The sequence below is a fragment of the Schistocerca gregaria genome, chromosome X, assembly GCF_023897955.1.
Source record: "Schistocerca gregaria isolate iqSchGreg1 chromosome X, iqSchGreg1.2, whole genome shotgun sequence".
In the NCBI taxonomy this organism is placed as follows: domain Eukaryota; kingdom Metazoa; phylum Arthropoda; class Insecta; order Orthoptera; family Acrididae; genus Schistocerca; species Schistocerca gregaria.
In genome coordinates, this window is record NC_064931.1 from 806,732,963 (window position 1) to 806,941,436 (window position 208,474).

The 208,474-nt window shown below is 38.9% G+C and overlaps 1 protein-coding gene and 1 non-coding gene across 8 annotated transcripts; both read left to right on the forward strand.

Moving 5' to 3' along the window:
* The first annotated feature begins 42,631 nt into the window (after positions 1-42,631).
* Trnas-cga (transfer RNA serine (anticodon CGA)) lies at positions 42,632-42,706 on the forward strand. The gene has a single exon. It is a non-coding gene; the product is annotated as a tRNA-Ser (tRNA).
* Positions 42,707-78,853: 36,147 nt separating this feature from the next.
* Positions 78,854-184,253, forward strand: LOC126297457 (serine/threonine-protein kinase STK11-like). 7 transcript variants are annotated; one of them, XR_007552526.1, is made up of 10 exons: positions 79,042-79,191; positions 79,559-79,765; positions 105,500-105,673; positions 112,755-112,887; positions 132,594-132,730; positions 142,903-143,088; positions 143,445-143,617; positions 152,753-152,973; positions 164,892-165,069; positions 181,040-184,253. XR_007552526.1 is itself a non-coding variant. In XM_049988321.1 (9 exons), exons 2-8 carry the CDS (start codon positions 79,626-79,628, stop codon positions 165,053-165,055), a joined length of 1,107 nt encoding a protein of 368 aa, XP_049844278.1. In that variant the 5' UTR covers positions 78,976-79,138; positions 79,559-79,625; the 3' UTR covers positions 165,056-165,069; positions 181,040-184,253. The 7 variants fall into 7 exon arrangements, 4 of the variants coding, with proteins under 4 accessions (XP_049844276.1, XP_049844278.1, XP_049844277.1 ...); XR_007552525.1 differs by having other exon boundaries at positions 79,042-79,138; XR_007552524.1 differs by having other exon boundaries at positions 78,940-79,765.
* Positions 184,254-208,474: the final 24,221 nt, after the last annotated feature.

The following is a 208,474-nucleotide window of genomic DNA, read 5'->3' on the forward strand; positions in this document are numbered from 1 at the left end:
ACAGCAGCAACTTCTCTGACGCTGACATTAGGGTTATCGTCAACTGCACGAAGAATTGCCTCGTCCATTGCAGGTGTACTCGTCGTTCTAGGTCTTCCCCAGTCGCGAGTCACAGGCTGGAATGTTCCGTGCTCCCTAAGACGCCGATCAATTGCTTCGAACTTCTTCCTGTCGGGACACCTTCGTTCTGGAAATCTGTCTCGATACAAACGTACCACGCCACGGCTATTGCGCGGTGCTACTCCATACATCAAGTGGGCATCTGCCAACTCCGCATTTGTAAACATTGCACTGACTGCAAAACCACATTCGTGATGAACACTAACCTGTTGATGCTACGTACTGATGTGCTTGATGCTATTACTGTAGAGAAATGAGTTGCATGTCAACACAAGCACCGAAGTCAACATTACCTTCCTTCAATTAGGCCAACTGGCGGTGAATCGAGGAAGTACAGTACATACTGACGAACTTAAATGAGCTCTAACATGGAAATTATGTATATATATAGGGTGGCCCATCTGAAGTTCCGGATAAGATTATCTCGAAAACTATACACCGGGTACAAATAGTGGGTAAGACAATCAAAGGGGGACATCAAATGATACTACACGTGACCTCCAACCCCCGCCCCCTTGGGTGGGGTGGGTGGCAACTTTTAAATCTTAAGTTGAAACACCCATTTTTATTACAGATTCGGATTCTCCATAAAAAAAGTAATCAAGTTTTGTCTGAAACATTTTTTAAACCAGTGACAGATGGCGCTGACATAAAGAGAAAAGTAAAATTTGGGAAGAATTCTAATTTATTTAGAATTATCCGAGAAAGACGCATCAAATCGATAAAAAAATGTGCACCAATTCTTTCCTTACACCAAATTAAGGTATTTTTTGTACAAAATGTACTGTATCCTATTTTTAGCGTTAGCCAGGAACAACGGCATAGACGTCGTAGAATGATGTTCCTATGGCGTGCTTCATTAATGAGAGTCCCCTTGCCTCCCAAATGTTGGGGTGCTTCATTAGTGTGAGTCCCCTTCCTCTCACAGTTTGGGGTCCTTAATTAATGAAATTAACCACGAAGAAATTGTTCAAAATTATCCCCATTTGCTTCAGTGCATAAAGTTGATCGTCTGCAAAAGTTGTCCACAGTTTTGAGCAGCACATCCCGTGGTATTGCTCCACACGCTCTTCGAATGCATTGTTCCATATCGTTTCGGGTTGTGAACTGTCTTTCATAAACAATATTTTTTAAATAACCCCACAAGAAAAAATCAGGAGATGTTAGGTCTGGTGAACGTGGAGGCCACTAAATTGGACCGCCACGTCCTATCTACAGACCTGGGTACCGTAAATTTAAAACGTTCCACACATTTTTAGCGTAGTGGGGAACTGCTCCATCCTGTTGGAATCACATTTGTTGCCTAGTTTCTAAATCAAAATCTTCCATTAGCTCCAACAAATCATAGTGGAGAAGTTGTAAATAAGATTGCCCAGTAACACTTCGGTTAAAAACATACGGTCCTATCAAGTAACCGTTTAAAATTCCACACGAGACCATTAACGACCATTTGTGGTGATTGTCAACGGGTGTGTGCCACTGTGGATTGACAGGGGACCAATAATGACAATCATGACGATTTAATTCGACATTGTTTTTGAATGTGGCTTCATCGGTATCGTATCTAAAAAAAAAAATCATTGTCACCTATTACCATTTCCAAGGTCCATTGGCAGAAATGCACAAGTATTTGCATATCTTTCTGCGTTAATGCCTGTGTCAGTGTAATATGATATAGATGATATTTATGTGCCTTCAAAATCCTCAGAACAGTTGATTTCGGTATTCCAGTTTGTCTCTGAATCGCACAACTACTCATTTCGGGATCCAGTTGAACACAGATGAGAACGGTAAGGGTACGAGCGTCATATTCATTGTGTTCGCGATGACGAGGTGGACGATGGATGTATCCATTTCGAGCTGGATAGTGCAATTTCGAATAATGTTTTCGCTTGGATGTCGTCTGTTTGGAAAACAATCCGTATACAATTGCTCAGCTGGGGCGTAATTGTTATTTGCATTCACTTAAAATTAACATCGTATCAACAATCTCTATAGGTGGATACTGAGCCATGTTCCGCTAAAGAGTAATTTACTTTAGTCAGTTGATGTTTACGGTTCACAATCTGAAAGTGAAGTGACGTCTGATTGCATTGCACTGACCTTTACACTGAGCCATAATTCGCAGTTTGGCCACGGTTGCGCCTGAGTTGAATGAGTAATGCAACTGTGAAGAGTTCCCTAACGATATTTAATACCATTCCGCCTCCCTGCATCAAAAACTGTGGCGGGTAGGATACATTTTGTAAAAGAAATAGCTTAATTTGGCTTCAGACAAAACTTGATTCCTTTTTTATATAGAATCCGAATCTGCAATAAAAATAATTTTTACACTATGTATAGTTTTCGAGATAATCTCATCCAAAACTTCAGATGGACCACTCTCTCTCTCTCTCTCTCTCTCTCTCTCTCTCTCTATATATATATATATATATATATATATATATATATATATATATATATATATATATATGTGTGTGTGTGTGTGTGTGTGTGTGTGTGTGTGTGTGTGCGTGTTTTGCTTCTCACCAAAAGATAGCTACAATCCATTTTTTTCTTTGCAACAATTGGAAAGAACAACAAATTTAAAGATTTTTGTGGGAAACATGTTGAACCGTGTACTGTAGGGGGTTGAGTGATTATTATATTAGTGTAAAAAAGGTACTCAAAATGTATTATTTTAGAGAACTCATACTAATGGTGATTATTATTAGTGTAAAAACGTTCCACTGTGTAAAAACAATTATTTTTTAACTCAGAAGTATTTCTGTACTAAATTGCTACGAAGGCACATAGTATATGGAAAGAGTGTGAGGCATATACGTCAGACCTTTGCTTTGAACATGAGTGTTATTAGTTAGGTGTTATTTAAAGATGATGGCAACAGCATTCATAGAGCGATCACTTGGAATTTTACACACTGCTCACCTCACATAGGTTCAGGGAACAGGTGACTTGTGATGACTGCAGTTTCCATTAGAAGCCACGTCTAAGACTACACCACCTGTGCTTGAAGAAAACCGTAGACGTTGTATCTGGGTGAAGCTGTCTACTGACTAAAAAGATATGTCCTTGTAACGTTACCTGAATCAGTCAAAGGTGTCTGAAAACAAAGTAGAATCAGTGTGAACTCATTGCGATTTGTTTTAAATTCATTCATTTGTCACCCAACTTAAAAGTAGTTTTACATTTTATGAAGCATATGCAACACTATTTTGTTCATCCCCATACTGCTCCTTTGGCTGCTGGAGGGCTGGAAATCCATAAAGTTTGTCTATCAACCATTCTCCTTTTTCTAAACCATTGAAATCCGACACTGATGAGCAAAGAATGATGAAGAATTCAAATATTTGTGTGATATGATTAGCAAACTCTATTGGACTTGGATGCAATGAATGTTAGAGGCAATAAAGACCGAAAAAATTGTGCAGAGAGGCAGTACACGCCATTCACAAGTGCATGTCGATCAACTACAATCACTGGTGGTTACACCAACTGTTCTGTGCAGCGACATTCAACCACAATTGAAGTAACACTAACAGGTCAGTGACTGTGCAATCAGTGATAACACTCCGAACTTCAAGGTGATTAATGCCTCTTCAACCCATACCCACCATTGCGTTATAGGAAATTTAGTGCATGGGATAATCACTACTAAGGGACCACCTGTCTTCCATTAAGTGCGCAACTAGCACCTGCTAAATTACAGGTCGGAAAAACAGCTATAAACCAATTGTTAAGGAAAAAGATAGCACATGGGCTTCCCTGATCCACTTAGTAGCACAAAAAGACGTTACACACAGAAGGCACAATCCATACCAGGCAGATATCCCAACGAGCATATCAAGAACTTTGCTCTTTCATTGCTTGATGCTTCGGTCTTTACTGCAATAGACTGCGGAAAACTTTATTTACGTATACATGTGGCTAAGAAGGCTATGTCGAAGATGATCATAATTACTTCTTTTGGTTTGTTTTGAGTTCTTGTGCATCCCTTTCAGTTTAAAAATTGCTGCGTGTACGCTTTATTGAAACAGCTCGAGGCAAATTTTCCTTCTGTCTCCCCTACCTGGATTTCGTATTGGTTTTCTCTTCTTCACTTCAACATCAAGTTCTTAGCACAATGGACAACTTACTGTGCAGGGCCCCTGCGAGCATGCAGAAGTGCCACAGCATGACATGGCATGAACTCGACTAATGTCTAAAGTAGTGCTGGAGGGAACTGACACAATGAATCCTGCAGAGCTGTCCATAAATGAGTAAGAGTACAAGGGGGTAGAGATCTCTTCTGTACAGCACGTTGCAAGGCATCCCAGATATGCACAATAATGTTCATGTCTGGGGAGTTTTGTGGCCAGCGGAAGTGTTCAAGCTCAGGAGAGTGTTCCTGAAACCATTGTGGATGAGTGGGGTGTCGCATTGTTCTGCTGGAATTGCCCAAGTCTGTGGGAATGCACAATGGACATGAATGGATGTAGGTGATCAGACAGGATGCTTACGTGTGTGTCACTTGTCAGAGTCGTTTCAAGATTTATCAGGGGTCCCATATCACCCCAACTGCACATGCTCCATACTATTACAGGTCCTCCACCGACTTGAACAGTCCCCTGCTGACATGCAGGGTCCCTGAATTCATGAGGTTGTGTCCATGCCTGTACACGTCCATCCGCTCGATACAATTTTAAACGAGACTCGTCCGACTGTGCAACATGTTTCCTGTTGTCAACAGTTCAATGTCGTTGCTGACGCGCCTAGGCGAGGCGTAAAGCTTTGCGTCGTGTAGTCATCAAGGGTACACAAGTGGGCCTTTGGCTCCTAAAGCCCATATCGATGATGTTTCGTTGAATGATTCGCACGCTGACACTTGTTGATGGCCCAGCTTTCAAATCTGTAGCCACTTGCTGAAATGTTGCACTTCTGTCACGTAGAACGATTCTCTTCAGTCGTCCTTGGTCCCATTCTTGCAGGATCTTTCTCCGTTCGCAATGATGTTGGAGTTTTGATGTTTTACCGGATTACTGATATTCGTGAAATGGTCGCATGGAAAATACCCAATTCATCGCTACCTCGGAGATGCTGTGTCCCATCGCTCGTGCGTCGACTGTAATACCATATTTAAACTCGCTTAAATCTTGATAACCTGCGGTTTTAGCAGCATTAACCAATCTAACAACTTCGCAAGACACTTATTGTTTTATATAGCGTTGCCGACTGCAGCTCTGTATTCTGCCTGCTTACATATCCCTGTCTTTGAATACACATGCCTAAACTAGTTTCTTTGGGGCTTCAGTTTAGATATTGTAGTGAGCAAGGACAAATGTCAGCTACACCAGACATCAGCGATTCTTGAGACATTCAGTGGCACAGTTTGGTATCAACCTTATGATAGAGAGAGCTGAACTTATTGAACGGACACCATGACCTACCACATTCCAAGATATCAGAAGATTACTGAGAATTATTAATTTTTACATGTGACATATCCTACAGGCTGCGAGAAACCAGGCACTCTTAAGCAATCCCATTGCAAGCAAAGATACTAAGGGAAAACAACTCTTACAATGTACAACAGAAAAGCTACACGCATGTGAGAAAATCGAAGAGTGGTTACAAAATGACATCACCCTAGCTCACCCTTCCCTGTTGGCCCATTTACCCAGTACAGCAGATGCAAGTAACACAGCTAATGGTGCAATTTTGCAACTGACTGTTAAAGGGCATCAACACCTCCTTCGTTTCTTTTCACATAAGCTGACCAATGTGAAGCATTTATGGTCAACATGTGGCAGCAAACTTTTGTCCCTATATGAAACAGTGAAATACTTTAGAGAGCATAGCGAGGGACGTCCCTTCACAGCTTTTACCAACCAACACCTTCTAGTTCACTCGAAATGTAATCTGCATAAGAAAACTAAACCCCTTTGTTTCAGACACTTGGAGTATATTGGACAGTTTACTACCAGTATTGATCGTTTTAACAGGGCGGAAATTGTGGCTGCATTTATCTCTCATGCATCAACCCATTAATTCACCTCACAAAATTGGTTAAGGAGCAGGCTAAACGTCAACAGTTACCAGCAATCTCAGAAGACACTGACACTGGATTGAAGTTGGAATATATCCAGATCCTGGGAACTAACTTACTGCTGTGGTGGAATACCTTCCAGGACAGATTATGTCTTCAGGACCCTGTCAAATTTCGCATGACCCTCCTCAATGGTCTGCATAACCTATCACGTCCTTCTATTGCTCTGACCAAAAAATCTGTGACTGGGCTCTTTGTTTGGCCGTATGTTAGACTTGACTACAGACTGTGGACAAGCTCCTATCTGCACTGCCAATGCAGCAAGGCAGGGCCCCAAGCTTTTCCATTACATGGAATACTTAATGTGCCTAAAGGTAGACTACAAAACGTCCATTTGGACCTGCTTGCTCCACTAGCTGAGCCGACTGGGCTCTGATATATTACGAGGAATGTTCAATAAAGAATGATCATAATTTTTTATGGTCATAATTTCTCGCTCTAAAATTTAGTCTTATGATACTCTGTTAGCTTAATCTGCAACAGACACACCGTAGTAGTTTCATTGTTGGAACTCCTGTTTCTCGCCTGTGAGAGGCACGCAAGCTCAGTCATGTTCAGTATCGCCTACCGCTGCAACACGTTAGGAACAATATGCCGCTTTGAAATTCTGCTTTCATCTCAACAAATCTTCACCCGAGCCCTATATGATGTCACAGGAGGCCTATGGAGAGTCTGGTCTTCCCCACAGCACAGCTCGAAGATGGTTTAAAATGTTGAAAGAGGGGAGACAATTAATTTCAAAGGAAGGTGGACCTGGTGCTCCAGTTGCTGCTCTTACAGAAGAAAACATCAACACTGCTGCTGTCATTGTGAGAGAGGATCGACAAATTACCTTAAGATCACTTTCTGAAATATTGAACATTTCATTGTGTGCCACCCACACGTTGGTGACAGAAAAATTACACATGACACGTGTTTGTGCGCGATGGATTCCAAGACTTTTGATTCCCAAACAAACGGACATTCGACTGCAGGTCTGCACTCAGTTAAAGTTGCTGTTAGAGGAAGATCAGGAATTTCTTTCAAATGTAATCACTGCTGACGAAACTTGGCTACATTGTAACGTTGTTGCATTAATTTATTCTGAAAGCGGTGCTGATGTTCAAGACCATAAAAGTGGGTTAAAAGCTGTGAGATATGTGGGTTCAAATGGCTCCGAGCACTATGGGACTTAACATCTATGGTCATCAGTCCCCTAGAACTTAGAACTACTTAAACGTAACTAACCTAATGACATCACACAACATCCAGCCATCACGAGGCAGAGAAAATCCCTGACCCCACGGGAATCGAACCCGGGGACCCGGGGCGTGGGAAGCGAGAACACTACCGCACGACCATGAGATGTGGGCAGCTATGTGGGGAAGTTAACCTTGCATTACTGTGCAAATGTTTCACCAGGTATCCAGTGTAGCTTACCAAATTCCCAACCAGACTAACAGACTAACATTAATTATAATCTTTTAATCATCATATGATAACCAGTGATATATATATATATATATATATATATATATATATATATATATATATATACAGAGAGAGAGAGAATTTAAATAAAAATAAATAAATCAGTTTATATTTGGAAATTTATTTTAACATTGATCATTGAAATTTCAGCATATTAAACTTGATTCATAACTGAACTGGTGCCTTATTTAGGATAGTGAAAATGTCAGTTTGTAATCTTACAGAACACATCAAATATGGAGCCAAGATTGGGAGACTGCATACAACACTGCATTCATAAAATAACACATGAAGAAAGTTGAAACATATGCAAGAGGAAGTTAACTACAAGCAACCAATTCAATTTTCACCCAAAGAAGTTACATTCGTAGCGCAATCCTGACTGTCATGTAATTACCACACACTGATATACTAAATTCATACTAACTGTCTGTGAAATCTTCACAAAAAGAATAGCTGAGGGCTACTTTGATGATTACACCACATGCTTCATGTGCTCAACTTGGTTTACACAAAGAGTGTAACTTCACAATAATTTTGATAATTAAAATAAATTAGATCGAAAAGCAATTATAAAAGAAGAACCTCGAACTGGTTACTTCGTCTTACTATTAACCTGATGGGTGAAAAAATTGTATAAGCACGTGGTACTGGTCTCACGAAGTACATTCCACATGGGTTGAACATAAAGAAAAGTTGCTATATTGAAAAATATTGTCAAGACGAGACGTTATAATCTCATGCACATTCGCATTTAAGATTGATGATCTTAGTTAGAGTTACTGATCAACACGTGGTTCCACTTTACTCACAAAGTAGTGACAAAGCAAGTACTGGAAGATATTCCGAACTTCACACTCGAAATACACTGCGTTGCAATTTAAGATAACATTAGATATTTTAGAGCTAAACCTGAAATAAAGGTGATTAAATTTTCAGTTAGGCTGAACTTAATAAATTCATTGTCCTACAGACTTAGCAGACACGCGTTTAGCCAGAGATCTTACCACTTCAGACGCTCGCCGCGGACAGACTGACCTGCAGGGCTCCTACTGAGCGTGCTTCACAAATACAAATGGAAGTGACCAGAGAGACCCTGTACCAACATGACAAGGACATACAAGACCATACTAAGAATAGAAACCTCTTTGCTTCTAGAAAACGTAGCTACCTGTTCCGACGTTGGTCCTACTGTTCTCTAGCAGACAGGCTTGTCTGCTACCATCAAGCATGCAACTATAAATACATTTGCTCATTCATTCTTTCACACAGAAGGGAAGAGGGATGACAGTATCTTATCATATACAGTATATTAAAGAAAGCGGATGTAGGTTCCGTATGAGACTGTGTGACATGAATTACATATAAACTGTGTTTTAAAGTGTAGTAGTGTGACAGATCGTTCTTGTTTATGTGTAAAAGTAACACGTTCCACTGCTCAGTCTCCTCCCAGATAGTCAGAAACACCACAGTAAATTTAGAAGAGGAATTTATGCCGTAAATGACAACATATTTAAGAAATTAACATGAAAGGAATCCAACAGAGACCTTTCAACATCATTTTGATCCTGAGAGCAAACAGCAAAGCTGACTGTGGAAATCTCCTTCATAACAAACGCCCAAAAAAGCAAAGGTGGTTGTGTCTGCTAGGAAACTTATGGTCATGTCATTCTTTGATATTCATGGAATGGCTTATCAGCAGTTCAATACCTGCACACACATCAGTAACTGGACCATACTACAGGGATGTCGTGAAAACATTGCAAGTCCATATCAGGTGCAAAAGACCATATTTCCTTGAAGCAGGCTGGATGCTGCACCACGATAATCCATGGCCGCATGTTGCCAATGTTGTTGCTGAAGATCTTGCAAAACTCAACGTCAAGTGCATCCCTCACCCTCCCTATAGTCCGGATTTAGCCCCATGTGACTTTTATCTATTCCCTAACAGGAAGAAACGCCTTCGTGGGAGCCATTATCAATCATCAGAAGCAGTGGTGAAGACTGCAGAGGTGATTTTGAAGGACCTCTCAAAAAATAGCATTTAATTGAAGACTGGCAGAAATGCTGAGACAAGTGCATAACATTCATGGGAGACTACTTTGAGAAGGACTATCAAAACTATGGGGATGACTAAAGGTATGTTGTCAAAAAAATTATGATTATTCTTTACTGAACAGCCCTCGTATTTCATCCTCAGTTGACAGGATGACGTGGTGAGTGGAAGTTGTACCTTTAAAGGATATGACAGCTGACTCTACCACATTGGTCTTCGTTCACATGAGGACTGCTTGCCTCAGTTGCCTTCATCAATTAACACCAACCAATGGCCTCAGTTTGAGTCACATCTTTTCAAAGAATTGTGTAAAGTGTGTGGTTTTCAACATTTCCACACTACTGCAGATCACCCACAAAGCAATGGTTTAGTTCAATACCGTCATCCTACACTTCAAGTAGTACTGATTTCCCATGACTCACCGTAAACTAAAGCACTACCATGAGTTTTTTGGGGAGTTTGCACTACATACAGTGAAGATTTGAACTCATCTTTATCCGGAATATTGTATGGCGAATGCTTGAATGTTCTTGCAGGATTTCTCCTACTATCATCACCTTTAGCGGTCTCTGAGCTACTGCCTCTAGTATCTAGGGTCAAACAAGGTATAACTCCTGTCTGTGTGCCTCATCCCCAAGCTCATGGCGTACAGTAGGGTGTGCTGTCATCAGGGCAAGCAGGCGATCAGCACTCGTAGTCATATTCCAGTTACTTGAATATAGCTTTATTCAAAACACAATACATGCATACACTCTAGCAGTCAATGTCCTGGCGGCTTACTGACTCGAATGTGGTGTGATGAAACTGTGACTGGTGATGATACAACCCACTAGCTGACAGAAAAGACCCACTTTTATTCCACATAGCCAGCTTTACTTGTGACCAAAGAGGCATGTGTGCAGAATCAGCAGCTGTTGGACCGTGTGTACAGCTCTGGGGAATGAATGCTTGCATAATCATCTTCCGTGCCCTTACACAACCTTGCCCAATAAATATGAGCTGCCAGAGTGTCTCATTTAAAAAGAATTATCTACTGTATTAATTCTAATATTGTGCTAAGGGTACTGCACTCATATACCTGACTTGTTACCCTTTATTCACAGTATGTGACAAGTCACCAACAATGTTACTGGCAGGAACAATTTTGAGCTCAGGAGATATAGATTCCTAGACAATTTAATTCAAAGAAATCAAAGGTGATTAAACATAACAAAATGATTAGGAAGGCTTATAAGTGATACTTCTCTCCATAGCTAGTTGATATTGGTCAATATTGTTAAAAATGTGAACTTAAGTCAAATCATTACCGTTACTGCTTATCACTGGTACATTCGGTTGTACAGTTTTATTTCACTTAAACTAAAACTGAAGGAATTCACTGGCTGAAACAAATAAGTATTATTGTGAAAAACAGTTGAAATGAGAGTTAGGGATACTTCGCTTTCTGCATATAAGATGCCTTAGGATATTAGGGTCCCATATCATATGGTTTATGGGAATAGGCTAAATAGGGTTCATGAATCCATATATGTTCTGGGGCTGCTCTTATATATCACTTAGATTACATTTCAAAATAAGTTTAAGATTAATACTTTCTTGTTTGTGGTTGAAAAAAGGCACCTGATAGATGTGGAAGGATTCTGACAAACATACAGAAATCAAGCTAAGAACTAGTGATCAAAACAAAAACAAGAATCGCAATCCTTAACAACAGGATAATGGAGCCAAGGCAGTAAAACAGTTCAAATGGTTCAAATGGCTCTGAGCACTATGGGACTTAACTGCTGAGGTCATGAGTCCCCTACAACTTAGAACTACTTAAACATAACCAACCTAAGGACACCACACACTTCCATGCCCGAGAGGATTCGAACCTGCGACCATAGCGGTAGCGCGGTCCCAGACTGTAGCGCCTAGAACCGCTCGGCCACCCTGGCCGGCAGTTGGGTTGGGTTGTTTGGGGGAAGAGACCAAAGACCGAGGTCATCGGTCTCATCGGATTAGGGAAGGACGGGGAAGGAAGTCGGCGGGGCCCTTTCAAAGGAACCATCCAAGTATTTGCCTGGAGCGATTTAGGGAAATCACGGAAAACCTAAATCAGGGTGGCCGTACGAGGGATTGAACCGTCGTCCTCCTGAATGAGAGTCCAGTGTGCTAACCACCCTGGCCGGCAGTTAAGCAGTTCTCTTAAAGAAAAGACACTGTTAACGTGTGACTCAGCTGTCAGATTGTGGCTTACAAGACATGACCACACTTTTCACTTCTGCATGTACGCACTTAGACATTTGCACATTATCTGTAAGTGATGTATACACAGTTAGCACATGCTTAGCTCTGTCTCAGGCTTAGTAGACAGCGTGCTGAAGGTCTGTTTGTGCCTGCACACTGGCGCCTCTCATGGGTTCCTGGCACATCAGTCTTGAACAACATATCTTGACATCAGTGGTTCACTGGGTGGCCACCATTTGCTATATTCTGCTGGTGTCTCAGCTGCTTCCGATTCTGCTTCAGGGCCGTTCTTCTGGTTCATTGGCTGGTTCAGTAATTGGCCTGCTCAGACACAGCTATACACACCTAACATGCTCTACAGTAGAGTGAAATGGGAATTGTACTTTTAACGTAACAGGGGAGATTATTTCAAGGACTTTATAGTGTCCTTTCCAATGGGTTTATACTTCCTGATGTGACCCTTCTTCAGTACTGGATTGCGCAAATAAACTTAGTCTCCAATGCAATATTTAGGTGTAACAGCTTCACAGTCATGTTGAGTGGCCTGCTGGAGAAATTATTTCGAGTCTTAACATGCTTCCATATGTTATTTACTTTGATGGCTTAGTGCCTGACATGTTCACTGGTGCTACCTCTTGCTGATGTGAAGTCAAACAGTAATGTCATTCGCCTGTCATTTATGCCTTTATAAAGGCTGAGTTGAGTACTGATGTGGACCTTTGTGTCATAAGTGCTGTACAAATATAGCATATAGATATCTGAATCTACATCTATATGGATACTCTGCAAATCACACTTAAGTGCCTGGCAGAGGGTTCATCGAACCACTTTCAAAATAATTCTCTATCATTCCTATCTCGGACAGTGCACGAAAAACACGAACACATATCTTTCTGTGTGAGCTCTGATTTCCCTTATTTTATTATGTTATCGTTTCTCGCTGTGCAGGTCGGCGTCAACAATACATTTTCGCATCTGGAGGAGAAAGTTTGTAATTGAAATTTCGTGAGAAGATTCCGCCGCAACGAAAAGCACCTTTGTTTCAATTATGTCCACTCCAAATCCTGTATCATGTCCGTAACAGTCTCACCTATTTCTCGGTAACACAAAATGTACTGCTCTTCTTTGAACTTTCTCGATGTACTCTCTTATTCCTATCTGGTACAGGTTACACACCACGCAGCAGTACCACAAATCAGGAGCGTAGAGTAGGCAGTTTCATCTTCTAAGTGTTCTACCAATAGAACGCAATCCTTGATTCACCTTCCCCATTACATTCTCTATGTCTTATTCCCAATTTGAGCTGTTCATAACTGCAATTCCTAGATATTTATCTGAATTTACTGCCTTTAGATTTGCCTGATTTGTCATGTAACCGAAATTTAATGGATCCCTTTTTCCATTCATGTGCATAACCTCACAATTTTCATTATTTAGGGTCAATTTCCAATTTTCACACCATACAGATATATTTTCTTTTGCAGTTTGCGTTGATCTTCTGATGACTTTACTACACGATAGACGACAGCATCATGGGCAAAAAACCCTAAGACTGCCGCCCAGATTGTCTCCTAAATCATTTCTGTCAGTTACTACAGACTGTGGCCTCTCTTACAGGAAATCACAAGTCCAGTCACATAACTGAAACAATATTCCATAAACACGCAATTTGACTACATGCTGCTTGTGAGGTACAGTGTCAAAAGCCTTCTGGAAATCTAAAAGTATGGAATCAATTTGAAACCCCTTGTCAATAGTACTAAACACTAGCAGAAGTATTCAATATGATCTGGCTCACACATTCGTTAGTTAACTCGTTCACACGCTTTCTTATGAAAATCTTACCCAGAACCTACTAAATACTTCTACTTTATCCAGTTTTCACCTCTACCTCAGCATTTTCCTCATAAAAATTCGATTTTTGTGAAAAGGTGAATGCAAGGGAAAAAACTTTATATTTTCCGAAAAAGGTGAATGTAAAGGAGAAAAGTCGAATTTAAGAAAATAAGGGAGCGAATCCTTTTGTTACCATAAGATTGATATGAACTGTTAATTTTTCATGTTATTTGAGTGAATGTTTGTTTATGGTTCTACCACATTCACAGTTAACCTTTATTTTCTGGCAATAAGGTTTACAAATATTTCGATACCCATCATTTCAATAACAATCTTTATGGAATTCTTCAGTATTTTTTAAATCCATAGACTGATTACATTTCTTTAGCTGAAGGTTGTTGCCTGTTTGGAGATGGTAAATTTTAATAGGACAAAATAAAATTAAAAACAATTCACAGAGTAAATTCATATCGAATTTCATACGAAATACTTAAGCAATAATGTACTCAATTCCAAATCATTAAAATCATTATTATCACTATTTTTAAGTTTCTTCATTCCTTTATATCTCAGTTTAATATACTGGTCTTCAAAAAATTGAAGATCTCAATTACTAATTATTTTTAAATATGTACAAGGTAAAACAATTTTAAATTCATTGTCAAGTTCCAAATATATTTTTTCTCCATATCTGGTACATAAATATTCACAAACAGTAATACTATATAAAGCATTTAGCTGTAACTCACTAATCTTTTTAAATATATTGTTATTGCTGACGTTTTTGAGCTTCTTCAGTAGAGCTTCCATTTACACAGAAAAATTTTCATTACGATTTTAAGTATCATTTATGAAGAAGATGAAAATAATGAGTAATGTTCATATGGTAACGTATCTACATTAGTTTCCAAAATATATCTTCTATTATCGTGAGAACTCAATGCTTTCTTGTTCACCTCATTTGTGTAGATTTTCCGTTTTCGCCTTGTATCATACCAATTGCTCTTTATCGTCCTCTAGTGTTGAAAAAACAGGTTTTTAATCTTGCAAGCTTATTTTATTTTTAACAACATATTTCTTCACTCCTTTTCATTTATTGTCCTCCTTGTTGCGAACTTTAAAAGCGAAAATTTTTGTTCTCAAACTGCTGAATTCTTCCATTACTTTTCCATTACATTCATCCTTCATTTTTCCTAAAACTTTCCTGTTTCCTTGTTGAATACCATAAATATTATCTGTGGGATAATAACTTGTATCAAACAGATCATGCATCGATTTAATGTCTTCATAAAAATCTTCAGATTTTATATTGTAGGTGTAATCTCCATATCTTGATAAAACAACTCAATAATTTCTCCATATTTTGGTTTCATAGTTCTGAATACAGTCAGAGAAGAGTCCCTTTAGTCAATGATAGTGCCAGTAGTGCTAGTGTTTGTTTTCAATACACTCCAGAGACAGGTAGTGCTATTTTCATTGTTTTCTACAAGAAGTAGCTAGCAATCACAGTTTAGTCAACAATCAACCGCCTTTTGTGAATTAGCAGTCTAGTTAAAAGTTGATTAACTCACTACAGTAAATTGATTTCTTAGGATGGATAGGATGTGTGACTGCTCTGTATGGACACAGGAGGAGCTGGCCACTGTTCTTGAACAGCTGAGCGTGTTGATCGCCGCGGTCAGTCGTCTTCAAGCTGCTGCCTGGGAGTGTAGCGCCAGTGGGGAGTCTGGTGCGTCGCATGGTACACCACAGGTGTACTGTCCCTGCTGTCGAGACATCATCACGGGTACCGGGTGCGGTTGGGCCACCCTCTCCCAAAGGCAGTGGCGGGTTCAGCGGCGTTCGCGGCGCACGAGGCGGAGGGTAAATGTAGAGCTAGCCGTGTGACATCGCCAGCTCTGCCTGTGAGTGGACATGTGGCTGCCCCTTCAGCAAGGTCCGAGCAGGCACACGGGGGGAGGGGTTTATTGTTTATTGGGAGCTCCAACGTTAAGCGGGTGATGGAGCCCCTTAGGGAAATAGCGGAAAGGTCCGGTGAGAAGGCCAGTGTTTACTCTGTCTGCTTGCCGGATATCTCACCCGAGATGTGGAGGAGGCCCTGCCGGCGGCGATAGAGAGCACTGGGTGCACCTGACTGCAAATTGTTGCTCATGTCGGCACCAATGACTCCTGCCGTCTGGGTTCAGAGGTCATCCTCGGTTCATACAGGTGGTTGGCAGAATTGGTGAAGGCGGAAAGCCTCGCTCGCGGGGTGGAATCAGAGCTAACAATTTGTAGTATCGTTCCCAGAACCGATCGCGGTCCTCTGGTTTGGAGGCGAGTGGAAGGCTTAAACCAGAGGCTCAGACGATTCTGCGGAGATCTGGGGTGCAAATTTCTCGACCTCCGCTATCGGGTGGAGAAATGTACAGTCCCCCTGAATAGATTTTAGGTTAGAGGATTCCCTCCCTAGGCCCGACAAGACGCCTCTTGAGACGCAGCAAGGTAGGAGTAGGCAAAATGCAACAGGGATTAACAGTATTAATGTGCTAATAGTAAACTGCAGGAGCGTCTATAAAAATGTCCCAGAATTGCTCTCATTAATTAAAAAAAATCGGTCACAACGATCATGTAGTACTAGGGACAGAAAGTTGGCTGAAACCAGATGTAAACAGTAATGAAATCCTAAACTCGGGTTGGAATGTATACCGCACAGACAGGCTGGACAGTGAAGGGGGAGGGGTGTTTATAGCGATAAGAAGTGCAATAGTATCGAAGGAAATTAACGGAGGTCCGAAATGTGAAATAATTTGGGTGAAGGTCACGGTTAAAGCTGGCTCAGACATGGTAATTGGATGTCTCTACAGGCCCCCTGGCTCAGCAGCTGTTGTGGCTGAGCACCTGAAGGATAATTTGGAAAATATTTCGAGTAGATTTCCCCACCATGTTATAGTTCTGGGTGGAGATCTTAATTTGCCGGGTATAGACTGGGAGACTCAAACATTCATAACGGGTGGCAGGACAAAGAATCCAGTGAAATTTTGTAAAGTGTTTTGTCTGAAAACTACCTTGAGCAGTTAAACAGAGAACCGACTCGTGGCGATAACATATTAGAACTTCTGGTAACAAACAGACCCGAACTATTTGAAACAGTTAACGCAGAACAGGGAATCAGCGATCATAAAGCGGTTACGACATCGATGATTTCAGCCGTAAATAGAAATATTAAAAAAGGTAGGAAGGTTTTTCTGCTTAGCAAAAGTGACAAAAATCAGATTACAGAATACCTGACGGCCCAACACAAAAGTTTTGTCTCAACTACAGATAGTGTTGAGGATCAGTGGACAAAGTTCAAAACCATCGTGCAATATGCGTTAGATGAGTATGTGCCAAGCAAGATCGTAAGAGATGGAAAAGAGCCACAGTGGTACAACAACCGAGTTGGAAAACTGCTGCGGAAGCAAAGGGAACTTCACAGCAAACATAAACATAGCCAAAGCCTTGCAGACAAACAAAAATTGCGCGAAGCGAAATGTAGTGTGAGGAGGGCTATGCGAGAGGCGTTCAATGAATTCGAAAGTAAAGTTCTATGTACTGACTTGGCAGAAAATGCTAAGAAATTTTGGTCTTATATCAAAGCGGTAGGTGGATCAAAACAAAATGTCCAGACACTCTGTGACCAAAATGGTACTGAAACATAGGATGACAGATTAAAGGCCGAAATACTAAATATCTTTTTCCAAAGCTGTTTCACAGAGGAAGACTGCACTACAGTTCCTTCTCTAGATTGTCACACAGATGACAAAATGGTAGATATCGAAATAGACGACAGTGGGATAGAGAGACAATTAAAATCGCTCAAAAGAGGAAAGGCCGCTGGACCTGATGAGATACCAGTTCGATTTTACACAGAGTACCCGAAGGAACTTGCCCCCCTTCTTGCAGCGGTGTACCATAGGTCTCTAGAAGAGCGTAGTGTTCCAAAGGATTGGAAAAGGGCACAGGTCATCCCCGTTCTCAAGAAGGGACGTCGAACAGATGTGCAGAGCTATAGACCTATATCTCTAACGTCAATCAGTTGTAGAATTTTGGAACACGTATTATGTTCGAGTATAATGACTTTTCTGGAGACTAGAAATCTACTCTGTAGGAATCAGCATGGCTTTCGAAAAAGACGGTCGTGTGAAACCCAGCTCTCGGTGTTCGTCCACGAGACTTAGAGGGCAATAGACATGGGTTCACAGGTAGATGCCGTGTTTCTTGACTTCCGCAAGGCGTTTGATACAGTTCCCCACAGTCATTTAATGAACAAAGTAAGAGCATATGGACTATCAAACCAATTGTGTGATTGGATTGAAGAGTTCCTAGATAACAGAACGCAGCATGTCATTCTCAATGGAGAGAAGTCTTCCGAAGTAAGAGTGATTTCAGGTGTGCCGCAGGGGAGTGTCATAGGACCGTTGCTATTCACAATATACATAAATGACCTTGTGGATGACATGGGAAGTTCACTGAGGCTTTTTGCAGATGATGCTGTGGTGTATTGAGAGGTTGTAACAGTGGAAAATTCTACCGAAATGCAGGAGGATCTGCAGCGAATTGACGCATGGTGCAGGGAATGGCAATTGAATCTCAATGTAGATAAGTGTAATGTGCTGCGAATACATAGAAAGAAAGATCCTTTATCATTTAGGTACAATATAGCAGATCAGCAACTGGAAGCAGTTAATTCCATAAATTATCTGGAAGTAGGCATTAGGAGTGATTTAAAATAGAATGACCATATAAAATTAATCGTTAGCAAAGCTGATGGCAGACTGAGATTTATTGGAAGAATCCTTAGGAAATGCAGTCCGACGACAAAGGAAGTAGGTTCCAGTACACTTGTTCGCCCACTGCTTGAATACTGCTCAGCAGCGTGGGATCCGTACCAGATAGGATTGGTAGAAGAGATAGAGAAGATCCAACAGAGAGCTGGGCGATTCGTTACAGGATCATTTATTAATCGCGAAAATGTTACGGAGATGATAGATAAACTCCAGTGGAAGACTTTGAAGGAGAGACGCTCAGTACCTCGGTATTTGCTTTTGTTAAAGTTTCGAGAACATACCTTCACCGAAGAGTCAAGCAGTATATTGCTCCCTCCTACGTATATCTCGCGAAGAGACCATGAGGATAAAATCAGAGAGATTAGAGCCCACACAGAAGCATACCGACAATCCTTCTTTCCACGAACAATACGTGACTGGAATAGAAGGGAGAACCGATAGAGGTACTCAGGGTACTCTCCGCCACACACCGTCAGGTGGATTACAGAGTATGGATGTAGATGTAGATGTAGATGTAGATGTAGATGTAGTGAAAATCATACACCTGTTCGTCAGATAAATCAAGTATACTCATGACCACATAGATAGGTTTATTAAATTTGATTTTTGTCTTATTTATATGTCTAGCTGCAACATCTTCATTACATATAGTTCTGCCTTTGAAGTTTGGCTTTGATACAGCATAGCCGACAGGACCGATTGCGAACCTCTGGTACAGAGCTGAGTGGAGGGTCTGAATCAGACGCTCAGACAGTTCTGCGATCGTGTAAGCTGCAGATTTCTCGACTTGCGCCAAAGTGTGATTGGGTTTCGGGTTCCGCTGAATAGCTCGGGAGTCCACTATACGCAGGAGGTGGCTCTACAGGTAGCAGGGGCTGTGTGGTGCGCACTGGGCGGTTTTTTAGGTTAGAGTGTCTCAGGAAAATGCAAAAAGGTCTTCAGTCACAAAGGGTGCAGGTGGAACAAAGGAAACATAGATACAGGACCCAGCGGTATAACAGTTGTAAACTGTCGTAGCTCTGTTGGGAAACTACCGGAGCTCCAGGCGAATATACCAATCACTGATGCTCAACTCGTTACAGGGACTGAAACCTGGTTAAAGCCAGAGATAAGCTCAGTCAAGACCCCGATGTTGTTTCGAAAGAATAGGCTGAACACGGTTGTCAGTGACGTGTTTGTTGCTGTTAGAAGTAGTTTATCTTGTCGCGAAAATCAAGTAGATAGTATGGGCAGAGGTCATTGTTGGCAACAGGAATAAAATAATAACTGGATCCTTTTACCAGCCTTCCAATTCAGATGGTACAATTTCTGAAAGTTTAAAACAAAACTTGAGTTTGATTTCAAACACGTACCCAACTCGTATGATTATAGTTAGTGGTGACTTTAATTTACCCTCGATATGTTGGCGAAAGCACGGGTTCAGTTCCGGAGGTATGCATGAAACATAATCCGAAATTGTGCTTAACGCATTCTCCCAAAATAATTTCTAGCAGTTAGGTCATGAGCCCACACGAATAGTAAATGGTTGTGAAAACACACTTGATCTCTTAGCAACAAGTAATCCTGAGGTAATAATGAGCATCAAAGCGGATACAGGGATTAGTGAACACAGAGTTGTCGTAGAAAGACTGAATATTGTAACCCCCGAATCCTCCAAAAATAAATGGAAAATATACTAATTCAAGGCAGTAGATAAAAAATCACTTGACGCCTTACTGAGAGACAATCTCCACTCCTTCCAAATTAACAATATAAGTGTAGACCAGATGTGGCTTGAATTCAAAGAAATAGTGTCTGCAGTAATTGAGAATTAACAAACGACGGAACTTATCCTCCATGGTACACAAAATGGGTTAGATAGAACGCTGTTGCACAAACAACGAAACAAACATGCCAAATTTAAATAGATGCTAAATCCCAAAGATTGGCGATCTTTTGCAGAAGCTCGAAATTTAGGGGGGACTTCATTGCGAGATGCTTGTAATAGTTTCGACAATGAAACTTTGTCTAGAAACTTGGCAGAATATTCAAAGAGATTCTGGTCGTATGTGAAGTATGCTAGCGACGAGACACAATCAATGCTGTCTCTGCGCGATAGCAATAGACATACTATTGATGGCAGTGCTGCCAAAACAGAGTCACTAAACATAGCCTTCCGAAACGCCTTCACAAAAGAAGACGGTGTATATGTTTCAGAATTTGAATCAAGAACAGCTGCCAACCTGAGTTACGAAGAAGTAAATATCCTCGAAGTATTGAAGAAACTTAAATCACTTAATAAAAGCAAGTCTTCTGGTCCAGACTGTATACCAGTTAGGTTCCTTTCAGAGTATTCTGATGCAATAGCTCCATACTTAACAATCATATACAACCGTTGACTCGGCGAAATATCTGTACCCAAAGACTGAAAAGCTGCACAGGTCACACCAATACTCAAGAAAGGTAATAGGAGTAATCCACTTAATTACAGCCCCATATCATAAATGTCGATATGGAGCAGGATTTTTGAATGTATTTTGTGCTCGATTTCGAAAACATTGTTCTTATGAAACACAACTAGCTCTTTACAAGCATGAAGTGTTGATGCTGTTGACAAGGGATTTCAGTTTGATTGCGTATTTCTGGGTTTCAAGAAGGCTTTTGACTCTGTACCACACAAGCGGCTTCTACTGAAATTACATACTTATGGAATATTGTCTGAGTTATGTGACTGCATTTTTGATTTCCTGTCTTAAAGATCTCAGTTCGTAGTAAAACAGAAAGTCATGGAATAAAACAGTGATATCTTTTGTTCCCCAAGGTAGTGTTACAGGATCTTTGCAGTTCCTTATCTATATAAACCATTTGAGTGACAATCTGGGCAGCTGTCTTAGGTTGTTTGCGGATGATGCTGTCGTTTATCGACTAATAATACCATCAGAAAATCATAAAGAAAATTGCATAACGATTTAGAAGAGATATCTGTATGGTGCGAAAATTGGCAATTGACTCTAAATACCGAAAAATGTGAGGTCATCCAGTTGAGTGGTGAAAGGAATCCGTTAACTTTCGGTTACACGATAAATCAGTCAAATCTAAAGGGCATAAATTTAATGAAGTACCTAGGAATTACAATTAGGAACAACTTACATTGAACGGAACACACAGAAAATGTTGTGGGGAAGGCTAACCAAAGACACTTATAAAATGTAATAAATCTACTAAGGAGATTGACTACACTACACTTATCAGTCCTCTTTTAGAATACTGCTGTGCAGTGTGGGGTCCATATCAGATAGAACTGACAGAGTACATAGAAAAAGGTGAAAGAAGGGCAGCAAGTTTTGTATTATCGCAAATTAGGGGAGTGAGTGTCACAAAAATGTTACAGGATTTGGGGTGGACATCATTAAAGCAAAGGAGATTTTCGTTGTTGTAGAATCTTCTCACGAAATTACCCATCTCCAACTTCCTCTTCCAAATGGGATAATATTTTGCTGACACTGAACTGTAAAGGGAGAAACGATCACCATGATAAAATAAGAGAAATCAAAGCTCGTATGGAAAGATAGAGGTGTTCTTTCTTTCCGCACACTATACAAGATTGGAATCATTGAGAATTGTGAAGGTGGTGTTATAAAGCCTCTGCCAGGCAATTAAATGTGATTTGCAGAGTATCCATGTAGATTTAGATGTTTGTGTAGATATGTCTATCACAATTTTCTTTACCTGCTACTAATTTTCTTTAATTGGTTCTAATGTTCTCCATCGTTTTTCCAAATACTGATTTATTCATCAATTTGTAGAAATCTTTTAAAAAATCATTTTTGGCCTTAGTCCTGCGTTCGCTATTTAGATCTATGTAGTTTTTTAACTACTCTGATCGTTTAACGTTTAAAACTCTGTGTATTTTTGTTAATTTCATTCCTAGAGACAGATACTGTTTAAGATTTTTATGGTGAACTACATATCCACAGTAGTCAGCAACTTACTTTACTTTGTTCTTGGTAAAATTTTGTTTTCAGTAATGAGTGGTATATCTTTGTGTAGATCATTCTTTTTAATATTCTGAATCCACTTCAAGAATGTAACCATGTTCTGAATTATCATTCCTACTCTTTATGTGTTTTTGTCAATTATTTAAAGAAAACTTTGAGTAATTTAACCACTGAAATCCACCATATGGTACATATTGACTCATAGCATAACCATACAGATTGTTTACGCCTAAATATGATTTGTGAAATCATCGTTTTTCATATACTTATTATTTTCTTTTACGTGTATCTTTTACAACACTGTGATATACCACCTCTTATTCTAAATTCAACTGTAACAATCACATCATAATCATGTAATAACTCAAGTGCCAGTCTAGTCATTTTCAGCATTGCATCACAAGGTAATACTGGTGCCATAAAATACCATGAGGGTTCTATATCATAAGCATTTATGCTAGTTTTTCTAAAATTTTCAAACACATCAGCCAAGAACAGTACATAAATTTAAAGATGCAGATCATGATGTTCACCATAATTTTTGATATTAAATTGTTCCCAAACTGAGGATGCATGCTTATAATCTTCATCACTTAATTTATAGTCATTAAATTTATTGTAAAATTCTGCTCTTGCAGGACGTTGTATCTCTGCAAATTTATTCAAAAAATCCTTGTAGTCATATAGACAGACATTTTGTCTTATATCTAGGTTGCATAAATCGTTTGAGAAAAATTTCATAATGGATGACATCTGATTTTTTTCAAATTTGATGAAAATTTATCAAGGAAAGAACCCATAAATTTGAATGTAACAATACATTTCATTTTCTGACATTTTACCAAAACTAATGTATTTATCTTCATGTTGGGTATTACATCAAATTGTTTTTTTTATCATACAGAAGCTCTTTTACAGACATATATATGTCAGTCATATCCAGATAAATTATGTAAATGAATTGGTATCAAACTCAGATCTGATAGTTTTCCATTACAAGTATTACACATGGGTTTTATATATTTTCCTGTTAAATGAAATCTTTTTATTTTTCTTTGAGTAATGACATCTGCATGATGTACAAATTTTCGATGTTGCATTACTTCCTCTCTCAAAATAAAGGAGATTTACCTGTTTCTCTTTCTTCCATTTCGAAGCTTTTAATGGATGTATTTGATATCTTCTATCAAACGATTAGGTGTTGATAGATACATTAAGTAAAGTCCAATTTTTGGAATTTCAACAACCACTATAGGAAATTCTAAATTTTTAAGTTTCTTATCAACATCAAGACAAACATTTTTATATTTAGTTACTCTTCCTGCTTTTTTATTTATAGCACGTAATGCAGATTTTATATACTACATTAATACATGCTTTTTTATTTTAGATGTTAATTCGATGTAAAATTACTCTCTCAGTGGAACATACCTGTTAATTCCGAGTTGCAAACCAATAATTCCGTTTAATCACCATCCTGACCATCATGCTAGAAAATTAGTCATTTTTTATAAAATACCTCTTTTACCACTCTTATATTATTTAATCAGTTCTTTTTCATTTGTCATCCTACAGGTCGGTGACTGGAACTTAATTTATATAACATTTTCACTTATCTGCATTTGGTACTCACAAAAAATTTAAAAGTTACTTTCAATTGATATCTCTCCCAATTTTAATACTTTTTCGCTTTGATGGATTCAAAAAGAAGTTTGGGTCAAGCAAGTTTAACCTGTTGCCGACATTTATAGATTGTAATCCATCTGCAAATATTTTATCGACTGGATATTGATTAACTGCTTTTTTTGTTTCCAAGACAGATTAGTAGGAAATGGAGATACCTTCTTCAATGGTTGATCCTCTTTAGTTTCGAAAATTTCATCGTCAAAACGGGGTAATTGTTTCTGAAGAGTTCCACCTAGATGTCTAATAATAAATTTAATTACTTTTATTTAGTTTCCTATATCCTCTCAAATTATTTCTTTTACAATAATCACAAAGTTGTATAGCTGTGAATTGCTCCTTTATAGCCTCATCTTTATTAAAAATTAAAATATAAATAAAATTTAATGGACTTGTAAAAAACTAAGATTCTTAAGTTAGTTTGGTGAGATTTCTTATTTAATGCATGACCAATTCAGACAGATTTGTTATATCTTTTGGTGTATTTCGATCAGTCTCCAAGTACCAAGACTCTTCATCATCCATATGTATTTCTAAAGGATCATTATTCATAGTTGGAAAAAGTGCACCACCTAACAAATGGCCCTTCCTATCTACATCTTTGGACAACAGTGACCATATACTTCATAGTTAATTAAACTTATTTTATTTGTAACTAAAATTTCAGGATTATTGTCACCTTGATGAGACTGAATGTAGGTATACTTTTGACATAAATGAAATGCTGCCTTTGTTACTTGTAATACATTTTTAGTTGCATCTTTATAAGTCTCTTCTTCAGCAGATTTTTACTATGAGGTATTTAACAGGTTTCCTAACACTAAATGGAAGATACTAATTTTATTTTTGCCTGTTTACTCACTGAAGTGACTGCAGTCGCCCACTTTCCCATTACTGAAATTTTACATCAGTTGCTCACATGAAAAATAGCAGTATTACAAGTCCAGTACATCATATGAGAGATTATTCTATGTTTGTTAATATCGTTTTATTACTTTTTGTAAGTGCCTATTAAGAATGTATGCTGGTAATGTCAATCACCGGGTTGGTCAAGTGTGATAAGAGAGGGTCTAATGGCCTATTGGAAAGATTAATGTTCTTACATTTAATTTATGTTTTTGTGGAAATGTGAAAAGGTTATTTCTGAAGTTAATTTTGCTGTATTTGATTTTAAAAAGTTCTATGTGCTTTTATGTTAGGTATGTTCCTATAAAGTTTATCTTATACTTTACATCAGAGGGCGTAATTTTATTGTATTTTTGTTATGCCAGTATTGCGTTTTTTTAAAGTGTTTTAAAAGTTTTGCTATGCTGGTTTAGCACAGGAAGACTGTCCACAGAGACGGAAGATTAGATAGTATGACGCTCTTATACAGTGATTCACAATATGAGCATAAACTTGGTGCATATTTAGGCAAGCCTCTTCTTCAACAATTTTTGCTATGAAGTATTTAACGGGTTTCCTAACAGCTAATGGTGGATATTAATTATTATTTTTGAGCCCTATTTGCCATGTATATTTGGTATATGCTTGTGTTTTCATTCAAGATAACACAGTCACCCACTTTGTCATTATTGAAATTTAACATAAATTGTGCATAAGAAAAATAGCAGTATTACATTTCCACTACATCGTATGGGAGACTATTGTATTTCATATTTTTGTCAATGTCTTTTTATTACCTTTTGTAAATGCCTGTTCAGATTTACGATGATAATGTCAATCATTAGGACAGTAAAGCCGTCAAATATGATAAGAGGAGGTGTAACATCCAACTGTAAAGTATTAATGTTTTTACACGCAATATAGGTTTTGGAAACATATTATGGATGTTTCTGATGTTAACATTTCCGACTTCGTTTTTAAGAAATTACCATGTGCTTTTACAATGGGTATATTCCCATTAAAAGTTTTAGATTGTATTTTACCTCAGAGAGCATAATTTTATATATTTCTTATTATGCCTGTACTCTGTTGCTTAACGTTTTGCTATGACTTCTGATAGTAAAAAGTCATCATGTAATTTAAAGGTTATTTTTATGTAAGCTTTGGTTTTTTCTGTTAATGGTATTTCATTTATGTGTACTGTACGCTTTGGAATGTAGAAGGCAATATGATGCTTGTTTAGCTATACTGAGTGTAGCTAGCTGCCTGTGTAAGCTACAAGCTCAGTGTATGTTGGATTGGCAACTGCAGAAGTCACAAGATAGGTTCTTCTGTAATATGTAGTTATTTTATGCAGTAAAAGTGAAGATATCTGTTGCAAGTAATCATCACAGTAAATATCCCACCTCATGGAAAATGTCTTATTATATGATAAGGGCCTACAAGGTTCAAATAATGTACACTTAAAATGAAATCCATCTGTGATATAAAGGATGTCGATCATTACAGCTGAAGCTGCTATTTATCCAAAATACATTGACAATAATACAGGCATGGTGCACACGGTTCCCAATGGAATTAAACATCGGGTTTTCCGTTAAGAAACAACGTTTTGATGCCTCATGCCAGTTTAACGTATCTTGAAATTAACTTATGAAATATTCGGTATAGCTACAACATTTTGATATATACTGCCAATTTACTTTGTCCTGAAATACTCTTATGAGATTTTTAGGCAATTTGCGTTTTGATTATTTATTACAGTCTAATTTATCTCGAAATTATCTTACAAAATTCCAAAATATTTTTTCTTTATTTGACATTATGAGAGGCGGCATGCCTTTACGATGCACACAGTGACTTGCACCCCCTCATATTTATATCTTACTCTGAGTAATTGGAATGGGGAAGTATAGCTGAGTATGGTCATTAGAAGGCAAGTATTGAGAACTCAGAAGATATGAATATTTTCCTCTCATGATGTGAAAAGTTGCTATTCCTTCACATGCAGAATTCCCACACAGCATCTCTTGTAAGCCTGGTGGTCCGGTGACAGGAGGGTTCTGATGATCCTGAAAGGGTTATGCCAAACGGTGTAAGGGAGTCGAGTGGATGCTGTCCAGACGCCGACATTGTCATAAGAGAGGGGGCGACATGCGCACAGGGGCCTGAAAGAGCGGCTGGGGTTTGAGATTCCCTTACTTCCCAGAAACTTAGTAAAAACACTTTCTGACGGGCTACCAGCGAGGCGCGGGGATGACTTGTGCTCCCAGACAGTCTTGGAGGGCAAATTCCCGCCTTTTCTGCAAAATCATAACTGTGATTGGCTTTCAGGGGATAGCACCGTGACATAGCAAAATCAACGCCAAGTATCTCCATTGGTGGAATAGTAGTGCTCCGGCTATTGAGTGGAATTGTCCACTGGTTTTCGAGGACTGATTGGCACGTTTAATCATGGCCACTGTGGTGCGGGTGGTAATGTTCATGGTTCAGCTTGTACGGGTGCACTTGGTGGGGTCGGCTCTCGCCTTTCGATCAGAGTAGGTTACAAGACTGAGCTCTCGCTGCTCTGGACAGCCTGCCTTCGGTTGGCTGTCTAATATACTTTCATTTAATTGTAACTGTTTGACGAAGTTGTTGAAGTTCCGACTTCAACGTAACTTTCCAAATACAGTTGACAGTTGAGCGTTCTGCGTACAAGCGGCCTATGCTGTCTGTCTTGAGCAGTTTTGGCTAAAGTTGACTGTATCAGGGTTACTGTGTGACTTCGCTTGTTGAAATCACTGTACCATCAGTCATTGTGTGGCGAGCCTTCTTCTTCTCCCTCAGAGGCGCATTTGTGTTGCAAGGAAGTCTTTAGTCTGGAACAATCAGACCATGATAATTTGTTTTGGGCTATACTCGTGACATTACCATCACCACAACGGGACATCGAAGCAACCAGCCACTGCCTCCGGTAAGCCAGATCGTGTCCTTCCTGTCCAGGGGCCAGCGCTTGTGGGGGTGTAGTAATGGCACGAATCATACGGGGATTCTGCATGGTGTTCACTGATGCAGGTTGTGCCTCAGTGACAGTCGATGTGTTGTGTTGGACGTCCACAAGCTGTGCAGGCGAGGAGTGATATCCAGTCCTTGGAGGCAGGAAATCTGTACGGCCATACGACAAGCATGGCACAGCAGGCGTGGAAGGATCAGTGGCCGATGCAGAAGAAATCTCGATCAGAGGAGCAAAATCGCGATTGAGCGCCAAAGTGATAGGGCAGAACCCATGGCAGGTGCGTCGTCCAAGGTATGCGTGAGGTGGCAGGGTGGGTAGGTATGGCCCAGAGCATCCCCAGAGCATATGGTGCGAGCCTCCCTTTCACTGGCACGGAGGGGGCCACATTAAACGGTGGGCCACACTTTGGAGGGGAGGCTATGCGTCTGGATCCCGAAACTTGACTGACACGTGGTCCATGTTGCGAAGTAGAAACGCAGGTGAGGGGTTCCCAGGATCTTGTACTCTAGGAGCATTCTGTCAAGCATAGAATGCTGTAGAAACCATTCACGCCGATGTGTACAGTGCCCGGTGTGGTGTGCCGGCAGATGTCAGGGTCGTCTGGCTGGTCGAAGCAAGCATCGAAGATATGAACATTCCTGGTGTATTAGTAGCACACAGGGTAAAGTGTTGCACTTTACAGTCAAATGTCCATGCTGCGGTCGCGGCGTCCTGTGCTGCCAGAAAAATTGGAGGTTGCGACATTGTCTATTGGTGGTATGCAGTGAGTGAATCCAACGCATTTTCGCGACTTGGGGTCACCAATGTGGGTTTTCTGGCTGTAGCAGCTGACCGAGCACAGAGAACACCAGCCAGTTACAATCAGGCGTTTTTATTAACTTTGTGTAATTGCACAAAACACAAGAAAAACAGTACAGAAATTCACATGCACATTGCAAACTCAGTCTCTAGACTTAACCAAAGAAATCCGTGTCCCCCAAAGACCATTTACTCTGCACTTCGTAGGTGGCAGTTAGTCAGAGTCGATGGTCACGACATACTAAAATAATTTTCTGTAAATAATGTTCAGTACTAATTTGCCATCACAAAGTCAGATACCACCTTTCTACTATCTTCAGTTACAAAATTGTCATTTGAAACAAGAAAACAGTTACTTTCCTCATCAACATTGACAACTTCATTCAAGACAGTAACACCTTACACTTCATAACATAAATTAATTACAAGTTCTTCTCTACTAGTTACACAAGATATACCACAAAGTCTTAAACAACAATTACAGGATAAGTTTCAACTACAAAAACAGATTCTAAAAAATCTGAAAACAGATTCTACTTCTGTCACATTTTTACTTCCAACACGAACATTCTCAGTGTTAATTTTGTTATCGTTTCTGTCTGCTCTTAATACTTCTATTACTTGTTTAATGTTCGTGCTCAGATGAGATACTGTTTCCCCCCATCTTGTTTCCACTGACAATATTGTAGTTTCAGTTCCCTCAATCTTCTCTACTTTAGCAGTTCCAGCTGATTGTTCCATACCTTTTGACACTTCATTTTTTAACATTACCTGTTCCATGTTTCGGAACTGTTCTTCACTCTTTTGCATAGTTTGACATAATCCTAACAAGGTAATGTTCCTTTCAAACCTCATTTCTCTATCAGTGAATTGGCTTCACTCAATGTTCTTCAGGTAGTTTAATTGCTGAAGAAAAGAAGTGACAGAACTTGAATTTTAATTTGAGTGTGAATGTTATAAATAACTGTATCAACTTATCTTCTAAGTCTCAGCACAGTATCTACAAGTAGATTATTACTACATGGCACAACAGAATGCTGGATTCACTCTTTCTAGTTTGTTAACTTCAACAAAAAGTAGCAGATGTTTATACTGATTCATCAACAGTTTTATTTCCCGATGACAAACGTTGTAGTTAGAGAAAAATATCCACATTAATAAAGCATTACGAGTAATTCCCAGTACAACACAAAAAACCGGATTCGATCACACACCCCTGGCCAGCTACTGACTAGCCGAAATGGACAAGATAAAGCATATGCAAAATAAAGTCTTTTACATAATAAATAAGTTACTTATCAATAATCTTTTCTGAAGTTAGTTTGTGAGTGCTCAGTTAACTGTTCCAGTATCAATAACTTCCTGATGATTATATCAGATAACAACATTTCTTTCTTTAAAGTAAATCCAACATATGAAAAATAATTTGGGTCTTTTCAAAATAAATGAAATTAATATTATACTTGTTTTGTATTATTTTGTATTATACTTGTTTAAAAGTGTACCCCATATATAAGTACATGTAACTATTTCATTTATATTGTGTCATGTATTTATGATATGTATTGATTTGTTCATTAAATGGTGAAAGAGAATCACTGACTTTTTCCACTAGAAGCTTCCTGCACTTCACACTTTTTTTAGTGGGATTAAATGTTCTTTGTGATCAGATAGATATTTCTCAAATGACTGTTACTGCACCTACATCTTGGTGTGAATATAATCTATAGGAGGAGCATTGTAGTAATTCTTGTGTGGTCATTCACTGTGTTATGCAAATTGCATGAGATCAAAAGTGAGCAAAAAACCTGTTTCAGTACTGTAACCAATGTTAAAGCTACCACATAATATTATTTTGTTTTTTCCTTTGTAACTACCAACCTGATTTAACTCACAAGCTAATTTTCTTAAAAATGATTTTGGACTACTGTCAGATGAACAGTAAACATTGATGATGATGATGTATTTGATATTTTCAATTATAATTTCAATTGTCAAACACTAAAAATCTTTTTCAATACTAAATTTTAGTAGGTAAACTCTAGTCTTCACCATGCTTGTAAGCCATTTTCTAACGTAGAGGCATCTGCCACCATTTTTATGATCTGGCCTACAAAAGTGTGATACTACTGAACAGTTTTGTAAGTTGCACAGAGGAAATTCCTGTTCATGAAGCCAGTGTTCAGTAGAACACATCGCTTTTGGGCTATCCCCAGCATTACACCTCAAAGATTTAATATTTTGGTGCATTATTGATACATCATTTTGGTTGTGTTCAATTTGGAATTTTCCTGTTTTGAAATTTGGGCTGAAAAGGTTTGTCTTGGCTTCTCAATTATCAGTACATGTTTAAACAACAGATCGTTACTCACCATAAAGATGTGACATTGAGTTACAGACAGCACAACAAAAAGACTTCTACACATTTCAACTTTTGGCCAAAAGGCTTTCTTCTAAAGTAAATATATACATACATTCACATGAGCAAAACTCACACACACACACACATAATCACTGTCACTGGCTGCTGAGCCTTTTTGTTTTTTTTTAGTACTTGTGCATATGTGTATATATATATATATATATATATATATATATATATATATATATATATATATATATATAACGGTTGCTTCTTCAGGAAAGAGGGAAGGAGAAGGAAAGGCGAAAGGATGTGGGTTTTAAGGGAGAGGGTAAGGAGTCACTCCAGTACCGAGAGCGGAAAGACTTACCTTAAGGGGGGAAAAGGACAGGTATACACTCACACAAACACACACATATCCATCCGCACATACACAGACACAAGCAGACATTTGTAAAGGCAAAGAGTTTGCGCAGAGATGTCAGTCGAGGCGGAAGTACAGAGGCAAAGATGTTGTTGAAAGACATGTGAGGTATGAGCGGTATGAGTGGTGTAAAACCTCTCCCATGCACCCTCCCACCACCACCTACTCCAGTCCTGTAACCTGGAAGGTGTACACGATCAAAGGCAGAGCCACATGTGAAAGCATCCACGTGATTTACCAACTGACCTGCCTACACTGTGAAGCTTTCTATGTGGGAATAACCAGCAACAAACTGTCCATTCGCATGAATGGACACAGGCAGACAGTGTTTGTTGGTAATGACGATCGACCTGTGGCTAAACGTGCCTTGGTGCACGGCCACCACATCTTGGCACAGTGTTACACCGTCCGGGTTATCTGGATACTTCCCAGTAACAGCAACCTGTCAGAACTCCGGAGATGGGAACTTGCCCTTCAGTATATCCTCCCTTCTCGTTATCCGCCATGCCTCAACCTCCACTAATTTCAAGTTGCCGCCGCTCATACCTCACTTGTCTTTCAACAACATCTTTGCCTCTGTATTTCCGCCTCGACTGACATCTCTGCCCAAACTCTTTACTAAGTACAACTTCCTGCATTCTTCTGGTTAGATATGACATTATCCACTGAATGTATATACCATCAATTCTATAACATGTTAATTCATCTATGAAAAAAACACATTGTTCAATGGAACATATGATTTAAACGTCTACCTTTGGTATGCTAACCTCCTTTCACATTCCAGCTGTGGAACTGATCTCTCTGAGCTGCTGTGCACTATTTATAGGTCCTATGTATTGCAAATACAGTTTCATATGTTAGCAGCTTTTCTATTTCAAACGTTTGTATATCCCTTGTATAAAATTCTTACAACTTTCACAGTATAAACGTACCACTTGTTGCTCTCATCTATCTATCTTAGTTTTTGAGATACTTAATTTTTAAATCAAGGACTTCTTTGTTGGACACCATGTATTTACAGTGCACTTTCAATATTCATTTCTTTCTGGCAAATAACCTGATGTTTACAGTTTAATAACTAATCACAGACTCAATCACAAACATAATTACACATTCTGATGATGAGAGTAATGCTGAGTTGATCATTTTGCTATCAGTCACTGACTCACTTGAAGCATTGTCCTGCACAACTGTGTAGAGATGTGTGTACGAATAAATAGCAGAATTTGTTACCATATTATATCTTAATTAACACCAGAAAAAGAGCAAAATCAGAAGATACAAATTTATTATTAGCAACATGGAAGTTAATTTGAGTATTACCTGTATCACAACAATGCAAAATTATAAGTACTATTTTACGGGTATTATTTATACTTCCATGAGGATTCAGAAAACTTGCCAAAAATTGCTAAAGAAAGCAATGTTCTAAACTGAATAATGCATTCTAATTTTTCCTAGCTGAAGTGGGCATTTTTAGAATCAGAAAAATTTGTCTCACAATACTATAGTACTGAATTTTTGAAAGAACCACTACTTAGGACTCAACATTTTGGAATACGAGATTGATTACCGGTAACAATTGAAACAGGACGATTTTGGTAAAGGTAAATGGTTATTAAGCAGAGCATATATATATACACTCTTGGAAATTGAAATAAGAACACCGTGAATTCATTGTCCCAGGAAGGGTAAACTATATTGACACATTCCTGGTGTCAGATACATCACATGATCACACTGACAGAACCACAGGCACATAGACACAGGCAACAGAGCATGCACAATGTCGGCACTAGTACAGTGTATATCCACCTTTCGCAGCAATGCAGGCTGCTATTCTCCCATGGAGACGATCGTAGAGATGCTGGATGTAGTCCTGTGGAACGGCTTGCCATGCCATTTCCACCTGGCGCCTCACTTGGACCAGCGTTCGTGCTGGACGTGCAGACCGCGTGAGACGACGCTTCATCCAGTCCTAAACATGCTCAATGGGGGACAGATCCGGAGATTGGGTAGTTGACTTACACCTTCTAGAGCACGTTGGGTGGTACGGGATACATGCGGACGTGCATTGTCCTGTTGGAACAGCAAGTTCCCTTGCCGATCTCGGAATGGTAGAACGATGGGTTCGATGACGGTTTGGCTGTACTGTGCACTATTCAGTGTCGCCTCGACGATCACCAGAGGTGTACGGCCAGTGTAGGAGATCGCTCCCCACACCATGATGCCAGGTGTTGGCCCTGTGTGCCTCGGTCATATGCAGTCCTGATTGTGGCGCTCACCTGCACGGCGCCAAATACGCATACCACCGTCATTGGCACCAAGGCAGAAGCGACTCTCATCGCTGAAGACGACATGTCTCCATCCGTCCCTCCATTCACCACTGGAGGCGGGCTGCACGATGTTGGGGCGTGAGCGGAAGACGACCTAACGGTGTGCGGGACCACAGACGAGCTTCATGGAGACGGTTGCGAGTGGTCCTCGCCGATAGCCCAGGAGCAACAGTGTCCCTAATTTGCTGGGAAGTGGCGGTTCGGTCCCCTACGGCACTGCGTAGGATCCTACGGTCTTGGCGTGCATCCGTGCGTCGCTGCGGTCCGGTCCCAGGTCGACACGCACGAGCACCTTCCGCCGACCACTGCCGACAACATCGATGTACTGTGGAGACCTCACGCCCCACGTGTTGAGGAATTCGGCGGTACGTCCACCCAGCCTCCCGCATGCCCACTATATGCCCTCGCTCAAAGTCCGTCAACTGCACATATGGTTCACGTCCACGCTGTCGCGGCATGCTACCAGTGTTAAAGACTGCGATGGAGCTCCGTATGCCACGGCAAACTGGCTGACACTGACGGCGGCAGTGCACAAATGCTGCGCAGCTAGCACCATTCGATGGCCAACACCGCGGTTCCTGGTGTGTCCGCTGTGCCGTGCGTGTGATCATTGCTTGTACAGCCCTCTAGCAGTGTCCGGAGCAAGTATGGTGGGTCTGACACACCGGTGTCAATGTGTTCTTTTTTCCATTTCCAGGAGTATATATATATATATATATATATATATATATATATATATATATATATATATATATATATATATATATATATATATATATATATATATATATAAGTCTCCTAGACTTAGAACTACTTAAACCTAACAAACCTAAGGGCATCACATCCTGCCCAAGGCAGGATTCGACCCTGATACCGTAGCAGCAGCGTGGTTGTGGACTGAAGTGCCTAGAACCACTCGTCCACAGTGTATGTATTCCCTCATAACGCCGGCTGCTGTGGACGAGTGGTTCTAGGCACTTCAGTCCGGAACCACACTGCTGCTACGGTCGCAGCTTCGAATCCTGCCTTGGGCAGGATGTGATGTCCTTAGGTTTGTTAGGTTTAAGTATTTCTAAGTCTAGGAGACTGGTGACCTCAGATGTTAAGTCCCATAGTGCTTAGAGCCATTTGAGCCATTTTGAACCCTCATGAAGTTTGTTGTAACTAATCCACTACAGTTCAAGAGGAACAATGAACATGTTACTAACTAACTAATTGACTTGAATACCACAGCCCTACATCAGCAAGCCACAGTTTTCATAAATGATGTAATGTTCCAAAACCATTTGCAAGCTCATTGCCAAATTCTAATGGACAGAAAGACTGGTTGATGATCTAGTGGGGAATTTTGGCACCAGGCAAACTGTAGTTATTCCTGAAAATGTTGGCATGATTTATGAAATTATTTAGCAAAATCCGAGAAGACCTCTCTCATAAGAGAATTCTCTTATGAAACCCTTAGATAATTTTCCCTTGTTTAACGTAATACTCCAATCTAATTTTTCTTGAAATATTTCTATGAAACTTTTACTTAATTTTCGGTTTGATATTTCATTCCACTCTAATTTGTCTTGAAATTCTCTCATAAAATCTTCGGATAAAATTTGTGTGGTTGACAGAGTACACCTATTAATACCATTTTGATCCATTCTAATAAAATCTTCAGATAAATTTCGTCACAGTATTAATATAAGTTCCCAGTCTAATTTATCTACAAATTGTCTCATAAAACCTTCAGTTAATGCAAAATATATGCATACAAAATTCCACAATTCTTTACAATAAACCTAATCGTTATGTTTCAGTTCTAGACTGCCGGAAAAATCGAAGGAACTGTTAATTAGAACTTAGGGAAAAGTTATAGTCTAATTCACAATCGATTTATTTATCTCAAACATGACAAGACAACAAAATTATTAAAGAAACATAATGCAAAATTTTTTTTTACTTAACAAACGCCTTACTAACATAAGATCTACGGTGGACAAAGTGATCTGCTGGGGATCGGCACACGACACTAACCAGAACATCACTCACTCTATTTCAGATCATACACATGAATCCAGGTTATGGCATCAAACTATGCCACCACCAAGCATCTATATTCTTCCATACAAAAAAAAGGGAAAAATATCGTTCGAAAGAACAGGGTGCTGAGAAATATATATTATAGCCCTACGTCGCAGCAGCGAACACTTTACTGTCCTGCAGCTCAAGGCGGCACACCACTATGCGTTCAGCGACCGAAGTCATGGACAGCGGAAATCTGTGATTAAATGCACGTTCCCAAAAATGCAAGTACTCAGTCTCGCGTTTTAATTCAGAATGCAGGTATTTCCCTATGAGCTCCTGAAACGCCGAGGGATTCCATTGTGCAGGTGGACCCTTTTGCTGGTCTTTCGAACCAATTTGACTCCGTCCCACGATTGTGCATGTCGGAATACGTCAAATGTTTCGACGGCTGACTCAAGACAAATAATTATGCGCACGCATCAATCGTTGTGACCATGATGATATAAGCCATACCTCTGACGGTTCAGAAAGTGACTAGCACAGGCTCTAAGTCGCGCACTAGCGAAGGACAAAAGTCTCACTGTGTAGGTAGAGACCTGCAGTTCTTTACTACCGAAGCACCAGTACAAGAGACTTGTACCAGAGTGATCCTTCTTCCTTCCTCTGCGTTTCCTCCTGAGCTCGGTTCCAAAAGCACATTTCTCTTTTTTGACTTTCCCCACTTTCGCACAAGCCAATCACGAGCTGAAGCTCGGCATTCTAAGCTCAGAGAATGGTCTTTTCACTGCAAACCGATTTTACCAATCAGAGACTTCAAAGTTAATTGGCAGAAAACGGAATAAAGATCAGTTTCGCGGCCTCTTTCCCAAGCGTTTGCGAACACAATAGAGAGCGAAACCACAGCTATCCATAAACAGTTTGTTATCTCCCCTGTTTCATCCACTGCAAAGTTTGCAAAAAACTGCTAAGATTCGTGCAATGACAAAACATGTTTTGAAACAGAGTCTGGACGTCTGGGCGGCAGTACCCCTGTCTCATCGACATTTTCAGAACGTTTACATTTCTTTTGGCGGCTTGCTTCCTAACAACGGTCCATCCTCTTGTTCATTCCTGGCCTATAAAGCGCTCTCGGCGACTTTTCAGCGCTAGGCCGTATACCTGGACTTCTGCCTGTCGTCTGGCGCCATCGTAATGTGTTTCTGCACAATGCGACCACATCACACAGCCGACTGGAAATGTCTCCTCACCGTTCTCCAGAAAAAACGCGCTTTGTCGGCCCACCAACGCCATGCTTTTACTGAAGTCGTTTAAGTCGGCACCCTGTTCCTTTGAACGCGGCTAAAGCTTACCATATTTCCTTCCCTGGAGCATGCAAACAAGCCCATTCATCATAATGTATGAAGTCAAATCGCGGTAGATCGTATTCGCTACTTTGAATCAGAAGTGGGAGTGCCCTGCAATCTCTCAAAGAGATTTGCAAAAATAATAAATAATTATAACCTCGAATATACAGAAATATATTCTGAAAATTAATTAAAATAAAAAATTTGATCATTAATTAATGTTACATTGGTTTCAATCCCACTGAATAAACTAAAATGTATTCAAATAGTTCTGGAATTTCAGGGTCTGGGAAGATGGACCCTGGAATAGGAATTTAATGATTCTGTAAATAGACTAATTATAATAATGAAATAATCTCTGTTTCAATGAAAATCTCTGTTGCGATTCTACTGAATAAATTATGTTCATTAATTTTTTGTTTTATTCTGCATTCATCGAGGGATTTCAGCCAGTATGAGTATACCAGCTGAAAATAATAACCATATTTTGAGTTTTATTCATTATGAAATACACCATCTCTCATGAGAAACCCTGGATCTGAAAAAGTGAAAAAATGAAATTTAGTTTTATATTATCATGAAACAACTATAATTTAGAACATAATTGATTACAAACGAAATTTTATTCGTTATTCATTATGGAATTTCTGGGTGTACAACTATACACCCTGGTAATATCAAAGAAAATAAGAAAATAATGGTACTTTCATTACAATAATTGAAAAGTACAATCTAGAATATACAGAAATAAAATACTACAATCCTTTGGCTGTAAAACAGAAATATATTTAAAACGAAATTAAACAGTTAACACCAAGTAATTCTGTTCAAAAGAAATAGGTTTAATTAATGGTTGAAAACTAGTAATGTGTTTGAGGACTAAGGTGTCTGATGAAATTAGAGATTATTACATTACTTTACAAAAAAATCTGTTCGGTTATGTAAAATTTATAGCATCTGTTGAAAAAGATAAATCTAAACAAGCTGCTATCTAATTTGAAAATAAATTACAAATAAAAGACAAAGCACTAGATGAAGAGAAATATAAAAAAAAATTTAAGGTAAAACGCCAAATTTCTGAAATAGAGTTGGGTGACATCATCTACATGATCACAACTAATGAGCTATAAAAAATCATTTCCTCAAAGTTAGAAGAAAAACAATTAAATTCATGCCATTAAAATTATCAAGATATGATTCTGGTGAACAACTAGAAAAAAATTATTACATACATATCGATAATGTTGCAACTTATTGAAGAAAAGTTTAAATCTGCCTTCTCGTGCTTCAGGATTGAAGAAGGTTAAGAACTATATAATATGAAATAAAAATATAATATAGATTCATTGAGGAAGAAAATTATTCATTATTCAACGAACATGATCTGAATAGCAAAGAAATTAAAAATAAGTTGTACATTTCTAACAACAGTAGAGTAAATTCAACCTGTAGTCATCATTCAGGAACTTATAACTAATTAAGCAATAAGATAATTTACAAAATTCTACTAGTAATATCAGTAAAGAAGAACTAGCTACAACTATAACTTAAATCTGTGGCGAATATGCAGATAAAAGTAATTGGCTTAAGGAAACATTAAAAAACTTAAAAGAGAAAAAGAGGTATAAAATAAGGGATAAATAAAGATATTGAATGAGAGAGAGAATACTTTAAGAATAAAGTTTACGTTGTAATCTGTTTTTTAAAAGTATTCATAAACAACACAAATTGTTTCGTCACTGAAATTGTACAAATAAGTGACACTGTGAACAGTTAATGGATTTATGAATATAGAGACAATATCCTCATCATCATTAGGATAACATACAAATAGAAAATATTAAAGTGTTAATTACCTCAGTCATATTGGACTAGAGATTTATATACACAATTTTTTATTAATATTTGTAAAATAATTTTGTATACTCAACTGCTGTGTGAATTATCAAATCCCAACCATTTCATATTTACTTTATCTTCTTTCTCTCAGAATACTTTTTCCAACTATACATCTGGATAATTAGTTTCTTGTACTTCATAATTATAGAAAAATTTCTCTTGCTATTTTGCCATTTAAATCCGTCACTTTCTGTGTGATTGGATTAGAATGACTAAAATTTTCAATTTAGAAAATTTCTTTCAACAAATTGATAGTATATCGTTTTTAAAAAAAATCCTTTAAATTTACTAATTCACACTTTAACTCCTTTTTTAAATTTCACTTTATCATTAGGTACAACAGTAGTTTGTTTATACTTCTTTTCATTAACTTAAAGTGGTCTCATTTTTATAGATGAATGCTTTGTGTTATTATATTCATCAACTATATTTTTGGCTAAATCAGCCCACTCATTATTTCATTTAAGAATAAATCTCTTCCACATATTTTCTTTAAGTGTTCTGTTAAGTCTTTCAACAACAGATGCTCTGAATTTAATAAAATTTGAGCAATGATAAAATATATTTTTTATCAGTTCTATGAAGTTTTTAATATAGAATTTTTTTACTTTTATTTGTCACTAATTTTCTTGGATTGCGCATATTGAATAGTTTTTCAAAAGAATCAACAACATTTTTATATCTTGTATCTTTAACTGGAATAGCCAAAGCAAATTTTGAAAAACATCAGTAACAGTTAATAAATATTTGCATCCTTTATTTATTTTTGAAATTACTTTCAAATTACTTAAATCCATTTTTACTAAATATGCTTGTCATATGTCATCAATACTGAGAGAAATTACGTTTCTTCTTTCAAAATTTTTTTATATGATTTATGAAGTTCATTAATAATTTCTTGACATACAGGTTGTACATAAAGTCCCTTTACAAATTTAAAATTTTATTACAATGTTCATTATTGTAATATTTTAACAATATTCCTTTTATTGTAATCAGTGATTATAAAAGTTTCTTGACAGTGTTTAATATACATTTATGGGCACCTTTAGTTGCACGAGGCACATCAAGATGGTACCCGATTTCCTGCCATGTTCACTGTACCATAGTGTCATCAAAGGTGACAATGACATTACAAATCCAGTTATTTGAAGTCAGCAATGTCTCATCTATTTGATACACGATATCTTTTAAATATCCCCATAAAAAAGTCCAAGGGAGTGATATCTGGCGAACAGGGTAGCCAAGGAATTCACCCATCCCTCCCAATCAAGCTACCTGGAAATGTTTCATTGAGGAACCGACGAACATCCATTCCCCAATGTGGTGGTGCACTATCTTGCTGGAAAATGATAGTTGGGTGTAAGTCAATCACTTGTGGTGCTACATATTCAGTAAGAACGTCGAGGTAACCATCTACAGCAATTGTTCCCTTGTTGAAGAAAAATTGACCAGTTATTCGGTTGCACATGTCTCCACACCACACATTCACTTTTGCACTATCCTGGTGAAGCTCCCTAGTCACATGGGGATGTTCAGATCCCCAGATGCGCACGTTCTGTCTGTTTAATGCACCAGACACATGAAAAGTTGTCTTGTCACTGGAACAAACTCGCTTGAGGAATGCTTCATCCTCCGAAAGGCGTTCCAGCATGTTGAGTGCAAACTCTGTCCACTTCACCTAGTCATTTGGCTCAAGTGTCTGCAATAGTTGCATTTTGTAAGCGTACAACCGTAACTTCTTGTGGAGGACGTTATGCACAGTTGAAGGTGGTAGCTGCAAATGTCTGGCAGCAGTGCGAATGGACTTCATAGGTGAATGAGAGAAGATGTTTAAGCTGCATTTGATGTTTTCCTCAGATGTTCTTGGTCGCCCATCCCTCCCTTTACCCAACACTGTCTCAAGGTTTTTGTGCCCTGCATGAATTGAAGGGCGTGGTGGTGGATCTCTTCCATACTTTGTTCTGAAGTTTCATTGAATCTGAACATCCGATTTTGTCCCAATAAACCAGGACACACATTGTGCCCTCTCTTGAGGAGTTGCAATTTCATAGAAGTTCAGTTCCTTCCATCAACAGAGTGTCTGAAACACTAAATTTTAGCATACATAAAAATCGTAGTAGACAGTGATTACAATAAAAGAAATTTTGTTAAAATAATCAGACAACTGCCATTGTAATAATAGTTTGAAGATGTAAAGGGACTTCATGGACACCCTGTATAATAACAGCCCTCAATCTGTTATCTGAACAATATTTTTAACGAATTTACTCTTTTTAGTTTTACAGCCCTCAATCTGTTACCTGAACAATATTTTTAACGAATTTACTCTTTTTAGTTTTACAGATTCTACAATTTTTTTTTAATCCTCTGTCTTCCATTTTTAGTTCTTACTCTGTGACAACTACATGTGCCAGTAAATTTTTACACTACAGATAATAGACATGATCCATCATTATAGATAAAAACTTAATAAGTTGTAAATTATTGTTCCATTGTATCATCATCAATTGTTTCTAAAATCAGTTCTCCAAACATGAGAAAGTCAACTGAAAAAGGCAGAGTTTGAACATGAAACTTCCTGGCAGATTAAAACTGTGTGCCCGACCGAGACTCGAACTCAGGACCTTTGCCTTTCGCGGGCAAGTGCTCTACCAACTGAGCTACCGAAGCACGACTCACGCCCGGTACTCACAGCTTTACTTCTGCCAGTACCTCGTCTCCTACCTTCCAAACTTTACAGAAGCTCTCCTGCGAGACATGCAGAACTAGCACTCCTGAAAGAAAGGATAATGCGGAGACATGGCTTAGCCACAGCCTGGGGGATGTTTCCAGAATGAGATTTTCACTCTGCAGCGGAGTGTGCGCTGATATGAAACTTCCTGGCAGATTAAAACTGTGTGCCCGACCGAGACTCGAACTCGGGACCTTTGCCTTTCGCGGGCAAGTGCTCTACCAACTCAGCTACCGAAGCACGACTCACGCCCGGTACTCACAGCTTTACTTCTGCCAGTACCTCAGTTGGTAGAGCACTTGCCCGCGAAAGGCAAAGGTCCCGAGTTCGAGTCTCGGTCGGGCACACAGTTTTAATCTGCCAGGAAGTTTCATATCAGCGCACACTCCGCTGCAGAGTGAAAATCTCATTCTGGAAACATCCCCCAGGCTGTGGCTAAGCCATGTCTCCGCATTATCCTTTCTTTCAGGAGTGCTAGTTCTGCATGTCTCGCAGGAGAGCTTCTGTAAAGTTTGGAAGGTAGGAGACGAGGTACTGGCAGAAGTAAAGCTGTGAGTACCGGGCGTGAGTCGTGCTTCGGTAGCTCAGTTGGTAGAGCACTTGCCCGCGAAAGGCAAAGGTCCCGAGTTCGAGTCTCGGTCGGGCACACAGTTTTAATCTGCCAGGAAGTTTCATATCAGCGCACACTCCGCTGCAGAGTGAAAATCTCATCCTGGAAACATCCCCCAGGCTGTGGCTAAGCCATGTCTCCGCATTATCCTTTCTTTCAGGAGTGCTAGTTCTGCAAGTCTCGCAGGAGAGCTTCTGTAAAGTTTGGAAGGTAGGAGACGAGGTACTGGCAGAAGTAAAGCTGTGAGTACCGGGCGTGAGTCGTGCTTCGGTAGCTCAGTTGGTAGAGAACTTGCCCGCGAAAGGCAAAGGTCCCGAGTTCGAGTCTCGGTCGGGCACACAGTTTTAATCTGCCAGGAAGTTTCATATCAGCGCACACTCCGCTGCAGAGTGAAAATCTCATTCTAGAGTTTGAACAGATTGGTTTAGAGATATAAATATTTTATATTCCTTTTCATTTCAATTGATGGATTATTGAATTGTGTTGGATATAAAATTTGAGTTCATTAACTCTATTTTAAAAAAAAGTAGGTGCTGGATCATCATTTACATTCACCCAAAATAAAAAATTATCTTGATTTTACATCATACTCAAAAGTGTAATTTAATATTTCATCACCCTAAAAAATTTAAATTTCAGTTTATGTTTGTCACACATTCTTTTTTCAAGATCACTTAATTGACTTAGGTGTGGTGTTAAATCAGTCTTTGAGAAACAATAAGTAAAAGCTTTTTCTGCTTCCTTTTTTGTAAAGTAGTTTGTTTTATCACTATGAAGTTGATTAAACTTTCCTTTAATGACATAATTACTGAATTTTGTTACAATACTTGTATTTCAGGTTTTGTAGCTTTCTAAACATTGTTTGGTAACCGCATTATAACCACTTATTGTATCTTTTAAATATAAACTTTAAAATCAATACATCCTTTGTTTAATTTAAAAAACGTACTTAAATCTTTTTTAAACTGTTTTTTTTTCTAATTTTGGACCTATCATCTTCTCTTTATCCAAATCTGATTAAACGTTTTCTTTTATATGTTATCTAAATTTCCATTTCGTTATTTTTCCATTGTTTTGCTTATTTATCCTATTCCCAAAAACGTCGATTTATTAAATTCTATAAAATATCATTAAATTTCTAATTATCAGATAATAATTTTAACATAAATAAACACAAATGACCACAAACAATATCATTAATTTTTTGTACTTGTTGTTGATTATAATACCAAGATAATTCACCAGTTCATTAGGAATATTTGCTCTGAATGAAGGAAACGCAAATTTAATACCATTACTCTTATCATGACAAATCCAGTGTGTGCCAGGATTATTAGATGAATCTAAATTTATCATTCCAGGTTCACATTCTCTAGGATGTTTAGGTAATTCATCAGTCATGAGTACACCACAAAGGTATTTGATTTTTAATAGCTTAGTAAGCTTTCCAGCATCAAAATTACTTAACGCATTACAATACATATAAACTTTTTACAATCTTTTAATCCGCTTCCTTCCTTCTCCATTGGTAAATTATGTATTTCTTGTTCTTCTAATTCTTTGTCAGCTTTTCTCTTTCTTGCTACTGTATTTTCAATAGCTGCACATCCATGAGCTAGTTAACCAATAGCTACTGATTATGGAAATTTGTCCAATAGTAATGGAAGAAATCTACCTTCATGTTTTGTTAATGCAGAACCTTATTTCTTTTTTGTTAGATATTCAATAATTTTTTTCACAATAGGAATACAGAAAGTTATGATTACATTGCCACCTTTTATAATCTCTTTCTTTTTCGCCCATCCATTAAAAGGAGATCAATATTACGTTTTTGTTCATTATTTAGTTTAATTTTTATTGATTTTGGCTAGGTCTTGCGCCTAGGTACCAACTTGTAATCAATGCCAAAGTTATTCATTTAAGTAAAAGAAAAAATTATTAATATTTTCATAAGCCCTATCCATTGTCATCAAGGTGCAGTCGAGAACCTGCTACAGTTGGCGCAACATCTAATCCCATACCTAATTTTCTCTTTCCAAACATTATTCATCTAACTGCTATTGCTGCTAATTTTTCTCCTAATGAAGCATCAGAAGCACACATTCTTTCTTTTGCAGTTAACTCAAGTTCTTTATCTGCTTCATGTCTTTTTTCCAATTCTTTGTTATCACAGTAGGCAATATAACGTTTTTTACAAGCTTTGTGTAATGAATTAATTCCTTTATCAGCTCTAGATAATCTTTCTTCTAGTTTCATTCCAGGGTCATGGTAATTATAACCTGGAAGATTCATTTCAAATGGTAATTTGTTAATTAATGTATTTAAGAATCCTTTATTTTATATTCCACTTTAACAAAATGTGTGAGGAAGATTATTCAAAAATCCAAACAAATAAGGAATCCCCTTTTGATTGTTGATAATGAAATCACTAAATTTATTAGTTAACATCTGTGTCATTACAAAATTTTCATTATGATAATTTTTCTTTCCAGCTATTTTTTCTCTATGACTCGAATCTATCGATTAAATCTCTAAAATCATTCATCCAAACATATTCAGCTGGTTTCTCTGTGTATTGTTTAATTAAACCTACGCTTAACCATGTTCTAAGACCTGTTTTAGTTAGCACTGCTTCGTCTGACGATGTATAAACTACAGAATCTAGTTCTGATGGTATTTGATATAATTTTGGAAAATAGTCAACAACAATTTCTTTTATCAGTTTTTGTATTTTTAACCTTTACTTGATTTAGTTTTGTTTGCATTAACTTCAGAATATAAAGCTCCTGAATGATACAAAATATCTGCATAAAATGACATATCAGCATCATTTAAATTTTGCCCTTATCAACCACAGTAATCCGTTTTTTAGTAAAAAGCTCATTAGCCCACCCGTGCCTTTGTTCTCCTTTTCAGCAAGTTTTAATTTGTCTGCTTAGAATTCAACTGGTAAACAAACAACTATTTCAATGAAAAAAATGTGTTTTAATCCAAAAAATGTATCTTCACTACTGTTGATAAATTCTAACATTCTTTCACTTCCATTTATTTGTTTAACATTATCCTGAGCTTTATCTTTTAACTTATTTCTACACTTAGTCCCTTCTTGTATTTCCTTTCTTTTTTTTAGTCCCTTCTTCATCTTTATTCAATATATTCATACTGTGGACTTACATATCGTGACACATTTCCAAATTCTTCTGAATGTCTATGACCTTATGCAACCATCTGTTTTACAGCCTCCATATTTTCTTCAGTAGGTTTCAAAACATTATCACCAAAACCTTCAATGCATTGTTTTACTTGTTTGTTAGCATTGATAACTGGTTGATCTTTTTTATACTTTCTGTACTCTGTATACGTTGTTTTCTCCAGAAATTGAATTGTTCTTTCATTTCTTTAATTTTTTCCAATTTCATTCAGCTTTTATTATAACTTGCAGGTCATATTTAGAAAACATTTAATATTAATGAGAAAACATTAACATTTTTGTTTGTTAAACGATTCATCACCTTATATTTTTAGGAATTTTTGTATTTTATATCTGACCTTTCTAGTCATGTCTACCGTAAAAAATCTAAACTGGTAACGCCAACATTTACTACATATTTCTTTCAAATTGTCTAATTTTAAATCACCTCCAAATAACTTATGGTAAATGAGATTTAAATATGTGTCATCCTGTCTGGAAATATTTAAAAAATTGAGACTATCTGTGACTAATTGTTTTTGCATATTACAATATGTCTGAGCTAAATAAAAACCATCTTTTCTCTAACTATATCTTAACTTCCAAGAATGAAGTCATCAAAAAACTACAACTCAATTATTTTGAAATGTATCTAATGGAATAATGTCATCATTATTTGCAATAAAAACAGCAGACATTTGTTATGTATATTTTCAAATTTTTAAGAACAGAGTATTAAACTGAGATTTAAGGCAATGAAGAAAATTAAAAATAATGAGTTTCATGAGTTGGAAGTCAGTACATGACTAACTTGTGTACTTCATACAAAATACGATATGCAATTTACTCTGTGAATTTTTTAAATTTTGTTTTTTGTTATTAAAGTTTATAATCTTTAAATGGACAACAAACTTCCGCTAAAGGAATGTAATCGGTCTCCATATAAAAAAATTAAAAGAATTTTATAAAGATAAGTATCTTAAGAATGGGTATCATCATATATGTAAAGAATGCTTTAAAGATACCAGAAAATTAAGGCTATTTGCAAATGTGGTAAAAAAAGTAGTCCAGTCTTACCTCAAAAAACTTAAAAATATCAGCAACTCATATCAATCTTATGGCTGCTAAAGAAGAAAAGGTTAGGAAAATTTTAGATAAATAAGATTTCTAGATAATAAGAGGATTTGTTTCCCTCATTTTCTTAAATTGCGAGTATTTTCCTTACAATCACTTTTTTCAGAAAACTCAAGTTTTTTCTTACATTCAGCTTTTGACAAAAATCGAATTTTTATAACAAAAATGATGAGACAGAGGTGAAATATTAGATAAAGTAGAAGAGTTCAGTACATTCTGGGTAACTTTTTCGGAAGAAAGCGGTTGAGCAGGTGAACATGCGAATGAGTTTTCTTATGAAAATATGAAGCACAGCCTACTGAATACTTCGAGTGACACTCTGAGTGAGTAAAGAGCTAGTTGTGTTTCACAAGAACGATATTTTCGAAATCTGTGTTGACTGTCTGTCAATAGACAGTTCTCTTTGAGGTAATTCTTAACGTTCTAAGACAATATATGTTCCAAATACCTATTGCAAATCGACGTTGATTGCCCTGTAATTTAGGAGATGATTCCTATTGTCTTTCTTTAATATTGGTGTGACCCGTGCAACTATCCAGTCTTTGGGTATGGATGTTTTGTCGAGCGAGTGGTTGTGTATGGTTGTTAAGGATGGAGCTATTGCATCAGCACACTATGAAAGGAACCTAATTGGTATCCAGTCTGGATTAGAAGACTTGTTTTTATTAAATGATTTAAGTTGCTTCAGTACTCTGAGGATACTCCCTTCTAAGTTACTCACGATGGCAGCTGTTCTTGATTAAAATTCTGGAATACTTACTTCGACTTCTTTGGTAAAGGAATTTTGGAAGGCTGTGTTTAGTAACTCTGCTTTAGCAGCACTGTGACCGATAGTATTTCCATTCCTATCGTAGAGAGAAGCTATTGATTGTGTCTTGCCACTAGCATACTTTACATATGCACAGAATCTCTTTGGGTTTCGAGACAACGTTTCATTGTGGAAACTATTATAAGCATCTCATACTGAAGCCCCCGCTTAATTTCTGTAAAAGAATCGAATCATGCTTGTTGCCAACACAGTGACTTATCATTTTCATGAGGGTTCGATGAGCTCTTTCCATTTGGCCATTCCCCTCTGTATGAGCTGTCGTTGTCGTTATGCTGCCAATCTTCTGTAACCTGCACAATTACTGTGATAAGTCGGAAGTAAAATTGGAACCTTGGTTGCTAATTTTAGAAGATGGTGAACCATATTTCGAAATGCACAAGAAAAACACAGGCCATGATCTCATCACTTTTGTCTGGGACTGATGTCATTAACAGATATTTCGAGAAATGAGGCAGAATAATCGAGATATAACGATTACTGTCTTTTGTTTTGTTTTTGTCCACACCATTCTGCTTACTGCATGTATAACAACATGAAACAGGGCTCTAAACATCAGCTTTCCAGTACGGTCACTGATAGATTTGAGTTATTCGTAGGTTAGTTACTTTTACGCCACTTTGAGTTGCTAATCGTCTACCATGACATTCTTTTAACACTTGTACTTGTACGACTTCAAGTACCATGATATAGATTCCTTTAACATTGCTCTTGTATAGTATCCAATTCACGCCTTTGAATTTAGGATCTTGCTTTCCAGGATTGACACTACAACCTCTTACGTGTTATTAATTCCTCTTCCCTGCAGATCGTAAAACATACTCAGATTTTCCTGTTTTATCCATCAGTACTACTGTGTGATTTCCAAGGTTGGTGAACTAGTATCAGTTGGTACTCGCTTAAACGTAAAGTCCATCTAGTTAACTTACTGGTGGGGTCCTTTAGGTTGAGCAGTTACTTGGACAACTAGGAAACATCAATTGTAATTTATGCCATAGACAAGTGCACATAATTCCTTCTCTTTTGTTGAATAGTGATGGGATGTGAAAGAAATTGCATGCTCTACTGTGTTGATTTTCTGTGATAAAGCTACCCCTATAGCAAACTTGCTAGCGTCAGTAGCCGGGATGAAGAGTTTTGAGTTAGTTAATTAGTTGGTCACATGTTCCACTACATGGCACAACATAAAAGAAAACTGAGCCCCTGAACCGACTAGGAAACGGCCATTTTGGTAAATTACGTTAACAAGCAGTCTGTTGGAACTGTCATCACTGGAGCTCACAGTAACAACTACTTCTTATGGGTGGAAGAATTGGTGGCTCTTCCATTCCCTTTGCCTTTTAATACACTCCACCCAAAACGTATCTAATGCCCTTTGTTCAGCTGTAAATAATTTTGTCTCGATATGCAAAGTGTTCTCATTGAGCTTACATGTGTTTGCATAACTTTCCTAATGTGATTCACAAAATTCTCAAAAGGTTCTCCATACAAAATACACGTGTAATGGCGTCGCTATCTGTAAAAACTTTTTGTGTTTTTCCTCTTGCACCATTGCACAAGTGTCTGTTTAAACCGCCACAACTACACATGACATCGCACTTGACAAAATAGAGTGTATCATCTTGGATTCGCTGTTTTTCCACAGTTACTTTGTATGAGTCACTCCAGCACAGTAAACTTGCTACATTTTCTAGTTTACTGAAAAACACATGAACATCCATATCTGGTGTCCCACAGAAGAAAAGTCCTAAACCACCACTGAGTCCAGTGTACTTTCATCAGTTATAATCTGAGGATTACTGTTTACTTGACCCACGTTCCCCCCACTTTCTACATCTGCTTCTAATTCCTGCGTATCTTAGTGTACTTGCACTGTAACAGCCTGAAAACCCGTACTTTGCTATATGTCCATCAATCTATATGTCCAGCAATCAAACATTTTCCATCTTTGAAATTTGCACACACACCGAGCACAGCCAGTATCTGTAGCAGTTCTACCTCCTTCAGTGTTGGGTTTCTCTCTGACGCATTGTTGAAGAGGGACATTATCAAAAATTCCTCCTGGAAACGGAGACGAACTGTGCGCTTTATATGCCTCCACCCCTTCCCCTTTTTTCAACCTGTCACAACACTGTATTTAAAAATGTGTCAAATTACATTAGTTTTTGACATACACATCAAGTCACCCCCCCTCTTCCTCATCTAAAGCAAATCACATCACATTATTAAAATCCAAGGTGACAGAAATAGTATAATTGTGTTAATAGCAAAACCTTCACCTCCTTATATGGAAAAAGAGCAGTTGTGCGCTCTCCCTCTTCATTTTTCAACCAATCAGAGTATAGTATTGGAAAATGGTGTCAGATATGTAGCAAACTTCCACTTGAAAGACAAAATATTTATTATTTCCTTGAAAGTCAAAAGTGTTCAACCTGAAATTCTCATAATTTTCTTAAAAGTCTAAAATATTCATTATTTGCAACATAAAATGGTTTCAAGTCCCAGTATTTACATAGAGGCGAACTGTGTACGTTATACCTCAAAAATGGTTTCAAGTCCCAGTATTTACATACAGGCGAACTGTGTATGTTATACCTCAATCCCTCCTCTTTCCAGCACAGTATTGAAAAAATTGAAGCTGATGGAAATAGGTCAATGTGTGTTTTATATCACTATGCCCCCTCTAGTAAATGCTAAACGCCTAAGGGTAAATCGTAAACACTAAATGGTATATGGTAAATACCACATGGTTAAATGCTAAATAGTAAACAGTAAATGATAAACACTAAATGGTAAACCTTTAATAGTAAATACTTAATGGTAAATGATAACATTAAAATATGTTAAATGCTTAACACTAAATGCTTAAAACTTAATGGTAATTGCTAAAAAGGTAAACGTTAAAAGCCTGTTGCATACCACTGATCATCACTGATTGCTTCCCTCCAACACTAAATTGGTTATCCCTTGATGTCTCACAATGTGTGCTATCAATTGAACCCTTGTTTTAGTCACGTTCTGTCACACATTTCTTGTCTCCCCAATTCTGTTCAGTGCCTCCCTATCATTTACGCAATCTACACATTTAATCTTCAGCATTCATCTGAAGCATCACATCTCAAGAGCCTCTATTCACTTCTTATCCAAACTGTTTATTGCCATTGTTTCACTTCCATACATGGCTTCACTCCAGACAAATACCTTCAGAAAAGACTTCCTAACACTTTAATCGATATTCCATGTTAACAAATTTCTCTTCTTCCCAAACACTTTAATTGTCATTGCAGTTCTACATTTCATATCTTCTATACTTCAGCCATCATCAGTTATTTTGCTGGCCAAATAACAAAACCCATCTGCTACTTTTAGTGTTTCATTTCCTAATCTAATCACCTCAGATCACTTGATTTAATTCGATTACATTCCATTATCGTTGTTTTACTTTAGTGGATGTTCATCTTAAAGCCTTTTTACAAGACGGAATTACATCAAGGATAAGCTACAACCCTGTCTCACTCCCTTCTCAACCACTGCTTCCCTTTCATGGCCCTCAACTGTTAGATCTGCCATATGGTTTCTGTACAAGTTGTAAATAGCCTTTTGGTTCCTGTATGTTCCGTATCACCTTCAGAGTATCGAAGAGAGTTTTCCAGTCAACATTGTCAAAAGCTTTCTCTAAATCTACAAATGCTATAATCGTGGGTTTCCCTTACCTTAACCTATCTTCTAAGAGAAGTTGTAGGATCAGTATTTCTTCATATATTCCTACATTTCTCCAGAAGCCATAATTATCTTCTCCAAGTCCAGCTTCTATCAGTTTTTCCATAGGAATCCGTATTTGTATTTTACAGTCATGACTTATTAAACTGATACTTCGGAAATATTCACGCCTTTTGGCATCTGGGTTCTTTGGAATTGGAATTACTACACTCTTCCTGAATTCTGAGAGTATTTCACCTGTTTCATACATCTTGCATACCAGATGGAATAGTTTTGTCACAGTTGGTTCTCCCAGAGCAATCATCAATATTTCCTTCAGAATGTCATCTACTCCTGGGGACTTTTTTCACCATAAGTCTTTCAGTGCTCTGTCAAATGCTTATCGCTGTATCATATTTGCTATCTCATCTTCATATTTGTGCTCTTCCTGTACTACAATATTGCCATCAAGTTCATCTCCCTGGTATAGTCCCTCTATATGTTCATTCAACATTTCACTTATTTGTTTAGTACTGGTATTCACTCTGAGCTCTTGATATCCGCACAGCTGTTTCGCTTTTCTCCAAAGGCCTCTTTACTCTTCCTGCAGGCAGTATCTATTCTTTCTCTAGTGAAAAATACTCCTAAGTCCCTACATTTGTCCTCTGCCCATTCCTGCTTAGCCATTTTGCACTTCCTGTTAATCTCGTTTTTTAGATGTTTGTATATCCTTTCATCTGCTTCATTTGTAGCATTTTTATATTTTCTCCTTTCACCAGTTAAATTCAATACTTCCTGTGATATCCAAGGCTTTGTATGAGGCCTTGTCTTTTTACCTATTTCATCCTCTGCCACCTTCACTATTTCTTCTTTGAAAGGTACCCATTCGTCTTCTACTGTATTCCTTTCCCCTGTTCTAGTCAATCGTGGCCTAATGCTCCCTCTGAAACTCTCAACAGCCTCTGAAGACTTCAAATTACCTAGGTCTCATATCCTTATTTTCCACATTTTCAGTTTCTTCATTTTTAATGTCCAGATCATAACCAATAAATTCTGGCCACAGTCCACAACTGCCATTGGGAACGGTTCAAAAATCTCCGTTTTACCGTTATATAATCAATCTGAAACCTTCTGGTGTTTTCAGAACTTTTCCATGTATATAACATTCTTTCATGAGTCTCAAACGATGTGTTAGCAATTATTAAATTATGCCCTGTGCAAAGTTCTACCAGGCAGATTCTTCTTTCATTCTTTTTTCAAGTCCATACTCACTTATTACGTTTTCCTTCTCTTCCTTTTACTACTACAGGAATCCAGTCCCCCACCACAATTAAATTTTTGTCTCCCTTAACTCCCTGAATAATTTCTTTTATTTCATCATACATTTCTTCCATCTCATCACCTGCAGAGTTAGTTGACATATAAACTTGTTCTACTGTGGTAGGTGTGGGCTTTACATCTATCTTGGCAATGATAATACATTCATTATGATGTTCATAATAGCCTAACTACATTCCTGTTTTCTTTTTTTATTACTAAACATACTCATACAGTTGATTTTGTATTTATAGCTCTGTATTCCTCTGACCAGAAGTCCTCCTCCACCTGCCACCAAGCTTAACTATTTCCTACTATATCTTATTTCAACCTACCCATTTCCCTTTTTAAATTTTCTAATGAACCTATCTGATTAAGGGATCTAAGTCAGTTTTGTTTCTCCTGATGACGACATCCTCCTGGGTAGTGCCCTACCAGAAATCCAAATGGGGGACTATTTTACATCTGGAATATTTTACCCAAGAGGATGCCATAATCATTTAACCATTTATGCCCACATGAAAAATGACAGCTGTAGTGTCCCCTTGCTTTCAGCCACTCTCAGGTCACCAAGGTTATTTTGGTTGGTGTTACAAGGTCAGATTAGTCAATCATCAAGACTCTTGGCTCCTCAACTGTTGAAAAGACTGCTGCTCCTCTTCTGGAACCACACATTTGTCTCTCTTCATAACAGATACACCTGTGTTGAGGTGGCTGTCTATGTCACTGAGGCATGCAAGCCACCCTGGCAATGGCAAGGACCATGGTTCATGGGGGGAAACATGTATGTCTGTATTTCTTACATCAAAACTATTGTATATACCTCAATTCTTTAGTAATCCTTTCTTGTCTCTCAAAGGACTGTGTCAAAATTACTTTATTATGTTAATATTTAACTGAAGAATAAATGGAAAAACGAACGATATATAAAAATAATAATGATATTGTATAAAAATCTTCGCAAGGAGCTATTACATTTTGTACTGTCATATGCAGTGGAAATATACGAATTTAATGCACATTCCGTATCGTCGTCCACATTGTTTATAGGATAGTCTATTGCAAGCAGTAGTTTCTGTCAATTGGAGTAAATATTTGAAACAACTCCATTAGACAGCCAAGATTTCACTGCTGCAGCTGTAGTAATGAAATCAAGATGACACTGAACAGCGTTTCACGAGGAAACTGTGTACATCATGAATGATGTATCTTTATAATGTTGCTGTCTACCAGCTTCTCATAATGGAACACCAACAGTTCTGTGCATTACATGCTGTTGTAACTATCATACTCTCCAAAAGCACCATAGTATTCACACTTGATGAAGCACTCTATATTATTCTCAGTGTCAGACCCTACTCCAGCTGTGCCTAATGTTGGCACAAATAATCTCAACAGGTTTTATTGCAGGAGAAGAAGATGTGAGCACTTCAACTTCTCATCAGAGGCAGCGAGTAAAGAATGTAAAATTAGAATATCTATATAGTCCCATACCATTACTTAACAGAGACATTAGTGAGACATTAACTTTCAATTTCAGACCGTAATCCAGATGCACCTAAATATGTCGTCAGGTTTTGGCAAACAAGGAAGATGTAGTTCAAGAAGAAGTGTGCACTTCAACCTGTTTCTCAGAGACTCAGCAAATTTTCCGACAGAAGACAGACAAAAACATTAAAAACATTGTGTTTATGAAGGCAGAAGGTGGAGAATAAAAAGAAGATAATTGTGATGAGGAAAATGATGACGATGATGATGAGGAAGAAAAAGAGGAAGATGTTCATGATTGGTAGGCGGTCTCCAACAAGTTGGCAGCAACTATCAAGCAGAAATGAACTAATAGACGGATATGTATTCTTTTGGGCTTGGAAAGTGATGGGTGACAATTCATATAATAATAAAACAATATCTGTTGAAGAGGAACTTAGAGAATGCAATAGTTATCGTCTGAAGCTTGAGAGAAAAATAAACTTAAGTTGGATATGAGAACATTAAGTCATACCTAGAAACCATTCTACACTTCAAAACACGCTATGCAGAATCTGTAAAGCACTCTCTCTGATACAACTACATACTTCGATCACTGATTACTGTAAAAAAATCTTTTAATTCATGAAACACATTATGTGTGAGGGCTAAACACTTTCATGATTGATACTACACTCTTCTTTCAGAGATATAATATTAATATCTCTTATCCTTCCACTGCATGATACTTTGTGAATGTAAGCTTACATTTTTATATACACAAACAATTATGTATCAGTAATCTCAGAATTGACTGTATCTGTGTTATTCTCTTTGCCATGGTATATTATACACACTTCATCACTGTTGAGGAAGTCGAGTACAGCAGAACTGATGGTCGAGATTCATGATTGTAAATATATCTTGCATCCTTGCATCCACTAGAGAAACCAGCACTATTGCTCCAAATTTGATGGTGATGCATTTTGCACTCAGTATCTCATGGCGTCGATCCTTAAACAACACTAAGAGGCTTTTAGTGCTTACTGTGCTCGCCAGGCACCTTAAGTTATATGACATGGAATCCCTGTTTTTCTTTATTACAGCAGGTAATTGATAAAGAAAATATATGTGTGCAGTTTGTTATTATATTCGCATTTGTACTCACATTTTCCCAAGATAGTGACTGCTATGCTGGCCCCACACTGGTTCAACATCAACTGAAAGCTTCCTAGCAAGTTTTTCCAACCTTTCATAGTGGGCCACCCTGCTGAATCAGCAGGAATTTATTGCAGTTTTATCATATATAGACATGGTTGGAAGCCATGGCTGATATATAAAATAAATTATTGATTGTGTATAGCAACTAGCCACAAATTGGTTTCAGGTTACTTTATTCAAAAAGCACCACCAGCGGATCGAATTTTTACAATTCAACATCAGACACCTTTTTTATGCTTTCACCAATACATATTATACATTGGTTCCCTGAGAGTTGCCTGCATCTCGTGGTCGTGAGGTAGCATTCTCGCTTCCCACGCCCAGGTTCCCGGGTTCGATTCCCGGCAGGGTCAGGGATTTTCTCTGCCTCGTGATGGCTGGGTGTTGTGTGATGTCCTTAGGTTAGTTAGGTTTAAGTAGTTCTACGTTCTAGAGGACTGATGGCCATTGATGTTAAGTCCCATAGTGCTCAGAGCCATTTGAACGATTTGAACCCTGAGAGTTGCCCTAGGAGAAACAATAATTTACAAATTACAAATGTTTAACCAAATTGGTTGCACTACATATTTCTGTTGTAATGCAACTTACATGAAATGTCCATCTGGCGCATTTGAATTAGCAGTTTTCTTGCTGTGAAATAAATTCTCAGTGGTGTTTGTATTTTCACAGTCAAAACCATTGCTTTACATTGTAAACCACTGTCATTCGGTCACAAACAGAATTTCAAATGTGCACCACATGTTTCGATTTATAGCATACAAAAACAACCAAATGAGTATCAAAGATGCTACAGTACAATCAAACAAAGATATGGTATTTTTCTCTTTTTTTTTTAGAAGGAAGGAAACGTAAATTACTGTTATGTTAGATAGAAATATTGTTTTACATTAATTTAGGGCATTAAATTCAGACACAAACGATAAATACATGGGTTTTTGTGAATTACAGCAGTACAAACTAATTTTGTACAATGACAGAAATACAAGTGTGAGCAGGAAGTGTGTGAATTCTTATGTGCTATTTGAACATCGATGATAATAATACATTACAATTTATTAATATTTACTGCGATAAATAACATGGACTGTTGTTGGTACATACAATATAATAAGTTGTGTTACTTATCTGCAGATAGGTGTACAAATATTATTTATGTTGGAGCACAGAAAATACTGACCTAGAAGTTTTTCAAGGAAGGTGTGTTAGCCAATCTGGGCAACACAGGAAACGAATGTATAATATGTATTGATGAAGGCATAAAAAACAGCCTGATGATAAATTGCAAAAATTCTAAACCAGTAATGGTACTTCTTGAATAAAGTAACATGAAACCAATTTTTCGTTCATTGCTGCACGCCATCAACAATTTATTTTATCTAACAGTCACAGTGTCTAACCACGTCTATATATCGCAAACTTGCATTACGTTTGCCTAGCCAGGTAATGAGAAATGTACATACTTTCAAGAGACACAAAACTAACATAGTGAAAACGTCTCTTAACATCAAATTCTACAAGTAATGTGTCTCTCTAAAGGCAGTTCCGAAATATGTGAAAGTCAAAGCAACTCGAAGACTATGGCTGCCAGGTTAGTGAAACAAATATGTGAAATTATTTGGCTAAAAACTGAGATAAAAATGCAATATAAGAAAAATGAAACACTGAATAATCTCACGTACAACTTGCATCTGCAGATGGGAAACAGCCTAAAGAGCAGCAAATAATATCATGTAAACAGAGGAAGACATTAGAAGCCTTATAATCTGTTAATAATTCTGGTTGGCATTAAAATAAACAAGCAGGCTGACACAAATTCTCTGACAGGGTAGTTAACATCTCTGACATTCAGTTCTGTGACAGTGAACTTACTCTATTAAATAAACATAAGAGACATAATCTTACAACAAAACTCAGCAGCTACAGTGTCTAAATCCTCATAGCCTCTACAAAACTTGCATGTGTCACACATAAACCAGATATGTGCCAAAACTGCAATAACTTTCAAGTCAAATAAATTGATAATGAAACAGCTAGAAGCAAATAATACCTATAGAAACACTGAACTACAAGATTTGAAAAACTTTCAACATCAAATTATCTAAAAGAAAAGCAATCATAGTAAAGGCTGATAAACGAAGTTCTATTGTCACATTACACGAAAAAAATATAAAGAAAACATTACAATTTTTCCATGGCAACAACAATACTGAAATAAAGTCTAATCCCACAATGAAATTCCAAACTAAACTCTGTAAGCTTCTAAGTAAGTGTTTTCATTTAACATATGCGAAGTGCACAGCTGTATAAAAATGAATCCCTCAGCAACAAAACTATGTTCACAGCCAGAGATACATTAACAAATTCGCCCATCAGTGAAATCAAAAACAACCCTGTGTATTATATTATCCATAAGCTGATAAACCTCATTGGCAAATATTATACATTTCAAAATAGCTACTCCATCAACAACACTCATGAACTCATAGTGTCCAATGAAGAAATCCACATCCCACCGACAGCTAAATTTGCATCGGTTCACATAGCCAATTTCTACTCAAATATCCCTTTTAAAGAAACTGTTAGTATTATAAGTAAAAATCTGCTTAGGAGTAAGAAAGTTACTACTGCAGAAAACTATGAACTCATAGAAATACTCACACTCATCCTGCAGCACAATTATTTCAGCTTTGACAATAAGTTTTACCAAGAATGTGATTGTCTGACAATGGGAAATAGCTTAGCTGGCACTTTAGCAGACATTTACATCAACGACAGAGAAAAAAATACTTCTCAACTAATGAGCAAATCACAAACAAAATAATACACTAAAAAGGGTACCGGTATGTTGATGACACCATCCTACTTTTGATGTTTCAATCAGTGAAACTGATACATTGGCAACAATCCTCAGCAGAGGGCATAAAAATTTTAAATTATAGTTGTGCATGAAAAAGAAAGACAGGGCATAAGTTTTATTGATCTTAAAATCTGTAATACTAACCATAATCATCAGTTTAACATCTACAGGAAATCCACCACCACAGATGTCAAAACTGACAGCTCCTCATGCCACTCCAACCCACACAAAATGTCATATTTCAGAGCCATAGTCTACAGAACGCAAGAAGTATCTATGAATCACACAGATTAACAAAATAAAAACAGTTTGATTAGAACAGTTTCACACAAAATGGGAATGATCCTATAATAGTAGACAAACTCCACATCAGAATGCCACAGCTCCACAGAACAGCAGTTCACTCAGCATTCAATCAAAAACAAATCAGCCCCTTGTAGAAGCAAAACCTAAATATACTGTTATCCCATAAATAGGCCCAATATCATACCAAATTGCAAACTTATTTAAAAAGAAGAATATTAATATCAGCTTCTCTACTAACAATAAATTACAGTAAAAAGTTATGCATCTTGTACATCTTTCCAAGGCATTCTTCAGCAAATCACAAATATACAGGCTCCAATGTGATTCATGCCCAAAATTCTGTGTTGATTAGACAGGTAGAAGTTTTTAGATTAGATGCAAAGAACACTTTAATTCTTTAAGCCTTGGAAACTTAGATAAATCTACATTTGTAGCCCACAGTGCAGAAGAAAACCATTCAGTAATGAATATTGAAAGTAATATGAAAATGTTTCATTTAGCAGAAAAAGGAGCCGCTGCGAATACATTAGAGGGAAATCGAAATACATACACACAAAAATACTTTCCCTGATAACATCTTTAATGAGCAGACTGAATTGGCTTATACAACTTTCCTGAAAAACTTAGAGAAAGTGTTTTCTGTGCTCCAATATAAATAGTATTTGCACACCGATCTGCAGATCAAGTAACAAAATTTATTATAATGTATGTGCCTACAATAGTTAGTATTATTTATGGCACATCACTGTATAAAATTAGTTTGTAGTGATTTAATTCACAAAATCTCATGCATTTATCATTTCTGTCTGAATTTAATGCCCTAGATTTAATGTAAATCACTATTTCAGTCTAACATAGCAGTAATTTAAGTTTCCTCCCTCCACCCCCCCCCCAAAAAAAATAAGAAAAATTCCATATCTTTGTATGGTTGTATTGTAGCAACCTTGATACTCATGTACTTTGCAAACTGTGTATTTATTTTCGTATGCTATAAATCAAAACGTGAGGTGCTCATTGGAAATTCGTTTTGTGACCTAACCACAGTGGTTTACAATGCAAAGGAACGTTTTGGACTGTGAAAATACAAACGCGCTTGAGAATGTATTTCACTGCAAGAAAACTGCTAATTCAAATGCGCCAGATGTACATTTAATGTAAGTTGCATTACAACAGAAATATGAAGTGCAACCAGTTTGGTAAAACGTTTGTAATTTGTATGGTGTTGTTTGTCATTGGACAACTCACAGGAAACCAACGTGTATCATCTATTGATAAAAGCGTAAAAAAAAGGGTCTGTTAAATTGTAAAAATTCGAAACCGGTAATGGTACTTTCTGAATAAAGTAAACTGAAACCAATTTGTGGCTAGTTGCTGTGCAGCATCAATAATTTATAGGAACTTATTTTCTTGTGTACTGAATCAGGGATTGTGCAATAAATATTTCTGGAAAAACCCATTTCCCACAAAACACATTAACCTATGGAATACGAGACACATGGCTAGAAAAAGCGAATTGAAACTTGCAAAGTCTTATCGCACATAGCCTCTTTTTCTACTGACTGCATGGCTCTAGAGAGAACCATAGGAGATGTTCTGCACTAAAAAGTAATTGTGGTGAAAACCACATCAATATTCATTCGTATTATTGACAGAGAATTCACTCTCATGTAATAAATTCTGTTTGCCTGATGATTTAACAGGGAGACAGACTGTAAAGGCTGAAAAAACTTGCTAGGAAGCTATCAGTTGATGCTGAACCTCTGGAGAGTCAACATTGCTATCGTTTTTTCGGAAAAAATGTAAGTACAAACAAGAATATGATAATAAACTACAGATATATATTTTTATTTATCAGTTATGTGCTGTAATACATGAAAACAGGGATTCCACATTACAAAATTTGAAGAGTCTATGCAGTATAGTAAACACTGTAAGGCTGTAAGTGATGCCAAACAAAGAGTTGCGTCATCCATTATTGAGCACAAAATGGTTCACCACCAAATTTGGAGCTACAGTGCTGATTCACCTAAAGGGCTACAATATACATGTCTTCAACAACAATGAACTGTGCATAATATATCATCAAATGGAGAATAACATAGTTACATTCGATTTTGAAATGATTGATATATAATTGTTTGTGTATATAAATGTCAGTTTCTATCCATGTAGTATCACACAGTGGAAGAATTAGATATGTTATTATTAGATCTATAAAATAGGCTTGCTGCAACTCCTTGTTTTACTCCAGATTGTTTAGTTCTCACATATAAAATCATTGGTGATCTAAACGCCATTACAAAAGTCAATGAGTGAATAATACAGTAACTTCACAGAAATTACATTACTGATTCAGAACACTATGTTTTTTTAACTATATGATAGGTACGAGGGTATTTACTATGCAAAACTGTTTGTGTTCCATTATAAGTAGCTGGTCCATTGCTACATTACAGATAGATTATTCATACTGTACACAGTTTGCACACAAAATGCTATTCACTGCCATTTCTATTTCATTAATGCAGATACAGCAGTGAAAGTTAGGTTGTCTAATAAAGTTCAAATATATACTCAAACTGCATGAAACTGCTGTTTGCATCAGACAATGCTGTAAAAAAGCGTGGAGAATGATGTAGAGCACGCAAAAAATTCGTATATTTCCACTGTGTGTGACACTATAAAATTTAATACCTCCTTGTGAACATTTTTATATAATCAAATTATTATTTTTAAATATTGATTGTTTATCCTATTTCTTCAGTAGTTTATTAAAACAATGAAGTAATTTTGCTACAGTTGTGTGTCAGACAGCAAATGATTATCATAAACACAGGTGTGTACATTATCTTTGGTGTAAGAAATATAGAGATATATGTGTATGTAAATCATGCAATTTTTCTTGACCTTGAAATCATTTTTTTATATTATGCCAATTCTATACATAGGTATGTACACAGCCATCTTTGATTTTCACATATATAATTTATCTCACCAACATAAATTTTCGTAGTGATCTGTAATTATACTTGCATTGGTGGTCAGTGATCAATGATGGTTGGTGATCAATGATAGTTAGTGATCACTCTTGGTCAGTGAGCAATGATAGTGTGTGAACAATAATCGTCAGTGTTCAATGATAGCCACTAATCAATAAGCATTATGCATTAGACATTCTCCAAATAGCATCTAGTGACAAATACTTACAATTTAGCATTTACCATTGTACGTTTAGTGTTAACTGTTAAGCACATAATGTTTGCCATTCAGCATTTAGTGTTTACTGTTAACCATTTAGCATTTACTGTTAACATCTTAGTGTTCCCAGTCAAGTGGTCACAGTTAAGCGTAGGGCATTTGTGTTTACCATTCAACATTTACTGCTTGAGTTTACTAGAAGGGGGCTGTAAAACAAACAGATTTCTATCATTGTACTGGAAAGATAATGGAGTGGTGGCATAATACACACGACTGGTCTGAATGTAATTAATGTTGCTTGACACCATCTTATACCAGAAGCAATGAATATCCACGACTTTCACGGAAATAATGAGACTTTCAACTGAATGTCTTTAACTTCCAACGTCATAACAAAAATCTTTGAGTTTCAAATGGATGCTACGCCATTTTTACTACATATCTGGCACACCATTTAAGCAATATGCTCTGATGATTCGAAAAAGAGGAGAGGGAGTACACAATTGGCCTATTACAATATAATAAGGCATGGGTTTCCCATTAACACAAGTGCAATATTTCCATCCTCTTGGACCTTTAATACTGCTCAAAGGATCGTTGAAGATAATGGAGGAGGCGGAGGGGATGTGACTAGATGTGTATGTAAACAGTAATGTAATTTGACTCTAATTTTAAATCTTATGTTGTGATTGTTCTGAAAAATGAGAGGGAAATAACAAAATAGGTTCCTGTTCCATATAAAGGAGTGGGAGGTTTCAATCTTCCATTAATCCAGCTGTACTCTTTCTGCCATCTTGTGGTTTTTTAATACTACATTAGTATTTTTTGGGGATAGGGAGTACCATACTGCTTGATAGTTTGGGGATAAGGATGTAGTGGAACGGTTTTTAAATTTTCCACTTAACACAATTTGGCTACTTCCGCCATCTTGGATTTATAATACTGCACTATGAGTGGCTGGAGATAAGTAGGTCCAGGGGGCACAGCCTCCCACTGATAAGGATGATGGTGTCATCAGGTGAAGATCATTGATGACATCATGCAAGATGTCATTGGTACAGATGATAACCTCTAGAAGTCATATTGGAATAGGATAGCACAAAAGTGCACCAGAGTCGCCATACCTATAGTATTATAGACTTTCAGTGTACTGTTCATCAGCATGTTGAATGTGTTTTTTTTCATCACAGATCATATGTATCTACTCAGTTTCCTTTACACATACTTCAGAGACAGGACGAACTGAGGACTTAGGTGTGGGATGCATATAAGAAACATGACTGAGTCATTATTTTTAAACAGATAATTATCAGTGTTTTGTTGAATATTTCGTAGTGGCCACCTGTAACACTTGTTAAACATGACATGAGAGGTTTAGATAATGCATAGAAAAAGTAGCTTCCTTGCGCTCTACAGCAATACAGTAGACATACATGAAGATGATAGAAATAGGTCGTTTTTAACCTGTAGTCACTATATAAAAACACTAATTTTAGTTCACAACACGCAGTTTCAAACTGTAGATCACGTTACAAGCACTCCGATGTTTGGACTGTGGAATACATGGACCAAACTTCATTTGAGATGTACTACATAATTTGAAATACTGCTGAAACGAACGCAGTTGATCAGTTCGATAAAATGACTTTTTTCCTGAAACAAGTTGTCTAAGATTACACTTTGGAACAGTACTAGACCAAAACCAGATTTCACAGTGTTTTATGTGTGCTGCATGACCATATGAAGGTGCAAACAGTGCCCAGTAAATGCATGCCAGCTGTTGTGTGTTGTGGATATTCTGGTCTCAGTGGAAAAAGTTCTACGCTCAAAACTGCATGTTGCACTAGCATATATCTGCTAGTCTTCACTACAGACATCTGATATTCCAAACAACTTCGTGTTCAGGGCAACCACAGCTACGAATGAACATTTTGCGGTATAAAAACCACAAACAGCTGTACGTAATATCCTTTATTTGGAACCACAACAGGTTTCATGACTTCAAGCCTCATCTTCTGGTGGAAATGAGAAAAGAGAATGTTCCCGAATTATTAATAATGGTAATAAACAAAAATGTAAAACCAGCCTTTTCTATCCCTTGCAAAGTTGACGAGGGGTATAGAGACAAAAAGAGGAGTGCATCCTGTCAAAAGTATAGTGTCACAGGGGTGTATGTATCAGTTATGATGATTTCCCAAAGCGCTACATGGGGCAGACTGGTAGATGCTTTGATATAAGTTTTAGGGAGCATTTAAGGCATGGCTAATTCAAGTCTCCCACGAGTATTCACCTACTGGATCACCACCACTCTGTCACCAACATATCTAACAAATTAAAGATACTGCACAGGGAGAACAAAACTACAACCTTTACATCGTAGAGGAAATCGAGATAATACATAGCATAAATCACCTGCCCCAACATATATTCAACAGACGGGTAGAATGGAGACATCACAGTCTCTTAGCTAATCTTATTGCATTAACAGTGCTTGATAGATCAACATTCCCTTTAATTATATATAGGTCGTATTAATTTTTTAGCAATGGTTTACCTCCCTCCTTTTATAGGCATAGTTTTTGGAGATGTATATATGCAGACTGAAATGACAAATCAAAATTTGTACCAAGACTGGGATTCGAATGTGGGTCTCCTGCTCACCAGGCAGATGTGCTAACCACTATGCCACCCTGGCACAGTGGTATTGCACAACTGCATGAACAACCCTAGCATGCCTCTCTTCTAAATCCAAATTCTCATTCACCCTCGCCCCCTTGTTTGAAAGCACCTATCTGAGTTTCATGCAGGATCCCTCATTTCATTCAATGCTGAGTTGCTATTCCAGTACAATTGGAGAATCTCTGCACACAGTTCGAGTTTCTGGGAATACAATCTGGGCTTAGTTGTGAATTGGAATTTGCATAGGGGAAGCAGGGTAGTCTGTACAGTTGTGCAGAGCCACTGGGCCAGGGTTGTGTGGTGGTTAGTGCAACTGACAAATGAACAGGAGACCTATTTTCGAAACCCAGCCTTGATACGAATTTTTATTCATTGCCTTAGTTTGTGTATACACATCACAGATGTTTGAGACTTGAATAGCTCTTTGGAGACATACAGTTTAATTTGATAGTTTTCGGTTACAGTAAACCCATCAGTGGCATTTGGCTTTTCCCTTCTGTCCCTATTACATTTTCAACATTTTTCACAAAATCATCAACAGTAGTTGTTGCAGGTCTATAGAGCCTTGATATAGATTATTTTCCCAGGTGGACTTATCCTCCCACCACAGTGATTTGTTTTGCGGTTCCTAGATATTGACTTGAATCCACTGCCACTTATGTTTTTTTCACTTGCTGGCTTTAGGTGTAAGTATCTTTTCTCAGGGTGGGGGAGAGGAGTATAGGTTTTTAGAGCAATTCAAGTAAATTGTGTAATATTATTCACATGACACTTCCTGTACTGATTCAGATGTTTAATCAGTTGTATTGTGCTGTAAATCAGTAGTATGTGGAGCTATGTCCAGTGATAACCATGTAATGTTGGATTATCGTCGTCTGCTATTGTAAAGAATTTGGTTTTGTATACATGAAGCATGGACCTTGCCGTTGGTGGGGAGGCTTGCGTGCCTCAGCGATACAGATAGCCGTACCGTAGGTGCAACCACAACGGAGGGGTATCTGTTGATAGGACAGACAAACGTGTGGTTCCTGAAGACGGGCAGCAGCCTTTTCAGTAGTTGCAGGGGCAACAGTCTGGATGATTGACTGATCTGGCCTTGTAACAATAACCAACACGGCATTGCTGTGCTGGTACTGCGAACTGCTGAAAGCAAGGGGAAACTACAGCCGTAATTTTTCCCAAGGGCATGCAGCTTTACTGTATGATTAAATGATGATGACGTCCTCTTGGGTAAAATATTCTGGAGGTAAAATAGTCCCCCATTCGGACTTCCGGGCGGGGACTACTCAAGACGATGTCGTTATCAGGAGAAAGAAAACTGGCGTTCTATGGATCGAAGCGTGGAATGTCAGATCACTTAATCGGGCAGGTAGGTTAGAAAATTTAAAAAGGAATATGGATAGGTTAAAGTTAGATATAGTCCAAATTAGTGAAGTTCGGTGGCAGGAGGAACAAGGCTTTTGGTCAGGTGACTACAGGGTTATAAACACAAAATCAAATAGGGGTAATGCAGGAGTAGGTTTAATAATGAATAGGAAAATAGGAATGCGGGTAAGCTACTACAAACAGCATAGTGAACGCATTATTGTGGCCAAGATAGACACAAAGCCCACACCTACTACAGTAGTACAAGTTTATATTGTTGTAACCGCAGAAAAGCCAAGTCTAAATGCAGTTGTTCTCAGACGATACACCAGAAATCATACGGGGAGATAGAGTTAACAGGGGACGCCAGGCGTGTCAGAGGGGTCACAAAAGATAACGACGCAGCCAGATAGCCGAGGCGGCGGTCCAAGCGGCCAGGCAGCTGCGCGTGATAAGCAAGGAAGCAGACTCAGCTATTAAGATAAACAGGGCGCTCTGCGCAGGTCCCTTAATAAGCAATAACTTGCAGTATCAACACTCTTGGCTAGAGGGAGAAGTCTGAGAGCGGAGAGAGAAAGAAAGAGGGCCCTAGGTGGGGACCGCACTACGTCATGAGGAGCCAATGAAGGGCTCAGGACGCAGTGCGTGACCATATAGGGAGAGGCCCCTCTACCCCTCCACCCAGCTTCTGAAGAAAAGTACTGAAGTTAATACTAAAACAATCCCTAATAAGGAAAAGTTGCACTCGACGCTACGTCATGCCAAGCGCTGGCGGGGTCGAAGGGGAAGAGCTAACAAAACTCGGAGGCACGCCGCTCCGGGGATCTCTCTCTCTCGGGTTTAGGCAGCGACGGTAGTCAGCGTGAGTAGCAGCCGACTTGGGCTGAGGGCGGGCTGCAGGCAGACAGTTGGAGATAGTCGCCGATGAGCGTTTAGGCAGCGACCGCGGGACTCTGATGTAGGGTGCTAGTGTGGGCAGCAAAGTGCTGGAAAGTTCTATCAGGCAGCAAGAACGGTGGAAGTCAGTCACCGTCTCTGTAATGGGCTTGGCTATTCTGTAGGTACAATCACAACGCAGTTAGGGTGATCTGTATTCTTTATGAATAAATTAGAACTTTTATAACGTCCATACGGGTTTACTTCTACCAACATCCTAGCCTTGTACCTTCACACCAGGGAATTTAACATCTTAGCCAGATCAAAATTCTCCCTCTCAATTAGGTCAACCGGCTAATTCCCGTTTACGAACCGTGTCGCTCAATCCCTCGCAAAACCCACGCTTGGGACGCGACAATATGCCAATTAGCTCTGCAGATGACGAAGAAATTGAAGAAATGTATGAAGAGATAAAAGAAATTATTCAGATAGTGAAGGGGGACGAAAATTTAATAGTCATGGGTGACTGGAATTTGGTTGTAGGAAAAGGGAGAGAAGGAAACATAGTAGGGGAATATGGATTGGGGCTAAGAAATGAAAGAGGTAGAATCTTGCACAGAGCACAACTTAATCATAGCTAACACTTGGTTCAAGAATCGTGAAAGGAGGTTGTATACATGGAAGAACCCTGGAGATACTAAGAGGTATCAGATAGATTATATAATGGTAAGACAGAGATTTAGGAACCAGGTTTTAAATTGTAAGACATTTCCAGGGGCAGATGTGGACTCTGACCACAATCTATTGGTTATGAACTGTAGATTAAAACTGAAGAAACTGCAAAAAGGTGGGAATTTAAGGAGATGGGACCTTGATAAACTAAAAGAACCAGAGGTTGTACAGAGTTTCAGGGAGAGCATAAGGGAGCAATTGACAGGAATGGGGGAAAGAAATACAGTAGAAGAAGAATGGGTAGCTTTGAGGGATGAAGTAGTGAAGGCAGCAGAGGATCAAGTAGGTAAAAAGACGAGGGCTAGTAGAAATCCTTGGGTAACCGAACAAATATTGAATTTAATTGATGAAAGGAGAAAATATAAAATTGCAGTAAATGAAACTGGCAAAAACTAATACAAACGTCTCAAAAATGAGATCGACAGGAAGTGCAAAATGGCTAAGCAGGGACGGCTAGTAGACAAATGTAAGGATGTAGAGGCTTATCTCGCTTGGGGAAAGATAGATACTGCCTTCAAGAAAATTAAAGAGACCTTTGGAGGAAGATGAGTCACTTATATGAATATCAAGAGCTCAGATGGAAACCCAGTTCTAAGCAAAGAAAGGAAAGCAGAAAGGTGGAAGGAGTATATAGAGGGTCTATACAAGGGCGATGTATTTGAGGGCAATATTATGGAAATGGAAGAGGATGTAAATGAAGATGAAATGGGCGATACGATACTGCGTGAAGAGTCTGACAGAGCACTGAAAGACCTTAGTCGAAACAAGGCCCCCGGAGTAGACAACATTCCATTGGAACTACTAACATCCTTGGGAGAGCCAGTCCTGGCAAAACTCTACCATCTGGTGAGCAAGATGTATGAGACAGGAGAAATACCCTCAGACTTCAAGAAGAATATAATAATTCCAATCCCAAAGAAAGCAGGTGTTGACAGATGTGAAAATTACCGAACTGTCAGTTTAATAAGTCACAGCTGCAAAATACTAACGCGAATTCTTTACAGACGAATGGAAAAACTAGTAGAAGCCGACCTCGGGGAAGATCAGTTTGGATTCCGAAGAAATGTTGGAACACATGAGGCAATATTGATCCTACAACTTGTCTTAGAAGCTAGATTAAGGAAGGGCAAACCTACGTTTCTAGCATTTGTAAACTTAGAGAAAGCTTCTGACAATGTTGACTGGAATACTCTCTTTCAAATTCTGAAGGTGGCAGGGGTAAAATACAGGGAGCAAAAGGCTATTTACAATTTGTACAGAAACCAAATGGCAGTTATAAGAGTTGAGGGACATGAAACGGAGGCAGTGGTTGGGAAGGGAGTGAGACAGGGTTGTAGTCTCTCCCCGATGTTATTCAATCTGTATATTGAGCTAGCAGTGAAGGAAACAAAAGAAAAATTCGGAGTAGGTATTAAAATCCATGGAGAAGAAATAAAAACTTTGACGTTCACCGATGACATTGTAATTCTGTCAGAGACAGCAAAGGACTTGGAAGAGCAGTTGAACAAAATGGATAGTGTCTTGAAAGGAGGATATAAGATAAACATCAACAAAAGCAAAACGAGAATAATGGAATGTAGTCGAATTAAGTCGGGCGATGCTGAGAGAATTAGATTAGGAAATGAGACACTTAAAGTAGTAAAGGAGTTTTGCTACTTGGGGATCAAAATAACTGATGATGGTCGAAGTAGAGAGGATATAAAATGTAGACTGGCAATGGCAAGGAAAGCGTTTCTGAAGAAGAGAAATTTGTTAACATCGAGGTTAGATTTAAATGTCAGAAAGTCATTTCTGAAAGTATTTGTATGGAGTGTAACCATGTATGGAAGTGAATCATGGACGATAAATAGTTTGGACAAGAAGAGAATAGAAGCTTTTGAAATGTGGTGCTACAGAAGAATGCTGAAGATTAGATGGGTAGATCACATAACTAATGAGGAAGTATTGAATCGGATTGGGGAGAAGAGAAGTTTGTGGCACAACTTGACCAGAAGAAGGGATCGGTTGGTAGGACATGTTCTGAGGCATCAAGGGATCACCAATTTAGTATTGGAGGGCAGCGTGGAGGGTAAAAATCGTAGAGGGAGACCAAGAGATGACTACACTAAGCAGATTCAGAAGGATGTAGGTTGCAGTAGGTACTGGGAGATGAAGAAGCTTGCACAGGATAGAGTAGCATGGAGAGCTGCATCAAACCAGTCTCAGGACTGAAGAGCACAACAAAAACAAAAGGGTGTTACAAAAAGGTACGGCCAAACTTTCAGGAAACATTCCTCACACACAAAGAAAGAAAATATGTTATGTAGACATGTGTCTGGAAACGCTTAGTTTCCATGTTAGAGCTCAGTTTATTACTTCTCTTCAAATCACATTCATCATGGAATGGAAACACACAGCAACAGAACGTACCAGCGTGACTTCAAACACTTTGTTACAGGAAATGTTCAAAATGTCCTCCATTAGCTAGGATACATGCATCCACCCTCGGTCGCACGGAATCCCTGATGCGCTGATCAGCCCTGGAGAATGAAGTATTGTATAACAGCCGTCCACAATACGAGCATGAAGAGTCTCTACATTTGGTACCAGCGTTGCGTAGACAAGAGCTTTCAAATGCCCCCATAAATGAAAGTCAAGAGGCTTGAGGTCAGGAGAGCGTGGAGGCCATGGAATTGGTCCGCCTCTACCAATCCATCAGTCACCGAATCTGTTGTTGAAAAGCGTAGGAACACTTCGACTGAAATGTGCAGGAGCTCCACCGTGCATGAACCACATGTTGTTTCGTACTTGTGAAGGCTTCTAGCAGCACAGGTAGAGTATCCCGTATGAAATCATGATAACGTGCTCCATTGAGCGTAGGTGGAAGAACATGGGGCCCAATCAAGAGATCACCAACAATGCCTGCCCAAACGTTCACAGAAAATCTGTGTTGGTGACTGATTGCACAAATGCGTGCGGATTCTCGTCAGCCCACACATGTTGATTGTGAAAATTTACAATTTAATCACGTTGGAATGAAGCCTCATCCGTAAAGAGAACATTTGCACTGAAATGAGGATTGGCACATTGTTGGATGAACCATTCACAGAAGTGCACCTGTGGAGGCCAATAAGCTGCTGATAGTGCCTGCACACGCTGTACATGGTACAGAAACAACTGGTTCTCGCGTAGCACTCTCCATACAGTGACGTGGTCAACGTTACCTTGTACAGCAGCAACTTCTCTGACGCTGACATTAGGGTTATCGTCAACTGCACGAAGAATTGCCTCGTCCATTGCAGGTGTACTCGTTGTTCTAGGTCTTCCCCAGTCGCGAGTCACAGGCTGGAATGTTCCGTGCTCCCTAAGACGCCGATCAATTGCTTCGAACTTCTTCCTGTCGGGACACCTTCGTTCTGGAAATCTGTCTCGATACAAACGTACCACGCCACGGCTATTGCCCGGTGCTACTCCATACATCAAGTGGGCATCTGCCAACTCCGCATTTGTAAACATTGCACTGACTGCAAAACCACATTCGTGATGGACACTAACCTGTTGATGCTACATACTGATGTGCTTGATGCTATTACTGTAGAGCAATGAGTCGCATGTCAACACAAGCACCGAAGTCAACATTACCTTCCTTCAATTAGGCCAACTGGCGGTGAATCGAGGAAGTACAGTACATACTGACGAAACTAAAATGAGCTCTAACATGGAAATTAAGCGTTTCCAGACACATGTCCACATAACATTTTTTCTTTCTTTGTGTGTGAGGAATGTTTCCTGAAAGTTTGGCTGTACCTTTTTGTAACACCCTGTAGATGTTACCCAATTTTCCCTGCCTGGTCACAAGCTTTTCCAGTTGGGTTAACTTGTGAATCCTGTCCTATACTGCAGTGGTGGCGTGGTGTGTGCCCAGCTGGCGCAAATTGTGCCACACTATGATAGTTATCTGGAAGTTCCTGCAGGCTCAGTACTAGTATGTTGTTGCTGCAACACATATGGTGTGACGCGATCTTGTTCCTGAATCTTGGAAAGATTCGTCAACATGGAGGATGCTGTATTTAAGACTACACTCCATGGTTTTTACACATGATTTGATTATGTTGTCAGTTCCGCCTCGAATTTTGGTGGATGTTGATGGCAGCATTAAGTAACGTATTTTCAATTTGACACGATGCGCATTTCTCAGATTACTGTTATTTGGACAGTGAATGTTGTGTCTTCTAGCCATCCCTACATTTGGGTCTCGTATGACTTCATCCATGTATTTTTTTTATTATTACCATTATAAGTAATTGGAGGAACATAAGGTTTCCCTTTTGTATTCAGATACTTAAGACATGAAATCAATTGGTTTCCAAACAAAAGAATCTTACAAACAGCTCTTTGTTCTTTCTCATTCCAGAAGCATCAATATAGGTGTCACCATGATTCTGTCAACTCATGACACTGAACAAAGTTAAAAGGAAGGGTCTGTGAAATAAGGAAGGAGAAATATCAATTTACATTTGTAGCAACAGATTAGCAATGAAGTAAACATCTATTTCGTAACTATACAGTTGAAATGAGTTTTCATGGACCTGAATACTCACTTTGAGCAATGGTATGTCTTAAGAAAAATCTATGGTGTAAAAGAACACATTGTTGTCTTTAACACTCCCTTTCCTTACATTGTTTATTCTTTCTTTGTGTTCAGCACGCAAATACCGAAAATTTGTTATAATGTCCAGCTCTAACAAGGCCTAATTCTTCTCCTCCACTTTGTTGTAAACACACATCCTTCTGATTTCTGGATCACACTTTGTCGGAGGCTGCACCTCATTTAAATATTGTGGTAACATAGGAAGTAATTTTTGTATGACTCATGGTGAAAATAGTGGTGTCTCACGAGGGAACTCTTGGCAATTTCATCAGAATCTTGTAAACATCCATTCATGACACACCATGTTCATCATGTTCAATGCAAAAACACTGGTGTTGGATGTATTCCTGTCACTTGTGCAGATGTTTCTAATCCAACATCTTCTGTTTTTCTCTTCAATATGGAATCTAAACATTCAATAATTTTCCCCACACTCCATACACGAATAGAATGAGAAAAAGCCATAATAACTGGCACAATGAGACATACCCTCTACCATGCACTTCACAGTGGTTCTCAGAGTATAGACATAGATGATACATAACCCACTTCCTTGCTGGATTTGAAACTGCTCTTGCAACCAAAAGCACAACATTTTTCTGGCATCTGCAAATAGAATACCATGTTAACTGACAATGCCTTAAATCGAATTATTATTATTATGTATGTAGAACAACTGAGAATTTCAATGACTAGTCTGTTTTACTATTTGAGGAACACAAAACTAAGTCTATGAATTGAGGAAAATTTGTGTAAATAGTCATAATTTTATTGCAAAATCACTTAGAAGAGGGCTCAGAAATTAAATATGTTTATGAATCCAAAATATTATTTTAAGCTGTAAATAAAGTTTTGTTCCAATTCTGTTGTCACAAGTCGTTTACATAACACAGCTGTAAAAATAAATGTAATAACACTAAAAGCCTTACAGAACCCTGTACTTATATTTATTTTTCTGTGTGCGACTGCTGCCATGATGATATTCTATAATTTTAGTAACGTTCTGTTTGTCATAATTACACTGTGATGTCGTGTTAAATGGAAGAGACAAAGGTACCCAAACACTTCGATTCACTACCACACAGCCACAGCCAGATGGTAGGATTTAATGTAACATTGTGTAATATTTCTGGCATTACAGCCATCGTATTTCTCTACAAGAAGCTCTACTTAGAGCAGTTGAGAAGGCAGCAGTGATAAGATGACGTAATGTGGTGTGAGGTATCGGTTACAGATGGTTTATTCAGCATGTGTAGCATAAGAAAGACCACCTAAATTTTAGTTCTTCTTCGCGGTTGGTTGCTGTCTTCGGAATTAGCACGCCAAAATGATAAAATTCTGCTATTAATATCAGAAAAAAATTAAACAGTGAATTTACTTGTATTTCATTTAAATGTATCTCTCAGTAGCAGCCCAGCATTCTGTTATTTCGAAAGCGTTAATTACCAGCAGAATAATAAAAAAATTGCAATCTCTAATTTGTAAATGTAAAACCTCAATAGGCAATTAAGTGGAGCAGACATGTTGTCTGCTGCAGTCGGTGTTGGTTTGAAGTTATTTAGCAATCTCTAGTTTTTTGGATGTCTAATTGAGTACTATTCGACAACAATTACACAAACACACATTTCATTATATAGTTCATTCTCTGGGAAAGAGTGAAGAATAAAAATTAGTTGTGGTTCATAAAGTGAAATACAATCGTGCAGTTTCTCGTACTCTGCTAATAATAGCGACTGGCATCCCGTTTAAACAAACCAACTTAAAAAATTTTATACTCATATAATACCAATTCCTCGCTGACAGTTTATTACAGCCTCACGATAAAGAATTCACGATATACGTGCTGTTTTCTGAGCAGAAGACAACAACTACAGAAGACTGTAGGCTGGTAAACATTAATCAGAACTTACATATTCCACTCAGGGTGGTGGAAGCAATTAGGCATCTCACGTGTGGTTCAATCTTAGTACAAATGATAGCAGCGACACGTCATATGTGGTAACATTGAGAAGGTATCAAGGGTGGAAATTTTCGAGGGAAGCGATTTATCATGTAGATGAAAATCTCTCGCTATAATCTCTCTCTCTCTCTTTCATTTTCTATAATTGCCATATTTCAACCATCCAATCATTTAACATAGCCAGTCATGGTTATATATGCTTCAATACTCTCGCTAGTGGTCCCTAATACAATGTTGTTGTTGTTGTCGTCTTCAGTCCTGAGACTGGTTTGATGCAGCTCTCCATGCTACTCTATCCTGTGCAAGCTGCTTCATCTCCCAGTACCTACCACAACCTACATCCTTCTGAATCTGCTTAGTGTACTCATCTCTCGGTCTCCCTCTACGATTTTTACCCTCCACACTGCCCTCCAATGCTAAATTTGTGATCCCTTGATGCCTCAAAACATGTCCTATCAACCGATCCCTTCTTCTAGTCAAGTTGTGCCACAAACTTCTCTTCTCCCCAATCCTATTCAATACCTCCTCATTAGTTACGTGCTCTATCCACCTTATCTTCAGTATTTTTCTGTAGCACCACATTTCGAAAGCTTCTATTCTCTTCTTGTCCAAACTAGTTATCGTCCATGTTTCACTTCCATACATGGCTACACTCCAAACAAATATTTTCAGAAATGACTTCCTGACACTTAAATCTATATTCGATGTTAACAAATTTCTCTTCTTCAGAAACGCTTTCCTTGCCATTGCCAGTCTACATTTTATATCCTCTCTACTTCGACCATCATCAGTTATTTTACTTCCTAAATAGCAAAACTCCTTTACTACTTTAAGTGTCTCATTTCCTAATCTAATTCCCTCAGCATCACCCGATTTAATTTGACTAGATTCCATTATCCTCGTTTTGCTTTTGTTGATGCTCATCTTATATCCTCCTTTCAAGACACTGTCCATTCCGTTCAACTGCTCTTCCAAGTCCTTTGCCGTCTCTGACAGAATTACAATGTCATCGGCGAACCTCAAAGTTTTTACTTCGTCTCCATGAATTTTAATACCTACTCCAAATTTTTCTTTTGTTTCCTTTACTGCTTGCTCAATATACAGATTGAATAACATCGGGGAGAGGCTACAACCCTGTCTCACTCCTTTCCCAACCACTGCTTCCCTTTCATGCCCCTCGACTCTTATGACTGCCATCTGGTTTCTGTACAAATTGTAAATAGCCTTTCGCTCCCTGTATTTTACCCCTGCCACCTTTAGAATTTGAAAAAGAGTATTCCAGTTAACATTGTCAAAAGCTTTCTCTAAGTCTACAAATGCTAGAAACGTAGGTTCGCCTTTTCTCAATCTTTCTTCTAAGATAAGTCGTAAGGTCAGTATTGCCTCACGTGTTCCAACATTTCGACGGAATCCGAAGTGATCCTCCCCGAGGTCCGCATCTACCAGTTTTTCCATTTGTCTGTAAAGAATTCGTGTTAGTATTTTGCAGCTGTGACTTATTAAACTGATAGTTCGGTAATTTTCACATCTGTCAGCACCTGCTTTCTTTGGGATTGGAATTATTATATTCTTCTTGAAGTCTGAGGGTATTTCTCCTGTCTCATACATCTTGCTCACCAGCTGGTAGAGTTTTGTCATGACTGGCTCTCCCAAGGCCGTCAGTAGTTCTAATGGAATGTTGTCTACTCTGGGGGCCTTGTTTCGACTCAGGTCTTTCAGTGCTCTGTCAAACTCTTCACGCAGTATCGTATCTCCCATTTCGTCTTCATCTACATCCTCTTCCATTTCCATAATATTGTCCTCAAGTACATCACCATGTATAAACCTTCTGTATACTCCTTCCACCTTTCTGCCTTCCCTTCTTTGCTTAGAACTGGGTTGCCATCTGAGCTCTTGATATTCATACACGTGGTTCTCTTCTCTCCAAAGGTCTCTTTAATTTTCCTGTAGGCAGTATCTATCTTACCCCTAGTGAGATAAGCTTCTACATCCTTACATTTGTCCTCTAGCCATCCCTGTTTAGCCATTTTGCACTTCCTGTCGATCTCATTTTTGAGACGTTTGTATTCCTTTTTGCCTGCTTCATTTACTACATTTTTATATTTTCTCCTTTCATCAATTAAATTCAATATTTCTTCTGTTACCCAAGGATTTCTAGCATCCCTCGTCTTTTTACCTACTTTATCCTCTGCTGCCTTCACTACTTCATCCCTCAGAGCTACCCATTCTTCTTCTACTGTATTTCTTTCCCCTATTCCTGTCAATTGTTCCCTTATGCTCTCCCTGAAACTCTGTACAACCTCTGGTTCTTTCAGTTTATCCAGTTCCCATCTGCTTAATTTCCCAGATTTTTGCAATTTTTCAGTTTTAATCTACAGGTCATAACCAATAGATTGTGGTCAGAGTCCACATCTGCCCCTGGAAATGTCTTACAATTTAAAACCTGGTTCCTAAATCTCTGTCTTACCATTATATAATCTGTCTGATACCTTTTAGTATCTCCAGGGTTCTTCCACGTATACAACCTTCTTTCATGATTCTTAAACCAAGTGTTACCTATGATTAAGTTGTGCTCTGTACAAAATTCTACTAGGCGGCTTCCTCTTTCATTTCTTAGCCCCAATCCATATTCCCCTACTATGTTTCCTTCTCTCCCTTTTCCTACACTCGAATTCCAGTCACCCATTACTATTACATTTTCGTCTCCCTTCACTATCTGAATAATTTCTTTTAGTTCATCGTACATTTCTTCAATTTCTTCGTCATCTGCAGAGCTAGTTGGCATATAAACTTGTACTACTGTAGTAGGTGTGGGCTTCGTATCTATCTTGGCCACAATAATGCGTTCACTACGCTGTTTGTAGTAGCTTACCCGCATTCCTATTTTCCTATTCATTATTAAACATACTCCTGCGATACCCCTATTTGATTTTGTGTTTATAACCCTGTAGTCACCTGACCAGAAGTCTTGTTCCTCCTGCCACCGAACTTCACTAATTCCCACTATATCTAACTTTAACCTATCCATTTCCCTTTTTAAATTTTCTAACCTACCTGCCCGATTAAGGGATCTGACATTCCACGCTCCGATCCGTAGAACGCCAGTTTTCTTTCTCCTGATAACGACATCCTCCTGAGTAGTCCCCGCCCGGAGATCCGAATGGGGGACTATTTTACCTCCGGAATATTTTACCCAAGAGGATGCCATCATCATTTAATCATACAGTAAAGCTGCATGTCCTCGGGAAAAATTACGGCTGTAGTTTCCCCTTGCTTTCAGCCGTTCGCAGTACCAGCAAAGCAAGGCCGTTTTGGTTAATGTTGCAAGGCCAGATCAGTCAATCATCCAGACTGTTGCCCCTGTAACTACTGAAAAGGCTGCTGCCCCTCTTCAGGAACCACACGTTTGTCTGGCCTCTCAACAGATACCCCTCCGTTGTGGTTGCACCTACGGTACGGCCATCTGTATCGCTGAGGCACGCAAGCCTCCCCACCAACGGCAAGGTCCATGGTTCATGGGGACCATAGATTATAAATACCTATGGATTCAGCAATTTGATGCGTAGAACGAGAATTCTGTCTGCAACATTTCCTACAGCTCAAGTCTCATGATTTTGGGATGGACGTTTTGGCCCATATAGCACATAGCGTATTCTGAATGTTATTTCTTCGCTGCTCTGGGTAGATACCTTCAGAACAATCGGGGGCATTGTATACGAGTTTTACCGATATCTTAGCAGTTTGATAACAGGAATTGAAGTTGACTTAAAGGTGTGACGACCAATGGTATTGTGCCTTTTCGTCAGTGTCATAGCTCAGATTCCACTTACGATTTTGCGGTAACGTGATAAGAAATGACAGACAACAATATTTTGTTATGTTTTCTGTTGCACTTATTCGTATTTTCGAATCTCTGTTGTAATTAGTTACGTTACAATGACGCTATAGACGGCGCCAAAGTGTCACGAAAAAACAACCCATTTGGAACTTTGATACTGTTATAGCCCATACGGTAAGCGATTTGGACTACCTGCTTGTCCATTATTCTTTCTAGTTTTTCTTTTCTCTTAGCCTTCTGTTTTTAATAACAAGTAACATATCTAGAAGGTGTTTTTTTTTTTTTTTTTTTTTTTTGCTGTCTCATCAGAAAAGTAAAACCATACACTGTGCACAAAGAAATACAAGATCAATGATTTAGTTTTGGAGCAATAAAAGAAGTGACAGTCAAAAATATTTTTTTAAGATTTTCTATTACACTGACTCATATTCTCCAATCTGTTCTAATTAATTACATTCCAACGAAGATGTTTAGGAAACTGTCTCATGAAGAAGTACTCTGATACACACAAGGGAATTTGTATAAATTGGAGGAAATTAATCAGACTGTCATGTATGGATTTTATCTGACCATCATATATACATTAACTGGCAGTTTGTCCGAACACAGTTACAAATTTATTTAGCACTTGTCTTGTAAACACCTGGCCTTATAATCGCAGAAATTATCTCTACATTATATCACTTTATAAAACCGTGTTTCGATATTTTTCAATATATAAAGTGCCTCATATCAATACGATATTTACAATTCTACATTTATTGTACATACCTGTAAAAAATAACTGGGCTGTCTTTTGCGTATTTCTCTTTACATCCGTAGCAGCGACAATACTGCACCATAGCATCCGCAGAAACGTATATAAAACAAGACGAATACGTGTATTATTAAAGTTACACTATTACCGAAAACTGTAGACAGACAGCGACGTCCCAAAATCAAGTAACTTGCCTGGTTTGATGTTGAGAACATGGCTGTGGACTGTCATCACTCCATAAACATACATACTCTATGCCTGGCCGACTTCCTAGACCTGTATATCGATTGCTGTAAACCAAAGATGTATTGGTCCTGGTTCTGTAAATGTCTTGGGCGTGCGCGGAGGTTAAAGAAAGGGATGTGATGTTGAGCAGACGAAGATGACAGTGGTATATGTGTAAATAAGAAATGGACAGTTAGTACGATTCGAATCATTTGTGTTGTGAAAAAGAGACCTTAGATTGAAAGGTCCGGTGTTATTTACGTCAAAATAATCACTGTGTATACATTAGCAGATACAACTTCTTCAAGAAACTTTTGTTTGCTGCAGTATAATGTTCCCCTGCTTGTTTGTTTTTGAAACAGTTTTTGATAGTAATTTGTCGTGGTTCCCAAGTTTCGGTCTAGTTTGAACTAAGTTAATCCATGATCCCCCATTATTTAAGTATTTTACGCCGTAGACGATTTTAATAACTGCATGTATGGAAGTGTCAGCAATTTTTAATGACCAGCCAGAGGCTGAAGAACTCACCACAGGGATTTTTGGTGATTTGGGTGAAGAACCATGGTTGAATGTCACAGGAGGGGATTCAGATATGAACATGTTTTTTCACAGGGTTGGTTCAGATCAGATTATATATCAAAGAAGGAAGAAGAAATGTAAAATAATTGGAAAATATGTGATGGGAGATTTGCTAGGTGAAGGCAGTTACAGCAAAGTAAAAGAGCTTTTAGACACAGTTTCTCTCTGTAGAAGAGCAGTAAAAATATTGAAGAAGAAGAAACTGAGGAGAATCCCAAATGGGGAACAGAATGTTCAGAGGTGAGTACTAAGTAACAGATTTGAATTTATAGCTGTTAAATTATATAATTAATAATACATTTAATTACTTTTCAGTTTGTATAAGGTATGGGTATGTAGTGTAGATAGAAAGTGTGAAATAGTAGGGAGAAAAATTAAACTGGTTGCAGGTGCTGAGGATTTATAGTTCATGTAAATAACATTATGTTAAGTTACTGCAGAGAACTCTGATATGTTGCTGTAGGTTTTTTTTTTTTTTTAATGTCTGAGGATGTTTTGTGGAGTATATCTGTGCTGTGTGTGTGTGTGTGTGTGTGTGTGTGTGTGTGTGTGTGTGTGTGTGTGTGTGTGCGCCTAATCTGAATGTACATATCTTTATGTGCTGTAGTCTGGCTACGTTTCATATGATAGTGTAATATTTTAGTTTAGGTGCTGGTGCAGCGCATTGTCTACAGTATAAAATGTTATATTTGGGTTACAAATTCTGTTATAACCACCATTGCAGCCTCTCGATATTGCTGACAGAACACTTTATAGCAATTCAATTTGCTCTCCACCCTAAATTGCCAGTTCTTGATGGAACATAGTCATTGCTTTTGAGGTCACTTAACCTAAATGCCTCTGGTCACATCAAGGATGTAGTGAGGAGTAATATGTGGCAGTAAAACCTTACTCCAAACAATAAATGTTTTTAATAATAGTTTACTGAGCTTTGCTAAAGTATTTAATGAACCAAATGCTGACATAAAGTTTAATCTTTTCCATGATAAATTCGTATGAGTATTTGTAAATAGCTTTTTGTGCAAGCTAATCAGAAATGACATTATATGACCATGTATCACAAAGCCCGCCCGGTTAGCCATGCTGTCTAACACACGTACTTCTGGATTGGGAAGGAGTGCCTGGTCCCCGGCTTGAATATGCCTGGCTGATTTGTGTTGGAAGTCCGGTGAGCTGGCCAGTCTGTGGGTGGTTTTTAGGTGGTTTCCATCTGCCTTGGCAAATGTGTGCTGGTTCCCCTTATTTCGCCTCAGCTTGCCTGTCGACGATTGCTGTGTAAACAAGTTCTCCACAGACGCGTCTACACCATCACTCTACCATGCATACGTAGGGGTTACACTTGTCTGGTGTAAGACGTTCCATTGGGGGGGGGGGGTCCACTGGGGGCCGAACCGTACAATAACCCTGAAACAGTAGTTCGGTGTAGGGCAGTGGATGGGTGAAGTGGACTGCGATAGTCGTTGTGGACCACTGCAGCGGGGGGCGGAGCATCTCCATTGTTTCTAGTCCCCCCCTGGTTAACATACAAAACAATGTATCACAAAAATATCTTGTGAAAGGAAAAGCACAATATATCTGTTGGGAAGAATGACTAAAGATCCTGTAGAAGTTGCACACTACATAAACTTCTAGGAAAAGTTTTTTTAAAAATCAAGGAACATGCACTATATGTCAGAAATAAGTAATTCCTACAAGAGACTTAAGTCTATATGGAATATAGTAAACTAAGAGACAACAGGCAGCAGAACAGGATAATGCCTTTGTTGATTTAAGTGTAAGGGCTGTAAATGATCAGTCTTTGATAGCAGATATGTTCAATAATCATTTCTTAAATGTAGTAAAAAAAATTTGAGGACTAACAGTTAAAGGGAAAAATCAGTGCAATATATTGAAAAGGCAACCCACATAAAATTCAATCTTCTGGATGTCTCACTCACCTCCTCTGAAATGAAGATGACTCTCTCAAAAATAAAGCTTGTGTGGTCTTTATGGTGTTTCCAACAGAGTACTAAAGACTCATTCCCATGTAATAAGCACTGTCTTTTCTGAAATATGTAATAAACCAATAACTTGGTGCAGTTTTCCAAAGAGATTGCAATATGCCATTTTCAACCACTCCATAAGACAGGTGATAGGAGAGGTGTCAGTAACTACCTGTTTCACTACTGACAACATTTTCCAAAGTTTTTGAGGTGAAGTATTCTAGAGCAGCACCCCACTCTAGGGCGATTTCATCTCAAATCATACAGGTCAAGAGCAAATGTCACATCACTACTTCAAAGTTTGCTGAAAAAAAATATATATATGTTGAAGTTCCACATGATACCTCTCTGAAACTACAATCGGTAACAACTTGCACTGTACATGCTTGAGCATTGCCTGAAAAATGGTCAGGTCCTGCAGAAAGTTTCATCACTTCTGTCTCTAAGCTGGTCGTAGGTTGTGTTCCAAAAATGAACAGTGCAAGGTGTTACTGATTTGTTTGATAGACGAGGCTGCTAAGTGTTATACCAACTACTGCACTACCCTGACTTAAGCCCTCATAAGTTCAAGTCAATTTCTAAACTGAAGGAAACACTTCACGGCACTAGCTTCAGAACTGCTACAAATTCATCGGGCAATAGACAGTGCTGCTCGAATTGTCAATACAACTGGTGCTGCTAAGAGTATCCTATGACTTCCACATCACTGACAATTGGTTGTACACAGTGTTGGTGACTACTTTGAAGGTCAGTAAAACTTCAAAACATGTATCTATTTTGTACGAACTGTAAATAAATAGTTCCCATTATTAAAGTTCCAACCCTCGTATCTTGCATCTCATGAGGCACACTTATGTCTCTCCCATCACTGATTGTTAAACACACAAGAAATGAAGTGGCTCACTAGTCTTTTAATGTATACTGTGGTCTCTACATTTCGTGGAGAACCGTTCTTGCAATGTATGTGCCACTCCAGGATGCAACCCAGTAGTGACTTGATTGAATTCTTACCACAGACTTTATAGCAGACCACTCTTCTCTCTCTCCCCCACCCCCCAGCCCCCCTTTTTTTAAATGTAATTCCCTTAATTTACTTTCATTTAGAATTAAGAATTTCATGTAGGCCTATGTTAATAATGTAGATATGGTGTGTGCAAATACAGTAGCATCTCTTACAGCAGCTTCATGCTGGAGATTTAGAGAGACCTCATGGCCCATCACATGCACTTTTTCCATGATCTGTTGCTGAAAATATCCATTTTTTGTCTTAGCTCCCTGTGCTGCTGTATTGACCAAGCTCATAAAGCTGAAAGCAGTTTTCAAAATGAAATGCTGTGCCCTTAGCCTTAGGGAAAACTGTCTGGCTTGATTGCAGAAAACTTAAGGGGGGGGGGGGCACTGTCACAAGTCATAAAATACCAGTGGTTACAGGTGTCAGAGGGATGTCTTTATTAGGATAGGGAAGGGGGATAGAAAACGAGTTTTAAGAGAGATTGGCAGACACACTCAGTTTGAGAAAATAGATTAACAGGAGTCAGATTTTAGCATACAGCCTCCATTTAAACAATGTTTAACAGAAAGTAATCAGAAACTGCCAGTTCATCTTCACCAAAGCAGTTATAATCACATTAGTGTGCAGTATCAGTTATTTTTATTACACCAGAACATTCCGGGACTTAGAAATAAAGTTGATGAACTACTCATTTGTCTCGATGAAATGAATTCATCTAACCAAATTGACATAATCTGCCTCTCTGAACATCAAGTGACCACTGGTATAGATATGTTAGACATTTCAGGATTTAAGCTAGCTTCCTACTTCTGCAGAGTAGATATGGAGGGAGGAGGAGTTGCCATGTTTATTAAAAACTGCCATAAATTCAAGAACATTGACATTAATAAATTCTGTTTAGAGCAGCATCTAGAAGCATGTGCAACAGAAGTAGAGTTCCATAACAGAACCTATATAATAGTAACTATTTACCGAGCACCTACAGGAAATTATAATCTATTCATAAATCATCTAGAAGCTCTTTTGGGTTATTTAACAGTAAGAAACAAAGAAATTTTGATTGCTGGTGACATTAATACAGATTTTCTAATTCAATCTTTCAGTAAACATTTACTGCAGTTAGTAATGTTGTCTTTCAATCTAACTCACACTGTAAACTTTCCAACTAGGATCTTAAATCCTCAAGGACAGCCATTGATAACATTTTTATAGACAAATCAAAGGAACAAAATCATATCATAAAACCTGTAATAAAAGTACGAAGAAGAGCAGATAGAAAAGGTTGACAGTCTTAAATTCCTGGGATTACAACTTGATAATAAATTCAATTGGGAGGAGCACACCACAGAACTGCAGAAATGCCTTAACAAATCTGTATTTGCAATGCGAGTGTTAGCAGACATAGGTGACATAAAAGTGAAAAAGCTTGCATACTTTGCCTACTTTCATTCCATAATGTCATATGGTATAATATTTTGGGGTAACTCTTCAAGTCAAACAAAAGTTTTCAGAGTCCAAAAGCGTGTAATACGTATTATTTGTGGAGTAAACTCACGGACGTCTTGTAGAAACCTCTTCAAAGAACTGGGTATACTAACTACTGCCTCTCAGTATATTTACTCCTTAATGAAATTTGTCCTAAATAATATATCTCTTTTTCCAACAAACAGCTCAGCAGCTCAGTTCATACATACAATACCAGGAACAAAAATGATCTGCACAAGGACTTAAAAGCACTTACTTTAGTTCAAAAAGGGGTCCAATACTCAGGAACACTCATCTTGCATAATTTGCCAGCAAACATAAAAAATTTAGTTAGAAATAAATATCAGTTTAAAAGGAGCCTGAAAGACTTACTAGTGGCCAACTCCTTCTACTCCATTGACGAATTTTTTAATAGAAATAAATGATGTGTTTGTATATATTTATACTATTAGTATTGTTATTTCAGCTTTTTCTTTTTAAGAAAAAAAGTGACATGTTCCACATTCACTAGGATCTCCTCAACACGGATCTATGGAACGAAAAACTAATCTAATCTAATACACATGTTAAGGAAATGAATGGCTTCTAGATGCTATGTCATCGATTACTATGCTGATTAAAACTGTGTGCCGGGCCAAGACTCGAATTCGGGACCTCTGCCTTTCGCAGGCAAGTGCTCTACCAACTGAGTTACCCAAGCATGACCCACACCCCGTCCTCACAGCTTTAATTCAGTCAGTACCTCGTCTCTTACCTTTCAAACTTCTCAGAAGCTCTCCTGCGAAACATGCAGAACCAGCACTCCTGAAAGAAAGCTGCGAGCACTGGGCGTTAGTCGTGGTTGGGTAGCTCAATTGGTAGAGCACTTACCCGCAAAAGTCAAAGGTCCCGAGTTAGAGTCTCGGCCCGGCACACAGTTTTAATCTGCCAGGAAGTTCCATATCAGCACACACTTTGCTGTAGAGTGAAAATTTTATTCTAATTACTATGTTGACTGCGTAGCACGCATGTGCACTGTCATGAATGAGATCACCAATGAAAACAGAAAAACAGTGTGATGTTCCAAGGAAGTGAGCAACACATGTGAATATTGGTATTTCTTGTTGAGTGAGTGCAGCAATTCCTGCACAATGGATGTGATGCTATACCATTACTTGAACAACCAAGATACTTCTGCAATACCTGTGACAGATATCCAACAACTGTGTAGTGTTTTTCACTTTTCTTAAACACCACCTTGTCTTTTTTCATAGTCCACACACCTCACTCTTTCGCTACTGTAGTTCGTCACTGACATTGTGTCTAATAAAAAGTTCGAACCAAATGTAAAACTCAATGTGGAATGGTTTATGTGCGATATCTCACTCATTTGTTATAAACAGAAGAGAACTGGAAACAGTCTCACCAACATACATATTTTACAGCAGGAATTCAATGATGCAAAATACGCAGAATGTTGAAAAATTTTTAATGCTTTACACAGAAAAATATTTTCCACTCTCTTTGCAGTGACTACTAACATATTAAACAAACAATATTTTGTGTAATTATCAAAATTTTTAAGATGGAGTTTTCACATAAATAATTCATAAAAATTTGTAAAAATACAATTTGTTGCCTTTTCAGTAATAAATATTTACATAATACAGATAACTGGTACAGTGAAGATACTATTTATAATTACGTCAGTAGTATCTAGTAATATGACAGCAAAGATAGTGTTCCGTGGCTTTTTAAATTAGAAAAAAAAATTAAGTGGAAAAATTAACTTAAATTTCATATTTTCGTCTTAAATTTGTAAGCTAAAGGAAGCCCATAAGTGGGCTGGTGTCAACTAAATTTTGGCACACGAAGAGGAAGCCTCAATGCAAACGTCCACCAGGTCTCCGTGCAATGTATAAAAAATAAAATGAAAATACTGTGTTATATATATATTTTCTGGATAAATTCATGACCAGGAGTTGAAATGGCCTGTATGATTTGAGATGAAATCACTCTCGAGCATCAATAATATTTTCTGGAAATCATAGTTTGAATTTCAGAATAGTTGTGCAACTGAGAAAGCCATTTCACATTCACTAACCAAGAGCATTAAAAAACAAAGTGCCAGTTGTGTTTTCTGTGGTTTTTCTAAGGCACCAGGAAAATCAAAATGGGCATTGTACGTGTCAGAGCATGGAGTTTAAGATCCCTGAGTTCGGTTGGTAGGCTGGAAAATTTAAAAAGGAAATAGATACTTTGAATTTATAGTGGGAATTTGTGAAGTTCTGTGGTTGGATAAACAGGAGTTGTGGTCATAAGAGTTCAAGGTTGTAAATTCAGAATCAGATAGGGGTAATTAAATAGCAAGTATATTAATGAATAGGAAAATAAGAATGCAGATAAAGTACTATGAACAGCGTAGGGAGCACATTATGTTCTAGTACAAAGCATTTTGTGTTCTACGATTTGCAGAGTGCAGGTCAGTAATAACTTTAAAATTGTCAACTTTCAAATTGTTTATCTATGCACTGTGCAGAAGGACATTGAGTGCAGATTTGAGACCACTACCAGAGATATTGCTGCAGACGTTACATTTAAAATGGTGGTGTACATCTGCTTTTGGAACTGACTGTATGTGATGGGTGTAATGCCCTCAGACTTCAAGAAGAATGTAATACTTTAAACTCCAAAGAAAGCTGATATCAAGTGGTGTGAATAGTACTGAATCTGTTTAATAAGACATTTTTGCAGAATACTAACATGAATGACGTAGAGAAGAACGGCAGAACTGGTCTTCATCTCCTAGTACCTACTGCAACCTACGTCCTTCTGAATCTGTCTCCCTCTAAGATGTTTACCCTCCACGCTGCCCTCCAATACTAAATAGGTGATCTCTTGATGCCTCAGAACATGTCCTACCAACTGATCTCTTCTTCTAGTCAAGTTGTGCCACAAACTCCTCTTCTCCCCAATTCTATTCAATACCTCCTCATTAGTTATGTGATCTACCCATCTAATCTTCAGCATTCTTCTGTAGCGCCATATTTTGAAAGCTTCTAATCTCTTCTTGTCCAAACTATTTATTATCTATGTTTCACTTCTATACATGGCTACACTCCATACAAATACTTTCATAAATGACTTCCTGACACTTAAATCTATACTTGATGTTAACAAATTTCTCTTCTTCAGAAACACTTTCCTTACCATTGCCAGTCTGCATTTTATATCCTCTCTACTTCGACCATCATCAGTTATTTTGCTCCCCAAAGAGCAAAACTCCTTTACTACTTTAAGTGTCTCATTTCCTAATCTAATTCCCTCAGCATCACTTGACTTAATTTGACTACATTCCATTATTCTCGTTTTGCCTTTGTTGATGTTCATCTTATATATTCCTCTCAAGACACTGTCCATTCCGTTCAACTGCTCTTCCAAGTCCTTTGCTGTCTCTGACAGAATTACAATGTCATCGGAGAACGTCAAAGTTTTTATTTCTTCTCCATGGATTTTAATACCTGCTCCAAAATTTTATTTTGTTTCCTTTACTGCTTGCTCAATATACAGATTGAATAAAATCGGGGATAGGCTACAACCCTGTCTCACTCCCTTCCCAACCACTGCTTCCCTTTCATGCCCCTCGACTCTTATAACTGCCATCTGGGTTCTGTACAAATTGTAAATAGGCTTTTGCTCCCTGTATTTTACCCATGCCACTTTCAGAATTTGAAAGAGGGTATTCCTGTAAACATCGTCAAAAGCTTTCTCTAAGTCTACAAATGCTAGAAACTTAGGTTTGCTCTTCCTTAATCTAGCTTCTAAGATAAGTCATAGGGTCAGTATTGCCTTGTGTGTTCCAATATTTCTACAGAATCCAAACTGATCTTCACCGAGGTCAGCTTCTACCAGTTTTTCCATTCGCCTGTAAAGAATTCGCGTTAGTATTTTGCACCCATGACTGATAGTTCGGTAATTTTCACATCTGTCAACACCTGCTTTCTTTGGGATTCGAATTATTATATTCTTCTTGAAGTCTGAGGGTATTTTGCCTGTCATGCATTTTGCTCACCAGATGGTAGAGTTTTGTCAGGGCTGGGTTTCCCAAGGCTGTCAGTAGTTCTAATGGACTCCCAGGGCCTTGTTTCAACTCAGGTCTTTCAGTGCTCTGTCAAACTCTTCACGCAGTATCATATCTCCCATTTCATCTTCGACATCTTCCATTTCCATAGTATTGTCCTCAAGTACATCACCCTTGTATAGACCCTCCATATACTCCTTCCACTATTCTGCTTTCCCTTCTTTGCTTAGAACTGGGTTTCCATCTGAGCTCTTGATATTCATACAAGTGGTTCCTTTTCTCCAAAGGTAAGGTAGCAGGGGTAAAATACAGAGAACAAAAGCTTATTTACAGCTTTTACAGAAACTAGACAATAGTCTGAAGGGGAAGCAGTGGTTGAGGATCAAGCATGAAATAATAGTACCCTGTCCTTGATGACATTGAGGAAGCAGTAAAGGAAAGCAAAGAAAAATTTGTACTAAGAATTAAAATTCAAGGAGTAGAAATAAAGTTTTACGGTTGCCACTGACATTGTAATTCTGTCTAAGAAAGCAGAGAATCTGGAAAGGCAGTTGAGCAGATAGTGTCATGAAAGGATGCTGTAAGTTGAACATCATCAGAAGCACACAAGGGTACTGGAATGCAGTTGAATTAACTCAGGTGATGCCGAGGAAATTAGATTAGGAAATGAAACACTAAAAGTAGTAGATGAGTTTTGCTGTTTGGGCCATAAAATAACTGGTGATGGGCAAAATCCAGAAGATATAAAATGGCGACTGGCAGTGATAAGAAAGCTGTTTTTGAAGAAGATAAATTTGTTACCAATGAATATAAATTTAAATTTTAAGAAGTAATTTCTGAAGGTACTTGTCTGTAGCCTGGCATAGACATGAAACATGGACAACAAGCAGTTCTGAAAAGAAGAGAATAGAAGCTTTAGAAATATTGTGCAATAGAAAAAAGCTGATGATTATTTAAGTAGATTGGTAACTAATGAGGAGTTATTGAATCAAAGTGGGGACAAAAGACATTTATTTTGCAACTTTACCAAAAGAAGGAATTGATTGGCAGGATTCATTCTGAGCCATTAAAGAATCATCAATTTAATGTTGGAGGGAAGTGTGATAGGTAAAATTTTTAGAGAAGAACCAGGATGTGAATACAGTAAGCAGGTTCAAATGTTGAGTAAAAACCATTGCTGCAGCCATATGGTTATTTAAATAGCATGACTGGTTTCGTGAAGTTAGTTACATCATCAGGTGAAGTCAATTGCAATGATACTGGAGTGCAATTGATATTAAACTTTTCTGTTGATTCCTAAAATTTCAGTTGACTCAAAAAACCATGTTGTAGCCCACAATAAACAAAGTTAGAATGGAGCTGATAGTCAGAACCACATTTTAGTGGATGTAACAAGTGGAGATTTGTTTATCATGGACTACAACATGATTTTTAGAATGGAGTGAATTTCTAGGAAATGGAAGAAAAGTTTAATATAAATTGCACTTCAGTCTAATGTTGTAATTCACTTCACCTGATGATGTAAGTGACCATACAGCTGCAGTGGTGTTTTTTACTCAACATTGAGTGTTTTAGCTGTCGATGTCCATCTAATAAATTTTTGTGTTCGGGTTCAAATCGATGTACGTTGCAGTAGTTATTCAGATGAAGAGGCTCGAACGAACTAGAGCTGCATGAAACGAGTCTTTGCAGTGAAAACAACAGTTACACCTGTGACATTTGTGTAAATCATAATATTGCCCTAGAGAAACTAAATGTTCACAAAATGGATGGTATAGGCCCCAAAAGAATCCAGGAAGTTGTACTTAATAATTCAACCAATGTAAGCAGGGTAGATCAGTCTGACTAGGGAGAAATCACTTATGGGGTTGCACAAGGATCTACTTTAGGTCCACTTTCGTTTCCCACACATATAAACAACCTTCTGCCTAATATACAACAAGTAGAATTAGTTCTTTTTGGGGATGATACTAGTACTGTAATCAGTCCAAACACGCATGCACCAACTGAAAAAATGATAAATGATATTTTTGCAATTATTATTGAATAGTTGTATGTGAATGGTTGCACTCTTATTTTTAAAAAAAAATACACAACATATTCAGTCCAGCACACCTAGAGGTTCTACACGTGCCAAGAAAATAACCACTAGGGTGAAACTCCAAAAACTTTACGTGTCTGTATTGATGAGAGTTTAAACTGAAAAAACACATTTTGGGACTCCTAAAAAGCTTACTTAGCCTCATTTGTGCTGTGAATAATCATTAAACTTCAGTAGAGGCATAATAATTTTCTCATGAAATTTGTTGTAAATAATCCACTGCAGTTCTAAAGGAACAGGAATGCAAATAATTATATCAGAATGGGAAAAAATGACATTCATTACTCCACATTAAGGTTGTCTTTAGCATAAAAAGGATGAAAAATGTTGCCAATGAAATTTTTGATCACTTACCCAATGATATAAAATGTCTGATACACTGCTACATTAAATTTGAAAAAATAAAAGAAAAAACAGAAAAAGTTTTTCCTTGACAAGCCAACCTATTCCAAATAAGAATTTAGAAGTTTGTAATCTATTTTTCTCCACATCACCTCTTTTATATGTGGAAATGATTTGTCCATATGAAAACTACCAAGCTCATGGTGGGTCAGAGTATACTTTAAACTATACTACCATCCTCTCCTACCCTCATCTCCATGTCTGGCTGGGTAAGTCAGGTCAGTGAAAGGCAACAGAACACCACTGACAATGGCTGTGGTGTTGTAACCACTTTCAGTTTGAGGATAGATTTAATTTTAGTGATATTCATTCTTACTTCTGGTATTATAATAATGTACTTCTCTGTTGTAAGGGTCATGCTACATATCTTAAAAAAAAAAAGAGTATAGTTATAAGTAATGTTGGGTGAGTTAATATACAGGGTGTTTATAAATGAATATCAGGGTTTTAACGCTTTATAATATTTATTACATTAAACTTACAGTTATAAATGATAAGTCAAATTAAAGAGCTACTAAGACAGCTGTGTTTGGCACCAGTGCATATGTGCATGGTTGAACTTCACTGTACCCAAGTGCTGGATAGACCGCAAGGAGCCCAATGACAAAGCTTGCTTCGCACGGCCTCCACGTTCACCCAACCTAACGCCATGCGATTTTTTTCCTTTGGGGCTTCATCAAGGTTCGTGTGTATGTGCGTCCGCTACCAGCAGATCTCCCTGAATTAAGAACCCGGGTTGAAGCAGCTGTTACTACAATCACTGAAGACACACTTATCAACGCCTGGGAAGAACACTGCTATAGGCTTAATGCGTGCTGTGTGACAAGTTGTGCTCACATTGAATATTTATGAGGTTCTTGGTGAAACTGTTTGAGTTGTTCTTTCATTTGATATATCATTTATAACTGTTAGTTTAATGTAATAAATATTATGAAGTGTTAAAACCCCAATATTTATTTATAAACACCCTGTATTGAGGTCTTTGAGTTTATTTTTGCATAATTATCTTGAACATTTTGACACTATTATAATTTTTCTTTTGATTCTTTGTTAATATTTGTTTGTACCCATTGGCAGTTCAACCCCATGTTTGTATGCAGTATGTGAAGTGTGGGCATAGAAATCTGCAGTAGATTTGAATGATTGTTACATTTATAGTGGTAGACACTTTCCTCAATAGCAACATAGTATAGCTTATTTTTGATCAGATATTCTTCATTGTTACCCCAACTAAACACCAGAAAAACTTAATAAAAAAGTACAGAAATAAATTTCAAGCGCAGGCACGTACCATACATACATATTTATGATGGATCGATGACCTCGGCGGTTTGGTCTCTTAGGAATTCATACACACTTATGACAAAAAGTATGTAAAAGGTAAAGTTTTTATCAGCTTGAAGGTTGATTGAACACCACAGTGCTTTATTAGGCATGGGCGTACTGAAGGTTGTATGCCATTCACTTCCTCCACTGTCTGAACTGACTCATCCGCCCAGTTATAAAGGACCTACAGTTTTAACGTGAACTCTGAACCATGGTGCTACTGGGCATTTTTCACATTAACAAACCTTGCTGTTGGCGAAAGAAGTGATAAGTGACAGATTCGAAAAGCCTAGGACTGACCGGGTATTGAACCTGAGACCTTAGGATCTGTTGTGTGAAATCATATTAATTACCATGTCATATGTTAAGGAATATTTTGTAGGGGAAGTAAGCAAAATAGTGAGTAACTACCAACAATAGGTCATTGTGATTAAATACTAAAAATGACAGAACCAGTGACAGAATTGCTTCCCATTTGCATCATTGTGACCTTACCAGTGTAATAAAAAACTTTCGAACAGTCATAACCCCAGATCTGAACTAGATATTTCCTATTCAGACAGTTTATTTTGCGGCATCAGATGTACACTGATAAGCCAAAACATTATGACCACTGACCCCCGTGATGTTGGATGCTTCCTGATGGTGTTGCGAGCTCGTGGAGTGGTAACAAAAGTATGTAGGTGCAGCAGACCCAGACGAGGGGATCACCCTACCAAAGATATGGGCTGCAAATTGAGATAAGCAACTTTGACAAAGGGCAGATTATTATTATGCAGAGCCTGTGAATGAATATCTCAAAAACAGTGAATCTGGTTGAATATTCATGTGCTACTGCCATGACATCTACGGGAAGATGTAGAAGAAAAGTGAAATTGTCACTAGGCACTAAATGGTTGGAAATCCATGACTCTTCACAGAATGTGGGGTTCAGAGGCTTCTCTGCTCTGTAAAGTAGGATAGATGATGATCTGCGGCATCTCTGCTGAAAGAGGGCAATTTTGGTGCATGCACAAGTGTTTCAAAGAAAACTGTTCATCTTACATTGTTGAACATGGAGCTCCACAGCAGACCACCCATACATGTTCACATGTTGACCCAACAACATTGTCAATTATAATTGCAGTGGGCACTGGACCATCAGTATTCGACTGTCAATCAGTGGCAATAGAAACATGTCGGCGCTTTGAGTGAATCACATTTTTTGTTACACTAGGTCAATGGTCACTCCACAAACACTATCATTGAGGTGAATGGCAGCTCAAAATGTGCAGCGTGCCATGGACGCATGTGGTGGGAGCAGTAATATGCTATGGGAGACATCCTCCTGCACTTGAATAGGACCTTTGAAAGTAACGAAATACGTGCCAATGACTACAAACCACCTGCACCCCTTCATGCTTGATGTCTTTCCTGGCGGCAGTGTCATCTTTCAGCAGTGTAATGATCATGTGTCTGAGCCAAAACTGTGCTATAGTGGTTTCAGGAGCATTTTGGTGAACTCACATTGGTGTCTCGGCATTCAAATTTGCTTGATGTAAAACACCCTCTACATCACTATTGGGTGCCATCACCATGTACACAAATCAGTGGCCCATTATTTACTCAAATTACATGACCTGTACGTAGACATCTAATACCACATACCACCACAAATCTACCAAGGAACTACTGGGGTCCTGATATGCAGAATCGGTGATTTAATTCATTCCAAAGACAGGCAAACAAGCTATTAAGCAGGTGGTCATAATGTTTTGGCTTATCAATGAATAGCAGAAGTTAAAACCCACATTAGTGTTACATGTCTGTAATCCATGTACACAGAGATCCCTCCGAATCACTACTTGCATTATCCAGTAACTATAAGTGAACTGCTTCTAAAGACATGGCATTCATTAGTCTACGACCAATCTATTAACTTCCAATCTAATCTAGACCTGTGGCTGCACTAAAGGTCAGACTGTACCCAACAACCTTAATTACAAAATCTCAAAGCAAAACTTTTTGCTTGCTCTGTTCTATAATACAGACCTATGAGCAAAAATGATGTTAAAAAAATTATTAGACTGTCCTAGTTTTACCATTTTTCAAAAGAGGTGGTGTTGCAGTCCCAACATCCACATATCGATGGTAGGCAGTGAAAACCTCTTTTCTACATTTTGTTAAATTTTACAGGAGAAGCAAAATGGTTTCTTAAATATGTTACATGTGTAACTATATAGTAGAAGTATAGTTAATGACAGATTAGAGGAATCCATGTATTTTCAAATATCTCTTTGATAATGGAGTTACTAGACACTGGACTTATGAGGGTTTCTTAGATGGATGGAATTAAGGTTTTCATTGCCTTGTGTGTTGCACATCTACATACGTAATCTGCAAGCCACCATACTGTGCATGGCAGCGGGTACCCTCTACCACTACTAATCATTTCCTTTCTTGTTCACAGACAGAGCGAGGGAAAAGTGACTGCCTGCATTCCTCCATATGAGCCATAATTTCTCGTGTCTTATCTATGTGGCCCTTACTTGAAATATGCGTTGGCAGCAGTCGGATTGTTCTGCTATTAGTGTCAAATGCTGGCTCTGTAAATTCTCTCAACAGTGTTCCTTGAAAAGAATGTCGCCTTCCACACAGGGATTTCCGTTCAAATTCCCGAAGCATCTCTGGAACACTTATGTGTTGTTAGAACCTAACAGTAACAAATCTAGCAGGCCTGCTTCTGAATTGCTTTGATGTCTTTGTTGGGTTTGAACTGGTGTGGATCCCAAACACTCGAACAATACTCAAGAATAGGTAACTCTAGTGACCTATTTGCAGTCTCCTTTACAGATGGACTACACATTCCTAAAATTTTCCCAATAAACCAAAGTTGACCACTCGCCTTTCCTACCACAATCCTCACATCCTTGTTCCATTTATATTGCTTTGCAGCATTATGCCCAGATATTTAAATGATGTGGCTGTGTCAAGCAAGACATTGGTAATGCGGGCTTGTTTTTCCTATTCATCCACATTGACTTACATTACTCTATATTTATAGCAAGCTGTCATTCATCACTCCAACTAGAATTGTTGTCTAAGTCATCTTATATCTTCCTGAATCACTCATCTTTGACACCTTCCTATACGCCACAGCATCATCAGCAAACAACCACATATTGCTGCCACCCTGTCTGTCAAATCATTTATGTATATAGAACATAATAGCAGTCCTATCATATTTCTCTGGGGCACTCCTGACAATACCCTTGCCTCTGATGAACACTCAGCATTGAAGATAACATACTGGATTCTATTACATAAGAAGTCTTCGAGCCACTTGCATATCTGGGAACCTATTCCGTATGCTTCTATCTTCATTAACAGTTTACAGTGTTAAATGCTTTTCAGATATCTAAGAATATGGATCTGCCAGTTGTCCTTCATCCATAGTTCACAGTATTACATGAGAAAAGGGCGAGCTGAGTTTCACAATGAGCAATGCTTTCTAAAACCATACTGATTTGTTGGACATAAGCCTTTCGCTCTCTGGGAGATTTATTATATTAGAACTCAGAATATGTTCTAGAACTCTGCAGCAAATCAGTCTTAAGGATATCGGTCTGTAATTTTGTGGCTCCGTTCTTTTACCCTTCTTATATACAGGAGTTACCTGTGTGTTTTTCCAGTCACTTGGGACTTTGCGTTCAGTGCGAGATTTGCAGTAAATGCAAGCTAAGTGACTGGGTAATGCCATAGAGTACTGTCTGTAAAACCAAATTGAGATTCCATCCAGACCTGGTAACTTATTTGTTTTTAACTGTTTCAGCTGTTTCTTTGTGCCAAAGATGCTTATTACTATTTCATCCATATGTGACTGTGCGTGATGGTCAAATGACAGAAAGTTTGTAAGATTCTCCTACGTAAACTTTGGCTTTCATTTTTGCTATCTTCAGCTGCCACACGAGACTGGTCAATGAAGGATTGGATGGCAGCCTTAGACCAGCTTAGTGATTTTACATGAGCTCCTAGATAGTGACCATCATTCATTGCATATGGACTAACAACTAAATACATTATTTTACTGTCATTTACAAATGTTGTTGTAAGTGAAATACAGATCAACATTTTCAATAGTTGATGAGGTACTTTGCAGCTAACTTTAACACAGTTGTCCTCAGTACATGTAATGAATTGTTTGTTTCACTTATATTTTAGTAATTTGTAAAAAAGAAAATTAAAAGTAATGTTACTAACACTGAATAATGAATCATTCCTTTGGAATTCAGAGAAGTCATTAGGACCTACAAATGTAATTTTCTGTTTTATATCTTGTCTCTTTGCACTATTTTTTACCTTTTCTCTCATGACGTACACAGTCAAAAGGCTTAGAGAGATCCAAGAACAATCTCCAAATATAATTTGGTGATTTCATGTCTATCTGATTTATATTACTTAGTTGGGAACTATTGTCTTAGTTTATATCGTTATTCTGAACACACATTGCTCATCACACTGTATGTTGCACCTGTCAGGTGTAGGGAATTTCATGATGATGCTATGCTGTTTTGACTAGTGATGTCAACATCAGCACTTTCAGTGTTTTTGAAGGTTGTGGTGACATACTTATCTGTAGTGTACCCCCAAGATGCAAATGGGTTGGAAGGTTGTGATTTGGTTGTGTCATGACAATCTTTTTTTAATGACTTGCTCAGTCTACATTTGTTTATCTCTATGCTAAGAACATCATATTTTCCCACTGTGCTCTGATATTTTCATTTTTTTTATATGTTGCCTTGTTGATAGCTTCACTAGTCAAAGGTGACAATTTGCATCGTATTCTTCATTGTCACTAATTCTTGCTTGTGCATGATCTTTACTGATTTATTTTTTTATGAATCTTTACCCAAGAGGCAAAAGGGGCATAATTCGATTTACCCAATTTTGACTTGTGTCGATATTTGTACTATTCAGACTGCTTCATTTGTGGAAGAACTACAGCATTCTTGCCATGGCTGATTTAGCCAGTGTTAAATGGATATGTGCCCTGCCAAAATAAATTATGAGCTGAATCAGTATTACCACCCATTTTTCCACAGATGAAACAGTTTTTGGTTATTTCAAATACTGTCTTGTGCCACAACTGCATAAATTGGGTGCAGTGCAATAGCTGATATTTTTAACAAAATAAAATTTGAGGTAATGGTTTCATAGTTTGTTGTATTATGTAGGCAACTGCAATTCCCTTTCTTCACAATTGCATTGTCAAAAAAAAAAAGAACTATATGTTTTATGTTAGTTTAAGTTCACATCTTGACATTTCTCTGTATTGAGATGTGGTAGCCAGTGTATACACCAGGCTGATATTTTGTCGTGATCTAACTGGAATCACCATATATAAACTTCCCTGCATCATACTTGAAATTACTCATACTTGAGTTTCTTTTAATAACACTCTGTCCAGAATAACATACTGAGCTGTTCATTTTCAAGAAGTTTTCAATTTTCCTGTAAACTGAGTTAGATATCGTGTATGAACACATTTTCTTTATTATGTATTGTTGTGGTAGCATCTACTGCAAAATGGGAAGCATAGTTTTATTATATCCTGTGTCTCACACAACTACAGTAACTTGATACTGTATATGAATGGGAAAGCTGTGGTTCTTCATACCAAAGATTTCAAGGTGTATTGCTTGATATTTTCTGTGTATGTTTAGGTCATACTACACATGAACTGGAATCAAATATTCACTCTGTAATGGAGTGTGCACTCATATGAAACATCTTGGCAGATTAAAACTGTGTGGCAGATTGAGACTCAAACTTGGGACTTTTGCCTTTCGTAGTTAAGTGCTCTATCGACTAAACTACCCCGGACAAGATTGACAACCTGTCCTCACAGCTTTACTTCCACCAATACCTCATCTCGTACCTCCCAAACTTCACAGAAGCTCTCCTGTGAAACTTGGAGAACTAGCACTCATGGAAGAAAGTAGTCTTGGTCTGGCACACAGTTTTAATCTGCCAGAAGATTTCATATCAGTGCACTCTCTGTTTCAGAGTGAAAATTTCATTCTGCTAGACATCCACCAGGCTGTTGCTAAGCCATGTTTCCCAGTATCATTTCTTCCAGGAGCACTAGTTCTGCAGGTTTCACAGGAGAGCTTCTGTGAGGTTTGGAAGTTGGGAAATGAGGTACTGGCAGAAGTAAAGCTGTGAAGATGGATCATGAGTTGTGCTTGGATACCTCACTCAGTAGATTACTTGCCCACAAAGGGCAAAGTCCCAAGCTCAAGTCTCAGTCTAACAGACAGTTTTAATTTGCCAGGAAGTTTTATATGTGAATTGGCCCATGTATTGAACTTCATGTTACTAACCAGAATTCTTTGTGTAAAGATAATTTGTGAGTGAACTATAATGCAACCAACACAGTTGTAAACATGGTTCTTTACAACCTCGTCTAATCCACTGATTATATCTTTGCCCGACAACCATCCATTTGGATTCGCAGTATGTTAGACATGGACATCTTATTGTACAAATAAAAATGTAATAGATGGTTACAGCTTTTTAAATTTATTTTATCTTTGCTGAACCTGACTCCCCGTGTCGCATACCTTTACAGAGTATTTTTATACTGAACTGGTGACCTGCCCCAGCTTCACATTATATCAGTAAGTATTTATTGTCAGATAACTTGTCTGACATAGCAGTAAATATAACATTTTTATTAGGCCATTTTCTTGTTTGTCCGGTACAAATTTTGCAATTGATTTTAATGATATAGAGACATGAAATTTTAAACATAGTTTGAAACTGGGTGACAATGCAATAGTGTGGATAGGGATCACCTAACTGCAATAGATGAAGGGTTGGAGGTGAAAACAGGGTGACAGGGAAGCATAATGCAGAGCACCACCTGTCCATTTGGAAATCGTGCATGACGGCTATGGTGATCAGGTAGTGTCACAGTCCCTACAGGTGCAACACGTGTACATTACCTACTGCAGAAAGAGTCTACGATAACTCATTAAGTTCATAGGAGCACCTTGTAATTCCTGAAGCAATTTCTACCAAACTGCCAAACTGAGTGTACACATCACTTGCAACCTGGAGAAAAGTTACTGTGACAGTAACCCCCCCCCCCTCCCCCTTTCCTACACCTTGCACCCCTAGGGTTGAGGACGAAGGTGAAAAGGGGTGATATAAAAACATAGCTCAGGGATAGCTGAATAGCTGGAGCAGTTTCAACCAAATTTTGTGTATACAACTCATTTTACCAGGTTTTTATTAACTTGCTCTCATCTGTCTTGTCTGTTCAGTATAAATTCTGCAGTTGATTTTAAACTAACTTCTCAGTGAGCTAGATACTCGAAACATTCAGGACTGGATGACAGTGCAATGTTAACTCGCTTTCTTGTCTGATGTGTGGTGCAGAGCATTTAATGTACCACTGGTGTGTCCCCCCTTTCGCCATTCCACTCATGAATGGTTTGGAGAAAGAAGGGTGCTGTGGTAACCTCCCATATGGGCTCGAATGTTTCTAATTTTTGCCATCATAGTCTTTTCGTGAGGTTTATGTAGGAGGAAGCAATATATTTGTTGACTCAGACCAAGACAAACTGAAATTTACCACATCTGTGTTATCTCATCAAAATGATTGAAATTGATTGAAAAATTTCTCACACACAAGACTCAAAATCAGAAATAATTATTTAAATAGTAATTAATTGTTAATATACCACATTTTTAAATTGGACTAAAAAGTATAAATTAAATTTTCCAAGCCCCAAGCAGAATCCAAAGCTCATACAGATAGTCGTAAAAATTTGTGATTGCATATTTTGTGTATTACATAGTTTTATACTTCATAAACTTATTTTAAAATGTTATACATTAAAAATGGACTTTTATTTAAATAATTATTTTCTTTACAGCCCATTGTGTCAAGTTATGACTAAAATTCAGAGAAATATTTCAGGTAACTGAATATCATCACTTTCATATAACTGAAACAGTTTCAGCAACACACACCAGGAATGTTCTTAGGAGGAACAAATGGCATCTGTTCCATATTTGATTGGCATTTGGAGTGCCATCTTGCCGCAACAGTGGGAGCTGCAAGCCATTGTGTATCTGGTCCATCCAATTGCAGCTCCAGTTCAGTGTGAGCTACAGGCACTTGCTGACTGCCTGACAGTAGAGCCAGTACACTGCAGACTGTGTGGCCAAAAGATAGTTTGGCACAAGCTATGGCCATTTGCCAGCTTCCCGACTCCAGTGCCAGTCTGATCTGAGCTATATTTTCTGTGTGCCCTTTGCACACATTTCCCGTCACACACAGAAACTGTGACGAGACATTAATTTATATACGTATAGAATAGAATAGAATAGATAGAGGTAGATGATACGTAGATGATGTAATGATGGAAGTTGCTACATCTGTAACTATAATATAGAAACCTAGTTATTAAAAGATGAGAGAAATCTGTGCTCTTTCAAGTCTCTCTTTGTTAGTTGGTTGCATGTTCCATTGATCAATCGCACGGTACAGTAGCCATTATGTGGAACATCTCAAGTGCACAAGAAATGCACATATGAAACAAAGTTAAAGATTAATATTTCTATTATTTACCTCATACCCTTAAATGGCACAAAATGTATGTACTATATTTATAGATTTATTTATTCCTATTCAAGAATTCATCTATGGTATAGGAGGAGTTGTCAAGGAGACATTATTTAAATTTATTTTTGAAGCTATTACTGCTGTCTGTCGGACACCTTATTTCATCTGGTAATTTCTCAAAAATTTTTATAACAGCATATTTTACCCCTTTCTGTGCCAAAGATAAGTTGAGCAAAGGATAGTGTAAGTCTTTCTTTTTTTCTGGTATTATAATCATGAATATCACTGTTGTTTCTAAGCTGGTCCATGTTGTTGAGAACAAATTTTATTAGTGAGTAGATGTATTGTGAGGCTGCTGTAAGAATTCCTGATCTTTTAAAAAGATGCCTACAAGTTGTGTGGCTATGAACCCCATATATTATTATAACCACTGTCTTTTGAGCAGGGAACACACTTTTTGTCTAAATGTTGAGTTACTCCAAAACATTATTCCATGTGACATCAGAGAGTGAACGTATGCAGAGTATGTTAGCTTACTAATTTCTATATCCTCAAAATTGGCAATTATTCTGATGGCAAAAGTTGCTGAACCTAGTCTCTTTAGGAGATTCAAAATCTGAATTTTCCAATTAAGATTATCATCTATATGTACACCCAAAAAATTAGTGTGCTCTACCCTGTCTACTGACTTCTGTGGATGTGTTATATTTATTGGAGGAACTGTACTTTACTTTTTGCAGAAGAAAATTGGATGTACTCTGTTTTTTTTTTCCAAAGTTTAGAGCAAGCCCATTTGCAGAAGATAAATTAATTACTTTTCCAAAGACCTTATTTGTATCATTTTCAATTGGACTTTCTTTTACGGGATTAATAATGATGCTTTTATCATCAGCAATCAGTGTCAGTTCAGCTTCCTGTTTCAGATAGGAAGGGAACTGCACACCCTGTTAGGTTTTGCAAGTTAATCCATTGTGCATCATGGTCTGACAATCCATTTACCACAGGGAAAGCAAGTGTTTTGTTTTTACATCCTCATTCTGTACAAATACATTATCTATTAGTGTGCTACTGTCCTGAGCTATACGTGTAGGGAAATTGATCACTGATTCTAAGTTATATATTGTTAATAACACTTCTAATTCACTTTTCCTATCAGAATTACTTAGAAAGTTTACATTTAAATCACCGCAGATTAATAACTTCTTCTTTATGTCTGACAGACAGCATAATAGGGAGTCAAACTTTATGAACAGCTCCCAGTCTCCTAATGGGGACCTGTAGACTGTTGCTAATATCAATACTACGTTATCTAGCTGAAGTTCACATGCACAAGCCTCAAACTACTGATCAACACAAAATTTGCATACTTCTACAGTTTTGCATTTATACCCTTGTTTTATGAAAATGGTAACTCCTCCTTTATCTATCCTAGCCCTACAAGTGTAAGATGCTAAATTATACCCACTTTTACTGACACTATCCATGCCCACAGTTACATGGTGCTCAGACAAACAGATTATATCAATCTCATTCTTATTTTTGAGATCATCTAAACACACTGATAGCTCATCTACTATATTTTTTATTCCCCTGCTATTTTGTATGTTGATTTTTTATGTTGATACTGCCCTTAGCTTTACCCCAATTAACTGTATGTGAAGTTTCTTTTATTTTATTTATCTTGATTGTCATCTGTCTGCCGGCCGTTGTAGCCGAGCGGTTCTAGGCGCTTCAGTCTGGAATCGAGCGACTGCTACGGTCGCAGGTTCAAATCCTGCCTCGGGCATGGATGTGTGTGATGTCCTTAGGTTAGTTAGGTTTAAGCAGTTCTAAGTACTAGGGGACTGATGGCCTTCAATGTTAAGTCCCATAGTGCTCAGAGCCATTTGAACCATTTTTTTGTCATCTGTCTGGACTCTGGCTTTAACCTAAAAAACCTGTCTGCCTGGACCCATTAACCACAGGGATCACCCCTTGTGTGACTGTGGACCCCCTTACAGTTTCTGCTAATAGAGAAACTAACTAACTTTTCCCCATCCTGTTCAGGTGCAGGCCATGTATAGTGTATCCCAATCAACCAATAGCATTTACTGGAACAACACTTATGTGAGATTTTGCCACTGTCTGGAGCATCCTGTTCAGCTCATTGTTAACATGCCTTACAGCAGTGTTTACCCAGGGCTGATCATGGTGCTGAAAGACCTCCACAAACCCCACATTTGTGCGCTCAGTTTCTGCTCCTATTTTATCCAGGTCACTCCTAATACTGTATCTTGGATTCATAGCCAGGCTGTTTCCTGCTCCCCCTACTATAATTATGTGATCTTCTTTTTCAAAGTCCCTGCCTAGCTGACCTAAGTTTTCTGTCACCTGGCTAAGGCTATTACTTGGTTTCACGAACTTGTGACCTGATACCCTGCACCTAATTTCTCCTGAAGCTGCTGGCCCACACCACTCCCATGATTGCTGCCTATAAGCAGAATTCTTCTTTTCCTATTCTGGTTTGATCCCAACCTGTCTTTTTTTCTGTAAGCTAATATTCTGCTTCAACCTACTTTCAACTACATCTGGATGAGGCCCTTCCTCCACTTCAGATAACAAGCCAAACTGATTTACTAATTGAATTTGGAGTTTTTTCAACTGTTTCCCTTTTTCACCGTTTGCTTGCTACCTTTTACCAGTTCCCAGTCTCTTTTTCCTCCCTTAACCTATGTAATTCCAAGTTTGTGTTTTCTAAATCAGCCTTAAGGGCACAAATTTTTGCCTCCTGTTCTGCGATTTTTCTGTCCTTTCTACGTAACCTATACTGCCATGGAAGAGCCTCATTTTCTACCCTCGTTTCCTCGCCACTACATTCGCCCCAATGAAGCCATAACTTAGTCTACACAGAACACCCCCTTTCAAAATTCTACGGCAACTACCACATCTGTCACACATGGTTTGATAGAAAAACTTAACACAAAAGCAGAGAATAAGTTGGCACGAGACTATAGTAGTTTCGTAACCTGTAGCCTACTAATCTGTAAATAAACAATAATGTAAACAAACTTTTAAACTTACTCCTGAAAGTTTTAACTACCTAAACTCTGTATGACCAGCACTTGTTGATAATGGAGTTACTAATTACTGGAATTAAGGGTTTCCACAGATAGTTAGTTATGAGGTTTTCATTGCCTACCATCGATAACATGACATAACATTGCGAAAAGCTTGAGCATTAATTTATGGACACGCTATGTAGGTTATATTATTTATGAATTACCTTTGCTGCCCTTTTTCATATAGGTCAATGGGAGTTGTGGTCTCCCTTTTACTGTAAAGTTTTCAACTCAGTGTTTCAGTCACAAATTATAGCTAACTCTTGTTGACTCTAAATAATTTACTTACTCTACTAGTGTGGTATGTACATATCTCTTATCTTTACAATTATGTGCCAGTTGCATAGTGCCCACATTCCTCAGTTTTCATCTTGTGAAAGATGACTTGAAAATGGCATTTACCTGATGTGTATGCTATCAACAGTGTGATACATTTCACTCTGAAGTTTTCATTTACTTCTGCTGATGAGTGTGATGGGTACCAGAAAGATCCAATTAAAACTTTGAGGTTGCCCTTGTGAAACAGTTTCATGTGCAAACAGTTTCTACCTCATCTGACTTCAGTTTACTACTACTGCTATTTGGATTTGACTGAAATATACCATTACAATAAATTTCTGGTGCCACCAGCTAATAATACAGATAATTTGTCAACTGTGCTGCTTTCTTCTCACTCAGAGTATTTCAAACTGTAATATTTTTCTAAATGCTTGCACACACAATCAGCAATACCTTAATATTCTAGTCTGTTGAAGCATTTTTACGAGTAGTTTGTAGTCTTTTTTTTTTTTTTTATCCCAGATTTAAGGGAGAGGGGTCTAATATTGAAAACATGTAGAGATCACAAATACTCAAACTTCTAGTTTGTGATGCTCCTCTGGGTTGCTTAAGGTGACTCCACAGCTCTGTGGTGCAAATGTAAGTGTGAAGTCACACACATGAATACTAAAAGAAATCTGCAAAATCTCACAAATCTAAAGGCTGTGAATTCTACTAAATACTTAGGAATTACCATTATAAATATAGTAACATGATGCAAGAGGTCTACGTAAATGACTGCCTACCCTGCACTTTGCCCTCTTGTGGAGTATTGCTGTGCAGTTTGGGATATACATCAGATAGGATTGGTGGAAGACTTCAAAGAAGGGCAGCTTGTTTTGTATTATTGCAAAATAGGGGAAAGAATGTCATTTATATAACACAGGAATTGGGGTGGCAGTCATTAAAACAAAGGCAATTTTCATTGTAATGGGATCTTTTCACAAAATTTCAGTCACCATCTTTTTTTTCTCTGAATGTGAAAATATTTTGTTGGCACCCACCTCCACAGAGAGAAATGATCATCGTAATAAAATATGAGAGATCAGAGCTTACACAGGAAGATTTAAATGTTCATTTTTTTCGACCACTGTTAGATAGTGGAATGGTAGGAAATAACTTGAAGGTGGTTCGGTGAATCCTCTACACACACTTAATTGTGAAATGCAGAGCACCCATGTAGATGTATGAAGCCATCAGCTAACTTCTTGAAGCATTGTTGAAATTTGTGATTAAGGGCCTTTTTCTCAGCCTAGTTCACATCCACAGCACACAGCAGTCTTTTATAAGAACAGCAATGCTGCTGCTTCCGCTGATGCTGATGCTGCTGCTGCTGCTGGTGTGTGTGTGTGTGTGTGTGTGTGTGTGTGTGTGTGTGTGTGTGTGTGTGTGAGAGAGAGAGAGAGAGAGAGAGAGAGAGAGTGTTTAATTTATCCGAGATTTTTTGTTTGTTTGTTTATTAGATATATTTTTTGTAGTTGTTTAGCAGGTATTAAAATTTATCAGACTTTTTCACACAGGCCTTGTTTTATTTTCGTATGTTGTGAATCTTAAATGAAAGTTCTTTACTTTATAGGGAGATTCAACTGCTGAAAACACTACAACACAAGAATGTAATACATTTGGTGGAGGTGCTGTACAATGATGAAAAACAGAAAATGTATATGGTATTGGAATATTGTGTGGGAGGACTACAAGATATGCTTGAAAGTGCACCTAAAAAGAAGTTCCCACTTTGGCAAGCACATGGGTTAGTTTTTGTCCGTATCTAATGCTAGTTTCATTTTCCACACAGCTAAAAGTTAATGGGTATATTGTAAAAGTTTTTGCACTGAACTAAAGGAAATTCTATAGTAAAATAAATTTTTAACAGTTTAGGATATCATTTCCATTAATATATTTATAGCAGACCTTGTTCACAGGCAGGTATGGGTGAGCTCATTAAACATTTGTGTACACTCCATTTGTGGAGAAAACCTAATCTGGTGATCTGACACCTGCTCTTTATAAGAACATTGTTATGTATGTAAATAATAAAGTCCTTTGTCAGTCAGTGTCATTCGTGGAGAAAAATCGATAGTCTATGCCACTCAAATTTATATCATACTTTCAAACAATAGGAGGAGGAAAGATAACAACTCGCAGTATAGCACAGCTGTGTGTGGGCACACTCTTCAGGTGTCTTCTAGTTGCATATTGACAGCTTAACACCTCAGCTGTAGAGTGAGTTGTTACCTTTACTCCTTCCATTATTTATATTGGCCAAAGACTTCCCATAACTATATTCATTCTCACATGTTGGTGTTACACATTTCTCAGTTTTGGATGTTTATTTTGAAGCAAAAGTGTGACTTTATACTGGCAGTTAAAACACAGTAATATTTTTTCTATAATGAGTACAGTGAGTGTGTCCATGCAAACTATACACTGAGAGGGATGCTGTTGTACAATCTCATTCTTATAAGAACTGCTGTGAACCTGTCACCAGTTGCAGCTGCACTTTTTTTTTACTGTGTCATTCATATTAGACGTGATAAGATATTTTTTTTTGTATTATATTGACTTACTACTTCTGTAATACTTTTTAGAATTGAGTATCTGTTTGTCTGATGTGTGTGCTTTTGGTGTCTGTGAAATTCTAACAAATAACAGGTTTTTGTACCTGGATAAGAGGCTTTTAATATCATTTATATGTAATCATGCACACAAATACTGCTTCATAAATTGCAGCTCATTAAAATAAATGCGTGGTGTATATTTTTTATCTGCCATCGAACGACACATTAAGAATACAACCATTATGACAGTTTTTCCCTTTGTGGTTTTTTTTTTTTTTTTAAGCCAAATTTTTTTCATTAATTTGGTGTCTAGCACAGCATTTGTCTGTCTGACTGGCGCTAAATCCCCAAAGTTCTGAGTAGTACTATTGCTGTTCTGAAGATATGCAAGTTTTGTGTCTCTCCTCATTGTATACCCATAGCCTCGTCTTTTTTTAAATTCATATACTGTTGTATCCATGTTTCCAGGTTTGACTCAAAGATGGCAAATGAGTCATTTGGTCCATTTGGAGCCATTCATTCTTCATTAGTGGCTGTAAAACTGAAATCTGCATTTGCGCAACCTGTCTGTAATTTTTTTCTGTGTGCTAATATACTTATTGTGTAGATTTTTAATGTAAATTTTGGTTTTATAATTTGGACCCAGTATGTTGTATAAAATCTTCTTTTTTCCATCCTAATTCTGCTACTAAACGTATTTCAGACTGGCTGAGACACTCAGCTGCTTATAAATACACTGGCTCAAGGACAGTTTTAATGATGAATTTCAGTGTTTAAGAAAAAGAAATTTTTGTTGCAGTTGTTTTCTGTGGTTTGAAAAGCTATTTCTTTCTATTCTGGCTGCTGCTTTAAAAGCCTTGTCTAGCCCAAGGGCTGTAATCCTTTGGCTAGGAATATAAAGCTCTTACATGTTTTGTTGTTCTGTGCCTAGTATTCAGCTAGGCTGTATTTTTCTTTATGTTCATTGTTAAGTCAGTTTTCTTTTTAAAGATATTTGCAACTCATTTGATCTGCTAATTCTTTCAGTAAATTATTTTTCTGGCTGTTTCAAAATCTTCAGTCATTATTGCCATGTCATTTGCAAAACGCAAAATTATTATTTCCAAACCATTCCTCATAGTCTTGATCCTTAAAGATTTAAACAGTTTCCCAAGTTTTAATTATTTGGCTGTTGATATACTTTCCGGGATGTGAGGTCGTGGTCCAAGAACTTTTCTGCTCCTTAAGTTTCGTCCAGGACTGCGCTGCACTTCCTCAGAGGCGCTGCTCCGCTGAGTCTTGCCGACTGACTGGGCGGGTGTCTGAGAGCGACTTATATATTGTGAGAAAGGGGGCCGTGGTTCAGGTGACACGTGATGAGCAGTGATAATCCATAGCAAAGATAAGGTTGACTATAGATTACCACCTTGTCAAAGATAAAAATTGTTAGAAATTTTGTAGAGCCACTGTCCATATATCGCTATGTTTCATAGCCTCTTCTTTCCTATTAAAGTTATCGTGATGTTAATAAATTTCAATAGCTTCTCTATATAGCCGTGCATAGTAATTTAACGTTGTAGATAAAACTTCAGTATCCGAAAACTTCACTTGGTTTGTTGCCTGGTTGAAGAGCATGTTCCGCTACAGCTGATTTTTCTATTTTTCCAAGTCGACAAAGACTTTTATGCTCTTTCAGTTGCGTATTTACGCTTCTTTTGGTAGTATGAATATAAACTTTACCACATGTACATGGAATTTTATACACACCATATGTCGACAGGGGAGGGCGTTTAATTATTTGCACCATTCTTGTATTTTTTTTTAATTTTTTATTTCTTTCTTTCTTTATTTATTTTTTTATACACAGTTAAACAAGAGAGATGAAGCTTCATCTCCCTTTGGAACTCTCTTATTATTTCAGTGGGTTTTAGAAATATCCATAGAATAATATTTTAAACTTAGTTAGCCAAGATTCCTCTGATAATCTCTAGTAGCTTTTCAACAACTCCCATTTCTGCAAATTTGTTCTGTAGAATGTTATGGTCAATGACATCATATGAATTTTAAAAATCTGCAAAGGTAGATACATATTGTCTTCGTGTTAATTTATTTTTGCCACTATTACAGAAATTCTGTTTATCTTGAGATTTACTATCTTTAAAATGGAATTTTTGCAGTTGCCACCCATTGATGCCCTGTAGAGTATTATTTTAGAGTAGCTCATTATTAAGAATGGAAAAAAAAATTCACAAAAGCAAACAGCAAGAATAATATGCGGTATTCACCTTAAGTTGTCTAGCTTTTAAATATTGCTGTTCATTTTGAAGACTGACATTGAAACAGAAGTATTTACAGAGCAAATACTCAAAGTCGCTATAAGAAGACACTTTTTGTACTTAATAACTGGCAGTAGCTCATTTGAATAAGCATGTAACATATCAGTACTATGTCTGTGGTCTCATCTGTGAGTGCCAGAGCTGGTTTCCAGTATTCCAGGGAAAGGGCTTTGTCCAGCCTGGGGGTGGTGCACTGATCTTTCCGTAATCCATTAAGATGGGTTGTGGCTGAAAGCTTCTGTGCTGGCTTAAAGGCTAGTGACTTCTCAAAGGTGGCAGGTGTTTTCCAGTTCCTGTTTGAAATGAACTTTTATAAAGAGGAGAGGTCTTAGTGGGAGTGGAAAATGGCCAGTGAAAATGACAGTGATTGTTTTCTACTCTTTAGAGTGATTGGTAGAGAGGCCTGAACATTGAAACAGTTTTATCAAGCAGTTTCATGCTCGAAAAAGAAGACCTTGCTCAGTAGCCCTCGCAGGCTTAAGAAGAGTCATGTGACCTTTGTGGAGAAGTTATGTTCTAAGTGTGTTGAGTATTCTGATTTGGGAGTGAGTGCTCTTAGGTGATCAGTAGAATTTGTCTGCCAATATAGAAAGTTTTGAAAGAGTTTTAAAGTGTGTCCCCATGTGTGGCCACAGAATTACGATAAATATCCCAGTTTTCTTGGCAGGTGGTGCAGTTTAGTGAGTGTGTGGATTTCGATAGGAAGGGGTGTCATAGTGTGTGGAGCCATTAGGAAAGTGGAGGTAGTGGCCAATAAAAGTGACAGGCTTTGTGAGGTTTAATTGAAGCCAATAAATTACATTTTTTCTGTGGAAACTTGAATTGTAGGATTCTCATGTGGCTTTCTACCTTCTGACTTCGAATTGTTATCTGTTTTTGTGTTTAGGAGATTATCAGCATAAGCTGTTAGAAACCAGCTGAAAGTGGTCTCATGACTGTTTTTAGTGTACATTTTCCAGTTCAATAGCTGAATTTCCAAATCTTGCTGAATGGTGTTAGACAGCTATAGAGCAATAATTATTGATTTTGCAAAAGCAGCAAGTTTAACCCTTTCACCTGAGTCAAAACAAGGCTGGCAGCCCTTATTTAGATTGCTTTTAGAACTGTAGCTGTGCACAGAATTAACCCAAATAGACCGGTAAGTATTTCTGAGTAAATCTGGAGAGCAGAGTATCATGTAATCTGCCTTGTACACTGTACATAACTAAGACTGATTGGATTCTGGCCATAACTGCAATTGGGACTTCGTCAGCTGCTGTGGAAGCTGCGAAGGCAAAGTGAAGGATTGTTTTGAATGCTATAATAATATAGAGCCAGTGTTCAAATTCTCATTTTTGTCCTGACACATAATGTAAATTTCTTCTTGGTGAAGCAGAATGTAGGTGAGAAATATCACTCCCAGTTGTAGTTGAAGGTCCTTGGTATATGAGAGCTCTGATAAAGTCTGCTGATTTGGTATTGTGGCTGTACAGGCTGTGGAATACAAGTGCATACCATCTCCAACTAATTGTCCATGGTGGTGTCCATTTAACTTAATGTTTCATCATAAATATCTTGTGTGTTATGCTCAGTTTGTCACCAGTTCCCTTTTCTTTTCTGCTTCTTTCTTCCTTTAAAAAAAAAAATATTCCCTCCTGTTAAAAGGACATGTAAGAACTGGTCATATATTTTATTAATTAATATCTTCATTGAAAACTACCAATAGATTTAATAATTGTTACCAGTAGAGCTGAGAGCCCAAGTGTAATTGGGTAGCTCTGTGCCACATTTGTTTGGGAAATAGATATTGAACTCCAAAGTTTGTGTTACAGAAAAGTCAGTGCACCACAAAACTGCATAGTGATAACAGCACATCATTAGATCATGTATACTGTTATGACACTGACAGGCTTGATCTCTTGACTAGATGACATACAATCTCAGAATCCATTATTTTCTGGATTTGGTTCTTACAGCCATGAGCACTCCACTTGAATTTTGCTGCAGTTGACTTTTATCTGTACGGTGGTGGTGGTGGTGGTGGTGGTGGTGGTGGTGGTGGTGGTGGTAAAGATATTTCTATTTGTTTTCATATGTAAAGAATTAGCAGCAGCTGTTTTACTTAGTTATGTTGTTGGAATGCCAATGGAGAAAGGTGCCCTTCATATGAGCTTTAATTTTAGAGGAACAACACTGTACTCACAGAATGACAGTTGACATTTGATTTACAGGATACATTATGAAAGCTTTGAACCTTTTGCAGAACTGTTATCAGAAGTGATTATGAAATATGAGAGTACTGTGTTTTCAATTTTATAGTTTTATTAGTTAATAGACTGTGATTGCATTTATCAGGTGAGGACTTATTCCTCTTTCCTTCACATTTCTTCTCCTTGTTGTCTGCTCCACTTCTGAATATTGGGGCTATTTCAAGATAATTATTTTTAGTTCTATTTGATTGCACTCAGTGGAAATACACTACTGGCCATTCAAATTGCTACACCACGAAAATGACGTGCTAATGATGCGAAATTTAACTGACAGGAAGAAGATGCTGTGATATGCGAATGATTAGATTTTCAGAGCATTCACACAAGGTTGGTGCCGGTGGCGACACCTACAATGTGCTGACATGAGGAAAGTTTTCAACAGATTTCTCATACACAAACAGCAGTTGACCGGCGTTGCCTGGTAAAACGATGTTGTGATGCCTCGTGTAAGGAGGAAAAATGCGTACCATCATGTTTTCGACTTTGATAATGGTTGGATTGTAGCCTATCGCAATTGCAGTTTATCGTATCACGACATTGCTGCTCGTGTTGGTCAAGATCCAGTGACTGTTAGCAGAATATGGGATCGGTGGGTTCAGGAGGGTAATACGGAACGCCGAGCTGGATCCCAACGGCCTCGTATCACTAGCATTCGGACAGGCATCTTATCCGCATGGCTGTAACGGATCGTGCAGCCATGTCTCGATCCCTGCGTCAACAGATGGGGATATTTCCAAGACAACAGTTCGACAACGTTTGCAGCAGCATGGACTATTAGCTTGGAGACCATGGCTGCGGTTACCCTTGACGCTGCATCACAGACAGGAGCACCTGCGATGGTGTACTCTACAACGAACCTGGGTGCACGAATGGCAAAATGTCATTTTTTCGGATGAATCCAGGCTCTGTTTACAGCATCATGATGATCGCATCCGTGTTTGGCGACATCGTGGTGAACGCACATTGGGAGCATGTATTCATCATCGCCATACTGGCATATCACCCGGCGTGATGGTACGGGTGCCATTGGTTAGACGTCTGTCACCTCACCTCTTGTTCGCACTGACGGCACTTTGAACAGTGGACGTTACATTTCAGATGTGTTACGACCCGTGGCTCTACCCTTCATCCGATCCCTGCAAAACCCTACATTTCAGCAGCATAATGCAAGACCACATGTTGCAGGTCCTGTATGGGCCTTTCTGGATACAGAAAATGTTAGACTGCTGCCCTGGCCAGCACATTCTCCAGATCTCTCGCCAATTGAAAATGTCTGGTCAATGGTGGTTGAGCAACTGGCTCGTCACAATACGTCAGTCACTACTCTTGATGAACTGTGGTATCGTCTTGAAGCTGCATGTGCAGCTGTACCTGTACATGCCACCCGAGCTCTATTTGACTCAATACCCAGGTGTATCAAGTCCGTTATTACGGCCAGAGGTGGTTGTTCTGGGTACTGATTCCTCAGGATCTATGCACCCAAATTGCGTGAAAATGTAATCACATGTCAGTTCTAGTATAATATATTTGTCCAATGAATACCCATTTATCATCTGCATTTCTTCTTGGTGTAGCAATTTTAATAGCCAATAGAATATAACTCTGAGGACATCTCTCTCTTTACCTTTTAAATATTTGCAAAAATAATTAAAGGAATGATTGTGTTTAGCAGACTCTAGGTATCTTATTAATTGCAAAATTTATGATAGGTACTTTAGTCAACTTATTGATGGCTTGGAGTATCTTCATAGCAAAGGAATTGTTCACAAGGACATAAAACCAGGAAATTTGCTTCTGACACTTGACGAAACACTGAAGATATCAGATCTTGGAGTTGCGGAGGTAAGTTATATTTTAGTAGGTGTAGTTCAGATTTATCTGTAGTTAGTTTCATTGTTTGTCATTTGTATAGATAATTCATACTTTCTCAGTTTTTTTGTCTGCATCTATAATGGAGACTCGATTAACTAGACTAATTGTTGTCATAAGTCATTCAGTTTATCAACAATCTGGATAATCAAATGTATGAAGAAAAGAGATTTTTGTGCTATTAATTCTAGAAAGGTAACCTATGTTGTCCACACATGGTTATCTTTTGAGTACTTTGTCATGTTGCTTTCGCATGAGATGGTGTGCGTCATTTTCTGCTTTTATATTTCCTTATGTTCCATCTTTATGCATTTCCTGCTGTTTGTTTGTGTGCGGCATGTTTTCAACAATTTCGTCATCCAACATGATCGGAAAACCTTTATCATTACTGTCACAAGTAAGCCAGTCTTTCATATGATAAGCGCTAAATTCCTGGTATATTAGTATGTTTGTCATTAGCTCATTTATATCCTCCAAAACAAAATCATCCATATCGGTTATTGAATTTTTGTGCTCCCATGTAATATTCTGTTACAAGCTTGCTTCAGAGTCTTTCTTTCAACCAAATACCATGTGTCTACAACCCTGTAACAACACTCCTTCAAATTCATTTGCTTGAAAAATGACAAGAAGACTTCTAAGTTGTCTTCATCAGCAGATAACAATCTATGTAAAAGTTGTCTTGAAGTTATTTTAATGTTGCAGTAACACTTTCATCTCTTGATTGTAGCAAGAATGACACATTAGTAGGCAAAATTTCACAGTCTCTGTCTCCAACAGTTCAGCAGTTGGCGCATTATCCAGTAAAAGTAAGACCTTTCCCGTTTACCAATTTTGTTTTGAAATTATTATTTTTTTTAATTTTATTCATTTATTTTACTTCAGTGATAAAATTGTTGTTGTACCAGTCAATTAATAGTTTGGTGTTCATCCAGGCAACTTTTGACTTCCATAAATATAAGGAATAATGATATTTTTGAAGCATATGGTGTTTGATTTTCCGATGAGGAGCAAAGGCATTTTATGGGTCCCAGTAATGTTTGTGCAAAGTAATATTGTTATTCACTCTTTAATAGTTTCGTATCATTTAGCTGAACTCTCTTATTGAGAAGCTAAAGAGTTTGACAGTAATGATTTCCAATTTAACCCAATCTCATCAGCATTGTAAACAAAGTCCACGTAATAGTCATTTTCAACAACTCTTTTTTTTTTTTTTTTTTTTTTTAAACCATCTTTAAAGAAATCTGCTGAATCTACATCAACTGACATTTTTTTCACTTTCTGTTTCCAGTTTGTGAGTTCTATGATGAGATTTCAGTCTGTGCATCCATCTGTTACTTGCCATCCATTTTTTTGTTTAACTGTAATGCCTTTTCACAGAACAAAGGGCCAGATATCGTTGCCCAGTTGACTGTTTTTTTAAAAGCCAATAATACAAAACTTCTTCCAAAAGTTCTCTTATCATCAAAGTACCTACACTATCCCCGTCAGCTAACTTACAACCAGTTTCTCTTTTCATCTACATCTACTTACATCTGCATGATTACTCTGCAATTCACATTTAAGTGCTTGGCAGAGGGTTCATCGAACCACAACCATACTATCTCCCTACCATTCCACTCCCGAACAGTGCGCGGGAAAAAGGAACACCAAACCTTTCTGTTCGAGCTCTGATTTCTCTTATTTTATTTTGATGATCATTCCTACCTATGTAGGTTGGGCTCAACAAAATATTATCACATTCGGAAGAGAAAGTTGATGACTGAAATTTCGTAAATAGATCTCGCCGCAACGAAAAACGTCTTTGCTTTAATGACTTCCATCCCAACTCGCGTATCATATCTGCCACACTCTCTCCCCTATTACGTGATAATACAAAACGAGCTGCAATTTTTTGCACCCTTTCGATGTCCTCCGTCAATCCCACCTGGTAAGTATCCTACACCGTACAGCAATATTCTAACAGAGGACGAACGAGTGTAGTGTAAGCTGTCTCTCTAGTGGACTTGTAGCATCTTCTAAGTGTCCTGCCAATGAAACACAACCTTTGGCTCGCCTTCCCCACAATATAATCTATGTGGTCTTTCCAACTGAACTTGTTCGTAATTTTTACACCCAGGTACTTAGTTGAATTGACAGCCTTGAGAATTGTACTATTTATCGAGTAATCAAATTCCAACGGATTTCTTTTGGAACTCATGTGGATCACCTCACACTTTTCGTTATTTAGCGTCAACTGCCACCTTCATTTTTAATGAATCAATAACGTTTAACGTTTATTTTATCTTTGAATGATAACACCTCTCTCTTGCACTTTGACATTCTTAAACGCAGAAATGACACAGTGCAGTGATTGACAACTGTCTAAACTCAAAAAATAAATAAATGCACACTGTCTGGTTCAAACAATAATGAAACCAACGGGGCAGAGATCGTGTAGGACATGGGCGAGTAGTCCAGCATGACATGCCTGTACATATGTGAACTAGACTGCAAAGGTACTTGGTCATAGTAGACAATCTGGATAATCACAAACCCGTATTATTCTTCAAAAGGATCAGATTCATGGTGCAAAGAGACATCAGTGAGGGTTCTATATTATAGAAGTAAAGGCAGATCTAGGAAGAATAGGTAGTGGATGAGAAAGTCTTGTAAATATTTTTGTATAAAACACTGAAGACAGGCTTCTTGTTTCATGGTGTAAGTGGATTTTGTTTGCATGTTTTACTTTACTTTTAATTAATAATTTTAGAGATGTATGCGTATTGATTTTGCAGTATTTGTAAATTACAGAAATGTTTCTAAAGCACCGTTATGTTTACTAATCTGATTTTTAGCGTTTTCCTCTTAACCTGACTTTTTTCGTTTACAGTTATTTTAATCACTGGAAAATCTTCTTTATTTGGGGTCAGAAATTGTCTGAAATATAGTGTTTAAAGAACTAAAACGCGATTCTGGTTTTAAAAATCTTCTAACTAAATCACTCCAGACAAAAGCCGCAATGGTTCCTTTGAAAGGGCGTATTTCTTTCTCCATCCTTGAATCCTTGACACAATCCAAGCTACAGCTCCATTTCTAAATGAGGAGAAAAAATTGAAAATTACATCCAACTGGCTGAGGAAGTCAAGGACATGTGGCATCAAGATAAAGTTGACATTATACCAATTATACTATCAACTACAGGAGTCATACCACACAATATCCACCAGTACATCAACGCAATACAGCTACATCCAAACATATATATACAACTACAGAAATCTGTAATTATTGATAGATGTTCAATTACATGAAAGTGTCTAAATGCAATGTAACATATGACGTACAGTTAAAAGGAAGTCACGCTTGATCAAGGTGCGCATCACTTTCCATTTTTAACCAGACATAATGCCTGAGAAGGGAAAGAGCAATAATAATAATAATAATAATAATAATAATAATAATACTCTGTGGGAGAGCCCACAAACCCGCTTCCATATTTGCTATGTGATTACTGGCAGCCACTTACCAAGATTGGCAGCTATGGGTATATGAACCTGTCCAAACTATTTCCTTACAAGCTTCGATGTCTTTCCCCATTCTCTGAACTCGGGGCCAAGACACTCTATCTTCATTCCTTCACAACGTCAACACATTATCTCTCATCTGCTTCATGTGGTCCTCCTAAACCCAGCGTGCCACCTTCCCAGAAGTTGTTCACCTCCTCTCTGCTGGCTTCGTCTGCATCTCTGTCCACGTTAAACCCACCAACCACCAACAGTACGTGCATTTTGACAGCTGTCATCCCTTTCACACCAAAAAATCACTCCCATATAGCCTGGCAACCTTGGGCAGCATATCTGCAGTGACAAAAACTCCCTTGCTCAGTATTCTGAGAGTCTCACCAAGGCCTTCACAGATAGGCACTATCGCCCAGACCTAGTCTGCAAACAGATCTCCCATGCCATTCGCTGTCACACCCCCAATCCTCCCACCACTCCCAAGAACCAGCCACAAAGGAGTGTCCTCTTCATCACCCAGTACCACCCCAGACTGGAACTACTTAATCACATTCTTTGCCGGGGCTTTGTTTACCCATCATTGTTCCCTGAAATGAGGGACATCCTCCCTGAGATACTTCCCAGGTCCTTAAAGTAGTGGTCCGTCATCCACCCAACCTCCACAACATCCTAGTCCATCCCTATGCCACTCCCAATCACAACCCCTTTGCCACAAGGATCATACCCCTGTGGGAGACCCAGGTGCAAAACCTGCCTCATCCACCCACCCAGCACTTCTATTCCAGTCCTGTCACAGGTTTATCCTTCTCCATCAGGGGTCGGGCCACCTGTGAAAGCAGCCATCTCATTTACCAGCTGTGCTGCAATCAGTGCACAGCTTTATGACTACCAACCAGCTGACCACCAGGATGAACGGCCTCTGTCAAACTGTGGCCAAGAGCCTGTATTCCCCCAATCCTCTCCTTTTTTTTGCCGCCTTCCTGTCCCACAACCTCCTGACAATGTAGCTGTTGGCAATCTAGTCCCTGCACGCTCCACCTGACAGTGTTCATTTTTTTCCCACCCATACAGTACTCTCCCTTCCCCTTCACCTTCCCCTTCAGACTGCTGCTCACATCGCACGTGATGTTGCGCTCTGTCTCAAGATGCTGGAGTTGGTGGTTGTGTGTGCATGAGGTTAGTTTACATTTCTTTTTCTTTTTTTTTTTTTTTGTGTGTGTGTGTGTGTGTGTGTGTGTGTGTGTGTGTGTGTTGTACTGACAGAGGCTGTGGCTGAAAGCTGTATGTGAGTGTCTTTTTAGTTGTGCCTGTCTGCAACTTGATCTGTCTTTTTTACTGTAAGTAGCAATCTGTCTCTTCCTACATTGTTGTAATATACATTTAGATTGTATGCAAAGTGTACATAAAGTCTGGGAACACACTCAATTATTTATTGCACAAGAACCAAACATTATACAAATGTCATACATATGTTATTTTGAAGAGAAACCCTGAAAGTTTTTTTCATGTATACCGCCACAGCATAGTTTGGTAATTTGCCGATAGTCAGCGCTAGTCACAAACATGACGAGTTCAGGTATGGAGCGAGCTTTCTGTGTGTTGTAGTTTGACAAAAACAAGTATGCTAGAGCTGTTCAATGGATGTTTAGAACGAAGTACAGTAAGAAGCCACCAACAAGGAAGGCCCTTTACCAATGGCACAACAAATTCATTATGACGTGTTGCCTGTGCCCAGCAAAGAGAAGCGGATGTCCCACTGTGAGTGAAATGAATGTGGAGCATGTAGGAGAGACATTCATAAGGAGTCCAAAGAAATCGATGTGTCGTGCATCCCGTGAACTCGAAATGGCTCTACTGACTGTGTGGAAAGTCCTGCTACAGAAGCTGTCTATGAAACCAATCAAACTGGACTACTGCAACTCAACTGCGGCTAATTCCAACATTTTAATTTTGATGTAATTCCCACTTCGTTCTAAAAGATATCCTTATCCCACTGGTCAGTTTCTGTGGCTTCCTTCTAGGCACTGCTAAACCTGCCAGAATATCCAAATCAGGAAGGTGTAATCTGATCACAGATTCTCAATCAGAGAGCATACTGAAAGATCTATGGCAGAAAATGACCATGTAGTAGTGCCGAAGCGTGTTCTGCCGCATGTGCAAAAGATATCCTTTTTGTATGATGCTTTCAAATGCTGAGAGCACACGATGACAAAGCCTCACACCATGTTACATATCTTAAAGTCCCCAAAAAGGAGAATTGATTTGGAGTGCTGCGTTATGGGATTGTTGAAAGCCTGGATGCACTGAACATCACCAGGGGGGGACGGGTAGAGTCACACTATGAAGCATAACACGTGTACTATTATAGTAACTATTCACAAACAAGAGAATATAAGGAGAGTTAATGAGTGACATTTATCAGTGAAAAATATAGCTGTACCATCAGTAGTCCTCACCCCAGGGAAGTGTGATAGTACCACTATTGTGGTCCTCTGTATACATAAATGTTTTGGCAGACCAGGTGATCAGCAATCTGCAGTTGTTTGCTGATGATGCTGTCGTGTGTGTGGTAAGGTGTCGAAGTTGAGTGACTGTAGGAAGATACAAGATGATTTAGATAAAATTTCTGGTAGGGTTGCCCAGAAAGTAATGCAGCACATTTTTTTTCTCAGTAGAAAACAATGCTATGAATACAGAACGTTACGTATGTCTTATTTGAAGTCTCCTGAGTGAGTGCGCCAAGTTTCCAGCACTTCCGACAGATAGCGTAGCTGCAGGACAGTTTCAAAATGGCATCTGTAGATGATGTACGTTACAAGCAACATGCCATCATTGAGTTTCTTGCTGCAGAGAAAGAAACTGTGGGGAATATTCACAAATTCTTGTGCAAAGTCTATGGAGCATCTGCTGTTGACAGAAGTACAGTTAGTTGCTGGGCACAGAAGGTGATGGCATCAGAAAGTGGTTTGGCGTAGCTCCACGATTTGCAGCAGTTGGGAGACCATCCACAGCTGTCACACCTGACTTAGCCGCCTTGGACTTGCTCATGTTTGGGCCATTAAAGGATGCCACATTCACGCAAGACATTTTGAGGACGATGAGGAGGTGATCCACACAGTGAAGCACTGGCTCCGCCACCAGGACAAAGATTGATACCGACATTGCATACACACTCTTGTTTCACGCTGGAGAAAGGCTGTAGAGCGGGCTGGAGATTATGTGGAAAAACAGGGTATGTGGATAAAACACCATTCTTTCATGTGTGTAATACTTATTACGTTCAATTAAGAATTGTTGAAGAAAACAACTATGGTGCATTACTTTCCGGGCAATCCTCGTAGTTGGTGTGATGAATGGCAGCTAGCTCTAATTGTGGAAAAATGTAAGTTAATGCAGATGAGTAGGAGAAGAAACCTATAATGTTTGGATACAGTGTCCTGCTTGATACAGTCAAGGCTTTTAAATATCTGGGTGTAACACTGTAAAGCGATATGAAATGGAACGAGCATGTGAGAACTGTGGCAAGGAAGGCGAAATGTCAGGTTTGGTGAATTGTGAAAATTTTAGGAACCTGTAGTTCATCTGTAAGGAGACCACACATAGGATACTGGTACGACCTATTCTTGAGTACTGCCTGAGTGTTTGGGATCCACATCAGGTCAGATTGAAGGAATATATCGAACCAATTCAGAGGTCGTCAGGTAGTTTTGTTACTGATAGTTTCGGACAATATGTAAGTGTTACGGAGATGCTTCAGGAACTCAAATGGGAATCCAGGGTGAGGGAGGGAAGACAGTGTTATTTTTGAGAAACCCTATTGAGAAAATGTAGAGGACTGGCATTTGAAACAGACTGCCAAATGACTCTACTGCCACCAACATACATTGCTTGTAAGGACTACAAAAATAAGATATGAGAAATTAGGGATCATACAGAGGCATAAAGTAAGTCATTTTTCCCTCCCTCAGTTTGTGAGTGAAACAGGAAAGGAAATGACTAGTAGTGGTACAGTGTACCCTCTGCCATGCAACATACGGTGGCTTGTGGAGTATATTTATAGATGTAGATGTACAGATCACTGAATAAATAACACCACTGGCCAAAATGATGTCAAATTGAAACAGAATGTTATCGGAGAAGGGGGAAAATGTATGGCAGTAGAAAAATAGGTAGTTACAAAATGTAGCAATAGATGACACTGTAAGCATCATAATTTAAAAGTGGTTGACTACAAACGACAAATGAATCATACAACAATGCCTAAAGTTTGTTTGATGTTAAATAAACTATAGTACTCAGTGTGCGTGGATGTACAGGTGTGATACTATTATAGTTCAATTCTTTTATCTTGGCGGTTCGCGCATGCCCACCCAGACGCGAGAGATTGCTGCGTCGCCGGTTGTATGCGCGAAGAGAAGCAGCGCCATAGTATAGTTCCCAAAGTTACGTTTAGGGGGGAGCGCACAGTTTATGAAGTAAAAGCTACCACGGCCGCATTAACCGTTTCGCTGCTACAGAGACGTGCTCCCCGCATTGCGCGATTTTATCATCTTTGCACTGTTTGCCTGTGCAGACACATGGTGTTTCGACTGCTTTGACACACTTTATCATTTGATTTCACAAAAACTATTTGGCCCAAAAATTTTATTTTTACACATCTTTTTGACTGATACCTTCCCCCCATAAATGACTTAATTTTGTTTCGATGTTCAACATAGTTATTGTGCAGCATTAGATGTAGTAAACCAGTGCACGAAATTTTTAAGAGTTTGCAGAGGTAAAACTCCATAGCGTATACTTTCAGTATGGTCGATTTTAGTTGCCACTAGAAATTTCAAAAAATTACATTCAAACAATTAAAATTCGTGAAGTAAGACACTTCGATATTGTTTTTAAAAGAAAGAAAATATTTAGCAACGATTAAGGTTAGTACTCAGAAGCTTTCGCTCGGCAGACTCACACTATACCCATTACGCTAACGCAGCTCGCTGTTTAATAGGACTTTAAAATATCACACAAAATACCGACAAACACTGTTGGTATGGCTATGAATTACTCACGTTTCGTCGAAGTACAACAGGAAATAAACAATTACCGCTGTTCTTTATTGCGAAAAAGCGGTTAGTGACAATGATACAAACACCTTTCCTTGCTATCACTTTAATTAGGAAGCTTATTGCTTGTTTGTTTTAATTAATTAATAGAATATGGAGTAATTGGTATAAAGAATGCTTTTTTCCAAACTTTCTATAAAAGAAAGTCTGCTATCATGACATTGCTTTTGTTCAATTACTTTATTTATGACTGAACGTTTCTAAAACTGAAGACACTTGTCCGTGCTCTCCACTGCAGTTGAGCTGTGGCAACGTCATCCTCTGTTCATTGGCTGACTGTGTTTTGTGACATCAAATGCGCAGAATTAACCTAAACTTGGCCGCAACATATGATGCGCACTTTAGTTACGGAAGCTCATCCACCACGGCAAGGTCATATCACATTGAATGGGAAAATATCAGTTTTTAATTGTCCTGAGGCCAAAAACCACATAAAAATCATCAATCAAAATGAAATCGGATTATTAATTTCCATGTGACTGGCGGAAAACATGTTCAATATGCTGCAACAAGTTGAAATCAAGAAACAGCATGTTCCACAACTGATCGAAGTATTTCTGGTGTCACACGTAGAATGTCTGCACAGTGCGTGCCTTCAGTGCAGCTAAGTTTGCAATCAGAACACTGAACACATCATCTTTCAGATAGCCCCACACCCAGAAGTCACACGCATTAAGATCAGGTGATCTGGACAGCCAGGCTGTAGGGAAATGGCAGCTGATAATTCTAGCATTTCCGAAATGGCGCTTCAGCTGCTGCTTGACTGGATTTGCAATGTGCAGAGGTGCACCATCTTGCATAAAAGTGATCCCATCCACACATCCATGCTGTTAGAGAGCTGAAATGACATGGTTGTGCAAAAGATGTTCATAGTGCTTACTGGTGATGGTACAGGTAACAGGACTGGAAGCACCTGTCTCTTCGAAAAAATATGGCCCTATGATAAATGATGCCATAAAATTGCAGCAGACATTGACCTTTGTAGGATGAAGGTCTCTTGCTGGCAGGTCAACAGGAAGCAACTTATGCACATGGGTAATTTTGAATGGATAGCAAAGATTGATGTTTCATAGAATTTTATGCATTGTGCTCATGGGTATGTCCAATGTTCAGGCAATTCTCCGTGCACTACATGTTTGCACCCTACCACTTGTCTCCTCCTGCGTTATTGTTGCAACTGCTTCCGCTGACATTGAATCAATTCATTTGGTTTGGAGCCAAGTGGAAGGCTTAAACCAGAAGCTCAGACGATTCTGCAGAGATCTGAGGCAAATTTCTCGACTTCTGCTATTGGGTGGGGAAATGTAGGGTCCCCTTGAATAGGTCAGGCATGCACTACACGCACGAAGCAGCTAAAAGGGTAGCGGAGTACATGTGGAGTGCACATGTGGGTTTTTTAGGTTAGAGAATTCCCTCCCTAGGCCCGACAAGACGCCTCCTGAGACGCGACAAGGTAGCGGTAGACAAAATGCAACAGGGAATGACAATATTAATGTGGTAATAGTAAACTGCAGGAACATCTATAGAAAGGTTCCAGAACTGCTCTCATTAATAAACGATCACAATACCCACATAGTACTAGGGACGGGAAGTTGGCTGAAACCAGATGTAAACAGTAATGAAATTCGAAATTCAGAGACAGGCTGGTCAGTGAAGGGGGAGGCGTGTTTGTAGCGATAAAAAGTGCAATAGTATCGAAATAAATTGACGGAGATCCAAAATGTGACATAATTTGGGTGAAGGTCATGGTTAAAGCAGGCTCAAGCATAGTAATTGGATGTCTCTATAGGCCCCCTGGCTCAGCAACTGTTGTGGCAGAACACCTGAAGGAAAATTTGGAAAATATTTGAGCAAATTTCGTGACCTTATAGTTTTGGGTGGAGATTTTAATTTACCAGATATAGACTGGGAGACTCAAACGTTTATAATGGGTGGCAGGGACAAAGAATCCAGTGAAAGTTTTTAAGTACATTGTCTGAAAACTACCTTCAGCAGTTAAACAGAGAACCAACTCGTGGCGATAACATATTAGACCTTCTGGTGACAAACAAACCCGAACTGTTTGAAACAGTTAACGCCGAACAGGGAATCGGCGATCATAAAGCGGTTACAGCATTGGTGATTTCAGCCATAAATGGAAATACTAAAAAAGATAGGAAAATTTTTCTGTTTATCAAAAGTGACAAAAAGCAGATTACAGAGTACCTGACGGCTCAACACAAAAGTTTTGTCTCAAGTACAGATAGTGTTGAGGATCAGTGGACAAAGTTCAAAACCATCGTACAATATGCGTTAGATGAGTATGTGCCAAGCAAGATCATAAGAGATGGAAAAGAGCCACCTTGGTACAACAACTGAGTTGGAAAACTGCTACAGAAGCAAAGGGAACTTCACAGCAAACATAAACATAGCCAAAGCCTTCCAGACAAACATAAATTACACGAAGTGAAATGTAGTGAGAGGAGGGCTATGTCAGAGGTGTTCAACAAATTTGAAAGTAAAGTTCTATGTACTGACTTGGCAGAAAATTGTAAGATATTTTGGTCCGTTGTCAAACCGATAGGTGTATCAAAACAAAATGTCCAAACACACTGTGACCAAAACAGAGGATGACAGACTAAAGGCCAAAATACTAAATGTCTTCTTCCAAAGCTGTTTCACAGAGGAAGACTGCACTGTGCTTCCTTCTCTACATTGTCGCACAGTTGACAAAATGGTAGATATCGAAATAGACGACAGTGGGATAGAGAAACAATTAAAATCGCTCAAAAGAGCGAAGGCTGCTGGACCTGATAGGATACCAGTTCATTTTACACAGATTATGCGAAGGAACTTGCCCCCCTTCTTGCAGCGGTGTACCATAGGTCTCTAGAAGAACGTAGCGTTCCAAAAGATTGGAGAAGGGCACAGGTCATCCCCGTTTTCAAGAAGGGACATTGAACAGATGTGCAGAACTATGTTAGAGTATAATGACTTTTCTGGAGACTAGAAATCTACTTTGTAGGAATCAGCAATCAGATGATTGCGTGAAACCCAGCTCGCGCTATTCGTCCACGAGACTCAGAGGCCCATAGACATGGGTTCCCAGGTAGATGCCTTTGTTTCTTGACTTCCACAAGGCGTTTGATACAGTTCCCCACAGTCATTTACTGAACAAAGAAAGAGCATATGGACCATCAGACCAATTGTGTGATTGGATTGAAGAGTTCCTAGATAACAGAACACAGCATGTCATTCTCAATGGAGAGAAGTCTTCCGAAGTAAGAGTGATTTCAGGTTGCCGCAGGGGAGTGTCGTACGACCGTTGCTGTTCACAATATACATAAATGACCTAGTGGATGACATCGGAAGTTCACTGAAGCTTTCTGCGGATGATGCTGTGGTATATTGAGAGGTTGTAACAATGGAAAATTATACTGAAATGCAGGAGGATCTGCAGCGACTTGACACATGGTGCAGGGAATGACAATTGAATCTCAATGTAGACAAGTGTAATGCGCTGTGAATACATAGAAAGCAAGCTCCCTTATCATTTAGCTACAGTATAACAGGTCAGCAACTAGAAGCAGTTAATTCCATAAATTATCTGGGAGTAGGCATTAGGAGTGATTTAAAATGGAATTATCATATAAAGTTGATCAGATGGCAGACTGAGATTCATTGGAAGAATCCTAAGAAAATGCAATCCAAAAACAAAGTAGGTCACAGTACACTTGTTCGCCCACTGCCTGAATATTGCTCACCAGTGTGTGATCTGTTCCAGAGAGGGTTGAAGAAGAGATACAGAAGATCCAACGGAGAGCAGCGCGCTTTGTTACAGGATCATTTAGTAATCGCGAGAGCGTTACGAAGATGACAGATAAACTCCAGTGGAAGACTCTGCAAGAGAGACGCTCAGTAGCTCGGTACGGGCTTTTGTTGAAGTTTTGAGAACATACCTTCACCGAGGAGTCAAACAGTATATTGCTCCCTCCTACGTATATCTCGTGTAGAGACCATGAGGATAAAATCAGAGAGATTAGAGCCCACACAGAGGCATACCAACAATCTTTCTTTCCACAAACAATACAAGATTGTAATAGAAGGGAGAACCGATAGAGGTACTCAAGGTACCCCTCCGCCATACACCGTCAGGTGGCTTGCGGAGTATGGATGTAGGTGTAGATGTAGTATAACCCGTGATGTTGTGCTGCCTTAGGGATCCCAAGGACTCTGAAGAATTTCCCTTCACTTTCCTTGCTCCATTCATGAATGGAATGTGTAGAAGCCCTAATGACTTGTACAGGGAAATGATCCTCTGGCCTGCACCTAACTGGACTACAGAGTGGATATAAATACAGTATATGAGGATATCAGAGCCACCTGAAAATATTTTTTGCCTTTGGAAATTAATTTCTCCTTTTTTCTTGACATTGTAGCTCTTGATGGATGTTGATCTCAACAGTTTGTTTCCAAGGATCCTCATATGAATCAGTAACATGTCCTACTTACCATGCTGTCAGTCAATCTTCATCTATTAGAATACAGTCATCCTTTCATTATCCTCTCGAGCATTCTCCATCGGTTTCTCTTCCAAGTGCCCTGGCCAATATATTATCTGTGATTTGATGAATGTAACTAGCTCTCAGGGACTTAGCATAATGAAAAGGGTGGATGGCACTCGGGGTAAATCAGTTTTGCAGTAGAGGCGTAGCAATTTCAGGGTTCCTGAGCCAGGGACTGGTAATTGCCGCCATTCCTCTGTCACTGTAAGCTTTGGACTGATGCTTAAGTGACCACTGTGCAGCATGACGCAAAGATGGTAAAAACCTCTTAAAAAAAAAACTCAATCTCAAGGTTTGCTGTACACTGATGAGAAGCATGGCTGTTGAGATGGAACATTTGTTAGTGGACAACTTCTGGGGAAACTGCTGCACCTCAGTTGTGTAAGGTTTATTTAGGTACGTGGGCCTCTGTCTGGGTGGACTATAATTTTCCTAGCTGCTCATGGGACCAAAATGTACCCCTCGAAATTTTCTACTCGCTTCCTAATGGAATGGGTGGGCTGCTGGTAGGTATCAACACACAATTGCTCAAGAGACCTTGTGTGATGAGCCCTCTGGATTCTCAGTTTAAGAGTAGTTCAATATTTAGTAAAAGAATGCGTTCTGCATGTCAGAATGTGCTTTTGATAGGGAAACTTTGAGGAATTTTCCTCTTTTTACATTTAGGAGAGTTTGGAGGGGATTGCAGGTACATTAAAATCTGTTGAGCAGTTGTGCGATGGGACACTGTTGGCTGAAACCTTGGGTTCCCAAGAAGCATCAAACCTACTGAAGGGCCAAAACCCTAGGAGAATGTACTATTGAAACTGAGCTCCAAACCACCTTGAACTACAGCAAAGATGTTGTGACTTGGAGGGTTGTGGTGGACATCATAGTGATGTACTTAAAGCTGAGTGATCCCAAGAAGACATTGTTGACATCCAGACTATAGTGAAAAGGGTGGATGGTACTCGGGGTAAATCAGACTTGTTTATACTTATTTTAACAGCACAAAGCTTCCAGAGCTTGTCAAGGCATATTTCCTTTGCCAAAGCATGGAGTCTTATGTCTCCTACTCAGTGTGCTGTTTCAAATATTAGTGCTTTGGGTGTAAGGGAGAAGCCACTTGTGACAAATATGGCATTGACCACTCATGAAGGAGTCACTTGTTAACCTACTTTGAGGTGTGTGAACTGCTCTGTGGATCATCGTGTCCAGAGTAAGGGCTGCAGTGTATATCTTGATGAATAGAAAATAAAAGAGCTTAAAACTATGAAGTGTATCCTGTGTGGTGAGACCAAAAAGATGCATAAAGTCATGCTGTCAACTGCATTCACTACATTCTTTGCTGCTGTTTGTGAACAGCCACTTCAGAAGACTGATGCTGCTATACAGATGGAGGTTACTAGTGTCAGTACTTGTACCTTTGTCAGTTCATTCACGCTGCTGCAGCTACTTTGAAGCCCATACCTCCTGCCAGAACACCAGAAAAGGCCATGGTTGCTGTCCCTCCAAAGGTTCAGTCTGGTCCACAGCTGAGCATTGCCGTTACCATTTCTGTGGTTGTGAATCTGAACCCACCCCAGGCAAAAAAAAAAAAACATCAACTGCTAATGGAGACAGGAAGCAAGCAGTCTGATGATGATGATGATGATGATGATGATGATGATGATGATGATGTTGCTCTCTCTCTGACATCTCTCATGATTCTCCTTCAGAACCAGTGGCCTGTGAGGTCAGCCGGGGACACTCATCTCCCCCAAGACTGAGCCTCCACCCAAACAGGCTCCCTTCTCCAGCAAAAAGACAGGTGAAAGTACTCCCCCTGTGATAGACGGCTCCCATGATGCAGTGGAACATCAGTAGTTTCAGGACACATCTGGAGGAACTAAAACTCCTAGCACAGGAACACATGATGCTTGTGTTTGTAGGAAACAATTTTAAAGCCTGTGATGGCCCTGTGCTTACAGGGCTATACTCTCCATTGCAAGGCTGACCTTACTGGAGAAAGGGTCAAGGGAGACGGCACTGTGTTTGTCAGTCACACACACACTCCTCTGCTCTCCCCCTGACTGTTGACCTGCAAGTGGTTTTAGTTGAAATTCGCATATGTCAGAGGATCACTTGTTGCTCACTGTATTTACCTCCACAAGGTGCGATAGACCCTGAGCCTCTCATAGATCTTATAGAACAATGCATCTGACACATTTCTCCTACTGGGAGACTTCAATGCCTAGCATGTATTGTGGGGTTTGACCTCTGCTTGCCATCAGGCTCAGGTTGTGGAGAGCCTTGTGATATCCCACAAGCTGTGCATCCTCAGCACAGGCACCTCCCACTCATGTCTGTACTGCTACTGGGTCATACTGAAACATTGACTTCTCCTTCTGCTCTCCATCCCTCATGGGTTCTGTTCAGAGGGAAGCCACTGATGACCTTCAGTCCAGTGAACCAGTTGGCTGCATTTGAATGCCAGGACAACATCCGGGAGTGGGTGGACCACATCATGAGTGATCCATCATGCCAATGATATCTCCATCCCCAAGTCTTCTGGCCACCTTCGGAGGTAACCTTTCCCTTGTTGGACTGGTAAGTGCTGTTCTGTAATCCAGGTCAAGCATGCAGCTCTATGATGGTGTAAGTGCCACCCAGTGGTGGAAAACCGCACAGCCTTTCAAGTCATGAGAGAGCTAAAGCTTGACATGTAGTCGAGGAGTGCAAGAAAAGGTCTTGGCAAGTGTTTCTGAACTCTATCAACAGTTCCAATTGTTCTACAAAAATATGGGAAGCCTATCAGAAGATTTCCAGTAAATACAATTGATTACCAATCATAGCAGTTCTGAAACAACCCCTGGAGACATCGTTCAGACGATGGCAGAGCATTTTGCAATGACTACACCCAATGCCAGCCAGGGTCAAGCATTCTGCCACTCCTCTATGGCTATAGGGAGGGGCAATTTTCACTTCAAATCCAACAATTCTGAGTCATACAACTGTCCATTCTCCGTGTGGGAGCTGTATTTGGCACTGTCTAAGGCTCATGATACTGCTCTCGGTAATGACCGAATCTGGTACATCATGCTTAGACATTTGGCAGCAGCATCAAAGGAAAGCCTTCTCAAATGTTTGTTTGATGTGGCAAACAGGCCACTTTCACAGCTCTTTGTGAGAGGCCATTTTGATACCTTTCCTTAATCCAGATAAGGACTGAACATGTCCAAAGTAGTTAAGGAGTATAGCCTTAATGACCTTTGTAGAAAATTCCGTGGAATGAGTTGTTAACTGTTATCTAGTCTGGATGTTAGAGGCCATGTAACTTCTTAGCCACTCTGTGATTCCAGAGATTTTGATTGATGTTCAACAATCTGACCCTGCTAGAGGCGATTATCCAGCAGACTTTTCCACATATACGACACTGTATTGATGTATTCTATGGCATCAGCAATTGTTACACTACTTGGTGGCAGTGTGTTCTAGAGCAGCTCCACCAGTGGGGCTTCTGTGGCCATCTTTATATGGAACTTTCTGTCTAAGCCCCTTTTCAGGTCCCAAGTTAGTGTTGTGCTGTCAGTTCGTTCTGAGCAGGTGGATGGTGTTCCTCTGGGCAGTATTTTAAGTGTTACCCTCTGTGCTATAGCTGTAAACAGTATTATGTCTAAGGGAAGGAGTCCTGTGCGGTGCTCCCCATTTGTGGACATTTTTACACTTTTCTGTTTCTCCTCCAGTGTTGCAACAGTGACTCATCAGTGCAAGTTCTAGTTAAGAGTGGAAAGATTAGAGGAGTGGGCTGCAAATATAGGTTTCCAGTTTTCAGCAGAGAGAGAGAGAGAGAGAGAGAGAGAGAGAGAGAGAGAGAGAGAGAGAGGTGTTAGCACACCTAAAGGACCTGAAGGCAAGTGCAAGAAGGCACTGAATATCTTGAAATGTCGAGGCCACAGTGGAGTGGAGAGGTTGCATCTGCTCCAGTTTTCTAGGGCTTAATGCAATCTCAGCTAGACTGAGTATGCACAGTGTATGGATCAGTGAAGTCCTGTCTTCTGCAGATTATTGTCGCTATCACCCGGAGGGGATTAGGATGGCCACAGACATTTAAAGGACCAGCCCGATACCCAGTCTCTCTATACTGAGACTGGGGAACCGCCACTTTCAATGAAATGGCAACTCCTCACCGTGCATCAGGCATGTAAGTTCCTTGCTACTGCCAGTTCACCATCATACTGTACCATTGCTTATCCGGCTATGGAATTCCTCTTTACCAATCGTCCATGGGTAACAAGACCATTTGGAATCCGCACAAAGTGTGAACTGGTGTCACTTGGTGGGGAGCAAGTTCGCCCCAAATCCAGGTCTTTAACCACCTGCCTCCATGGTTAAAAACAAAGATTCCAAGACTTACCAAGCGGGAAAGCGCCGGCAGACAGGCACAATGAACAAAACACACACGCACACAGAATTACTAGCTTTCGCAACCGATGGTTGCTTCTTCAGGAAAGAGGGAAGGAGAGGGAAAGACGAAAGGATGTGGGTTTTAAGGGAGAGGGTAAGGAGTCATTCCAATCCCGGGAGCGGAAAGACTTCCCTTAGGGGGAAAAAAGGACAGGTGTACACTCGCGCGCACACACGCACATATCCATCCGCACATACACAGACATATTTAAAGGCAAAGAGTAAGGGCAGAGATGTCAGTCGCGGCGGAAGTACAGAGGCAAAGAAGTTGTTGAAAGACAGGTGAGGTATGAGCGGCGGCAACTTGAAATTAGCGGAGGTTGAGGCCTGGCGGATATCAAGAAGGGAGGATATACTGAAGGGCGAGTTCCCATCTCCGGAGTTTGGATAGGTTGGTGTTGGTGGGAAGTATCCAGATAACTCGGATGGTGTAACACTGTGCCAAGATGTGCTGGCCGTGCACCAAGGCATGTTTAGCCACAGGGTGATCCTCATTACCAACAAACACTGTCTGCCTGTGTCCATTCATGCGAATGGACAGTTTGTTGCTGGTCATTCCCACATAGAAAGCGTCACAGTGTAGGCAGGTCAGTTGGTAAATCACGTGGGTGCTTTCACACGTGGCTCTCCCTTTGATCGTGTACACCTTCCGGGTTACAGGACTGGAGTAGGTGGTGGTGGGAGGGTGCATAGGACAGGTTTTACACCAGGGCAGTTGCAAGGGTAGGAGCCAGAGGGTAGGGAAGGTGGTTTGGGGATTTCATAGGGATGAACCAAGAGGTTACGAAGGTTAGGTGGACGGCGGAAAGACACTCTTGGTGGAGTGGGGAGGATTTCATGAAGGATGGATCTCATTTCGGTGCAAGATTTTAGGAAGTCGTATCCTTGCTGGAGAGCCACATTCAGAGTCTGATCCAGTCCCGGGAAGTATCCTGTCACAAGTGGGGCACTTTTGGAGTTCTTCTGTGAGAGGTTCTGGGTTTGAGGGGATGAGGAAGTGTCTCTGGTTATCTGCTTCTGTACCATGTGGAAGTTTCTTTCTATTTTATTTACATCATATATATATATATAGTATATATACTAAAAACAAAGATTCCAAGACTTACCAAGCGGGAAAGCGCCGGCAGACAGGCACAATGAACAAAACACACACACAGAATTACTAGCTTTAGCAACCGATGGTTGCTTCTTCAGGAAGGAGAGGGAAAGACGAAAGGATGTGGGTTTTAAGGGAGAGGGTAAGGAGTCATTCCAATCCCGGGAGCGGAAAGACTTCCCTAAGGTGGGAAAAAAGGACAGGTGTACACTCGCGCGCGCGCACACACACACACACACACACACACACACACACACACACACACACACACACACACACACACACACAGACACAGACACAGACACAGACACAGACACACACACACACATATCCATCCGCACGTGTGTGTGTGTGTGTGTGTGTGTGCGTGTGTGTGTGTGTGTGTGTGTGTGTGTGTGTGTGTGTGTGTGTGTGCGTGCGCGCGCGCGAGAGAGAGTGTACACCTGTCCTTTTTTTCCCCCCCTTAGGGAAGTCTTTCCGCTCCCGGGATTGGAATGACTCCTTACCCTCTCCCTTAAAACCCACATCCTTTCGTCTTTCCCTCTCCTTCCTGAAGAAGCAACCATCGGTTGCGAAAGCTAGTAATTCTGTGTGTGTGTTTGTGTGTTTTGTTCATTGTGCCTGTCTGCCGGCGCTTTCCCGCTTAGTAAGTCTTGGAATCTTTGTTTTTAATATATTTTTCCCGTGTGGAAGTTTCTTTCTATTTTATTGACATCATCATAATATACCTGTTGGACATTTTTTCTGCCCCTGTGCATTCTATTATTGTTCATTCTGCTTATGCCATTTTTATTGAAATGTATTTATAATGATTGCCACAATTCCAATATCACCTGCATGGTTTTTTTTTTTTTTTTTTTTTTTTTTTTTTTTTTTTTTTTTTTGCAGTGTAACCTTTGTGCTAGCTCTATATCAGATTTAAGGTGTTCTGTTTTCCTTTGTATTTGTTGTATGTACTACACGTTCAGTTTTGTACAGCACAATTTTTTTTCTGTTTCAGTCATTACATCCATTTGCAAGGGATGACACTTGTTCAACAAATCAAGGCTCTCCTGCATTCCAGCCACCCGAAATAGCAAATGGTCATGAGAGATTTGCTGGGTTCAAGGTTGATATTTGGAGCAGTGGAGTTACTTTGCAAGTATTGCAAAATATTTTGTATTTGACTGCACTTAATTTTTACGCTTGGGAGTGGACTACTTCAGTGAAAGGAAATTTCAAATTAATGTGTGTCAGTTGTGAGGCAATTTCTGAACTGAATGAATTTAATCTGCTGATAAATACTGACAGTGAACTGATTGACTGAACATATTGAATACTTTAGTTATTCTTGTATCTTATATCTTAAAATGTGTGTAAAAGAAAAACATAACGGCAGTGGTGTAGAAGAAACTTTTTTTTTTTAAGTCGAATCTTCAGAATTAAAGGAGACAACTCACCAAAATGCAGAAGCATTGAATTGTTGATAGGCATATGCAAAAGAAGGAAAACTTGATAACTTTTATAGTTATCCTGTGCCGAGCTGGGAACACACACACACACACACACACACACACACACTCACACTCACACTCACACTCACTCACAGAAACTAGCTTTGGCTTGGTCAGTTTATCCAGCACCTTGTTGAGGCATAGGTGTGTGGGGGGGGGGGGGGGGGGGCTAGGAATGTGGGTGGCAGCTATAATTGTAGCAGTCGGAGGGAAACGGTAAATGCTGAAGGTGATGTGGGTACATGAATCTTGGAGCAGGTGACAGGATGGAGGAAGGGGAAACTGTTGGGTGGAGAGGGCGGGGCAGAGGGTTACCTGAGGTTAAGATTAGAATGATTACAAGAGCTGAGGTTATGTTGTAAGGATAACTCCAGTGTGTGTAGTTCAGAGAAGCTGGTGGTGAAAGTAAGGATCAAAATGGTGCATGTGGAGCAGCCATTAAAATTTAACATGTTGTGCTCAGCTGCAGTATGTGCATTTCGATAGTTGCCATACATTCCACACCAAAAAATCCCTCCCATACAGCCTAACCACCTGTGGACAACATATCAGCAGTGACAAGAACTCTCTGGCCCAGTATGCTAAAGGCCTCACAAAGGCCATCACAGATGGGCTGTAGCCCTCAAACCTAGTTCGCAAAGAGATTTATCATGCCATTTTCTCACACACACCCAATCCTTCTACCACCCCAAAGAGTCAGCTACAAAGGAGTACTGCCCCCCCCTTTTTTTCCTTGTCACCCACTATCACGCTAGAGTAGAACAACTGAACCATGCCCTTTGCCAGGTCTGTGATTGTCTTTCATCCTGCCCTGAAATCACTGATATCCTGCTCAAGATCCTTCCAATCTCTCCTAAAGTGGTGTACTGTCGCCCACCGAACCTACACACCATAGTAGTCCATCCCAATGCCACTTGCACTCCCAGTTCTTGCCACAGGTATCATATCCCTGTGGCAGACCAAGGTTCAAGACGTGCCCAATCCACCCACCCAGCACCATCTACTCCAGTCCTGTCACAGGTTTATCCTATCCCATCAGAGACAAGACCATCTGTGAAAGAAGCCATGTCATATACTGGTTTTGCTACACACACTACACAGCCTTTTATGTTGGTATGACTACTAACCAGCTGTCCACCTGGCTGAGTGGTAACTACCAAACTGTTGCTAAGAACAAAGTTGACCACCTGGTGGCACAATATACAACAGAGCCCTCCCACATTCCTAGCCAGAAACCAGACCCCCTCCGAGCCACTCACCACCAGTCCCTCTCTCTGCCTCCCACCTCCTGCTCCCTCTACCCATCCCACCCGACCCTATCCCCACCACAACCAGCTCACCTGGTGCAAAATAGCATTGGCACAGTCAGGTCTAGCAGACACCATACAGAGGTATAGGTGTGTGTGTGTGTGTGTGTGTGTGTGTGTGTGTGTGTGTGTGTGTGTGTCCCTTAGCTTATCAAAGAGTAACTCCAAAAAGTAGCAGGTTTTCCTTTTTTTGTGTGTGCATATTTACATCTCAGTACTTGTGCTTTTTGCTGGGTGGCCCCCTTTAATCCTGAAGTGTTTGCATTCTAGAACAACTTCCCTGCAACAACCAAAATAGTCTGTCACAAGAGGAAAGTTGGCTCAATAGTAACCCTATGAGTGTGGCAAGAGAGCAAAGAAAAGAAAAGAGAAGATAAGATGAGGATATTCCGCAAGACACTGGCAAGTTAAGAATATATTTCAAAGAGCACAGCAACAAAATAGGGAAATATGTGTAATGCATTCAAGTAGCAGCACACAGAATGCAAATTGAACTTAGCAGAAGAAAGACACAAGTGGTGCTCTCGCTAAACATTGTCTGTTAAATTTAGAGAACGGCTATTAGAGAGAGACTGGACAACAATTCTGCTACCTTCATCATATAGCTCACACAAAATTAATTTGAATAAAATAAATGATTTTAGGATGGTTGCATACAGAAGTGACAGTCATTTTGTCCTAGCTTGGTGCATATAGCCACACAGCTGCCCTCCGCATTATACACTGTAGAGTGGCTTGCAGAGTACATATCAGGATGTTAAAAAAAGGGTCAAATATTTGGAAAGATGGTACAACTATCAAAACAAAAGAAATAGTCCAATAAACACAGGTCTAGAAATGCATACTTTCTGATATCTGTATGCTTTTCTATACTGGCTGAAAACTTGTGGTTGTGGGTATGTCCACCTCTGACACAGATAGGGTAAACATTAAGGAAGCAAATACTGTATGGGCACAGTCATTGTCTCTCTGATCCATCTATAGGGTTCATTACCATACAGGACAATCTGTATTGACATACTTTAGTGTACGCTTTGATCTGATGATTGGGTAGTTCACGGGCAGTTGTGTTGTTTGTGTTGTGTTGTAGGTACTGTAGTTTTGGTCTTATTGTGTAGTAAATTACTTAAATTGCTAGTTATGTGTCATAGTCGTATCTACTTACAAAAATGGCTTAATTGCAATATTTACTATTATTGTGATGTTTGTACTGTCCTGTAAGGGAATAGTTCTGTGCCGTTTTTTCTCTTCCACAAGTGATATGGCAAATATGATTTAATGCTGTGGGTTAGCAAATGTAAGTAGCCTCCAAGCCATGCCATCTACACAGGAGGATATCCATGTCGCAGAGTACCATCTGATAAGTTGTTTGGCTGACTTTTTCAGCATTTTAAAGGAACAGGTTGTCTACTACCTTAAAAGGTGAAAAGTGGATGGCCTTGGTCAGTCTCTACATCTCAGAAGAAGTAGCATGTGCTACATTTACTGTATGAGAGGCCTGGAACCAGTGTGTGGCAGTTAGTGGCAGCAGTAGCAGCAGAAGGCTTGAGTCATCCTCTTGTCTATGTGGTACAACAGTAATTTCTGTATCCATACCATTGTCGGTGCATCCAGATACTAAGGCTGGAAGACCACCATAGCACATTGTTCTGTCGATGGCTCTTGGCTTAGTGTGCTGCAGATCTACTGTTTTCATCAAAGATTTTATTTATCAACAAGGCAAGGTTCGTAAGTGATAGTGTTGTGAACTTTCATAACCAGAATGTGAGAGTTGATGAAAATTCCAATGTATTTGCCAAAAGAAGGCATCAACATTGTTTCTTTATCAACACTGCTAGGGCCATACATCCTACCTTGAAGATTAAATAGGGCTCATTATCATCAATTTCTTATTAATGTATTGCATACCTTGTTGGAGGATGTGCCATGTCAGAAAAGACTACAGATGTAGCTTTTGCATGATGGTGCACCAGCCCATTTCCTCAACAATGTGTGTGAACATCTGACACTGATATTTCAGGACTATTGAATCATTCGGGGAGGCCACACACCTCAGCCTCCCTGCTAGGTTTCAGTCCCCTAAATTTTTGGTTATGGGGACCCTTGAAGTCATTAGTCGATGCCACCACAGTCATTGGTGTACAAGAACTATAGGATCACGTCTCCAACACACGCCAGCACTTACAACAGCCGCAACAACAACAGCAACAACAACAACAACAACCACCACCACCACTACCACTGCATGTATTTCAAAGAGAGCAGATTCCTTAAGTCAAAGGGCAGAGGGAAGCATTGTCACAGACAGATGTCACGTTGTGCACCTCCTATAAAGTGTCTTGAATGAGCATTAGGTTGAAAGTCTTGTATGAACAAGTGTGCAGGTCGCATGAAGTATGCATTTCTGGACCCATTTGTTATGGTCTTTCTTTCTTTTTTTACTACCGACTCACAATATTGGACACTTCTGTTTTCAGCCACAGTGAATAAGTGTACAAACCTCAAAGTATGTGTGTTTGGAACCATGTTTACTGGACTTTTTTTTCTTTATTTTGGTGGGCACCACCGCCTCTCAAAGTATTCAGTCTCTCTCTCTCTGTCTCTCTCTCTCTCTCTCTCTCTCTCTCTCTGTCTCTCTCTCTCTCTCTGTCTCTCTCTCTCTCTCTCTCTCTCTCTCTCTCTCTCTCTGTCTCTCTCTCTCTCTGTCTGTCTGTCTCTCTCTCTCTCTGTCTGTCTGTCTCTCTCTCTCTCTGTCTGTCTCTCTGTCTGTCTCTCTGTCTCTCTCTCTCTCTGTCTCTCTCTGTCTCTCTCTCTAAAAATCGTTTTGGTTGATGGTTGAGTGATCTTGTATTGTATTTTCAACTCAAACCACCTTCTCTTCATTTATTAACAGAAAGAATCTATGTTATGGCTTGTCATGTCATGTCCAATTGTAGAGTATTTCTCATGAAAAAATGAACTATGTATGTGTACAACTGCATTTGAGAAGTAAATGACTTCTTGTGTCTGTTCTGTGCCATTTAGTGAACTTTGCGGTGGTGGAGTGGTGACAGGCAAGAAAAGTAAAAAGTGATGCACAAGATTATAACTGTCACAAATAGGCAGTTTAGATCCCCCTTGAAAACAATCATGGCATACCACCGGTCTGTATTACCATCAGTTTTTAGGATCTGGTGCAAGTGCATGTACACACACCGTTACCTACACAGGGATTTGAACCACCACCCTCAACACCCCACATATTGCTTGACACAGAATTAAAACATATCATCAATGCATTGCTCAAAAATGGTTATTCTTTCACTGAGGTTGAAAGAGCATCAAGACCACCGTGTAGAAATTACAGCGATACTCAAGTGCAGGTGAAATCAAAAGTTTTCCTGCCTTTCATTAAGGATGTGACTGACCACTTTGGAAAACCCTGAAAAAGTGTAACATTGCGGTAATCTACACACGTACAAGGAAGATACAAGATCACCTAAAATCGGCCAAGGATGCTCACCAAACACTGGAAAAAGCTGGAATTTATAGAATTCCGTATAGTTGTGGGGAGGTGTACATGGGTACTACAAAAAGAACTGTAAAATGACTCGAAGAGCACAGGGGCAATTGCAGAAAGGGGAAGATTGACAGATCAGCTATCATCATGGGATGATAGCAACAGCAGTTGACAACAATCAATTGCGGTCACGCTTTCAAAACATGTAACATCACACCACTGCGTGGATGCTCGCGGAAGCAGAGTTTCGCTGTAGTTAGCGAGCCAGAGTATGAATTGGACATTCAACCCAGCTATGTTCCCCCTTGAAAGTGTCCTCCGCAGATGGGGATGAAATATCAGGTTTGAAAATGAAATCCATTTGACCACAACATAATAGCCTGGAACATTTTATTAACTGTGTCAGTTTGCTTCTATCAGCCAGTCACAGCCTAGGACTCACATCATCATGCAGGTCTATTTCTGGTGCGTGTATTTCAGTCTTCATTCAGAATTAGTTTTACTATTTTGTGAATGAAGAGTGTGGTGAAGATATGATCTGTTGTGCAGACCAGGGCATATGTTAGGTTGAAAGTTGATCAGACACCATGTTTATACATGTTTGCACAACTAAAGTGCTGTATTTGCTGTTATTCATATTTGTGCTTGTCTACTACTAAAAGATGTGGTTTAATTGATGCACAATGTTAAAAATCTCCCAAAAGAAATCATTCTTTGTATGATACATTTTGCAGAGTGTCAAGAAATGTCACATCGGTAACAAAAACTGTTACTGAAGTAGAGTGTTACCACTTAATGTCACTTCTAGATCTGTAGTTCTTTACATGGGAAAGCAAATGTGATTTAAAGATTATACACACAACTCTCAGCATTGAAAAAAAAGTCTAACTTCAGTTTCAGGATCCAATAACTTCTCAGTTACTAGTATTGTTAATATATTTACATTTTTACATGGGAACAGGGAACGACTGCCGAATTTTGTGACAATGTGTAAAAATTCGAATTTTGCCTTATGTTGTTAAAAAATTTGAGATTTCATTTTGCTGAGGCGATGATCATACTTGACACACAGACTACATTGAATTATTATTAAATAATTTAAGGAAAAACTTTAGTTCATAGTAAGACTGATTGGGTGACCTTTACAGATGGTTACACCTTTCTTAAGTATTAGACATTCCATTTCAGATTACCCAACATTACAGGGATCACTACATGATCCTCTGCTTTTTTAACTTCTTAACATATTGCCCCCTTTTTTTTTTTTTTTTTTTTTTTTTTTTTTTTTTTTTTTTTTTTTTTTTACAAATTATGTTCGAAAAATTTGAATTTTATTGCTAACACTTAGAGATCCAGGCATTTAGAAAGATTTTGGGCCCAGAAAACCAGCCATTTATGCCATTGTTTAAAATGTTAATGGCACATTTGTCTTTGATATATCTTAAAGGTTACCACACTAAAAAGGCCGAGCTTTAAGGTGTATTCTTCATATTTATTTTATTTCTTTAACAGATTAAAATTTTTACAGTACTGACAAAAAAGTGTGATGTGAGTTCCTGAGTGTTTTCACTCATAAATGGTTTCCTAATGTTGTAATCAGTGCAATACCAGTTTGTTTCTTTCCTGCTTTTTTTGCCAATAAACCATCAGGTCTTCTCCTAATGGAGCTTGAGAACCTTTGTTGGATGGTGCTTTGTCATAACACTAAGACAAATAAAACAGGACTAAATTGTAATCACAGCAGCAGTATCAGTATCAGAAATATTAGGAATGAAAAATTGAGGAAGACTATGGTTTATCTGAATATGTATCTTCTTCAGACTGTTTCCACTCGAATATTTCTGCTTCCAATCCAGAAGCATTGAATTCTTTTCTTGGGTTTCCAAAATTTCTTGCTTATTCAACAAATGTGACATGTATGTTTGCTGTAGCTGTGCTACAGACTTCAAAACTTAATGAGTACATGTATGAAACTGACAAAAATGTGAGCACGCATTGGCTCTGTCAGTTATGACTCTCGCTATTATGTTCACTATGTTTTCTTTCATAGTAATTTTAGAAACTGACACTGGAATGCAGCACCTCTCAAGAGACAGGTAATGATACATCTGTGTATTGTTCTCATATGTAATGAGTCCAGTTTTCAATTATGTTGTGAAAATCGTGGCCCAAGACATACTCTGGTGCAGTCTTTTACACAGAATTGTGGCTGAAGTTATGCACGGGTGTGGTCACCAAAGTGTTAATAAGAGTCCTGTAATGAATGACATTACATATAAGTGCATAAAGACAGCTTTTAAAACTGAAAATAATGAATTACAAATTTTTTAAGATCGCCATTAATAAAACTCTCACACTGGACTTTGACTAAGTGCCATGAAACTTTGTCTCACTTAGTTTTTGTGTTGATATGAATTTGAACAATTTATTTCAAAATGGTTTGCTGTGAACGGAAATCCTGGAGGAGCTGTGTGGAGCACAGGAGGCATATTTCTCTCATACCAGTGGCAAGCACTTGTCAGTTATCTGACAACCTGTTCTCTCCTTCAGTCCTTCATTAAGTAAGATGATATTCTCCTTCACTTTCTAAGCTGCTACATTCAGTGTCAAACTCAAGATTGCTATAGCTATCCATTTTTGGAAATGCTGCCTAAACAGCAATAAAGGCAAAGGCTGAAAGCATGTTGCCAAAAACTTAAATATTAGTGCTGAAACAGATATAAATGTGATTTTATTTTTTTCTAAGCCTTTTCCTCAAGCTGCCTGAGTATACTGAGGATTTTAAGTTCTTGTCAAAATAATAACTAGACTTCATGTTAAGGGGTTAAGGTAGTAGTAAAGTAAGGTGATTAAGGCACAGTAATTAAGTGACAGTATCTATTGTGAATTGCTTAATAAGATAAATTGGGCAGCATCTGCAGTCAACAAAGTAGTTATGTTTCAAGTGTTTTCTGTTACAATATGCCACACCAGGAATGGTATTCTTGAATAACTGTTGAAATATCCCCTATAATAGTTTGAATAAGTGTTATTCATGGTTAAAATTGAAGCAATAATTTCTGTGAATTCTTTGATGGATCCAACTGAATATAATTTGTTGAACTTTTACCATTAATTCTTGAAGGTAATTCAGTTGATCAGTTCCTCATTTGTTTATCCTAATGGAAACTGGAAGTGTGAAGTTGCATGTAATAATTGTTCCTCATCTAATATTAGTGTAAGTGTTTTCCAAGAATTAGCAGCTTTCCATAATATGAAGTGTGGATGCAGAATGCCAGTAATATTGGAAATATCTAGTGCTGATTTTCTCACTTTCAACAGATTTAAATACATGACAGAGTGGTTCATACACTGAATAGGTCCCTTAAAGATTTGGCCAGCCCTAGCATGTGCTGAATTTGTGATGACCTCATTGTTAATAGTATCACAAATCTTAAACTACATCCTTTTTGTAACATGATCAGCATGGAAGAAAAGAAAAATAGTCACTTTTTGGTCTGGATGTGCTAATTCAATGAAAACACGACTCTTTAGAATCTTACACTGTACAAAAAATCCACCCAGTCTGATCCCAGTTTGTGTGTGCCACTCGTTATCCTCCTCAAATAGTGCTTGTACTGTGGACTTTGGTATATAGTGTGGGGTCAGTCTGATACCTTTACAGTGAACAATTAAAATAGCCCATCTTACAGTCTAGTGTTAAACAGATGTTCAGAATATCCGATCCATCAAAAGCTGTGAGAAAAACTTCTAAAGAAAACTAGAAGTGGGCAAGGACAAAATGGAAGTAGTGTCATATTGACCAAATGGGAAACATTTGTCAAAATTGGAAAATTCTTGAGTGAAATCCAAATGACATGCATATTTCATCTACCTGTAAACCCTTGTCATGGCAAAAACTACTACTTATCCAACTTTTAAGACACATCTTAAGATCTAACAAAGTAGAGTGAGTTGGCACTAGACTTGCATTTAAGAAGAGTTGGGTTCAGATTGAAAAATGTTGAGCTGCAATGTGGTTTGGAATCTACAGTAAATTGTACGTTCCCCTATCACTGGCACTGGCTGCGTAAATCAATTTGAAGGTCCTGAAAGTCTTGTCAGTCTTGACAGGAGTTTTCAGCTAAATAAGATTTGAAATTGTGTTTGTGTTAGTCTACCCATGGAATGGCTATTGCTGAACTGTTATCTCATATTCTGTGCTTCATATCATACCCATATGTAAATGTTGTACCTCTTTGGAAAAATTAATGATGTGCTTGCCAAGTAGAGAAAAATTATTTGATGAAATTTTCTTGAAATTCACAAAACATTTTAAGTGTCAGGCTACAAATCGTAAAGTCTTGGATGCACATCTTGATTGATCTTTTGTGGCACTTTTCATGACTTCGTCCTGTGGCAGTGCTTTGTGTATGTAAAGAAAATAAACAGTGGTTCAGATTCTACATTATAGATTTGGCTTCCTAATACCTGGGCAAATATACCAGTTCTCTGAAGTAGACAAACAGGCGAATGTTTGGCAAAGTGCTATGATACTCAGACAAACTGTCAGGTTGAGGACTGGTTTGCGTTTACCAGTGTCAGGTGAAATGGCTGTCTATAGATATAATGGCTATTAAAGATAAGTATTGAGCATCGATTAAAATGAAAGCATGACTGGAGAAATTAATCAATTTCAGATACAGAGGACAAAGAAAATTACAATTGCTGAAGTTGAGTAATGAAGTGTCATGTGAGTCTACACATTGAAGAAAATATGTGAAATATTAAAGGAAAGTAGTATTAGGAAGAAAGTGTCAGATCTTACAATTCCATTTTTCCTCCTCCTCCTCCTCCTCCTCCTCCTCCTCCACCACCACCACCACCACCACCACCACCACCACCACCACCACCACCACTGTTTTCCCCTCTCACTGCTCTCCTCGCCCTCAACCACTCCTACCCACTCCCCTGTTATAAAGAAATGTGTAATGTGTAACCAGTATAATATTTGTGCTGTTTCCATTCCAGGTATAACATCACTACTGGCCAGTACCCCTTTGAAGGTGACAACATTTACAGGTTGTTTGAAAACATTGGAAATGGGAAGTTTTCAATACCAAATGAACTTGACAATCTCCTCACAGATTTGCTTAGAGGGATGTTGGAAAAAGATCCAGAAAAGAGGCTCTCTCTACAACAAATACGACAACATCCGTGAGTATTCTCTCTCTCTCTCTCTCTCTCTCTCTCTCTCTCTCTCTCTCTCTCTCTCTCTGTGTGTGTGTGTGTGTGTGTGTGTGTGTGTGTGTGTGTGTGTGTGTGTGTGTGTGTGTGTTTTCACTTCTTGAGAAAAGTATCTCCATTTATGGAATGCGTTTCCCTCTTTAATGTTGATATCCAAATCCTGAAATTTTGATTTTTTTTTTTGTTTGTTTTTTTTCTCTTCATTGTGTTGAGCTTGTTGCTTTCTTGGAATTTTATGATAATAGTTTATATGTTACTCTTAATTATTAATATTGGTTTTGCGTATTGTGAATCAGAATTAATTTCAGTTTAGAAATTCCCTCCAGGTGGTTCTTACACAAACCAGATCGAACTACAGAGTATGTTCCTGTGCCTCCTCTACGTGGAGATGATTATCATATGATGACAGTTTTGCCATATCTTATGGAGTTCCATTATGGGGAAGAAATTTCTGGCACTGAAAATCATGTTGATTATATTACAGAGCACCAACTTAATGGTATGTTTATGTTTTTTCTCATTCTTAACTTTTTAAGATTTTCAAAATTATTCAGCATTTTCAGTCCACCCATATTGTATAACAATTCTGATAACTTTGTATCCTCTCTAGCCAGTTTACTTTCCCCCCTTTTTTCCCATTAATGTGATTCTGTTTGTTCTTCACCTTCTATTTTATTTATTTTGTGACTCCCTTTCATTTTATTTGCCTTCATTTTTCACCATTTTCGTTGTTTTTGCTACCATTATGTAATCTTTCACACTCTGCCTCTTCTGCTATTGTTTATTACTTTTGCATTACGAAATCGGACTCCTCTGTACCTTACTTTTTCAGTATGCATGCCTCTTGGAATTTCTCTCCTGCTACACATTTCTTCCCACTTTTCCATTTCAATCTGATGCCAAAAGATAAAATTTCAAAATAACAACGCTTGGTAATATTTCTGCTTTCTACCCTTCATGTCTCCTTTCCCCACAGTTGATGCAGTTACCAACTTACCCTGAAGGTCTACATTAATTACATTGTATCAGATAGTTTTCATAGCATTCCAGAGGACCAATTGTACACTAGAATTAAAAGATGTGTGTTCTCTGAAAATAGTACACTTGACAACACAATAAATGGCTGATGCTGAAATTTGAACTAGTTGTCATATTATCTGTTGGAGGATGTACCTTACTGTCTGACTCCTAGTTGTGGGAAAGTAACTCTATGTGGTGAGCAAGTGGATGTCTAAACAGCCGGTGTAATATCTCGGTGGCCACATATTCATGTCAAGAGGGTATGTGGTGCCTTACAACATTCAAATTGTACTCCAGCAATTTTTTTTGTGTTGCTGTTATAATTTGTTTAATTTTTTAAAGAATATGAAATTAACTCAGCTAAAAGGTTATACACTCCTGGAAATTGAAATAAGAACACCGTGAATTCATTGTCCCAGGAAGGGTAAACTTTATTGACACATACCTGGTGTCAGATACATCACATGATCACACTGACAGAACCACAGGCACATAGACACAGGCAACAGAGCATGCACAATGTCGGCACTAGTACAGTGTATATCCACCTTTCGCAGCAATGCAGGCTGCTATTCTCCCATGGAGACGATCGTAGAGATGCTGGATGTAGTCCTGTGGAACGGCTTGCCATGCCATTTCCACCTGGCGCCTCACTTGGACCAGCATTCTTGCTGGACGTGCAGACCACGTGAGACGACGCTTCATCCAGTCCCAAACATGCTCAATGGGGGACAGATCCGGAGATCTTGCTGGCCAGGGTAGTTGACTTACACCTTCTAGAGCACGTTGGGTGGCACGGGATACATGCGGACGTGCATTGTCCTGTTGGAACAGCAAGTTCCCTTGCCAGTCTAGGAATGGTAGAACGATGGGTTCGATGATGGTTTGGATGTACTGTGCACTATTCAGTGTCCCCTCGACGATCACCAGAGGTGTACGGCCAGTGTAGGAGATCGCTCCCCACACCATGATGCCGGGTGTTGGCCCTGTGTGCCTCGGTCGTATGCAGTCCTGATGTGGCGCTCACCTGCACGGCGCCAAACACGCATACGACCATCACTGGCACCAAGGCAGAAGCGACTCTCATCGCTGAAGACAACAAGTCTCCATTCGTCCCTCCATTCACGCCTGTCGCGACACCACTGGAGGCAGGCTGCACGATGTTGGGGCGTGAGCGGAAGACGGCCTAACGGTGTGCGGGACCGTAGCCCAGCTTCATGGAGATGGTTGCGAATGGTCCTCGCCGATACCCCAGGAGCAACAGTGTCCCTAATTTGCTGGGAAGTTGCGGTGCGGTGCCCTACGGCACTGCGTAGGATCCTACGGTCTTGGCGTGCATCCGTGCGTCGTTGCGGTCTGGTCCTAGGTCGACGGGCACGTGCACCTTCCGCCGACCACTGGCGACAACATCGATGTACTGTGGAGACCTCACGCCCCACGTGTTGAGCAATTCAGCGGTACGTCCACCCGGCCTCCCGCATGCCCACTATACGCCCTCGCTCAAAGTCCGTCAACTGCACATACGGTTCACGTCCACGCTGTCGCGGCATGCTACCAGTGTTAAAGACTGCGATGGAGCTCCGTATGCCACGGCAAACTGGCTGACACTGACGGCGGCGGTGCACAAATGCTGCGCAGCTAGCGCCATTCGACGGCCAACACCGCGGTTCCTGGTGTGTCCGCTGTGCCGTGCGTGTGATCATTGCTTGTACAGCCCTCTCGCAGTGTCCGGAGCAAGTATGGTGGGTCTGACACACCGGTGTCAATGTGTTCTTTTTTCCATTTCCAGGAGTGTAGTTCCGATTAAGTTATATTGAACACTGAAAAGGGCATAGTTCGTGGTTTTTTTGCCTCTGAAATCTGCAGAAAGTGCATCTGTGCAGTGGGCAAGAAATCTCTCATTTTCTGCCCTCACTTTGTAGATAGCTAGGGTGACACTCAAAATGTCATATAAGGTTCATGGCACAGGGTCAGATCAGTTTTCTTAACACCTCATTTTTGTCTTCTCCTGTATGGCCTAACTTGAAGCTTCAACTTGTAAGGGGTGGCTCCCCTTTTCTTCCAAACTCGACAGATTCTCTTTTATGGTGGTTTCAGAGTGAAGTCTATTGGCAAGTTTGACTGACTCACACCGTAAGGGTTAGAGGGATACCACTAGTCATGTATGAGAAACTTTGAAAAGGACACAACCAATGTCTTTCTCAGTTCTTGTCCAGTTTGTGTGTGTGTGTGTGTGTGTGTGTGTGTGTGTGTGATGTTACCATATAATATAAAATGACCATATAGAATTAACTGTAATATTTCTTCTTTCATTCATTGGAGGGTAAGTAATGCCTGTCTGAAGCCAAGGTGAATTGTAAGATACAAAATTGATCATTTAGACACCAATGGAGCAATAATTTGAAAGTTTAACAAGCAAGAAGAGGTGGTAAGTGACCTCATGTTGACTGCAAGAGATGACCAACACTTTTTCATTGAGTATATGCTGAGCCTTTCCTTAGTTGCTGTGCTCCGGGGGAAATTTTCCCATTTGTAGTTGTGAAAAACTGTGCAAAAGAAACTAAAAAGCTAATGCCAGTGGTGAGCTGCTGTAAAGCATAGTTTGACTACCTACTGGGAGGTAGAACACATGGCCTTTACAGCAGTGTGTATATACTGTGGTTTTCCCATTAGCAAAATATTTGTCCAAATATAAATAGTAACTGTACAAAACAGTTGCTATAATGAACGCTTTGAGTAACAAGGTCACAAGTTCAATCTTCACTAAGGCTTGAAAGTGTTTTGATAACAATTATGACTGGAAAAATATTAGCTGCTCTTGACCCACCATGTAAATCAGGAGAGTGACAGAAAATGAGTGTCTTGGAGGTGCAGAAATATGGGATGTGTATATTACTCTTTACAAAATAGACTTTTTCAACATTCAAGTAATATTCAAAACAAACCATTAACTTGCACCATGAACACTGACTGAAAAATGTTGTGCACAGTGATCCCAAAGGTTCACACCATCTACATTGAAGATGAAGTCCTTTGGAGTTACAAGCTGTGCAGGACATTCATCTAGGTGTCCACTCTTAAAAACTGAATAGAGAATCATATTAGTGTAACAGGGTGATAAGAACTGAAGGAATATGATGATATGCAACTGAATGCGAAACAGTGTGTCATGGAGCTTACCATTCTACAGTTCGCGTGGTAATATATTTTATAGACATGGAAAAACAGTCATCCAAAGGCTGAGTTTGTCCAGGGGTTCCAGGAGGTATTAACTGCAATGTCGCATACTTTTCAGGAGGAATAGTTTGCTCTAAAGGATCAGACAAGGAATCAAGCAAAAGCAAGTTATTTTGACCAGCTGTTGGCCAAAAGCAGTGCTCATACCATAGTTTTAACTCTCTTTCACCCATTTTCCTACTCTTGCTTCCTGTGGCATAAATATTCCCAACCGCCTTTGCAAGGTGATGCATACAATAAAGAATTGTTGGGGTCAGAGCATCTCCTACTTCTCTCAGCACAATAAATAACTTTCCAGCCAGGTTACCATACAGATTAACAGCAGGCATAATTGTATGTGAATACATTAAGGTATTGATGTTAATTGATCTTGATACAACTTTCTTGGTACCTGTAATTTCCAGGATTCCTTTCATGTGTGGGCTCTTAGCAAATTGCAATTGGTAGGCATTGAAAACAAATTCCTTACTGAACTATGGGATAAGTTTGTTTATCTCATCTACAAGTTTTTGGGCCAATTCCACAGTATACGTATTGTCATTGCACTCCTCATGTACACTTTCCACACAGTCAAGCATATACGACCTCACACATTTCAGTGACTCATCTTGCAAAAACACTAATATTTCATCTGCCACTTCTTTCTCACTCTGTGAAATTCCTTGGACAAAATGTCAACTTCGGCAACTGTTGTAGATATATTGCAGTGTTTGCTGCTGTGTTTGTTATTCCCCTGTTTTGTATCAACATCACTAGCACTATGGCACAATTGTAAGTTACTCATCACATAAGGAGTTCAGCTATGCTCCACAGTCTCATGCTGTGCTCAACATTGTATACCTCCAGCCCCACCCCATGTTGCCATTTGCAGCCAATATTGCGGTTGCATGGCAGACAGTATGTGCGGTGTTGAATGCCATACACATCATTTGCCTTTTGCAACCTCACACTGAAGGGGTTCCTTGTTAGATTGTAACTGACTTCACATTTTTAGTAGGCCCAAAATATTAATTATGAACCATTAAAACACACTCTTGCCCTCTCTTTGGCCCTTCCGCCCTCCATCCATCTCTGTGTTGCCCCTCATTGCCCTTCGGGCCTTCCCTAACTCTCTTTAGGCCCCACTCTCTCTCTCTCTCTCTCTCTCTCTCTCTCTCTCTCTCTCTCTCTCTCTCTCTCTCTCTCTCTCTGCTATGTTTTAATGCCCTTCACTATTACCACACTTCCATACACATATGTTCCAATGCCTACAGTTGATACCTTTTGTTTGTGTCTGTCCACCATTTGTCTGTTGATCATAATGATGAGTGACACGTTATTGAATTAAGGAATTTCTACTATTTTAGTGTATATTTTGTGTAATTTTATGGAGTGAGTATGTGTTTATGTAAGTCAGTTTCTATTTCCATAGGCCATATATTCAGGATTAATGTTCTTAGGACCTTTGGTTTTATTACATAATACTCCACATGATATAGAAAGGACTCCATTGGATGAGACACTGTTGTGGTGTCAGGTTGCTCCTCAGTGTGTGTTCGTTAAAATGAATGACAATCAGTATAACATGTTCTTCTGGGATGAAACAACCAGAAAAGCAACTGAAAGTAGTATCTTTCTGCTTGGTACGTATACAAGTGGGATCTTGAGGAACAAGGTAATTGATACTGTGACCAAGGAAGTGTGTTGTGAGCAATTATTGTAATTAAGCTATTTTGCCCTGGAGAAAGTTGTATGTCTGTGGGGAAAGTAGATGGCCGGAGGTAAGGGACAATTGGTTATTAACAGTTAGTGGTTGTGGTGTGTCCTCATTTGGTCTTTGTTTTTAGACATAGCCTTTCATAAGGCTTCCTTTCTTAAGGAACTAACATTGCCCTCGACATTGTTTTTGTGTCATATTGTAGCTTAATGCATTTTTTATAAGAATGCAGCCCCAGTATTAACTGCTAACATGCTCTTCATATAACTGATGAAAAGACTAAGAGACCTACATATTTTTCCCTGCAGCATCAACCTGCCTCCTCCAGCTGCTGTATTTCTTCAATGGTCAAATTATCACATGCCCCAAATGTAGCATATTGATTTAGGATTTGGTATTCTTTTATTTTGAGGGGCGGGGAGGGTGGAGGGATGTAGAATCTATGGTTTGATGATAACACATAATTGTGTCTGTCCAGTTAATTGCTGAACTTTACCTCACTCCATTGGCAACTTCATGTTGTGGTCTCTGCAAAGATATTTTGCACTTCCTGTGACCTCCTATTGTGCTTGTGCTTGAGGCGTTGCAACTGCCCATTATTTTGAAAGGCCGAGAAGTACCACTGCAGTCATTCACTGCCTTTTCTATGATTACAGTATTGCACCATGTGGAAAGGGGGTGGAATGAGAATTGGCAGTAGGCCATATTTTCCCCTTTCTGCACACTGGTTATCATTCAAATTAATGGATGATCGGTAAAAGTGAGGTACATCATCAATACAGAATTTGGTATGTATAGTATTTACAATAATTTGAATGATTCATTGACACCGTAACAACAATTTAAACAGTCTAACATTCGTTTAAATGAAGTATATGAATTTACCTGTAATGCATATAATCTTTTTCGTTCACTCTACACGTGTGTGTGTCTGTGTGTCTGTCTGTCTCGGCGTGCACGCCCGTGCGTGCGTGTGCGTGCCTGCGTGCCCTGTGGGGCAGTGTTGGAACAGTACTTATAGTAGTTTGGTGAAGCTGTGCAATGAGGTAGATGCCACTCAGTTTTTCTCCCTGCTACACTGAGTATTTGTGTGTCACATTATTGTGAAACCCTTCACTACCTCTTGATGGAGAGATTCTACATACTGCTGACATGTGTGCATTAAACAAAAAAGCTATATAGCTTTCAGAACTGTTAACCCCTTCCTCCAGAAGGAAAGAGGGTTATGTTCTGCAAGGTTAGAAAGGAGTGACGAGGCACTCACATCCCGAGTTGGGAGGGTCCACCTGTTATGATGCTGAGGGAAAACATATTTTAGAATTTTGTGTGCTGAGACTGGCCAGTCATTCTGTCTGCTAGCAATTTTATGTTTTTTTTCAGATAAGCTTTCCTTTTGATGAGTTTATTGGAAGAGCTTTGTGCCATACTTGGCAATACATTTAGGTACTGATACCAGTTATGATAATAGAGCTAGAAACGTCAGTTACTGTTGCCTGCTTCTATAAATTTACACACCTTATTGTTTAAAAAAATTATACTTTGAACAAAGCATGAAAATTGTGTGATTAGAAGAGGAATGATGGCACATGTACTGACAGGAGACCACCCTCAGAACACTTTTGTGTTTCTGTAAAATAGAGGAGTGACGTGCAGCATATCCTCAGTGGCCATCCATCACACCTTGTCACAATAGCCCTATGACTGCAGTTAGCACTGTGACAGCAGATTGCCTTTTTCGACATGTCTGCTTCAATTTGAAGAGTACTTTTCCAAGATGAAAGTACTACCCATAAGTTTGCAGGAATGTGCTAGCATTCTTGTCTGCCTACAAGATGTCACAGACTTTTTTATTGCTGTACGTATCTAAATTTCTTTGTGCCATGGTAAGTAATATGTAGACTAAACTGCAATAATTCATTATGCTTCCTTATAAAATTTACATAAACAGTGCATTTTCTTATAAGTGCAGTGGTATGGGGGGGGGGGGGGGGGGGATGTGCTGTAAATTAAATATGTTGCCTCATTGTCTTCACTGGGAATGATAAATTTATCTTCTCTTTCCTGTGTGCATTAGTAAGTGAAATAATTAAATAAAATGCTCCTGATGCTATTAACCAGTAAGAAAATTAATCACGAGGCCTTTTCCATTTGCAAAGGATGTGAAATGGTGACCCACAACTGCAATACTTCAAATTTCAGTAAGAACAGTTTCCTGTCTGTAAAATGTTCTCGTAAATTCAAAGACTGATAAACCAACTATTTCAGTAAATGGTCAAAAACGACTTGAGGCCCCAATATAGCGACAGATAAGCTAGTTATTTATATTTAATAAATTGAAAAATGTTGGAAAACATAACTATGTTCAATGCTAATCATTTAAGAAAAATAAACTGCAGACTAACTCACACCTAATTAGTCAGACTGACACACAATGCTAAATTGTAAGTCATGATTTGTAATAAAAATCATCAGAGTCTGTCACTGGTAAAACTGAGACAAAGTTCAGCTTCAACATTCAGAAACTCACATCACACAAGGATCACAAGTCCAGGCACTCGCCTACCAGAGAATAATCAGACACCTGACTAGGCCCTGAGTTTTCTAAGTCCAGCTACTGCATTACCAGTAAAACCCTTATCTTCCTAAAGTGTGCAGCTGGAATCGCAACTGAGTCATACATAGATGTTGCTTCAACTAGCTCGCACAGTACACTCCCAGACCAGCCCATCTCCTACCCTAACCAGGTTGTATCAAACTCTAACCCCATCATGATGGCCATTGCCCTCTTATAGCCTTTGTCCACCCCCTGTGCGAAATTCCCATCTGCATCACTTAATGACGTTCATCATCTCACCAACCTTGCTTATGTCTTCCGATACAGAGCAGTTATGAATGATTTGACTGTGCCATGAGCTGCCTGCTGAAATTGTAGCCTAAAATGGATATCTTAAATTGTACGTGCAAAAGTTCACCCAATAATCAAAGTTGAATAATTGCAAACTTCATTGCAATGCTCAGAAACAGTTCTTTCTCTTTGTGCCATTAAATAGTATTACAATTATTAATATGGCACCACTTCCTTAACGGATTTTTACTGCTCTTTTCGTTGCCCTACTCGGAGTTTACTAATAGCTCATTATCTATGGACGAAAATTATAAACAAAGAAAAGAAGCATACAGTATAAAAATTATAATTTTTCAGAATAATGGTTGTAAATCGTGTGTTTCAGCTTCCGTCAATGCATACTGCCTTGCCATGTTTATACTTGTTGCGGTAGATTTTATATCAATATTTAATCAAATTGCAATTAAAATGCGTCTCACTCCTGAATTAATTATGCTATAAATAATATGATAGTACCACTCGAAGCAACTCGCCAAACCTACAATTTGGTTGCCCGATCTTCATTGTGCAGTAATTAGTGAAAAAATTATTATACTTTGCTGATTGGCTGTTGCAGGAAAACTTCTCGATACTGTATCTTTTTATACAAGATGATTACAAATAATATCTGCACACTGGCAGAATCGTGGTGCTCCCATCTTTCATATGACGTTTCGTCCTTCGTTGTATAGTTAACCGTTTTCTTTGTTTGAGCACAAACGTGAACAATAGTTAGCTGCCATTGTGCATTCAACGGCTGAGCTGACGTCACGTCTGTCTATTTCATACTTTGACAGAAACGCGTGGCCCAGCCGACGGACAGCAGTCAGCGCGGGTATGGGACCAACACAAGTTAACGCACGGATCCGGCTCCAGCCCAGCAGCTGATACACACACACAAGCCCAGCCCGCACCGCAGCCAGCTTCTACGTCACGATGTGCGCACCATTCAAACGGCGCTCGCAACCAAACCCTCTCTTTCACACGTAAACGCAGTTCGTCGTGTCACTCATGGGAGGTAATGCTTGACGTATGCATAGCATTCTGCAAGCTACAGATGTTTCATTTGTAGTGCAGTTTCAGGTGGCAGAGTTCAGGTTTGATTAACCCAAGGATCCTGTGCTGAAAACTACCAGTCTTCTGTAACTGTAAGCTTTGTGTACATTTCAGCAACCACCATGCTACAGGGCAAATATGCGTGTTAAGAGGTCAGGAGATTTTAGCCTCATTGTCCCAGTCTCTAAAAAGCAGCTCAATCTCGGAGTGTGCTACACAACACGTGGATGTATGGCTGTTCAGACAAAATGGTCATTAACAGGCAATCCCTGGTTTACCTGCTGCATCCAGTTGTACAGTGGCTTGTACAGATAAACAAAATTCCATTTGGCTCAACCTTTATATCCCCAGCCATTCGTTAACTGTAATAGCATCCTTTTCTCCACAGAAAACACACTATTATAGTTCTCTGGTCTGGGAACAATAACACCCAACTCACTAAAAAGTCTTTGGTGGATCGCTCTCAGTGAGCAGCACATAGTAAATCGATGAACTGTGACAGAATTTGTGGCATATCACAAGAATGTACCCGTGTATTGAAATATGACGTCAGACATCTATGAAATGGATAAAATATTAACATATTTATTTACAATATGTGTAAGTTCCTATAGGTAAGCATGCTGTGCCATCGAATGACAAAGAATTTCATACTGGTAATTGGAAAGAAGTGGTGACAACATTGCAGTTTCTTTGCTCTCAGATCAGGCACATCTTATGCTGGTTGAAAAAGTGCAGTCATTGTGAGAAAAAAAAATTTTACCATGCAGATGGTGATGAAATTTCATCATGCCATAGGAGATAACTAAGGCTTCCTTTTCCAGCTGACTATAGTTGACTTGGGCCTTGTTCAGTGTCTGATGTAAATACTATGGTGTGTTCAATGTTTCCAACTGCCCCTATTCCATGTGGTGATGCATCAACTGTGAGCACTATCAGTTATTGCAGTTCAAAATGAATAAGACATGGGGATTAAGCAATGCAGTTTTCAACTTTTGAAATGAATATTTGTGTTCTCCAATTCATTGGAAAAGAAACATATGTGGATTGAAGGTGATGCAAAAGAGTAGGAATTTGCTCTGCATTTGGAATGAACTGAATGTAGTTAGTTTTCCAAGAACATCTAGTAGTCCTCATACATTGTTAGTAAAAGGTAATCTCCAGATGGCCTCTAAATGCTTTGTTGATGGAGACAAGCATCATGGGCACCAGTGAGATGTCTCAAATATTCCATTTTTGTAAATTACAAGAGTCTTCTCAGTAATAACTTGAAAAAGAGATTCTAAGTTTTTAAGATTCTATTCTAGTATTTGTACAGACATACTGATGTCATCCATATAATTTGAGCAGTATTGAACCTTCGATGTTACTTCTTTGAGAATGTGTTGTAACAACACAGGAACAGATGAGTTTCTGAAGTGAAAGTGCTGGTATTGATATTGCAATGTGCATATTGACCACCCTTTTTTTTTTTTTTTTTTTTTTTTTTTTTTAACATCCAGGGGAAGTTGAAAGTAAGCATCAGCTAAATAAATAGTGGAAAAGAATTGTCCACTTACTAGGTGATCCATAAGCTCCTCGCTAGATGGACGTGGGAAATAAACAACTACTGTTTGAGCCCTAACTGTAGCTTTAAAGTCAGACTTTGTGCTAGTTTTCCCACTTGGTTTTCTTGTGATAAGAAAAGGAGATGCCCAATGACATGCAGTAATAGGCTTCAAAACTCTGATTTATTCCAATCTGTTGAGTTCAGAATCAGCTTCGTGAATGATGTGAGGCATTGGACATGTACAGTAAAATTATGGTTGTGCATTGCCATTGAAAGTAATGTGTCCTTTGTGTGTTCCAATGTGCCACCGAACGAATATTCATATTTTTTACACAATTGATAAATGCTGTCATGCATTCAACTACTGCAAATGGCGCTAATGTAGTCTTACTTCTGTATCTTTCTTGCAAAGTGCGTGTCCCAAGAACAGAGGTACAGCTGTTTGCTATTAGTGGAGAACAGATTGGAATGAGCCAAGTTTTGCACTGTGCATCTTTCTTTACGATTCTTACACTTAAGTCCATGGTTTTTGCACAGATGGCCAGGAGGAACAGATAGATTCAGAATGAGAAAGCATATTTATTTTCATTTTATCAATTTAGCTGAGTGTGAAATGGACTTTGCCTTGTGTTTCCTTTGCTGGCACCCTTCGTATGCATGTCCTGATTAATGGCAATGCTGGCATTGTGTGTGGCTGAAGAATCAGTGTTTGCGGTTGTGTGTTAGATGACAGTTCACGCAAGACATTGGAGTGCTTGAACTAGCAGTGAAACTGGCTGGGAAGCACACACCCAGTTTATCCTGCTGCCCGCAGTGTCTGACAACGAGCCATGTGGAGCTGCGGCTATTGAGTACAATCCGTGGTCAGTGTTGCAGCAACAAGCACATTAAAGTCTTGCTCTGTGAATTCTTCTACTTCCTGAGCTTAAGTTGTTTTAAATACATCATTGAGACCAGAGTTGAGATACTTTAGAATCTTAGTCTATAATCAGCTGTCAGCAAGGTTCTGAATAATGGCATTGTGAAGCATTTTGTCTTGAAAAGAAGTTTCACAAGTAAAGTTAAATTTACAGTTCCTAGTCAGGCACAGTTAGTTCAGCCATCCATTGCTTGTAGGTTTGATTACTGTGGCAGTGCATATGAAAAAATTTGAAACGTGCAACAACTGCATGAATCTGAAATTTCGTCCAACTTCCTAACATCTTCAAAGGATAGCATTTGGGACTCTAAATGATGTAACAGCCTTCTATACAAAAAGGAAATACTTATGAGAAAAAGAAAGAATGTCTTGTCTCACTTGACATTTTGTAGGCTGAAAAATTGTTGTTCTAGCTGCACCAGGCCACCTGTCTTCTGCGCTTCAGTAGTTGGTTGTTGTAGGACTTCATGTGCTTCCACTAGTCTGGTAATGCTTGTATTTGTATTTGTTGACTCTCAGCTGAATAAGGGCAGAAGTTGCCATTTTATGTACTATTTAGAAGCACTTCAGTATCTAATAATTCTAGGAAAGAAAATGTAGTTATTTTTCAGTGCGCTGACTGCTGCCATGGAACTGCGCAGAAAACCTGTCTCATCACTAGGAATGTCTGTTGTGTGCACAGTTCAGGCTGTAGCATAACACACTGGATATTTATAAAGTGAATAAAATATAAACACATTTATTTACAATTTTTACAAGTTGAAACATATGAAATACATAACTTTGTGAATGGTATGAACCCTTCTGTGGTGCTGTGATAGCTCTCTTTTGGGATTGTCCCTTAGCTCAGTGTGTGGCGTCTTAAAAAGGTTTGCCATAGGAATGGTTGAATGCAATGAGCGATGTGAAGATGAGATTCTCTGGTCACATCCATTGCACCACTCAGAGATGGTCAGTGCTGGAGGGATCAGGGCTTGGGGAGGCTCACTGGTGGGAGGTCTAAATGTATTGTCTCCTGCAGAGATTTGAGCGGTACACTGTGTGCAGTTCAGTAAGACGCCGTCGGTTCTGCATGATCTTTTGTAAAGTCCCACATTTTTATTTTCAAAAAGCTTTGCAGCTTATGGCATGTACCTTTGTATTTGAAGCGCTTTAAAAATGAAACGCTTTCTGTAGAAACGTGTGTGTGTGTGTGTGTGTGTGTGTGTGTGTGTGTGTGTGTAAACTGCCAACATGTAACCCTCACCAAATGGTCTACACAGTGAGTCACTCCACAACTTTATCACACAGGTTCCAGCCCATTCCTCCACATGGGCTTTTTTACACACATGGGGTGCTATGTGGCTCCATTACCATCTGACCCTAAGATTGAGCTGTTGAGAGCCTCTCAGAAATATAATCTATGGCTTTTGAACGTAGGGCAAGTACCCTCATAGGAGCTGCTATGGGATTGTTTTCTGTCATTCTTAAACTCCAGTTGTTGCACTACATCTTGATTTGGATGCATATACCAGACTTAAAGATGCCTAAAAGAAAGGATGGTTGCTCCATTAGGCTAACTGGATGTTTAAGAGCAGTGGATCATGTTTGAACACGGACAGTATCTTTGAATGTGAAGATCAGATCACATTACTGTCATAAACCACTGCATCACCGATGCAGTTGCAAAAACCACTTGTCTCTTAGTGGAATAAATAGATCGGGGATGGGCAACTAGCCCTGTGAAGGTTGTTGAGCTTGCGTTCTGGAGAGAATGTCATAGCCTTTCTAGTGTGGCAAGGTCAAAAAGCTGTCATTAAGCAGAGCCATTGGAGAAGTGCCAATAGATCTTGAACTCCATTAACCTTTCCACTAAACAAACATATGTGTGGGAATTCAGGAAGATTTCAGGGATAGATGTCTCATTAATACTGTATTGAAGAATGAGATCCTTATGACCAGCAAGAGAGATATTGCACATATTGGACAGTGATTCATTCAAATTGCTACCACCACCTGCCTGGAGCCCACATTGCGTCACTACCAAATGGTAGTTGACAAGTGAAGTTGGGGGCTTCAGTTAAGCCAATTTTAAAGTTTACATCTGTTCTCTTTCTTTGTGGGAGTTGAAGTCACCAATTTCCTAAGAGTGGGAAGGACCATATGTGCCTGAAGAGTTATCATAGTGTTGCACTTGCCAGCTGTGTGAGACAGGTCTCAGAACAGATAGTAAACAACTACCTTGTCTGGATGCTGGAGTCAAAACAGTTCTTTGCTCATTTTGGGTACGTTTTCAGGAGGTACTACTCCACTGTTAATAATCTCTACTGGCTGAAGGCAGCGGTAGAGCCTGCATTTGCATATGAGTAACACCTAGCATCCATCTTTTTCCTCATGCAGTACTGTGATACTATTCAGAGGCATATTGTCCTCAATCAGCTCCTCTCCTGGGGATTCTCAGCATGTCCTACTTCCTCTACTCAAGCTTTTTAGATATTGAAGTCAGCAATATCCTATCTGATCTTTTAATAAGAGCAACTAGTGTCCCTGAATGGTATCCCTGGAGGCAGCATTTTTAAGTGCAACCCTATTTTTAGTAACTGTTGATTGTATTACATTCACAGTAAAGGGCTCTGTACAGTGGTCTTTGGTTGTGGATGACTTATCAATTTTTAGTTCAACTATGTCTTGCAGGTACTACACACTTAACAGCAGATGATTACTAGGAGGCTATAAAAATGGCCATTAAAAACTGTTTTTAAGTATTCAACAGAAAATCTTTTCCTGTTTTTAACTGTTACCATCTTGTTTTTATTGATCCTGAACTGCAGTTAAGAGACAAAATTTCAAAATGGAGATTCAATGAGGTCTCTGTGTTTACCATTTGATCAGGAATTTAAATCACAGCCAGGGACTTGAACTGTTTCCATCAAAGCACTTAATATTTTGAAGCAGATGGAGACTGTTTTCTTCAGTTTTATGATCCCACTTTGCATGGTGTGATATAATTCTATTCAACTTGCCATGCTTTTCACAAATAAAATTGACTGCAACCAATCAATCCATTCCAAATTTGATTGCTTCAGTTGAATACTGCTTTGTTCATCATAATCAAAATTCTACGTAATGAAAGCTGATTCTGATGTAACATGACACACTTTTGGCCACTTCACAAAATTCCTTTAAATATGTCACTTTTCATATTAATACTTTTACTTATATTTGCTCTGTCAATTTTTTTCATGTGGATAAAGTTTTCATATTTGGTTTCACATTTATAAATAATCCCCAGCTTTACTAACATCTTTTGGAAGTCATAACCATCTCTTATTCACAAGAGCATATGTTTTGTGGTGGATCGCTTCCATCGGCTAATCCTGCAAAGCCTGACTGAGAACACTGCTCATCTTAATTTTCACACTTTTCTAAAGAATCCTTTCAAAACAATTGATGTATTTCAGTCAGGAAGTCAAAATACCTCACTTCTGATAACTAGTTTCACTTACGAGTAATTACTGTTAATCAATTAAAATGTCAATAAGGACATATCAGTAACTTTCATTAATACTTTGTGATGAAACCCAATTACAGTTTTGTAATCCTCTCATCAGACATAATTGTTTGATTACATTATGGTAACACTGTTAGATTTTTATTTTGGCATTTTTCTAGTGATTTACATTTTTGTATATGGTTTTAATGCTTTCCACCCCCTTTCAACTTGTTTCAATCAAACCTTTATAAACACAGTTTGCATGCAACCAGAACTGACAATTTGTGAGATATATCCACAGTCATTTGCATGAACTGAACTATGTGTATTATGACCCATCAACACATCTTAAATTTACACAGTACTTGATTTGTCACAAGACACATTATAATTCTGACGTAGATGACTCTAGTTACTAGACTGAAAGAAAAACCCTCATCTGAAAGGGAGGGGTGTCTTCTTGGCAGATGCTGTAGCAAACGACAGATGTGCGTATGTTTCCAAGATGGTCTCGCATTGTTTTTGCATATGGTAAAGATGGCGACACTTACTTACTGAGTCAACAGCCAGGATACTTCATTCATTCAATGCATTGATCTCATGTAGTTTACATACAGGACAGTAATAAACCAAGAGTATTTGAAGTTGTTGTCTTAAATTTATAAGGCTGAAATATTGCCTCAAATATACATGTGAAGCCATGGATTTGCACCCTGGACAATAAATGACTACTAGGTAAGCACACAGGACTTGTAGGTTTGATAATCCACGTTATTAGTGGGGGTTTGAATTAATGCCAATTAAAATAAACAATAATTACATCTTGGTGGGGCGTGTAGATTTGCCACTAGATACAGTCTGTCATGAGGGAATTGGGTTGTCCAAAAAAACATGATTAAAATGAATACCCTTTCCTGCCTGTGCTCAAAAAACGTTGTGATTAAGTGGCAACTATAATTTTAAATGGGAATCTGCCCTCTATTTTATCTGACAATGAGATAATTGTGGTAAAAATTAAAGAGTTTTGTGTGTAGTCCAGACTTACAGTGATCACCCAGCCAAATTTTCCTACTCTACTACTATTAAGTCTTTCATTGTTTCATGTCTCATTTGCATGTGTCATGTGCACACACGGTAATATGTAAATAATATGTAAACACTGAAGATATGTGTGTTGTGTGTCCAGTGAAATGAATTATCATTGTTTATATTGATAAAAAGTGGACCATTCACCAAAAACCGTTGGTAAAGATTGACTATTTGAAAAGCAGTTTGTATTACTGTTCTACATTGACCCTTTGTGAGTTCTGATTGTCAGTTACGCATGTTTGTTTAAATCCGTATGTCAATCATGGAATCACACGTTTACCCATTTGTACACAGTTGACATAACCTGCCCCTCTGCACATCATGTGATCATTGGTATAGCTATGTTAGGTGTTGTAGGATTTTTGTCAGCATCTCACTTTTGTAGAGTGGAAATGGAGAAAGGAGTAGTTGCCACATACATCATGAACTGTTATGAATTTAAGAACATAGACATTTATAAATTTTGGTTGTAGCAGCAAATGGAAGTGTGTGCAACAGAAGTAGAAATTCAGAATAAATCCTTCATAATAGTAACAGTATACCAAGCACCTGTGGGTAATCTTAATCTATTCATAAGTCACTTTGATGTTCTCTTGTCCTAATTCGGGTTGTTGGTGATTTTAATGCAGGTTTTCTTTAAAACTCTGTCAGTAAGAATTTATTTAAGTTGTTTCCATTATCATCCAACTTAATTCCTATTGTAATTTTTGCAGTCTACACCTTTTATCAGAAAACCATCCATATGATGTAGATTATGAGATTTTACATTCTTTTAAGAAAACTGGAAAGATGACCCTACTGGAAATACTGGAAATCAACAAGCGTAAACATATTACACCGAGTGCCAGCTTTGTATGAAACCCCTGATTCTTTACAGAATTGAACTTCCACACATAAAACATGTGCAACATATGGCTACATATTAGTTTTTCACACATTTCATTGTTTATGAGATAATATCTCCTGTATGGTGCATTGTGCGGTGAATTTTGCAGGTATAGTCATTGATATATATAGATACTGAATGACAAGTGTGTTGTGAATTAAATTAGTAGTAAAGAAGTGATAAATTAAAACATTACACCTGATGCTGCCATTTCACTGTGTGAACAGTGGAAATGTAATAAGCAATAAACATTTTTCCTTTCATCATTTTGTGTGTGGGAGTGGAGGGCCAGAAAGAAAAGTTTCGAAATGGTTTGAAATTATGTGTAAAGTTCATTGTAGTACAGGATGAATAAATTCCGGGCATTTGCACGCCATCATATACCTTGTCTTGAGATAAATACACAGTTTCTCCCTGTAATACTTACTTGATTGTGAAAACTTTCAACGTAAAATTATGTCACTTAATAAGTAGATTGTGACAGCATATTAAATTTTTAAATTCGGTGAAGTATTGAAAATAAATTTATATTGTCTGTGGAAGTTGTCAGAAAGTCAAATCTGCAAATCGGTCAGGATAGTAACATAATGACCAAACTCGATTTCCTTTCTACCCTCTGTTAAATGAAGTTTTATTTATGCAAATATTGGATTACAATTGTAAATTATACTTTATTATTTACCTGCAGGTAAATGTAACTTCACACAAAAAAGTATTCATTTTTGTTAAATATAACTTTTTGCGTGACAAAAAAATTTAATACTTTCCTTTGTAAACACTCTACATGTAATCAGTTTTGCATCTTCTATAAAGAAATATAATTTTGCAGAAAGTTCAGAGAGTGTTTGATATTTAATGTCTTTGAAAATACTTTCAATAATGTGAATATGCCCCTCCCTCCTCCCTTTCACCAAGATAAGTCATATCCATAACAAAATCTTTATAGTTTTTAAACATGCATTCTTTTATGGCATGTTCTGCATCCCTGAGGATCTGCTCAATATGGATCTATGGAATGAAGCACATCTAGTCTGACTGAAAAGTGATTATGAATTTATTTGCATCAAGAATGTTAGAGGTACACCGTGATATACCTGAGCAATGGGTTGGTTGTGGAAGGGTTGGTTTGGTTTGTTTGTGGGGAAGGAGACCAGACAGCGAGGTCATCGGTCTCATCGGATTAGGGAAGGACGGGGAAGGAAGTCGGCTGTGCCCTTTGAAAGGAACCATCTCGGCATTTGCCTGGAGCGATTTAGGGATATCACGGAAAACCTAAATCAGGAAGGCCGGATGCGGGATTGAACCGTCGTCCTCCCGAATGCAAGTCCAGTGTCTAACCACTGTGCCACCTCACTCGGTTGTGGAAGGGTTTTACAGGCCTGTTGCTCATCATATTTACAGTCCATCAACAGACACTGTTATGGAAAAGTAGAATGCCATCCAGCAGTACCCAGGGAATTTAGACTGCAGTATCAAGTCTACAGTGAAAATCTCATACTGGTAACGAGATTGTCATCTTACTCCATAATAATATTCACAGTGTGGCCTACAGTTGATGTAATCCCAACCATTCATGTATTCCTTTTTACCCAACCACTTTGGTGCTTCATTGTTGTACTGGAAATATTTCTACCATTGAAATCTTTCAAGGTTTACCCTTTTGTGGAAGGCTTGATGGTTAATGACTTGCAAATTTCAAAATCCAGTCCTACAGTCTGATCACCAGTTCAATCCTACGCCTCTGCTCATTAAAAAAGCTCTGATAGTGATGTGTCAAAATGGATTTTCAAGAAAGGCACCTTGAACAGCATGAAAACAACTAAAGTAGGATGGATAATATTGCTAGCACAGTTCAGCATATCATTGTTACAGCCATTTGAGTGAACTCTTATCTCCATAGAATGTTAAGAGTATGTCTTGTCCGTATATACAATACGGACACAGTAGTAAGAAATTTGAGACAAGCTATGGTGTAAATTCATAAAGTCAGCCATATTGTAAACTTGTGGTGAATAACAAGCTTTTATGTGGAAATTGAAAGTATTAATAGGCAAAGTTGCCATTAACAGTGTGTAACAACACAAGCTGCAAATTAGAAAAACATTTTTCAACTTTCTCACCTGTGCAGCAGTGGGCTATTTTTGCGCAAATGTGGATGCTGAAGAGAAATGACACAGTAGCAGTCTGACCGTTTTTACTGTGAGAAACTGATGTGAATATAAATATCTTTGTGTCATTGCCATGAATAGTGAATCATCCGGCATAAGAAACTGTCACTGTTGTTTACTGCATTGCTCATCAGGTACAGTTGCTAGTTATATGACTTTAAAAGTGCATTGACTTAAGAAGTTTTAACTGCGAAGCTGGAAAAACCCTCATGTTTCTGTCACTATCAGGGTACTACTTGAAAACTACTAAACTGCTAATTAGGGACATAGTTGAGAACTATTAACATTAGTTATACAACTTGACAGTCTACATCCTTGTTCAAAGAATCAGCCAAATCATTTCCTTTTCAAATGTACGTGATCAACAACTTTGTGATTGTACGTGTGGTATATCCATATGAACACTAAATATCCTCTTTTAACTGTGTATTATAGGAATCCCACCATGTAAATAGCATCCTGGTATTAGTCACAAAAGTTTTTGGAAGCAATCTTTTGCATACAAGCAGTATTTCGTCATTATACAGAGTAGCAGAAACTGATGTGTGTTACTGTGTCCTACTAACACTGTAAATGCTTTTAATATCATATCCATGCTCTTTGTTACTTTTGTAAATGTGTGTGGCTTGTTTGGGTACAGCTATGGTTCTATTACTCCTGTAGTTACTGGCTGCATCATTTTAAAAATAAAGCTGCCAGGCTAATCGCTGGGTGACTTATTGATATGAACAGTCAACAGATTTCCTCTTGGCGTAACTTTGTCGAAAAGAAAAGAAAAGAATTATCTGCTTAAATTATGAGCTAGCAGATATAATTTGCTAGTGATAGTTAAGTTCATGAATGGCCAGAGGCATTGGCCTCAATTGTACCTGTAATTACCGTGTATGCTCATGATAGTTTATCTGGAATAATTTACTATCCTCTATTTGTGGAAGTGATCATCAGTCTTACCAAAAATCTAGAGTGAAATACCTTGTGGAAATGTGTTGTCTTTCAACAACAATTTAGTATTGAATCAGATACTTTCTGAAAATAGAGAAATAAATGATCAGTTCAGTACTTTAGTTTGTATCCTTCTCGGAACAGTTACCATGGTAAGCAGTAGCTTGGTATCACAGATACTGTCATTCAATTTCATATTAGTCAGTGCAGGCATCCATTGAAATCATCAAGCTAGCTATTTAAGCACATGGCGCTATTTTAAAAACACAGAGATACTGCTAATAGAGCACTTGAAATCCCGTGGAAGCTTGTTATGGTACAGTATTTATCAAAGTCTCATCTGCTCTACTTATATCCTTCATTTTTAATTATTAACCAGTGGAATGGTGAAATATGCAGACATGCATGTGAGTTTTAGTAACTATTATTAAATTTATTTTGTATTAACTTCTGTATGTTATTGGAATGTTCATTTCATCATGCTGAGACATTCTATTGCCCATCAAAACAAATAATATTTTTCATGTTGTTGCTTGCTAATTTTGTGTGTGTGGTGCAAGTAAATGTATATATCTTAGGTCTGGCAAGCAACAGTGTTTTGTGTTGTAAAATTTGGAATCCCCTCACTGTATGCAGTGTTATCACATACATATAAGACAGTTTACTAAAGAAAAGATATTCCAATACTGTAAAAATATATTAATTGAAAATGTATGAATTTCCATGTTCTTGAAAAGTAGATGCTTGAAATTAATTTCATGTATTGTGTGCAGTCTACTGTACCTCAGTCTTGTGTGTTTTAATATGTTATTAACAAACAGTTATTTGTCATACATAAAAGTGTTCTTTTTGTAGAGGAACGAAAGCAGCAGCAGCAGCAGCAAGAGACACAAGGACAGTTGAGACTGAATGCATCAGACTCTCATCCACATGCTGGTAGCGGTGGAAGTAAACGGCGCTGGAGACGACCAATCTCGTGTATTAGTGTAAAAAAATTTCCCACTTGTAAGCAGTCGTAGCACCTCTTCTATTCGTAAGTAGTATGGATCTATGTATGCATATGTGAGACATTTGAACTGTGTATATTTAACCAAAACTATTGAAATATTGATCACCTGTGCTTCTGATTGCCTTCAGTGCGATTCATGATGGTGTCAATGGTTATTAAATGTGTGCGCATAAAATTCCCTCTATTCTGTTGTACTTCTTAATTTTAAATGTAATCATGGATTTCATCACATCCAGAAGACGATCTAATTAAGATGTAAGAAAAAGTTGAGCTAACACAGAAAGTGCTCTAAATGTCCATAATGTATGTGTTCTGTGGTAAGTAGTATTTCTAATGATAAAGTGACGTGCTGTGTCGTATATTATTCTCACTGGGTGTTGTACTGAGATACATTATATTTCCAACCAGCAACCTGAAAAACAATACAGATAATGAAAAACGTAACTTATAACTAAATAATACCATAAATTATCTCCAGAAAACTAGAACTTGATTCGTTTTAAGGTCGGTCTAGAGTGAAATTATTAATATTCATGCGAAGTTATCCTCATTTGCTCAGAAACTGCATTCTTATAATACTTTGAAGGCCAGGAATGTGGTGGCCTCTACTGTGTGAGAGGAAACTGCTGTGGAAGACCAGGAGGTAATACCACCACCTTTGCTGGAACATGGGTTTAGAGTGGTGGTGGTGGTGACTAGAAGCAGACAGCGGACCACTATTAAGAAATCCATAGTTCAATTAGACTTGCTAATGTTAGACACAGAGGTATGGAGCCACTGGAGCAAGGCCATCGTTCCTGGGATGCCGCAGTGGGCCACAGAATTCAGAGAACCTTTGTTATTAGGTACTCCTGGGCGCACACCTGCATAAGCAGCACCACCCACTGGAGTCAGCAGGATAGCCGTAGCTGGCAGAGGCAGTGCACTGCAACCAGTTAAGATAGCTCCGTCCAGGTTGCTGGTTTGCCTTGGACCTTGGAATACAGTGCAGGGTAGGAGCGTACACCCCCCCCCCCCCCCATGTCGATGACAAAGGTGTAAGCCCATCCTAGGTGCTGATCAGTGTGGATGCAAGCCTCTAGGAAATGGTGCACAGTGACAGACTGGGCTGCCACCAGCTCAGTCCGGAACAGGTGTCCCACTAGAAAGGCGGTAGTCATCAGGAATTAGGCACCCAGAGAGAGACCCCACAGTATGAACAGACTAAGTTGTCTGCATATGATCCTTAGCTCAGGTGTTGCCTGCTGCTACTGGAGATGAAGTCCTTGGTAGATAACTGGACACTTCATCTGGCATTGCAGCAATCACCATCAGAAACAGACACAGTGGTGGTTGGCATCATGTACACACCTCAATAGGTCGCGTACAGAGAAGTCAGCAAGCATCTGAGAAGGGGTGTATTTATTGGAGTCTGCCAGCCAGTACTTCTGCAAAAGCGGCACCTTTGCACTGGAAGAGACAACAGGCTCTAGCAGCTGGGAGTTACCATTGGGTTGCAGTGACTTCATTTGTTCTGCTCTACTCAGTAGTGAAGCCACTTTATGAAATAGGGGAAAAGGGCAATGTAGACAATTTTAGACTTATTTCTGTGGCATCAGCGTTTACTAAAGTTATTAAAAAGTTTGTATATACAAGGGTAACTGATCATTTCAGTTCACATAATTTACTTTCAAACATGTAGTTTGGATTCAGAAGTGGTTTAACAACTGAAAATACTACATTCTCTTTTCTCTGTGAGGCTCTGTAATGGATTAAATAAAAGGTTGTGAATGCTGAGTGTCTTCTTCGATTTAACTAAGGCTTTTGATTGCGTTGATCACAAAATATTACTGCAGAAGTTGGACCATTATGGGATAAGGAGTTTAGTTCTCAACTGGTTCACCTCTTACTTTAAGAATAGACAGCAGATGGTCATTCTCTGCATTGCTGAGAATGGCTATAAAATGCAGTCCCAATGCGGTTCAGTTGGGGGGGATTGTCCTAGGGCTCAGTGCTGGGCTGCCATTGTTTGTTATTTATATAAATGACAGGCCTTCTAGTATTACAGGTCATTCTAAAATATTTCTATTTTCTGATGATGCCAGCTTGGTAGTGAAGGATGTTGTGTGCAATATTGACGCCGGCCGGTGTGGATGAGTGGTTCTAGGCACTTCAGTCTGGAACCGTCCAACCGCTACGGACGCAGGTTCGAATCCTGCCTCAGGCATGGATGTGTGTGGTGTCCTGAGGTTGGTTAGGTTCAAGTAGTTCTAAGTTCTAGGGGACTGATAACCCCAGATGTTAAGTCCCATAGTGCTCGGAGCCATTTGAACCATTTTGCAATATTGACACAGTTTCAAATAGTGCAGACAGAAGTTCATGGCTTGTAGAAAATAAATTGATGCTAAATCACAGTAAGACTCAGTTTTTACAGTTTATAACACCATTCCACAAAATCTTACAGCTTGATTTACAGGATGGGCATATAATTAGTGAGACAGAACAGTTTAGATTCACAGGTGTTCAGATAGATACTAAGCTGTCATGGAAATCCCATGTTCAGGGTCTCATTCAAAAACTAAATACTGCTTTACTGACCATTAGAACAATATCTAAAATAAGTGATAGCTCACCACAAAAAGTAGTCTACATTGCATATTTCCATTCAATTATGATGTATGGCACTATTTTTTGGGTAACTTCTGATTCAAAAAGGGTATTTTTGAGTCAGAAACAGGCAGTTTGAGCAATATGCAGTGCCAGTTCATGAACCTCTTGTTCACCCACATTTCAGTAGACTGGGAATTCTGATACTGGACTCTCAAATACCTATTTTCTTGACTGTTGTTTGTGTTAACAATATAGACTTATTCAAAAGAGCTATCAGCTTTCATTCAGTTAATACTAGGTGTCGGAAACCCAGTCTTCATTTGGAATATGCAGTATTCTGCTGCATTCATTTTCAATAAGCTGCCACAAGAATTCAAAAATTTTAGTGGTAATCCACACACACTTCAACTCAAAACTGAAGTGTTTCCTCATAGCTCACTCCTAGATTTCTTTTGAGGAACTCCTCAAAAAATTAAAAAATTATCTGCATAGGGTTCACATACATTTCATTTTATCCGTTATTACTCTTCTGTTATAATTTCATGTACTGACTTGTTACATGACCGTGGCGTCTTCATCCTCAGTTTGGTACTATGGAACATGACATATAAAATAGAAATAAAATAAATACACTGAGCAGCTAAAGAAACTGTTGCACCTGCCTAATATCATGTATGGCCCCTGTGAGTTTGCAGAAGTGCCACAACATGATGCAGCATGGACTCTTCTAATGTCTGAAGTAGTGCTGGAGGGGAGTGACTCCATGAATCCTGCTGGGCTATCCATAAGAGTATAAGGGGGTGGAGATTTCTGAACAGCATGTTGCAAGGCATCCCAGATATTCTCAATAATGTTCATGTCTGGGGAGTTTGGTGGCCAGCTAAAGTGTTTAAACTCAGAGGAGTGTTCCTGGAGCCACTCTGTAACAATTAAGGATGTGTGGGGTGTCGCATTGGTGTGCTGGAATTGCTCAAATCCGTCGTAATGCACAATGAACATGAATGGATGCATGTGATCAGATAGGATGCTTACGTACATCTGATCTGTCAGTCATATTTAGACATATCGGGTGTCTCGTATCACTCCAGCTGCACATCCTCCACACTATTACAGAGCCTCCACCAACCTGAACAGTCCCCTGCTGACTTGCAAGGTCCATAGATTCATGAGGTTGTCTCCATACACATACACATCCATCTGCTCTATACAATTTGAAACGAGACTTGTCCGACAAGGCATCATGTTTCCAGTCATAAACAGTCCTATGTCAGTGTTGACGGGCCCAGGCAAGGCATAAAGCTTTGTGTTGTACAGTCATCAATGTTACACGAGTGGTCCTTTGGAGATGAATTGACTGACATCTAAACACAGTCTTCCGAAACTTTATGCTACGTCCATTCAGACACCACACATTTCTTTGTCAGTATGTCCCATGTTTCGTGATTATTTCCATCCAGAATAAGGCCATACTTTTTTAAATGCTCTGTATATTATTGCCTTGAAAATCTGTTATATTATTTAAATAATTTTTTTTTCCTTAATACTGTCTGCTCATTTAAGAGTTTTTCGTGGCTTGTAATCATATTAGCAAATATTTCTGGCTCTTCAAATAAGTTAATGATGCCTCCTTTGTCTAATTTATGCAGCATTTCCATATGGTTAGTAACATTACCAAGGCAGAGCTTGTAGGTTGTAAGATGTATGCCTAAGGCTGCTGCGTCATTGGGGTTTGAATGTTCTTTGATCTTTGTTGGCAGTCTTCTCCCTGTCTGGCTGGTTTACTTTTTCTCACATTGTACATATTCTATTTTGTCATAAATGGAATCACATTATATGTTATGTTATGTTGTAATGTAGTACCTATGATGTTACCAGTCTGAAAAGAAACAGTGATATTTTTTGTTAAATACTTGTTTAGTTTTAGCTGATACCTTTCCACAATAAGGAAGAAAAGCATATGTAGTGTTACTTTACATAAAATAAATGATAAAATGATTTCCTCTTTATCTGTCTTCTCTTTAGCTTTTATGTTTTATTGTATACTCTGTCAACTATCTGTGTATTATACCCATTTCTTTACTGCAGTGCTATTTAATGTTCAGCTGTAATATCATTTGACAACAGCAATCTAATAACCATATCTAGCAATGCATGGGAAAAAGCATGCTTGTACATAAGATTTGCAAGAGACATTATGTGTAACCACATCAGTAGTAGTTAGACATTGATCTGGTGTCTTTCCTCATTTGTCGGTATTCTTAATTCAAGAAAATTAATCCCCCCCCCCCCCAATTTTCTTCTATTTCATTAATAAATATTATGGATTGATTTATTCTGTTAAACAGTTGATGTAAGTTGTGTATATCATTAGTGTCACTATGCTAAAAGATAATGGTATCATCAGTATACATTTTGTAATAATTTATATTTTTGACAATCTCAGATTTGTTATTTAAGATCTTATTTTTAAAGCTACTCATAAAAATATTAGCAAGGGTACCTGCTAAACAGCATCTCACAGATAAGCCATTTGGTTGCATGTAGCAATCTCCATTGACAATAAAAGATTTCTGAGACAGAATCAGGGTAAGGAGCTCCTTTGTCTCCATGATTTCTGGGATACTTACTATGTTGTATGCAATTTTTCTTAACCAGTTCAATTGATTCACTGACAGGAACATCTGTGTATAAGTAAACCACATCAGATAGACAAAGTGTAGCATTATCTGTGAAGGAAGGAGGAAGATAATGTTAAATGTCCCATTGACATCGAGGCTATCAGAGATGGAGCACAAGATCAGATGCTTAGATAGTGTCAAGGATGGAAGGGAAATTGGCCATGCTCTTTCGAAGGAACCATCCTAGCATTTGCCTGGAGCAATTTAGGGAAATAATGAGTAACCTAAATCTGGATGGCTGAACACAGGTTTGAACCGTCATCCTCCTGAACAAAAGTGCTAACCACTGTAAACATTATCTGTGATCTTAATGTCTTTTAAATGATGAATCAAGTTGTTGGTGTGTCAATCATATATTTCCCCTGAAAGACATAATTTTTGGTGATAACATGATGAAGTTTTTTTGTATGTAACCTGAGTAAGTAACCTGGACCATCAATGTAATTCACAGTCTGCCTGAATGGTGTACCAGATTTATGGATTTTATATTGGGACCTAAGACTTGAGTGTTAGGAGTTTAGAACCAGGCAAAGTTCTTTTTTTTTTTTAAAAAAAAAAAAAAAAAAAAGCTTCATTTAGCAAGAATTGTATATTACATATGATTTCCTTTATGTCTTTCTGGAAGCATTGAATGGAGTCATTTTATAACTTGTAAATGTGATTTGTATCAAAGAATTCTAATGTTTTGCTAATGTATTTAGTACATACTGACAATGGAGTTACCTTTGTCTGCTTCCAAGGGTAATGCTTGCTAATCAACAAGCTCAACATTTATGCTCTTTCAAGGAATACTCTTATCTACTACATTTATGTTTACCATTGTCTTCTGGAATATGTTGCCTCATCATTTTTGCTACTTTGCTAGATATATTTTTTTCTGTGCCAAATCACCTTTAAACTTTAGGTAACTTTGTTCAGGTAGTTCATCGTTTTATATTTTTACCATTTACAACAGGGCACAAGTTATACTTAAAACCATTTTCTAACTTTTTAACTTCAGCATTGAGGAAGTTTGTCAGTCAAATTCACCACTTTCTCATAAATCTGAAAATCGGAGTGACATTACCACTATTAAGACACTTCTGCATAATCAAATTTTGTGTCTTTTTTTGTGCCTCAGGATAATGAATTGGCGTTTTTTAAAATTTGATTAAAGTCTTCAACCTCTTAATAGACTAAATTAAGACTTAGCAAATCCAGTGTCTTTGATAATAACATAAGCCCTATAAATACACTTTGACTTATATGGGCTGTGTGGGAAGTATTTCCCACTAACTGTATTTCATTTCTGACAATATGTGTTACCACTTCTGTAAATTCCTGGCATCTAGTGGTAGTCGGTTGCCCCCAGCTGTAGTTTGTTTGTCCTGAAATATAGCTTTCAGGGCTATGGAAATTATATATCCCACCAAATAACGATGTTTTAAGGGTTCTTGGGAAGTATGCCTACCATCAAAATAGTTTTGAAATGGTCTTGGGAAATATACTTATCAGAAAATTAGTCTGTCATTTGTGGTCCTTACTTCCAACTTAGGGCTATTCCAAAGCTTTTGGGAATATTCTTACCACCTCTGTATGTACCTGATGTCTCATGGTAGCACACTGTACCAGCTGTATGAAAACTGCTACAATAATCAGTTTCTGATTCACTACTGTTGTCAAAACACATTACTTTGCTTCTGCAGTATATGTTATCATACCATGTGGCTAGGGTTGTTTTCACATTGTGGTAAGCTTTAATATTATTAACAAATATAATTAGAAAATTAGTTTGTCATTTATTGTTTGTATTGCAATTGTTACCATTTGTATGAAAAATATCAAAGAAACACATTTATACAAAGAAATCCATGTAAGAATTGTTGCAGTTGCTATTTTCACCACCTAGCAACTCTGAAAATTCTAAAAAAAGTACGTGATGGTGATTCAAAAGATGAATTCGTCTGACATTGTGCTGGACCATAAGCCACATTTGTTTCCACAGTTTCATATCATTAATAGTGGAAACAGTTCCAGCACTATGTATGTTCAGATTTCTAGTGATGTACCATAAGTGTAGAAGAAGAACCATCAACTGAAGAGGAATGATTATGTGAAACTGCTGTTTTTGACTTGCTCGACATTGCTACACCAGGAGAACCAGTTGTCAACTGCTCATTGACAAAACACAGCATGGAGTGGGACTACTACCTTTCTGTATTTACTACTGAGATGCTAGAGCTTGTAATCCAGCAGACAAATACGTATGCAGAGCAGCTGAGACAAAAACTGCACTTTGGTTAGCCAAACAACTGCACAAATATATCTGTAGATGAGTTACAAGCCTGGACTGGAATGAATATCTTGATTGGTATTGTTGTGTTGCCAAGAGTAGTAAACTACTGTAGTTCAGAACCTGCTTTAAGTCAGCCTTATATATTGAAGCCTGTGACATGCAAATGTGGCAAACCCACACGGGAAACTATTCACATAAATGTCAATAGGCCGAATCCTCCAAGAGGGCATCCAAATCATAAGGTCTGACCTCGTATAACCTTTCTGAACGACACAATTCAGTAAAATTATACCTTTCAAGGGACATTCATCACTCAAGCAGTATATGCCTTTGAAAACAATCAAATGAGGATACAAAGTGTGGTGTTTAGTGGGCTCAGAAACAGGCTGTGTCACAAAATTTGATATTTACACAGGAAAATCAGATGGTGGTTCTACAGAACATTCTTTGAGCCTGTAGTCATTAGCCTGACCCCAGACATGAAATATAGTTGTAGTGTGGCAGCATTTGCCAACTCCTTTATCACTGTGAATCTAATGCAATGGTGCTGAACAATTGTATCTATTCATAAAAGAGAAATGCACCTTGAAAAGAGGAAAATTTCAGTTCCAATGCAAATGTGCTTTTATGGCTACAAAAAGGATGGACACCAAATCTGTCATTATTTTGACAACTTCAGACGACCTTAGAGGCACCATACTTATCTTGAGGAAGAATAAGGATGGTACTACCAGCATTATTACTTGTCTAACAGCAGTAGCAATGTACAATGATACAGGGTGTCCCACAATATGCCTCACACCCGAGATTCAAGTAATAATAAACGAACTAAACAATAATAGAAAACAGAAATGTTAAAAAAAATATAGTTGCCTGTTTATAAGAGATACTGGGAGTGGTGACAATTTTCATCCAGGCATTGCTGACTTTGTGTGGTGACGTTACCAGCAATATGCTGTAATTCTACAGGCCTGAAGTTGTTCATTTCTCTAGGACTGTTCTGTTTAAGATTGTCTATTGTGTGAGGATTGTCAGCATACACTTTGCTTTTTAGTGTGTACCATAAATAAAAATTGCATTATGTTAAATCTGGGGACCTAAGGGCCAGAGGCCTCTACTGACAAGTGTGTCTTAAGACAACACGTTGGTAGTGTGGGTCATACTTTGGTTGGATATGTGAGTGGTTGCCCCATCTTGTTGGAATACTGCATACAGCTTCAGTGCATGTGCAGTGCATCTGGCACTGTTTAAAGTGTAATTGAAAAATGTGGGGCCAGTAATGTGCATGCTGGACAACACACACCAAACACTCTTCTTCTCTGAGTGGAGAGGTTCTTCATGCAGAATATGTGGGTTGTCCTGTGACCAATACCATCAATTCTGGTAGTTTATGTAGCCTGACAAATGAAACCAGGTTTAATGTAATGTGAAGTCAAGCAAGGCTTCCAAGTAACCGTTAGTTGATGTTAACAGCCAGTTACAATAACAAACTATCTTTTTTTCCTGATTGTCAAATTTCAACTTTTGCACCACACTCACTCGATAGACTTTTCATTTCATATCTTTTAGTATGCAGTGTATGAGCTATGCCAACCTGCTGTGATAACCTCCTTACCAACTTGCTGGGACTTCTCATAATGTCCATGCAAATTCAGCCTGCAGTTTCAGGAATCCTCACTGTTGATCACCTATTCCTATGCACATTCTGTACAGTTCCTAAAGCCTTCCATTTCTTGCACAGATCTTGAATAGTGCTGGCCGTGGGGAATTTCCTATCAGGAGATACTTTGCTTGAAACATTACATTTCTTGATGGATGCTGTCTTCATGTATCACTCCACAATATCAATTTGCTGTTCTAATGCAAAGTGCTACATTTCTATAACAACACAACAATACAAGCTTCTCACAATAACTGACGCACAACATTTGAGATGATGTTGCCTCTTCACAAGCAATTCACTTAGAGATAATTAACCAGTACATGAGGCATACAAGTTTTATGTGAGACACCCTGTATAATGGGAAGCATAGATCACTTCAACCAACTTAGAGAACATTACGCAGTAGGGCAATGTTCTCGTAAGTGTTAGCATCAGGTTCTTTACTTCCTACAAAACGTGACTATTCTAAATGCCTTTATATTGTACAAAATTAATAAAGAATAACAAGAATGCGAAGATCAATTGTACTTTAGATTATGGCTTGCAGAACAGTTAATCGATGGCTTCACATCTTGCACAAAGAAAAGCCTGTCCAGTAACCATTCTAACCAAGAACAACACTGTACCAGATCATGTTTGACTGGCAGAAGGAGATCATATGTGTGTTTTCGAAAAAACATACTGATAGTGTCAAAAGTTTTCTATAAAAACTCGATACAAGAAAAGAAAAGGCATGTGCTGCTTCTGCAAAGTGCCCCTGTGTACTGAAACATGCTTCTGCCAGTTTCTTGAAAAATAGAAAGAATTACGACAGTCATTTGAACATTTCTTTGAGAAAGAAATATTACTTGTATACAGGTATTGAACTGTTCACATTAAATATAAAAACATGAAATATAAAGATTTTTGAAATAAAGTAAAATAAAAACGGGGAACTTTTTTTGTTGTAATGGCAACACATAACAACTCACAAAAGAGAAATGAAAAATCCATTTGCCACCACAGTTTAATATCTTACAAGATGCTATGATGATATATGTACCATCATAGTTTTTGGTCTTAAATCAAAAATAAATAAAATTACCAAAAAATACGTATAGTTAATTCATTATAGTTCTGATATGATACCAAAAAATTATTGATGCAGAGTCACTACAAAAAGTGCGTCTGCAAAAGGGTTAAGTCTCATCAAAACCACATCTTGTACCTTAATTTTCACACATTCAAATGTAGACATAATATGCAAAGAAATACAATTTTTGATGTATGCGATTGCTGCAATACATTTTGTTAACTTCAGCTTTGTAAGTTAGTATATGAAAATCAACTGTTGTGCTGTGCTCTGCAAAAGATCAAACATGTTTTCAGGTGACAGTTAACAGCAGAAATATATTTTGAGAAATGCATAACACAATTCTGCGTTGTCTTATTTATTACAACCAGGTTCAGTCCTCGTCCTTCATTCAGGTAACTGTATAAACACAAAGCAAAGAAAACACTGTGTAGAAACAATGAAAAGCAAGATAATGTATAACCAACTAACTATAATGTGTCACATAAGAAAACAATAAAGACTTCACATTTCATGCATAATTCCATATACAAGGAACTTTTCAAGTACTCTCAGATTTACAATGTACAGCCAGAAGAATAAAATTTTCAAAACTGAAATGATGTGGCCTATTCAGTGACAGAGTAATAATTGGATGCTACTATTCTAGGTGTGACCCAATTAGGTAAGAGATATGCATGAGCAAAGTAATAACATACCAATGAAACAAACCTGGCAGCAATAAATAGTACCAAATAATAAACCTATTAGAAAACAGACATGAACAAAATGTTATGACGATCACAACACATATGGGAAAGTAATATTAATATCACAGTATTTCTCCCCCTCCCCATAGCACTGACAATTGTCAGAAATGTTGTCAAAATGTGGTAATGTTTCAAAAAATATGTGAATTGCAACATACTTCTCTATGCAAAACAGTAGTGTACCAAATCAATGACAAGAATTATTGTAATCACTAGGATAGAAAAACATGAGATTTGTGCAGAATAATGATACAACACGAAGCAGTAAAAATGTATTACAATCAAATTTAGAGTCAGGAATATATTTCACATGCCCCTAATCTGTCTCAAGTTTAAATTGCAAATACAATGCATAATGTTGTAAAGTATGAGAAATGGGAAGTACAAAGTAAAAAAATAAAAAAACCTGAAAAACTAATAAGCAATATATATATATTACTTGACCAATTTTCAGGAAAGGAACAGTAACTAAATATGTTTTTGTTGATGCAAGAATAAGAAAATTATTACACATTCTAAATGAACAACAAAGAGAGTTAATTTAAGACTTTAATGCCTTAGGAAAACAATCTCTGAGCTTGAGGTGTACTAAAAAAAATAGAGGTGGTAAAAAAACATATCCAAAAGCTGTAGGATTCCCCTACATTGGTGGTAAGTATGCTTGCTAAGGACCACAAAAGACATTAATTTTGTAGTAGGTGTACAATGGACTACCACTAGATGCCAGTAGTATACAGAAATGAGAACATGTATTCTCACAAACACAGTAGAGAAATACAGTTAGTGGGAAGTATTTCCACAATGCCCCATGAAAGTGTTAAGCAGGAACTTTGAATGAAGTATAGATGGGAGACTACTTTAAACAGATGTTTGTATGGCCCACTTGATATTAGCAAAGACATTATATTTGCTAAGTCTTAATTTAGTCTATGAAGAGGTTGAAGACTTCAATAAAACTTAAAGATAGAAAATTTGATTATGCAGTAGTGTCTCAATAGAGGTAATGGTACATCCGATTTTTGGTTTTATGACAAAGTGGTGAATTTGGCTGACATAAATTTCTTCAGTGGTGAAGTTAAAAATGTTACAAAAAGTTTCACAGTATAACTTGTGCACCAATGTAAATGGTAAAAATATAGATTACTTGACTGTACAAAGTTAGCAAAAGTTTAAAGGTTCTGTGGCACAGAAAAATTATATATTTAACAAAGTAGCAAAATTTATAAGTCAACATATTCCAGAAGACAATGGTAAACATAAATGTTGCAGATACAAGTATTCCTTCATAAAGAGCATAAATGTCAGTCTTGCTGAGGAGCAATCATTAGGCAAAATTAATTCCATTGTCAGTATGTACAACCATGATAATCTTAGCAAAACATTAGAATTCTTTGATAACAATCACATTTACAGCTTACAAAATGATCCTACTGAATGCTTTCAGAAAGGCCTAAAGGAAATCATATATAATATACAATTCTTGGTATATGATGTTTAAAAAAGCATTGTCTGGTTCTGAACCATAAACCCTCTAGGATGAGATCCCATTATAAAATCTTTGAATCAAGTACACCATTCAGGCAGATTGTGAATTATGTTGACAACCCAGGTTACTTACTCAGGTTATGTACAAAAAATTAATCACTTTATCACCAAAAATTATGTCTTTCAGGGGAAATATATGATTAAGACACACCAACAACCTGATTTGTCATTTAAAAGACATTCGGATCACAGATAATGCTTACAGTGAGTAGCGCACTGGAACCGCATTCGGGAGGATGATGATTCCAACCCGTGTACAGCAAATGCTGGGATGGTTCCTATGAGAGGGCACGGGTTGTTTCCCTACCCATCCTTGACACAAAAAACCAAGCATTCAAGCTTGTGCTCCACCTCTAACGACCTCGATATTAATGAGACATTAAACATAATCTTCCTTCCTTCCCTCCTTCACAGATAAGGCAACACTTTGTTCATCTGATGTGGTTTACTTATACACAGATGTCCCTGTCAGTGAATCAATTGAACTGGTTAAGAAAAATTGCATACAGCATAGTAAGTATCCCAGAAATCATGGAGACAAAGGAGCTCCTTACCCTGATTCTGTCTCAGAATTCTTCTATTGTCAATGGAGATTGCTACATGCAACCAGATGGCTTACCTGTGAGATGCTGTTTAGCAGGTACCCTTGCCAATATTTTTGAGTACCTTTGAACATAAGATCTTAAATAGCAAATCTGAGATTGTCAAAAATATAAATTACTACAAAATGTATACTGATGATAACATTATCTTTTAGCATAGTGACACTAATGATATACACAACTTACTCAATGTCTTAAGATAACTACTACTGATGTGGTTACACATAATGTCTCTTGCAAGTCTTTTATGTACAAGCATGCTTTTCCCCCCATGTGTTACTGGATACGATTATTAGATTGCTGTTGTCAAATGATATTACAGCTGAACATTAAATAACACTGCAGTAAAAATTCACTTCCATACATTAGTACCTCTTAGTGTTGTAAGTTGTTATACCCACGTTCTGTGTCACATATACAAGGGCGTACTAAAAAGTGATGCGTTTTTTTTTTTTTTTTTTTTTTTTTTTGCAAAAACATTTACAGCTTTTTAAATAAAACAGACATTACTAACATTCTAAATCTTCTTTCTTCATGTCTATATATTTGCATCCCTCTGCTGCTAGAGGGCTCCAAATTGTAGTGTGTAACGCAACTATCTCGGTGTGTGAGAAACAGCATGCTATAATTGAGTTTAGGATATGAAGAATCCATTCACATATGGAGTACCTTCTACTTCAGCATAACAATGTCAGATCACACTTGAGAACTGCAACACCTTGAGTTCACTGGCATCAGTTATCCTACATATAGTCTCAACTTGACCACATATAATTTTCATCTGTTTCCAAAACTTATAGAACACCTTGAAGGACCTCACTTTGCTAGTGATGAAGCCATGCAAGAAGAGGTGAAGTTGTGGCTCCATCAACAAAGTCAAAAATTCTACAGTGATATTATCTACAAACTGGTCTCTCATTGAAAGAAATGTGTTCATCAGCTGGATGACTATGTTGGGAAATAAATACGTAGGTATGAAGTAGGAAGATGTAGAATGTTAATAAAATTTGTTTTATTTAAAACACTGTAAGAGTTTTTTCAAAAAAGACAAAGAAAGAAATTCACAGTGCTCTCATTTTTATACATGAATTGGTTATTTCAGAAACCGCACCTGTGACTCTTTGCTGTTTTGGGTTATACGTGCATTCATAAAGAGCATACCAAGACACATCTTTTAACACAGAAAACATTCATTGCAGCACTTCTAAAACTACGAAGAAAATCTATGAAGTTTCTGGGTAGTGCGGAAACAACATATGTGAGGCACTTGTGCTCTTTTGTTGCAAAGGGAAATAATGTTTTCGTTGTTGGCTCTCCTGACTTGCGTCATGCAAGTGCTTACAAAATGTAGAGGTTGGTAGTATCTGCCTCACATTGCTGAGAAAGAGGAGCAAGAGTTTAAAAGATATCTGATGCAGAATTTCCTTTCAGAAAGAAGGGTGTGGTGAACCATGATAAATACCAGAGAAATGTAATTAGAAATGCCAGAGTTGAAGGAATATCTTAAAACTCTCAAAAAGATAAGGAAGTGCCTGGAAGGGTGAGAGATACTTACTCATGCAAATTTGCTGCTAAGCACTATTCAGACATTACTGACAAAACCAGAAATGAGATGTGGCGTTACCTTCATTCACTGGAACATGCAAGATATATATTTACAGAGTCTGATGCAGATAAGGGAGTGCATATACAGACATACAGTGCCAAAATCACATGAACATTAAGAACCACAAGTATGCCCTACACTGTCTATGCAGAAGAAGAACAACTATTTTGGTTACAATGTAAAAGTGAATGGGAAAACTCAAAAGGTATATAAAAATATCATTATAAACTAAATAAATGAAAGTGGAGTACGCAGGCTGTGTAATCCTTTGTTGTTGGCAAAATTCCAGAAGATCTAGGAGGAGAAAATAAGTGATGATACTATTTCAGGCAAAATTTGTGCAAACATTCTTGTCCAGATATCAAGATTTGATGTTAAAGAAACTCAGTATGGTGGTAAAGCTAAGCAATATTTAGGTGCATGACTAAACATTAAGATTATGCACAAGATATTCTTAAAAGATTTCCCAGAAAATATAAAGTAAGTTAAATGCAGTTTTCATTGAAAATACTTCTTAGAAAACTTTGATTATAGCTTTGTCAGGCCACAAGTGGATGTGTGCAACAAATTCAGAAGTTTTGAAGCAAAGTTATTAGATCTTACTCTGAGTGATAATGCCTAAAGAAATGTTCCTTCAGAAATGATCATAAACTGGAGGCACGCAAAGTAGTTCTACATTACTGTGGCAGAAGCATCTAAAAATGAAGATGATGATACTCTGGTAGTAGCCCTCTGCCTGTGTCCCAGTACAGGATGTGCTTTCTCTTAGGCAACTAAGGGTCAACACCTTCTGTATCCACTATTTTAAGACTTACACAGTTAAATTCTTTGTGTATCATGAGAGTCAGACTCATAAATCTAATGAGGTTTACACCTTTTTTAATCTGCTTTGAGAATGACATATCTTGTACAGTAAAGAATATTTGGCTTTTCTGTGACAGTGCCATAGGCCAAAACAGAAACAAAACTGTAGTAATGTTTTTGTTAAGTTTGTGTGACAATGATAGATTTGAAACAATCAGGCACTTTTCCCCCCTCTTCTGGGACATTCTTTTCTACCCTGTGACGATGACTTTGGCAACATCAGAAGAGTCCTCCAAATGATGGATAGGATGTACACTCCCAAACGTACAGTGAACTCATTCAACTAGTAAATGTTCCATGTAGATTCAACACTCAGGAAATAGTGACTGACTGATATTCTTTTATTCACAGACTGGTGGCTCCCTTTATACAAGAAGACCACAACCTCTGATGAATCTTCTGGTCAAGGAATCCCAACGAAAGAAAGGAAAACTTTTGAGATATCCACGTACAACAAGTTTCGTTACAGCAATCAGATGAAGGGGGAAGTAGTTACCAGCTCATTCATCAGTGGATTAGTTGTGAATACATTCAGTTTTCCAAAAACAATCAAATTCCTTTCTCTTACTCACAAGAAAGCTTATCAACAAGGAAGATTCTCCATTAACAACAATAAGGTAGAGGATTTGAAGAAAATGGAAGTTTACATTCAGGGCTATGAATCTTTCAACAAAGAAATGTTCAGTTAGCCAACTATCACTGAAATGACTGATATTCTTCATTTAGATGTAGAAGATGTGGACTAGAATAGTTAATAAACAACACTTACGATTTTACGGGATGACTAGTAGCATGAAATGACATGCAATATCTAAGATTTGCTTTAAAAGGAGGAGGAGGAAAGCTCTGTTTCTGCTATCATACCAATATGAGTGAAATATTAGTTGCTTTTCTACAAGTGAAGTGCATTTTCTTATTGATTGTTCCATGGAAATAAAGAAAAGTAGTAGAGTTCATAAAGGTGATTTATTACAGAAACAACACATGCAAAAGTTTTTAAACCTGTTATATAATCAAGCATGGACTAAGAGATAAAACAGTGTGTCAGTACATTGGGAAAATATGTCATTTACACATATAATATGTACAGATCTGTTAAAAACAATGTACTCCTGTGCAGTTACATTGATTGTTAAACTTTACTAGTGTTCAATAACTGTTATCCAAAAAGTTGTTCCATATAAAGAGATATGGTTGTCAATGTATTTTTAATTTTTCACTTTTAGCACTTACTTTAGCATATACGTTTCCTGTGCTCTATTGAGGTCTAGAACTAGCATCACTATTTAGACTAGTATTCATCTGCAACTTTTCACCTATATGTCTTTGCTTTTTGATATTAGGTACTGTTCAATATGCCCACATATTGGAGAGGTAGGCTTTTGATCAGCTGAAGCTTTCAGATATGTTAAAGCAATGAGAAGCTGTGATATTTCGGGCTTTCTCTACAGATCTGTTGCATATACACTTCTCGGGTTTGCTGTGGTGTCATATTGTGCAAATCCTACAATATTTCATTGATACAACTGTTCGGTGGTAGATGCTGTTGTCACTGGTACAAGATGCAAATGCTGATAATCGTGCAGATGCATTGAAATTTAATAGGCCAGAAACAGGGAATACGCATGCACAGGAAGATGCTCACAGTTGGAGGAAAGCAATGCTCAAAGAGGCCCCTGCTGGGAGCTGCAGAAAGCCTTACACTCATACACCATGGGCAAGGCCTGTGCTGCCAGACGTGCCTGTGGTTAAAAGCTGAATTAAATCTTAGCTGTGCACTTTGTTGAGTCATGAATTGAAAGTCATTATTTCTCCTCTTTTAATTAACAGCAGCCACTGCTGGGTTCTAGATGGTACTTAATTTAAAACCTTCATCCCTGTTGAAAAGATTGTCCGCTGTGCAGGTACTTACGGCCTCCTTAAGAACAGTCCTAGAAAGATGACACTGAGGATAGAACTTCAGTCTTCTTGTAAAATGTGTGATGCCCTGTGCCCAGGCAATGCTCCACTACTGCTGATTTATCAGGTTGCCCCAGGCATGTACAAAGATGGTATTCAACACAACACCCTTGCACGGTGTGGCACGTCTGCTCAATATAAGATTTCCCACATTGGCATGTGATCTTATATACACTACATTTCCTAAGGTCAAGATCATCTTTGACCAAACACAACATATTTCTCAATTTTGCTGGTGGCCGGAAAACACACTTAATATCGTGTCTCTTAAGGATTTTTTTCTATTCTTGAAGAGCATGTGGCAGCACAGTCTTTGCCCACAGTGCATGCACAAAAGGCCTTGCTGCGACTCCTTGCAGGGGACACTTTGTGCACCGCTTTCCCCCAACTACGAAAGTCTTCCTGCATACATGTATTGCCTGCTCCTGGTCTTATAAATTTCAATGCCAATGCGCAATTATCATTGGTCACATCTTGTAACAGTGAAAACAAAATCTATCACCACCTGAAGATGTCAGACTGTCATATCAACAAAATATTGTGGGATTTGCACAGTATGATCTGGCAGTAAACCCGAGAAGTATATTTGCAATGAGAAGTTATTTATCACTATATTTAGGAGTAGACATGGGTTTTGTACTGATAATGCGTTTGTTGATGCATTATTCATTTAGACTGTTTAATAATTTCTGGTATTCTTGCATTGACTAGAATTATTTAGTTCTTGCCCCGTTCTTACAAATTGGTCAAGTGATGTGTATTTATTTGTTTAATAGCTTTTCAGATTCTTTCAGTTATTTACTTTGGACCACCCACTTTTTCCCCCCAATTTAAACTTCAGACATGAGTAGACTATGGACATGTGTACTAGATTTTCTTCTTTAAATTGGATTGTAATAAATTTTTATTGCTTTGTGTTGTGTCAATTATGTTATATATACCTCATAATGTTCTTGTATCCTGGTTATTGTATCAGTTCATGTAACAGATTTGGTACACTATTATTGTGTGTAATGACACTATGTTAAGTATGAAGTAGTATGTTGCACTTCACATATTTTTAAAATGTTGTCATGTATTGACAGTTTTTCTGACAACAGTCGGTGCCATGTGACATCAATATTACTTTACTGTTTGGGTTGTTATCATCGTCATATTTTGTTCATGCATATTGTATTAAGGTTATAATTGTTTTATTATATGACACTACTTATTTCGATGTGTTAGCTATCATGTTTGTAACTTTGGTATGTAATTTCTTTGGTCATGTATCTCTCACACCTATTTGGTCCCATCTGTAATAGTAGCATTGAGATTTTTTTCTCTGCCATTTAATGGGACATAATGTTTCACTTTTGAAAATTTCATTCTTCTGGATCTACACTGTAAGTTTGGCTGTACTGGAGAAGTTCCTCATAAATAGAATTACGTATGACATATGAAGTCTTTATTGTTTTCTTTTGTAAATAACACAAAGAACTATTTTTATATATTGTCTTGCTTTTCTTTGATTCTACATTCTGTTTCCTTTGCTTTATGTTGATGAAGTTTCATGGACAATGTTTGAGGATCAATGTATGTTGTAATAAATAAGAAATACAACACAGCATTGTGTTATGCATTTCCTGAAATATATTTCTGCTGCTGATTGCCACCTGAAAAGAAAAACATTTCACTTGTATTTCTTCATTTTATTTGAGATTTCTTTGGAACAGTGAAGATGGCTGCCCTCCCCATGGACTGTCACTTTCCTCATTTCCATCAGCCAACTGCTGATTGATGAATTCTTCTTTAGGTTGCAGGTGCCTGGGAATTCTGTCTGGTTTCTTAGAGACCAGCAGGTAATTCCCCTTCCGGATGATAGGCTATGTGATGGTTGTTGCCGAAAAAGGTCCACTAGCAGTGAACAAATCCACAAAACATATTAACAAAGCCTCCACAGTGACCTATCCTTTCCATTAAGTGCTTTACTTTCTCACATGATGTAGGTACACTGACAGTTTGCTTATGGCTAAGGTCTCCACTGGACCTATCCAAATAGTCCTTATCTAGGACATCCAAACTGGCAACCACTAAGGCTTTTGGCATATCGACTTTGTCAGAGACATAATTACACTAACAGTAACCATGTAATCTCAATCTATTTCCTGCACATGTGCCACACTTCCACACACAACACAGTGCAAAAAATCAAATTGTCATTGTGTTCCAATGGCTCTATAATACACAACACATCTTTCAGTAGGTCAGTACTCACTCACCCAGAGCCATTTTCCTGTACCTCTTGTTACTTTATCATGCAAACTGAGCTTTAATAAATGTGTATGCAGTTTATTTGGGTCCACCTTCATGATAGTGAACCTGGCAACAGTGTATCATTTGCATATTGTGCATTACCTCTCACCATCACAGTGAAATACTTACGTATATTTGTGAAAATTACATGCTCCAGTACAGAAACTGAGAAGTGCTGACCCCAATTATACCACATCATTGTCCTCTACTCCACATAACCTACATCATGATAAAGTGAGTCTCTTCCCATCCAGGAGGTCCAAACTAGTTACTGAAACATGAGTCCTTGTGTCCACTAACAACATGTGTTCAGTTCCATTCCCTATGTCCACCAAATAGCCACTGTACCTCTGCATATGCTTTTGCAGCTTTCTGTTTTCCTGAGAATGTTGTCCGGTGGTTGAGAAATTGCCATTGATGTTTATTGAAGTTTATTATTACACTGTTCTCTTTGCTTTGTATTTTGAAAACTTCACACCTGATGCCTCACCACCTCACATTCTTAACATTGCAGTTGATGGCATCGTTTTCGAATGTGCCCTGTATTTCCATAGTTCCACACCTATATCAGTTTACTTCTGATGGAAATACATTCCGCCTATCCTGCACTTGCATTGCTATATCCACCTCCTCCAGCTACATAGCAACCTCAAATGCAGCCCCTCAAATGCTCTTTGCTCCACCTTGCACAGAATAATTTTCTCTGCTTCTTCATTCTGTGTCAACTTACAAGACTGCACACAGATTTTCCTGATCATATCTAAGAATGCTTCCACTTGATCATTTCATTTCTAGGACACATCATTACGTTGTTCCCTGAAGAGTCTAGCAATGTTCTAATTGCAGTAGTGCTGATAGTCCCTTCTAAAGTTGTTCAAATGTATGCACCTTATCCAACCCCTCATGATACATATGTCTTTGCATCACCCATGAATTGTAACTTAGCCAAATGCAAACTTACGTCATCAGGCCACTTGACCAGACTAATAGCAGCTTCCAGATTGTCAAAAAAACACTGACACATTCTTAGTTTTTCTACCCAAAAAAGGAGCCACTAGTCTAGCTGCAATTGTATTTCTGGCATTTGTGCAACTTCTATCTTACAATACAATACAGTGCACTTAAAGTACATTACAAAGCAAGGACATCTATCACAAACGACTCAGACAGAGGAACAAGGAAAATTACACTAATTCCTACAATGGATCATAGCCTGTAAAAGCTCTGAACACTGGCCATAATGTTTCTTATGTGTCACACCTAGCTGGCAGTGCCTACATACACAGTAATTCATGATCCATGAAATTACAATATTGGTACCTCACTGTCTGCAAATAATACTCTCTTCAATTTCCCCTAAACTGTGACAGGTCCACAGGTTTCTCAAACCATATCCACAAAATTCCTCTGCACATTAGTCCTATCCATCACGGCCACGCACAAGAACAACACAATAAAAGCCTCAAAAATATAAAGCCTACTCACCAAATTTGTATCATTGAAACCACAGGCTAGAGTTGACAGTGACATCTCAGTCAGAGCGTCTTCTCAAGGAATGACAGCATACTTCTGACACTAGATGTAGAGGCTGGAAGTGTGATGTCTGCTGTAGCGCAGGACACGGCTGTATAATGGTCAAGAGATAATGCCGTCTCCTTTCCTGGGAAGGAGGGTTGAGAGTAGTTGTGAGGCCTGGAAGCTAGTGGTGGACTGCTAGTAAGACATCCATGGTTGGATTAAACTTTTATTCATGTTAGGTACAGAAATATAGTCACTGCTGGAGGAGAGGCTGTTGCCTCTTTGATGACATACAGGGCCCCATAGCTCAGCAAGCCGTCATCAGCAGGTATGCCTGGGCAGTGGCGTGCATAAGCAGCATCAGCTGCTGAAGTCATCAGGATAGCAGTATCTGGCAGAGACCTTGGGACACGGCCATGGGATGATAGCCCCGTCCAGGCTGCTGGCCCGCCTCAGGCTGCAAAACAGCACAGTGTAGGATGGCATGCAAACCATAATCCCCAATATGTCAATGTTGAAGGTGTGTGCTCACTCTGGGCAATGATCAGCATTTATAGAAATCTCCAGGAACAAGTGCAGTGACAGAGAGACTTGGCTGCCCCCAGCTTAGGCTGGAATTTGTGTTCCACTGGAGAGGTGGCTGCCAGCAAGAGTTAGTCACCTAGAGGGAGACTCAGCAGTGGAAGGCACTAAGTCATTCTCATACAGTCCTCAGCACAGGCTGTTTCCTGCTGCTACTGGAGACACAATCTGTGGTAGATTGCTGGATACTTAGTCTGATACTTCAGCAATCTCCACCTCAGTCAGCAGCTGATGAAGGCAGGTGGTGGTTGACATGATGTACATACTTCAGTACGCTGATGTACAGAGACCATCGATGAGCATCTGAGAGCAACGGAGTATATCTGAGAATAAGGGTCTGACTTGGGGGAGGAAGGGGCGGGGGGGATATTTATAAGAGCCTGCTGACCAGTACTTCTCAAACATCTGTACCCCTACCATGGAAGAGGCAACATGCTCTAGTGGCTGGGTGTTGCCCTCAGTTGGCGATGACTTCATTCATTCTGCTCTTTGAATTTGGTCAGTTCCTGAAGGATCCTAGTCAGAGCTCTAGTGTTGCCCAACTTCATCCTTTGAAGGCAATGGGTAGCTTTTTCCACTCTGTCAGTTTCCTGAATAAACACCCTTACTCTCTGAATATGTCTTGTTGCTTCATAGAGCAGGCTGTTAAGCCATTTTGCTCAGCTGTCATGAACAATCATAAATGTGTCCACAAAAAAGAAAAAAAATGTAGTGATGCTATTTCTGACAATTCCTTGCTGATATGTTCCATGTACGGACAAAACAAATTGCTCACAGTGTAATAGTTTGGAATCCACAATGGCATATATTTGTTATTAATATGTTGCTACAAGTGTGCAGCTGCCCAAAAATACAAGTTGCAAGACCTATGACAAAAACAAAGTAATTGAGAAATCTCAACTATTGGTACTAATCACAATTGCCATAAAAATCATATAAATAAAACATTTGTGAAGTTTTAATTCAGTAAAATCACAGTTTACTCTTGGTTTAATTAAACAACAATGAAAATAACTTACATTGTATGACCTACATCACCATTTAATTAAACAATAGTAAAATAAACTGTCATGGTATTACACTATTGCTGCATAAGGCATTACAGTAATGACCCCTCAGAGCACTAAACAACATAGTTGCACCAGATACCATCCAAACACTTACTTGACTACCAGTTACCTCGTTAGACAACTACCTCATTGTGGGATTGTGCTGCCAGCTTGAAAAATGGGTCATTTTCATGCACTGATAGTACAAGACAATGTTATTTGTGCTTGTGCTGGTCCTGTTTGGTAAAAAACTGCCTGCAAGCTATTTGCAAAATACAATGCAAGAGCTACTCACCAAAATGTGTCCATATACTGCTGCCAGAAAGTCACTAGGTTGTGGCAATTATAATTCTTCATACAGTGCCCGGATCCTCATTACAAAACGGTCAGTAGCTTGGTACGGGCTTTTGTTGAAGTTTCGAGAACATAGCTTCACCGAGGAGTCGAGCAGTATATTACTCCCTCCTACGGATATCTTGTGAAGAGACCATGAGGATAAAATCAGGTAGATTAGAGCCCACACAGAGGCATACCGACAATCTTTCTTTCCATGAAGAATATAAGACTAGAATAGAAGAGAGAACCGATGGAGGTACTCATAGTACCCAATGCCACACACCACCAGGTGGCTTGCAGAGTATAGATGTAGATGAGGAAGATATCCAGACACATACTAGAATCTTAAGCTTTTCGATGAAATTCTACCATCTCAGGGGGTAATGAAATACCTACGGCTAAACCTGGATGCAAAACTAACATGAACCCCTCACAAAGAATGTAAGTTCTAAAGCAAAAGATGCTCTTGTGTGCACTTAAAGTGCGTATGGTGAAAACTGGGGCCTTAGTCCTATGAGTATGTATCAGATATACACACCTCTGTAACAAGGCCAATGACAATTTATGGGGCTGTGTTATGATGGAATAAAGTAGAACAAAAGATGGCTGCCGAATATGAGTACCATTCAGGAGACATAGTCAAGTTCACTGAGGGGTCAAAAACAAAGTAAGATGCTGGGGCCAGAGTATACAATTAGAACTGTGTAGATGTCACAAGAATCATAGCATCTCCATTCATACAGACAACCAAGCAATTCAGAAATCTCTTTGAGCCCCTGCAATGAGATCAAAGATCAACAAAACACCATGAATCTGTGATGAAGCTAGGGGAAAGCAACAGGGTAAAACTTCTGTGGGATCCTGCTATTCAGAAATTAGTGGCAATGAACAAGCTGACAGTGTGGCCAGGACAGGAGCATTGACTCCATTTCTTGGACTGCAGCCTGTTTTAACCATCACTAAGGCAATGGTAAATTCTTATCAGTTGTACAGTTCAGAAGACAGCGTGTATAACAATGGGCCAAAATCCAAAAGCAGAAACATGGCAAGCTAATGATGCCAAAATCATGTTTTAAGAGAAGTTCTACTATCTTGGTCTTGAACAGGAGGTGAATTAAAGTCATGGTAGGTCTCACGAGTGATAATAGGAGCTCCAGGAAACACTACTCACTGGGTATAGAGAAAGAAGCTCATAAGTGCAGACTATGTGGCATGGGAGATGACACTATACAACATTTATTCTTCCCATGTGAAACACTGGAAGCCAAAAGACATAAATATTTGGGTCACTAATTACTGAAGAGGTTGAGTCTATCAAATGCCTAGTAAAGGGTCTCCTATACTCTTAAAGGATAGTCGCTGACTTTAATAGAATGACAAACAGAGATATAGCACAATAAATGCAGGCAATGGGTGCTTAAAACCACTGTTATCGAATCTCTCTGATGAAATCAAGTAGATAGACTGATTCACGAGGAAGTTTTGTGTACGTAATTTATTACCACTATGCCAAACAAGTCGTCTGGTCTTAAACACAATACTTTAGTGCTACCCATGTGAATCCAGGTTGGATCACAGGTCAGATTACATAAATTATTGTAACTGAAGTGTAACACTACTCGCAAGTCAATTAATTTCTTGAATATTTATGGAAAAAAGTGTCAGTAAGGAAACTGAGCAACAATTATTCCGATTTTTCCAGAATGAGATTTTCACTCTGCAGCGGAGTGTGCGCTGATATGAAACTTCCTGGCAGATTAAAACTGTGTGCCTGACCGAGACTCGAACTCGGGTCCTTTGCCTTTCGCGGGCAAGCGCTCTACCATATGAGCGACCGAAGCACGACCCACGCCCGGTACTCACAGCTTTACTTCTGCCAGTATCCGTCTCCTACCTTCCAAACTTTACAGAAGCTCTCCTGCGAAACTTGCAAAACTAGCAATCCTGAAAGAAAGGATATTGCGGAGACATGGCTTAGCCACAGCCTGGGGGATGTTTCCAGAATGAGATTTTCACTCTGCAACGGAGTGTGCGCTGATATGAAACTTCCTGGCAGATTAAAAAACAGTTTTAATCTTCTAGTATTCGGTCGAGTAGCTGCTCAATTGGCATCACAAGGCTGAGTGCACCCCGAAAAATGGCAACAGCTCATGGCGGTTAGATGGTCACCCATCCATGTGCCAGCCACATCCAACAGCACTTAACTTTGGTGATCTCACAGAAACCGGTGAATCCACTGTGGCAAGGCCGTTGCCCGTGAGTTGATATTAACAAGTGGATATCCCTGTTGGATTACCACCATCCTAAAATCAGACTGCAGTACTGTATGTCTGTTTCCTTGTTTCCTGCTGTTGCTTTTTCTGTTTCCAGTTATCCTGGGAAATGAGAAAACATGCTATTTCCTTGCTCTTATTTCCTGTGTAGAAGAGGTCTATTTACCCCCTTCACTCTGAGACAGTCTTTTCTTGGAAGTCTTTTAATTTCCAGGAGTTGCTTCCTCTGAGCCTCACACAAGGCTCTGATCTCAATCAGGGCCAACTTCCCAGTGATTTTCTCCATTTCTTGGACTAGTCTGTCCCTCAATCTAGTTGTGCAAACACCTTTCATCCATTCAGCAATTGATGTTTAAACTTTTCATGTATCATAAAGTCCCTCAGTTTCTAAATTAATTTCTGTGATCTCCATTTTGGTCTCATGAGAATTGGGGATATATGAGGTCAACACCAGAGGAGCCCCACGCTGATGTAGGGCTAATTACTGATGTAAGTTGCCTGGCATCCCTGAGGCTCTATTTACAACACATTTTCCCATGTGCCACCACCCCTTGGCACTGATCACGTCACATCTTGGGTTGGGGCCAAGGGCTATGGAAAGGATGTGGGAAGAGATGGGGTGTTGTGGAACACATTTTCTCACTACCATCCACTGAGACCTGTCTAGCTTGAGAGACATTGCGAGCACCTATGCTACTGCTGGCATAGCACTCAGCTTCAGACAAATGACTCCACCAGCATGGTCAGCACTACAAAAAGGCAATGTCTCCTGGAGAAGATTCTGTCTGTTAGTGAAAAACCTATCAAAATCCCTACAGTAGTTCCTAAGATTAGGCTTCACAAACAGACTGAAAAATGTGGTGAGGGAGTATAATTTCTAATAAATATACGGGGCAAGGCAGCTACGATGGGACACCCAAATATATCCAGAATGAACAAATATATCGTGAGTACGCATGCTGTGCTGTCAGTGCTCACAGCGTGGCATGCATTGCCACTAAATTTAAAAGGGAAAGTAGGTGGGAGTGCAGTGGAATGGAACATGTATTTTAGAAAATTACACAAAGTTAGAATTTCAGCCACATGATTATTTATGTATCCACAAACTACATGTTATTGAAAACAACTTACAAAATTGTTTAGCAGACTGTTTATTACAGTTCAGATCCATGTTCATGGAGTTCTTAGTTCCTCCAGTCACGTTTTAAGTTGCCGACAGAAACTCAAACCATTGGCACAAGTTTTAATTTCTAATCCATATAGGACATGAGAAACACAGTTTTGATCTCAATGATTAGTACGACCAGGCACCAGAATATGTTGAGGGTGAAATCAAAACCCTGTGAACCCAGAAACTGTGGAAGTAGGGCACATGGGTGCTAGGCATAAGTGAGAATCAGTTGATAATTTGCAGAACGAAATTATATTGTCACAAGCAGAATTTACTGTCCCCAGTACCTGAGGGAGAGGCCTACATTGATAATCTGTGTAAGTTAAAATAGGCAGCTGTGCATTCGAGCCGTGTCGGCAGGTATACCACTGATCTTGTTTGTTAAATGTGACATTTGCAAGTTATTTGCAAAACGTAATGTAAATATGTCCATGTACTGTCATGGGGAAGTCATTGAAAAACGTTGCACATTCACAAATAGTGACACACTTGCATAGCCACTATTACTACCCTCAGCTCATGCACGCACACACAGTTATGGAAAATCTGGCTGAAGCAGCCATTTTTGCATGTGGTGGTGGGGGGGAAAAAGACACTCTTGTCGGTAGTTGCCAGTTGTCCACAGGCTCTTTGGGGAAAGTCCAGGTGTGACTGAATGGATAGTCGTCTGCAAGGAATTTAGAGGTGCCACACAATTCCCCCCTTGCAAAAAGAGGCGACGTATGAGTGCGGCTCTGAGGCATTGGTCACTGACATGAGTTTCAGTGGTAGACATGCATGGAGATGCTGATCTGACAATGTGTTGTATGGGTGAGGCCCACCGCAATGGCTGAGGAGCAATGCGTTACAGCAGGTGGTGGGAAGAAGCTACTGGGCCACTAACAGCAGCTGTGGTAGTGGGGCAGCAGCTTGAGGATGGTGGCCACAACTGACCCGTGACCTTGGCAGGCACTGTGTTGATACCAGGGTGTGCTGCCATGGCGTCCAGCAGCGAAAGGCAGCTGGCTGCTACTGCTGGCTGAGGTGGTGTCAGGTGTGAAGTGGGTGGTCATAGCTGGCTCCTGACCTTGGCAGCCACTGCATTGATGCCCATGTATGCTGGGCTGTGTGCAGCCCAGGAAGGCAGCTGGCCACTACTGCTGGCAGTGACCTTTTGGAGGCAGTCTGGGGTGCATGCTGTATGTGCTGGTGGGTGGTGACCCAGAGCATGAGACGAACAGCTGGACCTGCAACTCAGGGAAGAAGGTGAGGTGGCAGATGCAGGAGGCATGCACAGGCAGCGTGAGGAGCTATGTGACCAAGCAGTCTCATTGGGCACGGGGCAGCAGTGGGGTACTATGGCGGCAAGGCATTGGTGGCAAAATACAGTGTGGTCAGTATGTGTGGCTTAATACCCACTGGCACGCGCAGGCATCGCCGAGTGCTGCTGCTGTCTCTGCCATCTGCTATATGCCCTGGTGAGATGCTGGAGTGATGGCGGGGAAGGCGTCGCTTTTGGGTGCTGGAGGCCGTGTTCTGAGAGGCAGTGAGGGCCACTCTACCACCAAAGGAGTGGTACCAGCAGCTCCGTTGGTCGGTGGTAGTGAAGTGTTGGGCTCAATGTTGCTTGTCGTGCATTCAGCATTGGATTCTGCATGTTGAGGAATGGCAGCAAGAGGGGTAGTGAATGGGAGATGTAGCTGCCCGGGTTCCAGCACTGATGGTGTTAGGACGGGCATCTGTGTCGGTAACGGCACCCATGGTGTTCGTGGTTGATAGGGATATCTTGATCACTAGCTGTGTATTTTCGTCACCAATGGTGAACATGTTAGCTGACTTAAGTCTGTCCGTGGATACCACTGATGGGGCACCATGGAGGTACACAGTGAATTCGCTGCAAAACAATGTGAGGACCTGAGTACCATTGGCAGAGCAGGGGCTGACAGGCATCGAGGCATAGCATCACGTGAGTGCCCAGCACAAGGTCGCAGTGCATGACAGTTTTGTGCTCACCACAGCATTGGGGAGGCGTCGGTCACAGCCAGAGTCATGTAGCCTTGCAGCTGCTAAACATGAGCTGGGATACACAACGTAGCAGGGAAAGGCTGCGGCTTGATAAAATCACATGGCAGGACCAGGGGCTGTCCATATACCAAGTCAGTGTGGAACACCTCCAAGTCAGCCTTGTGGGCTACACTTAAACCTAACAAGACCAGTGACAATGTGGCAGATCATTTTCTGTGGCAGCAGGTAAGAGTTGATTTCAGTGTGTGGTGGAAACATTCCACCATACTGTTTGCTGCAGGTTGATAGCTAGTGGTAGTATGGACAAGGATACCACAGGACCAAGTCAGGTTTTTGAATAAAAGGTAAGTGAACTGACACCTCTGTCATATGATATATGGTGGAGGGGGACCAAAATATGAAAATGTGAAACTCATGTGTTAATGAATTGTGGCACTGACTGTTTCAGCCAAAATGTCCAGAATGGGCACAGCTTCTGGCCTGTGTGAAGTGGTCTGTCATTGTGAGGAGAAAGTGGCAGCCATCTCAAGAGAGCAAGGGGCTGATGAAATCGATGGCAGTGGATGCGCAGATGGCAGGATGTACTAGCTCATGGAAGTAGTCAAAAACGGATTTGCAGACGCCCAGGGTAAGGTAGGAGCAGATGCAATCTTTGAAGCTGGTGTGAAGGGGCCAGACAGAAGATTGCACCTAACATGCAGGCCAGTACCAAGGATTGGGTGTAGTTGGAGGACAAGGTCTGAATACGGGTCCTGACATAAGCGAGCTAGAGTGGGGTTGGTTGTCTGGATTTTGCTAGGGCCTCATAATACAAAGAAGGGCTGAGGGTACAGGAGCAGCTGAGGAAATCAGTGAAGATATTGTTGACACCTGCTAAGTAGAGTATATCATTGGTAAATTGTGCTACATACTCCTGCTAACTGAACTGCCAAGCTGAAATTTGGTCATCATCTTTCTGACAAAAACACGTCATGAGTGGATGGTGGTCCATAAAAATGGTGAAATGGCGCCCCCCAATGGAGGAGCGGAAATAATTCACTTCCTCGTATATTGCAAGCAACTTCCAATCGTTCGCAGCTCATTTGTGTTGTGGTTCTGACAGCTTGGCCAAAAAGAAAACCAGTGGCTGCCAAATGTCCCCTAACACACTGCTTCAGGATCACACTAATCGTGGACTGATTTAGGTCAGTGACAATAGTGAGGGGGTGGAGGGATAGGGATATGTCAGAAGGGCTATGTCAGCAAGGTTGTGCTGGTGTGCTTGAAACTGGCTGTCATACTTGGGGTCCAAGGTACAGATCTGTCACCTTTTGTTCAGCTGCCTTGCAATGCAGCAGTGAAGACTTTCTGAACACAGACCATGTCCTTTAGAAAATGGGGGAAAAAATTTACCGTCCCCAAAAATATACATAGTTCCTTGTAAATTGTGAGGCATGGAAATCTGGCAACTGCATGGACTATCTCAGGTAGGAGGTGCAAGCCAGATGCAGAAATGATGTGTCCAAGGAACTCAATCTCAGCTATCCTACACACACATTTGTCCATTTTGAGGATGACCACTGCTCATTCCAGGTGAGTAAAAACATTTCTTAGATTTTCATGGTGTTCGGCCGAGTTCTGGGAGTAATAAGGATATCGTCCATGCCAGTGCACTGCAGAGGACGTCGTCAAGAAAATTCTGCCCCATTTGTGCAGTGTTACAGAAACCAAAAGGCATTAAGGGGCTTTCGAAGAGATCAAAGAGTGTCTTCTCAATGTCCTCTGGTGCGACTAGCATCTGTGTAAAAGCTTTTGTGCAGTCTACTTCACTAAATATGGTATAACCCAAAATGTCGTTACTTTAAGTACACAAAAGGGGGATACGATAATGGTCAGGAATGGTTCATTTATTCAAGTGTCGATAATCACCATGAACGCACCAGTGGGCCCAGCGTGGCCACGATATAGTGCTCTGTGTCATGGTGCAACTCGTGGCTGGCGCTGGGGGACAGGTGAGGAGCAGAAATTTGGAGAAGGGATCAGCGAAATAACAGGAGTAGGACAGCAGCTTAACAGTAAAGTGGGAGATGGGATGGGTGTGGAGTGACGCAATGCACTGTAAATCAGGTGTTGCTGCATAGGGTTGGGGAGGAGATTGTAGAGGGACAGAAAATCTGCACTGAGGATTGTGTCAGTATCGTCAGCCACAGCGAAAGTCCAGAGAAACTTCTCACTGAGGACAAGGCCGACATGATGGATGTAGGGGCCATAGATGCTGATGCTGGAACCATCTTGCAGCAGTGAGCAGGAAGGGGAGGGGGTTTGGCTGAACAACTGCAGAAGTTTGGGTGGGAGGATGGACAGGTCTGGGCCAGTTGTGATGAGATACGATATGGGCAGGTTGGTCCGATACAAACAGGTGCTGTGAAATTTCAGAGCAACTGGGTGCGCCTTCCTCCAGTCGCCGAGTTTGAGCACCACAAGCACGGCAGACGACAGTTTGCTGCATCACTGCCAAAGCGCTTGTGGTACCGGCAGACATGGTCAGTGTCACATGGCTCCCCCTGTGCACTGGACAGATGGGACAGGAGGTGATGCCTGTTTGACTGTGCACTGGCAGTTGCACAAACCACATGGGCGGTGAAGGGTAGGGGGGGGGGGGACGAGATGAGCAGGTGCAATCTCACTACTCAAGTTTGCCATGACATATCCTAAATTGGACTGCTTGTCCTGAGGCACAGGCAGTGGTATCCTCTCCAGGTGTGCTTTAGAGTGACTTGTTGCCACAGTGGTTGGAGTGTTTGGAATGAGAGGAAGTGGGTAATGAGAATTGGCAGTGACTACTGCTGGAGGGAGGTTGAGGGATTCAGACATCCGATCTGCAATCAAATCGACCGTATCAACATCTGTGTAATCCTGGACAGCAAGTGTGGTACAGATGGCTGCAGGCAAGTGAGAACTCCAGCTGTAGAAGAGGAATGTAAATGGTAAGACGTGGAGGTCTGCTAAGGTGTGGAGGTGCTGCAGGAGTTTGGTGGGTCTCGTGTGGGAACATTCATCTGATGAAAACGAGATCCAGGAACACTGCATTTCTGATTATGCTAAGTGTGTGATTAGGCACTTTTCCAGTTTATCGTAGCTGACAACAGTGCGGGTCAGTCATAATGTCACGAGCTTCTGCCGTGACCGTGGGCCCGAGCTGAGATGTGGTAAGGGCGAAATTTGTTTTACCACTTGTAATTCCAGACCCGGCGAAGATTACCTCAGCAGAGGCAAACTGTAGGCATCAAATGCAGGGAGGTAGGTGGAATTTCTGCTCGGTTGTCTGATCAGGTCTGGGGCTTGTGCAAGGGATGCAGTGGCATTCACGAATTGGGGTAACTGCGTGAGGAACTGATTAAAGCCAGCTGCCCGTGATTGCAGCTCAGAAGGACTACTTGCATACATGTGATCAGAGGGAGTGCTTTCCACTCCAGATAACGTTGCAGGGGTTTGCTCTGTGGGCCCTTTCCCCAATACGTGCTGCATCTTACTAATAAGTATGGCTGCACAGATGGAGAGAGGGGAAGACAAGGATTGCATGTTTGCTGCTCACGCAGACACGGTGCATCGTGGAGCCATATGGAGGGATACGCTGTGTGGAAAATTCAAGAATTGGGGTCACTAGTGTGGTACATTTACTGTGCTGTCAGTGCTCACTGCATAGTGCACATTGCCACTAGATTTAAAAGGAAAGTAGGCGGGAGTGCAGTGGAACAGAAAGTGTATTTTAGAAAAGTACACAAGGCTAGAATTTCGTCCACACAGTTATTTATTTATCCACAAACTACACGCTATTGAAAACTACTTATATAATTGTTTAGCATTCTATTTGTTGCAGTTCAGATCCGAATTCATAGAGTTCTTAGTTTCTCCAGTCACAGTACAAAATTAAGTTCTAAACAGAAATTCAAAACACTAACACACATATTTATTTACGACCTGTGTAGAACGCGAGTAAAATAAAAACTCTGTGAGTCTGGCAAACAAGGAAGTGGGGTGAAAGTGTATGCATAGGCGACAATCGGTTAATAATTTGCAGAACAAAATTATATCGCCACACATGGAATTTGCTGTCTCTGGTATTGGAGAGGGCCTACAACAAAAAGATGCATGTGTTAAAACAGGCAACTGTACATTCGAGCCAAGCCGACATGAACACCACTGGTCCTGTTTGGTAAAAAAACCGCCTGCAAGCTATTTGCAAAATACGATGCAAGAGCTACTCACCAAAATGTGTCCATATACTGCTGCCGGAAAGCCACTGGGTGGCGGCAATTATGATTCTTCATACAGTGCTCGGATCCTCATTACAAAACGGTCACATTAATTGAATGAAATAGCAAATGATACACTCTTGTAGCCACTGTTACTACCGTTCAGTGCACGTACGTACAGGAGATTGGCGTCGTCTATAGCTAGGGAAAATCGGGCAGAAGCGTCCCTCTTCACACGTGGTGGTGGGGGAAAAAGCACTCATGTAGGCAGTTGCCTATTGCGCACAGGCTCTTCGAAGGTCCAGGTGCGGCTGCTCTGCTAGGGCAGACTGTGGGGATCTCGAAATTTGGAATTTAGAGTCGCCACAATATCAAGGCACAGTTTTCGACCAACGTATGTGACAACACAGCGAATTTCCCCGAATTAAGACTGCCAGAATGTCAAGGTGTCAGACAATACAGCAAATTTCCTGTTGTTCACAAGTCAATTTTGGTGTTTATAGTCGCCGAATTACGACGTTGACTTTGGTTTTTTCTTATGGAAACACATTCTATGGCACTGAAAGAAGCTTCTAAGAGAATGACGTAACATTTATAGTACTTGATCTAATAGTATGAAGATAACAGTACCGCAAACCACTGTCCCACCATCAGGAGAATTAGTTCCACAAATGTTTGCCCTGTTACACCAAATGTAAGCAAACATATAACTCAGATGCGGTGTGTGTTTTTTGTATTTTGTACCACAGGTGTCACACCAGATGCTCAAAATGTTGACCCTGAGCATTGATAAATGTTGTTCAGTGATTGTGAACAAACAATACTGTACGTTGAGTTTCCCTTTGTGTTAAAGGCAGCACAGATCCTTGTTGTAATGCATTTCATGTCAGTGTTTCGTAACAGACGTCTTGTTTCAATTTTCACAACAAACAAAAGTACAGAATTGTTAAGTTTATTGAGTGTGCAGAGCATTTTGCGTTTCCTGAACGATCGCTTCTCTTAGAGCTAACTGTAGTAGTCGTAGTAGTAGTAGTAGTAGTAGTTTATTCATCCAGAGACAAAGTACATTGCATGGATTTCGTTAAAAAATACATAGTATATACATACACACATATAGGGTGAACAATACTATACAAAATACAGATGTGCATAGTAGACTACATAACATCAGACCACAATGAAATAGCACGTACAACTTTGATTTTTTACATTGATGTATAAGAAAGACTTTTTACGTAGAATACACAGTTGATATTTAGATATAACACATATAATTATAGCACTTTTGTACATATTATTTATTTAGATCATAGCAACAGTCAGATAAAAATCACTATTGGCACAGAGTACATAAATATAATTGTTTAGTATGAAGCTATTCCAGGTATTCTTTTACACTATAATAGCAGTTGGTCATTAAAAAATTTGAATACTGCTTCTTTAAATGAAGACAATTTTTTTTTATTTCTTTTATCTTTACCGATAGTTTGTTATACAATCTGCTTCCTTGTATGTTTGTTTGTTTCTGCGCCAAAGCCTTGTTAACTCTTTATATATGAATGTCATTGCACTTTCTTGTGTTGTAAGTATGTAGATCTGAGTTGGATTGGAAATTGTTAATATTTCTTCTTATATACATTATACTTTTCTGTATATAGAGGCACGGTAGGGGTAGAATATTCAGCTGTTTAAATAATTGCTTTGAAGGAGTTAGCCTTGAACTGTTGGTAATTATTCTAACAGCTCGTTTTTGTAGAGTGAAGATGGTTTTGAGATTTTTCTTACTATGACCCCAGAAGGCGAGGCCATAGGCAATAGCAGAATGTATATAAGCAAAGTAAACAGTTCTGCTACATTCCCTACTACATACAAAGCTAATAACACGTAAAGCAAAGCAAGCAGAGCTTAACTTATGCAAGAGATCCAGGATATGGAATTTCCAGTCTAAACTTTCGTCTATATGTACACCTAAGAATTTTGTGGTAGCAACTCTCACAATTTCTTCATTTTGTATTCTGAGATCTAGATCAGAGTGTGACTTTGCTTTTCCATAATGGATACAATTAGTTTTAGAGACATTTATGGTTAATTTGTTCACTTCAAACCAATTTTGCAAATATTCTATAACTCTGGTTGCAGATGTTGGCAATACCCAGTTTATGTCAGTTACTACAATGTTTGTGTCATCTGCAAACAGGGTTATATGAGTACCATTTAGTGGAATCTTGATATCATTTATGTAAAAAGAAATAGGAGAGGTCCTAGAACACTCCCCTGCGGTACCCCAACTGGCACAGTCTGAATATCCAATCTGTAAACAATACTTTGGTTTTTACTGTTTGTTGTTGCAATTTCTACTACCTGTTTCCTATTATGGAGATATGACTGAAACTACTTTTTAGCTACTCCTCGTATACCGACATATTCTAATTTGTCTAGCAGGATATCATGTTGGACAGTATCAAATGCCTTTGAGAGGTCCAAATTAATTCCTATTGTACTGTTGTTCTTATCTAGCCCTGTTACAATATTTTCAATGAATTGGGTGATGGCTGACTCTGTACTCATTCCTTTGCGATTGCCGTGTTGGTTTACAGACAATAGATTGAATTTCTCGAGGTAATTTGTAATTCTGTTTTTCATGACTGTCTCTATTACTTTTGAAAATACCGATAATAAAGCTATTGGTCTATAGTTTCCCACTTCATGTATATTGCCCTTTTTATACAATGGTTTTACTTTTGCAATTTTTAATCGTTGTGGAAAGACACCTTCTGAAAATAATATGTTTATAATGTGTGAGATTGGGTCTGATATGACACTAGCACATCTCATCATGACTGAGCAAGGTATCTCGTCAATCCCTGAGGACATTTTATTCTTCATTGTTTTTATTATTCGATTAACTTCCAATTTGTTCGTGGGAAGTAGCAATAATGAATTCACACTTTGTTCTTCTGGGATTGATGTTCTACTAATCTTAGAACAATTTTTACTGAGATTGATTGGACTATTTATGAAGTAGTCATTAATGTAATTTGCTAAAGTAAGATTTCTGACTAGCACACCTTGATCATCTTTTAAAACAAAGTCACCTGGATTTCTAACATTTTTGCTTGAGCCTATTTCTTTTTTTACTACATTCCATATAGCTTTCGATTTGTTTGCTGACCCAGCAATTACACTGTCATTGTGCATTGTTTTGGCTTTTTTGATCACCTTCCTGTAAATTTTCTTGTATGTCTTAACATAATCTGTGAAGTGTTCATCTTTGTTATCTTTTTTGAGTTGACTGATATGTTTTAGTGTTTGACTATATGCTCTAATAGCGGGTGTTATCCACTGGCTTGTGTTCCTAGGTATGACATTGATCTTTGTGAGCTTTTTTGGGAAACACATCTCAAATAGAATGAACTAGAAAAAGCATTGAAATATTCCTCGGTTGTTGTTTGTGCAAAGACATCTTCCCAGGTTTCATTAGCTAACAACTGGATGAAAGTATTCACTTTTTCTGTATAGAATTGCCTTTTGTATCCCCACTTATATTTTACTGCCTTGGGGATAGAGTAATTTATGTATGTTAATAGTGTATTGTGATCCGAACAACCTAAGTTTACGTTTAGTGGCTCAGTGATACCATTCTCCATATTTGTGAAAATATTGTCTAAAAGAGAAGATGACAGTTCTGTTATTCTGGTGGCATCTGTAAAGAGTGGTTTCATGTGGAAGCTGATGAGTATACTCAAAAGCTGTCTTTCTTCATCACTTTCAATTAACAGGTTAATATTAAAATCCCCACATAAAAATAATTTCACTTCATTACTATAAAAAGTGTTTAATGCTGCTTCTATTTTTTTGAAGAATATGTTTTTGTCACCCAGTGGAGATCTATATATTGTAATGATAACTAGTTTTTGACTCTTCTCCTCAGTTTTTAACTCTATGGCACATGATTCAAAATGTTTTTCTATATTTAGATGGTCCAATTCTGTTTTCACTTTGAACTGCAGTCCTACTCTAGAGTAAATGGATACCCCACCATTTTTAAAAACACTTCGGCAATAATGTGATGCTAAATTAAACTTGCTTATATTTATGAGACTTAATTCACTAGCCTTGCACCAGTGTTCAGATAAACAAATACAAGAGACATCAGCAAGATTATTTAAAGCTACTTCTAGATCCAGTACTTTATTTCTGAGGCATTGAATATTCTGACACATTATCCTGACTGTTTTGCAAGTATTTTTTCTTTTGTCATTACCTGGTAATATGCTACTTTTTCCATAGTAGTTGTGACTTATCTGCAAATTTTCTTGCTGGTTTGTCACAATCTTTTCCTTTTCTTTGTCTGAAGCCATAAAAATCCTTATATAATGATGTCGATGTACCTTGTTTTTGACTCCTCCTTAGGCAGTGTTGTGTTGCTGCAACTGTTATTGATGGTTTTGTTGCTGCTGCTACTGTTGTTGTTGGTTCTGTTGCTGCTGCTGTTTCAGTGGCCGGAGGTGGTGGTGGTGGTAGTGGTTGTGGTGCTGACAGGATTCTTCGTGCTGTTGCTGCCTTTGATTCTTTTATTGGCACTATTTCTGTTGATGGTGGATCTGTTGTTGTAGTATCTGTTGGTTTTGCTGTTGTTTCCGCCGAAGGTTTAGTTGCAGTTACTGATTGTGGTTTGACCATTTGTGGTAATTTTACTGCTGCTAATGGTGATGATTTTGTTGTTGCTGTTGCGTCTTTTGTTGTTGCTACTTGTGATGAACCTGCTGTTATTGATTTTTGTGGTGTTACTGTTAATGTCTGCAGGTGTTTGCTGGTGCCTTTTTATTTCATCCAATACTTTTTGTGCTACAATTTTCTTCCCTAGGCCATTCAAGTGAAGGCCACGAGAAGTGTGGAATCTCCGCCCAATGCCAGTAATATCGACAACACAAATATTTTATAATTGACTGCATATACTGGAAAAACTCTCATTAGCAGCACTAATCTCTTTGTTCACACAAGACCAGCTTGGCAGATCATAGCGATGTGGAATGTTGACAAAGAGAATGTTTGTATGAGACAAAAGAGCCAGATGCTTTTTCAATTCTGAGCAGGCTTTACAGGTTTCATTTTTATATACATCGTTAGAGCCACCAAACAAAGCTACAAAGTCTTTTGAAGTCAACTTGTAAATTTCATCAGTGTAAACATTGTTAATTACCTCCGAAAGGGAAGCCCCAGGCTGGACATAACTGGTAGATTTCACAACTGATGCCTCATTAACAAGGGAGGCTATTCCGCGCCCGTGGCTATCAGTTAGAATGTGCAGTTTTCCCATGTGATTATGTACTTTTTGCTGTGACCTAGGCATACGTTGACATGAATTGCGAGCAGGCCTATTCAGGGGAGCAGCAACGGCTGAAACATGTACCTGCGTATTTTCAAAAATATTTTTTGAAGCACTATCATCACTAATTTCGCTTAGCGCTTCGTATCTGTTTCGTAATTGAATAGGTGGGTTTCGTCTGGCCCTGTAGACATTGGTATCATATTTCCTTTCTGACGATGAATTTTCGTGTTTTTTTCGGCGACGGATCAACTTTTGCACACCATGAACGGAACTTTTTTTCGCATACGCCATTACTGCCTACTCTCCCGTACTTTTTACACAAGTTATGACTTATATTTTTGCTACTATAGTTAATGGTTCCTGAGTGGAATTCACGGTGCGATTTATTTACGCCCGTTGTGTTCAGCTGCGGGGATTTGTTGCACTCGTGTTGTAAAAACGTGCGTATCTTTTCCACTAACACTGCAATGATATTGTTTGTGTAATCCACCTTATTAACTTTTTGCACAGGATCTTCTCTGCTACATTTTGCGCAGAACCAAATCTTACGTTTAGGATTTACGTTAACACATGGCTAATGAAACTCAGTTTTACATATTGTACACATTACACCTTTAACCGCACGTTTCTTGCAGTGGCAGGGATCCGAACTTAATATTACACTTGCTTCCCCGAAAGACGATGTAGATTCTCCACATGTGTAATTCTCCTTATTACTTCTTGTGGTTCCACAGTTTTTTTCTGCGACTTTCTTTATAATGTAGCATGGTATGCACAAGTTTTCACTATACACACTGACTGTACTGCACGATAAACACTTTTCCTCGTTATTTTTACACTTTTTTCCGGACTTTACACACTCGCGATCCTCACTCGGCGCCATATTGTAACCAATTATCATCCAGGGATAGCTAATCGAGGAATAGGCTAATCACTGGTTAACTTGGAGTGCGCGTTGTACGAGGCCACTTCATCTCCGGTTAGTTTTTCCTGAAGTATTGTTCCCATACAGCTAAGTTGGCAACAAGGGAAAAGCACGCCGGGTATTTTCGTGTTCATCATTTAATACTTATTTAATTATCGCCTCTACAAATGGCGTTTTTAACTTAAGCGATAAGTGTTCCTGATCGCAAAACTATTCGCTTGCGTATTCTGTGAGACTGGTCGATGCTGTAAATTAGTCCAAGAGCGTAGTAGAAAACACGAAAACTAATCCAGTCTCATGTAATGAAAAGACTTGTGCAAAACATGTAACTACGCTTGAAGGTACAGTACTTGTTTGTATAACATAACGATCTATCTTGAAATTAGTTAAGCGATCAGGCATTTGTTGTTTGACCAGTAAAAGATAAGAGATTTTTCTAAATTTCTGAATAAAGCATGGACAAAAATAATATGTAAGCAAACACGAACAACTTCACATAGATCGACAGAGCAGCTACGACAAATGTACAATTTTTTTGCTTAAGAAGGAAGAACATAAATATTATGCCCAGAAACGGTAGCAGAGGCTACAGATTATTGGTGGAAGATAAGTTTCAAATTGTGTACAATCATATATATGGTTTAAGTTGTCAATAGAAGCCTGCCACTGTCAGCTCGACTCAGATGCAACATTTCTAGACATGATAATGTTCCATCAAATCTAGTTACGTGGTTGATGATGAATTGTAAGAAAGCACCTAATATAGTACCGTAACAAATGTAAAACGCAGTCTGCTTGGTGAAATAGTTGGTTTCTATATTTTTTATTTACGTGTTAAGTTCCGTAGCACCAAATTTAGGAGCAAATCTGCACCAAATTTAGGAGCAAATCTGCAAGGTCATGGAATGTGTCAGTAGATGAACTTACAGCATAAAAGTAATAACAGATAAAAATAAAATGTTTAACAACCCGAAAAAAGTCAATCCATAAGTTTAAGTAAATGCAATCAACAATACAAGAATCACCTTGATTTTTCAAGGAATTCCTCGACAGAATAGGAGCGACCCATGAGGAAACTCTTCAGTTTGGATTTGAAGGCGCATGAATTACTGCTAAGATTTTTTAATTCGAGTGGTAGCTTGTTGAAAATGGATGCAGCAGTATACTGCACACTTTTATGCACGAGAGTAAAGGAAGTCCGATCCAAATGCAGGTTTGATTTCTGCCGAGTATTAACTGAGTGAAAGCTGCTTATTCTTCGGAATAAGCTGATATTGTTAACAAGAAATGACAGTAAGAAATAACATATATTGAAAGGCAAATGTCAAAATACCCAGACTCATGAACAGGTGTCGACAAGAGGTTCATGAACTTACACCAGTTATTGCCTGAACCACCCATTTCTGAGCCAAAAATATCCTTTTAGAATGGGAAGAGTTACGCCAAAATGCAATGCCAGACGACGTAAGCGAATGAAAATAAACAAAGTAGACTAATTTTCGTGTCGAACTTCAGATACTGTTCGAATAGTAAAAAATGGCAGCATTAAGTCTTTGAAAAAGATCCTGAATGTGGGCTTTCCATGACGGCTTCACTAATCATATGCCCATTCTGTCAGGTTTTGTTGAACTGTGAAAACTGAGTCTTACTGTGATGTAGCAATAGTTTATTTTCTACAAGCCATGAACTTAGGTCATGAACAGCACTATTTGAAACTGAGGCAATGCTACACACAACATCCTTTACATCCAAGCTAGTGTCATCAGCAAACAGAAATATTTTAGAGTTACCAGTAATACTAGAGGGCATATCATTTATATAAATAAGGAACAAGAGTGGTCCCACCAATGATACCTGGGGCACAATCCACTTGACCACACCCCACTCAGACCCCACATCACAGCCATTCTCAACACTGTGAGCTACTCCCTGTATCCTGTAATGGTCCAACTTCTGGAGCAATATTTTGTGATCAACACAATCAAACACCTTAGTTAAATTAAAAAATACGCCTAGCATTCGAAACCTTTTGTTTAACCCATCCAGTACTTCACAGAGAAAAGAGAATATAGCATTTTCAGTTGTTAAATTACTTCTAAAGCTGATCTGTTCACTAGATAGCAAAGTGTGTGAAATAAAATGATCAATTATCCTTACATACACAGCCTTTTAATAACTTTAGCAAATACTGATGGCATAGAAATAGATCTAAAATTATCTACATTATCCCTTTCTCCCTTTTTATAAAACAGCTTTACAACTGAATACTTTAATCATTCAGAAAACTGGCCATTCCTAAAGGGAAAATTACAAATATGGCTAAATAGAGGGCTAACATATGCAGCACAGTACTTTATTATGCTACTAGGCACTCCATCATTAGCCATAAGACTCCATAGTCTTCAGTGATTTAATTATTGACTCAATCTCCTCCTTGTCTGTATCACAGAGAAGTGTTTCAGACATCAATCTCAGAAAGACATTTGCCAATAAAGTTATATGATTCCCTGTAGAAACCAAATTTTTATTTAACTCATCACCAATGCTCAGAAAATGATTGTTAAATACTGTGCATATATCTGATTTATCATTAACAAATATTTTTACTACGAACTGACTTTATATCGTCGACCTTATGCTGATGACCAGACACTGCCTTCACAACTGACCAATTGGTTTTCATTTTATCCTGTGAATGAGCTATTTCATTTGCATACCAATTACTCCTTTCCTTTCTAATAACATTTTAAGCACCTTACAATAGTCTTTGTAATGGGCTACTGTAGCTTGATTGTGACTACTTCTAACATGTTGGTATAATTTCTACGTTGTTCTACATGATATCCTTATCCCACTAGTCACCCAACTGGGTTGCCTATTACTGCTCGTACCCCATTTAGAACATTCTAATGGAAAGCAACTCTCAAAGAGTATGAGAAATGTGTTAAGGAAAGCATTATATTTGTCATCTATATTGTCAGCACTATAAACATCCTGCCACTCTTGTTCCTTGACAAGGTTCAAAAGAACTCTCTATTGCTGCTGGATTAACTTTCCTACATAGTCCGTAATTATATGTGACTTTGCTTGAGTACAAAAACCTTTTAGTGTTAAAATTTGTGCGTCATGGTCTGAAAGGCCATTCACCCTTTTACTAACAGAATGCCTAGCTAGTAATGAAGAATGAATTGTGTCTATGGCTGCGCTACTGTTCCCCTGCACCCTAGTTGAAAGTAAACAGTCTGCATCAGATCATATGGATTTAGGAGATCTACCAACATCCTTTTGCTTGCACCATTGTATACAAAATTTATATTGATGTCACCACAAATAACTAATTTCTATTACTTCATACAAAGTGAATCAAGAATCCTCTCTAGCTTGAGCAGAAATGCTCTGAAGTGAGAGTTAGGGGGCCTATAAACAACAACAACAATTTCAGTGCAGTGCCGTGATACATCAATGGACTCAAATGGAATACTCTTTTTTTATTCACATAGCCACTCCCCCACCCCGCAAGGAACTCCTTGAAAAACAGCCAGCTAATCTAAATCCTGGTGAAGGAAGCCTCTAAATCATCACATTATTTAAGTGGTGCTCTGACATACCATTAATTTCAGAGTCAACATCTATAAGCAGTTCACTAACTTTATCTCTAATATTTCTTATATTTTGATGAAATATCCTAATTCCTTCTCTACTTGGAAACTTGACGTCCTCTGAAGATGAGCCCTTAATTAGAGGGACTTTCTTTAAACAGGTATATCTATCAGCTGACTTCAGTCTAAAAAAGTTGTAGCTCTAACACCAACTACTACAGGAGCTTTTTCACGAGTGAGCCCACCACCACCAGCTATACTATCACTGATAAGCTTTGCCAGCCTTCCTTTCCCATACCTATTGAGGTGCAGGCCATGCCCAGTGAAATCCAATCTACTGATAGACCCAACTGGCACCACTGAAATGTGACCCATGCCCTCTGCCATCAGCACCCTCCCCAGCCCCATGTTAATGTGCCTAACAGCCACATTAGGATGAGGTGAATGATGACACTGAAACAGTTGCACAAAATGCACATTAGTGCCACCATTTAGAGTATCTATCTTT

What these genes read in the sequence shown, in the direction of transcription:
- LOC126297457 (XM_049988319.1), top strand. Translation starts at nt 79,425, where the DNA reads ATGGAAGTGTCAGCAATTTTTAATGACCAGCCAGAGGCTGAAGAACTC. An exon ending in CAGATCTTGGAGTTGCGGAG is followed by an intron (nt 112,888 to 132,593) that starts GTAAGTTATATT and finishes TTTCTGTTTCAG; the next exon opens with TCATTACATCCATTTGCAAG. An exon ending in TGGAGCAGTGGAGTTACTTT is followed by an intron (nt 132,731 to 142,902) that starts GCAAGTATTGCA and finishes TTTCCATTCCAG; the next exon opens with GTATAACATCACTACTGGCC.